Genomic DNA, 288358 nt, shown 5'->3' with positions numbered 1-288358 from the left:
ACATACAGAGTATGTGGATAGAGAAATAAAAATAGAGAAAATAACTATATGTATCTTCAGATGTGATGAGGAAGATCATGAATTATATGTACTGAAAACATTCCTGCACATGGGGTCTAACTCTATATGAGGATAGGGGGCAGTGTGTGACTTTCAGTGCTAGGCTGTGGTGAGGAAAATTGAACTGTGCAGTCTTAGGAAAGACAATGTGCCAACAGCAAGTTTTGGACCTTCAGCGATTTCTTTTGCAACATTTTACAAATGTAAACTTATAGTTATTTTTTCACCTTATGTCCTAGATTAAATGCTCTTTGAATTCAAACAACTCAATAACCGCTGTTTGCCCAGTTCTACAGATGAGGAAACTCAGAAACAGGTGTTCAGAAACCTATTGAAGATCTCCAAGCTAGGGAGTGACAGAGTTGGGACTAAAATTCTTTCTCTTAATGAGTGCACTGCACTGCCCATGGGCAGTTGTACACCATGTAGACTATGAATACAAATTTGTGAGTTCAAGTCCCTACTCCACTGCTTGCTAATTGCATTGCCTTGAGGGAAGCTTTCTAATCTTCCTGAGACTGAGTCAGAATTTTTTCATTTAAAACAAAGACTAGAATAGTAGCTCCTATAAAGGGGGTCTTGACATGTAAATAAGCCAGCATTTATCATTGATGTGTGTAGCTGAGGTTCAGAATGGGAAGGTAGTTTATGTGAGGACTCAGAGTTGGACCAATATCCAATTCTGGGGCTTGACTTGCCTGTGATTTTACAAGCCTTGATGACTTTTAATTGAGAAATATGCATCCGTGACAGGTAATCAATACGCTCATTTGGCAGCCAGGTTCCAGATGAAATAAAGCTAAACGATGATGCAATTAGAATATACAAACAAATCCCCTGCAGAAGCCAAATAGACTTGACTGCCTTTTCCAGTCTAATCATGTCGCTGTGTTTGGAAAGCATCTGGAAGGCATCTTTTTTCTCGAGAAACCTGAACCCAGATAAATAACAAGAGCTTCTTGCCTTCACCTCACTGTTTACTTTATCTGCCTTCTCCTTGGAGGTCAGATTCCCTCCTTCCAGGGATGGCCAGCACGTAGACCTGAACCCTGGAGTGTGAAGGACATACCACACACCTCGCTGACAAACATTGTCCCCTGAAATTCACGTTGTCATTTCTTTTCTCATTGTCAGACAGAATGACACTAGCTGGTGATTTTAATGAAGAAACATTTCAGGAGACAAGTTCCCAATAGTTTCTGGCAAATCTTTCTTTACAGAAAAAAAAAGGGGACAGAAAAAAACAACTTACCTTCTCATTAATTGATTGGGTCTCAGTTATTCAACAAGTCTTTGTGCACATATTCACACTAACTTCTCCAACTTTTTCTTCCACTATTTGAAACCCCAGTTTTACCCCAGTGTTACAATGTAGTATAGATCTCACAAATTTGTGAACTTAATAAATCATAACCTCAGTCAGTTACCTGTTGTTTTTTATTTTTATTGAATTATCATGCACAGCAGGTAGGGCATTTGCCTTGAATGCAGCTGGCCCGGGTCTGATTCCTCCATTCCTTTCAGAAAGCCTGGCAAGCTACTGAGAGTAAACCACCCACATGGCAGAACGTGGCAAGCTTCCTGTGGTATATTCGATATACCAAAAACAATAACAAGCCTCACTTCATGTTCCTGGAGTGAGCGGATGCCACTGGGCTACACTAGCATGCAACAGGGATAAATGGAGACTTTACTGGTACCTGCTCAAGCAAATTGATGAACAACAGGATGACAGTACTACAGTGCTATAAAGTTACAGAGTGATCCACATTGTTCTTGACTGAAATCCCAAATCTTCTATTTGTTAATTCTGTGTCTTGGACAAGTAAGACACAGTTTTGTTCTTACCTATTAAATGGTGATGTTGGGATAATTCAGTGGATAAGGTCTTAAATACAGACAACCTGGGTTCAGTGATGGCACTGTAGTTGTTTACCTAAGCTCACCAGGAGGGATCCCTGAGCACATAGCCTAGAGTAAGCTCTCAGTACCACTTTGTGTGGCTCAAAAAGCAAGAAAAGAAAATGGTGATGATTGTGATCCCTGAATTTTGGTTTCATGGGAAGACTACTGAGAGAATATAAACATTAAGCATCTCTAGCTGATGCATAACCTTAGCAGCAAAGTAACTAATTATTATATTCTAAATTTTGAGTCAAACATCAGACATGGGACTAATGTGTGTGTTTTATTCTGTATATTACCTTTTTATCATCTTGGTTATTCCAAGAACTTCAAGAGAAAGTCAGATTCCAGTTTTTCTTAGTACTACTGTGTAACTTGGCTGGAGCGATAGCACAGTAGGTAGGGCGTTCGCCTTACAAGCGGCCAACATGGCCGACCCGAGTTCGATTCCTCTGCCCCTCTCGGAGAGCCCGGCAAGCTACCGAGAGTATTCGATATGCCAAACACAGTAACAACAAAGTCTCCAATGGAGACGTTACTGGGCCTGCTCGAGCAAATCGACGATCAACGGGAGGGCCTTTACCTTTACCTTTACTGTGTAACTTTGGGTAAGTTAGTCATCCTCTAAGACTGTTAGTTTCCTTATTGGTAAACTCTGTAGAATATATGTAAATGCAAACAACCATGCTCTGAACTTGAATTTTTTTTGCCTAAATTAAAACAAGAAAACATAGGGTTATATTATAATTCACAGTTTCTCTGTGTCCATGAAGATCTTCATGATGCTACCTCTTTCAAAGTAGCTATTATATGTGGGATCAGTAAGCTGGAAAGACTCGTTGGCGTCATCCTAACTAATGCATCCACTAAATAGAGAAAAATCCAATCATGCTTTAAAAAAGTTAAGTGACATATGAGATTATAGAGTTGGTAAAAGGTTGAACATAAGAGGGCCCTTATAGAGATCAATATATGTAGAAATCAAATCAAAGAAAGAAAATGACAAAATATATTAAAATTATAAAACAAAGACTGAAGAAATAAATGGAAGTAGGTCATGCAGGACTGTGGGCAAGGGGCAAGGTGGAGAAAAATTCAATTGCCTAAGTCACTTGAAGTATGGAATAAAGTTTAAAGAAGTCAGAGAGGCAAAGCTATGTTGGGTAAGGATGCTTGAATGCAAATCCTTCTACTATCTCAGAGCTGTGGAGTGAGGGGAAAACTGGGGATAAAAAGAGCTTTCCTCCCCTTCTCTCTGTATCAACTTTTTTTTTTTGGCATCACACCTGGCGATGCACAGGGGTTACTCCTGGCTCTGCACTCAGGAGTTACTCCTGGCGGTGCTCAGGGGACCATATGGGATGCTGGGAATCAAACCCGGGTCGGCCGCGTGCAAGGCGAATGCCCTACCCGCTGTGCTATCTCTCCAGCCCCTGTATCAACTTTCTAAGACACCTTCTGGTGATGATCTCAAGAGTTAATGAGCTGATTGCTAGGAAATCAGTGATCTGTTTCAAAGGAAACCAGTTCATGTTGTTGTTTGGATTAAATATGACATTGTTGATATATACATCCCACTACCATTTTTGGCAGCTATTCTGAAGTCACTGATAGAGTTCATGTTCTTTTCCTCCAGTTTAAAATCTTGAAGCCAACATAATGATAGGTGTTGTGAGTAGTTACAAGAGAAGCCCAGGTCTGTGAGGGGTGGGTTTGTGGAGAAAACAAACTAATTGCTTCTCAGGGCTACTGGATGTGGGATGCTGTGGGCTAAGCTTTTATTGTCCTCTACTTAATTCTTTCATGGGCCAATGAGGCGGTATCAATACCTTCATTTTAGAGATAAAGAAAACGAAACTCCAAGTGATTAAAAATTTGTCCAAGCTTCTCTCTTCTGTCAGGATTTACTCCTTCCTCCCTAGGATTATGCTGCCTTTGAGTCTGTTTCTAAAAGTACCAGTCTGTAGTCCTAAAAACATTTAGATAAAAAAAATCCAAGAAAACCATCACTACTAATTACTCCATTATTAGGCAAACTATCTCTGGTAAAATTGTCTTGCATCAATTCCATGAAGAACTCTTGTTCATTTCCTGTTCCCTATTCCCTTATATCAACTAAGAATCATCAAATTTAGAAGTGGGTTGTTGCTGAGTTTATGTGACCCTCTTTGTTTTCTCATTTCCAGGATAAATACTATTGCTGCTCCCAAGAAAGGTTGAATCACAATTCTCTTCTTAGACGTTGATGGAAATGTCTAATTAAGGTAAACAAAGCGTTGTTAAATTTAATTTTATATATGACTAAATTGCCTGATACTTATTCCGTGCCCAGGTGTTTGTGGTTTGCAGAAATGTGCTAGAGGGCCAGGGGAGAGGAAAAGAGTAACAACCAGCGTTATTTTTCTTTTCTCTTTTGTCTTGAGAAAATCCTGTGGATTATTAAGTGGCATTCTCAAAAGACTTCCTTTGGCAGGATTTGTCACTGTTGGTAGAGGTGACTGGCATTAAATGTGCAGATCTCTTTGGCTTGAGTGAATTGGTTTTCTTTCTTGTGAAGCATTTTTTGTAATCTTTAGGTTCCAAAGGAGAGGACTGTGTTTAATTTGCAATGCAAGAATATGGTCTAGCACTTAGAAAAGACTTCAGATCAAATCACTCTGTTTAACCTGGTTGAAATTAATTATTGAACATGGAAGGCACAATATTTAACTACATTCAAGTAGCATGTCCATCATTTTGGAGAAAAGCCTTTTCCTGCATCCTTAGATATATAGTACCTGGTGTCCACAAGTTGAAGTGATGAGAGAAAAAAAATATTAGTAGGAAAAATTTGCTTATGGTTCTATTCATATATACTTTGGGATTGTTTACAGGGGAGTAGCTCAAAGAAATGATTCCACTCGGGAGCTTCTGTTCATAACTCAGTGAGTAAAAGAAAAAAAGGGAGGAAGGAATGCTCCTTTAGAAAGAACATATGGCTATCTTTAGGAAAGACAAATAGTATTTATAGAATAAATGGGAAATTAGGAATTTTGTGATAATATCTGTAAATATATGAAAGGAGTTTCCATCATCTTTAGGGTCAGCAAACTCACCAGGAGATGGAGTTAAGGGTAAGTTTAGTTTTACTTGAATTCTTGCTCTCTCTTGGGAACAGAGCTACCCCAAAGAAAAAAAATTACAGAAGTCTTAATTCTTTAGAAATTTCTACTTTTTTCAGTTGCATCACCTAATCTATCAAATAAGGACAGTTCTGAGACATATTCCTGCTTCTATTGAATTAAGTTAATTTAATGTAATTTAATAGTGTTCTTAAGTTAATTTAATAGTAATTTGAGCTTTCAAAATGAGTCCCCATATAATTTTGTTGGTGTTCAGATGATATTCCTGCATTTGTCTTCTTTTGTATGTTAATAACTTGTAATATACTATCTTTTTGTATGATCTGTATTTAGTCGGGTATATGTGAAAATTGAAGAACTTTAACTCAAGCTAATAACTTATAACAATTATTAGGAATTTTGTATTATTTTATTTCCATATTCTAGTTTTTGGTTAGACCACATCTTATATCTAAGAGATGATTCCAAAGGAAACTGGTTGGTAAGGGCTGTACTATTGGCAGAATTTTGAGTTACAAAGACAAGAATGTTTAAGTCACATAAACTGCTATGGAAATTACTTTTAAAGCAACTAAAGAAGCAAGGAAGCAAAAATCATGAGCATTAATATATTGATACCCGTGAATAATAGGAACAATATTCAGCACATTTTTGTTGATCAACAGGTATAGATCAGACCACTTCATCTTGCTATGCTGCACAGAATTACCTCTGACTGTAGTCACTATGTAATATTTGCAACTCAGAGAATAGAGAATCTTTGCCTCCATTTCTACTGCTAAAGACGCTTCTTCTATGTGTCTTACAGTTTCTGTCCAATGCTCAGGTTGACCACACATCTATATTCTCAGTATGGAAATATCAGATTGAGTTGGTTTGTCACTATCCATCAAAGAACATATTGATAAGGAGAGACATGTTCTAGGACCCCAGACGCTCTCATACTTTGCTTTTTATATTTATCATATGGTTATTGTAATAATATGTAGTCCAGTGAATTGTAGTCATGGTAGCAACTCTACAGTTATTAAACATGAAAAGTGAAACAGTTGTTGTTTCCTTTTACTGACTAATTGGGATTGCCAAAATGGATGTCACTTATTGAACTTCCATTCTTTTGGATACTGGGTTTCTTTTCTGATCAGAATATAGATTATTGCTTCTCCATACAATTGAAACATCAAAAATAGCAGAACTTTCTTGGGTCATATGTGGGGACCTGTATAGAACTTATTTGAGCCAATACTAACTTCAACCATAAAGAATAAATTGCAAGTTGTGACTTTATACTATAAGGACATATGGCTAAAGACAGCCTAAGGGAAGGGACAAGGCTCTTGTGAAGGACCCAACAGGCAATGCTTGAGAGAAGAAGGGCCCAGGGAATGATATGTAGATTCTGTAGAGCCAGCTTCCAGAAGATACTGTAAGATTCTTTAAAGTAATATGGAAAGAACAAAGACATTGTTCAATGAAATTGAACAATGGAATTCTAAGATGTAGAGGTCTGGATTCTGAAGATGCTAATGAAAAGTAACTTCAATAAGATTCTTGTTTAATCAGCCCCAAAGGCTCAGGGAGTGATCAGAGATTGAAGAAACTTGCAAGTTAAACATAAAAAGAGAAATGAGTCAGAGACTTGACGAGTTCCCAGAAGGAAAGAGGCTCAAATGTCTATCTACTCCCATTATCCAATCTTCTAATAACCTCAGGTGATTGAAGGCAGCAAACACGGCTATAGTCTACATGTTCAAAAAAGTTCTCCAAAATCAAATGACTTACACAGTTATTTTTTACAATACTTGTTTTTTTTTTCTTTATGGGTCACATCCAGTGTTGCACAGGGGTTACTCCTGGCTCTGCGCTCAGGAATTACCCCTGGCGTTGCTCAGGGGACCATATGAGACACTGGGAATCGAACCCGGGTTGGCCGCTTGCAAGGCAAATGCCCTACTCACTGTGCTATCTCTCCAGCCCCCTCACAGAAAAAATCTAATGAGTTATTTTCCCCCTTATTTTAAATTTTACTGCCCCAGTTTTTGTAACCCCAATTTGGTCAACTCATTCTCATTTGGCCTCCCATATGCACCTGCCAATGACTAAATAAATGAAAATATCATAAAGGATGTAAACAGATGGCTTCAGAAATAGGCGACAAAACTTAAATCATGACCTGCTTTGCTTTTTAAAAAGTTTTGAATTACCTTGTTTGGTCTCCTTTTTGTTGCATTTATACACACCAATTCAGTTACATTTTCCACTCATGAAAGTCATATATTTTTTAGATACTGAAGTTTTCTGTATTTTTTGTCTTGGTACTTTGTAGTAATCATGGATTTTGCTTACTTTCAGGTGGTCTACCACCTGGATTATATACAAAACTCTTTCAAAATTTGATTTTATAGATAACTACAACATGTGTGCATAATATTGCTATTATCGGTAGTATTTCCCAGAGTCTGCTCTGCAGCACTTCCGTAAGAGTTCTCAAGAAGGCTAATAAACAAGCTGATATTCTTCTTTCATAATGAGGATAAAGGGTTTTAGGGACAGTAGACGGGTTTAGATGCTTGCCTTGCATATGGCCAACCCTGGCTCCATTTCTGGTACCCAATACGGTCCCCTGAGCACTTCCAGGAGTGATCCTTGAGTATAGGAGTAAGCTCTGAGAACCACTCTATAATATCTAGTAAGCTAAGAAAAAAAGGTTAAAACCACCTCAACCCCAGTTAACTAAACTTGGAAAAGGAAACAGAGAGTTGCCAAATCTCTGTTTGTGAGCCTGTGTTTTGTGTTTGGGGGAATAGAATTTAATCCAAGGGTCTCCAGTTTATTTTTTTACTCAGACATACCAGTTTGAGGGATAATGAAATACGATGACAATCATTTCAAGCATCCCCCAAATTGATGGACTTGGGTAAGAGTTCTCCACCATGGAAATCTGGATGTTGAAATCCATGGCTGAGTGCAGGAAACTCAGATGCCTAGAAAATTATCCAAGTTGGATAACCAAATTACAGTGCTCTAAGCCACAGTCTTATTAGTCAGGGGCTAATCAATATGAACCTATTATTTTTCTAGGCCTGGAGACTAAGACTTTCATTAAGATAAAAGAGTAGGAAAAATCCAGGGTTTGCAATAAAATATCTTACATTTAAGAAGAACTTACATGGGTCAGCTATTATCCAGCAGTTTACACTTATTAACTAATTTTCATAAGGATCATGTTACTTTTGTCTATATTCAAATATAGGTAACTCAAGTAATACTAACAAGATCCAAAAATTAGGAAATTCAGGAGATTTGAAGAGAACAAATAATGCTCCAGAACTCATATTCCCAGTAGCCATACTTTAATGACTTCAAAGGAACTGAGTTGAATCTGTTGAAAACAATAAGGAACATCCAAAATATATCCTTCACTCAAACAAGCCGAGGCTTCCCTCAGCTTCAGCAGCTCTTCCTTGAGTGCTCCGTGTGCTGCAGTGACACTTTGAGTTAGAGCCAGAGAACAGGAAACTTTAAAAGAACTCCCCAGTGCTTTAGAACTCCCAAGCAGTGTCTTGTTGCAATTCTGGCATTTATCGTCATTCTTAGCCTGACTGGTCTCTATAACGCTTGTGTCCTTTCCTTTTCTGCTGCAGACTTTTCTGTAAGACAGCATGTCTGTCAGTCAGTCCTTCAGAAACACTCTAGGGCGCAGGGAAGATTGGGACAGGAGCTGAGTTGCCTTTTGCCTGCCACTGGCCTCAAGGGATTCATCTGAACAAGCTAAGCTTAAACCAACTGCCCCATGCCCACCTCTAAGCCACTGTTAAATCATCACAAGGCGGTGTTAGTGTCCCCAGACTTCAGTTGCATTTATTGGCCTTGTCTGAGCAAGGGGTTGGCTGAGGTGACCCTACTTCACCCTCAGGAAACAAAAGGCCTTGCCTTGCAGATCTTTCTCTCTTGCTTTGTTCCTAGGAGACCATCCAGCTTCTTAAATACTGCCTGCGAGTTTTTTCCCCTCTACCATAAAAGCCAAACTCTTCGAGAAGACGAGGGAGTAAGACCACTATTGGGCAGTCCCTCTCCAGAAGCATCGATTTAATAAAAAGGAGACCAAATAACCATTTTCTCAGACTCCCATACCAGATATCCCTACCATCGTCAGTGCTTTGGCAGGCAATATCTTTACCCTAGAATTATCAGAAAAGCACAGGGTGACAGGTTGTGTTATTGCTTCTGATCTCATTGGTCACGTTGTGTAACATCTTAACTCCTAACCTAATTCGATGGATGCGGCTTGACAGGGCATAGCAGGGGAGCTGGTACAGCGTTGCCTCTCTGCAAGTCATTGGAGACCCAAACAATGTTCAAAGTACTTCCTATTTCTTGGTCAAAATAAATGCAAAGGCAGCAGACTAACTGTCCCTAACTGCAGACATGGGTTACAGGAAACATCTTTAATCATCATTTCATTTATTTATTTTTTTAAAAATTGAATCACAGTGAAGTACATTTACAATGTTGTTCATGACTGGATTTAAGTCATATAATGTTTTAACACCCATCTCTTCACCAGTGTACTTTTCCCACCACTAAACATTTTAGTTTCTCTCCTACCTTCCACCCCCCTGCCTGAATCTATAGCAGACACTTTCCTTCTCTCTTTCTCTCCCTCTCTTTCTCTCTCTGTCTCTCTCACTCTTCCCCTCTCTTTAACTCTCTTTTGTTTTTGGCCTTATGGTTTTCAAAACACTTTCAACACTCAGTTGCTATCCAAAATTATGATTTTTAACAACTATTGTCATATTGGTCTCTTCTCCATCCTAACTGACCTTTCTCACACACACACACACACACACACACACACACACACATACACACACTTGGCAAGTTTAATCACCATCTTATGCTTTAAGAATATTAAAGATCTTGAAATAGTGTAATGAAAAAATAGTATTTAAGGAACTGAGGTTATAGTTCTCTCAGCATTTTAAATGCATTTAATAGTCAATAAAATAAATAAATCAATGAGAAAAGCACAATCAATAAACAGAATGTCAAGGATACTTTTGCACATCTCCAATTTAAATGAGGAAGACAGAACGTGTCCGTTTCATCCACAATTTCTCCCCCATGAGGGACATGACGACATAAGATCAGGGAAGTTGAAGAATAATTTTGGTTTTCTGTCAGGGTGGAAAATTGTGTGTGTGGGGGGGGAGGGGGCAGGTGCAGTTGTATCTTTATCCAATATCATTCATGGTCGTACAATGCAGGGACCACTAGCAGCCAATGAAAAAAGTTTGTATCTGTCCTGCTAAGTAACTGTGCCCCTATCTGCTGTATCTGTTCTGTCAGGTAAAGAACAGGTGATTTTAGAGACCAGACATTACTCATTCCTGGCTAGATTCTGGGCCTTTCTGAGTTTACAAACCTATGTTGATACATTGGTTTCTGAGTTTCAACTAACTATTCAAGATGCCTATGCTGGTAGTGTCTTTACATTGAGGTATAGCACAGTGGTAGGGTATTTGCTTTGCACGCGGCCAGGCAGCCGAGCCTGGTTCAATTCCTCTGCGATTCCTCTGCCCCTCTCAGAGAGCCCAGCAAGCTACCGAGAGTATCTCGCATGCATGGCAGAGCCTGGCAAGCTACCCGTGAAGTATTCGATATGCCAAACACAGTAACAACGAGTTTCACAATGGAGACTTCACTGGGCCCACTCAAGCAAATCGGTGAGTAATGGGAGGACAGTGCTACAGTGCTACCTTTCCTGTTATTTCAAAATATAGGGGAAGTAAAGGGGAAATGTAACTTCTCTCTGTAATGACTTTTCTCTTTAACACTTATGTGAAAAAGTTACCATTCTGGTTCTGCCCCCAAATTAACTTTTTTTTTTATTGATTCACCATAACCATAACAAGTAACAAAGTTTTCATGTTTGAGCTTCGATCATACAGTCATCAAACACTCGTCCCTGCCTGTGTGGCAGACAATTTGCACAATACTCTCTTTCTCTATTTTGCTCGAGCGGGCCCAGTAACGTCTCCATTGGAGACTTTGTTGTTACTGTGTCTGGCATATCGAATACTCTCGGTAGCTTGCCGGGCTCTCCGAGAGGGGCGGAGGAATCGAACTCGGGTCGGCCTTCAATATTTCCAGACCAGTCCCACCCCCACTCATACTTGCTGAAATGCAATGCTAGACAATGTGTTTTGTATTGTTTGTTATGGATACAATATAATGTCTTGTGGCTGCGCACTCTAGGTATTATAAAATTTTAATAATTAGGGTCTGAATAGATAGCTGAAGCATGTTGCTCGGGTCTGAGATTCATTTGTGTGTCTCTCTCTGGATCAGGGGAGCTTAAGTAGATGGTGGCCAGTGTTAGGACGCGGATCATGATCTCCCTTTAACGACAAAGAGACTCCAGAGACTGCAAACAGCAAGCAGGGTTTATTGTAAGACTGGCTAGCCAGGGTCGAGCCACCTACACAGACACGCAGGTCAGATAGGTTAGGCAAGACCTCGAATTTCTTCAAAGGGGATCTTATATAGGCCTTCACTGGCCGTTACAGCAGAGCCTGCACATTTCATGGGCGGCTAGGAGGTATCTCCTAACTTAGACATTTGGTTATCATCTAAGTTTACCTGGCTCCCTTTGATTCTCAACTCATGGCTCCTGCATTCTGGTGGTGGAGGCGGATAAGGGAAAAGTTCCTAACAGAGGTAACATATAAGGAAGGGCCAACAAATGGTTTCAGAATTTACAACCCAGTAAGGAAGGGCCAATGGTTTCACAGCTAAGGCTCTACTAGGGAGGGGGCAGGAAAGGGAGAGTTACTAATTAGCAGAGTTTAGTTCTGGAATGTTTTCTCAGAGTCCCTAGGGACCTTGTAGCCGGATGTGGCATCATCACAGAGTACCATCGGGGTGGGGAGGGGAAGGAGAAGGGCCCACTCCTCCCCTGTCCCATGTGGCCTGGTGTTTGCCGCCACCACCACTCGCACCTGGAACTTGTTGCTGACTTCTAGAAAATGTCAACTGCCAGGGCTTCTAGAGGGCAGGGCAGGCAGAGGGATGGCACCTGCCCCATCTGGAGCAGCCCAGCAGAAAGGGCCTATTGCAAAGTCCAGGGTCATCGCTGCAGCAAGTTGCTCAGGTCCGAGATTCGTTTGTGAATCCCCCAAATTAACTCTTTTAAGTTAAGATACAGTCTAAATCCTCAATCATTTTCCTACAACTCCCGAGTGCCAGGGATCTAATGTAAAGCCCCTTCTCTAAAGTTGATCAATTTTAAATTTGTTCCCAAGTTATTTAAAATAACACAAAACTGCACTTTCAAAGTTTGTGATAGGAGAAAACACTCTTTCAATTTCATTGGTGGTTGTAAGGATTGTGTAGCATAATGCTGACACAGCGTTACATCAGTTTTAAACCCCCATGATTTCTCATATCTTTTCACTACTAGGAGCCCTTGAAGATGGTCGTTGGACTTTGAAAGGGGAATTCAAGTTCCTAAATATATCACCTACTGTCTTTAAAATTTGGAGCAAATTTACTTCTCAACATATGGTTTTCCTTATCCGGGGGTTGGTAATTCTCTACACATTATTTTCCTTATCCAGGGGTTGGCAGTAGTATTTCAGTGAATCCTGTCATAAAATAAGCAGAACGTGAAAAGTCAATCTCACAAAAGGCAGAATTTCATCCATGAGATAACGGGTTTGGGCCAGAATTTGGAAGGGTCCCTGTGGGCACTGAAAGATTTACAATAATCCAAATTCATCCATCTGCTGTCTGCTTTGGAGCCCTCTGGTGGTGATGTAGTTTAATAATTAATGAGATCTTTTCACAGTAGCTAGGGCACTTGCCTTGCAAGCGGTTGACCAGGGTCTGATCCCTGGAGAACCACATGGTCACATGAGCACCCCCAGAGCACAGAACCAGCATTGACCTCTGTTCAGAAAAACAAAACACAGAAAATGCTGGCAAACTACAGAAAGTGAAGTGCTGTAGCACTGTCCTCCCATTGTTCATCAATTGGCTCGAGGGGGCCCAGTAACGTCTTTATTGTGAGACTTGTTGTTACTTGTTTGGCATGTTGAATACCTCATAGGGAGCTTGCCAGGCTTTGCCATGAGGGCGAGATACTCTCAGTAGCTTGCCGGGAGTTCCAAGAGGGGCAGAGGAATTGAACCTGGTTCAGCCACACCAGTGGAGCGCAAGGCAAATGCCCTACCGCTGTGCTATTGCCTTAGCTACTGTACGAGCTCTCCCTGCCTTTCATTGACACTTTCGAAATTAACTGTGACCAGTCTTGTCTCACCTCTTTGGATCAGGAAAATGTTGGGGACTCAGCTCCCCTGATTCACAGAAAAGGTCAGCATTTAACAACCCAGCCTCACCTCCCACTACAGAAAATAACAGCAAGTCTCCACATCTCTCTGAAAATAGGAGTTCTACTGAGGAGAAAATTGTGATACCATGGAGTAATTTGTTATTGGACTTTATTCTATCTTCCAAACTTCGTGAAGTTAAGTGAGATTATACATGAAATGTACTCTTTGTCCTTCAAGCTACTGTTGCAAAGTACCACTGACCAACCAATAAATGATTGAAGTTTATTTCTCACTGTTTTGAAAACTAGCGAAGTCCAAGATCAAGAGTTCCAGCATTATCTGGTTGGTGCAGGACTAGAGCTTTTTCACTGCACCCTAACGTGTTAGAGGTAGGGATAGGGACAATATTTCTGGACCTTCTTTTCAGTCGATCATTTAATATGCTAATTCCGAGGGTTCAAATGATCAGACTTAAGTTCCTCCCCAAAGCACTTTTGAGACTAGGTGTGTTATGTGGAGCAAACTGTCAGATCACAGAACACATTGAGCACAGTTATTGGTACATTCATATTCTCTGCAGATGAGTCGTTACTGATAAGGATGTAACATAAGGATGTAATATGTCAAAACACAAGTTCTTGAGGCGCTCAGGAAAGAAGAAGGAAAGAAACGACATAAACCAAAACTGTAATAGAAGTCTTGGTTTGGAAGACCCTGCTGCAATTTTGAAATATTAGAATTTGTGACATTTACAACCTCAGAGAAATATGCCTGCAGTTGATGAAGCAGAGTTGAATCGAATTCACAGGCTCAGTTCATAGGTTTTTTGCTTCACCAGACTGACAGCAAGGTATCTTTGTGACACACCACCTCTGCCAGAGCTCGGAGGCACCTTATTATGTACTTAATGCTTGATATCCCTTTTAATAAAATTTCACTTGAAAATAACTGAGCTCCTTCCTGTCTCTATCTCCCAAGTAAGTTCTACCTTCAGAGAAGGGGTAACCAGGACAATGGGTAAAAATAGCTTTGTCTTCATTCCAAGACGGGGCTGGTAGAATACAAGGTTTCTTAGGATACATTCTTAGTATTTAGAGCACAGATATTTTACTTATTTGGTTAATTGATTTTGGCTGGGGTAGTACAGCCAGTTGTGCTCAGGGCTTACTCTGACTCTGTGCTCAGGTAGCACTCCAGATGGGGCATGGTGGACCATGAATGATGCAGGGGGTTAAACACAGATCTGCCATATGTAAGACAGAGGATTTATTCACTGTGCTCTATCTCTGGCCCCTAGTTTGATTTTTTTATATAGATTATGTTCATTCAGTGGAAACTTGTGTCTATGTATGTGAAAGTTCCCCTATACTGTCTCTCCAGCCCCCGAATACACATTTTTGCATGCCCTTTAAATTATTGTTTGAAGAATAGTTTCATTTTTAGTCCATAGCATTGTGCTGTGCTAGGTTTCAGGTAGAACAGAAAAAAAACAAAAAGTGACTTGACCCTAACGCTAAGGGCTTCACAGGTTAGATTAAAAAACAAATGTGCAGTGACAGAAACACAAACACAGAACTCAAGACAGGTGGGAGCTTAAAAAACAGAAGGCTAATGAGACCAGCAGAACACCTGTACCACGCTCCAAATATGGGAAGTAACCAGGGTCCTGGACAAGGGCAGCAGTGACAGAAATGGAGAAAAAAAGGAGGGGAGAACAGAGCTAGGAGAGCAGGGGAATGCAGGTCAGGAAATAGCCAAGAATCTCCCAAAACCAAGATTCTTGGAAAAGGAGTTTTTAACTTTGAAAAACAAAGTTGCATCTTTCCTGCACCAAACCCAGTTCCAAGGAGTCTGGTTAGCACCCAAAGAATTCCTGATGATTTACATTAGCACCTTTTTAGGAATCTGAGGTCATCCATTATTAGATACATCAAGAGGCAAGCTTAGGGCCTTGAAAATGGTTCAAACGGCTGAGCACAGACTTTGCATGCAGGAGTATTAGCTTCCATTTCCAGATCCAGTTGACTGAATAGGCTCCAAATCACCCCAAAACAGTTCAAATATCTAAGGATATGGGAGTAGCTTCCAATACCATTGGATGTGTCTTAAAATAAAAAAGAAGAAATAAAGAGAAAGAAACATGTTTCTGATGGGATACATGCATATATATGTAAATGATGGATAGATAGATAGATAGATAGATAGATAGATAGATGATAGATAGATGTAGAGTGTAGTTTTATTTCATTCCTTTTCTTTTCTTACCCTAAAGCTTCAAAATTTAGAAAAAAGTTGTGAGTCATCATCAGCTGCATTCCCAGGGCAGCTGGAGGTGGTGACGCCATTATTAGCTGATAAGAAATCCTATTATGAGACCTATTTGTTTTCCAGTGTCCCTGTGAAGTGACATGAGGAGGTGATGACTGCAGTTACGAGAGATACTTGTTCCAGTGATGTTCATAAATACACTGTGTTAGACAGTTACCTTGAATCTACTGACTTTTCCTTACCTCTCCAAAGGAAGGTTTCTTTTCCATGCTTTCATTTCTCTCTCTGAGATAAGACTGATGGTTTACAATCCCCAAGTCCAAAGTGAGACAGAATGTTCAGTCTGCCTGAAGACTTTGGAGGAGGGAAGTAGAAACTGGAAGGTAGAGGGAATTCTTGGAGAATTCCAATGCCTTGATGCAGCACGTACAATTGCAGAACCAGTGGCTGAGATGAGGGGCCACTCTAGAGAGTAATCAGGAAAAACGAATTATGGAAGAACTAGGAACTATTTTGGGGGAGTGGGGCTGGTGTTTGTTTTGCTAGAGATGTCCAGCTCATTTTGCTTGAGGTTCATAGAGCCGTCTGGAGAAGAGGATATCCAATTAAGCCAATGATGCTGGGTTTATGACTGTCCTCTCTGGGCTTCACTTGCTTTATTTGGGAAAAGGAAGTCACTCACCTGCAAAGCTGATGTAAGATGAAATGGAACAAGATGCTTGTTGCCTGACTTTGGCATATGTTAACCAGGATCTGCCCTCAGAGAACATCCACTTTCATCCACACTCCCTTCTTCTCATGGGAATGGCTTGGGACAGGGGGAGGGAGAGAGGGAGGGAGGGAGGGAGGGAGGGCAGGCTTGTCAGAAGCCTAGTCATGGAACAATGAGGTGTCAGTGGTCTCATAGGCTAATCACTTACCCAATAGCATATCACTCCCCAACCTAGGCTGATGCTGTTTAATTTGACAGAGACATTAGACTACAATAGGTCCATGATACTCAGAGGCTGGGGTATTTTACAGAGCTAACCAGCAGACTCGCTGGAGCGATAGCACAGCGGGTAGGGCGTTCGCCTTACAAGCGGCCAACATGGCCGACCCGAGTTCGATTCCTCCGCCCCTCTCGGAGAGCCCAGCAAGCTACCGAGAGTATTCAATATGCCAGACACAGTAACAACAAAGTCTCCAATGGAGACGTTACTGGGCCCGCTCGAGCAAATCGACGATCAACAGGAGGGCCTTTACCTTTACCTTTACCTAACCAGCAGACTCCCTTAGAAGAAAAGTCCTGACAATTTCCTATTCTGTTTTCGCTCATGCTGTCCCTATATTTAAAAGACCCTAAACACTCTTATTCTGTACTTGCCCAATGCATTTGTGCAGCTGGCATATTTGTCATCTACTCTGTTCTTTTCTGCTACATTATTCTTTAGTAGGTGCATATTTTTGCAAATATTTTGTGTTGTAATACCTAAATTATCTTACCTGGAGGCAGAACCCTTCTTTGGAGTTTTTTGTTTGGGGAACAAATTCCCACAAAAGGGCTCCAAAAATAAATTTGCTGACGTGAGTTAATATATATCTTTATGTGTATGTAATTCCTGGGGATCTTGTTAAAAATTCAGATTTTTTCTTAAGATCTGAGATTCTGCCTTCTTCACTAGCTCCCAAGGGATCTAGGAGGTGTTGACTCATGGACCACATTTTAGTAGTAGGAACCTAATAGAACTGGGTGATACTATTAGCAGGCAAAAATAAAGGAAGAGAGAGTTCTGGAGAGTCTGGCCTGCTATGGAAAAGTGACAATAAAGCATTAGTATCCAAAGCTTCCATCCAGTAATTCATGTTCTAATAGCAATGGAAATTTTATCCTATTTGTGGACAATTCTATCTGAGACCAGTTTTGAGACATTCTTGAAACAGAAGGATCTGAGTTAGTGTCCCTTAATTGTACCCAAAACCACATTTCTTGGTATATACCATATCTTTAATAAGACTATACTTTGGATGTTCACTCTTGGTATATTTCTTTCTTTTTTCTCTTCATGTCTCGCCTTTGTTCATGATGTTTGTCTGCCTGGAATGTTCTTTGCTCTCTACTGTCTTGCCTTTCTGATGAACTTTTATTTATCTCTCAAATTCCTTTTTTAAGAAATGAAAATATTAAAAAATTGAAAATACTAATAGCTGTGTATATCTTCATCTTTGGTCATTTTCCAGGTGATTGAAATGATCAATTTCTCACATAACTATTTCTTTTTAAAAATGTTTTATTTGTCATTTTGGCTCACAAAGCTATTAATAATGATTTCTTATGAACATGATTCCAACACCACACTGATCACCAGTATAACCTCCTCCCTCTCCCAAGAAACTCACCCCTGCCCTTTAATCCACCTTCGAATTCAATGGTATGATTCAGTTCCTGCTTTATGTTGCCTTTGGATCTTAATTGCTATCTCATTGTGTATCTTTCAATTCCACATATGAGATCATTGCTGCATGTAGTACAATAGCCAAAATATGGAGACAATCCAAATTCCAAACTATAGATGAATAGATCACACATACCTTTCTTTCTGTAATCTGGGGGCTCAGGAGAGTGTAGTCTTGATGTTTTTTCACTGACCTTCTAATAGTCTAGTACTGGACTGAGACATGGTAATCACCCAGTTTATTCTACTAAAATGGAACTGAAAGGTAGGTGAGAGGGGATCAGGATGGGGACTATTGAAGATTTCTGATAAAGGTGCTAAGAGCACCAGGAGCTGCAACCAAGAAATACTCGTGAGGATGGAAGAGAAGTACCTTCATCTAAGAGGAAGGGATATGTTTTCAGTACCTAAAATTTGCAGGCAGACTGTAGAAGGGAGGTGTATGTGTGTGTGTTTGTTTGTGTGTGTTTGTGTGTGTGTGTTCTCTGTAAAAAGGAGGGGAGACTTGTGGACTGGGGTATCCTTGGCAGACAGGAGAACAATGCTCTTATTTTTCTAAAGTGCTGTCATGGTTAATCTGCAAAACCCACTTTCATCTTGCATATTCTCTGTAGAAATGATGCATGCTTTTTCTCCCCCAGGCCCCACCCCCATATAGAAAAATATTTTTAAGTAGGTAAGGCCAGTATTAAGTTCCTGAAATCCTTCTTTGCATTTGGGGCAAGAAGAAGTGAACCTGATTTCCATTCTAATATGGAGGAATTCAGTTAAGTAAAAGAGAAGAGATTCAGTATGAACACTATCCACTCCCAAGGCTAACTTACCACATCTGCTGTCTTTGGCTCATTATATCTCCAAATGTACAAACCAATCTTTTAGAAAATCTCTTAGAAAAAGTATCAAGAACTTTTTTTTGGTAAGACTGCACACACACACACACACACACACACACAAACATGTGTGTGTGTGTGTGTGTGGTGTGAACAGCACCATTTCATCTTTAATAATTTGTATTAACCATTGATGGCAAACACCTCTATGTCAATCATTGAAAATTTACTCTAAACAAGAATCTGGATTTAATAATATAGAAAACACAAAAATTTGGTTACTTTGGTTTCTGTACCACATATTCCTTATACATGAAACAAATAGCAAAACTATAAAGACAATATAATTTTTAAAGATTTATCCCATCTCTTTGTAGCCTTGCTCACACCACAATATCACCTTAAACATTATTAGAAAGTCATTGGATCTCTAGTTTCTCACTGAGGTTCATTATGGCTAACTCAACCACATAGGAAATATAACATTATGCTATAAAAATGCTTTTATATTAGGGAATAAAAGGTTGGAAATCTAAGTGAGTCCATTCTAAGCAGGCTAAAAGCTATAAAGTGTGGAAAGACTAACAACACACAGGCATAGCACACATGGCATTTACAGTGAACAAGTCAATTTACAAGAAAGGAGATCGAAACCTCAATGGAGAAAATGACCATGTGGCTATTTTATAACTAATTCCAGGGGGAAAACTGTGGCCAGTATGTATAACAAAAGACTTTCATTCCCACTATGATTGTTGTTGTCATAATCGTTGTTATTATTGCAATATTATTGTGATTTTTGCAACTGAGGAAAACAGGAATTAAAATCAGCAAATAGTATGAAAAAAAATCATTCAAAAATTATAGCCCAGGGGCTGGAGCACAGTGGACAGGGCGTTTGCCTTGCAAGCGGCCGATCCGGGTTTGAATTCCAGCATCCCATATGGTCCCCTGAGCACCGCCAGGAGTAATTCCTGAGTGCAAAGCCAGGAGTAACCCCTGTGCATCGCCGGGTGTGACCCAAAAAGAAAAAAAAATAAATTATAGGCCAGCAAGACTTGATCTTACTTTTAGTTGCTTGCCTTTTAAGAATGTTATTCTTTTATTTATTTATTTTTTGTTTTTGAGCCAGACCCAGAGGTGGTCAGGGCTTACTCATTGCTCTATGCTCAGAGATCATTTCTGGTGACTCTCAGAAGACTATATGGGATGCCAGAACCAAACCTGGATCAGCCGCATGAAAGGCAATCACCCTACCTACGGTAGTATCTCTCCAGTACGTTCTTTGTCTTTTCTGTTTGTATTGCTCTTCTCAATAGATTTGTGATCAACTCTGAGTTTTGAAATGGAAAGAAAGCAAAATTGATCCTGCAGTTGGAAAATTGATTAGAATTGTCTGTCACTGTCACTGTCATTGTCCTCTCATTGTTCATCGATTTTACTCGAGCTGGCCCAGTAACTTCTCCATTTTGAGACTTGTTGTTATTGTGTTTGGCATATTGAATACATCATGGGTAGCTCTCCAGGCTTTGCCGTGAGGGTGAGATACTCTCAGTAGCTTGCCGGGCTCTCCGAGAGGGGTGCAGGAATCGAACTCGTCTTGGTTGGGTTGGCTGTGCACAAGGAAAATGCCCTACCACTGTGCTATCACTCAACCTAGTTATTCCAATAAAAATGTAAACCTTCCTAATGACCATAATCTTCCTTCTACATGTCTTATTTAAAATAACATTTGGGTTATTTTTACTGTATTAAAATATATTTGTGATCAAGTGATAGAGGAATGAATGAAGATGTGCCCCATGGTCTCAACTGCCAATGTGGAGGGTAGGCAGATGAATGAATAATTTGGGGGGTTAAAGAGAGCCATCCAAGTGGTGCTCAAGAGGTCTAGGGACTCCACCAGTGAGTCTCAACTAACAGGTGATCAATTCACTGCTGTTCATGCCCGGGGATGCCAGGATATCTGGGTCACTCTGATGGGGCTGAAACAGCTAGGATGTCATCAGATATTCCTGGGGCACCCAGTGTTACAGGGACTTGGACCTTGGTCAGGCACCAGTCAACCAGGTGCCCTAACACCTAGACTTTCTCCCAGCCCCTAAAGAAATTTTATGTTAGGTTTTTTGACTACAAACACTTACTGGAAACATTATTTTTTAATTCTAAAATATGTCATCTGATAAATAAAACATCTTCGGTTTATTATCATGCCTCCTAAAACATCTTCGGTTTATTATCATGCCTCCTGTAGTAATAGAGATCTATAACATATTTAAAATCCTTGGACCATCTGTATCCTATAATTCTGAATTTTAAGTGATAATGGATTATGTATTAGTTATATTATGTAACACCCCACTAACATCTAAGGAAGAGGTCCATAATCAAACATATCAATAGCAACTTCTCAGTATGTGGTTAGACAAAAGTTCAAATCAGGTTTAGCATCAAATAAGTTACACAAAATGATCACTTTCCAGAAAAATTTACAATTCAAAATCATAAAGAAGAGTTATGTTCTATGATACACTTTTTAAAAATATGTATTAGTTTTACTTTTTTTGTTGGATTCTTATAGGCAAACAACAAACAACTATTTAAATAATGCTAAAATATAGTAAACAGAGAGGGTCAGAATTTCTATCCTTAATTTGGAGACGTGGGTCTTAAATGCTCCATCATTGAGACTTATTTAGTTACAGGTTTTAAACAGGAATATTGGGCTGGAAAGACAGGGCTTAATGCACTTGCCTTGCAGAAAACTAACCCAGGTTTGTTTCCCAGCACTGCATATTGTCCTTGGAGTACTGTCAGGAGCCAGAAGTAAATCTTGCTGAGTTTGTGGCCCTAACTCCACCCCAAAACACATACAAATAAAATAGGAACATTGAATTTTTAATTTGTGTTATGACTTTAGGGAAATTATGCTATTTCTTTATGTAAATATTATGAAATTTCAACAAACATTATATTTAGAGGATGTTGAAATAATTATTTTACTTTTCATTACCATCCTATTTCAATATTATTCAATTTTCTTATATTGGAACTCAATGTATTAGGTTATCGAATAAGGAATGTTAGATGGTTAAAACTTTGTTTTGAAGTAGTTAATTTAAGATTTTGAATATAGGATATATTCACAACTTAAATTGTTTTGTTTTCCTTTTGTTGCACAATATTTATCACCTTTGAGGACAGAAATCAAATCTTCCTTGCAGAATGAAGAATGAAACTTTTCTATCTTCAACTGTTCAGAATATATTATGCTGAGTATACTTAGGTGTTTTGTAAATATTTGAGTTAGACCAGAACTAAATCACTCAGGATATGATGCTACTTGGACAATTTAAGTATTTTTTTAATTCTAAAATTATATTTTGTTTATTTTTGTTTGGGGGTTACACCTGACTTTTCTCAAAACTTACACTTCTTTTTTGTTTCTGGGATCACTCCCAGCAGTTCTCAGGAAACCATATATGGTGCCTGAGTTCAAACCAGGGTCTGTGGCATGCATAACAAGTGTCTCGTGTCCCCTAAAATCTCTGATCTTGGGCAATTTTTAAAGAGCTTTCTGATGCTTCCTCAGTTGTTAGTATGTTAGGAATTTCCAATTTCCTCTAAAATTTCCAAACTAAATCATTTTGTATTAGAGAAAGATTAGAAATTAAAGGAAAAGGTATTTTCATATACTCAGCACTCTGCTATGAATGTCTATGTCTCTGTATTTAGAATTTATACAAAGATTTTTTATTTATATTTTAAATTGTTTAAATTTGGGGATTTATTATAAGAGAGATTCAGGCCTATGTTTAAGAATTTATCTTTTGGTCTGTAATCTTTGAAGTTATGCTCTGATACATTTTAAAAATATATATATTAGTTTTACTTTTTTTTTGTTGGAACAGCTAATATTCCAGAAAATCACTACTTAAAAAAGCCTCTAAGATCACCATGTCTTGCGAAAAGCAGTCTATAGACCAAACATGATTGCCACTCAATGCCTCTCTGGCAAAACACAGTACCCAAAAGAAGAGAGAGAGAACAAGGGGGAATGCCCTGCCACAGCGGCAGGGTGGGACGGGGGGGGGGGATGGGGGGTGGGAGGGATGCTAGGACCCGTGGTGGGGGAGGATGGGCACTGGTGGAGGGATGGGTACTTGATCATTGTATATGAAACCCAAGCACAAAAATTTATAAGTCTATAAGTGTACTTCATGGTGTTTCACTAATAAAAAAAATGATTAAAAAAAATTTAAAAAAAGATCACTATGTCTTCAATTTTGGATTTTAGAAATGAAAAAACTGAGGCTTCAGTGAGTAAAGTTGTTACTACTAGTATAGTGTCAAGAAAAGATGCTCAATCTAGTGAATAGAACCCATGTTAAAGTAAGGACAGTGAATCAGACCATACAGAGTCAGCTGAGAGCTGACTTCAGAATCCCAGTCCTGACTTTGCAGATCTTCTTTCTTCTCCATGTGGAATGACACACACAAGCATCTTTGTGTCCAGATAACAAAAGATGTGACCATAAGCCTTTTCATTTCAGGTATCAGGGATTTGTCATTAGATCAATCAAGTCCTTTGATGTACTCAAGTTATGGAAAGAAAGACCAGAGCAAGTCCTAAGCACTGTGGTGTTTCTTAAGTGTTCCTTTGTTTACAATTTTTCAAATTGATAAACTAAGAAGCATTGCTTAAAACCCAGTTTTATGTGATACTTGTACAATGGATTATTATTCATATAAAATTGCCAAACATTGGGGCTGGAGCAGTAGCACAGCGGGTAGGGCATTTACCTTGCACACAGCCAACTCGAATTCAATTCCCAGCATCCCATATGGTCCCCCAAGCACGGCCAGGAGTAATTCCTGAGTGCAAAGCCAGGAGTAACCCATATGCATTGCCGGGTGTGACCCAAAAAGAAAAAAAGAAAAAAATTACAAAACATCTAAAAAGCTATGACTTGAGGGAATGAGAAGTGTTTTACCTACACTTAGGTAAAACTGGATGCCACTGAGTTTTTCTTGTGGAGAAAGTTTTGGATCACATCTAGCTGTTTTCAAGGCTTAATACTGATTCTGTGTTCAATGATCAGTTTTAGTAGGGCTAAGGGCAGCATATGTGGTACCAGGAATGGAACAAAAGTCATCCTGGTACAAGAAAAATGCTTTATGTATGTACAGTTTCTCAGGACCACAGTGTTATTGGTTTTGAAATGACTTTTTAGCCTAGGTTATTAGTATCTGCCATATTTTAGAAAGAACTAAGTTATGTCTTAGTCAAAACAGATGCAATTCTGATATTCATGTTCTCCTATAATAATAATCATGACCAGAATGAAACACCACCATAAAAAGTTCATACTAAAACAACATTTAGTTATTAATCTAATTCCCCAAGTGCTAGACTTAATAAAAATTTTTATTATTTAAATATCATCTGCTTGACATAAACTTTTTAGAATTAAAAAAAGCTCTGTTCAGTATCCCCTTATGAAATACAGTGCCTGTTCTTTTCTTGCATTATTTACATTATTGCATTATATATATATTACGAATTTAAATTCATAATGCTGAGTAGGAGTGTCAGGAATAGAAATACCGTTATCTGGTCCAAGAGATCTCGACCTTGGGGTCAGAGAGATAGTACAGCAGGTAAGGCACTTACCTTTCATGTAGCTGATCTAGGTTCAAACTCTGGCATCTAATATGGTCCCCTGAATATCACCAGAAGTGATCCCTGAGAGCAGAAACAGCACCAGTATGACCCCAAAACAAAACAATAAAAGGAAGAACAAATCTTGGGAAAAAAACTGTAGTTACCTTTTGGATATGGAAAAGAAACAGAGTTCACGGTAGACAGACAGGTGTAAAGTTCTCTTCTGGGAAACGGAAACTATACCTGACATTTGGTTTAAGAGTTTAGTCCAAGGCAGGAATTGGAATATTAAGCCAAGATCAGGATCTATAGAAACAGGTCAGAAATAAAAAGCAAGCAAGCAAACAAAAACAACAACAACCACCCCATCAGAATTCAGCATACCATGACAGAGAATATATTTTAAATGGCATGAGTTGTAAGCACACAGCATAAGGAATGACTTCAAGTAAATGTATCAGTACATGGGGACTATTATTAGAAATATATTTTAATGTCTCTTTATAAACTTTAACAATCCTTTCACCCTGTCCCTTGTCATCATCAAATTCTATCAGCAAATGCTTTCAAAATATTGTGCTGACTGATCATTTCTCACCGCTTTTACAAAACTTGGTGCTGGAGCGATAGCACAGCAGGTAGGGCGTTTGCTTTGCACACCGCCAACATGGCCATCCCAAGTTCGATTCCTCTGCCCCTCTCAGAGAGCCTGGCAAGCTACCGAGAGTATCTCGCTCGCACTGCAAAGCCTGGCAAGCTACTCGTGATGTGTTCAATATGCCAAACACAGTAACAAGTCTCACAATGTTAGTGGGCCCGCTCAAGCAAATGGATGAACAATGGGAGGATAGTGACAGTGACAGTGGTTTGAACTATCATAATATTTCAATTGCAGTGGTGTCAAAATTGTCCCCACTGCTGTTCCATCCAGTGTGTCAATCACCCAGAAATATGTCCAGTCACTTCTTGAGCTTAGAGTCTCCTGGTGGCTTTTCCAATGCATGGAGAAACTCAAATATAGACTTGCCCATGGCCTGTAAAGATCCCATGTGTTGTGGCCCCAGTCCTCCTTTAGTGTTCTCCTAATCTTCTCATAGATCTTCAAGAAAAAATAATAGACACAGGAGCCTTAGACAGTTTGTACTATATTATTTGTTATGGCATATCCTGAACCAGTTATCCATGCTCTGCCTTTTTCCAATTTTTTTTCTATTCAAATGGAAGCTTCTTAGGCAAGCCACTTCCATACCTGAGCCTAGATCAGCAGCCAACAGATTAACCAGGGAGGGAACAGAGTCACCAAATGATTGGTGATCACTCGCAGTTTATTCCAATCTCTGCCCAGCCTTTGATTCCATTCTTCCCCTGTGCCAAATCCAATCTCACTAAGCACCCCATTCCAGTCTCACACTGCCCTTCATTTCTGTCTCCTACTTTCCCCCCCCCTTTTACTCCCCCTGGGCTGGACCGATAGCACAGCGGGTACGGCGTTTGCCTTGCATGCGGCAGACCAGGGTTCAATTCCTCCTCCCTCTTGGAGAGCCCGGCAAGCTACTGAGAGTATCCAGCCTGCATGGCAGATCCTGACAAGCTCCCCGTGGCATATTTAATATGCCAAAAACAGTAAGAAGTCTCACAATGGAGAGGTTAAGGGAGGACAGACATACAATGCTACCCTCCCTGCGCCCAGAGTCACAGTCGTAGTCAAGAGTCCAATCTCCCAGGTTGGGGATAGCAACTAAAGCTAGGTCAGATAGCACAATCAACAAATGTAAAGCGCTTTCTTCCAGGGAAGCTCTTCTAAGAAAAAAGATGTACTCTTGCTAGGAGATGGGCTCAAGAGCACAATTTCATCTAAGGGCATACTTCTTCTTTCCTTAGTCCATATAGATTTCAATGATCATCTTAAATTTACTTCTTAATAATCGTTCTAGTCATTTTGTATGGACACAGTAAGAGATATATTAAACTTAAAGGGTGGCTCTTCTGGGGACATTTCCCTATAGATCCAGACTACAGTCCTCAGGATAGATTAGTCTTTCCTAATCCTAGCAGGATCCTTGTCCAGTTACTTCTCTTTGGGTCATGACAGAATTTGTCCATGACCATGCTCTTATTATAAGTTTTATGGCACTTGACCAGTCCTATTTTGATGTTAGGGTAGCTTACATCTTCCCCTGGATCCATCCAGTCCTTTCCTCAGAACCTTGTTTTTGGGGTACTAGAATCTAAGGGCAACTGAGGCTTAAATCGAGCAAATATGACAGATGACCAGGATTAAATATTATTCAGAGTTAATTAATTCCCAAGTTAAAAAAGCGTAGAATTAATTGTCTTCCTGTGTCTATACAAAATGGACATTGCTCTCAAATAAATTATGCAAAGGACATAATGGAAAGAGAAAACAATATTTAACTTACAAATATAAAGCCCAGAGTTCTTAGAAGGATCTGATCTTACAAGTTACATGGTCTTATTTGGGGATATAGGTAATAAACAGATAGGGGAAGCAGAACACAGAGGAGAAGCTGAGGATAAACTCAGAGGAATCAAGTGCCTTGGGATCACTGTGATGGGTATAACACAATAAACCAAGCTCCCTGCATCCAGGGAAAAGGAACAAACCAATGTTATCCTACACTGATGACTCTAGTACCAAAACTGTACTTTCTCCTCATTCTTTACTACTGTGATATTTTCTTTTATACTTGAAATTGCTATATTTTTCTTCCTTTTTTTCTTTATAGTGGTAAAGGAGTAAGTCCTTACAATATTTAGGGGCCCCAGTGATATACACAAAGATGCTGGTGTGAGGAGTCATATGGTGTCAGGTATCACATTTGTTACCTTGCCTGCAGTGTGTATGTGATCTACCAATTGAACCACATTGACTATGACAATGCATTTATTCATTTTCTAGGTTTTATTCTATCTCTTACAGAATGTGAATTCACAAGGCCAAGACATTGTCTAGCTTATTTATCATCTGTCCTTTGAGGTCTGGCATCTACTCTATTGTAGATACTTAGCAAACAATATTTGGAAGGAAGGGAAGGACAGAATGATGTGTTCAAGAATTTGTCTTTGCATTTGGAACAGCAATTCAAATATACCACAATAAAATGCTAAGTAATAAGTGGGTAAATTTTAGAAAGAAAAAAAAAGATACTATGCTTAAATTAGTGGAAAAGTTTTTCATGAAGTTTATTTCATAAGCATTTTTCTACATGTTCAAAATGGATCATATACTTGACTTTGTCAATATTTATTGAGTATCTGCTTGTGCCAGAAAATTCTAAACACATCAGTTCACTTTATGTACACTATATATATAATAAAATGATGTTTTACATATATTATTAATGTATATCATGTGAAATGACAATTTATGTGTATGTTTAATATTTAAACAGAGAAATAATTAATGCTGGAGCTCAATCTTTTCCATATCCACAAAAACATTTTAAAATGTTTCCTTCTTTGCACTATTGTTCTCTAGCTGTGTGATGTAATTCAAACAAGTTGACCCCTCTGATTTATTTCCTCATTTCTAAGGTTTGAAAAGAAAGACCTATAGTCAGTTTATCTGGGGAAAAAATGTTATTGCCCATATGGAGACAGTGATAAATGTGAAATAAAGCAGAGGAAAAATTTCTGCAGTTGATCTCATCGAGTCAATATAAAAAGAGAAGCAGAGGATGATGAGGTTTTGATGCTACCTGAGCCCTAAATCCAATTGGTCCCCAAGTGAGTCCATTCCTTCCTTACCATTCAGAACTAGTAAATCTCCTAATTGGACTTAAGCTAGCAGGGTAGCTGTCAATCACAATATACAGCTGCAGGGTAAACACAAGCCTACACATTGACCAGCTAGCATCCCTGCTGAGGCAAAGCCTGACTAAGGGAACCCTTTCTGTTTATTTAATCCATAGGCATTTAGGGAATCTACTTGACACTGTTGGCTGGAAGGATAACAGTGAGGGAGTGGGGGAAAACTTTAATATCTTTAATTCCCTCTCCCCAGAGCCCAATTCTAATCAGAAAGCAGATTCAAAAGAAACACTTGCATATTTTACGTGTGCAAAGTGTTAAGGCAAATTTGCATTGGAAGAAATTACATTTTAAATGAGTCCTCTGGATAAATTGGAGTCTATATTACCATTGATTTGTTCATGCAACCCTCTTCTTATTTGTGGGGCAAGAGTGGGTGGGTTCCCCAGTAGTACTCATGGTTCTGGGTCATCCCAGTTCCAGAAAGCATGAGTAAGCCTGCCAGTTTTGGTACTGGGGATGGAGAGAAACTGAGGGAATTAACTGGGGACCTCATTCGTGTCTCTTCTAATCGCAGGCATCCTGACCCTTTGAATCCATATCCTAGGCCATGTAGGTCCCTTTAAATCAGACTTTATTACCCGCTGTAAATCCAGTCAATTTTAGACAGTAGCTCATGTATTGGTTCTTTATTTTTTATAGGCATCTTAAAAATTAGCATTACCTCTTTCATACACACAAATGTTGTGCATGAATATTCCAGTGCTTTGAGTTCTGTGATGCCTAATTCAGATGTCCTTCCATGTAGAGTGAACCAATGGGCCTTTCAGCAGACTTCTTTCTGGGGTCAAGATTCCCCTGAATTCTACTGAAGTGGCAAGTCTTAAGGGTACCTACCACTAAGATCACGACAAAAATAGAGGGTAGCTTCATAAATTGCTTTAAAAATATGTTTAACAGTCTAATATAATAAAATTAAAGTTGACTAGTTGAAACTACGGGAAAAACAAGCCACTCAGTCTGACTTATGCTTCCAAGAGCTATTCTCTAAGAAGCCAGTGTGTAGCTCAGGAATCTCTCAAGCAAATGTGAGTTCTGCAGCCTCTATCTGTAGGGCATTATGCATTTCCTTCCCACTGCGGCACAAGATGCTTCCTAGCAATAGATATTGAATGAATCAATCAACTTTTAGTTTTATTGCAGCATTCTGGAAAATTTTCTTGTACCCCTTTCCAGTAAAACCAAAAAGAAAAATAATCCATACCACCCAATTAATAATAAAACATATGTCTTTTTGATGATGCCTGAGCAGTAGTAGTTCCAATGGTCATTGACTCTTAAGTTACTCAATATTAAAGGCAAAATAGTCTGCTAGGGTAATAGCTATAAGCATATGTTTTATTACAACTACTACACAATTTTTTGAAGTATGAGGTCTCAGTTGCCCTTGTGTCTCCAGTCTAAAGCAATAATAATAACATAAATTTATTGAGTACTTTGCCTTCAATGAGTTCAAAGAGCTTGTCCATGTAATATTTAATTCACCCATCCCACAGCACTGTGATTTATAACTTCTTCAGGGTCCAGAAATTGATAAAGAAAGATGGCTCAAGATTTCATCAATGGTATTGGCTGCCTAAGATCTTCAGGGTATTGCATACATTTCCCAGCATTTGAATAGAACAGCCTAAAAGTCTAGGTCGATGGGTTGGAGGGATTATGGCAGTTGCCTCGAGTGTGGTCAACTCCAGTTCCATTACAGCTTTACTATGGAACCTGGAACACCACTAGGACTAACCCCTGAGCACAAATCCAGGAGTAATCCCTGAGCACCATTGGGTGGGTAGCCCTAAATCCCTCACCAAAGAAATTACATGTATAAGTAAAATAACCAACATAAAGATAAACAAAATTTAGGTTGGAGAAGGAGGTAAATGTTGGGTGCTGACAGAAGCAAGGTCCTTTAAGATGAGGAGAATCCATGACAGATGTGAAGTCTCGCCCTCAGCAGAGGATAACATCAGAGAGACATAACATCAGTGTTTCAGCTCACTACGCCCCATTTTATTAGAAACAGAGTTCACATAACTTCAGGGACTGGCCACATCACCCAGTTTATGAGACCTATTGAAACTAAACTGGAATACCTTTCAATAACTAGCGACAGTGTTGTTTATCAGACATGTGCTTGGTTGTCAGGTATAGAAAAAATGTCTTGGGAATTAGAGAAGTGGTCAGTTTGATGCAAGGAAACTCAGGTTCCTTCAATAGTGGTAATATAAATAGCTTTTTTAAAAAATCCATAGTTCCTTCTTTACACATTTCTCCATTTTTTTCTCTCCTAACTTTAGATCTTTTGACATTTGATTTATCCTATCTTTAATAGTGTCTCATCACATTCATCCCTACCCACACAGGAACACAGTTTACCAAGCCCTATTGTTCTTTAAATGTCAATTCCCTTATTTATTGTTTTCTGAGCCTCCCTATCATGCTAAATCTAGAATGTGTTCTTGCATCCACATAGCTTTTTCTCTTTGTGTGCTTTTTTAAAGACTAATGACACCGCAGTTATCAAGGTACATTATATCTCTCTTATTTTCATTGGAACTACAAGTTATCTGTTGATTCAGTTATATAGCTTCTTATCTACCAAATTCTTCACAGCACCTAATAAGATATCTAGCAAATCTACCACATACTGAGCAACAAAAAAGCATAGAAAACAGGTTTAAGCACTCAAATGTGCCATGCACTATGCTAAATAATTTGCACATCCACAATATTTTGTGTGTATCATGATCAATAGTTTCTAAAAAGGTAATTAAATTTTAAAGTTTAAAGTCACTGTGTTAGTTTGAGTCTCCAGAACCAAACTTGAAAACAGGATTCAGGTTCAGTAATTTATTTGTGATTTCATTCCAACTCTGGTGAAGTGAGTAAGTCAGAAAGAAAAGGATGATCAGTCAATATAGGGTATATTGTCTAACCAGAGTTTACATTCATGGTAAACTAGAACTTGTCTTACTGGGGACACTATGGTACTTTAGAGAGTTAGTCTACAGAGGAGCAAAGGATTTGGGAGTTTAAGTCCACTTTCCTTAAGTCACTGGTTGAGATCCACTGAGTTTGGGTCTTGGAGTGTTATTACCAAGTTATCAGACTTGGTGTATACATGCCTGTTAGCAACCTTGTAGAGAGCTCCAAGGCAGAGGAACGAGTTTGTAGAGCACTGTCAAGGGAAGGCCTAGGATCACTTGTATAAGATGATCATAGCTCCTTTCTTTAGGTTCTTTATTAAGCTATAAACATCAGTGAGAGAGAAACCTGAATCTTTCTATTGAAATTGCATATGAAGCTTGTGCTTTCAATGACTTCAAATAATATTTCTATAAAAGAAAACTTTTTAAAAAATAATTTCATAATATAAAGAAACAAAATATGAGATTAATACCCAAGAATAGCTGAGATCAACACCATGAGGATTACTCCATAGCTTAGAGGCCAGCAGGGCATTCTAGGGGAAAGGGCAGCTCAGATAGAGAAGGGAGCACCAAATAAAGGGTGTTTGGAGGAGCCTCCCAGGAGGGGAGATGCATGTTGAAAGTAGACTATGGACTGAACATGTTTGCCACTCAATGCCTCTTTTGCAGACCACAACACCCAAAAGGAGAGAGAGAACACAGGGGAATGCCCTGCCACAGAGGCAGGGTGAGATGGGAGGGATGGGGGTGGGAGGGATATTATCCATGGTGGTGGAAAATGGGCACTGGTGGAGGGATGGGTATTTGATCATTGTATAATCGAAACCCAAGCACAAAAAAATTGTAAATCTACAACTGTACCTCATGGTGTTTCACTAAAAATAATTTTTAAAAATTTCATAATAGTTTCAAATGTGCATCATTTAAAAAATCAACATTTGGGGCCAGAAAGATAGAAAAATGGGTAAGGTGCTTGCCTTGCTTAGCCAAACTGGATTCAATCCCAGCACCTCGAATGGTCCCCTGACCCCACTGAGGGTCATCTCTGAGGGCAGAGCTAGGAATAAGCCCTGAGCACAGCTGAGTGTGACCCCCAAATTAAAAACAAATTAATAGAAAAAACACAATTAAAAGCAACTTATGTGGAGTATATTAATTCAGACACTCCTGGCCCCAAAGTATTTTTCAACATCAAATTCACATTTTTACTCTAACCTTTGTCTACCCTCCCTCCCCCTTCCCTTTAGTTATCCAAACAGTTTTAAACCTTTGTTAAATAACTAAATTAAAAGACAGAGCAAGATTTAAGCAAAATGGAGACTGTCATATAATGTCTTTTTGTCAGAATCAAGATAGGGTCTAGTGGCACTTCTCTGTCTGGCAACAGGATTGTTCATGCCTTTCAGATTTTGTAGTTCTCCTCTTGGGGATTGCTGTACTGCTCTGTCAATTTTCTTTCTCTTCACACTTGCTCTGGCAAAGGGATACCTACACTTTGGTTCTCTATCTTCTTTCTTAAGATGTGATAATATACTTATTTGGATAATGTCAAGTCTTGACCTATGCCATGAGTCATGTTGTTACTATGGTGATCACCCAGGAATCAGCGCTCAGCTTTGAGGCATTGATTTTCTTGGTCAAAAGAAGCTCTGAATGCTACCCATCGGTTTCTTTATTTTCTTGTTTATTTTGTATGCATCCTATTTTTCTAGGCAAGTTCCAAAATTAGTTTGCAACCACAGATTTACGCAATCCATTTTATTGGTGACATGATGGTCCATCTCTCATAGAACAATAGCTGATATTTTTGAAAGATATCTTTGTTAACGTGGTTCAATCAAATTCAATCAGTTCCTGTTTTTTAAGCAAATAAGCATCTGCTATAGCTTATAGTCACAGCCACACACTTAGCAAGTGTTTGTAGTTTTCTGCACATTTTTTGTTGTTGTTGCTTTGGAGCCATAGAGTGGAGCTTAGAAGTTAATTATACTTGGTGCTCAGGAGTTGCTGCTGCCTTATTTTAAGGCACTTGTGGTGCCAGGAATTAAACCTAGGCTTCTCACATTCAAGTCAGGCAGTCAGCTCTTAGAGCTATCTCCCTGGCCTTAAACATTTGTCTTAATTTGTGAAATAAATTCCTACTTAGAGTTCAACAAATACTGGTGGAACACCTAATGTTTGCCAGCCTCTATCTTAGTGATCAAAATATGAATAAAATATGCTGTCTTTAAATTGTCATAAGAGAAACATCCATAAAATACAACGTCTGTGCAAGACTTTCACAGAGTCAAGCACAAAATGATGTAAGATGCATGTAAAGGATAGAATAGACAGCCGAAAGGAAGGGCAGGGGAGTCAAAGAGAGTATGTAGAGGACATGATATTTGTGGATTAGGAGAATACTGCAAAGCATGAGATGATTCTAAATAAGTCAAAGCATGCGTGCTTCACCCTGGTAACTGTAAAAGGTTCCAGATTGATCACAGAGAAGGTGGATGAATTGATTATTCTCAGTTCGTTTTTTCTACCCCCTACCCCCTAAATGTATCAGCTCAGCTTGGCACCATGGAGAGTCCACCTCCGGGATGACCTTTGTAATTTGGGCTAATTTCTCTCTGTGCACCTAGTGCATTAAATGAAAACTCTTCGCAGATGTATTCTAGAGGCCAGTGATTTTTTTCATGCACTACTTGAAGGGCAGGAGGATAAAAAGCCCAGAGTGGACATGTGTGTGGAATAAATGCCCTTTGTTTTTTACCACTTCTGCCTCCATTAAAGTAACTGTGATATTGTGAGAGGGGAGAAAGGAAGGAAAAAAGAAAACAGGAAGTAAAAATATTAGCTGGGAACTGAATATTTGAAGGTTTCATGTAAGGGCTCAGAATCAACATTTGTGATTTAGAAAGAGCCTTTCGTCAAAAGAGTCGAAAGTGAAATGGAGAGTGTGAAATTAAGAGAGAAGAGGTAACTGAAATACACCAGGGATGAAGTGAGGAGATCTAGTCTTGACTGCTTTTGTGGTTGTGGGGAGGAAGGTTTAGAACCAGATGTAGTTAAAGCATGTAGTGAGTAGACTGGACCAAATAATAAAATGTGTTGTCATGATTGGAAAATAATAGCATGCCCATAGGATTGTATAAAAGGTCAAACACTGTAAAATGTGTTTTAAACTTCACAGAGTAGAGCAAATATTAATTATGAGTGTTATTTTTACTAGATCATAGCTCTCTTTATTTCTAGACAGTGTTCTTTACATAAGCCCCTCCCATCATTCATTGTAAATTGAGGTTTTTCACTAATTGGATTTGCTGAACTCAATAGAAATGCCATTTGGCTACTTCCTCTCTAGGGAATGTTGATATTCAAATCTCTAGGTCATTATTTTGAATCCCCAGTTCCAACATGGGGAATTTTAAATTAGATCTCATGCTAATCTCTAAAGCAAGCTCTCCTTTGCTTCTGGGATAAGCAAATATTTGAACTAGAGAAAGATGGTCTTCTGTGCAACCTACAAGTCTTGGACTGAATTAACCAGCAGCATTATAGTCTGTTATTTTGGCGAGACACGTGGGAATTGTGACTGATCCCATGTGTTAGAAGCGATGAGGATAAAGATTATAATGAAGATCATAATCACTATGTTTTCATATATTATCACCTGCCTAAAAAATTTAGGCATTTTCTATACTTTAATGGTCTCATTTAAGTCTTTACATAATGGTCAGTATCATCACCCTTTCAGGGCTCAGCAAGTTAAAAACATTGAAGTTTGCATTCCTTTACATTACTTATTAGCTTACTTAGAGGTAAGCTAATGAGTAATGTACAGTACAGAACGGTTTGAACCCAGGCCATTCAGCCAGGCACAGGAAAAGAAAGACTCAGAGTCCCTGTTTGTGGGCAGAAAGATCAAGCACCCATTGTTGTCTTACTCCTCATCTTTCACACTCTCCAAATGAGGTCATATCCTTAGTTCCAGACTGACCGTTTTTAATTTTCTTACCTGTTCACACTGGAGAGAATTTTTAGTGATTGAGGTTTGCAATAAATGGAGCAACTCCCAAAGCAGAGGAAGTATTGGGGCCTCACCCAAGAAAGTCAAACATGAATGTGAGCTTAACCTATTAGGTGAGGCTAAGAAGTCTCACGATCTTGATCACAATCATCCTGTTGTTCGTTGATTGCCTCGAGCAGGCCCCAGTAACGTCTCCTTCGTCCTAGCCCTTAGATTTTAAAAAAGTGCCATATTCAAGGCTCTTTCAGAGTTAGGAGAATGAGACCCATCATTGTTACTGGTATTTGGCATATTGGGTACACCACAGGGAGTTTGCCAGACTCTGCCATGTGGGCAGGTAACATTCGGTAATCTGCCAGGTTGTCCAAAGTAAGAATGAGATAATAAGATGTCTTCCAGTAGCTTGGTTTTATAGTCTCCGGGTCTTGGCCGTTGATGGGATTACGCGGTGCTGGGGTCAGATGGTAGGTGTGACCCCTGCCTACTGGAAGGTGGAGGATCTGGGTGGAGGATGCTCAGCCCCGATCCGAGCAGGCTTGGAGATCTTAGCCCCAGGACCCGCATGCCGTTGTTCCTCTACCGGTACCGGTATGCTTGTGGAGAGTGGTCTCAGCATGGTGGTGGCTGGTTCTGAGGGTCTTCGGCTGCCAGACCTCTGTTCGGGATGGGGAGAGAAACTCAACTGCCCTCCTCCAAGGGGCCCCAGCGGGGACAGCCAGGCGTGGGGGCAGGAGACTCTGCGCTGTTCTCTTCTGGGAGCTGGGTTTTATAGTCTCTGGGTCTTGATCACACCTACCATCTGACCACCAGCTAAGAAGTCTAATGGGGCATTTTTTAGTCTCCTGATTGTAGGAACTTACAGGGAGAGAAATCAGAAAAGGAAATTCAACCAGGTATTCAAACTGTTTAATCGGGAGCTCATGTGTGTTATATCGCAAGTGTTTGGGGATAGATGGGGAGATGGAATCAAGTTTTCTCATGATGTTTTCAATTCTCTACTTTCAAATACATATATGAGTATATCCTGGGTCCTATTCCATCCTTTCCTGTGAAAGTACTAAAGAGCAAATTTTCTGAAATCAGACTGACAGTATATCACTTGCCTACTATTTAACCCTCAGTGATTTTCTTTTTCACTTATGCAAACCTATTTTCTATACCTTACAATCAAAGTAATGATAGCACCTTTATGTCATGGGATCGCTAAGCATTTAAATTTTACTATATCCAAAATGATATTTCCACACACTATAAATACTAACATTACAAATATATGCACATAAACACACGTGTCTTTTAACCAAATATATTTCAAATGATAGCGAGGCATCGTGGTACAAGAGAATGGATTTCAATCTGCAGGTTTTTCTTGACCTATCTCATATTAGGTTTCCTAGATCTCCATTTTTTCATTTTTTCCTCAATTTTCATAAATTGGGGAAGAACTCTACACTCTCATACCTTCATTATGTTGTGTTATCAGTAAATAGCATACTAGACAAAAGAGGTTAGTAGAAACATGATATTTCAGACATATAAGTTATTCTGGAAAAGGATACATGAGATAATGATTCATGGAGATGATTTTAATTTTTATTCTCTTCTAACAGAGAATCTTGTAGATGTAATGCTCAACTGATCTACAGCTTCCTCATTTGTAGGATGAGGCAATAATAACTTAATAATGGATATACAATTTCTAATGTACATAAAGATGATGTATTTAGACATAAGTATATATGTAGAGGTATAGGTGCAGACTGAGACATACAAGTAGTTAAATAATTATAACAGTATCTGGTATGTACTGATTATCTTATTAATGGAATGATAGTTTTTATCCCTCTCCTTCTTCCATATATTTTTCCATATCACTCATGTTTACATGTCCAAATTCTAGATCCTAGATTACCTTTTAGTTGGTTTTATGATGATCTAGGTTAATCATCATTTCTATTCTTTTGGGGCTGGAGCGATAGCACAGCGGTAGGACATTTGTCTTGCACGCAGCCAGCCTGGCCGAGCCGGGTTCAATTCCTTCACCCCTCTTGGTGATCCCGGCAAGCTACCGAGAGTATTCAATATGCCAAACACAGTAACAGCAAGTCTCAAAATGGAGACGTTACTGGGCCCACTCGAACAAATTGATGAACAACGGGAGGACAGTGTTTGTTTGTTTTCTATTCTTTTTATAATAATTGACCTCTAAAAGCCTTTGAAATAGGACTAACACTGATTCATTTTTGTATCCTTCAGTGTCTGCCAAGTACCTGGAAGACAGAAGTTTCTAAAGATATGTGTTGAATGCATATTGTTTGTCAATAAGTGAAGAGAAAATTCAAGTCATACTTAGTACCTGAAGAAAGAAAGTGACATGGCATTGTAGAGGGCTATGAAGATAATATATTGAATTGAGTGTGAGATTGAGTGTGAGGAAGAGTGTATTACTAGAATTTGTAGCAGTGTTAACATATGGGGTAGTATAAGAAGATGAATAACCTATTAGCTTTTATTTAGATACTTTTGCTATCCATATTTACATGTAACTTAGCCAGATAATCAACTTTATGATTTTAGTCAGGCACAATAGTTTCTTTTACTTTTAATGCAAACAATATTTCTGCATTAGTCTAAACATTTTGTATAACTCCCTTCAAGTGATCATATGTGTGTGTTATGTGCAACTTAATAGACAAAAACAGTGATTGCACAATGAGAAGGAAGTTCACAATACCGCCTGAATGATAACACATCTCTGGTGATTTTCTTTTGCCTAATGCAGATGGATTAAGAAAAGGATCATTAAAATTAGAGCATATGGAACTTTGATAAGACAGTCCAATTTGGACGTAGGACTAAGTAATGAAACGATTTACTAACTTCTCTGATTCAAGAGGGTTATACTTACAGATCTTGGCAGAGCATGGCAAGCTACCTGTGGCGTATTCGATATGCCAAAAACAGTAACAATACCAGGTCTCATTCCCCTGACCCTGAAAGAGCCTCTAATACGGCAGCATTGGGAAAGATGGGTAAGAAGAGGCTGCTAAAATCTCAGGGCTGGGATGAATGGAGACGTTACTGGCACCCGCTAGAGTAAATAGATGAGCAATGGGATGACAGTGATACAGTGATATTTAGGGATCTATGAGTTTAAGTGACTTTAGGAAATTATCTGGAGACAAGCAAGAGATATCTGAATGTTGACTTGCCTTTCTCTGTGTTTTTGCACCTTCCTCTCCAACATCTCACTTCCACCTAGAAGATAAGGTGGAATTATCTTTTATTTATAAGGTGGAATTTCTTTTATTTCAAAATAGTCTGATTTCATTATGAAAACATAAGCTATTCTTCATTCTAGCATTATGTCCCTCTAAATTTTTATAGTTCGACAATACTTAATTATTATAATAATAAACTTCAAAGCTTATTATGATGCTTTACTGTGCACTTGATAGGACAGACAATTTATACATCCAATCCTTACTTCTTTCATTCTTTCAACAATTGAGGTCCTGTTATTAGCCCAATCTGATAAAAGAGGAAGTTGTGGCTTAGTAAAATGAAGAAAGTAGCCCTATGATAGCACTTAGAAAACTGTAGGCCTTGGATTTGAATGTATGTGCTTAAACTTTGGGAACCATGTTGCTATTATTATTGTTTCTTTATACCTTTTCTTCCTACACCAGCCAATTCCCCCAAAGACCCTGCTCTCCTTGAGAACCAGGTCAATGTGCTGAACAAATGAATGCAGATTAAGCATATTAAAATAAACATTCCATTTCCTCAGTCTACCTGAAGTCTTAGAAAAACTTGAAGGTGTTTTTTTTTCCTCTTGCCATTGTTATTTCATTTCTTAAAAATAATTTTTAAATTTTATTTTCATAAGGTTGTCCTCTCTCCACCCACTCCCTGGTCCTGTGTACCTGTGCTTTATTTAATTAATTCATTTATTCTTGTTAAATTTATGTATTGAATCACCCTGAGAAAAGTTACAAAGCTTTCAGGCTTAAGTCTTGGTCATACAATGATCAAACACCCTTCCCTTCACCAGTAATTATTTTTCACCACCAAGAACCCCAATACACCCCACCTCCCACCCCTCCTGATGCCTGTGAGGCAGATGATTTCTACTTAACTCTCTCTCTACTTTGATTACATTCATTATTTCGATAAAAGATATACCACTATTGTTTGGAATTTTCCCCCCAACAATCAGAACTGCTGAAAAGGCATTGTGAAATCATTTGTCTTCTATTGCGGGTTAAGAGAACTATACGGTGTTGCACTGCCACGATTGCAGCCGGGCGATTTTGGATTTCTGATATTTTACTAATTAAGTCTGGAGGAATTTCTGCCAAGAGCCGGATAACTATGAGAATAGTTTCTGTGCATCTCATGCCATGGTTGTACCCGAGGACAAGCCGGTTTCGTCCCCCATCCCACGAGGCTGCAGTTGCCACAACACCACCGGCTCATACCTGGCTTTCCAATAAGCTCTGAGGCGGTGGCCACTGTGCTGCCAGGGGTGGGGCAGGGAAGGTGGAAGAGACAGACACCCTTTCCCTCCCGGGGGGGAGGGTATGGCGCCATAGTTTAATACACAGTCCATTTACATTTCTGCCACAAGCTGCCGGGCTCTGGGTTACGTCCGTGTGTCTCTGGTGCCATGGTCATGCTGGAGATCCGCTCATGGGGGGAAACTTGTGACCTCGGTCAGGCTTGAAGCTGTACCTGTGCTTTAATTTTGGAAGTTTGTGGCCACCGGGACTGAAGACTCCAGGCTACAATGGCGGTAGCAGGGACAGGCCTCCCCTTCCTGTCTCCCTGCCCCTTCATGATATTCACAAAAAACAATAGAAAATAAAATATCTAGCATCTGTCTGTGGCATATAGCTTTGAGTGGTGGTGGGAAAATTAGAAGTCATGGTGGTAGGGAGGTGTAGTGGTGTTGGGATTGGTGTTGAAGTATTTCATGTAATCAATTAATGTGAACAGGAGTAGGCCCTGAGCACTTCTGGCTGAGGTCCAAACCCCTCCTCCCTCCCTCAAAAATAAAAAACCCAGAAATAAATGAAGCCTGTTATCTAATGTAAAAACTGTCCTGGAGGTAAATTTTATAGTGAGAACTTAAGGATTGTAGAGTCCTAGAGCTGGTTATTAAAGATCATCCAGTCCAACACCTGAACTTTCCAAGTAGAGAAATTAAAAGCCAGACAAATATAGATAATGAGACTAAATTGAAACGAGAACTCATTTTCCCATAGCCTTCCCACAGTGCATTCCCTGTTCCTGAAAATGCTCCCAGCAGTGCAACAGAATCATCCAACCCTGGACTTTGTCTTCTCTCCTTTTTTCTTTTTCACCCCTTATTATCTTTTCTCTCAGGTGGTCATTTCTAACGGTTCCCCGGGCTTACTCTTAGCTCAGGAGGGCTCAGGGGGCCATAATTGCTGCTAGGCATTGAAGTAGTGTCAGCTTCAGGCAAAGGAAGCACAGCATCTACTATCCTATCTCTCTGGCCCCAGTTCTGGACTTGTCTATAAAGCCAAATAAAATGGCTTATGCCCTGGTTTTTACAAGTGTCTGCAAAATTTTCTCAATGAAGAGACCAATTGATCTGAGGCGAGAAGGCATCTGGGACCGGTTTCTAGAATCTGATGCCTATCTGCTGAATTTTATGCCATTCCCTTTAACTTATCCTTTTAATTACAATGTTAAAAGATGACATCTCTGTCAGCTCATGCCAAATCTCCCGCACCTTCTGCTTGGCACACTGGGACATGAACTTGAGGTATCTTTGAGCAAAAGTTCAAAATGCTAAAATAGGAAGCATTAATGAGTGGAACCACTATGCTTGCACTTACCAGGATCAATTTTCCACTTAGATAGCTTTTGCTCAGTTGCTAACTACTAACCAATCTATACTTCCTAATGGATTAAAGCGGAAAGGTCAGGAATCATAAAATCATCCATTTCCCACTCATTAATATTCGAATGTAAGCTTCCTTGTCTGCCTCAGGCTTCACATTGAAGACTTATTTATAACCAGGTTACAAGAAGACCAGCAGCAATTATTATATAGAAACATGAGTTGGTGCCCACTTTTTCTGAATGAAAGAACAATAGAATGAATGAAAAATTGATGGACAAAAGAGCACAGGAAGACATGAGAGTTGACAATTGACATGTGAATAAGAAAGAAAGCAAACTAGAGTGAGGGGCGTGAGAAACCCTGCCTAGCAATCAAGTTTAAGAGGTATAGAAAAAATATTCTGAAATCAAGATAATATTTGAATACAATTGAAAAACATATTAATATAAAATTATGTTGAATCATTAAACCTTAAAAACAGAATAAGTTCTGTCATTTATATAAAGAGAGATAGCTACTTATTAAGACTTGGAACAAAACTGGGAAACCAAGGCTGAATCTGCACCTCGGGACTCATTAAGCTGTAAAGCCTTGGGGACTTTCATTAACTACCATTGGTCTAAGCTTTCTCTTTGTTAAAATGGAAATTGCAGTGCCTATCTCACAGAATTGCTTTACAGATTAAGTGCACATGTAACACAGCTTCCGAGTTTATTTATTTTATGCATTCACTTGAATTTTGAAAGGCTCTCTTGTGCAGATCACAAAAATTGGGGGGGAAATGGAGCAACTAACATGGGTTGAGTGATAGGTGCTGTGCTAGGCACTTGACTAATCTCATTTATTTTGGATGAACTGAACAAGAGACATTTTTCCAATGGGATGACTGTCTCTAAGGACCCAGAAAGAATGAAGTATTCTATCCAGGGCAGGAAACAGCATCTACTGAAAATTGTGACTTGGTAGGGAGTTGTACTCAGCCTGAAAATCCTTGTTGATGTGCACTTGAATGTGTGTGTTGTGAAGTGTTTGTTGGTAATGAAGGTGAAGGCATCATATTGCCATGTTACAAGTAAACTAAAACACAGAATCAATTTTCTGAAACTACACAGCTAATCAGGAGGTGAGCTGGCATCTGGATTACAAGGTCCTGTTGTTTCTGTCACATTCTGTTAAGATATGGGAAGTAAAAATTGCAAAAGATTAGATTATACACTGACACAAAAAGTAGAGTTTTGGGGTTTGGGGTGATAGTACAGTGAGTAGGGCACTTTATTTGCATGTGGATAAATCAGGTTTTGTCACTAGCAGCACTTATGATCCCCTGAGCCCTGCCAGGATTTATCCCTGAGCATGGAGTCAGGAGTCAGCCCAAACACTGCCAAACAAGTTGTGTCATGCCACTGTGAAAGTAGAGTTTTACAGAAACTCTAAATAGTAAAATATGTGAAAATCGAATAAAGAAGAGATTTAATCTTATCAACCTCTTTTTATAAACCCAAGAACAACTTGCACTCATTAACTGCCCATTAAATTAAAGAAGGTATTGTTACACCAATAACAACAGTGTTGATAATAGGAGAAATTAATATAGAAACAAGAAAATGATTAAAAGCTTACAAAGACACACACTTGATAACATTTAAAATACAATTAGGTGAATAATTGAGTCATCCTCAAAACACAGAGAACCACAAGTAACTCAGATTATTTAAAGGATGAAGTAAAATTGTGTGCCAAAGGTCTGAACTATGGTAAAATAATTTATACTGTTAACAGGTTGATTTTTTTTGGAATTAAATAGAACTGTATTTGCAGGTGGCATATCAGGACAATGAGCTTTATGAGGCTTAGGTTTAATTAAACTGTAACATGGGAAGCCTAAGACCAAGATGTTATTTTTTTTTAAAGATTAAACATCATAAGTTATCTTTTGCTACTAGCTCTAACTATTCAAGATTTGATGTTAGTTGTTGATGTTATTATTACTGTAATAGGAAAAGAAAACTTTTGTTTCAAATAAAACTGACAGTAGCTGAATTTTCTTTCTGAAAGAACTGGCAGCCTGAGTCATTTTAGTGGGAAAATAAATGTCAAAGCTATTCCAGCCCTCTTCCTGGAAATGGTTGGGGAAGAGGAAAGAGGCCAAATTTCATACCTGAGCGGTTGAAGGGTGACTGGGGTGTAGCTGGGTTTCCTGTTAGCAGGTACATAATGAGTTTGGGATACACACAGGGATGCTGGCAGTAGAAAATGTCTATTTGCTTCAATCAAACCTCAGTGCTTACAAAATCACAACCTTCCCCCCGAGCCATGTCTATATACAATATACACAATACACATCTGAATACTCCCAAACACCTGGATGGCTCACCACTTTTTCTTTTGTATCTTTACCCAAACATTTGGGATCAATATCAGAAAATAGGGGGCAGAATAATGACTTCAGGGAAGCTGTCAGATTGAATGTCTATAATTGAAGTTTGGAAAAGTAACACCCCGGGTCTGCTATGTGACAGAAGAGCTGAGAGAAGTAAATTGCCTGTGAGCCAATAAGGAAGGCAGGTGTGATTGTGATTATGAGTGATTTTAGTCCCCCTAATTGTTGTCAGGAAACCTGTGAGACATCAGAGCCAGGAGGAAGGAATGACTGACATCTAAATGATGAGTTCATGGAACCATGTGTCAGAGACCCCATCAGAGAAAATTTATTTCTGGATCTCATGATACCTTATGTCTGGGACGCAAGTGAATGAACAACAGTTTGGCTATTTGACATAATGTCCAAGATTGGGTATATATAGATTTATCAAGAATTCAAAATCAGTTACTACAGAGATATTCATCCTTCATAAGTAAAGCAGCAAAGGTACTCAGAATTAAATGCAAACTTTCTAGACATCTCATAAAAATGAAGGGTTTAACAAGACAGGTAGCAGCCTGCTGTGAATCTGAAGTGGCACTTTAAACACCTTGGCTTATACAACCATGGCCTGCTAGGGTAGGAAAGGACGCAACTTACCACTGCCCAGAATCACAAAGAAGCAGCTTCCATGAAGGGTTAATTCTCCAGAGAACACACATCCTGTAGATATCCTTTGGTGTACTTAATGTTGAAAATATTTATATATAAGCCCCTCAGGGAACTTCTCTAATTAGCCATAGTCCCTTCTGCTCCTTCCTGTATCATCCTAGGCCCTTTTATACATATATATTTCAATACTACCAAATAGATGACTGAAAACATTTGTGTTTGCAAGCCTGGAAATACTCCCTATTATTTTGAAGATGAGAAATATGAGTTTCAGAAAACTTGATGTGACCCCCTAGATCTGCATCATGGAGTTAGTGACACAACAAGGCAATCAATCATTCACCATCTGATTGAGCACCTACTGGATGTCAGATCTATTGTCATATCCAGATTTATAAGACTTGATAGTGCATTTGTGGAATTTACAGTCTAGCAGAAGAGAATTGTACATGATACATGGCATATGCTCATTGACAATTAGATTCCTGAACCACTAAAACTTCAGAAAATGAAAAGCTACTAGGTATATTTTGTTCTCATTTCTTACATCATGTAGAAATAGTTTTGACTGGAATGCGGTTCAGGGGCTCAGGGGCAATGCACAAGTTCATCTCTTTCCTTGGACTTGTCAGGGACCATCCGTGTCTCTTCCACAGAAGCCTGGGGAATGTGATTTTATCTTATTTATTTATTATTATTATTATTATTATTTGGCATTTTGTGTCACACCCGGTGATGCTCAGGGGGTATTCCTGGCTTTGCATTCAGGAATTACTCCTAGCGGTGCTCGGGGGACCATATGGGATGCTGGGAATCGAACCCAGGTCAGCCGCATGCAAGGCAAATGCCCTATGCACTGTACTATCGCTCCAGCCCCGGGGAGTTGGGGGGAATGCCATTTTAGAAGAAATCTATTTTATTTTTTTAACTCCAAGATTGAATGTGAACAGACCTTAATTCGGGAAACACACACCCCCTTTACTCTCTGCTTGTGAAGTTTAAGAGTATCTAATTCTAGTCAGTCTAAGATGAATTTATTTGTGACAACCTCATGGTTGAAGACTTGACAAATGAAGAAAATGAGACACCAGGATTCCAGCAAGTGAGTGGTAGAGCCAGCATTCATATCCATATTTATCAATTTCTATCACCTTGCCATGATGCCTCTTCAAGTTCTTTAGTTCTGCTGGGTAGAACAGTTCTTCACTGCAGACAGATATGACAATGTAACACCTTTGTCAGAAAGAAAGAAAGGAAGGAAGGAAGGAAGGAAGGAAGGAAGGAAGGAAGGAAGGAAGGGAAAGGAAGGAAGGGAGGGAGGGAGGGAGGAAGGAAGGAAGGAAGGAAGGAAGGAAGGAAGGAAGGAAGGAAGGAAGGAAGGAGGGAAGGAGGGAAGGAGGGAAGGAGGGAAGGAGAGAAGGAGGGAAGGGGGGAAGGGGGGAAGGAGGAAAGGAGTGAGGAATGGAGAGAGAAAGAAAGAAAGAAAGAAAGAAAGAAAGAAAGAAAGAAAGAAAGAAAGAAAGAAAGAAAGAAAGAAAGGAAGGAGGGAAGGAGGGAAGGAGGGAAGGAGGGAAGGAGGGAAGGAGGGAAGGAGGGAAGGAGGGAAGGAGGGTAGGAATGAGGAATGGAGAGAGGAAGGAAGGAAGGAAGGAAGGAAGGAAGGAAGGAAGGAAGGAAGGAAGGAAGGAAGGGAGGGAGGGAGGGAGGGAGGGAGGGAGGGAGGGAGGAAGAAAGGGAGGGAAGGAATGAGAGGGAGGGAGGAAAAATGCTTGACGAACTTTTATTAAATTTTAATTTGCTGCATGCCCAACAGCTGTGTGCTAAGAGGGAGCTGGTGTAGGTAACATTATAGCACTGTAGCACTGTTCTCCCGTTGTTCATCAATTTGCTCCAGAGGCACCAGTAACTTCTGAATTGTGAGACTTATTGCTTTTTTTGGCATATGGAGTATTCCATGGGAAGCTTGCCAGGCTTTTCCATGCAAGCGGGATACTCTCAGTAGCTTGCCAGGCTCTCCGAGAGAGACAGAGGAATCAAACCCAGGTCGGCCGTGTGAAAGGCAAATGCCCTACTCACTGTGCTATCGCTCCAGCTCCTGGTGTAGGGAAAAAATGGTTAATAGAGATTTCAACGGACTTAGGCATGGAGGAGTTCGGTTTCATGGATCTCAAACAACAAAAGTTACCAGTTTGTTCATGTGGACTTCCATTGCTCTGTGGACTGTCATTGACCTTCTAAATGACAGAAAGTTCTCTAAGATTTTAACAAACGTTGACTAATTTAGAGTTTAGGAGGTTTTGACTTTTCCAATTAATTCTGGTGAGTTTATAATGGTGCTAAATATTGTTGGTTTTCTCATCATCAATATGCATGATAGACTTGAATTTTCTGAACTTTATGACAGTCTGTGAGGACAATTGGGAGCAGTGTGTTGCCATCTGAATTCTGGAGTTTCAAGCAGCATTCAAGAAGGTGGCTCTTCTCCACCGGTACTTCTCTCTCCACTGACAATTACTCATAATGTACTTGTAGAATGGATATTCTTTTCTTTTCTTAATTTCTTTTCCTTCCTTCCTTCCTTCCTTCCTTCCTTCCTTCCTTCCTTCCTTTTTTTCTTTCTCTTTATCCTTCCTTCCTTCCTTCCTTCCTTCCTTCCTTCCTTCCTTCCTCCCTTTCTTTCTTCCTTCCCTTCTTTTTGTTTTTTGGAGCGTTTTTTTGGAGTGCTTATAATGTATTAAAGCTAATATTCTAATTTTATTTTTTATTTTATTTTATTTTTTAATAAAAACACCATGAGGTACAGTTGTAGACTTACAAATTTTTGTGCTTAGGTTTCAGTTATATAATGATAGAATACGCATTCCCTCCACCAGTGCCCATTCTCCACCACCAATAATCACAGTATCCCTCCCAACCCCCCATCACCCCCATCCCACCCTGCCTTTTGTTCTCTCTCTCCTTTGGGTGCTGTGGTTTGCAAAAGAGGCATTGAGTGGCAATCATGTTGGGTCTATAGTCTACTTTCAGCATGCATCTCCCATCCTGGAAGGATCCTCCCAACACCCTTCACTTGGTGCTCCCTTCTCTATCTGAGTTGCCTTTTCCCCTAGCATGTGTGGCTGGCCTCCAAGCCATGGAGTGAACCTCCTGGTACTTACCTCAACTATTCTTGGGTGTTAGTCTCCTATTTTGTTACTTTATATTCCCCAGATGAATGCCATCTTTCTATGTCTGTCCCTCTCTTTCTGACTCTTTTCACTTAGCATAAATATTCTAATTTTAAAATAAATAAAATTTCTGTGCTTTGAGATGGCATTGTGATTACATACAATCATTGCATGTTGCTGACTCTTAATAGAAAATTTTCATCTCCCCAGTGATTGTGAAAACTCAGTTCAAATATACTAGGATAAAGAATAAGTGCACTTTATGTTGATATTCTAAAATTTTTAAGGTAGAAAATCTAAATTATAATTACATTTTTGATGATACCACATTTTACTTAAAAGTTTTTAATGGTTTTCCTTAACATACAAAACAAAGGGAATCGCCCCATTTATCTGTTGTGAGCATGAAATACATTCACCTTCTAGTGTTTCCATGTGGCATGCTATTTATCATTCTAACAGGAATATTTTTTTCTTCCCATTGTAATTTAACTCCTTCAATTTTTCTCTTGAATATATTCACCTTCAAGAAACTTTCCTTCTCCATTTAGAGTAGAACACAAATCCCAGAACATCCTATCATTTCCTCTATATCTATTTTTTGTATCTTGTAAAGTAAAGTAAAGTAAAGGCCCTCCCGTTGATCGTCGATTTGCTCGAGCGGGCCCAGTAACGTCTCCATTGGAGACTTTGTTGTTACTGTGTCTGGCATATCGAATACTCTCGGTAGCTTGCCGGGCTCTCCGAGAGGGGCGGAGGAATCGAACTCAGGTCGACCATGTTGGCTGCGTGCAAGGCAGACGCCCTACCCGCTGTGCTATCGCTCCAGCCCTTTGTATCTTGTAGGAATTATTTATTTAGAAGTTTGTCATTCATACATTCCCCATGCTCTTTGAACAAAAGCATCATTTTGTTCATTCTATAGATAAACCACCCACCACAGTGTCTGGCATGAGATGTGGGACCCAGTGAACATTGCCTGTAATAACAAACATAATTCAGCGTAGTAAATTGGTTTGTTAATTTTAAACAATGTGACTTAAATCGTCATATCATTTGATGGCCAATGAATACAAGAGTCCATTTAAGAAGTTAAAAAACAAGTATATTTTCCCATTTAAATGAGGTATATCTGAATTAAGGAATTAAAGAATGTACAATCCTATTTCTGAGAAAGGATTCAGTGATGTAAAAAGAAAAATAAGAATGTGAGTTTTAGGAAGTATAAAACTTATAAAAATTAATAATAATTTTGTATAATATCATGAAGTACATACCATAGTATGTACATATACAGATAAATTTTTAGTTTTAGTGTATACCTGTATTGTGCAAGTTTTGAGGATAGAAATTAACTGAAGATAAACCCTGATATTCAAGGAATTCAGAGTACAATTGGAAATAAAAATAAATCATGAGGAATTTTAGTAAAAAGATGTTAGGGTAAGAACTTGAATTAAAACATAAAACAGTGCTAATTAGGATAAAAAAGAGGTAAAGAGAAAGCAAAACTGAAATTAAGCGTTAGTTAAATGTCAGTTATTTTATATATAAAGTTTCACTAAATTATAAAAATTATTCAGTGTCAGTTTGCTAAGGTCAATAATTGGAGATTCAAAGAGGTTTTAAGTTTTTATTTAAACAAAAGTCTACCCAAGGATATAACAAAAAATCTGGAAATAATAACTGTTGCTGTAGTTGTGGCAAAATGGAATCTTATTTTCTGTTGGTTGAGATGTCATATTGCTTAGTCTCAAAATAAATCAATATGAATATTTATCAACAAGTGAAAATTGAAACCCCATTTGAACTAATGATCCTACTTCTAGGCATCTACCATCCAAGCACAAAAGTATTAATTTGAAAAAATGTATGTACATTAAAGCTTTGTAAAGACAATATACTAGCCAGGATATGTAGATAACCCAGACGGCCAGCAGCAGAAGAAATGATAAATAAATTGTGGTATACATACAAATTGGAATATTATTCACCCACAAGACAAAATGAAGTCATAATATTTCTGACAATATAGCACAGTGAGTAGGGCGTTTGCCTTGCCTGCAGCCCACCCGGCTGACCCGTGTTCGATTCCTCTGCCCCTCTGGAAGAGCCAGGCAAGCTACTGAGAGTTTTTCACTAGCATGGCAAAGCCTGACAAGCTACCCCATGAGGTATTTGATATGCCAAAAACAGTAACAAGTCATCTCACAATGGAGACGTCACTAGGTCCACTCAAGCAAATCAAGGAAAAACGGGAGGACAGTGCTACAGTGCTGTACTCAGGAATCACTCCTGGCAGTGCTCAGGGGGTGAAATTGTACTTTATCATGCTGAGTGACATAAAACAGAGGCAGAAGACAAATACCAGATAATCTCACACCTATGGAATTCAAAGACACAAATCAAGGGTATAAATAATGTAAAAGTTGGAACGATAGCACAGCCAGTAGGGCATTTCCCTTGCATTCAGCCATCCTGGCCAACCCAGGTTCGATTCCTCCACCCGCCTTAGAGAGCCCGGCAAACTACCGAGAGTATCTCGCCCCCATGGCAAAGCCTGGCAAGCTACTCGTGACATATTTGATATGCCAAACACAGTAACAAGTGTCACAATGGAGACGTTACTGGGCCCGCTCAAGCAAATCAATGAACAATGGGAGGACAGTGACCGTGAATAATGCTAACTGATAATAAACTTTAGGCACTGGATTATAGATCTGAGAATAGCAGGTTTGGGTGGGCGAGAGGAGTAGGGGAGAACAAAGAGGTGGATTGGAACTAAAACAAGAACATAGGTGGACGGTCTGGGGTGGTGGTAAAATGAGGTAACAGTATTCAACAAAAGCAAAAGTATCAATCAACAAATAATGGGAAGGAGGGTGGTGACTCCGGGGAAAGATCTGAGCAGAGATGACATAAAGATAGGAGTAGAGGGTCATGGGGCTGGAGCGATAGCACAGCAGTAGGGCGTTCGCCTTACAAGCTGCCAACATGGCCAACCCGAGTTTGATTCCTCCACCCCTCTCAGAGATCCCGGCAAGCTACCGAGAGTATTCGATATGCCAAACACAGTAACAACAAAGTCTCCAATGGAGACCTTACTGGGCCCGCTCGAGCAAATCGACGATCAACGGGAGGGCCTTTACCTTTTACCTTTTAGAGGGTCATGAGAATTTAGGTTGCAGTGGTGTTCAGCAACTTGTGCTTCATTACATTACACTCAAACACTGTTGTGACCATAAACTATACTATATACTAAACTAAACTATAAAATTAGAGGAAAAAAGCACCCAGGTTGATCTGCTTATCACTAATAAAGTTGGAATTAATACTATTCAGCTAGGCATGCTACCTCTTGTGCTCAACACACCAAAGTTTCTTAAAATGTACCAAGCAAGCGAAATACATTGGAATTTCCTTTATGTGCTCATAAATATTTCAAATAAATAAGAATTTCCAGAGCATTAATATGGATAGCTATAGCAACAATAATTCCTCCACATATCTTAGGCATGGTTCTGAGGAAACTTGCATTATATCATGTTTCTTCCTGACTGACAAGAACAGAGGAGACGAGGTTAGTAGAATTGGTACCTTAGTTGGGAGAGAAAGAGATTGACAACTGACTCATGAAAACCACAAACAAATTGTAATAATTATCCCTATAAATTAATGAAAATAATCTAAGCTACAATAACAATAAAAATCAACAACACTATTTTTTATTCCTTGAGAGTCGGGAACTGTAATTTATTTAACACCAAATTTATCTTTTCAATTTCCCATAGTAAATGTTGGTACTCAACAAAATTTGGTCAAGTGAATTTATGAATTTACCATGTAAATCTACTTCATCTGAACATGGAAGCTAAAAGGATAGTTGAATTTTTTTCTTTGCAAAATATTGTTCTCCAAAGGAAAATGAAACCATGACAAATACTGTCACTTCAATGAGAATCACTACTAGAATTGGTGTGAGTTTCTGTTTGATAATGAATTCACTTTACCTCTTGCCTGCTTGCAGCAATCCCTAACTTGGTAGTGATCTTTAATTAGGAGATGTCATACATTGAGTTCTCAGCAGTGCTCCAGATGCTCTATGGGTCTCTGCTGCAGATAAGAAAAGTCATAGATTCCAACTGTGAAGCTGCAAAGTCCTTTAGCCTCTGATTTGTACATGGCAGAAGACACAAGCTGTGATCTTGATAAAAAATAGAACATTAAAAATGTTAACCTTTTACTGTTTTATGATTCACAGTATCCCAGTAATCTTCAGCAAGATCAAGGATTGCTAGCTGGTCATTCTCTCTTGGACGTCTCACAGTCTCTCCAAAGCATTATGTTCAAAACTAAACTCACAACATTTGCTTCTCCTGCTGTTTCTAATGTCTTTAATTTCTCTATTATCTACCAAGTACTCAGAAGTCAAAGCCATATACTATACTCTTTCCGCTTCTCCTTCAATGGATTAGACACTTAACCCTCTCAATGTATATCTCCTTGATAACAGTCCTATCTGTATTAGGTTTTATTGTCCTTACCTTCATTCAATGCACTGTTTATTTTTCCTTCCTGCAAATCTCTAGTTTGAGTTTTGTCACCTTATAATATATTTTTAAACGGTGTTATCTGATATTCTTTGTCCTACAGCTAAAATCTGATCATGTGTATGTCACTCCTCATTTTCAGATCTGCAGCTGAATTTCACTCGATAGATGACTCATATATCTTTTACAAAAAAGAGAAAAAGGGATGATGGGGGAGAGATATAAAGAGAGGGACAGATGAAGGGGAGGAAAGTAAAAGAGGGAGGGAGGAAAGGAGAAAAAGGGATATAAAGGAAAGATAAAGATACTATTAGAAGATTTTGAGATTTCGGGTCTAACTTTTTTTCGTTTGTTTGTTTTACTTTTTGAGTCACACCTGGTGTTGCGCAGGGATTATGCCTGGCTCTGCATTCAGGAATCATTCCTGGTGGTGCTCAGGGGACCATATGGGATGCTGGGAATTGAATCCAGGACAGCCGCGTGCAAGGCAAATGCCCTACCTGCTGTGCTATCACTCCAGTCCCTATGTCTGACATTTTTATACGTTTTTGATATTACTTATTCAGACTCTAAAACCCAATACAAGCATATAAACCTCACAAAGCATTTCTTTTTTTTTTTATGTATGAGTACTGCCATTTATTCTGCCACTGATTAGCTGATTGAATTGGGCATAAACTCCACCTTACTTTTTTCCCCACAGTTTTATTTATTTATTTTTTGTCTTATATGTATTTATTGAATCACTGTGGGAAAAGTTACTAAGCTTTCAGGTTTAAGTCTTGGTCATACAATGATCAAACACCTTTCCCTTCACCAGTACTCACATTTCACCACCAAGAACCCCAATATACCCCCCTCCCACCCCACCCAATGCCTGTGAGGCAGATGATTTCTACTTAACTCTTCTCTACATTGATTACATTCATCATTTCGACAAAAGATGCACCATTATTGTTTAGAATTCCCCCCCAACGATCAGAATTGCTGAAAAGGCATTGTGAAATACTTTGTTTTCTATAGGAGGTTATGAGAATCATACAATGTTGTGCGGCCGCTATTGCAGCCACACAATTTTAGATTTCTGCAAAGAGCCAGATAATTTAGAGATTGGTTTCTGTGCGTCTGGTGTTATGGTTGTGCCAGAGAGGCGCTCATAGGGGGTAACTCAGGACCTTGGTAGGGTGTGAAGGACGAGCCGGTACCGCCCCCCCCCCTTCCCATGAGACTGCAGTTGCCCCGTCACCACCGGCTCATACCAGTTTTTCTATAAGCTCTGAGGCAGCAGCCACCTTGCTGCCGGGAGGGAGAAAAGGCGGAAGGGAGCAACACCCTTTCCCTCCTGGGAAGGCATGGCAGCATAGTTTTAACACATGGTCCATTTACTTTTCTGCCGCAAGCTGCCGGGCTCTGGATTAAGTCCTTTTTGCCTCTGGAACCATGGCCGTGCCAGAGAGATGCTCGTGGGGGGCAACTTGTGACTTGGTAGGACGTGAAGGACGAGCCGGTACCGCCTTCTTCCCATGAGAATGCAGTTGCCCCGTAACCACCAACTCATACCTGACTTTCCAATAAGCTCTAAGGAGGTGGCCACCTTATTGCCAGGGGGAGAAAAGCTGAAGGGAGCAACATCCTTTCCCTCACTGGGAGGCACGGTGCCATAGTTTAAGGCATGGTCCATTCTCTTTTCTGCTGCAAGCTTTCGGGCTCTGGATTAAGTCCTTTTGCCTCTGGAGCCATGGCCGTGTATGCAGCCTAGATACATTTCTGCCAAAAGCCACTGGGTTTCGATATTTGTTTCTGAGTCTCTGGTATCATGGTCATCAATCAGCTTGATCAGGATCCAGAGAGGCCATTTGTAGGCAGCGACTCGGGGTCTCGCTGGGATGGGGAGAAAAGAGCCGGTTCCACCCCCATCTGGTGATGCCCCGTGTGTCTCCTCACTGCAGGCTCAAACCTGACTGTCCAGTGGCCTCTGGAGGATGGCGGTCACCGGGCCGCCAGGGGGAACAGGCCAAGGCACAAAATTTATTCCCACCTGGAGTGGCCCAGCGCCAGTAACCTACTACAGGAACAGGACGCATTTCTGCCAAAAGCCTTTGGGTTCCAAGATTCGTTTCTGAGTCTCTGGGATCACGGCCATTAAGCAGTTTGATTAGGAACTAGAGAGGTCATGCCTCCACTTATAAAGCTGAGCCAGAGTTGGTTTGTGGGTGTGTCTCCCACATACCTAACTTTTGGCCGTTTACCTTCTTGGTAAACTTTGCCCCAAGTTTTTGGGGTCCGGTCAAAGGCACAGCAGCAATTTTGGTGTATCTGAAGGCCTGACGGTGCCATCAGGCTGCTGATGCACTCACCTCACAGGTACAGATTGACCTGCTGGCGGCACCATACCCCCTCATGAAGCATTTCTTAACCACTCCATTCCCTCTTCCATAAATTATTCAGCCCTTCTCTCTCTTGTCTTTTTATTTTATACATGTTTCTAAATACCAGTTATTCTGTTACTTTGTGACAGTGTTCTTTCTCATACTCTTTACTCCCAAATAATATATATGTATATATATATATATATATATATATATATATATATTGCTTCTTTTCTGTTTCCAGTGGCAGTGGGACCTAAGGGGGCAGGATCTGATATAGAGCAGTAATATAAAAATTTCACAGATTGGGGCTGGAGCAATAGCACAGTGGGGAGGGCGTTTGCCTTGCACACAGCCGACCCGGGTTCGATTCCCAGCATTCCATACGGTCCCCTGAGCTACCGCCAGGAGTAACTCCTGAGTGCAGAGCCAGGAGTAACCCCTGAGCATCGCCGGGTGTGACCCAAAAAGCAAAAAAAAAAAAAAAATTTCACAGATTATGTTGAATTACATTAGCAATTCAGGATATCACTTGGAGAAAAGAAAAGTTTCTTCTGATTAGAAGGTGGCCATTTGGAAGAGATGGCTCTGTCTCAGAGATCTGTGCTGAGTTGTACCTCGTCCTTTTCCTGTTAAAGACTCAGAACTAAAGCAAACTGCAGAATAAAGTCCTAATGCATAAAGCTGAAATTCAAGGCTATCACAGTTTAGTCTCAGATTGAATCTTCAGCACCCAAGATTCATGATTGGCACACAGCTAGCTAAGGATATGATGTATGAACTCTCAGAATGTCCCTGAAGGAACAGTGCAGCTCTCTGCTGAAGTTACCAATTTGGCTTTCTGTGCTAGTAACCTTGAAGCAGTGTGCCCGCCATATAGTTTAAGATAAAACCCTCATTCTTCTAAGATCAGTGGTTAATCTGGGGTGATATTTAATTCTCAATGAATAATATTTGACCCTACAGATATCTGTCACATAAAACCTGTTTTAGCAGGTATAAGGCAAAAGAATGTTTCAGATTTCAGTGATTGGTTGGCATCAGAGAAATTATGTATGTCCTCAACATGTGAAAACATGGCACTATATATGAAATATAAATGAAGTGTCAAGTAAACTAAAAAAAGTAGGGAAGTGGTAAAGACTAGGAATTCATTAGCAAAATGACTACAAGGTAATATTCCTTTTTTAAACGTTTTAAAACATGTTTCTCAAAAGCAACATTTAATCTATAATATATTTATATGCATTTAAGAGTTCTATCAAATGAGTGTCAAAAAATATAAAGAAAATTTTGTTAGAGCACCAGCTGTAATCAACTTTAGTGACCAAAAATGGTGTGGTTGATAAATAAATTGGGTTCTTTCTATGTAATAAAATAACATAGCATCATTAGAAATGAATAGGTGGAATAATACATTCCATCCTGGGATTCTGCTCATGAGTAATTTTAGTGGAACATCTGATATGAATTCATTTTCAATCTTAGAGATGCATGAATGGTAAGCACATAAATTAAATACTAGAAAAACATATAAAATTATGAACAAGAAGTCAAATGCCAGATAATTCTTATTTTCTTTTTTTCAGATCTATTTCTTTTCTATTCCTTATAATGAGCATCCATTACAAGATTTTTGAATCTAGGATTTCAGCTCTCCTAGAATTTTTGAAACAGCTGCTTTTCAATTTCTTACCTCCATCTTTATTTTCCTCACTTTCTCTTACCTCCTATGGCCAGACTTCTAACTAAGTCAGATTCTTTGAAAAAGAATGAAATTTAGCCAAGAAATCAGTCATTTGGAAAAAAAAAATGGCACTTTCAGAATGTCTGACCATTTGGCAGAATCCGTCTGTGCTTGGACTATTTCAATATTTGTTCTTCAAATAGGTTTTGTGAATCCCTCCAGAGACTCCCCCTCTTCCCCTCCCCATTATTTTTTTTAAATAAAGGAATTATAACTCCTGTTGTGGATGGATTCAAGGCTTTTCACAATCTGCCCCACTATAACTCAACTTCTGGAATCCCACCACTCCAACACTCAGATCATGCATGCCCTGTGAATTCTCAGCATACCACAGAGGCTCAACCTTTTTACGTTTGTGCAGTTCATTTTCCTGTCAGTTTCCTGAGTTTCTCTCTTGTTCATCCTCAGACATAGCTCATAGTTCCTTTGCTCAGAATCCTTATCTAGTCTCCCTCCAGTAAGAATTTAGACTTCAGATGGTTTCCTTATCCACAGGGTGGGTATACATTGAAATAAGTCTACAAAGCATTTGGTAGTTCATTGCACACTGTTAAAGATTTTTAGAGCTAATGGTAGGGCATTTGCCTTGCACGCGGCTGACCCGGCCCACCCGGCTGATTCAGGTTCGATTCCTCCACCCCTCTAGCAGAGCCCGGCAAAGCTACCGAGAGTATCTGGCCCGCACCACAAAGCCTGGCAAGCAACCCATGACATATTTGATGTGCCAAACACAGTAACAAAAAGACTCACAATGGAGACATTACTGGGCCCGCCCGAGCGAATCAATGAACCACGGGAGGACAGTGCTACAGTGCTAATTTTCAAATGGTTCAAGATCTTTAATTGAGATCTAACAAATCACCTGTGGTGGTTGAATTTGCACCATGGAAATGGGCAAGTTTGGGTTTTATTTCCCGTGAGAGTGAGATTTCTTTCTTTGCACGAGTCTTTATTACAGCATATGCCCACTTCCAGCTGTGTGGCAATTAAAGAATGAAGTTATCTTATGAAATTGGGTACTCACTAAGGACAGGGTGAAGGTTTTCACTTCTCTACCTCTCGAATATAGGGAAACGGGCATATGGCAGATGATCAATAAATAATTGTTGGAATAGATTGAGTTGCTTTGATATGCATTCACTAAATTACATCTTAAATTAAATTGTGATCTTTTTATTTCTATCCTTGATATTCTTATATCTCATTTCCACAGCTAACATGATTTAACTAAATAACATTCATTTTTATTAGCATTCTTAAATATTACAAAATAATTGACTTTTTCAGTGTGGCAATGGCACTGATTAGAACAGAAAACTCATAAGTATATTTTTCTTTATTATATATAGATACAATTACCCTCATATCTTTACTTCCAGTAGCTTTGCTTAATAAAAAATCTAAGGAGAGCCTCAGGAAGACATAATATGATTTTAATATACTTAGCTTCAGAGAACCTCTGATGGTTAATTAAGAAACTTTCATCTTTGAAGTAAAATTAGAAAAAATATGTATCAACTAAAGGATGCAGGGTCAGTAATAAGACAGCTTTCTCTTTGAATATTCTATCTAATCAATCCAGAGAGACGTAAAACAATTACATTTTATCAAAAACAGTGAAATAATCACCAACAGGGGGAGCCAAGTGACTTTGGGCTGTTCTTACACAATCGTCCTAGGAAACTATCAATCCTTTCCTAATCAGGGTCATTTATGAAGTCGGGGCGGGGAGGGGGGGGGGCTTGGGGGGGGATATTTGCAAAGTGACAGGAGCAAAGCAAACATTACACTTTGAGGTTTAGGAACCTCAGTCTCTAAACTTGAAAAGACAGTTAAGAACAGACAGATAGGGGCTTGATACAGAAAGTATAGATATATAATACAGCAAGCCTTTGCCTTGCAAAAGACTGACCTGAGTTTGATTCCTGGCAACCCATATGGTTCCCTGAGCACTACCAGTAGTATTCCTAAGAAAAGAGCCAGGAGTAACCCCTGAGCACAAACAAAACAACAGACAGTAAATCAACAAATAAAATCATTTGATTGTCTTGAACTCAGGCCGTGAACTCAGAGTCACAGGTATTGTGACACCAGCCTCGCAATTATTACTGTGTGAAAACTTTACACAAATTTACTTCTGTAAATGTTGGTTTCCTCGTATATAGAAAGGATAATGCTGACCTTATAAAGTTTCTGTGAGTATGAAATCCTACGATGCATTTCAAGGAAGTAGCAAGTGCCCAAGAAACATTATGTCAAGAACCCCTACTTTCTTCCACTCACTATCAAGCTGTATATAAAGACACTGTGTGCTTCCTACTTGGTCATCTCTTTAAAATATTTTAGTCTGCTTTATAAAATTGGCCCCCAAAATTAAAATTAATAGAAGATAGCATGTTGTCATGAAAGAAGCAGTGAATGGAGAAAAAAGTTAATTATGGTATATCTCTAGGTCTCTTTGTGATTTATCATGTAGATTTGAATCGTGCATTAAACTCTAATAGTACTTCATGCAGAATGTATGCTCAACAAAAACCCTGCCTTATTATTTTATCCTATCACCTCTTTTTTATTTTTTTATACTTCTCTGTATGCTACTTCCATTGACCTTTTTTTATGCCTGTACTTCCAACAAATCTATTGTTTTTGTGTTTTAGAAGGATTGCCTATGTCTGATCCCCCTCACTTTTTAGGGAAGGATCAGGAATCCTTAGCTTAGGATCAGCTCAGTTGCATAAGGTAAACATGTTTGTCAGATAGAAGGGTAAGTGAATAGATAAATGCATGGCGTGGAAACAGCCAGCTTCAGGTTTAGGTTTAGAAATAAATATAGAGATTTTTAACTCCACGAGAGTCATAATATACTTAAGGAACTCAAAATATATTCCAGGACAGACTGTCAACTCATATGAATTTCCTCTCTATTACTGGAAGCAAACAAAAATCTCTGGCCTTCTGGCTTATATATAGACCTGAAGAGAGACCCTATTGCTAATGTGGTATATGTCTTCAATGTTCTATGAGAATAAGAAAGGATAGTACATCATGTTGCTGATGGGATTCAAGGTTTTAGAGTTAAATCACCCTATCTTCTAGAGCTAATTTCAGGTTGGCCATTTGCTAAAAAGATGACCATGAACAACTTCTCTTTGCCTGAAATTTCTCAGTAGAACAAGCATAATATAATGCATATATCAGGCTTCTCTAAGGATTAAGTTACATTATATGGTATATTACTTAGGATCTAGCTGACCCATGTTTAATACTCAATGAATATTAATGTGATTCTTGCTTCTCTCTCTCTTTCATTTTTTAGAGAGGACTGTGACATCTTGGTTCATCTTAGCATAAGAGATTAGAAGGTATCTCCTTGTTACTAGTAGGTAGATGTACATTTTTTTCCCCTCTGAGGTCAAGTTCAATATGGGTGACACGTTCCATCCTGACAAGATTTTGTGGCAGGATATTTTTGGTATGCACTTTCAAGCCATTCTTTATAAAAAAAAATCATTTCAGATTAATAAGGAAAAGAGGGGGAAACCCATCCTGTTAGAAAAAAAAAGAAACTTTCATTCCTTTTTCTGCCAGAGAGCTGATTCAGCAACTCACCACCTAACTCTATCCTAACTCTACTTTCTTTTTCTGTATTATAGCCTCTGTTCTCATTATCTACAACATATCTCAGTCAGCAACTTTTGCAGCCCCCTTGAAAACAAGGAAACAATCCTTTTAATCCCTCTTATTCCCAATGACTGGCTTCCAGTGTGAGTAGTTGCCCTGAATGGATGCGATGTCAGCCAGGCTCATTGTAGGGCCTCTTAAACTCAACCGGTGACAGGATTTATTCCTACCCAACCCAGACTCTTGCATGAAGCTTAGCAACATTGAACAGGAAGCAGAGAAGCCTATCTTATTCTTGCTCCTACATTAATGATATGCCCTGAGAACCCTGTGTCCATGATGGATCACAGTGATTCTAGGTTGGGCACTGCTGCCTTGAACTCAGCCAGCTTAGCTGAGATCTGGTATCCCCGCGTAGGTCCAGGCTTAGAGATTGAATTGCATCACTGGTGTATCACAGTGTTCTAGGTTCTGGGTACTGCTGCCCTGAACCGAGTATGCTTAATTGAGATCTTAATCCCACTTCAGTCCAGACACAGGGCCTAGAGCCTGCTTAGCTAGCCTGTATGAATCCAAAGTCCTGCCTTCACCACTTTCTAAGAATAAAATCTGGGCCTTAGTTCCTCCTATGCAAATTAAGGCTGGAATTACTCTTCACTACGTATGATGATAATAAGAAAACTTAAATGGGCTAAAGAAGAGAATGTATTAGTCTGTTCCTGTGCAATCCCTTCAATTGCAGTTTCTGACCAAACTTGGCTGCCAAGTGAAAGCCAATGACCTCCTTTTCCCCCTAACTTTGCTCCATAAGAAGTTAAGACTTTTTCCTCTGCCTTATTAGCTGTACTGTTTAAATGGAGACTCCAAGAGAGCTTCCTCAAAAACACACACTTCTGTATGTTATATAAGCAAAGCTGATTTGATTTGGGTAGATCTGTTCTGTTCTCCTGCCCTTGGGACAAAGATAGCCATCTTGTTTTTTTCAGTCTGTTCTACAGACAGATTCTTATTGAGTCTCTTATTGGACAGTCAGCATAAATGTTAGTCCAGTCAGTCCTAGTCAGTGAGAAGACCTAGTTATATATGACCTTGGTGCTGTGCCGTGTCTGATACTGACTGTCAAAGCTGTTTTGAGTTCTAATGCAATCTTTTTCCTGGTCTGTCTTCCACACTGGACTCCAAACCCTTTGAAGAAGGAAGGACACTGCTTTTTGTGCAGTATTCAGCTTGACTGGCATACGATTATAAAGAATGCAATGAATAATGAATGACATAAATAAAAATAATTATTGTTTGAAAAATTGTTTGGAAAAATGCCTCAGGTTTTTTGATGGGATCTCAGGGAAGGAAAAACTTTGTTAAGGTTGCTAATTGAACAACTTAATAGTTCAGAAATACTGAACGTTTTACTTTGTTACTTAATTCACTAATTCTCTCAACTTTGATGTAATATGTCTATGCTTTATTTTATAGATAAAGCCTTGAGAATTCGATTTAACAACTTAAAGCCGATGAGTCAGTAATCATATCAAAATTCAAAGCAAGGTCTCTCTGATTTTCAACATAACACTGCCTATAATTCATAATTCTTGTTTGCAAAGGAAACACTGGTCCCTCTGCTCTTAAAAACAAGTCTGAAAAGGAATGAATCTTTTCCTATGCTAAGTGACAACCTTTTAAAGAAATATTTTACCTAATGTTAAATGAAAACATTTTCTTTATGAGAAATATGTGATCCATATGTGTGTTTATATTTCAAAGCCCCCAATTTCATAGGATTTCTCTAGGCTGTTTTTGTCAGGACTTGAAAAATAGCTCCCTGTGATTTTTTTGATGTGAGTTAATATAGTGATAAGCACTATAAAGTCTCTGGGAATAACACATCATTAATTTACCTCAGAAAATAAGACTTCAGCGACAAATAAACCTCATAAGGGCTTTGTGGTTAAAGTAGCTTGGCAAGCAATGGCTATTTGAATTGAATGAAATTAAAGGTAAAATGAGTGGACCTAATGTGACAAATAATTATTTTATGCAGCTGAACACAGAGCCTGTTTTATGAAGGGTCCTTGACTATGTTGAAAGAAAAAAATAAATTATTGGAAACACTCATAAAGTGAAAGGCACATAATGTTCTGGGAAGAGCACTGGATTCTTAGGAGACCTAATTTAATTCCTTGTCTGGACACTAATTAATTGCTTGACCTTGAGAAACTTTTACTCCCAAATTTTTGATATTCTCATCTGTAAAATGAGAGAGTTTGATTCAATTTGAAAAACTCTCCAGCCCCCCAAAATATGGCTTCCTAAAATATCAGTTTGTGACATAATGTTCAAAAAGAAACACATATATTATGTCCAAAGAGTGTGTTTATTAGGCTAAACTTTGGTAAGTGGATACAACAAAGTGCTTAAAAATCTTCGTATAGATTTTTCTATTTGTTTGTTTATGAATTTAATTTGTCCCTGTTCCCTTCCCTTCATTACTGTTGTTGGGGTGACACAGAATTCACACATAAACGCTTTTGTGATCACTCATTTAATTGTGGCCCTTGTTTGGGAGTCACACCTGTGGTCCAATGCTCTCACTCAGCTTGGAGGCCGACTCTCATTTAGTTGTGGTCTTTGCACATGTGCTTACTGGTCGATTAAACTATCTGCGCTGTTCATGTACATTGAGTTATAGTGCTTATAATTGAATAAAGGGGGACCATACCCCTTTATTTTTGCTACTCACACATACTTGGTGGTGGTGTGACCAGAAATTACTTCATCAGTGTAACTCTCATACAACAGAACAATCAAGCTCAAATATCAGAGCAGTCAGATAATACTTAGTGCACGTGGTGGCAACAGTGAATGAACTCGTGACCATATGCTTGCAAAGCAGGTTCTAAATCACAGAACTATCCCCAAGCACTGATATGCCAGACACAGTAACAACAAAGTCTCCAATGGAGACGTTACTGGGTCCGCTCGAGCAAATCGACGATATATGAACACTGAAGTAAAATTTATCTTGTCTCCAGTACCTTTTTCTGCACTGACATGTCATGTGATTTTATAAGATAAATGTGTTCATTATTTTCTAGAAAACTTTGTTTAATACTTCCCTTCAACTTGTTTTTTTAACAAAAATTAAATTAGATAAAATCTACAACATACTATGCATAGCACCTAACAAAAATTGGATATGCAATGCTATATTAACAGACTATCTGTATGTTTTATCTGGTGGGGATTATAGAGTCATTTTAGAGATATGGGTAGCATGTAAAACTGAACCAACTCTTGGTGGTTATTTGGGGTGGGAGAGGGTCCAGCATTTTCCTATCCAGAGTCAAATGCTTGTGTAAGTATTAATATAAGAGTGACTCATATGTGTATAGAGTGAGTCAAAGACAGATGATCATGCTGGAATCGGAGTTAGGAATCTTACCAGTGCTGGAATGATAAATTCAAAGAGCAACAACATCTGGCTGGTGTTTAAAGCTGTAAAACAAATGGGATCATCCAGCCAGGGGTTCTCAACCTTGACACCAAGTAGAAACCACCTGGAAAGCTATTAAAAATACTGATGTAACTCTCAGAGATGCTTATGTAATTGGTCTCAGGTGCAGTCTAAACATCCATATTACTAAAATATCTTTGAATATGTCTAATATTCATCCAAGAATATGAACCACTGATGTGGGAATAAAGTAATAACCTCTTCAGAAGAGATTCAAGGTTTGAAGCCTGGACCTCTCCCAAAATTGAGAATCCATATTAGAAGTCCATTTCAAACTAGTAAATTTCTACATCATCTAAACCAGCAAAAAAAAATACAGAGAAGAAGTACTAACTGAGGAAGGAGGGGAAAAACAGAATTCAAGGGAAAAAGAAGCACAGGTTTCTATCTGTAAAGAATATTTGATGCTTCTGGTAGGTCAAATGAAGTCAGGACAGAGAAGGGCTTAATGGATGTGGTATCCTGGATATCACAACAGGTTCCTTTATATTTTGGTAGATGGACATCATGCTTTTAACTGTTTTCTGCTATCTTTGATATCCAGCACAAAACTGGGCCAGCATTGGTAGAATCTTGGATTTAGGTATAATTTCTCTCAATTTTTACCTATGTGTCATTAACTCATTGAATGGTTCATGATTTACTTGAAAGCAAATTGCAGTGTTCTCATATGGTCCAGTTTTTGTGCTAGATTTAGAAGTGCTACTTGAAGACATAAAGAATCTTGTCAGAACAAGCAGGGGTTCCTATACCGTGACCTAACATAAGGACCTAATATGAGGCTAATGATAAGGACATCTTTACTCACACTGAGGTTGTCAGCCCCTCCTTCATCTTTCCTTGCCTTCCATCACAGTACTCGGACACATTTCCAGAAAATTCTCATTTTGAAACCAGACAAAATTCCATTTTAAAAATGTATAGTCTCTTGGTCACATTGTTCTTCAACTCAGTCAGATCTAACTGTTTAAGACTACCAAAACTATGACACCCATCGAGCCTTTTAATAACTTGTGGTCAGGTATAGAGTTCAGTCACATTTTTGTTGCTATTTTCCAAATGATGTATAGCTCTTTGATACTAATAGTGTGGCCATAGTTCAGAACTACAAAAACATGGAGACTTCCTATCAGTTTTACATATACTCCATCTAGCATCTTTCTCCGCAATAGACAGCCCCCAGTCCTGTCCTGTCCTGTCCTGTCCTGTCCTCCTGTTGTTCATCAATTTGCTCTAAATGGCACCAGTAACGACTCTATTGTGAGACTTGTTACTGTTTTGGGCATATTAAATATGCCAAGGGAAGCTTGCCAGGCTCTGCCGTGCGGCCAGGAAACTCTCGGTAGCTTACCAGGCTCTCCGTGAGGGACGGAGGAATCAAACCCGGGTCGGCCACATGCAGGGCAAACACCCTACCCGCTGTGCTATCGCTCCAGCCCGGACAGCCCCTAAAACCACATAATTTGATGACAAATCTGGTGTGAAGCATTTTCTCTTTTAAAATATTCCTCTCTGGCTGTGAGTGCCAGAGCAACTTTCTTCATCATGGAACAAACTGATTCTATTTAAGAACAGGGCTGCACAGCTGGTAGGGCGTTCCCCTTGCATGCAGCTGACCCGGGTTCAATTCCTCAATCCCTCTCGGAGAGCCTGGCAAGATACAGAAAATATCCCGCCCACACTGCAGAGCCTGGCAAACTCCCTGTGCTGTATCCCATATGCCAAAAACAGTAACAAGTCTCACAATTGAGACATAACTGCTCCAGCAAATCAATGAACAATGGGAGGACAGTTGTTACAGTGTTACATTTAAGAACATAAAAACACCCTGAGATAGTTACTTAATAAAATAAGAAATAAAAACTGCTCCCTCAAAAGCCTCAGATAACCATAAAAATAGAACATGCGAACATGAACATACCAAAAAAAACCTTCCTTCCTTCCTTCCTTCCTTCCTTCCTTCCTTCCTTCCTTCCTTCCTTCCTTCCTTCCTTCCTTCCTTCCTCCCTCCCTCCCTTCCTTTCTTCCTCTTTCTTTTTCTCTCTCCTTTCTTTTTCTCTCTCTTCTTTCTTTCTTTCTTTCTTTCTTTCTTTCTTTCTTTCTTTCTTTCTTTCCCCTTCCTCCCTTCCTCCCTTCCTCCCTTCCTCCCTTCCTCCCTTCCTCCCTTCCTTCCTTCCTTCCTTCCTTCCTTCCTTCCTTCCTTCCTTCCTTCCTTCCTTCTTCCTTCCTCCCTCCCTCCTTCTCTCTCTCTCTCTTTCTTTCTTTCTTTCTTTCTTTCTTTCTTTCTTTCTTTCTTTCTTTCTTTCTTTCCCCTTCCTCCCTTCCTCCCTTCCTCCCTTCCTCCCTTCCTCCCTTCCTCCCTTCCTTCCTTCCTTCCTTCCTTCCTTCCTTCCTTCCTTCCTTCCTTCCTTCCTTCTTCCTTCCTCCCTCCCTCCTCTCTCTCTCTCTCTCTTTCTTTCTTTCTTTCTTTCTTTCTTTCTTTCTTTCTTTCTTTCTTTCTTTCTTTCTTTCTTTCTAAATTCCACATGCCACTTCTCAAAGAGTACCCCTGATTTTATGCCCAGGGATCACTTCTGGTGAAGTTCTTGGACCAGAATGCTGCTTGGGACTGAATCCTGGTTGGTTGCATACAGGCAAGTGTCTTACTCAGTAAACTATTTCCCTGGTCCCAGAATATTTTTCTAACGGTAGAAGCAACATAAAATAGTTGTCCTATGGGACAATATATAAACATAAAACTCTTCAGACTTTACTGATGAGTGAGGCCTGCAAATTTTATATGTTAGAGCTCTATCCATGGATCTTATGAAGGCATTCAGAGTATTTTATTATTAAATAGCATTGAAACATCAAATGTACAGAAGGCCAATGTTCTTCACAGATGCTAAATAATTCCTCAAGCTATATTTTTGTAAAGACAGAGAAATCAGGGAGCCTTAGGAGTATAGCATGAAAATACACTGCTGTTCTATCCAGGTGACCGTGAACTCTTTCTTATTATCAGTCAGATAGATGTAGCATAAAGATCTGTAAGATCATAGCTGTATACCTTGCATAACAGAAGTTCCTCTACCAAAGATAAATAATTTAATAGCAGTTAAAATATTTCTAAGTATCATGTAGAGACCGTGGTAGTCGATATAATTCTTAAGATGTCATATTTGAATGCAGATGTTAATGTAAATGGGGGATAAAATGGAGCAGAAGTGAAGCCACCATATTTGAATTTGCAGTGGTCCTGAGTTACTGCCATTTATTCAAAGCAATATCTTGATTTTTGAAAATTGAGCTGTAGCTTACATATAATAAAATTTACTAAAATTATTTATAGAACTTCAAAAATTTTGAAAAGTATATATCCGTTCATATATATGCATATGTGCTTGTATGGCTATATATGTATATATTCATAGTTTTTTAACCACAACTTTTGTATTTTCTTATTGCCTTTATAGTTAATCTACTTTCTCAAATGATAAGATTTTAAGATTTAGGGGCTTCTCTAAGTACTTACATATTAATTTATTTCATTAGTACCAGAAGATATCTGTAACACTGTAGCAATGTCCTCCCATTGTTCATCGATTTGCTCAAGCGGGCCCAGTAACATCTCCATTGTGAGACTTGTTATTACTGTGTTTGGCATATGGAATACTCCACGGGGAGCTTGCCAGGCTTTGCCGTGCTGCTGAGATACTCTTGGTAGCTTGTCAGGCTTTTCGAGAGGGGCAGAGGAATAGAATCTGGCTCTGCCAGGCCAGCTGAGCACAAAGCAAACACCCTACCACTGTGCTATCGTTCCAGCCCACCAGAAGATATATTGTATAATATTTCATCTTCCAAACTCAAATATTATAACCTAGAACGTGCTCTGTGTTGATTAACAGTTAATATGTACTTGAATACATGTTCTGCAATTGGTGGAATATTACATAAATATCAGTTTGGTTAAGGGGCTTGATCATATATGCTGTATTTAACTATTCTATCAGTCACTGAGAAGGACTGTTAAAAACCTCAAACATGGATTCGTTAACTTTCATATTCAATAATGCAAGTTTTATTTTCATAGTTTTGAAGTTTGTGTCACATATACTTACATTTATTATTTTACATTTTCCTGCTCTATTTGACATTTTTTCTTTATGTGTTTCTGATAGCCTCTAGTAAAACTTTCAGATACCGAGAGTATCCCGTTCTCATGGCAAAGCCTGGCAAGCTCCCCACGATGTATTCGATATTCCAAGCACAGTAACAAGTCTCACAATGTTACTGGGCCTGCTCGAGCAAATCGATGAACAATGGGAGGACAGTGACAGTGACCTACTTGATCTTCCATTTTAGCATAGTTCACCTTGAATTACTTAATGTGTCCTTTTTATTGGGCAGGAGCAATAGCACGGCAGGTAGGGAGTTTGCCTTGCACACAGCCTATGCAGGTTTTATTCCACCGTCCCTCTCCGAGAGCCCAGTAAGCTATAGAGAGTATCCCACCTGCATGGCAGAGCCTGGCAAGCTCCCCATGGCATATTCAATATGCCAAAAACAGTAACAACAAGTCTCACAATGGAGACGATACTGGGACTCGTTTGAACAAATCGATGAACAGTGCTATCCTTCTTATTAGTTTAATAAATGCCTATTAATGAAATGTTTTTTTCTGTTAAAGTCAGCATCTTTCCTGGAGGCAGATGGGGAGGGTGTGCAATGATCAAACTCATTGTTTCATACATGTAATTTACTGTGGAGTTAGAATTCCAGTTTTCTTACATTATTGCCTTATGGTAGAAAAAATTCAATTCATTTTCTCTTAAATACCATTTCAACACTATATGTAGGTCATAGTCTCCTGTTTATTTAGTAATTATTTTTTGAAAATAAGATCTTGTGGAAAATGAACTGTTGATTCATAATTTTTTATGTTCTACTGAGGATTATTAAAGTTAAATTAGGGGACTAAGAGTTGTGTATTCAAATTGCAACGTTAGTTCTTTTCTCTAGAGTGTACAGCTTCTGATACCAGTCTCTATAACTGTCTATAGATTATCTTCTGTGTTTCACTTTGTTTATCCTCTTTTCAATAAATTTTGAAGATTTGGCAAGGAATTTGGATGAAATAGAATTCAGTCTCTTTGGTTGTGTTGCTTTCAGAGATCTTGGGATTCAGCATTAGATACTTCAAGAATGTTCAACTTCATGTTTCTGCCAGCACAAATGTCCATGGTTGGAGAATAAATTGATTAAAGAAAAACATCAAATGTATATTTCTAGTTCCGTAAAATTCTGTTTTTCATGACTCAATCTTTATCCTCCTATTTCCTTTACTGCAAAGATCCCCCACTTTTTTTAATTCCCCATGAGTATAGTTTAGCTGCCAGCTAGCAATTTAGTCAGTTTATGCTTTGGAATTGTCTCACCCTTTATGAGCTTTTTTTACCTGCCAGAATATTTCCTTTAAATTTCCAGCTGTTTTTTCCATTTCAGATCTACAACTTTAACCACTGTTGTTTTCTACAACTAGAGCTATATTTGTTAGTGCTGTTGAACAAGAAAGGCACAAATTCATGTTTATTTCTTCTATTTGCATGTTTCTTTTAAATTAAACTTCTCAGTTTGTCTGGAGTACACATTTTCCAGTGTTTTGTTTTAATAATAAAGCATGCAGGGTTTAATGATTATTTGTAGGGTTTTATGCAGGCATTCTATTCCATTATTACCAAAGCCTTACTAGGCAGAACATCCACATGATAAGTGCCCTTAAGCTGTAGGCAATAATTCTTTTTATCTGCAGACACAAGTCTTCCTGATATTACATCAGCCACTCAACAACTCCTGCAGGTAATATGATCCAACAGGAGAAATTACCATTAGGGCTTTTAAGAGGTAGAAGAGTGTTTAATGTGTATGCCTTTCATGTGGCCAATGTCGATTGATCCTTGGTTTCACATGGTCCACGCTATTCCTTGAGGCTACCAAGTGACCCGCGTGATCCCTGGTCCTGAAAGGTCTAAGCAGCACTGCATCATACTGCACTGCTGACTTGTCTGGCCAAAAAATACTGAGAGGGGCTCCTGGACTTCTTGAGTTCTTGCAAGACTCAACAACAACAAATCAACAATACTATATCTTTGCTAGCTATGTTGGTCAAGGTAAAGTAGATATAATAATTTCAGAGGCTTTCACTTGATCTTTTCTACTACTATAGGCCTTATTGTATAAGTCTAGAATCAATACAAGTATTCTTCAACCTCCTACATAATCATAAACTGAAGAAACCAGAGAACTAATAAAAGAATATTTGAATCCATCGTAAAATAAGCCAGTAGCAGGATTCCATTTATTAGTTGATTCTATTATGCTTCTGATATAATAGGGCTGTGATAGAACTTTGAATCCGCAAATATCATCACTGAGTCAGACTCTACTTTCAGTATTTTTCAAACTATCTGTGTATTCATCTTTCTCGGTAAAAGTCATTCAATAAATTGTCACACTTAAATCTGGAGGATCACTGTGAAATTTCTATCGCATATATTTGTAGTGGGATTTTGTCATACTTACACCTCTGATTCTACCTTTCAGTCAGTTGATTGATAGTGACCCAGGAACTAGAGAACACCTAGAAACTTGGCAAATATCAAGACTTCCCATTGGTCCAGATGCCTTCAATCACTTCTCCATTTATAATCTCTTGGTTTTATTTATTGAACAACAATGTAATTGTTTGACTGTCTAATCTACCACTGAAAGTATCATGATCTATTAGTTATATACACAAGTCTCTGCATATACACAAGTCATATACAGAATGCCCTAGGGAGCTATTTTGACCTTGATTCCCTTTTGCAAATATATACTAACCAGTTTCTACAAATTAAATGTTAATGCTTGGTATTTGCTCTTCTGTAATTTTATAATACCAAATTTTATTGAAAAGCATAATACTGTAACTGCCTCTGTTGCTATCAGCCCAAATCTTTAGAGAATAGCTATTAGTGAATTTCTCAACACGATGGGTGTCCCCAAACTTAAGCATTCATTTTCAATTTGGTAAGGTTTATTCTGGGCTACGTGAATTATAATTAAATGATAGGTTTTCTGATCTTAACTGTAAACACATTCTCACAGTCATACTTCTCTTTTAAACCCTTCAACCAGTTTTGCATCGCAACTCTAGCAGCTATAGTTAACATAAACTAATAATCAGCTCTAAAAAGGAAGTCACTCTCTTAACTGGTAGAGTCCATCTTGCCTTGACAGAAAGTTCAACTTCCCTCATCAGACTAAAAGAATGTTCATTGGTATTTTACTTGGTTATAGGTTTATTTTAATTTCAGGTCTTACTTATTTAATTGGTTGATTGGGTTTTTAAATTTAGCATACTAGTCTGACATTCTTGTTTATCTATATAATTGCTTTGTAAATATTTAAGAGGGTTGGAGCCTTTTGAATAAGGCTCTTGTCTTGCATGTGACTAATTTTAGGTTCAAACTCCAGCACCACATATGGCTCCCTGAGCCACAGCCAGTAGTATCCTTTAGTAAGAACATCCTTGAGTTTTATTAGAGGCTATCAAAGATACAATGGAAAAATGACAAATAAAGAGAAAAATGTAAAATAATAACCCAGGGATAAGTTCTGAGTGCCATCAGTGTAGCAAAAATTAAACAAAGAAACAAAAAGCAGAAGCAATAATATTTTTTTTGAAAAAAACTCTTTAAAGAGTGTACAGAAAGATAATCCAGGAGTCAGGCATGCTTAACTTGTTGGTTAAATCTCCTGAGTTAAATCTCCAGCACCACATCATCCCTAGATCACTGGAATCTATAGCACTGAACATTCCCAAACACGACCAGGTATGGCTCTGGTGGCACCCAACATTGCTGTACTGACAGCACTGCTCTACTAGACCCCAGCACCGCATTAACCAACTACTTTAGACAAGTATCTCTAGGAGTGACCCTTAGGCTTCTTGCGTACCCCTTCAGATCCACCACCACTTCCCCACAAGAGAAATACCTTTAGAATTAAAAGAGAAAATGCAAATAGGTTGAAGAGGGCGATGGATGTGTAATTCTGTGAGTAAGGAATAATAGCAACAACCCCATGCCACTCATATGCACAATGTTTGAAACACGCAATAAAGTCCAATTACTAATTCATACAAATTCTCATTTTATCAAGGAACAAAAAGGCCCCGAAAGCAAAACATAATAATCTGACTGGCTTTGTCTGGTTAAATTTGCATTCCTCTAGTGACCCATGACTCCACTGGATTTGTGAAGAATGAGAGATTCCAGAACCATTAACCTCTGATTGTGTTTTTTATATAAAAATAATTCTAAGTTTGATCTCTTAGCTACATCCTTTGTGATTTCAACTCAAAACTGGGCAAAATTATCCCTAACTACTATGATTATTGCAGTACTTCTCATCTTCAGCACTATAACATTTGGGTCAAACTATTTGTTGTTATAGGGTATTCTGTATCTACTATAGAGTGCATAGTGGCCTCACTTTTTTTATAATCAGGATATATCTAGTATGGTAAATGACCCCCCCCCCAAATATAAAATAATTGTTCCTCATCCAGCCAAGATTACTGCTGAAAACCATTTGGGTTATTTAATATTGTTTATGTATTTCTCATTTAATATTTGGGGGCTGGAGCGATAGCACAGCGGGTAGGGTGTTCGCCTTACAAGCGGCCAACATGGCCGACCCGAGTTCGATTCCTCTGCCCCTCTCGGAGAGCCCGGCAAGCTACCGAGAGTATTCGATATGCCAGACACAGTAACAACAAAGTCTCCAATGGAGACGTTACTGGGCCCGCTCGAGCAAATCGACGATCAACGGGAGGGCCTTTACCTTTACCTTACCTTAATATTTTAAAGAGTATAAATGTTTATATTTTAGGGACACAGTGTTGACACAACCACACCCACTATGAAAGTACCAATATTCCTCCACTACTCACCACAGAACCAATACCATCCCCCACTTATCCACTTCATTAGGTAACATCAGATTTGTCATCAAAACTTGTTTCTTTCTTCCCTCCCTTCCTCCCTCCTTGTCTGCCTCCCTCCCTCCCTGCCTTCCTTCTTCCCTCCTTCCTTCTTCCTTCCTTCTTCCCTTCCTTCTTTCCTTCCTTCCTTCTTTCCTTCCTTCCTTCCTTCCTTCCTTCCTTCCTTCCTTCCTTCCTTCCTTCCGTCTTCTGTCTTCCCCCTTCTCTCTCTCTCTTTCCCTCTTTCCCCTCTCTCTCTTTCTTCTTCATGTGCCAGAAATGTGTTCTAGCCCTTTAAGAACAATCACATGGCCCTAAGCATTTTTCTTCACTTTTCACTTGTCATTGTGCCTACCATCATGCTTTGTTTCATTCAAATACAATAGAAAAAGGTTGGTATTTTATTTTCTGATTGTGTGTAGTGTGTCACAGTTTTCTGGGGTTGTTTTTATACTGACCTCTCATCCCATGCTCATCCCACCCATAAGACAACATATAATTAGACCAGGACTCTAGTCATATTGGTTTTATAGACATAGATACTGAAAAACAACAAGGATGATGTTAACAATGACTGAAGGGAACGAAGGTCATTTAATCCCAAAGTTAGTACTTAAACTCATGCTACATCAAGTAGGGTTCTCTGAGCAGCAGCATCATTCCCTGAGAATTTTCAGTGAACAAAGGATCTCAAAACTTATGTAAACCAGACTGATTGAATTAGAATTTCCAATTGAATAACCCAAGTTCACAGCAAAGTTCCAGAAATGTTGGTGTAAAGAACTTGCATTAGTTTCTGAAAGTAGTAGGCACACAAATTAATAAGAATTTCCCCCAAAGAAATAATAATGTGTAAATTTCTACATAAATGTAAATCTTGGTAATGACAATACATGGGCAGAATTTTCTCTCTCTCTCGATATAAATATCTAGAGAGATAGATAAGCATATATCTATATATACATGTACAAAAAACATAAATATGTATAGCTATATCTGTATATATGTATATATATACAGAGAGAATGGGGGAACAATAAAAGGTAAAGGTAAAGGCCCTCCCGTTGATCGTCGATTTGCTCGAGCGGGCCCAGTAACGTCTCCATTGGAGACTTTGTTGTTACTATGTCTGGCATATCGAATACTCTCGGTAGCTTGCCGGGCTTATTTTATTTTTAATTGTTATTAGGGAAACACCATGAGGTACAGTTGTAGACCTACAGATTTTTGTGCTTGGGTCTCAGTTATACAGTGATCAAGTACCCATCCCTCCACCAGTGCCCATTTTCCACCACCACGGGTCCCAGTATCCCTCCCATCCCCCATCCCTCCGTTCCACCCTGCCTCTGTGGCAGGGCATTCTCTTTTGTCCTCTCTCCCCTTTTGGGTGCTGTGGTTTTCAAAAGAGGCATTGACTGACAGTCATGTTCGGTCTATAGTCTACATTCAGCATGAATCTCCCATCCTGGAGGATCCTGCCAAGACCCTTTACTTGGTGCTCCCTTCTCTATCTGAGCTGCCTTTTCCCTTAGCATGTGTGGCTGACCTCGAAGTCATGGAGTGAACGTCCTGGTACTTATATCGGCTATTCTTGGGTGTTAGTCTCCTATTTTGTTACTTTATATTCCCCAGATGAATGCAATCTTTCTATGTCTGTCCCTCTCATCCTGACTCATTTCACGTAGCATGATACTTTCCACGTAGTACCACTTGTATGTAAATTTCATGACTTCATCTTTTCTAACAGCTGCATAGTATGCCATTGTGTAGTGTAGATGTACCAAAGTTTCTTTAACCAGTCATCTATTCTAGGGCATACAGGTTTTTTCCAGATTCTGGCTATTGTAGAGTGCTGCATGAACAAACAAGTGCAGAGGTCACTTCTATTATACTTTTTTGCCTCTCTGAGATATATTCCTAGGAGTGGTATTGCTGGATCAAACGGGAACTCAATTTCTAATTTTCGAAGAATAGCCTATACTGTTTTCCAAAAGGGCAGAACCAGTCAGCATTACCACCATCACTGAAGGAGATTCTCTTTCTCACTACATATGCACCAACACTGGTTGCTTTTGTTCTTTTGGATGTGGGCCAGTCTCTGTGGTGTAAGATGATATCTCGTTGTTTTGATCTGCATCTCCCTGATGATTAATGATGTAGAGCATTTTCTCATGTGCCTTTTTGCCATTCGAATTTCTTCTTTGAGAAAGTTTCTGTTCATTTCGTTGCCCCATTTTGATGGGGTTCGATGTTTTCTTCTTCTGGAGTTCAACCAGTACTTTATATAACCTTGATATCAACCCTTTGTCCAATGTGTATTGGGCGAATATCCTTTCCCATTCTGTAGACTGTCTTTGTATTTTGGTCACTGTTTCTTTTGAGGTGCAGAAGCTTCTTAGTTTAAGATAGTCCCATTTATCTATCTCTGTTTTCACTTGCTCAGACAGTGGCGTGGCATCTTTGAAGATACCATTAGATTCAATGTCATGGAGGGTTTTGCCAACCTTGTCTTCAATGTACCTTATGGATTCCAGTCTGATGTTGAGGTCTTTAATCTATTTTGATCTTACTTTTGTACATGGTGTTAGGCGGAGATCTGAGCCCATTTTTTGCATGTAGCTGTCCAATTTTGCCAGCACAATTTGTTAAAGAGGCTGTCCTTGCTCCACTTCACATTTCTTGCTCCTTTATCAAAGATTAGATGATCATATGTTTGGGGGGAGATGTCAGTATATTCAACCCTGTTCCATTGGTCTGCAGCTCTGCCTTTGTTCCAGTACCATGATGTTTTAATTATTACTGTTTTGTAATAGAGCTTGAAGTTAGAGAGGTTGATTCCTACCATTTTTATTTTCCCAAGAATTGCTTTAACTATTTGTGGGGGCTTATTGTTCCATATGAATTTCAGGAGTGTTTGCTCCATTTCTTTGAAGAATGTCATGGGTATCATTATAGGGATCGCATTGAATCTGTACAATGCTTTGGGAAGTATTGCCATTTTGACAATGTTAACTCTACTGATCCATGAGCAGGGAATATCTTTCCATTTTCTCATGACCTTTTTTATTTCCTCAAGTTACGTTTTGTAGTTTTCTTTGTACAGGTCCTTTACTTCCTTAGTTAAGCTGATTCCTAGGTAATTGATTTCTTGGGGCACAATTGTGAACGGGATTTTTTTCATGACACTTTCTTCTTTCTCACTATTTTGTATAGGAAAGCCATTGACTTTTGGGTATAGATTTTATAGCCTGCAACTTTACTATACAAGTCTATTGTTTCTAGGAGTTTCTTGGTAGTTTCTTTAGGGTTCTCTAAATATAGTTTCATATCATCTCCTGCCCCCGTGCCTGGCTGTCCTCTCCGGGGCCCCTTGGAGGGGAGCGGGTTGAGCTTTCCTCCCCGCCCCGACCAGGTCTCCCGGCAGCCGAAGACCTCCAGGACCAGTCAACACCATGCTGAGACCACTCTCTGCACACATGAAGGTATTGGCAAAGGGACAAAGCCATGTGGGTTCCGGGGCCGAGATCTTCAAGCCTACTCGGATTGGGGCCGAGCATCCTCCACCCAGATCCTCCAAATTCCAGTAGGCAGAGGTCACACCCACCAACTGCCCCCTGGCACCGCATAATCCCATCAACGGCCAAGACTCAGAGACTAAAAACCAGCTCCCAGAACTGCGCGGCTGCATTCGCGGCCATGCGACATCTTATTATGACATCTTATTATTTCATTCCTACTTTGGACAAACTGGCACACTATCGAATGTAGTCTGCCCACACGGCAGAGTCTGGCAAACTCCCCGTGACGTACCCAATATGCCAAATACCAGTAACAATGATGAGTCTCATTCTCCTAAAGAGCCTTGAATATAATCTCAGGGCTAGGATGAAAGAGACGTTACTGGGGCCTGCTCGAGGCAATCAACGAATAACAGGATTATTTGTGATTTGTGATCATCTGCAAACATTGAGAGCTTCATTTTTTCCGTTCCTACCTGAATGCCCTTAATATATTTTTTTGCCTAACCACTATTGCAAGTACTTCCAGTACTATATTGAACAGCAGTGGAGAGAGTGGGCATCCTTATCTTGTCCCTGATCTTAGAGGGAAGGCTCTACCCTACCTGGGTTCTATTTCCGGCTTTTTTTGTTTTCCCAGTACTGCCAGGAGTGATTCGTGAGTGTACAGCTATGAGTAGCCTTTGAGCATTGCTGGGTATGACTACCCCCACACTCTCAAAGAAATGTTAAGAGAATTGTCACACAAACCTTTTAAGTAGTCTGGATACCCAGACAATTGTTTAATGTTGTACATAAAGACTAACTCCTTTAGGATGGTGTGTGGGGAGTCCTCTTCGTTCTATTAGGATTTTTTATTGACCAAAGTCCACATTTAATATAGAAAATTAACTTTTTTATTTAAGTCCAGTGACTTAGATATAAATAAAATCCAAGCAAATCTTCAAAGAAGTTTCCAGAATAATGTTTGGTCAACAATTTGGGCTCCCTAAACTAGTCAAATTTACCACTATGCTCAACATATACTCCTATTGTCAAATTGATTAAGAAAGAATAAAGACATTTTTTATTTTAATTTCACTCATTTATAGCAAATTCTTGTTACAACATTGAATAATTTTCAAAATAATGGAGCTATAGCACAGCGGTAGGGTGTTTGCCTTGCACGCAGCCAACATGGCTGAGCCGAGTTCGATTCCTCCACCCCTCTCGGAGAGCCCCGCAAGCTACTGAGAGCATCTCGCCCACACGGCATAGCCTGGCAAGCTACCTGTGACATATTCAATATGCCAAACACAGTAACAACAAAAGTCTCCAATGGAGACGTTACTGGGCCCGCTCGAGCAAATTGATGATCAACGGGAGGGCCTTTACTTTACTTTTTTTACTGTTATTTCTTTCTAGATTTCAATAGAACAAATTCTCAACACAAATAGATGAAGTACTGAAACCTATGAGAGGAGAGCATCCCTTTTTTTTAATAGTAGAAGGGGAATAACTACCTTCTAGAACGGTTTTTATAATACTACTGCATTGAACTCAATGTTCTGTACAGAAACTTAAGACCTCTGGTGAAAACTAACCCATATTTCCTTCATTCCTTCCCTTCTTTCCTCCCTCCCTCCTTCTGTACTTCCTTTTTGCCTTCCTTTTTTCCTTCCTTCCTTCCTTCCTTCCTTCCTTCCTTCATCCATCTTTGAAAAGTCAATAAATAGATATGTGTGTATATATATATATATATATATATACATATATAAAGAGAGAGAGAGACTATTTTAAGTTTGATGGTACAAAGTAGAAACTTCATCTAAATTTCTGTGGGTCAGAGACATGAGCTTCCCAGGGTGGGGAAACAGAAAGGCAAACAAATTTGTTTGCTACTGCATATAGCTCTTATCTACACAAACGTGTATTTACAATGCAATGATCTTAATAGGGGAAAACATCTGAGTGTAAGATTAATGGGAGGCATTACAATAGCACAGTATCTGACTTGAGACTTAGAAAATGCATAAGAGCTTTCCTAGAAGATGAGAGGAGGCAAAGGTCTCCGGGGTGACTCATCATTAGTGGAATTCATGGAAGGGTACAGATCCTTTGCAGTGAAGTACAGGGTTGAAAGTCAAAAGGGCCAAAAGTAGAGCTGAGGGATAAACAAATAGAAGCTTCATAAACCATGGAACATTATACAAAAGTTCATTGTTTGCCTTGCACATATATATATATATATACACACATATATACACATATCACTGTTACTGTCACTGTCCTCACGTTGTTCATTGATTTGCTTGAGAAGACCCAGTAATGTCTCCATAGTGACACTTGTTACTGTGTTTGGCATATTGAATCTGTCACGGGTAGCTTGCCAGACTTTGCCGTGTGGGCGAGATAGTCTCGGTAGCTTGCTGGGCTCTCCGAGAGGGGTGGAAGAATTGAAGTTAGGTTGGCCATGTCGGCCGCTTGCAAGGCAAATGCCACATATATGTATGTATGTATTTATATATATATATGTTGAGACACACACAACAAACATGCATGTATGCACACATGCATAGGGCTTATTTGGAAAGATTATTCTAAACTTTCTCCTATGCAGACATTTAAAACTTGTCATTCTAGAAGTAACTCTAACTACTTCTAAGACTTCCTGAGGCAGTTCTAAACTTTGTAGAGAGAGAAAAAAAAAGTCAATAGGAAAAAAGGATTTAAGGAGGCTATTGTTCCCCATATTCCATACTTGAATTCTCCAAGCATGTAGTATTTTTTATTCTGTCAGAATACAAAAACTGCTTTGCATATAAAAGTCACATACCAGGACCAGAGCCATAGTACAGTGGGGTAGGGCACTTGCCTTACATGTGGCTCACCTGCATTAAATTCCATATACCCTGTGTGGTCCTCTGTGTCCACCCGGAGTGACCTCTAAGCTCAGAGCTATGGGTAAGCCCTGAGCACCACTGTGAGTGTCTCCCAAACAAGCAAAAATAGTCACATACCTTCACATTAAAGCTAACCTAACAGTCTTACAGCAAGGTTCATATTATGCAGAGATAATGAAGTGGGAACTAATTAGTGAAAGAATATTCTAAACTGGAAATTACTCAAGTCCGCACTCTGAAAAGTCACTTGGGGCTTGGGATGTGGAAGAATCTTCTCTCTGAATAAACTGAATGATGGAGACTGAATAGATAGTAAATAGATATGTTGGTTAGTTACCACTAGCTCTGCAAGACCAATGTTGTGGTTCTTTTTCCTCCACAACTTCACCCAAAGCAATATGTTTACTCCTGGAGGATCCTGGCGATAATACAGTGCAGAAAGATCTGCCTTTCTAGAATACTAGACAAAGTGTGGACTTCGAGGGGTGGGGGGCGGGGTAGGCAGACAGGATTCCACTTCTGTCAACTCTGATTCCCTGCACTGTTCTGTTTTGACCAAGTAGTCACTTCTTCAAATCTGTTTCCCACCCTGATGTCACAGGTGGCAAAAAGTCTCTTTTGCGTGCTGATTGGAGATGAAAATGAGACGACAAATAGAAAGATTTTGTCAATATTTGATAATATTGTTTGAACCAGTGAATGAAAGAATGGAGTAGACACCCCCTAGCTCATGTTAATTTTATCTCATTATTCCCCAATAACTATTTGAAATTTTAGCAAGTTTTTCTGTTTCTATCCCAGATGAACCACACCTCTTATTTTATTTTATTTTTTATCCTTTTTATTTTATTTTTTAATTAAAACACTATTACTTACAAAGTTATTTTAGTAGTGTTTCATGAATAGAATGTTCCAACAGCAACCCCACCACTAATGGCCTTGCTTCCTTCCAGCTATGTCCTTAGGTTGACTCCCAACCTCCTATAACAGATATACTTCATTTAACAAATATACTTGCTTTGATAAAACTTAAACTTCAAATGGAATTATTAGAAAATAAATCAATAAAAGTCAATTTGTGATGATTTCTGTATGACCTTAAGCTATGAAAATAAAGAAATTAAATTAAAATAATTTAATAAAATATAGTATACTACCTATTTCATTTACATAGCTAAGTTTTCACTTCTGGTATCTAAAATGTATTGCATTAAATTTTTTTTACTTTTTTCATATTGTGGCAATTATGTCTTTACTATCATAAATAAAGCTTTTTAAAAAAAATCATGCTAGTATATTTTAACATTTATATGAAATAGACAAAACTTACAAATGTAAAATTTACAAAAAGTGAATAAAACTAAAGAGGCTATATGAATAGGCCTTAACAGTACATTTTATTCTAAGATAGGTGAATATTGGTTTTATATAAGAAATATTAAAATGAGTGTCAACATTAATAAGTAAAAGATCAAAATAAAATATCTCTAGATACAAAAAGAAAACTGGTGAGATATTGAGCAAACAATATAAATAAGATGATAATTCCTTATTGAAAATGTATAAGACGCCTTAGCACGCAAGGAGTAAGCCATACCATTCTTAATCTAGTAAAGGGCAATTATAGGTACCATTAGTGAGTGCCATGTCAATGTCATATGTTGGGAAGTCTGTCCTGTCCTTTAAACAAACTCTCTCTTTTTATGAATTATTTAAAAAAATTATCACCGTAATTACAGAGTCACAAAGTTGTTCATTATTTTTAGGCATATAATTCAGGCAGAGTCTCCTGCCCTGGTGCCAGATTGTCTTCACCAGGGCCCATTGAAGGGGGGCGAGTTGAGTTTCCCTCCCTGCCCTGAGCAGAGCCCCGGTAGTCGCAGACCTTCAGAACTCAACCACAGCCATGCACAAGGCCACTCTCCACACGCTCAGATGAGCCTCACACATGAAGGAATCGGCAGAGGAACCCAGGTGTGCAGGACTCAGGGCTGAGATCTCCAAGCCTGCTCAGATCAGGACTGGGCCTCCTCCACCCAGATTTCCCATTTTCCAGTAGCTAGACAGTTACACCCACCAACTGCCCTGAGCACCATGAAATCCCATCAATGGCCAAGACCCAGAGACTATAAAATAAAGCTCCCATATGTGGCCACGTGATCTCTTATAGTCTACTTCTCCTTCTTGGAGAACCTGGCAAGCTACCGAGAGTATCCTGCCCACATGGTAGAGCCTGACAACCTCCGTTGGCATATTCGATATGCCAAAACAGGAACAATGACGTGTTTCATTCCCCTGACCCTGTAAGAGCCTCCAATGCATTGGGAAGGACAAGTAAGGAGAAGCTGCTAAAACCTCAGGGTTAGGATGAATGCAGACGTTACTGGTGCCCGCTCTAGCAAACCGATGAATAACGGGATGACAGTGATGACAGTGATAATATTCCAACATCAGTCTCTTCAGGTGTCCACTTCTCTCCACCAATGTTCCCACTCTCCCTCCTGTCCTCCAGCCAGCCTGGCTCTAGTGCAGTCACATTCCTTCTTCATCATGGTTCTAGTATTCCTTCCATAATGTATCCACTCCACCTCTGTTTAAGCGACTTGTTTTGTACTGAAGAAAAAGTTCTCCTGCTCTTTGTTTTTGTCACACTTTTTTATGTAGGAATACTGCTATTTATTCAGCCACTGATGAGCTGATTGAATTGTGCATGAACTCCACCTTACATTTTTTTTCATTTTTTATAATTTTATTTATTGAATTACTGTGAGAGCACTTATGAAGCTTTTGGGCCTAAGTCTTAGTCATACAATGAAACACCCATACCTTCACCAGTGCCCATTCTCCACCTCCAACAACTCCAGTATATCTCCATCCCACACCCTCCCCCTACCTGTGGGGCAGATGATTTCCACATTACTCTCTCTCTCTCTCTCCTTTGATCGCATTCAATATTTTGACACCAAACCCACATTATTATTTGAGATTTTACACCAATACTCAGATCTGCTGAAAAGGCAACTGTAGACAGTAAATTTTCTATTGCTGGTTATGAATAACATATGATGTCGCGTGGCTGCAGCAGTGGCTGCGCGATTTTGAAATTCTGAAATTTTAACACCTAAATCTGGAGGAATTTCTGCCAAAACCTGCTGGGTTCCGAGATTTGCTCCTGAGTCTCTGGGATCATGGCCGTTAAGCAGCTTAATCAGGAGCCAGCGACTAGGGGTCTCATTGGGACAGGGAGGAAAGGGCCAGTTCCACCCCCATCTCACAAGGCCTGCATATCTCATCACTGAGGGCCCACACCTGACTGTCCAGTGGCATCTGGAGGTTGGTGGCCACCAAGCCGCCTAGGGGGAGCAGGCAGAGGGACAACACCCTTTCCCCCCTGGGGTGGCCTGGAGACAGTAACCTACTGCAGGATCTGGACGCATTTCTGCCAAACGTCGCTGGGTTTTGAGATTTGTTTCTGAGTCTCTGGGATCATGGCTGTTAAGCAGCTTGATCAGGAGCCAGAGAGGCCATTCCTGGGTGGTGACTTGGGGTCTTGTTGGGGTGGGGAGGACAGGACCAGCTCCACCCCCATCCCGTGAGGCCCAACAAGTCTCGTCACTGCGGGCCCAAGTCTGACTGTCCAATGGCCTCTGGAGGATGATGGCCACCAAACCGCCAAGGGGGAGCAGGTGGAGTGACAACACCTTTCCCCAACCCTGGGGTGGCCCGGTGACAGTAACCTACTGCAGGGTCCAAACGCATTTCTGCCAAAAGCCGTTGGGTTTTGAGATTTGTTTCTGAGTCTCTGGGATCATGGCCATTAAGCAGCTCGTCTATCATATTTTTTGCTTTGCCTTTTTTAGGTTAAATTTCTTTATATCCCACATATAAGAGAGATCATTCTGTGCCTGGCCATTTCCCTCAGATTAAGCTCACTCAACATAATGGTCTCTATATCTGTCCACATAGCAGCAAATTGTATGCCTTTATCTTTTCTTACTGCTAATTAGCATTCCATTGTGTATATGTACCACTTAATCACTTAATCACTTAACTTCCTGTTAGTCATCGATTTGCTCGAGCGTGCGCCAGTAACGTCTCCATTTGTCCCTGTAGCGTGCTAGTGTAGCCCAATGGCATCTGTTTGCTCCAGGAACATGAAGAGCCTCAAACCGATCGTTCATGATCTTGACGAAGAAGTCTGACCATCTGGTAGATGGGCGGCCACATGGTCTTTTGACACCCCGTGGAATCCAGTCAGTAACAGCTCTAGTCCAGCAGTCGTCTTTAAATCTCATTACGTGACCAGCCCATCTGATTTTTGACACCTTGGCAAATGAGACAGAGTCCCTGATTCTTGATCTTCGATGGATGTCGGAACTCCGGATTTGTTCTCTCATTTGAGTGAAACGTGATATTCCAAGCATAGCTCTTTCTATTCTTCTTTGGGAGACCTGAATAGCGTTCTCATCCTCTTTGCGTAGGGCCCAGGTCTCTGAGGCATATGTTAATGCAGGAAGAACAGTGGAATCAAAGAGATGTGCCCGGAGCCGGAGGTTCTTCGTCCTCTTAGCCACTCTGTTTAACGTTCATTGATTTAAAGAAGGCCTTTGATTCTGTTGAGACGGAAGCGGTCATTGAAGCCCTAGCCAATCAGGGCATTCAAGCCCAATACATCAGGATCCTCCGTGAGCTGTATTGCAGATTCACTACCAGGATCTCACCATTCTACAAAGAAGTGATCGTTGATGTCAAGAGAGGGGTTCGGCAGGGTGTTACCATTTCACCGAAACTCTTCAGTGCCACCCTCGAGAACATCATGCAACGACTGGAATGGGAAGGAATGGGAGTGAAGATAGATGGTTGGCAACTACACCACCTCCTCTTTGCTGATGACATTGTTTTAATAACACCAAACATCAGCCAAGCGGCACAAATGCTGGCCGACTTTGACCGTGAGTGTGGAAAGGTAGGACTACAGCTGAATCTTACAAAGACAATGTTCATGAGAAACAGCCTCGTTCCTGATGCCCCATTCGCTCTCAACGGAACGACCATCTCCGAATGCAACAGCTATGTGTACCTAGGTTGAGAGGTCAACATGACAAATGACCTGGCACCCGAGCTGCACAGGAGGAAGAGAGCGGCTTGGAACGCTTTCAAGAACGTCGAAGAAATAGCTAAGAGTATATGTACCATTGTATTTTTTTTATTCCAGTAATCTATCTGTTCTTAGACACTTGGGTTGTTTCTAGATTTTGGATGTTGTGAATAGTGCTGCAATGAACATAAGGGTGTAATTGTCTATTCTGGATTGTGCTTTTTGTACCCTGGGAGCATATTCCAAGGAGTGGAATTGATGGGGTGTATAGAAGTTCATTTTCTAGTTTTTGACTAATAACGATATTGACTTCCAAGGAGGCTGGGTTAGTCCACTTTCCCAGCAACAGTGCATAAGGTTCCCTTCAGCCCCCACATCCTCACCAGCACAGTAAACGAAAGAATAAGTAGACACTCTCGAATGTTATTCTCGGTCACTGCTCTTTTTTGAGGAGTCCAGTCTCTCTGCTGTGAGGTGATGTCTCATTGTTGTTGTTATTTGCACTGGTGGTGCAAATAAAGCCCCTGATGGTGAGTGATACAGAGAATTTTTTCATATGCCTTTGGTCATTTGTATTTCTTCTTTGAGGAAACTTTTTTCATCTTTTCTCCCCATTTTTGTGGGATGATTCTTTATCTTGAGTTATACCAGGGCTTTATATATTTTGGATTTGCTCGAACTCGAGCGGGCCCAGTAACGTCTCCATTGGAGACTTTGTTGTTACTGTGTTTGGCATATCGAATACTCTCGGTAGCTTGCCGGGCTCTCCGTACTCTCGGTAGCTTGCCAGGCTCTCCGATATTTTGGATAATAGCACTTAATTGGATGAGTGATACACAAAAGTTTCTTCCCAGTCTGGGAACTATCTTTGAATTCTGGTCATCATTTCTTTTGAGATACAGAACATTCTTAATTTAATGAAGTACCATTTGTTTTTCATTACTCCAACTTTCTTGGTCACTGGCTCTTCATTCTTAAAGATGCCTCTAGCTTCATTGTCGTAGAGAATTTTGCATATCGTTTGCTCTATATGACATATGGATTCAGGTCTGATATCTTTGTCTTTAATCCATTTTTATTTGACTTTTGTGCATGACATTAGAAAGAGATCTTATTTCTTATATTTTTTTCTACATATGGCCAACTGGTTTTTCCAGTACCACTTGTTGAAGAGGCTTTCCTTGCTCCACTTCATAATTTTTGCTTATTTATCCAAAATTAAATGGTCATAGGCCTGAGGATCTGTCTTAGAATATTCACCTCTATTTCGTTGATCTGAGAGTCTGTCTTTATTCCAGTCCCATCTGTTTTAATTACTACCACTTTGTTGTATAATTTGTAATTGGGGAAGACATGCTCCCCATCTTCTTTTTCCTGTGAATTGCCTTGGCTAATCTGGGGAGAGATTGGTTACTGTTCCATCTGAAATTCAAGAGTGTTTTATTTATTTCTTTGAAAATTATCATGTGTATATTTATACGGACTGGAATAAATCTGTGTAACTCTTTGGGGGCTAGTAAAAGAAGCTCTTTTAATGCTTCTTACAAAACTTCTTTGTGAATTCTTTAGGCTGTTTCCTGTCCATGAAACTCTGCATAGTTCCTTCAAATATGAATGATAATCTAGCTGAATAGAGCATTCTTGGAGAGGTGTTCATTTCCATGAGTTTTTGTACTATATCCCTCCATACTCTTCTTGCTTATAGAGTTTCATTTGATAATCTGCTGCATATCTTATGAGTTTCTTATGTATGTAAATTCCTTTTTGATTCTGCTGTACTCAGTACTCTGCCTCTATGTTTTTCATTTTGTCATCATGAGTACAATATATTGCCCACATGGCAGAGCCTGGCAAGCTACCCATGATGTATTCAATGTGCCAAAAACAGTAACAATAATGGGTCTCATTCCCCTGATCCTCAAAGAGCCCCCAATGCGGCAGCGTTGGGAAGGGTTAGTAAGAAGAGGCTGCTGAAATCTCAGGACTGGGATGAATGGAGATGTTACTGGCACCCTCTCAAGCAAATCAATGAAAAACGGGACGACAAGTGATACAAGTGATACCGGTGCGTACAACATATCTTGGATTTTTCCTAGTTGAGTTTACTTTTGCTGGGATCTTTAAAGCCTCTTGGATTTCAGTGCTTGTATTCCTCAACTTTGAATAGATCCTACCAATAATTTCTTTAACTGTAATTTCTTTATAATTGTCTTTCTGTTCTTTAGTGATTCTTATATTGTTCCTCTTTAACTCACTCCACAGTTCTCTAGTTTTCTGTTCATTTTTTTTTAGACTGTGTCCCAACATATGCTATTTCCTAGTACTTTTCTCCTTCTCATCTTGGATCTATTTGATCTTTTGCTCAGCTGTTGTTAATCTGTGGTTCAGAAATTTTATTACCATTTTTAGATCACCTACCATGTTCTTATTTTCTGCCATTCCTGATTGTAGTAGTTTTTGTGTTATTGTTCTTTGAGGACATTAAAAATCCTCATCATGGTGTCACTAAAGACATTGCCTAAGGATTCACCGAACTGGTTGGTATTTATGTCTTCAGTCATAATGTTTTCATGCATTGAACTTGGTGAGCTTTTACGTTTTTTTGTCCATTGATCTTCTAGTGTTCTTGCTGTGCTGGAAGGTGAGTCTTTTTGAAGTTAGACCGCAAAATACTGAGCAATTAAACTGCTTTCTTCATATTTTGCCTGTCTTCACTGAATAACAGGAAATATAACTCTGAAACGTGTGTAATTTGCTGAGTATACCTGTTGCATAGTCACATAAGCAGCCATGTGATTTGGAAATTGTGGGGTAGACCCCTAGTATGGTGCAGCTTGAATGTGGAGTCCCCAGAAAGGAGGGACTGTCTCTCCTCCTCTAGAGTAGTCCCAGTGGTATAGGCTAGAGCAAGCCTCTCTAGGAGAGGGCCATGCCTCTATTTGAGCTTCTTTCTCTAAATATGTGACCTCCCCTCATTTTCTGAGGAGATATACAGTACCCACTTTCTGTTTCCTTGACTTTCTTCATCTTCATCTCTAAGACTGAATCTCACCTGTGCTTCATATTATTCGCTACTTCTGCTCAAGAGGAAGCAACTGGTAAAGAGCAGGATTATTACTATCACTTCAAATTCAATAGGATACCCTTATTAGAAATTGCTTCTTCTTAAAAAGAAAAGATTTTTGTTTAAATTGGCTGTTCAAAAATTTTATCACCAGGACAGCAAATGATAAAACATTCTCATGTCAATCAGCATATCCTTGACAGCATTTATCTGAGAACTAAAAATTGTTATTCTAAGTGGGAGGAAACAATATTTACATTTTTATTGAATATGAGAGCTCTGCCTTATTCCACCTGCCATCAAGGCCTTTTTGGAAATAGTAGGTAATTATTTTATTCACACTTACTTAGCAAGCATTTTGCAGTAGCACTCAGAATTCAGAAAGAAGTGATACTTGCAGGGTGATAGGCTTTAGCAAATGTTTAGGCTTTGTTTAAGGGACCATTGCTAGATACTTTCCTGAGAAAAGCAGCTCTTTAGATAAAATTGGAAGTGGGGAAAAATGGTTGAAGAGGGGGATGGGTATGAAAACAGAAATTCAACAGAAGAGTATTTCCCTTTTCTTAAAATTTAAATGCTTTAGTGAATGGGAGGAATATTTGTACATGGAGAGGATGCTAGAAAGAAATTGAGAGGAGAAGGCTTTCTCCTGTGTACATAGTGAGATATGGTAAAAGTAAGTGAGGCATGTAAAAGAAATTCACTTAAGATCTCCCCAATCTGCTACGATTCTACAAGGATGATGAGGTGTATTGACTACTTGCAGAAGATTTCAGTGAGGAGTAATCCCTCTTGAGAGGCAAATTACACGTTTCAATAGCGTGAAAGGTGAATAAAAACAGACTTTGGCTCATATCTTTGACTTAACATGCAAACTAAAGTCTTTTTTTTTTTAGCTTCACACCATTGCCCCCTTACCATTCCCATTTCTTTGCTTCAGTCTAACTTTCATATCAGGATCTTCCCCGTTCCCAGTTCATTGCAGGTAAAAGTCTGAAAGGATAGAAATATAGAAATATTTGTGAATCAAAGGGCTGGGTACTTGAGGATTGTAATATCTTGGATTCTAACTTAGAAACAGTTATCATTTGTGAAGGCTATGCAAGGCATGATTTTATCAAACAGGTAATGTTGCCTCTGCCAGCTGGGCTAAGGCTCCTAAGGGAGGGGCCTTATTGAGAGTTAACTGAATTCTCAGAATGGAATTAGGTCATCATAGTGCAGCAGTTTCCTGTATTTGAGAACATTTCTGTAACTCTTGCTTTGATTTATAAAATAGTTTTGTACTACAATTTACACAAAGTCTCAACCACACAAAGGCAGATAAGAAAAGCACGAAATATTCCAGGAGCATCAATAAATTGGTTATGCATTTTACTTCGTACAAATGCATTTTGTCGTCACAATCATCACCATGCCAATTTTTCCTGAAAGGGACACTGAGACATGGGAGTAGAGTAACTTCACACAGAACATCTGCAGTGAAAGCAGCCATTGTAAAGATTTGATTGCATATTACTCTGGATTGGATCACCTCCCAGATGACCCAGCCATAGGCCTGTATTTCATACAATTCAGTTCAGGTTGGGTATCCAAAACTTCATGGAACTCAGGTGAAGTCTATCCATCATATTGGATTTCATACAGCTCACCCTATAACCAGAGCCAATACTGCTCCCTCTGTCATTAGACCCCAAAATCCATTTGCATAGAAAAGAAAGTCCAGTTGTTAAGATTCTAAGTATTGGTGGAAATTTTTAACTATTTGAGAAAAGAAATAAATTATAGCCATTTTAATAACCCAGAAACTAAATAGTTCTCAAACTGAACTCAAAATACACTAGATATTTCAATATTGGTCTCATTTTTAATTTAAATGCCAATGACCAGCATAAAACTATAATGAAAAGTTTCACCTCTGATGCCAGATAGGGCATCTGTAAAGCCTCATAGGAAATGCTTCTGAAATTGTATCCCTAGTTAATTATTATTAGATATTATGAGATATTTTTATAAGTGGGAAACCAAGAACCAGTAAAGATTAGTAACCTGTAAATTGTACCCCAGCCTCTCTTCTTGTTGGCAATCTATTGTTATTATCCTTTTATGTCATATAATTATTCTTTTATTTTTCTTTCCATTTATATAAAAAGGTGGAAAGATCCACATCTATGCTTTATGGCTGAGGTAAAATAGCTTAATAATAACATACTTATTATGGGTTATAATCCCTGGTTGTGGTGCTCACACGTCACCTTAGTTATGAGGCTACCTAGGAATTATATTGCATTGTGTGACTCCTCCTCATGTCTGGTAATGACATGGCCAGCAACTGCCATGCTTAAGCAACATATTTGTCAGAACTCACCTGGCACACGTGGGACATTGGGATTTAAACTCATGATCATATACTTGTAAGGAATGTGTTCTGAGTCAGTGCTTTTCAACTAGAAATTATATGGTCCTCTGTGGGTCTCAAATGTACTCAAGAGGGGTTCTGATGAAGTCAAATAATGGGGAGATATGACACAAGATTAGGAGGTGAACAAACAAGGAAGAGGGTCTAGAAGAAGAAAATAAAATCAGAAGGGGTCAACATTTGGAAAAAAAGATTAAGAAGCACCGCAACAAGCCACTGCATTACCCATTTGAATTTCCAACCTTAGTAAATTAACACCTCCTTGTCACTGTTCCAAGACCAGACTTGGATATCTTATATAATCATGTGTTTAATCGCATGCACAGTGTCTATTTTCCTAACTCTGTTGTTAGCTCTATAACGATCCTACCTAGAGTTCTGAAGCCAAGCAAGAAAAGTGGAAGTTGAATAAATATCAACACTAAGAATAAATACATGAGATCATGAGCTAGCATAGTGTGAAGAGTCAAAACAACTCACTTCCGTCATGACTGAACACAGAGGCTACTGTTCCTCCTCTCTTCTCCTAAGTGTGCTTTCCACATTGAGGGCCTACCATGGCTTCAGGCCAGTAAGCCCACATACTCAATCTAGTCCTTCTTTTTCCTCAGAAATTTTCTGGGTAATTTCACAGATCCAAACAGTTTCATTGTGTCTTCATGCTACACTGAGGTTTTAACTAACCACATAACTGTTTCTTAGGACTCCCATCATTTATGATTCAGGTCTAAAACCTCTAACTCACAGATGCTTCTTGATTCCATGGTCTGAAAACTACATGAATGACACAGTGTTTGGAAGAATTGAGGCCCACCCTTGAGAAAGTTAGACACCTGAGGAGAAAGTCTTTGCAACCTTAAATAAAAGCAAGGATCTGAACATGTTGGTCAGTGCTGGTTTTCAAAAGTATAAATCCTCTCACAGTTTCATGTCAAAAACTGTTCTAAGGGAGTGGGAGAAGAAAATCTTGGTAACTGGTGAGAGGTCATTGATCAGAAGTTGGCCTTGTCTGGGAAGAGCTGGAAGTCCAAAGTGAGTCAGAGAAAAGTGATTTGTGGACAGCACCACTGAAGGGAGTAATGCCAGGATATCAAGACATATGTTGGTCTTAAGATGGCTGGAGAAGCTGGATCCAGGTGCCCACCATGCTCTAGCACACACACACAAAAAAAAAACAATCAGGTTCTTGTAAGACTAGAGATAGGCAGTCAGGTTCTCAGTTGTGTTATATGAATGGAGTATTGGGAGGGAGGAAGGGTAGAGAATTCTAAGCTTACCTATGGTGTGATTTTTAGAATATTTGAGTCCTTCCACAGTGAGTCTGCACTTCATATCCTTACAGGTTGTCAGAAACTGACAATGAAAATGAATGTATAAAAGAAGCACATTTTCCAGAGTCAGGCAGTTAGAAACAAGGGTTCAGTTCTATGGCCTATTTCTGGTCACAAAACCATTGTTGGACTTTAATATAAAGAATTCAATCACTGAAAGTATTAAGCAATCATTCATTTGACAAACTATTGCCTTTTTTTGGAGCTGCTTGTTACTAGAACCAGTCTCTGCATCTAAGGTACTACGCAACCTAGGATAGGACATACTTCTATAGCCAAGTCTTCTCTCTCTAACTCTCTCTGAAAAAGACATATACACCACCACCACCACCACCATCACCACCACCACCACTCTAAATCAGATTGGGAAGACCTGGACACCAATTGCCAAGGAACCAAGACAAAGCATCTTTTGGAATACAGGGCAAATAGAGTTGCTATGGAAATATCTACACTGATATGGAAGGATATGCAAATTCATGTCTTTTCTTCCCCTCGATGTTGTAGCAAAACTATGTAGACTCAAAGGATATTACTTGAGAACAAGCTGTGTTAGAGTTATCCTCATTTTCCTTTAAGGAAAACATCAGCCTTAGATCTGTGGGCTTCAGCAACTAGACACTGAACACTAGGAGGACAGGGAGAAACTAGGTCAGCTTTGACCACTGGAGCCTCTATCTTTCCCAGAATATGGTAATTGCAAAGAGTGGGGTAGGAAAAATTCCTGCTTTGGTAAGAAGTTAAACTACTGGACAGATGGAAATAATAGGAAAAAACATTCCAAAATCCTACCAGCAAGATCCAGCTTTTCCCTTACTTTCCTTACCAGACTGCTTCCTTAGCCAAAAACCAACTCATAAATCAGAGAGAATGGAGCAGGAGCAAAGAAGTTTAGTCACCAAACCTGTCGAAAATAGAGTTGTTACTTCATTTGTCTCCAGTTCTAGTAGGCCGTGAACTTGGTTTTTGCAGCTTCCAAAAGATCTAATGATTTCACCATGTTTCTCAGCTTTAAAGACAAGAAATGTTATTTAGATTGGGAAGGAGGAATTAGATTGGGCTTTAGCCAACGCAATAAAAGATTGAAAGACCAACATTAATTTCAAAGAACTTATACATTGCAAGTGGGCTTGTGTCACTTTCAAACTGCATAAAATTATTTTTAGAGAAAATGATATTTATTCCATGACAGCTTTTTTATGAGCTTAAATAAGAGCCCTAAGGTATCAGGTGACCAGATGTTACAAATATTTCATAGTTATAAATTTGTGCTTTTCCTTGGTTTTTCAATATGACTTAATTTTAAAAGCATTTATTGAATAGCACCATATGATTTGGATGAAAAGCACTAAGACATGAACATTCACTAAAAGTATCTACAGTCAGGTAGATACTTCCTCTCTGAGCAGGAACCCAAAAGAGAATCACTAACCATCCAGCATGGTGGTCACAAAAAGAGGAGACCTGGTCTATGTATGACTTTGGACTCGCAGGTTCTAGGGACACACACTTAAATGTCTTTGGTATTTGATCTACTGATATATAGACTCCAGTTTCTAAAAAAATTGAATATAGTTTTTTTGAAGTCTTTATTAACTTGAGTTATTTAGTCCATAAGTATAGTTTATCCATTTATTTGAGTTTTAATTAATTTCTTTCAATAGCATTTTTTAGTTTTCATTGTAGAGGTTTTATATGGCCTTTATTAGATTGCAAGGTATCTGGCACATTTTATTATTGTGAATGACATAATTTTTTAAATGCTTTTCTAATTCTTGAGAAATTCTCTTTTCCTAGAATAAACATACCTTAGTTTACATACTGACTCTACAATCAGTGGTCTTGCTTAAGTTATATATTAATGCCAATAGTCTGTAAGATCTTTTTTGTTTTCATACACATAATTATTATTATTATCATTATTATTATTATGTTAATAATACTGTTTAAATCTATTTACCCCTTTAAAGGTTTGGGGGCTTTTTGTACTTTAACAATATGTTATTTTTTCTTAAATTTTTATTAGTGAAACACCATGAGGTACAGTTGTAGACTTACAAATTTTTGTGCTTGGGTTTCAGTTATACAATGATCGAATACCTATCCCTCCACCAGTGCCCACCACCACCAGTCCCAGTATTCCTCCCAGCCCCCTTCCCCCAGTCCTCCATCCCACCCTACCACTGTGGCAGGGCATTCCCTTTTGTTATCTCTCTGCTTTTGAGTGTTGTGGTTTGCGAAAGAGATATTGAGTGGAAATCTTGTTCGGACTATAGTCTACTCTCATCACACATTTCCCATCCTGAGAGGAACCTCCCAACACCCTTTATTTGGTGCTCCCTTCTATGTCTGTGCTGCCTTTTCCCCTAGCGTGTGCGTTTGTCCTCAAAGCCATGGAGTAATCTGCCTGGTACTTATCTCAGCTATTTTTGGGTGTTAGTCTCCTATTTTGTTACTTTATGTTATCCAAATGAATGCAATCTTTCTTTTTTTTTTCATTTTTTTTCTTTTGCTTTTTGGGTCACACTCCGCGATGCACAGTGGTTACTCCTGGCTCTGCACTAAGGAATTACTCCTGGTGGTGCTCAGGGGACCATATGGGATGCTGAGAATTGAACCGGTCGACCACAGACAAGGCAGACACCCTACCCACTGTACTATTGCTTCAGCCCCTGCCCCCCACCCCCGCAACACTTTAAGGTTGGGATAAGACTAGTGAGTTGTTCTAGATTTTTTTACTATATTTATCTTAAAATTTTTTTAAAATTTTTATTAGTGACAAACCATGAGGTACAGTTGTAGATTTACAATTTTTTGTGCTTGGGTTTCGATTATACAATGATCAAATACCCATCCTTCCACCAGTGCCCATTTTCCACCACCATGGATATTATCCCTCCCACCCCCATCTCCCCATCCCACCCTGCCTCTGTGGCAGGGAATACAATCTTTCTATGTCTATCCCGCTCTTTCTGACTCATTTCACTTAGCATGATACTTTCCATGTAGTACCACTTGTATGTAAATTTCATAACTTCATCTTTTCTGACAGCTACATAGTATTCCATTGTGTAGATGTACCAAAGTTTCTTTAACCAGTCATCTGTTCTTGGGCACTCAGGTTTTTTCCAGATTTTAGCTAACAATATGTTTTTTTTTCGTTTTTCTTTTTTTTAAAAATTGAATCACAGTGAGATACACAGTTACAAAGTTGTTTATGATTGGGTTTCAGCCATCATAACATCCATCCCTTCCAACATCCATCCCTTCACCAGTGTACATTTCCCACCAGGAATACTCCAGAAATACTACTAAAAGTAATTCTGAAGGTCTTTTCCACTGTGCTATTTTTGTTTTGGGGTCACACCTGGTACTGCTTAGGGCTTACTTCTGAGTTTGTATTAGTGGATTACTACTATGCAATAGCACAGCAGTAGGGCGTTCGCCTTACACGTGGCCAACATGGCCAACCCGAGTTCGATTCCTCCGCCCCTCTCGGAGAGCCCGGCAAGCTACCGAGAGTATTCGATATGCCAGACACAGTAACAACAAAGTCTCCAATGGAGACGTTACTGAGCCCGCTCGAGCAAATCGACGATCAACGGGAGGGCCTTTACTTACTTACTATTGAGTTTGGAGAGCCATATGGGGTTCCAGGGATTAAATCTGGGCCAGATACATGAAAGGCAATCATTCTACCCACTATGCTATCACGCTGTTGCTCCACCGTGCTTTTTAACTATTTTAATATAGTTTCCCACTGGTGCTCCCTAATTGAGAGTTACATTGACTTACCAAACAGTATCAGGGTATCTAGAGAACTGATGAATCTTGTCTTTATTGTGTTTCCTTCTAAACAAAAGCCTGAGGCATGGCAGCTTCTATTGCATTCCCAAATCTCTTGAAAAATATTTAGTGAAAGAGCTTTCTGTTAGTTTGCTTGTTATAACTTAAAATAATAGGTTTATAAGGTTTGGTGTCAAGCTTCATGGGATCAAAACCTGACTCTATCTCTTACTAGTTGTATGAGTTATAAAATTATTTATTTAATAAATACAATGGATATGATAGCATCAAATTCATAGAGTTGTCATAACAATTAAAGGATTGAATATATATATATATAAAATATTCAAAGCGGTGATTGGCACATAATAAACACGATATTGACTATTTTTATCATTGTCCATAAGTAACAATATCTAGTTAAATTGGAGTGTTTACCATGTACAAGCTAGTTTACAGGGCATTTTTTGTATAATTTTCTCAGTAAGGGAAGAATTATCATTATCCCACTTAATAGCTTAGGAAATTAGGCTAAGCGGGGGGTCAACAACTGGAAACTGTTCAAATGCACACAGTTAGCACATTAATTTCTGTCTGAAAGGGTGGAAAGTTCCATAAAAATATTGAACACATAATATTCAATCAACGGTTTGGCCTGACCAATGTCACTGTTGTCCCAAAATTCCAAACAATATCGGACCACTGTCTCCTTCAAGCAAAATTCTACTTCTCATAGTGGGGAGAAAGGACTGCAAAGTTCAAGAAGAGAACCCCCAGAACGACCACCAACTGGGACCTCTTTGGTACTATTGCGGCAAAGTGGGAAGATGACATCGTTGAAAATATTGACGAAGAATACAATTGACTGTTTCAGCAACACCATGACTGTGCAAGGAATGCCGAGAGTAGGAAAGACACAAACAGAAGCCTGTCTTTGAAAACTCTCGAGCTCATTCACCAACGTGGTTTGGCACGAGCCTCAGGCAATCACAAGCTAACTTCCGAGCTCACAAAGCTGTACAGAGTAGGGATAAAGGAAAACCTCAAAGAGAGAAGAGCAGCAGTGCTGGCAGATGCGGCAGAAGCCAGAAAAGCATTCGCAACGCCCTCTTGTCCTTCGCCAACTACAAGACCAAGATGACTGCCCTCCGATGTTCTGATGGATCTATCACATCTTCCAGAAGGGCAATGGAGAAGATTATCCATGACTTCTACTCAGATCTCTTCGATAGCCATATCCATCTGCCAACATACCAAATTTCACAGGATGGATATGTCATTCTCAAGATTCTCCCTTCCAAAATCCGACACGCCATTTCATCGGTAAAGAAGAAAATAGTACCCAGCCCAGACAAGGTCATACCCAAACACCTGAAGAACCTGCCATTAGTACTCATCAATACACTGGCTCATCTCTTCACATGCTACCTGTCTGAATGCAAGGTTCCATCCCAATGGAAAACTAGTAGGACCATTCTGCTGTACAAAAAGGGAGACATCACAACATTGGCAACTATCGCCCAATCTGCCTGTTTTCCATCATCTACAAGCTGTTCACTCCAGTCATCCTGAATAGAAGAGGCAGAACACTAGACAAAGGACAACCACGCAAGCAAGTCAAGTTCCAAAAAGGATTCAGCAAGATCAACCATATCCACACGGTGACCAAGCTCATTGAGGTTTTGTGATAGTTCAATATGTCCTTTGTCTAATGTTCATCAATTTAAAGAAGGCTGTTGATTTTTTTGAGACTGACGCGGTCATCAAAGCCCTAGCCAGACACCGTGTTCAAACTCAATACGTCAGGATCCTCTTTGAGCTATATTACAGATTCACCACCAGGATCTCACCATTCTACAAGGAAGTGATCATCGACGTAGATAGGGGTTCAGCAGGATGATAGCATTTCACAGAAACTCTTCAGTGCCATCCTCGAGAAAGGCATGCGAAGACTGGAATGGGAAGAAATGGGAGTGAAGATAGATGGTAGGCAACTACAACACCTCAGCTTCACTGATGACATCATTCTAATGACACCAAACATTAGCCAAGTGGCACAAATGCTGGCTGACTTTGACCATGAGCATGGAAAGGTTGGACTACAGCTGAATCTCACCAAGACTATGTTCATGAAAAACAAACTAATTTTTGATGTTCTATTTGCTCTCAATGGAACGAACATCTTCAAATGCAGCAACTTTGTGTACCCAAGGTCAAGAACTCAACAAGAGGAACTACTTGGCTCCAGAACTGTTCAGGAGGAAGAGAGCAGCATGGAACACCTGCAAGACCATTGAATAAGTTGTTAAGATAAAGAAGAACTTCCAGCTTTGGGCACATCTTTTCGACTCACTGTTCTTCCTGCACTAACATACCCCTCAGAAACCTGGACCCTACAAAAACAGGACTATGATGCTATTTGGGTCTCCCAAAGAGGAACTGAAAGAGCTACGCTTGGAATATCACATTTCACTCAAGTGAGAGAAGGAATTCGCATTTCTGACCTCCCTGATGATCAAAAATCAGGCACACTGTCTCATTTGCCAAAGTTTCAAAAAATCAGATGGGCCGGACACATAATGCGGTTTAGAAGAGGGCTAACAGACCTGTACAGGGCTTTACACCACAAAAAGAAAGAATACACATTCTTTTCCAGTGGACATGGAACATTTTCTAAAATAGGCCACGTGCTGGATCACAAAACATACCTCAATAGAATCAGGAAGATAGAAATTGTATCACCTATCTTTTCAGACCATGATGCGCTAAAGATGTAAGCGAATCACATACAGATGTGGAGAACCAAATCAAACACCTGAAAAATAAACAACTCAATATTAAACAATGAGTGGGTCAGGAAGCAAGTCAAGGAAGAAATCAAAAGATACCTGGAAACAAAAGAGAATGAAGACATGAGCTACCAGAACCAATGGAATGCAGCGAAAGACGTGTTAAGAGGAAAATTTACAGCTATGCAAACATTCATCAGGAAGGAAGAAAGGGACTACATAGATAACATGACATCACAGCCCAAGATCTTAGAAAAAGAACAAAAGAAGTAATCCAAACCCGGACAAAGGAAAGAAATAATAAAACTTAGAGCAGAAATTAATGACATGGAAACCCAAAAAGCAATCTGAATGGTCAATGAAACCAAGAGTTGGTTCTTTGAGAAAATAAACAAGATTGGTAAACCATTTGCAAGACTCACAAAGAGAGAAAACCCTAATAAACCTAATCAGAAATGAAAAAGGGGACATCACAACAGAACCAATGAAATTAAAAAGATCATCAGAGACTACTTTGAGAGTCTGCATGCTAGGAAACAAGAGAACCTAGAAGAAATGGATAAATTCCTGGATTCCTACAATCTCCCAAGACTGATCCAAGAAGACTTGGAATACCTGAGTAGACACATTCATATCAAGGAAATCAAAACCGTAATCAAAAGTCTTCCCAAAAGACAAAAGCCCAGGCCGAGATGTATTCACTAGAGAATTCTTCCAAACAATTAAAGAAGACCTCTTGCCAGTTCTACTCAAGCTTTTCCAGAAAAATGAAAAAACAGAAAATCTCCCAAATAGTTTCTATGAGGCACATATCTCCCTAATACCAAAAGCAAGCAAAGACACCACTAACAAAGAAAATTGCAAGCCAATATCTCGGATGAACATGGATGCAAAGATCCTCAACAAAATATTAGCAAATAGAATTCAACAACTCATCAAAAAGATCATACACCACGACCACGTGGGATTCATCCTGGGGATGCAAGGATGGTTTAACATTCGGAAATCAGTCAACATAATTCATCATATCAACAAAAGTAAAGTTAAAACCCATATGATCATATCAATAGATGCAGAGAAAGCATTTGACAAGATCCAACAGTCGTTTAGGGTGAAAATTCTCACCAATATGGGCTTAGAAGGAACTTTCCTCAAGATAGTCAAAGTCATCTATGAGAAACCTATGACAAGCATTATCTTGAATGGGGAAAAACTAAGGACCCTCCCTCTAATATCAGAGACAAGACAAGGATGCCCACTCTCACCAGTTCTGTTCAATATAGTACTGGAAGTACTTGCAATAGCAGTTAGGCAAGAAAAAGGTATTAAGGACATCCAGAAAGGAAGAAATCAAGCTCTCACTATTCACAGATGATATAATACTATATCCAGAGAATCCTAAAGGCTCAACCAAGAAACTACTAGAAACAATAGACGTGTACAGTAAAGTCGCAGGCTATAAAATTGATACCCAAAAATCCATAGCCTTCCTATACTCAAAGAATGAGACTGAGGAATGTGACATAAAAAGAGCAGTCCCGTTCACAATCTTGCCCCAGAAAATCAAGTACCTCAGAATCAACCTAACTAAGGAGGTAAAGGACCTCTACAAAGTAAACTACGAAACACTACTTGATGAAATAAAAGAGGACATGAGGAAATGGAAACATATTCCCTGCTCATGGATAGGAAGAATTAATATTGTCAAAATGGCAATACTTCCCAAGGCACTAAACAAAGGAGGTACTGAGTGGTCATCGTGTTCAGAGGAACAGGTCCACCAGGCTGATTGGGAGGTGATCAGTTGCTATTTATTCCAGTCTCTATACAGTTTATTCAAGTCTCCCTGTGCCAATTATTCCAATATCACTTCCTCCCTTATTCCAGTCTACCAGCATTAGTTAGAGAAATCATGAAGGGTTGGGGTAGCAATTACACATAGCCGTGGTTACACAATGAACAGATCTAAAGTCCTTCCTCCAGGGGAACTTTCTTTGGAACAAAATTTCATCCTGCTAGGAAAACCACCCAAGTGCAGAATTTCATCTAATGGAGTGTTTCTCTTTAGTCCATATCCATTTAAACAGTCATATTAAATTTACTTCATAATAATATATTTATAGTCATTTTTATGGACAAAGTAAGATATATTAAGCGTAAAGGGTGCCTCTTCCTGGGGACATCTCACTATATATCCCAGACTACAGTCCTCAGTCCAGGTTAGTCTTTCCTAACCCCAGCGGCGTCCTTATCCAGTTACTTCTTTTTGGGTTATGACAGAATTTGTCTATGACAGTGCTCTTAACTTATTATTAGTTTTATGGCGCTTGACCCATCTCTTTTCAATACTAGAGTTCCTTTGTGGTGCCTGGGTAGCTTGTTGGTTGCTCTGGTCTATCCAAGTCCCTTGTCAGGACCCTCTTTTTGGGGTGTTAGGAGCTAAGAGTAAGTGAGGTTGAAGTTGAGAAAATATGACAGATGCTCAGGAGAATATTATTTGGAGTCAATTAACTCCCAAGTTACAGAAACTAGCATTAACTATCTTCCTGTGTCTATACAAAAAGTAAACTATACAAAGGACATAAAGGAAAGAAAAGAACAATATTTCACTTGCATATACAAAATTCAGAGTCCTCCGAAAAATCAGATCTGACAAGTCACAGGGCATGATTTGGGGATATAGTGATTAACAGATAGGGGAATCAGAGCACAAAGGATAACTTAAAGATAAACACAGAGGAATGGGAGTGCTTCAGGAGCACTGTGATGGGTGTTACTCAATAAATCTAAATTTCCTTGCCATGGGGGAAAAAGGCCAAATCTATGTTATCCCACACACATATCAAAACTATATTGAGAATGGGGATGCATGCTTATCCATAGAATGCAAGATTAACTGACAAAGAAATCACTAGTATGGATAGAGCAAGATGAGATTTAGAGACTCAATTGGTCACAAGTAATATCAGATGAGTTCATACAAAGGGTCGCCTTTAAACATTTTGCAGCAGAAGTATTGGAGGTATTTGGGGGCTACTTTAATGTATAAGCTAGAACTTACACCAGAAACGGGATATTGTATTAAATATTGTTTAAATACCTTCAAATATTGTTTAGTTTAATCCTCAGAATATCCCTTTGAAGAATACATTGTTTCCATTTCACAAATCAGAGAACTTGAGTCTTGACAGAAAATAAAACAAGAATTTCTCCCTATTTATATTTAACTACAATCTCATAATCTTATTTTTTGTTTGTTTTGGGGCCACAGTCAGTGGTGTTTAAGACTTACTCTTGGCTCTGCACTCAAGGATCACTCCGGGACAGTTTGGAGGACCATACAGGGTGCTGGGGATTCAGCACCGGTCAGTCACATGCTAGGAAATTGTTCTGTCCACCATACTATTGCTCTGACCCCAAACTTCATACTTTTTCAATTTTATTTTGTATTTTTTAATTTAATTGAATAATCATATTTCAACATCAATTCTATCACGAGTGTCAAAAACTCATAATCTTAAAACCAATAAAAAGCAAAACAAATAAACCAATATTGCTTGTACAATTAGAGACATTATCTATATGGTCTTTGTCTCCATATCCATCTCTTTCATTTAGGAACACTCTTTTCTAGTACTTCAAAGATAGCTTTTTTTTTACAGTCACAAATATTTCATGATTATGTTTCAGTCATACAATGATCGAACACCCAGTGTGCATTTTCCACCACCAATGTCTCCAGTATCCCTCCTGTCACCCCACCCCCACCCCACTCCCTGCCTCTATGACAGACAATTTCCTTCTTACTCTCTCTCTTTTGGGCATTATGGTTTGCAATACAGATACTGAGAGGCCATCATGTTTGGTCCTTTGTCTACATTCAGAACTGGGTAAGGAAAAGATTAAATTTAAGTGAATAAAGCTAGTTAAATGCAAGTCTATTAAACCTGAGCTTTTAAAAATGAGATATTATTGTTATGTTAATATGTTCTTTATCATAATGACTTGATGATACCACTAATTCAGGTTGGCATTGCATTGTATACTAACTTATCAATCAACTGAAGGTCTGCCATTTCTTAAATTTTCAATTAGTTCAGCAGAATGTAATATGTAGAGTCAAGTGCATTTGGGAAGAGAAATATCTTGAGTGTTCAGAAAATTAAGGAATTGGAAATACTTGGTCTAGAACTTCAATTCTTTCTAGGAAAACTCAAATGTAAATTAAAAATTTAAGGGAATAAAACAGATTTGAAAGAATATAAATTGACATCCCCTATTTGTGAAAAATACCCCTTTTTTTTTTTTCGTTTACTGGGTCAATCCTGGTGGTGCTCAAGGCTTCCTCTTACAAATACTCAGAGATCACTACTGGCGGTGCTCTGGAGGCCATAATGGGATTCTGGGGATCAAATCCTGGTCAGCCACATACAAGTCAAAGGCTTTGCCCATTGTACTGTGTCTATGGATTCATGAAAGGTACACTTTTATAGAAACATGGAAATCCTTGTTTTGCCAAATTATTCCATTTAAATTAAGTTTTGAAAATGAGGTTCTGTCCACTCCTATTCCAGACTATCATATCGCTGTTACCTTTAGCAAACTTTAATTGATCTTCCAAAATGCAGAGCTGTGTTATTTTTGCCAGGTTATTGCTAGGATGAGGGTAAACTAGGTTCAGAAGATAGAAAAATGTCATTAATCTTGTTACATCAAAATTTGTATTATTTTAGGTTTTCAGTGTCCTGTGTCCTTTTATTTCATCTGCTGACATTTTCACTGGTGAAACCAATTAGAAAGTAGAAAGGAAGGGATACAGGTTATCCATGTAATGGACGGAGGGCAGAAAGCAGAGTAGATAGGAATAGAGGGCATATATGCAAGGACAAGTAAGAAGGTCTCAACACAGGTCCTTTAAAAAAATTACCTTGTGTACTTGAGACAGAAAGAAATACAAATTTCCTTCCCAGAAGAAACTGCAATTAGTAGAGTTTGAAGAAAAGTAAAGCTGCCATATAGTTCTTAATCCTGAGGATGTTGTCAGGAATTTATTTCTATGTATCTGATCTTTCATGAAATCTCTTTGATAAGCATATGTTGGCCTTAAAGATTTGAGTAGCAGGAGTACATTAGAGCAGTTCTCTTATTCCCTATGAACTCTTGATATGGTGGCAAAGAATAAGATACAAATATTAAACTTCAATGCACAAAGCTTCAAGCCCATCCTTTAACCAAGTGCCCAAATTTCCCGCTCTTGAAACACAATTAAGTCTGTCCACCTCTGTATATATTTGGATGGTAACTGCTTTGGACAGCAGCCTGTGTTCATTAGGCTTAGAAATGATCCATGTCCATTAATTTGATTAATATCAGAGGAAATTACATTAGACTTGTCAAATTTTTATATGACATTTAATATTTATTAATGTTATGTCACATCCACCAACCAGAGCCCTTATTTTTAGTTTCTTCAAATCATCATCTGAGAATATCGACATGCAGACCAGGGTGATGGATAGTACATCCCTCTTACTCCCTCCAAACAGTTTTCATGCTAATTTGCCCCTTATTCCCATTTTGCCTAGGGAAACAAACTTGAATGACAGATATACAAGACAGTAGGTTAATTGTTCAAATAACCATAATCGGAGAAAGACAGAGAAGAGAAGCTTTCTAAGTGGGAGAAAATTAGGTTAGTGGGCTTGTTCTAGGGTTATTCATACCCTTAGCAGTTGCTGCCAAACAATATGCCATTTTTAGGTTAAAATGAGATTGTTAACTCCACAAAGAGTATTGTTGCATTCTTTAATAAAATGAAAAAGTGTAAAACTATTTACTATTGGAATTGTTTTAATATTAGAAGCTTTATGACTCTATATGAAATTACGTACAAGATATCTAACACGTGGAAATATAGGTACTTAACCATTGCATCAATGCAGAAGAAAAGCTTAAGGATATCTATCTTCTCGGACTATGTGGCTATTTATCCGATAAAAAGTTCTGCTTCTTGAGCTTGCTTTACAACGTACATGATTTAAATTGTGGGGAGCAAAAGAATTTAAATAATTGATCCTGTCCTCGCCGGGGCCCCTTGGAGGGGAGCAGGTTGAGCTTTCCTCCCCCCCTCACCCCGACCAGGGCTCCGGCAGCCGAAGACCTCCAGGACCAGCCACCACCATGCTGAGACCACTCTCCGCACACATGAAGGTACTGGCAGAGGGACAAAGCCACGCGGGTTCCGGGGCCGAGATCTCCAAGCCTACTCGGATTGGGGCCGAGCATCCTCCACCCAGATCCTCCAAATTCCAGTAGGCGGGGGTCACACCCACCACCTGGCCCCCTGGCGCCGTGTAATCCCATCAACAGCCAAGACTCAGAGACTATAAAAACCAGCTCCCGTAACCGTGCGGCCGCGAATGCGAATGCGGCCGCGCAACATCTTATTATGACATCTTATTATCTCATTCCTACTTTGGACAAACTGGCAGGCTACCGAATGCAGCCTGCCCACACGGCAGAGTCTGGCAAACTCCCCGTGGCGTACCCAATATGCCAAATACCAGTAACAATGATGGGTCTCATTCTCCTAAAGAGCCTTGAATATAATCTCAGGGCTAGGATGAAGGAGACATTACTGGGGCCTGCTCGAGGCAATCGATGAATAACAGGACCCTGAAAAGGGGTATAGTTTGCTTTACTGAGTAGATCTCTGCTTAAGAACATACACAGGGCTCCTGATGTGATATATAGATGAGGGTGACATCTGCAAGACATGGATGAGATTCTATTAAACTCATGACAGTGGCATAACTGCTTCCCCTCTTTTTCTTATTAATTCCTTGCCTCCACCCAAGCCACTTCTGTTCACTTTCCTTTTTTTTTTTTTATAACTGTACGTTTATAGATTCTTTTATTTTCCTTCTCTCCTCTCTTCTCTCTGCCACTAGGTCTCTTTCTTCTTTCTTTTTCTGGTCCTCTCTTTTCTCTCTCTCTCCCCAAATTTCTGAAGCCAAGTGTTATGTTCCACCCCTCCTCCACCCCCAAGAGTTGTTTCAATATATCTTCTGATCCCAATCTGTGTCTTCACCTATGACAGCACTAACTGATCTCATATCTGATTTATTACTCATGGATAATCTTGTAACTTTTCATTTTTAACATCAAAATGTCAAAAGGGTGATAAAAATGTGTAATTTATTTTAAATTTTGGATATTTTGAATACACACACTTACGATAAAAATAATGTGGAACTGAGAGATTTACAGTGTTTAGGACACATGCATGGCGTGTATCTGACAAGGTTCAATGGCCAAAACCACATAGTCCCCCTGAGCACCTCTGGGTATCTCCTGCATCCAGGTATTCCCTGCACTTCAGGATACAAGCATCATTGCATCTCTAGGTCCTGATATTGAATAGATGGCCCAGTTGGTTGAGAATTACTGGTAATGGTCCTCTCATTTTCAGAGCACTGCTCACAAGCTCATCCACTCCACCCTTCAAGAAGATGAATATTGAAACCTGCATCCAAGAATATTTTAAGAAGTTTAAAACTCTGGGGCTGGAGTGATAGCACAGCGGGTAGGGTGTTTGTCTTGCACGCAGCCAACCATGGTCCAGCATTCCATGGTCCCCTGAGCACCGCCAGTGATAATTCCTGAGTGCAGATCCAGAAGTAACCCCTGTGCATCGCCAGGTATGACCCAAAAAGAAAAATAAAGTTTAAAGCTCATAGTATTCCATATGTGGCGTGTTTTTGTAGTGAAACACATGTTGAATGTCATTTTTTTAAAAAATGTAGCCAGTCTATTCTCTTTCTGAATGTTGAACCTCATTTGGAGAAACTTACAGGCTTTGTTTAGAAATCATTCTAAGAAAATAAAAAGACAATCATGGCATTTTTTTCTTCTACCCCTAAGGCTAATAAGTGTTGGAGAACAAAATGCAAATCCAGAGACTTTGTGTTAGAACGCCCTAATTTGTGTTGAACTTCATGTTGAACACCCTAGTTTTATGAGCTGAGAAGAATGGTGAGCTTTCACTTCCATAGAGCAATCTCTTATCTTGAAAAAGTAGAATGTTTTTCTCTCCCAGAATGTCTGACATTTTCTAAAAAGAGGCTCTGGATGGAAGACTGACAGAAATGCTGTACTGGAACAAGAAATTCAGTCCCAGAAGAGCACTTGGAGAAATATAGAGTTAGAAGACCAAACTCGGTGATTGATAAATTTGTCTGACTTCCAGCAGTTACTTTACTGCCACAAAATGCTTTTTCCTTGTATGTTAAGTGACCAATATAAATTAAATTTCCATAAAACTGTTATGCGAAGTAAATGGATGCAATGAGATAATTCATGAGCATATTAACCCCGTACATACATAAATTGAATACTATATGTTTATGTTCAATTATAGTGAATGCCATTCGTGTTTATCCTTGGTTGAATATCTGACATTTATAGAAGGAACAAAAGATGACAAAAGGGCAATGTTCGGGGAATAGGTTTAGCAGGGACAACTTATTTGAGAACTAGAAGAAAAGACTCCACATCAGCACATAAGTTACAATTTAAGGTTGCGGGAAGGCCAATATTTACTTCACCTTTGTTTAGTTAATTAATACAGTCCAAAAATCTCACATATTGCTTAGCACATAATAGATTCTCTAGAAACAATTGCAGAATTCTGCATTCTAACTAACTTGCTGTTTTTGCATTCACTAGGTCTTCTAGTTAAATTGTTAGAAGCACTATTAGAATTCTGTATACCAGAATGATTTCAGTTATCTTCTGTAATAAACATAACTAATGTTTGGAAGACTTTATTGCTTATTGTGTACTCTGCTGAGCTCTTTAATATATAATCTATTTAGTTTTCACATTCATCCTGAGACTTTTTAAAATTCCCATTGTTATATAAAGGATACGAGACGGCAATAAAGTTAACTCACTCATGTGATCACATAGTAAAAATTAGTGAATCCAGAATTTAGTCCCACTCACTGTTACCCATATGAATTTTAGGAGGATTCTTGAAACTCTTGCCACTAGTTTTAAATTTAATGATATCCCTGGGGTTAAGAGTGGAATGTAATGGCTTTGGAATAAAAATAATGCACAGTTTACTCATCTGTAATTAGAGATCATAATACTTGCCCACCCATCAAGAAAAATTATTTTGAACATCAATTAGGCTAATGTGAGGTACTATAAAGTACAATTCAATTTTACATTCTCTTTCATATAATGTAACTGAAAGAATATTGATTTTGGAGTTCATAGACCTACATTCAAATCCTGGCCCCTTTTTATTAGTTTTATAGCCTTGGGCAAGTCATTCTGCCTTGCCTTTCTCATCTGTAAAATAAGAAATATTATTCTGACTTTTGAGGTTATGATAATCTTAAATGATATAAAATGAGTAATAAGCCAAAGAAAATACTCCCACTGGATATAAGTAGACAAGAAGATAGTCAGTTCTCTCTCTTTTATGTCAAATGGTTTCAATTATGATCAGTGATTATTTTGTTTCTTTAACTGTAACAGCATTATGATTAGTATTTCATGTGTGCATACTACCTGCATGCCTAATATAGATAAAAACTCAAAAACCATTGCTTTTTCTTCCTGTATTCCCCCACCAGTTGAGTCATTTCATACCCATCTCCATTTAGATCATTCTCCAATTCCCCATTAATAGCATGTGTATGGCCCTCTGACCTCACCCATGCAGCTAATTTGACTGTATGACTGTGTGCTTCATTGACTGTAGAAGTAGCTTGTGTTTCTAGACTTGTGTTTTAATGAATATTTACAGTATAATTTGAAATGGTGTGAAGCATTCAATAACTCCTTTCTGTATTGTTAAAAGGTCTGGAATTTCATGCATAGGGGGATACTATTAGCATCTAGTTTCCCTGGTTGCCATTAAGAAAATGAGTGCCTATAAAGTTAAAAGAGCAGGGTACTGGAGTTTGCTTTGCACAGTACCAAAGCCCCTTTGTGAAGGTTTTTGTTTTAATATTTCATTTTCACATGCTGTTCCCCAAAAGTGCTGAACCCGTTTGATTTCAATATTAACTTTAGAGCATTTTAGCAATTCATTAAGTCTTTTAGTCTGACTTCTCTTGCAGGTGGAAATCATTATAACCATCCTGTAATAAACACACACACACACACACACACACACACATACACACACACAGACACACTGTCTAAGAAGCATGAAACAGAATTTGTATTCTATGTGTTGACCTGTCATTCTCAGGAAAAAACAAAAGACATTTAACAATGTTTGGAGACAGGTTAGACTGCTAAAATTGAGACGGTACAATTGGCATTCAGTGGGAGAGAGGTCAGTATCGCTGCTAAAAGTTCTACAATGCACAGGAAAAGGCCTCCGTGACAAAGAATTCTCCAGCCTCATATATCAACAATGCCAAATGTGAGGAAGTCATGTGCAGACTAAAGAGAACGTATATTACCAAAGAAGACCTCTAGGCATATATATATATATATATATATATATATATATATATATACATGTATATATATATGTGTGTGTGTGTGTTTGTATGCATATATATATATATATAGCCACTCATGAAGAAAATTAATGTCAAGACTTCCACCAATTTCTTTATTATTTATTTATTTGTTTGTTTGTTTGTTAGTTTTGGAGCCACACCCAGCCGTGTGCACTCAGGGCTTATTGTTGGCAGGCTCAGGGGACCATCTGGGATTTGGGGTATGAAACCCAGGTTGGCAGTATTAAGGCAAGCACCCTATTTACTGTGCTATTGCTCTACCCACAATTTATTTTCACCAAGGAACTCAAACATTCAAAAGGAACATTTTGAATAAACTTAAGTCTCAGTAGTATTATATGTTAGTTATATAACCTTGGATAAAATAATTCACTTTCCTGGCCCACAAGTTTCTTATCGTAAAGTAAGTTTTAAAAAGTACCAGTCCAGGGATTAAGATGCATATGAAATACCTGTTTAATGACCAAACTCAGTGTATATGGTCCCCTGAGCACTTGCCAATGGTGATACCCGAATCCTTCTGGATATGCCCACTCCCCCCAAAAAAATATCTTGGTGTTCTGTTTTACACATTAAATGTAGTTATTTCTGCCCCTAAAATTGACTAGACATTGTAGATTCCAGACATACTATATACTTTTTCCCATAGTTTTCATCTAATTGGATAGATCACCAGAGATGACACTTAATATTGGGCCATTCAAGGCAGAAAGAAAGCAAAATAGGTAAGGGCCTTGCTTTGCACGCAACTGGGTTTTATCCCGAGCACTGCAAATGGTGTGGTGTACCACCAGGAGTGATCCCTGCACACACAGCCAGGAGCAAATCCTAAGCAACAACAGCTCCCTCCACCCCAATCCCAGCAAGAAGAAAGAAAGAAAATTGGACCACTCATTCTATGTGTTAAATACCATGAAGATTCAAGGCTTCACTCCCTTTTTATGTTAACTTTCCATTTACAATAGAGGTATTTGCGAAGTGTTGTGTGAGAACCTAGATGCTCAAGTGATCTAACCAGGGAGGGAAGAGATTCTTATGAAAAAAGTGATTGACTAACCACTCTATTCTTCTTATTCTGAGTTACCTAACATAGACTCCACAAAATCTGTGAATTGATCTAAATTTCTCACTAACCTCAATCATTTATCCCTGCAATAAACTGTTAATATTCATATCATTAGAAACTGCATTGATTGTTTAATTAAAATGTGAGTGCCTCATCCAATTTCAACCACCTGCTGTCTTTTATATCCACTCATATTCCAGAGGCACGAAATGTTCCCATATTTTTAAAATTGGCCATATCTAACATGATTGGAACAAAAAAAGGCTACGCTGATGGAGTTTGGAAAATGTCCATTGCTCTAGGTTCATGGCATGTACATTATTTCCACATACCCAAAAACTATAAGCCTGAGGAGGTGTCCTTAATTATACCAATTAAGAAACCTCTAGTTGGAAGTATTTACTATTAGTGGTTTAAGGTCAATCATCTCATTAGTTATGCATCTATCTATGTTTCTGTTAGCAACCAAGTAACTATTTAGATCAATGGATTCTTTGCCTGCAGTTTTTCTATTCCTGATAAAGACATTGAGCTAACATTAGAATGGTTTAAATTATGTTTTAATAAGAAATGGTATGCCATTTATGTGGTCACAAAGTAATGGCATTTTTGATTTGTAACTATTATAGAAAATTAAATATAAGAGATGTAATTTCCATCTGCCGCTAAGTAGCAAAGGATTTGGTGAAAGAAGGTTGGGAAGTAACTCCTGGGTTTCTCCTTGAGGTTGGAGTTATTACTCTTTCGAATTGTGTTCGGCTGAGAGATTTTGAGAAGATGAACATCCATTGTATGCATTTGTTCCATGTTCTTCTGTGAATACTTCAGGGTCATGAAAAGAATTAGAATTATTTTAGTACTGCCAATGTTCAGCACGATGCTTTCTGTGCAACAACCATTTAATATTTGCTGAATAAATGGTCCTTTGGACTTTACTTAAAATACTATTTTTATTTTCTTTCTTTTCACTGATTAAGATTCTTTGGTTAATAATACTTTTGATCATGGTTTATCATGAATGTATTTACAATATCACATTTATCAACCATCTCCATCTTCCAAGGATCCCATTCTCCCTAGCATTCAAACCCTTGCACCAATTTAGTTATGTGGATTAATTCTCCTATTTGTTGCCTTTATATCTTTGTTTCTACCTTGCTGCATACATTTAAGTCCCACATAAAAAAGAATTCTTCATCTATCCCTTTCTTTCTGACTTTAGTCACCTGGGTATCATCTAGTTTCATTTATGTTGCTACAAATTGCATGGTTTTGTTCTTTCTTAGAACTGCATAGTATTACACTGTGTATAAAACATAGCTCTTTGATCCATTCATCCATAGTCAGATATTTGAATTTTTTCCATATATTCACTCTTGTACTAAGTGAAATGATGAACATAGATACGCATATGGCCTTTTGAATGAATATTTTGGTGTTTTGAGGATAGATGCCAAGAAATGGTATTGTTGGGTCATATGAGAGCTCTATTCCTATATTTTGGATAGATATCCTTATTGCATTGCATAAAGGCTGAGCCAGATGACATTACTACCTATGGTGAATTATAATTCCTTTCTCATCACACACCACCAACACTTGCTGTTTCCAGATTTTTTGATATGGGTATCAAATGCATTTTCACACAAGAGGGCATTTGCCTTACAAGCGGCCAACATGGCTGACCTGAGTTCGATTCCTCGGCACCTCTCGGAGAGCCCGGCAAGCTATCAAGAGTATCTCGCCCCCATGGCAGAGCTTGGCAAGCTACCTGTGACGTATTCGATATGCCAGACACAGTAACAACAAAGTCTCCAATGGAGACGTTACTGGGCCCACTCAAGAAAATTGATGAACAACCGGAGGACCGTGACCGTGACTGTGAGAATAGAGTAAATTCATTGGCAACTACTGTTTAGGACTATACTCTAAGCATGTGGCAGTCAATATGGAAGATAGTATATTAGAACTGTGGACTATGAAGAAACGATCAGAATAAAAAGTGAAGGAAAAAAATCAACAATGAAACATAATTGTACATTAACAAATGTAGAAAAAGAATTATTTAAGAATCAAAAAGTTTATAAAATTCTGTGCCCCACATGTAATTAGAAATTATGTCCAACAACTATTAGGTGCTATATTTCAGAATGTGAGTTCAAATTCTGGAAGCAGTACCTAATCGCAGGGCATCCATGCTGTGATGGAGTTTTAGAGGTTGGCAGTCTCTGAGAGATTGTGCATGTTATCACTCAGACTGAAATTAGCTAATAGACATCATCGATGTATGTCTATGCAAGTCTGGCCCTATAAGACTTTCTAAACAACAGATAACAAGTACTCATGATGAGTAAAATGTTCCCTTTGGTTTGTGTAATAATCTTCTCTTTTAATTGTCCTTCTGTGGAATACTTTGTGCTCACTTTCCACCTCTGCCAAGTTTCTGTGTTTTCCTGAGTCAGTGAGTGAAGGACTCTCTTCTCAGGCTTCTCTCTGAGGTCCTAGATAAAAACAGTCCCATCCTCCATCATGTAGCACCTGGTGCTTCCTGTTATTGTCATATACTGCTTCTTATGCATGGCTTTCTTCAGAATAATTCTATTTAACCACTGTGGTCTGTACAAAGCACAGCAAATAACTGTGTACTAAATAAACACTTGTTGGGACTTTAATAGATTATGCTATTAACATATTCATATTCCAATTTCACTTTACAGATTAACCCAAAGTGAGCCAAAATCTGAGGTTTAAGAAATATGTACAAAGTGCATTCTATAAACCTTTAAAATATTCATCTTCTCAACAATGGATGATTTATTGAAGAAATAGATATTTTTCTATTGTTTTTATGCTGTGTCATTTGTCTAATACAAAATATGCCATTATAATGTATGATATATTAATATTAGCACCACTTGTTCTTGCAACATATACATGCTTTGAATATATTGTCCAGACATGTCCATGTTGGTTTCATTATTTTTAAAGAAAATGAACACTTTATAAAAGTCTTTATATATCTTTAGATGTTATAATTATTTGATAGTGAAAGAAAGTTAAGTTGTGAATACATGTTATAAAATGTAGAATATCGCAGACAATTTGATTCCTAAAGGACCATTTTTTTCTTTTCTTTTTTATTTCATTTTTTGTTGAATCACCATGAGATACTGTTACAAAGCTTTCATGTTTAGTCATACAATACTCAAACATCAGCCCTCCACCAATGTACATTTTCTAACACCAATGTCCCCAGTACTCTCCACCCCCCACCCATACCTCTCCTTGCCTCTATGGCAGACAATTTTCTTCTTACTTTCTCTACTTTGGGGCATTATTGTTTGCAATACAGATACTGAGAGGTTCATCATGTTTGGTCCTTTATCTACCTTCAGAACACATCATCTCCTATCCAGGGCGATCCCTCCAACCATCATTGACTTAGTGATCTCTTTTCTCTCTCAGTTGCTTTTGTCCCCAGCTTATGAGGCAGGTTTCCAATTATGGAGCAATCTTCCTGGCCCTGTCTCTACTGTCCTTTGGTGTTACTCTCATGGTATTTTATATTCCACAACTGAGTGCTGTCATTCTATGTCTGTTCCTCTCTTTCTGACTCATTTCACTTAGCATGATACTCTCCATGTCCATCCACTTATAAGAAAATTTCATGACTTCATCTTTTCTAAAAGCTACATGGTGTTTCATTGTGTAGATGTACCAAGTTTCTATAACTAGTCATCTATTCTCAGGCACTGGGGTGTTTCCAGATTCTGGCTATCATTAGCATTGCTGCAATGAACATGATTTCTTCTTTAAAGTCCACCCCTAAAGCACATATACACTAGTGCTTTGTGTAAACTCAAAAATATAGCAGCAGTCTATCTCTCCCATCACCTGCGTTCAGTAGTCTCAGGCCGCTTCCCCCACCCTGGGGAGGTTGATGGTGATGGTCAGGCAAGGAAGGAAATGAAGTCCAGGCTGGTTGGTTTTAGTTGCAGTTTATTCCATTCCCATCTCCATTCTCCTCTGATTTCCTCCTGCTTCTTCTTCCCTTATGTTTCTTCATTCTCCTCCTCGATTCCCCTTCATTCTCCTTCTGGCTCTGGAATCTGGATCTCCCTTCTCCTTCTCCTTCTGGAGTCTGGATCCCCCAGCCCACTCCTAAAGTCAAGTTAAATCCCAAAGCATGAGGGGTTGCGGCTTACATATAGGTGTGGTCACAATCAATAAGGGTAAAGTTCTTTCCCCAGGGAGTACTTCTTCTAGGACAGATACCTTCTCAGCAGGACAACACACCCAAGAGCACAATCCCATGGTTGTGTTTCTCCTCTTCTTGTCCAACAAACATACAAGCATTCATAATATTCATCATTTTGTATGGACACAGTAAGAAATACATTAAGTTTACAGAATTTCTCTCCTAGGGCCATCTCAATCTCAGACTATAGTTCTCAGGCCAGATAGTCTTTCCTATTCACAACAGGGTCCTAGTCTCGTAGTTACTTTTGGATCAGGACAGAATTTGTCCATGATCAAGCTCTTAACTTATAGTTAAGAATCGTGGCACTTTGGCCTGGCCCATTTCGATGCCAGGGTAGCTCACAGCTTTCCCTGGGTCCATTCAGTCCCTCATCGGGATCCTGCTTTTAGGATGCAAGGAACTAAGGGCAACTGAGGCTTAAATAAAGAAAGCAGATGACCAGGAATAAATAATATACAAAGCCAATTAAATCCTAAGTTACAAAGGCATAATATTAACTGTCTCCCTGTATCTATAGAAAAGGGACATTCAAAAGAGATAAGAAGAAGAGAAAGACAATATTAAATTACAATACAAGTTCAGAATCCTAGAAGGATCTGACCTTACAAATTAACAGATTATAATTAGGGGGGAAAACTGATTAACTGGTTGGGGAAAAGAGCATAGAGAAGTGGTTACAGATATGGACTTGGCTTTCTCAGTGCATGCGCCCCAGGCATCTTCTAGGACCCTAGGAAGCTTACCATCCCTGATCTTCTTCCTGTTCATCCTCAAGGCTGTGCCCGAGCTTCTTCCTCTCCCAGATCAGTCAGTACTCCAAACCGGAACTTGGCTTTCTCCATGCACGTGCCCCAGGCATCCTCTAGGACATTGGGATGCTTACCATCCCTGAGTCTCTTCCTGTTCATCCTCAACGCTGTGCCCGATCTTCTTCCTCCCCCAGGTTGTACCCCCCACACAAACCAGGTACCCGTAGGGGGTATGGCCTCTTCAGAAGTGGGTATGGCCTCTTTATAAGTCAGCATGGCCTAATTTTGGGCCAGCACACACTCACACGGCTGCAGGTAATTTACTCATACACAGCAATCCCATGTAACATCTCAGTCTCCATACCTCCACACCAACATGAAGAAACAATGCAAATCCCCACCACGATGGGAAGGTGACGAAAAGAGTCCAGAAGTCTCATTAGGTACTATTCACCTAAGGGATCTCTCTGAAAGAATTCAGTCATGCAGTAATGAAGATGTTCAATGAATTCAATGAAACAGTGAGACAGATATCCAGTAAATTAAAGGAGGACACGAGAGAAACAATTGATAAAATATAGGAATAAATGAGAGCATAAATTGGAAAACTACACACATAAAAATCACAATTCAGTAGATGAAATGAAAAACTCAGACTGTGCACTCAACAGTAGAATGGCCACAGCTGAAGACAGAATCAGTGAGCTGGAAGATCAGCTGCACGAAGCCTACAGGCATGAAAAAACAATAGCAAGAGACCTCAAAATAGCTCTAGAGCAAATCAGAGTCCTAGGAGATGATTCCAAGAGGAACTACATTAGAATCATTGGAGTACCAGAAAGTCAGGGAAACAATCCCAATATAAAAGGCACGGTTAAACAAATCGTTGCTGAAAGGTCCCAGAGCTGGACAATGCAGCCATTCAGATTCAAGGAGCCCAAAGGATACCATCTAAAAGAAACTCTAACAAAAACATTCCAAGACATGTCATAGTTAGAATGATGGATGCCACAGATAGAGACACAATATTGCAAGCAGCAAGGTCAAAGAAGGAAATCACATACAAAGGAGCCTTCCTTAGATTCACAGCAGACCTATCCAGAAGAAACCCTCCAAGCCTGAAGGCAATGGTGGGATATAGTGAAAAACTCACTGAAATGAATGCTTCACCCAGAATACTCTATCTGGCAAAACTCTCACTCAAACTCAAAGGAACAGTACACAATTTGGGGGATAAAGAGTAGCTCAGGAACTTCAAAGACTCAAACCAAACCTAAAAGAAGGGCTAACGAGGCTACTTTAAGATGAGACAAACCCTACAAGCACAACAGACCCTTACAGAAAGATGACAGAAAACCCCATAACAATTATCACTCTCAACATCAATGGTCTAAATTCACCAATTAGGAGACACAGAGTGGCAATTGGATTCAGAGACAGAACCCAATATTCTGCTGCCTACAAGAAACTCATCTCAACAGTCAGAGCAAACATAGACTCAAAGTTAAAGTATGGAAAACAATCCTGTAAGCAAACAGCTCCCTCAAAAAAGCTGGGGTGGCCATACTAGTATCCAACAACATAGATCTCAGGTTGAAAAAGATTAGAAGGGACAGCAAAGGTTATTTTCTATTCATCAAGGAATACATACAACAGGAAGAAATCACACTCTTAAACGTGTACTCACCTAATGAGAGAACAGCTATATATTTAAAACAGCTGCTAATAGATTTTAAGGAGGACATTGCTAGCAACACAATAGTAACCGGAGCCTTAAACATGCCTTATCACCTCTGGATAGATCAACAAGAACAAAACTCTGCAAGGAAAAGTTGGTGTTGAAGGAAGGAATAGAAGGGAGAGGGCTTATAGACCTATACAGGGCTTTACACCCCAAAAAGAAAGAATACACATTCTTCTCCAGTGCACACAGAACATTTTCCAAATAGAACAAGTGCTAGGCCACAATACACACCTCAAGAATCAGGAAGATAGAAATAGTATTAACAATCTTTTCTGACCACGTTGCATTGAAGATAGAAGTGAATCACACACGGACAAGGAGAACCAAACCAGACACCTGGAAATTGAACAATTCAATGTTGAACAATGAGTGGGTCTGAAAGGAAGTCAAGGACAAAATCAAAAGATACTTGGAAACAAATGAGAATGAAGACAGTAGATACCTGAACCTATGGGATGCAGCTAGAGCCGTGTTAAAGGAAAAATTTATAACTCTGCAAGCATTTCTCAGGAGGAAAGAAAGGGCCTACATAAACAACTTGACTTCACAGCTCAAGTTCTTAGAAAAGGACCAACAAAAGGAGACCAAACCAGGCATAAGGAGAGAGATCATAAAACTTAGTGCAGAAATCAACACCATAGAAACCGCAAAAACAATTAGAAAGATCAATGAAACCAAGAGCTGGTTCTTCAAGAAAATAAACAAGGTAGATAAACCACTAGCAAGACTCACAAAGAAAGAGAAACTTAATAAATCGAATCAGAAATGAGAAGGTGGATATCACAACAGAAACCAAAGAAATTCAAAACATCATCAGAGATTGTTTTGAAAGTCTGTATGCCACAAAACAAGAGAACCTAGAAGAAATGAATAAATTCCTGGATTCCTACAATCTCGCAAGTCTGAATCAAGAAGATCTAGAAGACCTGAATAGTCCTATTAATATCACAGAAATTGAAACTGTAATCAAGTCTTTCTTTCCTAAAACAAAAGCCCAGGTCCAGATAGATTTACTAGAAAAATTTTCCAAACATTTAAAGAGGACCTACTGGCAGTTCTTCTCAAGCTTTTCCAGGAAATTGAAGAAACAGAAACTTTTCCAGTTTCTATGAAGCCCATATCTTTCTAATACCAAAAAGAAATGAAGACACCACAAGAAAAGAAAACTACAGACCAAAATCCCTGATGAACATGGGTGCGAAGATTCTCAACAAAATATTAGCAAATAGAATTCAACAACTCATAAAAAAAAAAGATCACACACCATGACCAAGTGGGATTCATCCAGGGGATGCAAGGATGGTTGAAATTCGGAAATCAATCAACATAATCCATCATATCAACAAAAGAAAATATAAAAGCACATGATCCTTTCAGTAGATGCAGAGAAAGCATTTGAGAAGGTCCAGCAACTGTTTATGATAAAAACCTTCGCCAAAGTATAGAAAAGATTTTCCTCAATATAGTTAAAGCCATCTACCACAAGCCTATGGCAAGCATCATCCTCACAGTCACTGTCACTGTCCTCCCATTGTTCATCAATTTGCTCGAGCAGGCCCAGTAACATCCTCAATGGGGAAAAACTAAGAGCTTTTCCTCTAAGATTAGGGACGATATAAGGATGCCCACTGTCTCACTGCTGTACAATATAGTACTGGAAGTACTTGCAATAGCGGTTAGGCAAGAAAAAGATATTAAGGGCATTCACGTAGGAAAGGAAGAAATCAAGGTCTCACTATTCGCAGATGATATACTTTACTTAGAAAACCCTAAAACCTATACCAAGAAAGTCCTAGAAACAGTAGACTTGTATTGTAAAGGTGCAGGCTATAAAATCAATACCCAAAAGTCCCTGGCTTTCCTATAACAAACAGTAAGAAAGAAGAAAGTGACATGAAATAAACAATCCTGTTCACAATTGTGCCCCAGAAAATCAAGTACCAAGGAATCAGCTTAACTGAGGAAGAAAAGGACCTGTACAGAGAAAACTACAAAACGCTACTTCAGGAAATAAAAGAGGACACGAGAAAATGGAAAGATATCCCCTGCTCCTGGATCGGGAGAATTAATATTGTAAAAATGGCAATACTTCCTGAAGCATTGTAAAAATTCAATGCGATCCCTATAATGATTGCCATAACATTCTTCAAAGAAATGAAGCAAACAATCCTGAAATTCATATGGAACAATAAGCCCCCAGTAATAGCTAAAGCAATTCTTGGGAAAAAGAAAAGGAGAGGAATCAACCTCCCTAACTTCAAACTCTACTACAAAGCAGTATAATTAAAACAGCATGGTACTGGAACCACCACCATGCTGAGACCACTCTCCGCACACATGAAGGTACTGGCAGAGGGACAAAGCCACGCGGGTTCCGGGGCCGAGACCTCCAAAGCCTACTCGAATTGGAGTCGAGCATCTTCCACCCAGATCCTCCAAATTCCAGTAGGCGGGGGTCACACCCACCACCTGGCCCCCTGGCGCCGTGTAATCCCATCAGCGGCCAAGACTCAGAGACTATAAAATCCAGATTCGCGGCTGCACGACATCTTAACAGAACCTTTTTTTATGACATCTTATTGTCTTATTTCTACTTTGGACAAACTTGCAGGCTATCGAATGTAGCCTGCCCACAGGGCAGAGTCTGGCAAACTCCCCGTGGCGTACCAAATATGCCAGATACCAGTAACAATGATGGGCCTCACTCTCCTAAATAGCCTTGAATATAATCTCAGGGCTAGGATGAAAGAGACATTACTGGGGCCTGCTCGAGGCAATCGGTACTGGAACAAAGGCAGAGCTGCAGAACAATGGAACAGGGTTGAATATACTGACATCTCCCCCCAAACATACGATCATCTAATCTTTGATACAGGAGCAAGAAACGTGAAGTGGAGCAAGGAAAGCCTCTTTAACAAATTGTGCTGGCAAAACTGGAAAGCTACATGCAAAAAATAGGCTCAGATTTCCACCTAACACCATGTACAAAAGTAAAATCAAAATGGATTAAAGACCTCCACATCAAACCAGAATCCATAAGGTACATTGAAGACAAGGTTGGCACAACCTTCCATGACATTGAAACTAATGGTATCTTCAAAGATGACACGCCACTGGCCAAGAAAATGAAAACAGAGATAGACAAATAGGACTATCAAAAATTAAAAAGATTCTGCACTTCAGAAGAACAGTGACCAAAATACAAAGATAGTCTACAGAATGGGAAAGGATATTTGCCCAATACACATCCGATAAAGGGTTGATATCAAGGGTATACAAAGTACTGGTTGAATCCACAAGAAGAAAACATCGAACCTCATCAAAAAAATGGGGCAACGAAATGAACAGAAACTTTCTCAAAGAAGAAATCCGAATGTCAAGAAGGCACATGAGAAAATGCTGTACATTATTAATCATCAGGGAGATGCAGTCAAAACAACAATTAGATATCATTTCACACCACAGAGACTGGCCTACATCCAAAAAAACAAAAGCAACCAGTGCTGGGCACAAATGTGCCCAGAAAGGGACCCTCCTTCACTGCTGGTGGGAATGCCGACTGGTTCAGCCCTTTTGAAAAACAGTATGGACGATTCTCCAAAAATTAGAAACTGAGCTCCCATTTGAATCAGCAATACCACTACTAGGAATATATCCCACGAGGCAAAAAAGTACAGTCAAAATGACATCTGCACTTCTATGTTCATTGCTGCACTGCTCACAATAGCCCAAATCTGGAAAAAACCTGAGTGCTCAAGAACAGATAGAAACTTTGATATATCTACACACTGGAGTACTATGCAGCTGTTAGAAAAGATGAAGTCATGAAATTCATATACAAATGGTACTACATGGAAAGTATCTTGCTAAGTAAAATGAGTCAGAAAGAGAGGGACAAACATAGAAAGACTGCATTTATCTGGGGAATATAAAGTAACAAAATAGGAGACTAACACCCAAGAATAGCCGAGATAAGTACCAGGACGTTCACTCCATGCCTTGGAGGCCAGCCACACATGCTAGGGGAAAAGGGAGCTCAGATAGAGAAGGTAGCTCCAAGTAAAGGGTGTTGGGAGGATCCTCCCAGGATGGGAGATGCATGCTGAAAGTAGACTATAGACTGAACATGATTGCCACTCAATGCCTCTTTTGCAAACCACAGTACCCAAAAGGAGAGAGAGAACAAAATTGAATCCTCTGCCTCAGAGTTGGGGTGGTATGGGGAAATGGGGGTGGTGATGGGAGGGATACTTGGATCATTGGTGGTGGAGTATGGGCACTGGTGGAGGGATGGGTACTCAATCATTGTATAACTGAAACCAAGCACAAAAGTTTGTAAGTCTACAACTGTACTCATGGTGTTTCACTAATAAAAAAAAAAGAATTGGTTAAATTGGTTACAGATAAACAAATGAATGTGAGTGACTCGGGAGCACTGTTATGGGTGTAACCTGATAAACCTAAGCTCCTTGTGGTAAGGGAGAAAGGAAAAAATCAATTGTTACCTTACAGTGCTTGAATGATAGCATTTATTTAAAACATCAAAAAATATCTTTTATTTGGAAGGGGTTCTCACCTTTGGAGATTCTCACAGGTCACTTCTGGCTCTAACTCAAGAATCAATTCTGGTGGTTTTCAGGGGTCCACATGGGATGTTGGAGATTGAATCTGGTTTCACCTCATGCAAGGCAAATGCTTTACCTGCTGTACTATGTCTCCAACTTACACAACAAGATTCTTAATAAATAAATGTAGTATTTTATTCTGCTCCAGTTCCCACTAGTAGAAAAAACAAATGGATATTTCAGAATAGAGTGATCGGTGTTTTTAAATATGCTTATGTGTGGTGGGAAAGTGGCACCAAATAAAAGAAAATTCTATCAGCCATCTAAATATCATATCAGGGGGCTGGCATGATAGCACAGTGGGCAGGGTGTTTGTCTTGCACGCATCAACCTGGGTTCAATTCCCAGCACCCCATATAGTCCCCCTAGCACTGCCAGGAGTAATTCCTGAGTGCAGAGCCAGGACTAACCCCTGTGCATTGCCGGGTATGACTCCCCCCATAAATCAAATATAAAATATAATATCAGACATATATATAGAACAAAAATGGCAGAAAGTTAAGAAGTTGCAAGAAAGAAACCAAATGAATAAGGTACTCACCTTTGACTAGTTTATTCTGAGTTGTTTTATTTTCATGAGCATGTGTTGGTCTCTGGGAGATGGTCATTGACTTTATGGTCCAGAAAGAAAGAAATAATCATATTTAACAATGGTACTGTGAGCATTAAGAACATAGTTTGAAGTAGACATAGAAGTACTTGTATTAGGCTAGTAAAAGAGGCCATCTAGAGTTTAATCAATGGGTTAGACTCTCAGGGTATATGGAGAAATTGTCCTTTACAATAAAAAGAAATATGTTATACAGTTGCTTGAATGTTTTTATTAGACTAGCCCTGATAGGCGGTCCCTCCAAAAACTTGATAGTTTTCACTGAATAGCATTCATTAAGTAAACTCTATGGAGCTGGTACTATTCTTCATATATGAGCAAGACAATGTCTCCCACTTTAATGGATTTTTCATTCTACAGAGTTAATTATTTAAAATGTAGGACTTCTAGATACTAGGCCTACACGTATGTAAACAAAACAAAACTTATATCACTGTCACTGTCCTCCCGTTGTTCATTGATTCGCTCGGGCCGGCCCAATAACGTCTCCATTGGAGACTTTGTTGTTACTGTGTTTGGCATATTGAATACATCACGGGTAGCTTGCCAGGCTCTGCCCTGCGGGCGAGACACAGATACTCTCGGTAGTATCTCGATACTTGCCGGACTCTCCGAGAGGGGAAGAGGAATCAAACTCGGGTCGGCCATGTTGGCTGCGTGTAAGACAAATGCCCTACCACTGCGCTATCGCTCCAGCCCAAAAGCTTATAATAATCTATTATAATATTTAAAATCTGAAAATATTTTCTTTCAATATCAACAGTGGTGCGTACTGATCTATGTCTGCAATTCTTGTGATACGTGAGTGTGAAAAATTATTCAAATCCTGGGAGACCTGATAAAAGAGATTTTATATATTTTAGGTGAAAATTCAGAGTTTCACACATAGCAGACGTGCAATCATTGTCAATTTACTTCTTTTTTCCTTCTATTGCATGATTTCTTTATAAAGTTCTAGCTGCCATCTTACTTAAAACTGATATAAAAACCCTGCAATAGGATTTTGAAACTACATTTAAAATATGTATTTTATTCAAGTGAGGAACCAAGTTCAACTCTACTGTAGGCAAAGGCAGAAGAGGAAGATATCCACTTCAGACATGATTAACTGTCAGTCATTTTGCTGTAAGTGGCTGAAGGGCAAAGAGAAGTGTAATAGTTCTGAGTCTGCTGATTAAATCAAGAGCACAGAGGTTTGAAGGACAAGGATGGATATTAAGCTAAATCATAGAAATTCAAGCAGGGGAAATAACAATTAAGTTGATCAGCCCAAGTCCTATAAGGGAAATGGACATTGTAAGATACTATTTTGTCACCAATGCGGTATTAACGACCCAGTCTCTAAGTCCCATTTGATTCACTCATTCAACACATATTTATTGAGTGTCTACAGAAACTAGGCACTGGGAACAAAATAATGAATATTCAAAGTAAGAAGTTTATAATATGGTCCCAAAATTAAGGAATAAATAAACACATAAAGTATGTGTAGTGCTAAGTAGGAATAAAAATAAAAGTTAAGTTCAAATGTCTCCGAACATTATTATGATACTTTCTATTGATCAAATAAGCTTCTGAAGACAGAAAAGATTCAATGGGAGAAGAAAGGAGGAGTAATTCCCTTAGAATCTCAATGTGCTTATCAGAGAAGGTGTATAAAAGGAGATAGATTCATATCAATGTAAATAATTTCCAGGCAAATGTCACTCAACTGCTGCTCAACTATCTTCTTAGATAAGACTGTCTGCAAGAACCCCAAGATGAGCAAAGCAAAAATACAGATTTATCAACTCTATGTTTCCAAGCTACTCAATATGAGTGTCAATAAAGACGTTAAATTGTAATATAAGCTTTTTTTTTCCTCCCTCAAAAGGACCAGTGGTTGGCAAGAACTCTTTTGAACAGATGTGAAAAATCATGCAGGAGACCTTTCATGAACCAGATCATATCACAAAGATTTATGTGGGAGGGAAGAGAGGATCCAATAAAGTAGCCATGATCTAATCTTTATTCAAATATTGCATATTGCAGATCTTCAAAGCTAACTTCCTTTCTGATTGCAAAGAACTTACTGAACACAACCAAAAAAGAAATGAGGGGGAGGAAAGCAAATTTCTTTCTAGCAATGCCTGCTCTTTTATAAACGTTGGCAGGGACCATGACAGAATTACGCCAACTACTCTGCTTTTTTTTAATATAATTTATTTATTTTTTTAATTTTTTTATTAGTGAAACACCATGAGGTACAATTATAGGCTTACAAATTTTGTGCTTGGGTTTCAGTTATACAATGATCAAGTGCCCATCGCTCCACCAGTGCCCGTCATCCATCACCACGGGTCCCAGCATCCCCCCCTCCAACCCCCATGCCCCCCGTCCCATCCTGCCTCTGCTTTTTTATTTTTGTTTATTTATTAAACATCATTCAGTTCTCCCTTTGGTGAAATGGAGGAGATGTCATGAATCATTTTTGTTTTAGGTAGATTTGGTCATGTTTGAAGAAATTTGTTTGTGTCAAAAAAATCAAAGCAACCTTGGAAGTGATTCTTTCATCTTAAAATACAGGTGCCCTGGCCTGAAAGCTTCCAGGAATCCCAAAGCAAAAATAGTATCTGCCCATAGGAAGAAAAGGCTCACATTTCACTTCCTTGGTGAAACCTTCCTTGTAATTGCAGTAATTTTACTATAAGCATTTCATTATTCTATCCTGAGGTGCACTATTATATTATAACACCAAACCCCAAGTGTACCTGGATGCCTATTTACTTTTCAGCATTATGCTGACCGTCCTCAGATTGAGGTTCTTTACTTCATGAACGTTCTCATTTGATCATCTGCTCTGTATATAATACAGTTTATTCATTCACCTTAATAAAAAGGCTAAAAGAGGTACGTATCTTTAGGGAATTGAGGGATGGAGATTGGTAATTTTTTTAACTGTGACTAAAAATAATACCAAGGGAAGAGATCATAATAACAGAAAGTGAGTTTTTATCATGTATGAGACAAATTAATAGGTATTTTACATTCTTATTGCATTTCATTTATTAATTTTTCATTCTCAGAGAGCCAAGCAAGCTACCAAGAGTATCTCACCCACACCACAAAGCCTGGCAAGCTACCCGTGACATTCAATATGCCAAACACAGTAACAACAAGTCTCAAAATGGAGATATTACTGGGCCCGCTCGAGCAAATCGATGAACAACGGGAGGACAGTGCAGTGCAGTGCTATTTTTTCACTTTAGGGGTCACACCCAGTGATGCTCAGGGTTTACTTTTGGCTCTGCACTCAGGAATTACTCCTGGGCATGCTCAGAGGCAGTCTTCTGCCCCCACGCCTGGCTGTTCCTCGCTGGAGCCCCCTTGGAGGGGAGCGGGTTGAGCTTTCCTCCCCGCCCCGACCAGGGCTCCGGCAGCCGAAGACCTCCAGGACCAGCCACCACCATGCTGAGACCACTCTCCGCACACATGAAGGTACTGGCAGAGGGACAAAGCCACGTGGGTTCCAGGGCCGAGATCTCCAAGCCTACTCGGATTGGAGTCAAGCATCCTCCACCCAGATCCTCCAAATTCCAGTAGGCGGGGGTCATACCCACCACCTGGCCCCCTGGCACCGTGTAATCCCATCAACGGCCAAGACTCAGAGACTAAAAAATCCAGCTCCCGGAACCGCGCAGCCGCATTCACAGCTGCGCGACATCTTATCAGGACATCTTTTTATGACATCATATTATCTCATTCCTACTTTGGACAAACTGACAGGTTACCGAATGTAGCCTGCCCACAGGGCAGAGTCTGGCAAACTCCCCGTGGCGTACCAAATATGCCAAATACCAGTAACAATGATGGGTCTCATTCTCCTAAAGAGCCTTGAATATAATCTCAGGGCTAGGATGAAAGAGACGTTACTGGGGCCTGCTCGAGGCAATCGACGAATAACAGGATGATGAAATGAAATGAAATGAAATGCTCAGAGGGGACCTCATGAAATGCTCAGGATTGAAACTGGGTCTGCCACATGCAAGGAAAATACCCTACCTACTAAACTATTGCTCCGGCCCCTCATTCTAATCATTCCTGTGTTGGCTCACTTTCTTGAATTATTTCTGTAATGAGACAGGGTATTGATCATAACCTTCCAGAATATGTCCTATCATTTCTACTCTCCATTCATTTTGCTGATGAGGAAATTTGAACTCACTAAAATTGAAGCAATAACACAAGGGGTTTTGTTGTTGTTGTTGTTTGTTTTTTCTGCCTCAGCATGCTAAGGATTCGAGACAAGTTGAACAATACTGGGATCAGAGAGATGTGCTTCCAGTTACAGTGGGCCTGAATTACATGTCCAGCTCCGAGGAGCACCAAAAGCTCTCATCCGATGTCAGAACTATATTGAGTGGTACAAGCAATTGTGTTCTTTGAGGGCATTCTAGAGCAGATGCATGAAGAGAAGCATTAGGTGACGATCACATTGATCCTGTGATTCTATTGTATTTATAACAGTTTCTGTGTTTGCATGTTTTTCTATAACTTTGGAGAAAAGTGACTCATATGGATGGATGAACGTAGGGAAGAATGCAAAGGCATCATCTAATTCCATTGTAACCCCACCCCAATTCTCCAATAAATAAAAGAATCAATCATTCCATAAAGATTACGTCACTAACATGGTAGCTGGGTGCTCAGGTTGGAGACTGCTATGCACCTCCTGTTTTACACTTGGCATTCCTGCTAACTCTGGATTAGCTTTTCCATCTCCAAGACCCACTACCAACCCTACTGTATATAACTTACATAGTATGAATATGTACCTGCAAAGAATACACAGAAGAATGTGCATGTGCATATATGTAATATAAACATAAAATTGTATATTAGTGTGTATGAATAAAAGTAAAGTAAAGTAAAGGCCCTCCCGTTGTTCATCGATTTGCTCGAGCGGGCCCAGTAATGTCTCCATTGGAAACTTTGTTGTTACTGTGTTTGGCATATCGAATATGTCACGGGTAGCTTGCCAGTCTTTGTTGTGTGGGCGAGATACTCTTGGTAGCTTGCCGCGCTCTCCAAGAGGGGTGGAGGAATTGAACTCGGGTCAGCCATGTTGGCTGCGTGCAAGGCAAACGCCCTACCGCTGTGCTATCGCTCCAGCCCTGTGTATGAATATATACATATGTAGATACATGTATTATATATATATATTACAGATATATACGTATGATATAGATATATGTATAAATGTAAAATATATTTCATAAGCATTACCTAGAGACATACTTATAATGATTTCCTTTTAGCTCAGTCCCTCATTAACCCTAATTCTTGACTAGATCATGGGTCTTGAAATGACTAGAAACTGTATATCAAAGGATTCAATATCCAATAATTTAATTTGTTTTCTAGCCTTCTCTCCCTCCAGCTCTGACTCTAACACTCTCACTGTATATTTACTTTGCTAATAGGAATTCACTCCCTATTCAGTTTTAAAGATAATGCCTAGATTAGTGCTGAAGAACTCTCAGAAATGTCTCAAAAGCTGTTTTACAGCCATGTTATAAACTTTGTACGTTTTCCTTTTGGGCATTGCATTGAGATAAATGATGGGTGTTTATCTTATATAAAGCAATCGCACCCACTTTTTTATACAAATTTCCACAGACCTATAATTTTAAAGAATAAAATTATTTTTATTTTAATTATTTAATTATTACAGTAAGAAAAATTGGGTGTTCATGAGCCTCTTCCCCACCTGGCCTGCCACATGACAGACACCAACAGACACATGAAGGAACGAGGCCACCAAGTTTGTTGGGGATCAGTCACCATTTATTCCAATCCCCATCCCACCATTTATTACAATCTCCCCACACACCAAATCCAATCTCACTGAGCACCCAATTCCAGTCTCACACCACACGCATTCCCATCTCGTACTTTCCCCCATGCTAGTCTTCCTGCACTCAGTCACTGCCTTTGTCATAGAAAACAATCAGCAAGGGTTGGGAGTAGGAATTCCACCTGGGTCAGATAGCACAGTCAACAATATATGAAAGTTTTTCCTTCTGGGAAAGTTCTTCTAAGACAAAGATTTTCTCCTACTAGGAGATCTGCTCAAGGGCACAACTTCTCCATGAACAGTCATCTTAGATTTACTTCTTAATAATCTTTCTAGTCATTTTGTAGGGCTGGAGCGATAGCACAGTGGGTAGGGCATTTGCCTTGCATGAGGCTGACCTGGGTTCGATCCCTCTGTCCCTCTTGGAGAGCCTGGCAAGCTACTGAGAGTATCCCGCCCGCATGGCAAAGCCTGGAAAGCTACCCGTGGTGTATTTGATATGCCAAAAACAGTAATAACAAGTCTCACTTTGTGTTCCTGGATTGAGCAGACGCCATTGGGCTACACTAGCATGTGACAGGAACAAATGGAGACATTACTGGTGCCTGCTCGAGCAAACTGATGAACAATGGGATGACATTGCTACAGTGCAGTGCTACAGTCATTTTGTATAGGCAAAGTAAGAGATATATTAAGCTTAAAGGGTAGCTCTCCTAAGGACATCTTGCTATAGATCCCAGACTTCAGTTCTTGGGCCAGATTAGTCCTTCCTAACCCGAGCAGGGATCTTGTGCAGTCACTTCTCTTTGGGTCATGACAGAATTTGTCCACAACAGAGCTCTTAACTTATTATAAAGTTTTTTGGCACTTGGCCTGTCCTGTTTCGATGTCCAGGTAGTTTACAGCTTGTCCTGGGTCCATCCAGTCCCTTTGTCAGGGCACTGCTTTTCTTTTTAGGGTGGGAGGAACTAAGGGTAACTGAGACTTTATTTTTTTATTTATTTATATTTTTTATTGAATCACTGTGGGAAAAGTTACAAAGCTTTCAGGTTTAGGTCTCCATCATACAAATATCAAACACATTTCCCTTTTCCACCATGAAGAACCCCAATAACCGCCCACTCCCCCACCCCACCCCCAATGCCTGTGAGGTAGATGAATTCTAGTTAACACTCTATCTACTTTGACTAGATTCATTGTTTCGATAATAGATGCACTGTTATTATTTAGAGTTTGCACCCCCAAATCAGACATGCTGAAAAAGCATTATGAAATGATTTGCTTTCTACAGCTGGGTTCAAGAATTAAATGATGTCACGCGGCCACAATTGCGGCCGTGTGGTTTTGGATTTCTGCTATTTTACTTATTAACCCTGGAAGTATTTCTGCTGAGAGTCAGATAATTAAGAAATTGGTTTCTGTGCTATGGAGCCATGGCCGTGCCGGAGAGCCGCTCGTGGGGACTGGTGACCTCTGTAGGGTGTGAAGGACGAGCTGGGAACGCCCCCCCTTCCTATGAGGTTTTAGTCGCCCCGTCCCCACCAGCTCATACCTGGCTTTCCACAAAGCTCCCAAGTGGCTGCGATCTTTCTTTCCAGAGGGAAGAAGGCGGAAGGGACCAACACCCTTTCCCCTCTGGGCAGGCATGGTGGCATGGATTAACGCATAGTCCATTCACTTTTCTGCTGCAAGCTGCTGAGATCTGCACATCTCCTTGTGCTTCTGGAGCCATGGCCGTGCCGAAGACCGGCTCGTGGGGGGCAACTGGTGACCTTGGTAGGGCGTGAAAGATGAGCCGGGAATGCCCCCCTTCCCATGAGGTTTTCAAGTGAGGCTTTAATAGAGTAAATAGGACAAATGCCCAGGAGTAACAGTTATTCGGAGTCAGTTTACTCCCAATTTATAAAGGTCTAGTTTTAACTGTCTTCTTGTGTCTATACAAAAAGGACGTTGCTTTAAAGTAAAGTGCCAAGGACATAAATTAAAAAGAAAAGCAATATTTCCCTTACAAATACAAATCCAGAAATCTCTGAAGAATTTTATTTTTATAAGTCACAAGTTCTGGTTATGGGAAATGAGTGATTAACAGATAAAAGAAGTAGATCACAAAGGAGAATTTAAAGATTAATACCAAGAAAATGGGACGCCTCAAGAGCACTGTGGTGGGTGTAACTCAATAAACCTAAGCTCCCAGCAGAAAGGGAGAAAGGACAAACCAATGACATCATACAAATAATAACACCAGTGATCATCAGTAAAACTATGAAAGCTACTGAACTACTTTGTGAAGAAACTGTTTTAGATACTTACAATTTAAATTTTTGAGCCACATCAGGTTTTACTAAGGATTTACTCCTATATTTTTGCTCAGGAATTATTCCTGGTGGTACTTGAGTGACCATATGTGGTTTTGGGAATCCTTTGGGACTAAATACCTGTTAGGCAGGCATCTAAACCCCTGTACTATTTCTGTGGCTCCAAAATTTGAATCCAAACATATTTTATTTAGTTAGTTATTATTTTTATTGTTTTGGGGTCACATGCAGCAGTGGTCAGGGCTTACTCCTGGCTCAAAGCTCAGGGAGCGCTCAGTGATCATATGTCTTTATTTTGTTTTTTGGATCAAACCACGTCCAGCCACATGGAGAGCTCTATCTCCTGTAATACCACTTAGAAGGTACCATAGAATAAGCTCCTAGAGGAACTTATCTCCTATACTAGCACTTTCACCCAGTACTTTTAGTATTTTATGACTCTGATTTCTCCAAAAGGTTTTGAAAGGGAAATTGCTGTTTCATTATGAAAATATTTAAGTTTCTTGCTACTTCTTATTTGGCCTTACTGGTAAAGCAACAAGATTTAAATTCATGTGATATAATACTTGGTGTTAATTTCCTTCAGCATTTCCACAGTAGTCTCTTAGGTTCTACACATTGCATTGGCACTTATTTCTTAGAGAATTAAAAGAAAGTTCTTACTCTCAGTGGTCTTAGAAGTCAGGTCATTAGAACACAGTGATTTATTTTACGAAGTTCGCAACCATACCTAGGAGCTGAACTCACACATGGTGACGTTATGATGATTAACTAAATTCAGTGCTTTGCTACTTCACTGGCAAATCAATTCACCAATAAATGCGATGCATTTCACTGCAGAAAGCAATACTTAGTAGTTTAAGTACAGGAGGGCTTGATTAAAGGGGAGGATCAAAAAATATATAAGTTTAGAAAATTAAATACTCAAACGTGAGGAATAACAGATCAAATGAGAACCGGTGGCTCTAGGAGCCAAGGAAAGGCACTGTGGCTGTTAATCGCATTTGGTACAGTGTCTCAAGATGAGAAAGACAATGGGTAGGGTCAGTTCATGAAAGGATTCAGGATTGTAGGCTTAAAGAAGAGAACACTGAGAAACCATGAAATAATTTAGACAAGGGAGAGATATGATCTGAATCATATTTTTAAAAGAACATTCTGTGGAAGAAGATGACATGGATTTTGGCAAAGAGGACCCAGGAAACAGGCTAGGAAGGTATAATCATAGTTCAGGCAAGAACATAGATACCTCTGAAAATAGGATATTAAGAAGACAAATAATTCGTAAATCTGTCTTATTTACCTCTTTATTCCAAGTTCTCAGTATTAGCGGTATGTTTAGTAAATGTTTGCTAATTATTGAATAAATTAATGATGTGTTAAGGTTTCAGTGAACCTGTCAGCTCTAATTTTATCACTTATCTCTCTAATTAGAATGAATATCCATATTACATCAATTATTTTCGTTATTAGTATCATTCCTACCATTATAACCAAATTGTTATAAGTTTATTTTGTATAAAGTCCTGATAATGTGTATTAAACATGGTCAATATAGTATTTGGTGAAATCATCCAATAAAACAATGCTTTAAAATGCTTAATTCCCATTTTACAGATGAAGAAATTATGGTGAGAAAAGGTCAAGAATAAGAATGCTTTTTCCATGTCCATTTATTTATAAATGAATTTCATGACTTAATTTTTCTAACAGCTGTATAGCATTCCATTGTGTAGATGTACCTTTTTTTTTTAACCAGTTATCTGTTCTCGGGCACTCGGGTTGTTTCCAGATTCTGGTTAATGTGAACTTTGCTGAAATGAACATACAAGTGCAGATGTCATTTCTGTTATGTTTATTTTTGCACTCCGGGCATATATTCCCAAAAGTCATATTGTGGGAAGCTCAATTTCTAGTTTTTTGAGAAATGCTCATATTGTTTTCCAAAAACATTGGATCAGTCTACATTCCCACCAATGAATGAGATTCCCTTTCTCCCTATACCTGTACCATAACTGGTTGTTTTTGATGCCAGTCTCTTTGGTATAGTATATCATTGGTGTTTTTATTCATATCTCCCTGATGATGAATGATGTAGAGCATTTTTCCATGTGCTTTATAAATTGATGGACAAGGAGCATATCATGCTGAGTGAAATAAGTCAGCAGAGAGGAATAGACATAGAATTAAATTAAGGCCCTCCCGTTGATCGTCGATTTGCTCGAGCGGGCCCAGTAACGTCTCCATTGGAGACTTTGTTGTTACTGTGTCTGGCATATCGAATACGTCACGGGGAACTTGCCAGGCCCTGCCGTGCGGGCGAGATACTCTCGGTAGCTTGCCGGGTTCTCCGAGAGGGGCGGAGGAATCGAACTCGGGTTGGCCATCTTGGCCGCTTTGTAAGGCGAACGCCCTACCGCTGTGCTATCGCTCTCGCACGACCACCCACGCAGACATAGAATGACTGCACAAATTTGTGATATGTGAAAGAAATATAGTATGAAACTAGCACCCAAGGACAGTAGAAACAAGGGCTAGGAAGATTGGTCCACAGTTGGAAGCCTCCCTAAAGGGCTGAGGGAGAAGGCAGTTGGAATAGAGGAAGGACCATTATGACAATAATGGTTGGAAAGGATCACTCTGGATGAAAGATGTGTGGGTAAAGGACCAAATATGATGGCCTCTCAGTATCTGTCTTGCAAACCACAATATCCCAAAGGAGGGAGTGGGGGAGGGCGATGGAGGGGAAGAGAAAGAGAGGGAGAAGGAGGGAAAGGGGACGGGAGGGATAGACAGAGGGAAGAGGAGGAGAGAAAGAGAAAAGAGAGGGATAGAAAGGGAAAGAGAAGGAGAGAGGGAGAGAGGGGAGGGATGGAGGGAGGGAGGGAGGGAGAAAACTGCCTGCCTTAGAGGCAGGCTGTGGGATATATTGATGGTTAGAAATGTACACTGGTGGAGACACAGGAGTTGGAGCATTATATGTCTGAAACTCTATTATGAAAGCTTTGCAACTGTATTTCATGGTGATTCAATTTTAAAAAATAAATTGAAAAACAAAAATGTGTTTGGTCAATACTATCAATCATTCAATGAATGCCTACTGAAATTAATTAATTCTAGGAGATAGTGCATTTAGGAAACTAAGTAAGTTAGACAAATTTTAAGAGGACCATAAAAGACAGTATAAAATTTTGAGGGCGGCAGAAGGAAAAATGATATTACCTTATTTCTGAGAGGTTGAGGGGAGAGGGCCATCATTAAGGGTCTAGAATAAGAAAAAGGCAGATGGACCAGCTTATCTTGGAAAGTTTAGTGAGCTTTGATTAGGGGATTCAGTCATCCCTAGAGAACCTTTCCAGGTGAATGAAAAGGGAAAAAAACACACTTTGGTCCTGCTCTCCTCTTTCTTAGTGGAAATCAGAAAGCACAAGGGCCCTATTAATCCAATCCCCACAAGGCAGCCTCCTTGGGCAGTGAGCAGGGTAGAAAGGATGATGGGTAGCTATTAAGTAGGAAGGAGAAAGTATCTGACGTGTCCTGAGACTTGACTGTGATGCTTCTTTTTTATGTCACCTTGGATATATTATGATGCCCAGATATTTGGTCAAACACCAATCAAGATGTTGCTGTGAAGGTGAATTTTTAAGAGGTGATGGATATTTTAATAATAGACTTTAAATAAAGTATAGTACTGATAGGTATCATCTAATCAATTGAAAGTAAAAAAAAAAAAGACTGTGGTCCCAAGAGACAGAAGGAATTCTGCCTTCAAACTTCCTACAGATCTAAACGCTATCAGCGTGCCCTGAAGATTTTAGACTTGCCCACTCCCTTTGTCCATGAGCCACGTTAAAAAATTAAATATCCGTTTGGGGGAGTAGTCAGGTAGTTGGGCTACACCCTGTATGATCGGGGCTTACACCTGGTTCTGTGTTCAGGAGCCACTCCTAGTTGGATTTGGCAAACCATAAGCAGTGCTGGGGATCAAACCCAGGTTGACCACAGCAAGGCACATGCCCTACCCACCGTCCTATCTCTCTAGTCCTCTCTATGTTTATAAAAAGTTTCTCTATTTGTATTTTATAATATATACTTAAATGTATGTGGTTTTTAACTTATTGTGATTTCTGTCCTTGTACCTTGCCCCACCTTCTTCCTGGGTAACTGAGCTGGCAGGTGATGTCAGTGAGCCACATCCAGTCTTAGTTCTAGCAATGAGAGGAATAACTTTTAGGTGGAGGCACTAGCTTCTCCTGTTGTAAGGGGATATTTCATTCATTTATCTTTAGAGAACACAAGACTTATCTATCACCCACTAGTACAAACACAACATTCTTTGAAGCCAGGCAGTTAGAAGGAAATGCCAACTGTGTAGTATAGGGAATTTAGGTTCAATCCTAGTAGTGCCACTGCTCAAACTTTTAATTATACGTAAGTCAACTTGTCTTTTTTGTATACAGAATATTATTTCTAAAAAAAGGAGAAAGGACCTTGCAAATTTTAAGGTTCCATCCATGTAGATAAACAGGTATTGGAGTATTTTCACCTTTGAAAATTTTCATTGAAATTCCTAGACAGGCTCTCAATTTGTCTCAAATTCCTCAATTTGGCATAAGACAAAAGAATCCAAGAGCATTTCTCCTTTGATTAAGTTCTAGAATGTATCTCTTTTTTTAATTAGCCACAAGAAATTACAAAATTATTCATGATTGGGTTCCAGGCATACATTAATTCAACACCAGTCTCACCATCAGTGCTCACTTTCCTTCATCAGTTGGTTCTCCCCCTTGCCTCTCACCCTCAAATTTTCAACTACAATGGGACACTTCTTAAAAAATATAGGAGTTTTGCACTTTAGTTTACTATATTGTTGCCAATAGGGTTTCGTAGTAAAGTAAAAGGCCCTCCCGTTGATCATCGATTTGCTCGAGCGGGCCCAGTAACGTCTCCATTGGAGACTTTGTTGAATGATAGCACAGCGGGTAGGGCGTCTGCCTTGCACGCAGCCAACACGGCCGACCCAAGTTCGATTCCTCTGCCCCTCTTGGAGAGCCCGGCAAGCTACCGAGAGTATTCGATATGCCAGGGTTTCATACATAATATTTTTACCACCACTCAGCATCGCCCCTTTTTTAAGGTTGATTTTCTCACCACCATATTCATTGCACCCCCTATCCTATCTCGTAGCCCCCTCAGGAGGTATGTTTCCTACTACCAGCTCACATTTTCTTTGTTTCCATTGTCTTTGGGCATTCATTATTTCCCTACTAAGTTTCCTTAAACTTTACATAGGAGAGAGATCATTCTGTGCCAGTCTACTTCCACCTGATTAACTCAGCATGATACATTCCAGGTCCCTCTATATAATAGCAATCTGCATGATTTCATGGATTTTTTTTTTCTTATTGACTGAGTAACAATCCATTGTGCATATGTGCCGTAGTTTCTTTATCTGGTCATCTATTCTTGGACACTTGGGTTATTTCCAGATTTGGGGTAGTGTGGACAATGCTGCAAGAAACATGGGGTGCAAATGTCTTTTCTCCATTTTGCTTTTTGGCCCTTGGGGAATATTCCAAGAAGTGGGGTTACTGGAGTCAAATGGAAGCTGAATTCCTAGATTTTTTTTAGGAATGTCTATATTATGTTCCACTTTTTGGAGCAGTTGACATTCCACCAACAGTGAATGAGATTCCCTTTCTCCCCTGTATTCATGCTAGCACTTTATGGTTGTTGTTGCTGTTGTTGTTGTTGTTGTTTTATGAGCCAATCTCTTTACTGTGAGATGACATATCTTTGCTGTTTTGATTTGAATCTCCCTGTTGATTAGAGCTGCAGAGCATTTCTTCACATGCCTTTGGCCATTTATATTTCTTCTTTGAGGAAATTTTTTACTTTTTCTCCAGGATTTACTGTAAAGTGAAAACAATTTTCTGAAATTATTTTCAGTCAGCTCTCCTGGAAAATTTTCTTCAGTTCACCTGGAACACCACTGGACTAGTTTTCAGCTAAGAAAGTAAAAGAAGATAATATGTAAACCTGGAAGAGAGAGAACTCAGATGCTTAAGTCCCTGCCTTGCATGACAGAAGCACAGATTCTATTCCCAACACTGAGCACATCTGTAAGAAAGCTCTGAGCACAGATCCAGGAAGGAACAGCCCTTGATCACTGCTAGTACCACCCCAAAGTAAAAATAAACAAACAGCAAAAGCAACTTTGGTTTGTTTGGAGAAAAGAAAGAAATGTCAAGACAGCAGACAACTCCAAGTTTAGGAGTTTCTGATGCTCAGAATAGCACCACCTCTGGTTAGAAAAGACATGAGCTTTAGGATTTTAGTATAGTGTCATGTCATCTCTAAATAGTGATACCTTGACTTCATGGTGACTATCATGCAGAGTGAAATGAGGTAGAAGGAGAGGGACAGACATAGAGTGATTGCACTCATTTTGTGGAATATAAAAAATACCCACATAGTACAAGAATAATAGTCAAGGACAATAGAAACAAGGCAGTTGGAAGCCTGCCTCAAGTGTTGGGGGAGAAGGCAGTTGGCATAGAGACAGGATTACTATCACAATGATAGTTGGAAATGATCAGTCTGGATAGGAACTGTGTGCTGAGAGTAGCGAGAGTAGGTTCGTTATCATGTTTGAGTTATCATATTTGTTCCAAACATGATAAATTATTAGTATCTGTATTATAAACCATAATCCCAAAAAGAGAGAGAGAGATAAAGAGAGAGAGAAAAGAAAAGTGCCTGACATAGAGGCAGGCTGGTTGTGGTAGTGGAGAGTGAGACTGTGAGGTAGGGGGAACTGGGGACATTAGTATTGGGAAATGTACACTGGTGGAGGGAATATTGTATGACAAACCCAACCCTGAACAGCTTTGTAAATTGTGTATCTCATGATGATTCAATTAATGGAAGGAAGGAAAGAAGGAAGGAAGGAAGGGAGGAAGGGAGGAAGGAAGGAAGGAAGGAAGGAAGGAAGGAAGGAAGGAAGGAAGGAAGGAAGGAAGGAAGAAGGAAGAAGGAAGGAAGAAAGAGAGACAGAGAGACAAGAGAGTTCTGGAGAGCACTGTTGAACCCAGCAAAACCTATGCATTCTTACAATAATTCTTTCCCTACTTTTTTCCCTACTCCTATACTGTCTTCCTTATCAAGTTTGATCTGGCCACTCTCTGGTCTAATTAACATGCAGATACTGGCTCTAAAACTGTTTTGCATCATATTTGTTATCATCTGGTTTAACCACATCTCACTCTGCTGCTATTGTCGGTGTCCTTGTCAACATGAACTTGGCCATGAGCAGTGATTCATTTGAATGCCTAACAACCAGAATCAGACAATTACACTTGAATAGATGTGTCTCACTGACAGCAGTTTTTATCTTCATTGCCTATGCACCAACATCCAATTATGATGAAGGAGAAAATGAGAAGTTCTACATGGAGCTGGAGAAGTTCTATAAAGAAGACCACACCTTCTACAAGATAATTGTGGGTGATTTTAATGCCAAGATAGGACCGAGAAGATCAGCCGAAGAACTCCACATTGGAACCCATGGCCTAGAATGGAACGAACAGGGTGACAGACTGTCTAAATTCATTATGTCGACCAAGACCATCCATGGTAACTCACAGTTCCAGAAGGCTGAATCTAAACGTTGGACGTGGGAGTCTCCTGGTGGACGATTCCACAATGAAATTGACCACATCATATTCAATGGACGGTTTTGCCTAACTGATGTCGCTGTTAACCCAAAATTCCAAATGGGATTGGACCACCTAAAAGGAAAAGGATTCAGCACCATCGACCATATCCACATGATAACCAAGCTCATTGAGGTTTCTCAGGAGTTCAAGATACCACTCTGTCTAACGTTCATTGATTTAAAGAAGGCCTTTGATTCTGTTGAGACGAAAGCGGTCATCAAAGCCCTAGCCAATCCGGGCATTTAAACTCAATACATCAGGATCCTCCATGAGCTGTATTGCAGATTCACTACCATCATCTCACCATTCTACAAAGAAGTGATCATCCGTGTCAAGAGAGGGGTTCGGTAGGGCGATACCATTTCACCGAAACTCTTCAGTGCCACCCTCAAAAACATGATGCAATGACTGGAATGGGAAGGAATGGGAGTGAAGATAGATGATTGGCAACTACACCACCTCTGCTTTGCTGATGACATCGTTCTAATAACACCAAACATCAGCCAAGCAGCACAAATGCTGGCTGACTTCAACTATGAGTGTGGAAAGGTCGGACTACAGCTGAATCTCACAAAGACAATGTTTATGAGAAACAGACTCGTTACTGACGTTCTATTCACTCTCAATGGAATGACCATCTCCGAGTGCAACAGTTATTTGTACCTAGGTCAAGAAGTCAACATGATAAGTGACCTGGCACCTGAGTTGTGCAGAAGGAAGAGAGCAGCTTGGAATGCCTTCAAGAGTGTCACAGAAATAGCTAAGAGGATGAAGAATCTTGGACTCCGGGCACATCTCTTTGATTCCACTGTTCTTCCTGCATTAAACATATGCCTCAGAGACCTGAACCCTACAAAAACAGGATGAGAACGCTATTTGGGTCTCCAAAAGAGGAATCAAAAGAGCTATGCTTGGAGTATCATGCTTCACTCAAAAGAGAGAAAGAATGCAGAGTTCCAACCTCCATCGATAGTCAAGAATCAGGGAAGCTGTTTCATTTGCCAAGGCGTTGAAAATCAGATGGGCTGGACATATAATGAGATTTGGAGACAACCGCTGGACTAGAGCCATTACTGACTGGATTCCACGAGACATCAAAAGACCGCGTGGCTGCCCACCTACAAGATGGTCAGACTTCTTCGTTGAGAACCTGAACGTTTGGTTTGACACTCTTCGTGTTCCTAGAATGAGCAGACACCATTGGGCTATACTAGCATGTGACAGGAACAAATGGAGACATTACTGGTGCCTGCTCCAACAAATTGATGAGTAAGGGGATGTTAAGTAATCAAGTGATCAAGCCTCATTTCTTATTCTCCTGGTTGTGGTCCAGGGGATTGCATTCAGCCCTTATTGCCTTGTTAGTGATGAAAGCAGGGCACTGCTTCTATAACAGGCAAAACATGTCTGAACTCGGTTTCCTAACCCTCCCTCCACTTCTCAGCTTGGGAACTTGTATGTACAATCATCCTGTTGTGACCACACTAAAAATTTCTGTTCCAAGTGCACAGGGAACAGAAAACTGGCCTTGATCTCAGCTCACAAAATTGTTATCTGCCCTGTGCCCAGTACCTGTTATCAGAGAGGGAAGCTCTGATTCTGACTCAACAAAGAAGTAGCCTATTTGTAACTGTCTCAAACTAATGCATATTAGTATATCTCATTTGAATGGGACTCTTGTTTGTTTGGAAAACACAGAGGCAAAATGCAGGTACTAAAAAATCCCCAATTCCTGCTGCTTTACATTTTTTACTGTATCCTCTGCCTGCAAAGTCAAAAGTGCATTAAAAAGTAATATTGTGCTGAGCTCAGACATATGCAAACGTCTCTAGATATCTTGTCTCAATAAACTTTATAGAATGCACTCCCAAAGGTCTGACAACAAAACAGAATAAATCGCAAGGCCCATAAAATATAATGTGTGCTCTTTTTTTGCCTACAATAATAGAAGCAGATTCTATGAGGAAGGGGTGTCTGGACTTCAGAGACCACCCCTTTCACCCCATCTCAGAGCAACCTCTTAGGCATAGAATGAATTCTTTCTAAAAGAATGATAAACATTCTTTTAGAAAGAGGTTTGGGCTTTAAGGGGAGGGCTTAAAAACATTTCAATGGTTCTGACCTTCTAGATATTCTTTGCTTCATTAATGAAAACACCCAGCCAGTTGCACATCCAATGCTTCAACCAAATTTTATTTACCACCTACCCTATTTACCCAATTTTATAGTAGGCACTCGGAATGCTGTAAGTGAAACTATCCTGCTGTTACAGAATTCAGTCTTAGAATAAATGAACTAGTTGTGATTAAATGCTGTAATAAGAATAGAATTTTTTTCCCAAATTCAATCCATTGATTGGCTGTTCCTATTTGGGTTAATACAAAAAATGTCCAATTTATCCAGCCAAAATATACAGAGCAAAAAAGTCTAACATGTTTGAGACATAATCGCTAATATTTATTGAGCACTTTCAATGTACTGTGCTCCATTCAAAACACTTTATAGTATTAAGTCTGAGAGTGAGGAAGCCTCATTCATTCACTTCACTTACATTCTTCTCTTAGCTGCTTGATGCGCAGACAGAATTCACACAGAGGCAGAAATGTCATACAGCTTTATTATGTTATCAATTTCACATCATGTTTTATCAGGATCTCCCTGCATTAATATTGCTTTACTTTGAAAGATCACATTACTGCTTGTTTCGATCAACCAAAGCTCTGAGTTTCCTGTAAACACAGCTCCCAAACTGGTTGCAACCTTGCACAAAACTCGCAGCATTTCTGATGGAAGATTGCAAATAGAGAAGCCCGAAATCTATTTCCCACAGGTTAGAACCACTTGTAGAATCAGACATATAAATTGGAATAACAATAAGAAATAGAGCAAAGGGAGATTTGTCAATATTTCTATCTAATAAAAGAGGATTATTGTATATTGGACAAGCACACAGTGCCAGGTATAAGGCATAAGCTCTTCTTAAATTTCCTTACTTAAGGCTGAGGATTACCTCAAGAGGATGTGATGCATAACCATTTGATAAGTAAATATATAAACTAATATCAGGAAAAAGTGAGACTTTACCAATGCCATACAGTTACTTAGTGACAAACTGTATGATCTACTTGCCATCCATAAAACTATACAACTTAAATCCATTTCAACCTGAGCCTGATATAAGTCTAAATATAAGCTCTGGAGTATAGACTAGAAATAAGTGTGAGCTCATTGCCATTTATTTAAGCATCAGACTTAAAGAGCCACGATGAGTGATGGCAGAAATTATAGAAACTGATGGTCCAATACTTTTCAACATAAGAAGCAGTGATGTGTTAGAGGGAAGAGAGACTTTGCTCTTCCCTTTCAAGTATGCCCCACTGGACAGAAATACTGACAAATTGAGTACAAAACCTGGTCTACTCACCATGTCTTTCTATCCTCATCTCCCATTCTTCTTATGACTTCTGCGTGAGATCTGAAGAACTGAGGGAAGATGCGTCCTGAGAAAGTCAAATTTGATGCTTCAGATTCTCAACATTTAGACTGCTGGCACTGTGCACCAGGAAAATTCCCGGATGTTCCCAGGAACTGTGTGTCTTCCTCTTGTGTGGAGGGATTATAATTGTGGACATTTATTGTTAATCTTATGTGAAAAGGGGATGTAAGGTAAAAATAATCAAGTAAATAACTTTAATTTCCATGAGCAAATTTATAATGTTTCCAGGTTTATATAGGATAAATGGAGAGAAAGGAAAGAAATAGCGTGTGTTGTGCTACTTTGGATTATCATCTCAGGTTAGAAGGCATGTGTTTCTACAAAGTAAGAAGGTTTAGCTGGAACTCACAGACATCCAACTGTCATGCTCATCAGTAAGGGAATCATTATAATAGAAGGCAGTGTGAAATTTCAGAGGAGTTTTAATTTGCATATTCGATGTAATTCCCAGACTCCTGCCGGTATTTAAGGTTGAATTATAGGGTAGTTGTGAAGGTCTCAACAGGCTGGTAAGAGCTGTCTTGACACCTGTGTGCTTGATAAGACACCTTGACATAATTTACTTTCAGGATACCTATTATCTATTTTAGAAGGGCATATGCATGCCCACAGGTATTGATTGTATCTAGACCCCTGGTGTGTATTCCTGAATGCAGAGGCGTTGCCCAATACAGGGTTATTGAAAAGAAGTTCCTCTGAAAGGAAGAAGAAGAAAGAAGAACTTGTATTTGGTACTCACCAAATAGGTCAAACACTAGTCAGTGAGATGGATTTGGGAATCAGCTAGCTCCAGGCTCAAATACCAGCTTCTATTGTCCCGGTATTGTGCCATATATTTATAGTTTATATTTACTATCTTAAAAAGAATATTTATGTCCTTAGGTAATTTTCTCTCTGTTTAGGAAAGAATACATGTATATATTTATACATATATATGTGTATATATATATATATATATATATATATATTTAATGAGCCATAAAAAGAGTTCCAGGTTAGGCGATGTGGCTTAGTGGTAGAGAATATGAGATCCTGAGTTTCATTCTCTGCAACCACCGTCCCCAAAAGCAAGACAAAAATGAGTCAAATATTATATGTATATATGCATATATGTATTCCATTATTTTCTTTATATGTAGAATTAGTATATTCTACTAAAATAATCAGGTATATATCCTTTTAACTCCGTTTATTAAAGAATCAAAGACTTTTCAGAATATTAGACTATTATTATTAAAAAGCTGGAATAAAGCATACTCTGTATTATTTGTACAGGCCATATTGTATATGAGCAGGAAGATTAACAAATATCTTCTGAGTAACTCTTGTTTATGTATACATATGAATAAATCCAAATCTACATGCCCACACAATTCACAATTACAAGAACCCAAATTCTCAAAGTAGTCTATTTTATTCATAAGCAATGCGTTATTAGAAGCCAGTGTTTTTATAATTTTACCAGCCTCCTTATGAGCTATCTATCCAATACTACAGATGAAAACTGAGGTTATGATACAAATGGTACAGCAACACTAGGGCCATAATCTTGGTCTTCCTACTATGAGTGACTGCAGACTACAACACTCTCAGACTGGAACACTTGTAGAATTATTGAACAACCATAAAAGATTTCTTCTTCGTAGCTCTTAATTGCATTCGATATTCAATTTATTGGGCTTGAGCGATAGCACAGTGGGTAGGGCTTTTGCCTTGCACACAGCCAACTTGGCCAACCTGAGTTCTATTCCTCCACCCCTCTTAGAGAGCCCAGCAAGCTACAGAGAGTATCTTACCCGCAGGGCAAAGCCTGGCAAGCTACCGTGATGTATTTGATATGCCAAACACACTAACGACAAGTCTCATGATGAAGACATTACTGGGTAGGCTCAAGCAAATCGATGAACAATGGGAGGACAGTGCTACATTTGATTTGTTAAGGAATCAGCAAACTTTTAATTTCATTAGACACATTACGATAGAGGATGAAGGCAAAAGTCACATAAATATACTTGTAAATTGGAGTCTTCATCTGGAGCAGAACTCATCTGTATGATCTGAGTACCAATTTCTTGAGTTTGAATATACCTTCAGCTATTCTATCGGATTATGGACATAAATCCTGTACTATTTTGAATCGTTTTTCATTAATATAGTAATTTACATGAATATTTAAGACAATTTTAAAAGCTAAAAATAATTAAGGTTCTATTATGTTATCTATGCTAAATTAAGGAGAACAGTTCACAATGGCAGAGGCAATGTTTAAGCTCTTTCCTGTCTTCTTCATCAGGTCATTGTAAAGATGAAGCAAGAGAATAACAATCAAAAGTGTTTCAAAAGTGTTAAGCATGTATAACGATGCAAATTATTCTGCCACAAACGTTTATATTATCACCTGAACAGAATTGTATAGTTTTTTTCTTCTTACAACCTACTGCTTGCCCAATATTTGATGTAGGCAGGTAGATAGGGAAAGGCTCTCTGCAATGAAACAAAGTCTCATAGAAGAATTCTAGGACCAAACCACCCTGTGGAGACAGAGAATAAGGACTTGATAAGACATCCCCAGACCCTGAAGATATGGGCCTCCTCCCCATGAAATTCCTCCATTCTGAGAACCCCCCTTTCAATCCGGTTGACTCCAGCGACCCAGCCCCAAGGTGATTCCAGGACATTCCAAGTCAGATGATTCTCGAACCCCCTTTCAATCCGGTTGACTCCAGTGACTCAGCCCCAAGGAGATTCCAGAACATTCTGAGTCAGAAGGACCTATAAGAACCAGCTCGAGAGCCCACTTGGCGCTCTCTCCACCCTCGGAGAAGCCCGCGTTCCCTCTGGACGCGTTACTCTCTCTCTCTCTCTTACTCTCCATTCCCCCGCTTATCTGCTTATCCCTTCCTCTCCCTCTCCAAAAGCCTCCAAATAAAACCTGTTACTTCACTGCTCGTCTACTCCTGAAATTCTTTTCTGCGAGCGAGACAAGAACCCCAGAAACCTCGGGTAAGGCTTGGGACTGGTCTCTCCTTTCCTGCAAAGAGCAAATTCTCGCCCCAGCTTGAGTCCGTGGCTCCCCGAGCAATCGGGTGGCGGGGATTAACTCCCGTGCCGAGAAGATCAAGCGGACTTCAGGTGTGGCTTGACGGCCACCTCGTGGGGCTGGCGGGGCTCAGGCCCGTGCCGAGCAGGTGCTCACTGCAGACTTTACCGGTCCTAGCCTACCCAGGGTTCCGGGTGGCAGAGGCGGGTGAGGAGAAAGTGGCTGTCTTTCTCCTCCCCACTTCACATAAGTCACCCGTGGGGCCCACCGACATCATTATGGTGAATCTATATACCTTTCCAGAACAGCAATGCAGGGCAAAAATTTTTAACACTGCCTTTAGCAATATTGTTGCATGAACATATTCGTTCAGTCGGAGGCACTGAGACAAGGAATGAGAGAGAAATTATTTTCATGATGGATCACTGAACTCTCTGATCCTGTGACAAAAGGCAGAGTGTCCTGAGGTCTCCTTTTATTGATCATCATACCTCTAAAGGGTGCAATACAGTGAAGTCATCAAAAGAAGTTACAGAAAGAACATTGAAGCAGTCTTGTCATGTATTGTTTCCCTGAGTTTGGAGGCCAGTGGATTTAGGCCTATGGAAAAAGATACAAAACCCAAACCTTTCTTAGGCTAAAAGCACTCTGGTTTGCATTCCAAAGAGAAGGCTGGGCTAGAGCCTGGCATCTACATCCCAAAGACAAGCATCTGAAATTTGCATCCCAAAGATTAGCCCAGAATCTACTTGTCAAAGATCAGGCTGGGCTAGCAACTGAGATCTGTATGTCAAAGACCAGCAAGGGTTCTGTGAGAAAAGGAAAACTGCCTCTTTCAATATAGCACTTTAGCATTGTTCTCCCATTGTTCATTGTTTTGCTCCAGCGGGCACCAGTATAGTCTCCATTGTAAGACTTGTTGTTACTGTTTTTGGCATATTAAATATACCACGGGGAGCTTGCCAGGCTCTGTCATGGGGGCGGGATACTCTCAGTAGACAGAAGAATCAACTTCAGAGTTGGCCATGTGCAAGGCAAACGGCCTCCTGCTGTGCTACGTGATGGTGCGTTCTTTCAATATACTGAAATTTATGAAATTATTTACTGATGGCAGTTTAAAGGGAAAAAAAAGTTTAGCTTCAACCAAACCAGTCAGGACACACGAGAAATTTCTCCCATTTTCATGGGTCCCTATGTTCCTGCCCATTGTGCAATGCAGTCTACATGGGCTCATTCTTATGACTCAGTCCAGCTCCAAGACAGTATATGCTATATACAATGTTAATCCTGTCATTTCTTCCACTAACATCATGGGAAAAAAATTAGTTTATGTCAAATAAGTTTGGATTGTCTATGCATAATACCACACTAAAATGTAAAATGAATATGTTTTTAGTGAAACATTATGTTAGATGTTCATAAAAATATAAGTAACAAAAGGAAAAGTCTCCCCCAGAAAAAAAGGAGTAAACCTGTAGGAGCAGAAAGATATATCCGTTGCTTTTATTTTGTTGATGGCATCATGGGTGTTTGCAAATGTTCAAACACATTAAATTGTACACAGTATGATCAATTCTTTGCACATCAATTATACTTCAATAAAGCTGTTTTATTAAAAAAGAAACACATGGATTTATTTTAGATTTAAATTTTATTGAACCGTGAGTTTATATGTTTATAGAATAGTCATTATATGTCAAGGAAACAATATTTGCTAAATTAAATTGGCTTGAACTTTCACCTTACCAACAGCACATCATTTTTTATTTGTTTGTTTATTTGTCTGCTTTGGTGCACACCAGAAGATCCTCAGGGGTTATTCCTGGCTCTGCACTCAAAAGAATTACTCCTGGTGGTACTGGGGAACCATATGAGATACTGGGGTTCAAACCCTGGTCTGCTGAGTGGAAAGCACATGCCCTACCCTCATTCCAGCCCCACTACATTGGTTTTGAGTAGACTCTCAATAAAATGCAAAATATTGCCAACTCAAACTTTTGTTTTAAAGTAAGATCATAATGACAAGCGGCCAACATGGCCGACCCGAGTTCAATTCCTCCGCCCCTCTCGGAGAGCCCGGCAAGCTACCGAGAGTATTCGATATGCCAGACACAGTAACAACAAAGTCTTCAATGGAGACGTTACTGGGCCCGCTCGAGCAAATCGACGATCAACGGGAGGGCCTTTACCTTACCTTTACCATAATGACATTTACAATTTTTTAAAAATTGAATCACCCTGAGATACACAGTTACAAAGCTTTGAGGATCGGGTTTCAGTCTTACAATATTCTAACACCCACCCCTCCACCAATATACATTTTCCACCACCAATGTCCCCACTCACCCTGCTCCCACCCACCCCCAACCTTCCTGTATGGCAGACATTTTTCTTCTCCCTCTCTCTCAATCTACTTTGGGGCATTATAGTTGGCAATACATACTCAGAGAGGCCATAATATTGGCTCTTTATTCACTTACAACACACATTTTCCATCCAGAGCAATCACTTCCAACCATCATTGTCATAGTGGTAATGTCTCTACCCCAGTGGCCGTCTCCCCCAACATGTGAGGCAGACTACCAAATGTGCACCAATCATCCTGACCCTTGTTTCTACTTTCCTAGGGTATTAGTCTTATACTTTTTTTTAATATCACACAATGAATGCATTCATTACATGTCTGTACCTCTCCTAATTCATTTCACTCAACATGATACTCTTAATTGTATATCCATTTATAAGCAAATTTCATGATTGCATTGTTCCTTGTGGCTGGATAGTATTCCAAGTGTATTTCATAATATTCCATAGTATTTCAGACATACCATAGATTTTTTTATCTAGTTGGTAGTTCGTGGGCATTTGGGTTGTTTCCAGATTCTAGCTATTGTGAACAATGCTACAATGAACATATAAGTGCAGATGTCATTTTTGCTGTGTGTTTTTGTACCTCAGGGGTATATTCCCAGAAGTGGTATTGCTGGGTCATATGGATGCTTGATTTCTAGTTTTTGGAGAAATGGCCATATTGTATTCCAAAGAGGCTGGACCAACTGGCATTCCCACCAACAATGATTGGGAATCCCTTTCTCCCTGCATCTGTGCCAGCACAGTTGTTCTCATTCTTCTTGGTGTGTGCCAGTCTCTGTGGTGGAAGATGATATCTCATTATTTTTTATTTGCATCTCTGTGAGGCTGGAGCGATAGCACAGTGGATAGGGCCTTTGCCTTGCATGTGGCCAAGCCGGGTTCAATTCCTCTGCCCCTCTCGAGAGACTCAAAAGCTACCGAGAGTATCCTGCCCACATGGCAGAGCCTGGCAAGCTCCCTGTGGCATATTAGATATGCCAAAAACAGTAACAACAAGTCTCACAATGGAGATGTTACTGGTGCCTGCTCGAGAAAATCGATGAATGACAAGAGGGCAGTACTACAGTGCTACAGTGCATCTCTGTAATAATTAGCAAGTAGAGTGTTTTAAATATTTTTTGTGCCATTTGACCATTTGCATTTTTTGAGGAAGCTCTGTTCAATTCTTCTTTCCATTTTTTTGATGGGATTGGAAATTTTTTTCTTGTAATTTTCTAGCAACAACTTATACACCTTGTATATTAACCCCTTATCTGATATGCTTTGGGTAAATAGTTTTTCCTATTCTATGGGCTCTCCCTATATCTTGGTCATTATTTCTTTTGTAGTGCAGAAGCTTCTTTTTTAAATAAATTTATTTGTTTAATCACCATGAGAACAGTTACAAAGTTTTCGGGTTTAAGTCTTAGTCATACAATGATCAAACACCAATCCCTTCACCAGTGCACATTTTCAGCCACCAAACACCCCACTATACCCCCCATTACCCTTAGTTGTGTGGCAGATAATTTCCACATTACTCTCTCTCTCTCTACTTTGATTACATTCAATATTTTGACACCAGTCCCACGATTATTATTTGGAATTTTCTTGCAAAACTCAAACCTGCTGAAAAGGCAACATTAGAAAATTTGTTTTCTAATGCTGATTATGAATAGCATATGATGTCGTGCAACCAGGATGGCAGCCAACCAATCTTGGAATTCTGATATTTTAATAATTAAGTCTGGAGAGATTTCTGCCAAAAGCCACTGGGTTCCGAGATTTATTTGTGTATCTCTGGGATCATGACCGTTAAGGAGCTTAATAAGTAGCTGGAGGGGCCATTCATGGGCAGCATCTCAGGGTCTCGCCAGTGTGGGGGAGGAGAAGGACTGGCTCCACCCCTACTCTGTGAGGCCCCATGTATCTCATCACTGCTGACACGTACCTGTCCAATATCCAATGAACTCTGGAAGAGGGTGGCCGCCGAACTGCCAGGGAGAATAGGAACAACACCTTTTCCCACTTGGGGTGGTCTGGCACTGGTGGCCTAATGCAAAGAACTGACGCATTTTTGCCAAAAGCCACTGGGTTCCTAGATTCGTGTGTGTGTCTCTGGGGTCATGGAGTTCATTTTGTTTACCTTTGCTTTTATTTGCTTGGTTAATACTGTTTCATCTTTGAAGATGCTTTAGCTTCATGTCATGGAGGGTTCTGCCTATGTTTTCCTCCATGTACCTTGTGGATTCACGAGCTGGAGCGATAGCACAGCGGTAGGGCGTTTGCCTTGCACACAGCCAATATGGTCGACCCGAGTTCGATTCCTCCACCCCTCTCGGAGAGCCCGGCAAGCTACCGAGAGTATTCGATATGCCAGACACAGTAACAACAAAGTCTCCAATGGAGATGTTACTGGGCCCGCTCGAGCAAATCGATGAACAACGGGAGGGCCTTTACCTTTACCTTACCTTATGGATTCAGGTTTCATAATAAAGTCTTTAACCTATTTTGATCTGCTTTTGTGCCTGGCATTAGACAGGTTTGAGTCCAGATTTTTTCATGTAAAGTTTTCCCAGAACCTCTTGTTGAAGAGGCTTTTCTTGCTCCACTTTACATTTCTTTCTCCTTTCTAAAAGATTGAGTGAGCATATATTTGAAATCTGTGTCAGGATATTCAACTATAGGCCATTGGTCTGCAGATCTGTCTGTATTCCAATGCCGACGTCTCTATCCCAATGCTGCTTTAATTACTGCTACTTTGTAGTACAGTTTGAAGTTGAGGAAGGTGATGCCTCCCATCTTCTTGCTCCCAAGAAGTGTTTTAGCTATTATTGCTTTAGCTATTTTTGTTCCACATGAATTTCAGAAGTGTTTTCTATATTTCTTTGAAAATGTCATCGGTATCCATATAGGGACTGCCTTGAATTTGTATAATGGTTTGGATATTATCATTTTAATAATGTTAAACTTCCCATCTATGGGCAGGGGATGAATCTCCATTTTTATGACCTTTTATTTCTTGAAATAACATTTTGTAGTTTTCTTTGTCCGGGTCTTTCACCTTTGTAGTTAAACTGATTCTGAGGTACTTGATTTTCTGTGGCACAATTGAGAATAGGATTTTTTTTTTAAAAAAAAAATATATATATATATATTTCCTCTTATACTATTTGTATATAGTAAAACCATGATATTTTGTTGTTACTGTGTTTGGCATATCGAATACATCATGGGTGGCTTGCCAGGCTCTGCTGTGCGGGCAAGATACTCTCGGTAGCTTGCCAGGCTCTCCGAGAGGGGAGGAGGAATCGAACTCAAGTCGGTCATGTTGGCTGCGTGCAAGGCAAATGCCCTACCGCTGTGCTATCGCTCCAGCCCCCCAAACACAGTAACAACAAAGTCCCCAGTGGAGACGTTACTGGGCCCGCTTGATCAAATTGATGATTAATGGGAGGGCCTTTACTTTACTTACTTTACTAAAACCATGAGCTTTTGGAAATCAATTTTTTAAACTGCCACTTTACAATACAAACTTTATTGTTTCTAGGAGCTTATTTGTAGAATCTTTAGAATTTTCTATGTATAGTATCATGTCATCTGTAAAGTGACTTCTTCCTTTCCAATCTGGATGCATTTGACTTTTTTTTCTTACCGAACTGCTATGCCAAGTACTTCCAGAACTATACTGAATAGAAGTGTCAAGGGTGAGCAACCTTGTCTTGTCCCTGATCTTAGAGGAAAAGCTTTTAGTTTTTCCCCATTAAGACTAATTCTTGCTGTGTATTTGTGATAGATGACTTTGATTACATTGAGGAAAGTTTCTTCAACTCCCATTTTGTTGAGAGGTTTTATCATAGATCGGTGCTGAATGTTACCATATGATTTCTCTGCATCTATTGATATACCATGTTTTTTATCTTTTCTTTTATTGGTATGGTGTATGGGAGACTTTTGATTACAATTTCAATTTCCTTAATAATCATAAGTCTGTTTAGGTACTTAAAATCTTATTGTTTTAGCCTTGGGAGGTTATAAGAATCCAGAAATTTATTCATTTCTTTGAAGTTCTCTTATTCTGTGGCATAAATATTCTCAAAGTAATTCCTGATAATCTCTTAAATTTCTGTGGTTTTTGTTGTGATGATCCCCCTTTCATTTCTGATTCTGTTTATTAGGGATCTCTCTCATTCTTTCTTTGTGAGTCTTCCTAGTGGTTTATAGATCTTGTTTATTTTTTCAAAGAACAATCTTCTTTTGGTTTTGTTGATCTTTAGAATTGTTTTTTGGACTTCCAGGTCATTAATTTCTCCTCTAAGTTTTATTTCCTTCCTTCTGTCTGGTTTGGGCTACTTTTGTTGGTCAGTTTCTACGATCTTGAACTGTGAAATTAAATTATTCATGTGTGTTCTTTTTCCCCCACTGATAAATGATTGCAAGGTTATAAACTTTCCTCTTAACTCTACTTTTGCTGTGTCCCACTAGTTTTGGTAGCTCATGTCTTCATACTCATTTTGTTTCCAGGAATCTTTTGATTTCCTCTTTTATTTCCTCTCTTAAGCCACTGGTTGTTCAGTAACGAGCTGTTTAATTTCTAAGTGTTTGATTTTATCCTCTGTTTCTGAGTATGATTCACTTCTGTTTTAAGTGCATCATGGTCTGGAAAGATAGTTGATACAATACCTATCCTTGTAATTTTATGGAGGTATTTTTTGTGACAAAGTATGTGGTCTATCTTGGAGAATGTCCCATGTACACTGAAGAAGAATGTATTCACCTTTTGGGGGATGAAAAGTCATATATATATATATATATATATATATATATATATATATATATAAATCCCTCTCTTCCATTTTTCCCCTCAAGTATGGTATGTCCTTGCTGAGCTCTAGTTCAGTTGATCTATTGAGAGTTCACAAAACAGTGTTGAAATAGACAACTATTATTGTGTTGCTATATGTGTTTTTTAGGTCTATGAGAAATTGTTTTAAGTATTGTGCTGGTGTCTCATTAGGTGCAAATACATTTGGGAGTATGAGTTCTTCCTGATGTACAGATAGCTTGCTTATTAAGAAATGACATTCATTGTCTCTTATAACCTTCTACAGTCTGAATTTTCTGTGGTCTGATACTACTATGGCCATCCCCAGCTTTGTAGAGGGGTTTTCTTTGCTTGTAGAATTGTTTTCCAGCCTTTGACTTTGAGTCTGTGTTTGCTCTGACTGTTCAGCTGTGTTTCCTGAAGGCAGCAAAGTACTGTATTCAATTCCTGATTCATCTTGTGTCTCCTAATTGGTTATTTAGACCACTGACATTGAGAAATATTATTGTTGTAAGAATTTGTTCCATGTTTCTGTAGGAGTTTGGTGTATTTACGGAGCTTCTCTTGTCTTAAAGTAGCCCATTTAGCTTTTCTTTTAACCATGGTTTTGAGTTTAAGAAGTTCCTGAGTTGTTTGTGAAGCTATTAAGTATTCTTTCAAGTATGTATGAGACTCTTGCTGGGTAAATTATTTTTTGGAGCAGTATTCATTTCATTGAATTTTCCCACTAAATCCCCCCCTCCACTATCTTTGGGCCTGGAGAGTTTCTTCAGATAAGTCTGCTATAAATCTTAAGGATGATTCTTTATAAGCAATTTACTTCTTTGATCTTGCTGCTTTCAGTGTTCTATCTCTATTTATGGTTTTCATCACATATGATTAGGATGTATCTTGGAGTATTATTATTTGGATTTCATTAAGCTGGTACCCTTCGAACCTTCTGAATCCGGGTGCATGCACTCTGCAACTCTGGGAACTTCTCAGCAATGATGAATTTGACAGTGGCTTCTTCATCACGGTTTTCTTCATGTCCCTCCAGTAGTCCAGTGATTCGTATGTTGTTCTCCTTGAATTCATTCAAATGTTCTCTTCTCATCTCTTGATTTATTTTGTAGCTCTTTCCTTATGCTGCTGTCTGGAGAATCTCTGCACCTCATCTTGGAGCTCATTATTGCTGTCCATAGCAGCTATTACTCTGCTGCTGAGGCCTTCCAGTGAGTTTTTCATTTCATCTAACAGGTTTTTTAGGTATGTCACTTCTGTTTGTATTTCAGTTTGTTTTTTCCTCATTTCTGCTCTTGTGTCCTCTTGTATTTTATTAGTGGTGCATTCCATTGTTTCTTTGAGCTCCTTATTCATCCTTAACAGCTTCATCCTAATTTCCTTGTCAGAGATTTTATATAGCTCATTATTACTGTTTGGGTCATTTGGGCTAGCATCTTTGCTTACAAAGTCTGATGAGTTTCTGTATTGCTTTACCATTGTGATCTTTGCAGTGTGGATTCTTGCACTCACTACTGCTTTTGTGTTTTTGGTGTAGTGTTCATTGATTTGGGTGCTAATGGACTGTTGGCTAATGTGGTTGGGGTGGTCAGGCTGCCCCAGTGAGAGTTACATATAAAAGGCTAATTTGTGGTTCTTATGGAATATGATAGGAAAATTAACTTGCAGCCTCTAGAGCTGCTCTGTCCATAATGATATCTTTAACTATAAAAGAAAGCAGTGATTTTCATGACTATTCTTTTTGATAAGCTGACGGTATCATAGAGGAATTCAGTCTTGTAAAATGTAAAGAGGACATCAGAAAGTTACTTGAGTGTGACATCTGTCACCCACTTGTCACCGCAATGTCTAAGATATGACTGTTCAGGCCAGTGTCTTTTGTTTGTAGAGCAGTGATGAAGAAATATAAGGACAGACAAGGGGAAAAAAACTAATCTGCTTAACTTTGGGGACTTCTAATAAACTTGAACAGACATGTTTTTTATTACGTGATTTAAATAGTCTTACATAATATAAAGGGCTGGAGCGATAGAACAGCGGGTAGGGTGTTTGCCTTGCAAGCGGCCAACATGACTGACCTGAGTTTGATTCCTCCGCCCCTCTCGGAGAGCCCGGCAAGCTACCGAGAGTATCGAGTCTGCACGGCAGAGCCTGGCAAGCTACCCGTGACGTATTCGATATGCCAAACACAGTAACAACAAGTCTCAAAATGGAGACGTTACTGGGCCCACTTGAGCAAATCGATGAACAACGGGAGGACAGTGACAGTGATAGAATATAAAGTATCAGTGACTTTTATATATTTAGTAAGCATGAAAATACTTATGGGAACCCTATTCTGATATAGGTTTCTTTCTGTTCTCCCACTTTGTTAGAATATTAAATAATAGAAAAAATATACAGGAGGAGAGATAGGGAACATAAATAAGGTCAAAATTTTAGTCAGGATGAAATAAGTCCATTGACTAACTGAGAATGAGGACAACAATAAATTGTAATTTTTAAGTGTCTAAGTGTGCTTGCTCCATGCTAGTTATTCAATTATGCTCTTTTAGTTTATGTATTCTCAACTCCTCAAGAAAATTGAATACATTGGACCAATACTCTACCATTTTAGAGTATAGAGCTGAGAATTAAGTCTGTTATTATTCGTCGATTGCCTCGAGCAGGCCCCTGTAGCGTCTCTTTCATCCTAGCCCTGAGATTATATTCAAGGCTCTTTAGGAGAATGAGACCCATCATTGTTACTGGTATTTGGCATATTTGGTACACCACGGGGAGTTTGCCAGACTCTGCCCTGTGGGCAGGCTACATTCGATAGCCTGCAGGTTTGTCCAAAGTAGGAATAAGACAATAAGATGTCATAAAAAAAAAAGTTGTGTTAAGATGTTCGCGGCCGCGCGGTTCCGGGATCTGGATTTTATAGTCTCTGAGTCTTGGCCGCTGATGGGATTACACGGCGCCAGGGGGCCAGGTGGTGGGTGTGACCCCTGCCTACTGGAATTTGGAGGATCTGGGTGGAAGATGCTCGACTCCAATCCGAGTAGGCTTGGAGGTCTCGGCCCCGGGACCCGCGTGGATTTGTCCCTCTGCCAGTACCTTCATGTGTGCGGAGAGTGGTCTCAGCATGGTGGTGGCTGGTCCTGGAGGTCTTCGGCTGCCGGAGCCCTGGTCGGGGCGGGGAGGAAAGCTCAACCCACTCCCCTCCAAGGGGCCCCGGGAAGGAACACCCAGGCGCAGGGACAGAAGACTGCACTGTTCTCGTCCGGGATCTGGATTTTATAGTCTCTGAGTCTTGGCCGCTGATGGGATTACACAGCGCCAGGGGGCCAGGTGGTGGGTGTGACCACCTAGAATTAAGTCTAATTTATATATATTAAGTCTAATTTATATATATGTGACAACTTAGAATTAAGTCTAATTTATATAAAATATCTCGTTTTGTTGTTCTGTAAGAGAAACTCTATAGTTTTCGACTCCCTTTCTCCAAGCTCCATGCGTTGCTATTGTTTTTATCATTTTTATAATTGATAACAAGCATCTTATTTTCATGTCAAATAAATCAGAAATTTGAGTGCTACTTTTCTGTGTAGCTCTTCAGTAATCATTCCAGGCCACACATTATTATCCTTCCTCTACTTTTTAATCATTCTTTTCTTCTTTCCTATTATCTCCCTCTCTCTCCTGTTTTCCCTCTTCCTCTTCCTCCTCCTCTTCTCCTCTTTCTCCTCTTTTTTCCTCTTCCTCTTCTTCTTCCTCTTTCTCTCCTCTTCCTCCTCCCCATGTTTCTTCTCCTTTGTTTATTTTGGAATGCTGGAGTGGGATAATGGTGATTATTTCTGATGTTTATGATCTGTGGCAAACTCATTTTATTTCCATCCTTGTCTGTGCTTCAGGATAGAGCTATTAATTAGCAGCAGTGAACCTATGTTTCATATATCTCTGATTCAGACAATGCTACTGTTATCCTCAACCTCTGCCAACTCTTTCACATATGGTGTCTGGAAGAACTATTAATAAATGACTTCGATTTGATAAAGATTAAGTGGTTTAGGCTGCTTCCAGTCCCAATCCTGGATCTGAAGAAACTATAAAATTGATACAAAGAGGGAAAATAAAGTTCAATGTGGTCCCTAGAGTCACACTAAAGGCATACTCTGTCACTCTTTGCTAGAGAACAAGCCTTGATTTCCATTTCTGGCTGTACTCTAGAAGTTGAGTGTTTAATGAGTATTTGGGATCACTGGAAGAGAAAGTACTTAGGTATCCAAAAGATTACTTGGAATTCAACCTTATATGTAAAGCAGAATACAAACAATTATAAAGAATCATTTTAGCAAAAGTACAACATATTTCCGTGTGTTTTTTCAAATGTAGGTGTTTTTGTTAATTTTCATTTTGACACATCCATAGTGAAATATTTTAGCCCATATCACAAGATATCAAGTGTGGGGAATATATCTAACATTTGGATTCATACTTGCTATCTTAGTTCTGAGCAAGTCTTAGACAACTTACAGGCATTTAGGACATCAGTTCTGGATTTCTGAAAAATACAGTCTATTTCTAAATATGTTTTTGTCTTCTCTGACATACTACACTACAGATTTCTCATAGTTACAAGTAGTTTTAAGTAAGAGATACATATCAGCACTGTCTGTCACCATTAAAAAGTAATAGAAGGGGGAAAATCTTGCCACTGTTATATTATTCAAAGTTTTGCCATTCTCCAGAAAAAGATTAAGCAAGACAGAATGATTACAGAGCCAGAATATAGTACATGACTAAAAGCTTTTGACTTGCAGTCCGTGGTTCAAAACCTGGCATCACATATAGTCCCTTGATCACTCTTTGGATATATTCTTAAACACAGAGCCAGGAATAAGCCCTGTGCAGTGTGAGAAGTGATTCAAAAACAAACTAGTGTGACATGATAACTTGTTTTTTGTGTTTATGGATAGAAGAATATCTTTAAAAACCATAGTTGAGCTTAGAATATAGTCTAATTTTATTATAAACAAAATTACACTTATTTTTACCTCTGTGGTTACCCAGTTTGGTTGCATATGACTTTCTACCATTGCACTTAATTACCATATTCCATATTTTCTATATTTAAAAATTTGAAGCGATAATTTTTCAACCCTTATCTTCAGTGAAGTAAAGTCTAAAGGTTTATTGGTGAGTAAAGGCAGAATGTGAAAAAAGCAGGAGTCTATTGCTAAAACCAAAAAGTTTCTGTACTGATGAGAGACTCAAAGAATGAATCAATTAAGTCAGTAACTAAAAGTGTCTGTAGATAAGACAGAATTCACAAAAGAGTTCAGACGTCATTTGGTTGGGAGAGAATTTTTGCATACCAGTTCCCTCTAGGATAGAGACATTGTTCTCCACTTCCTATGTAAGACATGAAAGTTAGATGACAGAGTGACTCAACTTACGGTGTGGTCAGGTGAGAGAATTCAGTAGCTTAGTTGTTATAGCTACTTCTTGGTTCTCAGGTGGTATAAACTTGATTTTTGAATCAAAGCATTCCACCAGATAGAAATGAGCAATGTATATCATTATAAGTCCTGCTTGTTCCTTAAATTTCACAAAAAAATGTACATGTGTTTCAGTGGTGATGGATATAAAGTAAACTACTTCACAATATTTTGCAATGCATACAAATATCAAATCACTATGTTGAACAAACAAAACTAATATAAATGTTATATGTGGATTATGCCTCAATGAAAACATTCTTCTCAGTTTTCTATGAATTTGATTTAGAATATCAGGCCTATTAATGTGCATAATAGGTAGATTATTTAGAGTTTGAATGAAGGTCTCAAGAGTGATAAAGAACATGTCACTTGTGTTCTCGGTGATGAGAACCTCTATATTTCTCTGTCAAGCCTTGTCACTTAAAATGGGAACATTTATGAGAATTCAGTGAAGAAGGCATGTAAAATGCTCATCAATATCCCCAAAGCCTGGTGAGGACTCAAGAAGATGTTTCATTTACTCAAAAGAGATTTTTAGAAAATTCTTACTCTGTGTCATGTAATTGACATGCCAATAGTTTCTCTTCTGGGTATGGAGTGAAATCCTACAGAAGGCTAATAATATTATTAATGCCAATTTTAATACTGATGCTAATGTCAACACCTACACCAAGGCCAATGCTACCTAAGCTGTATTAAATCTTCATTATGTTCAAGCATTGTTCTTAGAATTATATACAATTAGATAAACGGTATATTCACATAACATTTTTGAATGGTGATATATTTTAATCTGAGAACATAGAGGCTCAAAGAACTTAAATAACTTGCCTCATGATACACTATAACTTGTAATTGATGGAATCAGGGTTCAATTGATGGAACTCAGGCAGCCAAATTCCCACATTTATGATTTTAATTATTATACTTCAACACCTCCCTAAAATAAGATTGTGTATCTCAGAATATGCTTATTTAAAATGATAGAATGTGCCTAATGTATTTTCATTATGATCAGTTTGAAATGCTACCTAAGTTTTGACCTGAATTTCTTGATTTTTCTACACAATTGACTTACTTGTAAACTATTTGTTGACTTCCAAGTATTTAACTTTTCCTAAATATATTATAGTACCTTATAACTAATTGTATTCTATTTTGATCAGAAACATAATGAATAAATTCAATTACTGTAAATACATTGAAACTTGATTTAAGATACAGCATACGTTCTATTTTAATGAATATACCATACATACTTTAAATGTGAATTCTATAATTGTTGAATGTAGGGTTTTATAAATGTTAAGGAATTTAGTATTGTTTGATGTGTTATTCATATCTTATTTTTGCTAATTGTTTCTACCCACCTCTCAGTTGTGCATAGGCAGTGTTAATACATAGGATAAATTTGAAATTCTGTTTTTATATATGTATATATCCACACTTTGTGATAATTATGCCTTTCTCATGAATTGACTTTTATTGCAGAAGATCCTCAACAAGAATCTATTATAATATTGATGAGGAACAACAAGTAACTCTGGGTGCAGGATGTGTGTATATATGAAAGATTCTCCAGTTTCTCTCAGATAACTTTCTATTCTTAGGTAGGTCTCAATTAATTCAGTGTGTGTGTGTGTGTGTGTGTGTGTGTGTGTGTGTGTAGCAATTCCAAGGGATCTGTCTAGGGTTTGTTACACTTTCTGCCCAGAGCTTCCTGGATAAGCTTTCAGAACTCACAGTACTGAAGTAATGACATGGACTAAGTAGGCTGAAAATGAAATGAATATAAAACAAATTTTACAATATTTTTATATTATTTAGATTTTTGCTGACTTTTGTTGTTGTTGTTTTGGGGTCATACCCAGTAACGCTCAAAACTTACTCCTGAGTCTACACTCAGAGATCACTTCTGATGGGGCTCAGGGAATTGAAGCTGAGTCATAGGCATATAAAACAAACTTCCTATAACAAACTCCAGCCCCATCCTGACCTTTTGTGTGCATAAATTTGCAGTAGGAATTTAACTCTAATTTATATAAGTTGGCCACTGGCAAGCTAAATCACAGTTCCAATCTTATGTTTGTGATATTAAAAGGCCATTGGAGACTTTGTTGTTACTGTGTCTGGCATATCGAATACTCTCGGTAGCTTGCCGGGCTCTCCGAGAGGGGCGGAGGAATCGAACTCGGGTCGGCCATGTTGGCCACGTGTAAGGCGAACGCCCTACCTGCTTAAGAAAGAATTATTTGCATCATAGAATTTTTAATTTGATAATACTTATTGTCTTGGAGACTACTTTATCTGCTATCAATATTGTCTATACAAGTCCTATGTTCATTGTTATCTATTTCTTTGTGATTTTCTTCTATAAGTTGCTATTTTTGAATAATTTCACAAGACAGGAAGTTTCAAAATGTGTATTAGATATCCCATATAATCTCTTACAATTGCAAAATACTACTTAAGCTATATTAATTTAAACATTTTCTGAAAAAGAATATATTCCTCATAACTTATAGTTGTTCGTCGATTGCCTCGAGCAGGCACCAGTAATGTCTCCTTCTTCCTAGCCCTGAGATTTTAAAAGAGCCATATTCAATGCTCTTTCAGGCATGGGAGAATGACACCCATCATTGTTACTGGTATTTGGCATATTGTGTATGACACGGGAAGTTTGCCAGACTCTGCCGTGCGGGCAGGATACTTTCGGTAGCCTGCCAGGTTCTCCAAAGTAAGAACAAAATAGTAAGATGTTGCACGGCTGCAAATGCAGCTGCGTGCTTCCGGGGGCTGGGTTTTATAGTCTCTGGGTCTTGGCCATTGATGGGACCAACCTGGCGCTGGTGGCAGCTGGTGGGTGTGACGCCTACCTACTGGAAGATGGGGGATCTGGGTGGAGAAGGCTCAGTCCCAATCCGAGCAGGCTTGGAGATCTCAGCCCCGGGACCCGCATGCCTGGGTTCCTCTACCAGTTCCTTCGTGGATGAGGCTTGTCCAGACATGTGGAGAGTAGTCTCAGCATGACTGTGGCTGGTTCTGGAGGTCTTCGGCTGCAGGAGCTCTGCTCAGGGTGGGGGAGGGAAACTCAACCCACCCCCCTCCAAGGTGCCCTGTGAGGACAGCCAGGCACGGGGCCAGGAGACTCTTATCATTGTTTTCTAATAATATTGATCTCATGTCTTTCCCCTTATTTATCAACAGTTATAACTTCCATCATTGTCAAGGTTTTAATGACTATGGTTATTTCTAGTTACATATCCTCATTAAGTTATAAATTATAACATTCATTCAAGAATATGCATTGAAGAATAAAATTTTTTTAAAAAATGGATAACATAAAAGTTTGTGTGGAGGAAGTAAGGGAATGTTTTAACCCCGACAAGGGTCAATGAGTCTATGTATGTCCATGGCTACTTGTCACTACAGTGAGAGAGGTAGAATGCTGAATGAGAATCCTTAGGCATGGTTATGGCCAGGACACATCAAGGCCCTCGAGAGCGGGCCCAGTAACGTCTCCATTGGAAACTTTGTTGTTACTGTGTCTGGCATATCGAATACTCTCGGTAGCTTGCCGGGCTCTCCGAGAGGGGTGGAGGAATCGAACTCGGGTCGGCCATGTTGGCTGCGTGCAAGGCAGACGCCCTACCTGCTGTGCTAGGACACATCCAAATTAGCAAAGTTTTGTGGTATATGTGTCTAAAGGAAAATAAATGATGATAGACTTCTGTGGATATGTATAGATAGCAAAACATGGAAGGAGTTTGTCTTGCAAACAACCCAGGTTTGGTCCCTGTCACCACATGTGTTCCCCAAACACTCCTGGGAGTGATTCCTGAACACAGAGACAGGATGAAGTTCTGAGCACTTCCAGGTGTGACCTTCCTCCGAAATGAAAAAAAGATGGAGAGAGATTGTATGATGAATTTCATTATATAGATGATGTTTCAGATCATATAGATAAAACTCATTCAAAATAACTGAACTTGAGTTACAAACTCATTGATAAAGTTGAGGAGTTTGCATAATTTTATCAGTGTCCTTAATAAGTTTGCTTTGACAGCTATGCATATTAAGACAGCATAAGAAAATGCCAGTGGCTGAAGAACATATAGAAAATTTCTCCTATCTCTCATAGCTTGGTGAGGACTAATTAATTCTAATTAGCATAAATTTGTAATGTGAAATGAGAGCTCAGAGGATAAAGGTTTAATTCTAACTGTGGGAATCAGAAAATAATACACATTAAAGATTATGTTTAAGCTTTAATAATTGTGTCTCCCCAAACTCATAGTTTGAATCTATCAATGAGGCTTTATTTGGAGATCAGGCCTTTATAGAGGAAAAGAAATGTTAATGAGATCAACTAATAAGAACTAGGGTGCTTACACCAGACACTAAGATTTCCAAGTGTACAAAAATAACTCTGTGAAGACATAGTGGAAAGAAGATGGTCTTCTTCAGGCCAGAGAGGGTCCTCAGAGAATCAACCCAGCCAGCACCTTAAACTTGAACCTCTAGTCTTCAGAATCGTGAGAATTTGAGTTTCTGCCATTTAAGATTCCCAGTTTGTGTGTGGTACTTTTGTTATGACATCCTTAACCAACTAACACTGGTGGATAATTCTTATTTTTCAGCCATCCATAAATTCTTCCATGAATTCGACAGCTCTTAAGAACTGATTGTTTTGCAGCCACTCGACTATACACTGGGGCATGTAAAAGAAGTCATAATAGTAGCCTCTACATAGCCGTGTTTCCCTCTCCTCTCCTTCATCCCCCACCTACTTCTCCTTTCACATTTCCTGATCCCTCTTTTCCCTTCTTCTCTGCTCAGCCATTTGTACTGACCCTGCAGTGATTGTAATCATTACCAGTGGTCAGAAATACTATCCAAGGAGGAGGGAACTCAATTTAATTACCCCCAACCTGCAGCTCCCAGTAGATGTCTCAGTCTGTGGACGTTTGGAAGATGATCAAAGGTAGTTGTTGAAATACCTCACAGGATGATCACACAATTGCAATGTGCACCATTGCAAAAAATACATTGCACCATTGTATTTTTCTTTTCAGGAAAAGGTATGTACTGAAGATGTTTGTGAACATTTGTAGTCACTATAACTTCTATCAGAATAACTGCAGGCAGCCTTAACCCCAGTGCTCCTAGGAGAGATAACATGCCAACAATAGCTTATCTTTATCCCAACATTTAACTGTTTAACCCAGCTAGGGTATTTTTAAAGAGCATATATTTTTATCAGTTGTATTTAAATACATTGTAAATTTGGGGCATCTACTATGTTTTCTTTTCAGTAATTTTTTTCCCCTCAGAGGATTTGCTAGAACATATCTCACACAACAAGAGATTGTAACCTGTTTTAGTAAAGCAGTCTATTATCAAGTTCAAAGCTTAGTTACGTTCATTTGAGTTCAAATAACCACTAGTCTTGAATTCACAATCACTGTCATTGTCACTGTCCTCCCGTTGTTCATTGATTTGCTCGAGCAGGCCCAGTAACATTGTGAGACCTGTTACTGTGTTTGGCATATCAAATACATCACAGGTAGCTTGCCAGGCTTTGCCATGCGGGCGAGATACTCTCACTTGCTTGCCAGGCTCTCCAAGAGGGGCGGAGGGCATTCATAATAGTAAGTCCAATTTTTCTTTAAAAAAACTGAATCACCATGAGATACAGTTACAAAGCTTTCATGATAGCATTTCACTCATACAATGACACCCATCCCTCCACCAGTTCACATTGTCCATCACCAACGTCACCAACTTCCCTCCCCTTCACCCCACTCCCTGCCTCTATGGCAGACAATTTCCTTCTTACTCTCTCTCTACTTTGGGACATTATGGTTTGCAGTACAGATATTGAGAGGCCATAATGTTTGGTTCTTTATCTTAAATTCAATTTGTCATCTAAAGAGTGAGAACTAATGGTCATACTCTATCTAAAACTACAATCCTAGCATGAGTTAGAAATCTCAAACTCATTCATGTTATATCAATATTGTATTTCTAAAACTCAACTATGAATAAATTTGCAAATCATGGCGCGTTAATAAAATAAAATTTACAAATAGTCTTAACATATCAAATTCCCGACTAAATTATAATAAAGAAATTGAGATTTCTTTTTTAAAAAATGTTATTAGTCTTACTTACCTTGGCTTACCTTAAGCAATGCCATTAGGTTCCTGGAATGTCTTTGTCCTATGGTTGAGTCTTCTGGAATTAAGAAAAAAATTCATTAAGGGAATTTTCTCACCTGCCTGATCAGCAGAAGACGCAGGGGGCTTTGGTTGGCTCCATTCAGCAGACACATGTTGGGGTCATTATAAAGGCACCAGCCCCTCGAAGGCACCTCAAGCTTCATTCTCTCCCAGAGAATTTGATATTCATGCTGCTACATCAAAAGGTTGGGGCAGCTATTATGTATTAAAATGTGTCATTTTAAATTGCTTTTTTTTTTGCTAGCACTAGCAATATAGATATTGAAATTTCTTCAGAAAGTGCTTATCTCATCAAGACTAAAATTATAGTATATGAAATACTAATTACAGTATTATGAAGAAGGTTGAACTTTTCTGTGACATTCTGTCTATTAGGAGAATACTAATTTTCTCTCCTTCTTAAGACAGATAAAGCCACCTATTATAAGAAATGTGATTCCCCCAATCACTTCCTTTGCTCCCCGGTGTCATTTTCACATATTGCGTGCTAAGAGCTCTAGCTCTTAGTCATGGTCTAAGTCATTTGTTTCTTTCCATTTGCTTCCCAAGGGGTACCTGAAATCAAAACCAAATGTTCCCCAAATTGAGTTATACTATAGTAGTAAATTAAGTAGACAAGGAACTCTAATAATTGTCTTTATCAGCAGACTATTTACAACCTAAATATAATTTTAAGGTAGATACATTTAAATTAGTACTTGACAAAGCATGCTTTTTCTTGGTGACATAGAAAATAGTCACCAAATACTAGCCAAAATTTGTAGTTTGTCATTATTACTATTAACCTATGCAGTCCTCATAATCACTCAAGCACTTTATCCCCATTTTCCAATATTAATGTTTGAGATCAGATAGCTAGTTAGCTGGGAAAGCAATGATTTAGCTATGATCACACAAATACAATTTTTATGTTCATTCATTTCTCTAACAAAGTTGAGTGCCTGCTATGTGCATAAATGAGTATTTACATATAAAGAGACATTAGGGACCGGAGATACAAAACAGTAGGCAGGGCACTTGACTTTCATGTGAACCCACACAGGTTCATTTCTTTTATTAAATTTTTATTAGTGAAACACCATGAGTTACAGTTATAGACTTACAAATTTTTGTGCTTGGGTTTCAGTTATACAGTGATTGAGTACTCATCCCTCCACCAGTGCCCATTCTCCACCACCAATGATCCATCCCAGTATCCCTCCCAAGCCCCTCCCCCCATCCCACCCCGTCTCTGTGGCAGGGCATTCCCTTTTGTTCTCTCTCCATTTGGGTGCTGTGGTTTGCAGAAGAGGCATTGAGTGGTAATCATATTAAGTCTATAGTCTACTTTCAGCATGCATCTCCCATCTTGGGAGGATCCTCCCAACACTCTTTACTTGGTGGTCCCTTCTCTATCTGAGCTGCCTTTTCCCCTCTGTGCTGTTAGAAAAGATGAAGTCATAAAATTTACATAAAAATAGTACTACATGGAACCCTAACAGTTTTGATCCCCAGCACCACATATATCACTGAGAACAGAAGCTAGGAGTAAGCGCTGAAAACTGCAGGGTGTGGTTCCAAAATATGAACCAAAAAAAAGTTATTAGTTTGGCATTTGTAGCACAGCGGGTAGGACGTTTGCCTTGCATGCAGCCAACATGGCCGACCCGAGTTCGATACCTCTGCCCCTCTTGGAGAGCCTGGCAAGCTACCGAGAGTATCTCACCCACGTGGCAAAGCCTGGCAAGCTACCTGTGATGTATTCAATATGCCAAACACAGTAACAACAAGTCTCACAATGGAGACGTTACTGGGCCCACTCGAGCAAATAGATGAACAACGGGAGGACCGTGACTTGTGACCACTTATTGAACACTCAATATGTGTCAACTCCTCTTCTAGATACTGGGAATATCACAAAAATAAATTAAACAAGAGGACCTACCACTGTATTCATTTAACAAAAATGAAAAAGAAATTATATCATACATCTCTCCTAGATCCCTATTGAAGGCAAAAGATAGGCCAGTAGTCAGTTACTATGATATCATCTGCTCAAAGTAATAATTTAAAGCCAGAGTATAATGTAGCATCTTTATTTAACTACTTCCCAGGATAGGGGAGGACCAATGACAGTAAAAGTCATTTATCTCTTCATTTAGGTTATTTTGCTTGCCTAGATCCGTTCTCTTTCTGAAAAAGTGAGGTGTGCTAAAGTTTTTTTGTGTTTGCTCCTTCCTAAATCAAAATGCTATATTTTTCTAGTTACCTAGCTGGCTGGAGCGATAGCACAGAGGTAGGGCGTTTGCCTTGCATGCAGCCAACATGGCTGACCCGAGTTCAATTCCTCCGCCCCTCTCGGCGAGCCCGGCAAGCTACCGGGAGTATCTCGCCCGCACGGCAGAGCCTGGCAAGCTGCCCGTGACGTATTCGATATGCCAAACACAGTAACAACAAAGTCTCCAATGGAGACATTACTGGGCCCGCTCAAGCAAATCGATGATCAACGGGAGGGCCTTTACTTTTACCTACCTGGTACAATGTTGTTCAGAGTTGTGGAAAGTTTGAGTAACGACATCTTGAAATCCAAAGGGAAAGACAGCCATTTACTGAAGCCTTAAACATTTCTCCTGACCTTTTCTACATCATCATGCATGTAGATAATGATGACAGTTAGATGAAAACCGCATGGGTAAAGGGACATGCTTTCATTTACCTGGAGAAATGGGGCTATCTTAGCACATTACTAAGACTTGGTATGTGGCACCTGGATGCCGATTAGAGGGTTTAAAATTAGAAGATCATGAGATATGGTAATATATAATCCTGAGCAGATGCCGAAAGCTACTGAGCCTCCTCTGAGAGCATCAGGAATACCCTCATCACTTACCATCAAGTGAATTGAAGTTATTAACTCCTCCCTGCTTAGATTCCTCACCTCCAAAAAGGAGCAGATGATTTGTCTCATAAAGTTATTTGTCTCATAAACTAGGAACAAAGGAGTTTCTAAGGAGGCCCGTTGCATAGTAAGTGCTCAGTAATTCTTATCTAAGTCGACTTCCCCAGATGTAAGCATAACCGAACATTTTGTGGATATTTTCTGAGCTGTTACTTTTATTTGACTTATGGCTTTATTATTATTGTTTTGACAATTACCTTTCTTCCAAACTTCTGAAAATCAAGTAAATACTCCAAAAGGGAAAAAAAAAAACTATCCTGGTATGAACCCAGATGAACTGCAACAATTAGACATTTCAGGGGTTTTTTTTTCCAGTAACCTTTACCAACTTACTTCTCATTGCACAGAGATTCCAATTGTGGGAGATTTATTTAAACTCCCAAGTGCTCAATGGTCTATGAAGGCATTGCTTCTGTGCACATAATTCACAACTCATGTAGTGTGAACAGGCTGAAGGAAACACTAGTTTAATGTCTCAGCTTTTATAGCAATATAATTTTTGCTTTTAAAATATGGATGCTTTTATTTTAATCTTTGTGAATTTATTTCCATTATCATAAAATTGCTACATGGACATGTAAGTAGTACTTAGTAATATAAATAACATGAAAAGTTAAAATGAAAAAAAATACAACTTGTCAACTTTTAAACTTACATATATTTGAACCATTCACCTGTGTTTGCTTTTGTAGCTATTGATCTCTACGTATTTTAATGAATTACTTGTAATTACAAGAAATGAATGGCTATTTCTTAATTTTTCCACTCTAGCCATTCTTGCTTCTTTTATAATCATTCTTTTATCTTTCATCCCCAGATTTTTTCCTTTTATTGCCTCCCAGCTTTTAATTTTGGAGCCGTACATCTTGTTCTTTCCCTTTAGGAGCAGGGAAGGATGAAAATCCTGGGTTCCAAATTTCAAAATGCATATTGTTCCTCCGCCATCCTGTACAATGGGTGTTATATCTCCAATTCACCCTCTCCAGGACCGGATGTGCACAAAGAAGATTTTCTGACGTCAGTTTCTCTGCCCAGTAGTTTGTGAGTCCAAACTACTTCCATTTTTGTGAAAGTTTGTAGAAATGCCTCTGCGTTCTTAGCTCCTCATCTTTTTCTTAGTAATATTGTTTTGGCTTTTTTGTTGTTTTGCAGTTGTTGTTGATTTGGGGATCACACTTTGCAGTGCTCCGCTCCGGGGCTATTGTCAGCTCTAGATTCAGGGGTTACTCTCAGAGGTGCATCAGCTATGGGCTTCTGCCTCTGCACTCGAAGCATATGCTCTAACCCAGGAAGCTATCTTCTTGACTCCTAATCTTGTTTCTTTAACTATCAGAAGAATCTATTTATATCATTTTTAATAGAGTTTTTGGAAAGAAAGAAAATAAAAGTGTATATAACCATTCCATTCTGTTATAACTGAATTCAAACATGACATTTATTATCTACATACTTCTCTTTTTTTAAATTTTAAGGCATAATAATAGCCATTGAGTGACTACTATGATAATAAAATTTTAAGAACAACATTAATAATTTTTATTCTTAAAGCAATATGGTATTTTAGAATCTTAACTTCCTGTTAGCATTTAATTCTTCATGCAGAATAGATGCTTTTATTCCTATATTTTACAAGATAATTGAAGCTAATGGAGTTTATATAATATGACTATGGTTACATAGGTGATCATTAAAAGACCCAAAATTCAACCTAAGATTCTTAACCCTCACTTTGGGACACTTGTATAGAGTAGAAATTGTAAAAACATTTTTCTAGACACATGTGTGAATTGTACGATGAGTCAGAAGTATGTTTCCTCCAATCTAGGCAAACAAAACCAGATGATAACAAAACCAACTTCAAAGAAGATCCTAATTAAAAGGCATAGACCAACAAATTTCTAGGATGGGACTTTCCTTGCCTTATCTTTGGAGCAATAGCACAGCGGGTAGGGCATTTGCATTGCATGCAGCCAAAGCATGTTTGATTCCTTCGTCCCTTTCAGAGAGCCCAGCAAGCTACCAAGAGCATCCCACCCGCAGAGCCTAGCAAGCTCCCCGTGGCATATTCGATATGCCAAAAACAGTAACAACAAGTCTCACAAGGGAGACATTACTGGTGCTGGCTCGAGCAACAGGAGGACAGTGCTATCCTTAAGACAACCATTCTGAATCACAGCCTTCCCTAAGATATGCCCCACAGGGTATCAGCCCTGAAAAGAATTTATTGATCACTCTGGGTTTTGGTATGCAGTAACCTACAACTTCCTAAGAAAGTGTGTTTCTATTTCTCCTATTAGAACCTCTTCTTGTGACCATGTAGGCAAGTTGGTTCCTGTGTGTGTGTGAGCTGCCGTCTTCCCACCTGCTGGGTTGTTTGCAAAGAGACAGCTCTGTCTCTTTCATCACAGTTTCGTTCCTTGAGTAGAAGAGAGCCTAGATCTTTGAAGAAATTTAAAATTAAAAACAATGCAATAAGTGTTTTAGAGGATGAAGCAATGTTACAGTGGACGGGGAGTTTACCTGGTATTTGGTCTACCAGGTTCAATCCCCTGAACCACAACAGCAACAAAGCAAATATTTCAATGTTCACAGGGCTACACTTTCAAGATATATAAAGTGATTTAAAAAAAAATGGGGAGGAGGTGGGGAAAGAAATCTAATTATAGTTAGAAAAATTCAAGTGGGTATTTGAGCTCTGTTCTTGAAGGTACTTTTTATACACTTAGAAAGCACCTTTCTGAACACCAAAAAGTTGAAATGTGTGTGTTTTTGTGTGTGCGCATAGATGTGTGTGTGTGTGGTAATGGTAGTGTGGTTTAGGGTGGGAAGGGAAAATCTCGGCATGTGACTGCAAAAGGTGAGCTTGTCTTTTGCAGAAGAAGAAGATGGGTAGAGGTTAGAGGTGGATTGAAAGATAATTAGGAATATATTATAAAAACCTTGAGTGTCTTGCTAAAGCATCCAGAACTAGTTGTCAAAATATCAAAGGAAACACAAACAGTTACACTAGAATGATTGTTTATATTTGGTTTTCAACTCGTTAAACTTGATTTTTGAAACTTCCTGGAAGATTTGTCGCTAAAGTTATTTTCTTGTGCCTCAAGCAATGAGATATATGAATAGATTTCAAGTTGAGGGTGAATAAGCCTTTAATAACTTGAATCAGATCCCTTGCATGCACAGATTTCAAAGTTAAAAAAAGAGACACCCAAAACCCAGAATGCTTTCGTTATTATAATACTTGTAATTCTTACTTTTATAATAACAACAACAACATTTTAAGTGTAATACAACCATTAGGTTAGGTTTCTGAAAAATCCCATGGAAGAATGATTCATACTCAAAGAACTTAAGCTATTATGAAAAATTAAGATTTAGTGGGAAGATTAGGAGTAAAAGCCTGAAAAGATTATTTTTATGTTTGCTAAAATAAAGCAGTAATGACAGAACAATCAATATAGCTACCACTAATGATATTTTATGCATCCTAAATTAGAAATAATGATCTCTGTGTAATTAATTTTCATTTACTACTTGTTGGACATGTTCAGGGTGTTTTTTCCCCTGTGGTTCGTAGGATAGTCTTGAGCATTTATTTTGTGGACTTTATACAGTGCAAGAGTCATTTGCTTCTGTGTTTTTCCTTCACATAAATGTCTTGCTGGCTATATTTGAATGTCTCCTAACACAATTATTTCAAAATATCTAGAACTCTAGATACTTACAGTGGAAAAATTATAGAGTGATTGCTAAATAGGCTCACAATTCAGAAAATCCGAGTTGTACTTTGTTCTCCACTTCTGCAAAGTGAAGTTAAAGATTATGATCTAAGACATTCTTACGCAGGACTTAACCTGTTTTGTTTATTTCTCATTGAATCACTGTGAATCTCAAAATTACAGAGTTATTTATGGTTTGGTTTCAGTCATACAATGTTCCAACATCAATCTCTTCACCAGTGTCCGTTTCCTTACAGTGTAACCAGTTTCTCTCCCTCCCCACAACTTGTCTCTATAGAAGACTTTTTATAGCTATTTTCAGCTTTCCTTCTCTTGCAGAGAGATCACTTCCTTCAACAACGTCAGATCTTACCTTTTCCTTACCAATTCTCCCCCTCCCCAGTGGCAAGCTTCCTACTGTAAACCAGTTTTTTTGCTCATTCTATTGCCTTTGGGCATTTGTTATTTCCTCATTATGTTCCCTAATATCCGCATTTGAGAGTGATCATTCCATGTCTGTCTCTCTTACTCTTACTCTTACTCTTACTAACTTCACTCAAAATGATACTCTCCAGATCCATTCCTGTAGGAACAAATTGCATGAGTTCATCTTTTCTTGTGACTACATAGTATTATGCATATGTACCATAGTTTCTTTAACCAATAGTCTGTTCTTGGGCACTTGGGTTCTTTCAAGATGTTGCTGTTGTAAATAATGCTTCAATGATAATAGGAGTGTTGATTTTTTTTCTACATTGTGCTTTTGCTCTCCTCGGGTATATTTCAAGGATTAGGATTGCTAGTTCATATGGAAACTGAATTCCTCGGTTTCTTTGAGAGAAGTTGATATTGTTCTCCAGAAAGGCTGGAATAGTCGACTTTCTCAATAGCAGTGAATGAGGGTCCCTTTCCCCAGGCCCCCACCCTCACTCCTATCCACACCAATACTGGTTGCTGCTGTTTTTTTTTAAATGAATAAAGGTGAGATACTCTCGAAGAGCTCGGCAAGCTACTGAGAGTATCTAGTCCACACAGCAGAGCCTGGCAAGCTACCCGTGACATATTCAATATGCCAAACACAGTAACAAGAAGTCTCACGATGGAGACATTACTGGCCTGCTCGAGCAAATCGATGAACAAAGGGAGGACCGTGACCATGACCGTGACACAGTTACAAACTTGTTCAAGATTGGGTTTTAGTCCTAAAATGGACAAAAACTGAGTGTTCAAAGAAGATAAATTGATATACATGACAACCTTTCAATAAGTGTATTGCAAAAGACAGTGCCTAAAAAGAAAAAGGGAAAGAAAGAGAGAGTAAGAAAGAGAAACTGAGATGGTGGCAGAGAGAGAGAGAGGGAGAGAGAGAGAGAGAGAGAGAGAGAGAGAGAGAGAGAGAGAGAGAGAGAGAGAGAGAGAACAGTCTTCCATGGAGGCAGATGTGGGGTGCTGGGAGTAGAGACCAAGGGCATTGGTGTTGGACATAGTGCGGCTGTTCTTTCTGACATATATCAGTCTCAGTGGTGTTAGGTGATAGCTCATTATTTTGATTTGCATTTTCCTGATAATTAGTGATGCAGAACTTTTTCATGGCCTTTTGGCCTTTTGTATTTCTTCTTAGAGGCAGTTTTAATTAGTCTCTTCTCCATTTTTGGATAGGCTTGGATTATTTTTATAAAGCTCTTCCAGTGCTTTATACATATCAGAATATGAAGACATCACACAAACTGGGAGAAACTACCCACTGTTTATCAATAAAAGTCTAATTGATAAATAATAGCAAATAATAATGCCTTTTATTGATAAATGGTGGGTAGTTTGTTCTGATTTGTGTGGTGTCTTCGTATTCTGAACAGTCTTTCTTTTATAGTACATAAACTTCTTAATTTTATGTAGTCCCATTTGTAAATCCTTTTCATTTTACTTCATCACTTCTCCTGATTCCTTTATCTCTCCTAAGATTTTTATTATAAAACAAATATGGACCAGAGGATGAGAGATCCCTCACTGGGCTGAGTGCATGCTTTGTATTCAGGAGAACTGAGTTCAATTCCCAGCACCAAATGTTTTATCTACCACCTTAGAAAGAGACATTAAAACACAGAGTCAAAAGTAGGCACCAGCATCACTGGGTGTGGCCCCCAAATAAAATCAAACCACACCAACAACACAGTGTGCTCACACTCTTATGACTCTCACAGCCTTACTCTTTGATGCTTCTGTTTGGTATTTTTCACCCTTATTTCACTTTCTTCCAGTTAGTCTCTAATAATAATTTTGCTTCATCCCCACATCCTGAGCTGAAATACCTTTGGTTTCTTTGAAGATTAACAAAGGCAAATCTATAGAATCTCTTCATGGTGATAAAGTTGCCATTGGAAAGGATATTCTAATCCCAGTTCCCCATACTCTAGGGATGCAAACATTTCTGGGGCATGGGGACACTGTTAACACACACACATACATGTAATAATAACCACAGGATATGGTTACAGGACAGGATAATGGATCTAACTACCATGCCTAGTCTGTGGTCATTTAATATGATATTGAGCCAAAATAAAATGAGAACAAGGTCATCATAAATACAGAGTAATCACTTTTCTGGTTTCCCTTTAAAATCATTTTAATTAATGAATTATTGTGGCATAATTTACATAGGATTTAAATATTTGTTCCAATAGTATCTGATAAATGCATAGGGTGATGTAAGCTCTAGTCCTGTAAAGATACTGTATGTAAAAAAATTTCTTTGTGACCTCTTTCACTCAAAACTTTCATCTGTATGGCTATGTAATATGAAAAGATTTGAGCTAACAATTTGTTTCAGGGTGAGGGGTGTCTCGATACCATCCTCTGTCCATTGGGTCACAAGTTACAGGTTGAGTGCAAGGGAGAGGATGCAGTGCTGTTCAAGATCCCATGGTATTGAGGGAAGCCTCCAGGGTTGCCCCCAGAGATACTTAGCTAATGATATGACGCTGAGGATGGAACTAGGGATGGTCCCACGTACCTTATTCCCTGTTCTATTGTCTCTGGCCCCTCCATTGTTGTTAATAATAAAGAAGTATAGGAAATTCCTCATCATTCAAAAACAACTGGATGCATAACAAATGGTTTATTAAGAAAGTCTCCCACTATATATTGTTATTGAATTATAAATATCCTGACTATGTCAAAAGAAATTTTTAAAAATTGGGGAGGGATATATTTGTTGATACTTAGAGTTTACTTCTGTTTTTGTATTCAGAAATCACTCTTTGCATTTCTCCAGATGCCAAATGTGGTTGCCAGGAATCACACTGGGGGTTGTTCTATGCAAGGCAAGCACTTTAACCCCTCTACTATCTCTCCAGCCCCATAAGGGACTATTTTTATCTGCTCTTTTATCTCTCATTAGGTAAATAGATGATGCATTGCATTTGTCATTTCTATCCCACTGTGACTTTGTTACAAATATTTTTAATGTTATCAATTTGGGTTGGGAGCATACATTTTTTTTGCCCTTGTCTTATATTCTCAATGACATTTTAAGAAAGTTTACAGCACAAACTCTAAATGAAAATGCTCTATAGTCACAAATGCAACCATATCCTTGAGGTAGAATTTACTGACAGAAAAGAACTTTTGATTTCTGAATGCATCCTTATTAATAGGAGATGGTACAATAATCAAGAGACCTGAGACCACCCTTAGTGAATCTCAGCTGAGAAGTGCCAGCCTGACAGTTCAGCTCTCTGGTTGGTGATGTAGTGCTGCTCAGACTGACTACAATCGATGATATCTGTAGGTCCATGGGTGCTGCTGACTGTTAGGAAATGACTTCCTGAATGAAAGGTATGCATTCCAGGCTTCCAACTAGCTCCTTGCCCCCAGTGAACACAACCTAAAAATATTCTATTTTTGAGATTTTATGGTTTACAATAATATTAGAAGTGGTTTCTCAGACACATGATTCCAACACCACATCCATTATCTGTGTACCTATCTCCCTCTCCCAAGGACACCAACTCTCTCTTTCTCTCACCCAATTCAATGTTTTTGATCAGCTCCCCATTATGATGCCCATAACCATTGTTGATTCTTTGTTTTGTGTCATTTATTCCCACATATAAGAAAGATTATTCTGTATTAGTTCCTTTCATTCTGATTGACTTCACTCAGCATACTGTTTTCTAGTTCTATTCATGTTGCTAAAAATTGCATGATTTTGCTCTCTCTTAGAGCTGCATAGTATTTTTATTGTGTATATAGACACAAATTCTTGGTTTATTCATTCATAATTAATCATTTGGGTTTTTCCACATCTTGACTATGGTACTAAATGCAGTGATGAAAAATAGGTGTGTATATGTCATTTTAGATTAATATCTTTGTGTTTTAGGGATAGAGTCCAAGAAGTAGTATCACTGATAATATGGGAATTCAATTCATATAATTTGGATAAATCTCCAGATTGCTTTCCACAGAAGCTGAGCAAGAAAACATTCCCCCCCTCCAGTGGATGAGGGTTTCTTTCTCACCACAACCCCACCAACACTGGCTATTTCCAGACTTATTGATATGTTCCAATATCAGCTCCAAGATGATATCTCAGTGTTGTTTTGATTTACATTTTACTTGCACTGTTGCTTTGATATGTATTAGTGAAGATAAGGACTTTTAAATGTAACTATATAACATCTGTGTGTCTTCTTTGCAAATATGTCTGTTTATCTTCTAACCCAATTTAAAGATTGAGTCATTAGATTATTTTTTGTTGGTCCAGTTAGTGAATAATTTATAGATCTAGGATACCAACCCTTCACCAGAAGTTCTATGTATAAATATTTTTTCAATTTATTAGAGTGTCTTTTTATTAGAGCTTGAGTTTTACCATGCAGAAGCTTTTTAATTTGTTGTAATCCCATTGGTTTATTTTTGTTTTTTGTTGTCTTTGCAATGTTTTTGTTGATAACATGGTGGTCATGTCATTGAAGATTAATCCATTGTCAATTTTATAACAGTTATCACTATATTTTTATCAATGTATTTTGGACTAATATCAAGATCTTTGGGCTGGAGCAATAGCACAGTGAAAGGGTGTTTGCCTTTCATGCAGCCAACATGGTCGACCTGAGTTCGATTCCTCCGCCCCTCTCGGAGAGCCCAACAAGCTACCGAGAGTATCTCACCCGCACGGCAAAGCCTGGCAAGCTACCTGTGATGTATTTGATATGCCAAACACAGTAACAACAAAGTCTCCAATGGAGACGTAACTGGGTCCACTCGAGAAAATTAATGAACAACAGGAGGACAGTGACAGTGATCAAGATCTTTAATCCATTTTGGGTTTACTTTTGTTAAGGCTTTGGGGTATGGTTCCAATTTAATTTTTTACACAATAATATTCAAATTAACCACATCAAATTGAAGAGATATTTTTCCCTCCATTTCACACATTTATTCATAGATTAGCTGGCCATAACCTAAGGTTTGCCTGCACTTTATCCCAGTGAACACATACTTATTAAAATGCTTTCTTTTAGAATTGAAACCTTCTAACCAGTGCCCAGGAGAACCTGAGTATTGTTTCAGCTATACTCAAACAGTTGCATGGACCTGAAGTTTTGAAAGTTGGTCTACATTGTAGGAGCCAACACCTGCCAGTGTTTGGTGGACCATGGAGAATCAGACATTAAAGTCAGGAAATCCACATGCAAATAAAATGCTCCAGACCTTTGACTCATTTTCAGTAGCCATTGAAATTGTTTTCCTAAGATTGACTATTAGGTAGCAATTATTCAGATATATAACTGGATTTGGGCAGAGGATCCCATTTAGAGTCTGTTTATTTTTCTACTTTTTTATTCTCTATAGATGTACTATAATGTATGATAATTAGGACACAAGCTTGTATGGTCCAATGAAATACCTAACCTAAACTAGAACTGAGGGACAGGATTACATTAAATGAAGGTATGGGGTCATCATCTCTAAAGTGAACTGTTATCATGCTGGGTGAAGGCAGATGGAAGAAGAGGGATAGATACAAAATAATCTAACTCATATGTGGGATATAAGGTAACATAAATGGGCCGAGATTAGTACCAGGAATTTTGCTCCATGACTTTGAGGCCAGCCACATGTGCTAGGGGAAAAGGAAGCTCACATAGTGAAGAGAGCAACAAATAAAGGGTGTTGGGAGGATCCTCCCAGGGTGGGAGAAGCATGCTGATAGTAGAGTATAGACCAAACATGATTACCACTCAGTGCCTCTGTTGCAAACCACAGGACACAAAAGGAGAGAGAGAGAGAACAAAAGGGAATGCCCTGCCACAGAGGCAGAGTGGGATGGGGGGGATGAGGGGGTGGGAGGGATGCTGGGACCCATGGTGGTGGAGGATGGGCGCTGGTGGAGGGATGGGTACTTGAGCATTGTATAACTGAAACCCAAGCACAAAAATTAGTAAGTCTATAACTATACCTCATGGTGTTTCACTAATAAAAAAGTAAATTAATTAATTAAAAAAATAAATAAAGTAACATAAATAGGGCTGGAAAGACAGTATATTGGGTAGGGTGCTTTCCTTGTATGCGGCCAACCCAGATTTGATCTCTGGCATCCCACATGTTACCCCAAGCACCCCCAGGAGTAATTCCTGTGTTCAGAGCCAGGAGTAATCCCCGAACATCACTGAATATGTCTCAAAAACAAAGAATAAAAAAACAAACAAAACTCCCAAGGAATAGAGAGCAAGAAAATTACAAAATAGCTAGAGGCAACAGGGTGTGAGATCAAGTATACAAAACCAAATTTACCTTAATAGGGGGTTGCAGGGATAAGAGAAAGATTCTTCAGGGCCTGAAACAATGGCAAAGGACAACAGATATTGTGGTGGAGGTTGTGATGTTTGAATGTTGTATGCATGAAACCCTTTCACTAACAGCATTGTAAATTATGGTGCCTCAAAAAAGGTAAAAGGTAAAGGTAAAGGCCCTCCCGTTGATCGTCGATTTGCTCGAGCGGGCCCAGTAACGTCTCCATTGGAGACTTTGTTGTTACTGTGTCTGGCATATCGAATACTCTCGGTAGCTTGCCGGGCTCTCCGAGAGGGGTGGAGGAATCGAACTCGGGTCGGCCATGTTGGCCGCTTGTAAGGCGAACGCCCTACCCGCTGTGCTATTGCTCCAGCCCGGTGCCTCAAATAAAAATTTAAAAAATTAAAGTAAAGGTATTAAGTGAATCATTAGGTATTCCATTAGCTATAACTATCTTACCCACTATTGTTCTCCGAGAGCAGAGTTCAGTGTCTAGCACAAAGAAGATGGTGAGCAAATGCTGCATCAATAAAGAGCATGCATAAGAACACTTTCCTCTATGGTTTTTAGCCCGATTATCCAGCATACTCGACATCTGAAACCTATTCAGGAGCTCATCTTTGAATGGAATGTCCTTACTGAAATAGAAAGGGCTTTGGAGGAATGGCATATGTATCTCAAGTGAGATATCAAAGACTTTTTAAAAGAGATTTTAATATTATGTAGTCCAAGTAACCGACAATATGATTGTTTACACTCATGAAGGAGGCAAAATATAATATGACATTTGTAGAATTTGGAAGCTTAAACTATGTGACCAAGATTAAATGCCTCATCCTCTTAGACTCAATGTTATCCAAGAAAACTGGTTAAAGAACTTTATAAAACTATAAAGTTTAAGTTTGATCTTTAATGGGAAAATTCCTGCCAAATACTTGATACAGAGAAGTTGAAACACTGTTTTCTTCTTTCCTTTTTGTAAGAGGGTAGATTTTCCTCAAAATGTATATTACTGATGAGGTTATAAAACACAAAAACAGTGAAACTAATGTTAACTTTCTAAACCTTGATTAGTCTTTTCAGTCTTGTGGTCTCTAGTTATAATCTCTTTGAGACAAACATGAGTTATTACTACTATTAGGAGTTGTGTTATTGTTGCCAGGATTAGCAACTGAATGCTGTCTGAATGTGCCATTAAAAGTTCTATTGGGAGGGGGGTATGGTGTCGGCCGCAGGTTAATCTGTGGTTCCTGATCAAACTGGTTAACGGCCATGATCCCAGAGACTCAGAAATGAATCTTGGAACCCAAAGGCTTTTGGCAGAAATGCGTCCTGTTCTGCAGTAGGTTACTGGCGCTGGGCCACTCCAGGTGGGAATAGGTTTCGTGCCTTGGCCTGTTCCCCCTGGCGAACTGGTGACCGCCATCCTCCAGAGGCCACTGGACAGTCAGGTTTGGGTGCAGTGACGAGACATGTGGGGCCTCACCAGATGGGGGTGGAACCGGCCCTTCCTCCCCATTCCAACGAGACTCCATGTCGTCGCCTACCCACAGCCTCTCTGGCTCCTAATCAAGCCGATTAACGGCCATGAACACAGAGACTCAGAAACAAATCTAGAAACCCAGCGGCTTTTTGCAGAAATGCTTCTGGACTGCATACAAGGTGGCCGCCGTGTCAGAGCTTATAGGAAAGCCAGGTATGAGCCCATCCTGGCAGTGATGGGGCAACTGCAGTCTCATGGGAAGGGGGATGGTACAGGCTCATTCTTCACGCCCTATCGAGGTCACAATTTGCCCTCCCACGAGCGGCTCTCTGGCACGACCATGGCTCCAGAGGCAAAAGGATTTAATCCAGAGCCCAGCAGCTTGCGGCAGAAAAGTGAATGGACCATGCGTTAAACTACAGCGCCATGCCTCCATGGGAGGGAAAGTGTGTTGCTCCCTTCAGCCTCCGCCCCCCGCCCCCTCCCCGCAGCAGCAAGGTGGTCACTGCCTCAGACCTTATTGGAAATCCAGATATGAGGTGGCAGTGATGGGGCAACTACAGTCTCATGGGGAGGGGGATGGTACCGGCTCATCCTTCACACCCTACCGAGGTCACGAGTTGCCCCCCACGTGCGGGTCCCCATGTAATATTTGGCATATTGGGTATGCCACAGGGAGTTTGCCAGACTCTGCTGTGTGGACAGGTTACATTCGGTAGCCTGCCAGGTAGTCCAAAGTAAGAAAGAGATAATGATATATCGCGTGGCCACAAATGCGACCGCATGCTTCCGGGAGCTGGGTTTTATAGTCTCTGGGTCTTGGCCGTTGATGGGATTACACGGCGCCAGGGAGCCAGTTGGTGGGTGTGACCCCTGCCTACTGGAAGATGGAGGATCTGGGTGGAGGATGCTCATCCCTGATCCGAGCAGGCTTGGAGATCTCAGCCCCGGGACCCACATGCCTTTGTTCCTCTGCCGGTACCTTCATGCTTGTGGAGAGTGGTCTCAGCATGGTGGTGGCTGGTTCTGGAGATCTTTGGCTACCAAAGCTCTGCTCAGGGTGGGAAGGGAAACTCAACCCGCCCCCCTCCAAGGGGCCCCGGCGAGGACAGCCAGGCGCGGGGGCAGGAGACTCTGCGCTGTTCTCTTCTTAATGATTTTCCTTTATATTTAATTTTTTTTTCATTTTAAGGTTTCATTCCTACAGTTTTCTGACTCCACAGCCTCTACCAGACTGTTCATTTCCCTTCACATTATCTGTCATCAACCCACACTCCATCTCTCATCCTTACACATGGTAAAACAGTACTGTAAACTAGTTATTTGATTCTGGCCAGTATATCTCCTCATATATACTGTCATATAGTCCATACTCGGTAACAGTGTATGTGATGACCTTGATTCTTAACAGAATCAAATATACCCTCTGTTTAGACTTAGGTCTTTATCACTTTCATACCTTTCCAAGAGGAAGTCCACAATCTGTCGTAGTTTCACCATCTTCACTTCCTGGAGAAATTTTATGCTTTTTCCAAGGTTCTCGGTTCTTGCACTAAAATCCCACAAGAGTATCAGTGTATACTTTCATAAATTCTTTTGGTATATTAGCATGTCTGAATGTATATACTGGAGAAAGGGATGAGTTCTAATAGATGTTAAGTATTTGTGAAATAAATTAGAGGGATTTTATTCATCCATATATCAATCCAGACCCTAAATTAGTGTAACTCAGTAAGGTGTGATAAAAAAATAAGTAGTAGTTATAGGACATGTTGCAAAATGATAGTACCACAAGTAATTCTAAGATTTTATATATGGCCAGTGGTCTCTCTTCAGGAGATTTTTCAGCCTGTAAATGAGGAGCAACAATGTCATTCTGTCACTGTCACTGTCCTCTTGCTGTTCATCGATTTTCTCCAGGGGGGCCCAGTAATGTCTTCATCGTGAGACTTTGTTGTTATTGTGTTTGGCATATTGAATATGTCACGGGTAGCTTGCCAGGCCTTGCCTTGCGGGTGAGATACTCTCGGTAGCTTGCCAGGCCCTCCGAGAGAGGTGGAGGAATTGAACTCGGGTCAGCCATGTTGGTTGCATGCAAGGCAAACACGCCCTACCGGCTCCAGCTCATTGTCATTCTAAACATTGTTAATAACATTTTGCAAAGAAGAGATCATCTTGTCAGTTGTTTTCATTCACTCAAATCCTCCCATTAATATCCAAAGTAACAAATATATTTATATGCCTAGTGTTGGCGTATTTTTTAAGTACATCATATCAATGATCTTTGGAGGTAAATCACATTGAGGATAAGTGCAGTCTTTGCTTTTGAATTTAGTTACTTGTAATATTGGATACGACTATATTCAGTTTGGATTTAATTGCTTGAAACATTGGGGAAGACTATCTTTATCTTTAACAACAAAATGTAAAAAAGATATACCTTATTGGTGTGTTGTATTTACTAGTAGATGCCCAATATGCTGTACATATTATTTAATTTAATTTTTATTCATAAGAAGCACTAAGAATATTAGCAATATGTATGATAATCTTCTTAAAAAAGAAATAGCACAAGTTTGTAAATACAGACAGAATAGCACAATTGTTATAACTCACTTTGAAGTTTTAGAAACTGTAATTAAAATCCTGACGTTTTTTAATTCTGAAATAATTATTCAAAGGATCCAATTACTATATAAGGTAGATATTCATTTTCAGAATTTAATATTCTAAGTTTGACCTCTTTTCTCTGCAATGTATTTTCTAAAACCTTAAATAATTCCTCAATGTTTGCTGCTCTTTTTAGCAATAGACTTGGCTCAGATTTATGAAAGACAAGTGTGGGGGGAGGGAGGGATTTGTGCTCAAATGAAACACCGTTATGAAAAAAATGAATCTAACCGTTCATGCCCACTGAGAAAGCTTGAAGGGAAGCGATTTTGCTATTCTCTGCAAACCTTTCTTAGTTACTATGAACAGTTGGTGAAAAAATGTTGGTTTCACTACTTTATTAAGCATCTTTTGAAAGGATATCAAAAGGTTTTTACTTACAAAATGTTGTAAAGGAATAAAAACATCGCCAACTACAAAGATAGATGGTTGAAGTAAAACAGGAACTGATCTTTTTTGACAAGCATTCCTACTCTGATAACCCTGCCTTTTTTCCCATTAAATGTACCTTCTGAGAATTTGGCATTAATCAAATCACATTTTAAATAGACTGTTACATTAAGGAACATGCATTTGTCCTCTGAGATAATGCTGAATCTTTATTACTCTTTATCAAAGCACATTTTAATTGACTGGAAAATTAAGAAATACATTTCCTGAATATAATATGAAGAATTACGTTCATGAAAATAAATAAAAATTCACTCCAAAAGGATACAGCTTGATAACTATTTAAATGCAGCTAAACAGTACTGCTTGAGACTTTATTTATGTTAGTGTAGCTGGGATCAATTTTAAATACTATATGGCACTGAAGAAAAAGCATTACATTTTACATATACCGACATGTACATATATTAAATGTTTTTATATAATACAAAGCATTATATCAATAATTTTATTCATTGACATCAGATTGTGTCCAATACTGAAATGTGAGATGTAACATGGACTGATAAGTGCAGAAGAAAAAATTACCTTTCGATCCAAGTCTTTTACTGAAATGATTCCATAGAAAGCATTGTATTTTATAAAGAGAAGAAATGGCAGAAATAAAAATATGTGCCTCAAGCTCTTAAAAGTAAATTATAGGGGCTGGAGCAATAGCAGAGCAGGTAAGGCATTTGCCTTGAATGCAGCCGACCCGGGTTCAATTCCCAGCATCCCATATGGTCCCCGGAGCACTGCCAGGAGTAATTCCAGAGTGCATCAGCCAGGAGTAACCCCTGTGCATCGCTGAGTGTGTCCCAAAAAGCAAAAAAAAGTAAATTATAGCGAGATCAAATACTAAATTATAAATTTTTAGTTGAAGTAATTATTTATATTTTATAGTACTTAATTTTCAAAGCATATTTAAGAACCATTGTTCTAAATGACCCTCACTTTAGTACTGTTAGGTAGAACTTGACTCAGTATTACCATTTTATTATGAGGTGACAAATGACATGGTACCATTGGTCTCATTTTGGATGTAACATTTAAAATGCATATATATATACATATATACATATGTATATATGTATATATATGCATATATATACATATATATGTATATATGGGCTGAAAAGATATTACAGGTGTTAAAGTAATTGCTTTGCATGCAGCAAGTCTGAAGTCAACCCCAGCATTATAGATGGTGCAAGTCTGAAGTCACCCCCAAAACCCTGCCAAGAGCTCTGAGCACAGAGTCAGGAATAAGCCTTGAGCTCTTCCAGGGTACCCTTCAAATATTTACATATAAATTATGTTTATATATTTTATATAAACCTTTGTTTATATAAATTTTATTTTTTATTTAAGGATAAGATTATAGAAAACATATTGAGAATATGCTATTTCTTCTGTATATTTATTCTATATAAATTTCTGTAGATACTAATTTATGTAAATGTTAAAGTGATTTAGGAGGAAGGGAGAGACCAGAAAGTCATACTAATAATTTTTAAAGTTTAGATTTGAATCCAGTAGACAATGGGATTTAAGACCCCCTGCTTTCTTAAAATCCTAGAATCCATAAAAATTTATCTTATGAGTCAAAATGGCAATTCAGATCCTGACACTTTTCAAAATTAGATACTTTTATATGCAACCATAGTATATATTCAGTTTTTCTGCTAATTTCTCACCAGAAAGAAATAGTATTTTGTACTCTCTCTCTACATTGTCCTCTCTCGTTCTTTGAGATGAGTTCGTAAGGGCAAGGATCAACACTATGATTTTACATGATACTTTGTGATTTTCTTTCTAGTATGAAAATGGCGTTTATGATGAAACAGAGTTTCTCTATCTTTAATGAGTAGTTTGTATTCTACAACTACATTTATAACCTTCTACCCATTAGATCTTTCCCTGAGCTATACAGTAGCACACATTTAAAATTCCCAAGCTTATTTATTTGGTATTTGCCTATATCTTCCTGGAGTGATCTAATTGTATTGATCCCAACTTTATTCCTATCTTATATCTAGTCACTGAGGTATCCCCTGCTACATGGTCCACTGATATGTGTACAATGTATCTACTGCATCTCACTTTTCATTTCTAAATTGTGCTTACTTCTTTGATCAGTTTCTCACCTCTATTCATAAAGTAAAATTAAAAAAATTCTAAAAATTAAATAATTTACAAGTTGTAATTGTAAGATTTACTTTCTAGAGCAATTTCTGGTTTGTATAAAATTAAATAACAAGTACAGAGGGCTCTTATGTACCTTTAGTTTTCACATATGCAAAATCTCACCTCCTGTATATTAGTTATAATATATGAATTAACATTGAAATGTTATTACCACACAAATCCTTGAGATTACATTAGAATTCACTTTTTCTGTTATTGGTTTGTAATATTTTACAACATATATCCATAATTACAGTGCCATTCATAAACATTTCACTGTGGCAAAAACTTCTGTGAACTGCTTATTAATCATCATTTCGCTTCCTAAAGCCAATCCTTACTTATATCTTCATAGGCAATCTTGCATGATTTTTATGATTAGTGGGTGTGGTTGGACAACTCATTGTGGTGTTCAGGGTTTTACTCACTGCTCTATGGTCGAGAATCACTCTTGTGACTCTCATACTAAATGACATTTAAGATCGGGGATAAATAAGCACCATATGGTTAATATTTCTTCATGTGCTATATAAGTGGCTAGATGATTTTCATAAGTTATGTAAATTCCAAAACTCTAGAATAGGTATCTCTCTGTGACCTGAAATTAAAGGTGGAATTCTCTCCCCTCATTACGCTGGAATTTTCTCACTTCAGCAAGATGATACGGGTGGTTCTACTGCAACAATAATAAATGCATCCATGATTTTAATACTAAGAATTTTCATGTTGTCAGAATTTTTCTTCTTTGATTTAATACTAATTATTATTCAGTGTGAAGGGTGTGAAGCAGAGGAATATCTCAAGTTCCTTTTCTTGGTATCTACACATACCATAGTGACCAGTACATTTTAAAGACATGCAGTATTTATTAACATCTGATGTTAAATTTTCCAGGTCACACAAGAAAAGCTTTCATGTGTCTCTTCATATTTCAGAAGTTAATAGATATTCCTTAATGCTTTTAAAAAATACTTGTTGGTATTTTGTGATATTGTTGACATCATTGATATGTAAATATTTACTTAACTTAAGTTCTCTTTTCCCAAAGAAATGCTTTTTTTTTCTAATCATAATAACTAGAGAAGAAGCAGTATGGCATATTGGGAGTAAATTTATTTTAGTCTCCCAGAAAACAATAAAGAGAAGCCAAAGTTAACTGTCTTATCAGAAAGTGTAAGACGTATTAACTAGAAGAGGAGTAGAAATGCTTAGAATCTGATTCTGGGACTGTGAATCCAAGGGAAAAGGTCTTAATGTCTCTAGAATTATATATTTATTTGGAAGGTGTTAGCCTTGATGGGATGCCTGGTAAAGCCACTTTTATAGAATGAGAACAAGAAAATACTATGGGTCATTGGTACCTCTGCATATTTCTTGTTCTCCTTGAGAATTTAAAGTTCCTGTGAACCAGCAAGGTTTAACTTCTCTTCTGAAAAAATTCATTTCTTGTTTGAACAGTTCTATTGCAGAGAAATTTCATTGTTGTTATTTTTAGTTATGTCCTATTATGCATAGATTCTGCTTTAGACCTAGACAATCTGTGATCTAAGTTATCATACTTAAGCTCTGGTTGTTTTTTTCCAGCTTAATTGTGGTGTCCTGTATGTGGGAGTAAGACCAATGGTCCATTGTACAGGCACTGGTTTTTAACACTAAAGAATAGCCTAAATCTCCCGCAGCCACTCTTACATCTTGAACAAACCTCTATATTGCCAATAAACCATCTATCTATTGGTTTATAATAAAAGAAATATTTATTAATTCAAGCACTCAAGATTTCAGCACATTCATGTATCTTCAATGTCTCTGAACATCCATGTTCTCAGAAACCAAGTTGATGAAAACCTTCAGACTTTAAAAACTGCCTAGCATCTTCCTTGTCTTATATTAGATCCTGATATGTTGTTTCAAAAAGTCCGATATTCACCCCAGTGCCAGGATGAATAATCATTATGACCATCAAGGTATTAAAGATACAGAAAATATACCTAGTGGGAATTAAATAAATCTTGGTGACATCACCTAGAAATTTCACCTTAGGGGGATATAAATTGTACATTCTGGCTCATAAATGTCTACTAGAATCCAGTTACTTATTCTGAAGGGAATTCTAAGACAAATGCATTCTATGCTTAGGATAAGATAATTCTCTAGACAGTAAAATAAATAAGTCATACAATAAATAGCAGAGGAGAATGTGATCAGTGTTATAAAATTGGTAGGGAATATATAAAGTGACAGAAGTTGGGGGTGTGAACTTATTGAGGAAAATGACAATGAAACATGTGGAAAAGAGACTTGAGAGTTGTATCTTTAACAACAAAGATGGTTAATAGCAAAAGGAGGTAGGACTGTAGGGGTATATAATGCCTGCATGGAAAAGAAAGACATAAAAGAACAAATACATAGAAAGTAAGATGAGAGGGACAAAGTTATGACACAATTTGTGTTTTAAAAGGAGAATTATAATCAATATAGCCAAAAAGTAGCACTATGGGGAGAACACAGCTTATAATGCTCATTTGCCCTTAGAAAGGACGAGACTACTGTAGCAGGAATATTTATGGGGTATGGATGACTTAAAGAAACCATGACTGATTAAAATATCTCCTAAAATTTCTTAAATATCTTAAAATCTCTCAAATATTTTACCATATGAAATATGAATTATATGTGCTTCATATCCTCCAGAAATTTCACGCCTAAAAGTATTTTATGGTAATGATTTGGATATGTACACAAAAATAATTGATGCAATAATGCATATGGTATATTTAATGAAACACATGACCATATCTTGTTTAATAGGCAGCTCAAATTATATCACAATTGAAGAGTTCAATTTCATCAGCATATGCATGTATATTTTACATTAATTAAAATATTAAAAGATAAATTATAAAAATTGGTATAATCAATATTTTTATGCTCGAGTTCATTGATTTGTTCGAGCGGGCCCAGTAACGTCTCCACTGGAGATTTTGTTGTTACTGTGTTTGGCATATCGAAAACATCACGGGTGGCTTGCCAGGCTCTGCCCTGCGGGCGAGATACTCTCGGTAGCTTGCCGGGCTCTCCGAGAGGGGTGGAGGAATCGAACTCAGGTTGGCCATGTTGACTGCGTGAAAGGCAAATGCCCTACCTCTGTGCTATCGCTCCAGCCATTTTGTATATTTGCTTTTAGTTTTTACAATGAAGGAAAACAATAAAGATATTTTCTTTTTTTTTTATTTTTAAATGAGTCCTTTTATATGAGATAGACAATACAGTTAAAGCTTTATATACATATTGTTTCAAAGAATTCCCAAACTTAAAAAGAAATGTCAATTCATGCATGGCCTAAAGAAATAACCTTGTATTATGGGTATTTAAAAATATTTTGCATCTGGAGCCAGAGAGATATACAGTGGGTGGGGCGCTTGCCTTGCATGTGGCTGACTCGGGTTTGATCCCTGGCACTATATATGGTCCCCCAAGCCCTGCCAGGAGTGACTCCTGAGTGCAGAACCAGGAATATACCCTGAACACCATTGGGTATGGCCCCAAAACAAACAAAATATAAAAAAAAAATTATAATCCAGTTTCATCAATGTGGGTGCAATTGTTAAAGGAAACTTATTTTGGGGAATTTGATGATTAAAAAAACTCTGAGGGGAGGCTTCAAGTGGTGCTCAGGAGGCAACTCCCACAGTATCTCACTGGACCTGTGAAAAACTTTATATTTAGAACAACCCGGTTATGTAAGATTCTCGTTCAGCTGTATATTTTATGAAATAGAAATAAATACCAAACATAGTGAAAATTTAGCATTAGAATTGAAAGGGCTGGAGCGATAGCACAGCAGTAGGGTGTTTGCCTTGCATGCAGCCTACATGGCCGACCCGAGTTCGATTCCTCCGCCCCTCTCGGAGAGCCCGGCAAGCTACCGAGAGTATCTCGCCCGCACGGCAGAGCCTGGAAAGCTCCCCGTGACGTATTCGATATGCCAGACACAGTAACAACAAAGTCTCCAATGGAGATGTTACTGGGCACGCTCGAGCAAATCGATGATCAACGGGAGGGCCTTTAGAAAGGTACTATGAATATAAAATATATACTAGATTAAAAAAACTTACTGTGAAGAAATGTGAGACTAATCTCCCATAGTAAATGAAAACATTTTCTTAGGTGTTGGCATTTTAGATAAGGTGGGATAAATAAAATAATAGTAATAAATTTCACCTCCTTCTTAAATAAAGCTCCTAGGAAATTTTAGATGACACATGTTGATCAGTTATGTTTCTTCTGAACACTGCTGCTCCAGATGTTCCAGTGCCTCAGCTTTGAAATATTTTTTTTAAATAATGTAGGAGTACTGATATTTGTTCAGTCATTGATTAAGCTGGTTGAATTGGGCATGAACGCTACATTACATTTTTTTTAATTGTATCGCTGTGAGATAGAATTACAAAGCTTTCATGTTTGAGATTCAACCATACAATGATGGAACACCCATCTCCCAACCAGTGGGTGCACACTTTCCACCACCCACATCCCAGTCCTCACCCTGCCTCTATGGCAGACAATTTCCCCAATACTCTTTCTCTAATTTGGGGCATTATGTTTTGCTTGAAATTTCCCACCACCATTTAAGCCTACCTTCCAGAGGCAAACGCTAGATAATTTATTTTCCATTGCTTATTTTGAGTATCATGATAGCTTGCACGGCCACGGTTGTAAATGTAAATTTCTAGATTGTAAGTGATTGGGTTCCAGAGACATCTCTGTATGGCACTAATACAGTTTGGGATTCAGTTGGGAGTCTCTGGCCCAAGGCTGTTGGTGTGCTAAGATGGAGCCCAGAGGCAAATTGTGGGCATGACAGCCAGTCTGCTGGGTGAACAGGGACCCAAGGAGGGACAGCCTGGGTCTTCTGCTACCATGCAGCCTGGAGATTCAGTATTGGGACCTGCATATATGGACCTTGCTTGTGGAAACTCTTGGTCACCGGGATTCCATCTGGAGTAGGCAGGGAGAGCACACCTGCTCCATCTGGTGTGCCCTGGTAAAATTAGCTTGGTATGGGGCCAGGAGAGATCTCTGGCACTGTGGTGTCTTCCGGGACTTGCTGCTATGTCTCTGAGTCAGGGCTGTTGGAGTGCTAAGATCCACATGACAAAATATTTAGCAGATGATATCTTGGTGAAGGCCATCCTGAGAGTGGAGTCAGGCCAGGGATATGGTAATGATTTTGGATTGTGGAAGCAAGTGGCTGCTGGGGCTCCACTTGGGCAGGCCAACAGGCCAACCCGCCCCCTCCAATTTACCCCAGCCTGTCCAGCCATGTGCGGGTCCGAGATTAACTGTGCCTTTGGATATCTTTTGAGATTTATCTGTGGGTCTCTGAAGTAAGGGCAATAAAAGAGCTTGTGTAACTGAGCCAGAGGTGATTTGTGGGTGTGACTCCCACATACATAACTTTTGGCCATCTAATTTCTTGGTAAACTTGATCCCAAGTTCTTCGGGTCTGGCCATAGGTACAGCAGCAATTTGGGGGTATCAGGAAGCCTGAAGTCACCATCAGGCTGCTGATGCACTCACCCTGCAAGTACAGGTTGACCTGCTGGCGGCACCATACCCCCTATTTTCCATTTTTAAAAGGAATTTTTATTTGAATACTCACTACAGCATATTGTAGAGAATGAAACAGAAGAGTTTACTTACTGGGACAAAAAGTTGTTGTGTACTATAAAATGATTCCTAAGTTTTGGTATGTTAGAAAGACTTAAGTATATATTCCTCTTATGCACTACACCAAGTAAGTAGGCATCAACATCATTCCTTGGAACTGACAGGAGAAGTTTACTAGTCTCCAAATTGCTGTGTTATATTTTGCAGCCTTTATCATTTTCAGAAGGTGATAAGTAAAAGGAAAGAGCAAATTTAGGACAATAGCATGTAGCACTGTCCTCCTGTTGTTCATAGTTTTGCTCGAGTGGACACCAGTAATGTCTCCATTGTGAGACTTGTTGTTACTGTTTTTGGCATATCGAATACACCATGGGGAGCTTGCCAGGCTCTGCCGTGTGGGCGGGATATTCTCGGTAGCTTCCCGGGTTCTCTGAGAAGGATGGAGAAATCAAACCCGGGTCAGATGCATGCAAGGCAAACGCCCTACCCACTGTGCTATAACTCCAGCTTCACTAAGCTCAATGAGAAAATACACTAAAACGAGCACCAACCAGCTCAGTTGACTTTATTAATGCCATTTTGAGATATAACAATTAAGTTTTGACTTTTATTGGTCCATTTTCTAAGTCGGCCATTTTGCAGAATCCAGAAATATGAAGTAAATTTCCTTGTGCCTACTAACGGAGCAGGCTTGGGAGGTGGGTGGACAACCATACATTGGTAGAGGAAAGTTCGCACTGGTGGTGGGACTGATGTTGGAACACTAAACGCCTAAAAGCACTGTACTCTGAACAACCCTGAGAATCATTGTTTATAAACAAAATCCCATGAAGGTCAGAGAGATGGTATAGTGGGCAAGGTGCTGCCTTATGGCTGACCCAGGTTGGATCCCTGGTGCTCCACATGGTCCACCAGAAACCCAAACCCACCAGAGGAGATCTCTGACTACAGAGCCAGGAATAAGCCCTGAACAGCACTGGATGGAGGCCCCCAAAAAACAAAAAGACAAACAAAAAATAGTTATGATATGTCTTTTTTCCCAGTTATTACAAAAATAGAATTAAGAAAACATTACACACCATTGTATAAAAAGTTCTAAATTTCAGTTCTGAACTTCCATTTAAATCATAAGGATTCTAACTTGCATAATTTCAAACTTTAACACAACATAGTAAACATGAAATTATTAAATCTAAAATACTAGCATTTTTATGCATCCTTCTAATAAAGACAGAATTAAAAGAATCAAAATAGGGTAGCTTTAGTTAGTCAGAATGGAATCTTATGAATTGCTTTAAATAAGAGCAACTTAGTACTAACTATACTACTATAAGCTATTTTTGTCAACAGTAAAAAAGTAGAATCTTTAATGTACTCGTATACTTGAACATTAATCTTAACTTCAGATCATTCTCTTCACTCGGTATTTCAGAATCATGCACATTAACTTGATTTTCAAAAAAAAAAACACACATCGCTTGGAACATGGCAGACAATTTCAGTTACATAAAAATGAGATCACGCTATGCTTTTACCACAAACCCCACTACACAGTGACTCACTGGTCAGAAGTCTATTGGTCTTTGTACTGTTTTCTAATTTGTGCTGACTCACTGCTATCATCATCAACCCACTAGGATAGAATAATGTGTGAATTCTTATCGTGAAAATAAACATCTAGGCCACATGAAAATAAACTATGAGTAAATAAGAATTGGGATCAAACTGGAGTTTTAACTAGAAAATGCACTGGGTTTTAATAAGGTTCCTTCAAATAGTTTCTGCACTTTTTTTTTTTTTTGCTTTTTGGGTCACACCAGGCGATGCACAGGGGATTACTCCTGGCTCTGCACTCAGGAGTTACTCCTGGCAGTGCTCAGGGGACCATACGGGATGCCGGGAATCGAACCCAGGTTGGTGGCGTGCAAGGCAAACGCCCTACTCTCTGTGCTATTTCTCCAGCCCCAGTTTCTGCGCATTTTCACTTAGCTTTCCCTCTCTTCAAGTTATATGACTTAACCTAAACTGTCACCCCCCAAACACTGACTTTGTCCTGAATTTCTATTGCACTCAGTCTTCTAGCTAAGAAACTTAAGGCCATCACTGACCTTGCTAATTCAACAATTATATCTTTTATGCTTTTGCTATTGGAATTTTTTTTCTTTTTGGGTCACACCCAACAATGTTCAGAAGTTACTCCTGGCTCTGCACTCAGGAATTACTCCCGGCAGTGCTAGGGATGAATGGGGATTGAACACAGACCAGCCGTATGCAAAGCAATTGCTATACTATCACTCCAGTCCCACTATTTTGCTGTTTTTCCTTGATCCCAAAAATCCCTCACATGTGCAAAGTATGTATTCTATCGCTTCAATTGCATCCTTGGGACACTATCTTGATAAATGAAAGTATTGTTCTGAGCATATCATATCCTCCTCTGATTATTATTAAAGACATAATAAAACATAATAATACTAATTGAAGTTGGTGGAAGATTTATCAATCAGGTTTCAGTCACAAGGAGTAAGAACACTAGATAGAGAAATTGTTCTTCAGGCAGAAATAAGTATCAAGTTAAGAGATGAATTTGATTTTATTTTATTGTTTTTGGATGAATTCTTATGCCCTTGATTTTTTTATCCTTCACTTGAATCCTTGATTTACGTTGTGTGCTCTTACCACCAGATCATATAAGATTATATGTGTTTATTCATTATAAGACATAAAGGTAAAGGTAAAGGTAAAGGCTCTCCCGTTGATCGTCGATTTGCTCGAGCGGGCCCAGTAACGTCTCCATTGGAGACTTTGTTGTTACTGTGTCTGGCATATCGAATACTCTCGGTAGCTTGCCGGGCTCTCCGAGAGGGGCGGAGGAATCGAACTCGGGTCGGCCATGTTGGCCGCTTGTAAGGCGAATGCCCTACCGCTGTGCTATCGCTCCAGCCCTATTACCACCTTATTAAAAAAACTAAATCATATGAGAGAAGAATAGTTCAAGGGTGGAACATGTGCTATATATGCAGAATATGCTAAATATGACACCTGAGCACCTCCAGAAGCATCCCTGATCCTTGAACTGGTAGTAACACCTAAGCGCTGATAGATGTGGCCTCCAAACCAAAAATAAATAAATAAACCAAAAATTAAATATTAAATATAAATTAGGTTTTGCCACATGATAAAGTAACCCAAAACTTAGTGTATTAAAATAACAATGACTTTGGGCTGGGCTGGAGCGATAGCACAGCGGTAGGGTGTTTGCCTTGCACCCAGCCAACCTGGCCGACACGAGTTCGATTCCTCTGCCCCTCTCAGAGAGCCTGGCAAGCTACCGAGAGTATCTCGCCCGCACGGCAGAGCCTGGCAAGCTCCCCGTGATGTATTCGATATGCCAAACACAGTAACAACAAAGTCCCCAGTGGAGACATTACTGGGCCCGCTCGAGCAAATTGATGAACAACGGGAGGACAGTGACAGTGACTTTGGGCTGGAGGGATATAAAGCACTTGTATATAGCTGGCCAGCAGCAGACTGGCCCTCCCGTTGATCGATTCCTCTGCCCCTCTCGGAGAGCCCGGCAAGCTACCGAGAGTATTCGATATGCCAGACACAGTAACAACAAAGTCTCCAATGGAGACGTTACTGGGCCCGCTCGAGCAAATCGACGATAGTATATAGCTAGTGCCTTATTTATAGCAGATCCCCAGCATATGATACAATTAAAGCACTACTGTGATCTCTGAGCACAGAGAGAGGAGTTAGCCCAAACACCCACCAGCGTGGCTCAAAAACAAAACATGAGAAACATACAGTAAGATATAATAACAATGATTTATTAGTTTATTGATTCTGTGGGTCAGTAATTCATCTGTGCCAATTGGGTGGCTTTCATGGTTTAGGCAGATATGGCTGAATAGTCTTAAAATATTCTCAACTCACTGTCATCTGAGTATCTGTGCTGAGAGTTCTTGGACAGCTGTATTGGCAAGACTTGCTGGGTCACATTTCTTTGTCAGACTGACTCCAATATATGCACTGAGCAATGGTTTCAGTGTTGTAACACTGAGAGAAGGCAAGCTCAATGTCCAAGCCAAATTCTAAGACATTTGATTTTACCCCCATTGACATTTACTGCATTGATAGTTGGTGTCCAGGAGTGTAGACAAAGAGAGGTCATTCTTACATTAATGAACCATGCCATAGAAAACCTGTATCACCTTATGTGAGAGTTTCCCATCCCACCTCCACCCTCCCCCATCCAAATGCCACTGTTCTATTTGTGTTCATCATTTCAATTTTTATAGCACAGCGGGTAGGGCGTTCGCCTTACAAGCGGCCAACATGGCCGACCCGAGTTCGATTCCTCCGCCCCTCTCGGAGAGCCCGGCGAGCTACCGAGAGTATTCGATATGCCAGACACAGTAACAACAAAGTCTCCAATGGAGACGTTACTGGGCCTGCTCGAGCAAATCGATGATCAACGGGAGGGCCTTTACCTTTACCTTTACCTTTATTTTAAAATAGAAGCACATGCCTTTTGATATTGCTTTTATGTGATTTTATATAATTGGGGTGCTAAAATACTATATTGATATTGATAACTTAGATCATATGCTTTGACAGAGTATTTTCTATTCTGTGAACATATGATTTTTATTTATCATTTTACCAGAATCTATCATTTGACTCATGACTCAGAGTTTTCTTCGACAATTTTCTGTCATTAATATTCCTGAAATTGTCTTCTCTCGTACATGTGCAAGTATTTCTCTGGATTATCAGTCAGTAAAATTATGAATATTGAAAGTTGTGAAATAATGCTATTTTCCAAAGTGGTTGTGTTAACTTCTCATGAGCAAATTATAAGAGATTCTATAGAATCAAACCCTTTCAATCCTGAGTATAATAATAAAAAATTAATTTTTAAAATTTAAAGATGTGGAGAAATGCATTGCATTGTAACCATGACAATGGTCAATGGACAATCTTTAATTGTTTCTCTTGACAATAGGAAATCAGGGTCTGGAAAGTCCTATCAGATGACCTGGTCCAAGCCTTACTCAACCCCCTACTTCTATTTCTCTCAATAACCTAAGTTTGACACACCAGTATAGTTACACATAGAGCTCCTTTCAAAGCTAAGACTCTCCTTTACCACTTTCTTTCTCTCACATTTCTCTCTGGAAACCCATTGTAAGGAAAAGAAACTGGGTGTTGAAATTAGATAAACCTGGTATAAACTGTGCTTGCAACTAAATGTGCAACCATGGACAGCTATTTCATATGACTATGCCAGCTTTCTCACATACCACTGTCACTGTCACTGTCACTGTCACTGTCCTCCCATTGTTCATCGATTTTGCTCGAGTGGGCCCAGTAACATCTCCATTGTGACACTTGTTACTGTGTTTGGCATATCAAATATGTCACAGGTAGCTTGCCAGGCTTTCCCGTGTGGGTGAGATACTCTTGGTAGTTTGCCAGGCTCTCCGAGAGGGGTGGAGAAATCGAACGGGTCAGCCGGGTACAAGGCAAACATCCTACCCGCTGTGCTATTGCTTCTCACATGTAAAAAACACAATTCTCACTTTTTGTGAGCATGATCTATATTGAGCAATGTAAGATAACCTGAATATTTGGGATATAATAGATACATTGGAACCTTGCTCTAACTCAGCAAAATTTCTCTCTGTCGTCTGTCTGTCTGTTTCTCTCTCTCTCTCTCTCTCTCTCTCTCTCTCTCTCTCTCTCTCTCTATGGTTTCAAGTGGTAAGATCCAGTCTATCATGATCTCAAGATACCTATGTTATATCTTCCTTGCACAACTCTTCGCATTGGACAACATAGAGGAAAAAGCCAAGTATCCATAACATTATGAGTGAATAATAAAGATGTGTTATACATACCCAATGAAATTCTATCGTGGCATATATACTCAATAAAATACCTTAATAAAAAAATAAATTTGTCTTCTTTAAATCAAGTACAAAACTGGGGTCGTGCATTTTACATGAAATGAGTCAAAAAGATTTCTGTATAACACACACATATGTGTTATACAGAAAACTTTTTCTCTATGATCCAAGTTATATATTATATGTGTGCATATGTGTGTACATATATATATATATATATAAAATCTTACATTTTCACATAAAGAACAAAAGCACAGGGATAGACATTGTATAATTTTAGAGAAAACACCCTTATACTATGACTAAAACTTGAGTCTTCAAGGAAATAATAGAGCGGATGTGGCCAAAAGGGTTAGTGGTAGTGTGGTAGAAGGATATTGACACCCTGTTGATATCTTATTATGACATCTTATTATCTCATTCCTACTTTGGACAAACTGGCAGGCTACCAAATGTAACCTGCCCACACGGCAGAGTCTGGCAAACTCCCTGTGGTGTACCCAATATGCCAAATACCAGTAACAATGATGGGTCTCATTCTCCTAAAGAGCCTTGAATATAGCACTTTCTTAAAAATCTCAGGGCTAGGATGAAGGAGACGTTATTGGGGCCTGCTCAAGGCAATCGACGAATAAATAATAGGATGGTCGTGATTCATGATTTGTTGATGTTTGAGGTCCAGTCACATTGTACCTCCAGAAAATATAAATATTTATACCCTTTAAAACTTATTTTACTCTAAATATTTAAGTACTACTTAAAATATTACAAATATATATATTAATGTTAAAGATCAGGATAAGCTATATAAAGAAATAGGGTACTAAAGCTGATAGAAGAATGAAAAATCGTGAACATTTCCTGTAAAAAATATTAGATGCAATAGCCTTGCCTGAGATCAGCTGTTTCAGTATGCATTCATGTCAAATAAAATTAAGTCACAAATTTTATGGTTTCACTGTGACTCATGAAACTATAGTCATATCTGACAAATTCAATCAGCGAATTTTAAGGCAACGTCTCAATGATTCTAACATAGATCATTAGTTTCTATTCTACCCTTACATAAAATATGAGAGATCTCAATGATACATATTTCTACAATGAAATTAGTAAGCAAGTATATACAGTGACCCAGGTCCCATGGTGTAAGGTTGACCCACGGTAGTGGAGCAGACAGATGTATGACTGTAGATGGGTAGGAGTTGGGGGCATGTGTACCAGATAGCACATTCCTTCAATAGCCAGAATGTCTGTCTTACAAACCCTAAGTTTATAAATTCTGCCATAAACATAATAAAATAAATAAATAAAGGCCCTCCCGTTTTGTTCCTCGATTTGCTCGAGCAGGCCCAGTAACGTCTCCATTGGAGACTTTGTTGTTACTGTGTTTGGCATATCAAATACGTCACGGAGAGCTTGCCAGGCTCTGCCGTGCGGGCAAGATACTCTCGGTAGCTTGCCGGGCTCTCCGAGAGGGGCCATAAACATAAAGGTGTTTATAAAAATATCTTTGGTCTGAGGGGTAGATGCAATATCAAAATGGTTAGAGGTTAGAGTGCTTGCCTTGCATGTGGTTTGACCTAGCTTTGATCCCTGGCATTCCATATGGTCATTGGTTCCTTCGTGGAGAACTAGGAGTAACTCTTGAGCATTGCCAGGTATGGATACACACATACACCCCACCAAAAATTTTAAAAAAGTACCACAGGTCTAAATGTTTTTCAAAGTTCATATCTGATAAATATTGATGTTCACAAAACTGCTGAATCAACAGCTCTGCTCCACACTCTTTCTCTAACTGTCTTAGTAACAAGTCCTTCATTACGGTCATTATGGCTCACAGCTTCCCACTGAAGCCTTCTTTAAAGGACTCAAGGCCAGAAAGGTCTATGACAATGATAGCTGGAAATGATCACTCTGGATAAGGAACAAACGTGATAATTTCTCAGTGTCTGTATTGCAAACCCTGATGACAAAAGGTAGAGAGAGAAAGAAGAAAAGTAGAGACACGCTGGGGGTGGAGGGACATGGCGGGAGGGAAACTGGGGGCATTGGTGGTGGGAAATGTACACTGGTGAAGGAATGGGTGTTGTGCATTGTATGACTGAAACTTGATTATGAACAACTTCATAATTGTATATCCCAGTGATTCGATAAATAAATAAATAAATACATAAATTGATTTTTGCTCGAGCGGGCACAGTAATGTCTCCATTGTGAGACTTGCTGTTACTGTGTTTGGCATATCGAATACATCACAGGTAGCTTGCCAGGTTTTGCCATGTGGGCGAGATACTCTTGGTAGTTTGCCGGGCTCGCTGAGAGGGTTGGAGGAACCGAACCCAGCTCGGCTGGGTTGGCTGAGTGAAAGGCAAATGCCCTACCACTGTGCTATCGCTCCAGCACACATACATAAATAATACACAAAAATTGAAAGATAAAGGACCGAGATCCCCGACATGGGCCAATGAGACCAAAAAGGAAGGCAGAGATGAAGGCATTTTCCCTCTACGTTCCTTGTATTACAAGAAATTTTCAGAGTATGGGACCATCTGAATCCTGAGAATGACTGATTGATATCGAATGACATACACCCACTTTGGTATATTCTACAACCGCCTCTTGGTGTTACATAGATTTTCCATCTGATAAAGAGACATTCCCTGGGATGGTGTCACTATCTGAAGCCAAATCAGGCATCTCTGCTACAGCAGACTAGCTTTGTGTTTTGAACACTTGTGTTAGAAGAGTTGTTTGGAGGTCAACACTTAACTTTCTAAATTAAAGACAGATTAGAATGAGGATCTTAACCACAGTTTCTTACCTAAAAGCAATATGATTTTCAGTGAATCACCTCTATTTTCTTGACCCTAATGTCTCTACTTAGAACCAGAATCCTTAATTGGTTTTTCATTATTAGTAGTATTTATTACTAGAAGGCATGTAGCATTATTTTTTCTGCTTCATTGGCAGGACCATTGGGAGACTCAAAGGAGATATTGTATAGTATTGCCATGATGGTGCACATCGTAGTAACTGCCGCCTGGAATCATCCTCCTGTTTCAGAAGGGATCCTTGATTCCTCCCACCAATGAGGAATCATTAACCACATTAATCACTATGAGTCTTTAGCTAATGGAGCCCTGTTATGACTGTTACATGGAAACTCTGTGTTTACATAACATTATTCAGAAAAGTTACATGCAATTGTCCTTTTCTTCTACACCATCTCTGGTCAGAGGTTCAGAGGGTCAGAGGGTGAAGTTCTTAGAGTGTTTAGAACCCAGACATATTTTGCAGGAGTATAAATTAAAATTCCCTTCTGGATTGATTTAAATTCACTCCCCCTGTTCAATTCCCTGGCACCCAACTTTACAGCAGTAGAGAGAGTGAGACCAATGTCAGATTATCCAGTTACAGAATCTAAGAAGACCATTGTGGCTACACATGATGCAATTATAGATTTATTAGGGTTCTGATACCGATTTCTGACAGAGCACATTGCATTCATGATGGATAGTCTTCTCTCTGCCACTTGGCACTTAACTCTACTATTTCTGTGGCAGAGACAGACTGTATTCTAAGATATCAGGAACACATGTGTTCTTTTCAGCCTGATGCCATAGTGATTGAGAGAATATATTTTGCAATCCATATGAACTGAGATAAAAATTTATCTTTGTAGCCTACTAGTCATAAGACGTTCCACAAGCAACCAGTGCCAGTTTTATATATGTAAAATGGAGTAATTTGCTCTCATGATTTTACAATATTAAGTGACCTAATTTTTGTAAAGTACTTGGCACATAGTATGAAATCAATATCATGTGGCACAATTATTACTCTATTATCATGCAATCTGTATGATTTTAGTCCCTATCTGAGTTTTGAATTAAATTTAGTCACAATTTACTTTGTCAATGACTTGAGAAAGTATTATATGTTTTCCTGACAGAAAATCTGATCTTTGAAATCTTCCTTGATCACCCTCTATTTTGCCTTGAATGTCCAAGAACTTTGGGACATATTTAATGAGATTCTGAGTTTTCCTCGTGACCATTGTTTATTGCTGAGAAGAGTGTTGCTGTAGAGGTTCGAGTATGCACCATCTGAACTTGTTCAATGCCCCTGGCAATCCCTATTTTGCCAATTTTGACCTGATGGCCTCATTGTAACCCTTTCCTTGCTAGGCTGTAAATTGGAGGGTGGATGAGGCTTACAGCAGAAGGGAGTTTCCAGGAATCTGTGTCAACTGGTTTCTCTATGGTTTCAGCCAATGGCAACAGCTAAGGAAATGTAGATTCTGTTAGTTTAAAAAGTGTGGGTGCACAACAGATATACTAGGTGGCCAGCTGACCACTGCTGATAGATGCATAAAGGTGGGAACAAGGGCCACCAGGCTGCTAGATAATCTCTGCCATTTTTTCCAGCTTCCATCCCTGCCCCCAGTCCAGTCTCCCCATACACCCTATTCCAGTTTGACCCAATTCCCCTCATTCCAATCTCACAGCCTTAGTTATAGAGAAATTTTCAGGACTTGGGGTATCAATCATATTTAGATGTCATTGTAGGATAAGCAGATGTAAAGTCCTTACCTCAGGGGAAACTTCTTCCAGTACAAAACTTCCATCCTGCTAGATCCCCCAAGGGCAGAATTCCATCTGAGTGTGTGTTTCTCCTTTTCTTAGTCAATATCCCTTTAAATGGTCATCTTAAATTTACTTCTTAATAATGTTTTTAGTCATTTTGTATGGACACAGTTAAGAGATATACTAAAAGGGTAGCTCTTCCTGGGAACCTCTCACTATTTATCCTATCCACTATTTATCCTAGACTATAGTCCTATAGGCTGGAGCGATAGCACAGCGGGTAGGGCGTTCGCCTTACACGCGGCCAACATGGCCGACCCGAGTTCAATTCCTCCGCCCCTCTCAGAGAGCCCGGCAAGCTACCGAGAGTATTCGATATGCCAGACACAGTAACAACAAAGTCTCCAATGGAGACGTTACTGGGCCCGCTCAAGCAAATCGACGATCAACGGGAGGGCCTTTACCTTTTTACCTTTGCCTTTATAGTCCTCAAACCAGGCTATTTTTCCCTAAGCCCAGAAGGGTCCTTATCCAGTTACTTTTTTTTTTTTTACATAATTTCTCCATGACCATGCTCTTAATTTAATACAAATTTATGGCACTTGGCCTTTCCTGTTTCAATGCCGGGGTATCTTACAGCTTGCCATGGGTCTATTCAAGTCCCTCATCAGTACCATCCTTTTGGGGTTGGTAGAAACTAAGAGCAAGTGAGGATTAAATCAAGTAAATATGACAGATGACCAGGAGTAAATATTATTCAGAGTCAATTTAACTCCCAATTTACAAAAGCATAGCATTAGCTTTTTTCCTGTGTGAATACCAAAAGGACATGGTTCTAAAGCAAACCATACAAAGGACATAAAGGAAAGACAATAATAAAGGCATATACAAAATCCAGAGTCCTTAGAAGAATCTGATTTTACAAGTCAAAGGTTCAAATTTGGGGATACAGTGATTAACAGATAGAGAAAGCAGAGCATAAAGAAGTTAAAGGTAAACAGAGGAATGGGAGTGCCTCAGGAGCATTGTAGTGGGTATTACTCAATAAATCTATGTTCCTTACTGCAGAGGAGAAAGCAAGGACCAATGTTATCTAACAGATTCAAGTGAAAAGGAGAAACTAGACTTTCTCCTCTTTTCCAGTTCTCTCTTTTGTAGACTCCTCAGAAAGGGAGCACCCCCATCCTCTTTTCATTTTCTCTGTCATCTTTAGGTTCCCATAGTGATCTTTATTTGATAAAGTCCATAGCTTTTCAACCCAGTCTTTCCCCAGGGTGATAGGTACAGAATTCTCTGTCTACTTATTGCATAAGTAAAGAAGATCACCATCAAAGGGCACTTCCTATGAACTCACTCTAGTACTGGTTGTTGAGGATGAAAGTAGAGAGGTAGGCATATAGATAGAGAAAGGCCCTTGGCAATGAAACTTGGATTAACAAAGTTTTGTGGAAGAAGAATTCTAGGACTGATCCACCTTGTGGATACAGAAAACAAAGACCTGATAAGACCATGGCAGACCCTGAGGTTATAGGCCCCCTCCCCATGAAATTCCTCTTTTTGAAAATCCTCGGACCTCTCTTTTAATCCGATTAACTTCAGTGACCCATCCCCAAGGAGATTCCAGAACATTCCAAATCAGAAACGATCCTTGAAGGATATATAAAAGCTTCACCCTTGGAGAAGCCCACGTTCTCTCTGAGTGCGATACTCTGTCTCTCTTACTCTCCATTCCTCCACTTATCCGCTTATCCCTTTCTCTTTCTCTCCAAAAAAAACCTCCAAATAAAGTCTGTTACTTCACTGCTTGTCTACTCCTGAAATTCTTTTCTGCAAGCTAGACAAGAACCCTAGAATCCCTGGGTAAGGCCTGGGATTGGCCTCTCCTTTCCTTCAAAGAGCAAATCCTTGCCCCAACCTGAGTTCGTAGCTCCCGGAGCAATAGGGTGGCAGGGATCAACTCCCACGCCGAGAAGACCAAGCAGACTTCAGGTGTGGCCTGACGGCCACCTTGTGGTGCTGGTGAGGCTCAGGCCCATGCCGAGCAGGGGCTCATTGCAGACTTTATTGATCCAAGTCTTCCCAGTGATCCTAGGTGGCAGAGGTGGAGTGAGAGAGGGTGACTGTCTTTCTCTCCTCCTGACTCTCGTGAGCCACCCGTGGGATCCACCAACATCAGTAGGAAATAAATATACCCTCTTCCTTAAACCTGACTTTCTATTTTAAGGCAATGTTTAATAGCTCATAACCCTCTGTGGTACCATAATTTTTTGCACGAGCGTTTTTCATCATTTTATTTACAATTATCTACAGGTCTATTATGTGTGGCTCATTGTCCAATAGGGACTGAATTCTATGAAGAGAGAAGTTTGGTCTGAATCTTATGTTTTTATTTCAGCACCTGTTCTTCATTCATTATGTGTTGATAAGTAAATAAAGTAAATAAAATAGAGCTTGGAGAGATAGTGGGTAGAGTAGTTGCCTTGCATATAGTTGACCAAAGTTTGATCCCTGGCACCACATATGGTTCTCTAAATATCATCAGGAGCAATCCCTGAGCCATTAGTAAGCCCTGTATCCCAACCCTCCAATAACTAAATAAAACAAATGAATAATTAATGTTCTCATTCACTAATGAATATGAACAACGTAATGAATTAAATTTAATGCAGCAAATGAAAGAACACAGACATGTTCAGGGATTCTAGAAATTTATTAGTGTAATGGTTCTGGATCTGAGACATTGACATACTTGTATTAGAGTCTTGGGCTATTAGGTTCTAGGTTCATGCATTAGGGTCTGCAATCACAGGATTATTGGACATAACAAACGAAATACTGAAATACTTTAGAACTGTTTTCCAGAATTGCAGCCTGCCTGTCAAGTACACCTTCACAGATTTTAATCTCTCACCCACAGCACCTTACTCAGAGAGATCAGCTATTAAAATTTATTTTGTCCTCCAAAGAGTCAGCATCAGTAGTGTTCTTCACATTTTTATAGACAAGATTTTTAAATCTGACCAAGATTTCCAGTCATTGTGTGGTTGAGTGTGAATTTGCACTCAGATCTCTGTATAGGACAGAGTGTTTCATATTCTCCTTCCTGAGCGTGAAATGTACTTCTAACCACAACCTGAAAGACTGGGCTCATCTGTGCAGCTAAGGGAAGTCATGAGGCTATTGGGCTACACAAGGGACACTGCTTTGTAGCATGGAGCTATACATGCATTGGAAAATGTGGAAAAAGCATGCACCAGAGATTTCTACTAGCTATCTATTGGAAACCCCACAGCAGCAGAATTGTATATACATACACTGTCTCTTAAGATTTTAATCCACTCTTAGGTGTTTGGGTTTTTTTTTTTTTTTGGTCAATTGATTTTTTTCCCTGAGAAACTGCTTGAGTACCATCTGTCACTCACTAATTCTATGGCAGCTTCACAGCAGCTGTTTAGGGAATGTGTCCCATGCCTGTCACTTTGCATGTCTACTGCAGTCACAGGGTACTGATCAGAGCAGAGATCCATGGCCAATCTCACTGCTAGTCCCATATTCATCTCTTCATTCTTATCTGCACGTCCTCACTCTCCCATCCACTGCATCAGACATCACAGGTGGAGAAACCACTCATTCAGAGGATTCTTTATCTATTCATTCATTTGTTTCATCAACCCTTCCTCATTTCTGGGGTATGAACTGTCAGTGGAAGAGAAAAACTTGTGCACAGATAATTACAATAAGTCGCTCTTAGAATCTTCTCAAGATAACAGCAACAGCGTGTGGGAGCACTTGGAAGGGAGCAACTAGTCTGGCTGCTTGGAATAGAGGAGAAAAACACTATGAAGTTAAAGACTTTTCAGTTTGTCTCAAGAAATAATTAGGGATACTTATCCTCCCTCCCAGTGCAGATGGAGAGAAGGCTTGATGCATCAGAAGATGTTCTGTTGCAGTCATTGAAGACAAGGCAGGCTGAGCTACTGAAGATCCATCCTTCACCCATGCTTGATGGAAACAGTCTGAAAGGATATCTGGGGGGAAAGCTAGAGTTTAAGGCTCCTATGCTAAGTTCAAGCTCTCAACAGGGGTTCTCTGAAGAAACTTTTCTATTTTATTTTCTTCTCTATTCATTTCTTCTCCATCTGAAATCCCTTTCCTTGTAATGACACATCTTGACACCACACACTGAACTGCAGACAGCCGTACAAGAAAGACACTGATACTCATTACTGCATTAAAAGCAGATGCCCAAGTTAGCACCTCCTTCAGATATGACAAAACTCAAGCAAGAGTAAGTCAGCCACATTTGAGTTTCACCATAGCTGAGATGGAAACCAATTTTCTCACCTCACTCTGAATTTCTCAATTTCATGTTTTAGAATGTATTTTTGTTTATTTTAATTTTTGTATTGATCGAGATTATGTTTTCCAGTATTACTATTAGTGACATCTCATGCACATAATTCCAATACCACAACTATCATCAGTGTATCCACTTTCCTCTTTCAAGATTACCAGCACTAACCCTCTCAGTTCCCCAAATACAATTGTATACATCAGTTCTCCCGTTATGTTGTCTCTCTCTCTCTCTCTCTCTCTTTTTCTTTTTGGGTCACACCCAGCAATGTACAGGGGTTACTCCTGGGTCATGCACTCAATAATTACTCCTGGCAGTGCTTGGGGGACCATATGGGATGCTGGGAATCGAACCTGGGTCGGCTGCGTGTTTGCCTTGCACGCTGTACTGTTGCTCCAGTCCCGTTATGCTGTCTCTTAACCTATGTTGAAGAGAGATTCAGAATGATTGCTTTCACACGTGGAACTTACAGACCCATTTTCATTGTTTTAATCAAATAAGGGTCTCACCCTTGGATTCCTTTCTTGCTTTCCATCTTCAGATTCACCAAAATTTTCCCAACTAGTCTAAAGGATGTGATTGTAGTCTTCTCTCAGTTTTCAGAACACTTTACAAAGTAATAGTAATTTATACCTACAGATAGAGTCATAGATAACAGAAAAGCATAGCATTGCCTATGATGCAAGGTCTAGTCTCAACATCTTTGTATTTCCTAAACTGGGGAGCATCATATTTTAGTGACTGTCCAAAGCTGGTTTGTTGCAATGAACTACACACAGATTTGGGGGTTGGTTTCAGTGCTGAAATACGCACTTCTGAAGTGATATCTAACACCAAGTCATAAACGGTTCTGATCTGGTTGCTTTGTTAGATTCAAGATTAACAAGATGAAGTTCCCAGCCCAGACACTAGAACACAGAATAGTCTCTATAAATGAACTCTACTAATACATATCTTACTTTCCTTCTCTCCTGTTGGCTTCTTGCAAAATGGGAACTTAGATTTTCCTGTTACACTCAATAGCTGTAGGATGAAAATCTAAAAAAATAAAAATAAAATATCTAAAGAAGCTAGATTACGAAACTCTTCACAGACCTCCTCTGTCCCCATAAAAATGATCACAGGGAACAAAAATACATAATCAAAGGGAGAGATAAATGTCATGCAAAATTGCCATTTCAATTTAAGAGGCAAGCCACACCACATCCCTTCCCATAATCACTTCGTAGAAACATGTGCAGTACCACGTCGAGCCTGGAGTACATTATGAACCCCTGCAGACACAGAAATTTTGTGAGCTGTAGGTTGCAGAAACCCACAGAGCTGTGAAAGCAGAGGTTTAATGGCATTTTAAATGTTTTGACTATACAGAAGGCAAAATCTGCAGTCTAATCGTTTTCAGAAACTTGATATACCATGAGCAACCAAGAGTCCTGTGTACTCCCCAATTGTCTGCACACAGAGAAGGACAAGTTCAAAGGGAAGGTTACTGTCCCTGTTACTGTCCCTCCCGTTGTTCATCGATTTGCTCGAGCGGGCCCAGTAACGTCTCCATTGGAGATTTTGTTGTTACTGTGTTTGGCATATCGAATACATCACGGGAGCTTGCCAGGCTCTGCCGTGTGGGCGAGATACTCTCGGTAGCTTTCCGGGCTCTCCGAGAGGGGCGGAGGAATCGAACTCGGGTTGGCCATGTTGGCTGCGTGAAGGCAAACACCCTACCGCTGTGCTATCGCTCCAGCCCAAAAGGGAAGGTTAAAGGACTGAAAGTATGTAGAACATCTTCTATGTGTCTGGTGTTTTCCCTCAATTGTTTCCTTTGTTTCCTACAATTCCACCTGCAGCCGAGATGGTGAGCACTGAGCTCTAACTCTGGGCCTGGAAAGTAATTAATGATGCCTTAAATTTTGATGCTTGTCATCACTGCTTAAATGTCATGCCCTGGGGTTGCTCTAAGCACATGGATGCTGACATGACATTGACTGAAAATTGACTTAGGGTTTTTTTTTTTTTAAAAAAGAAAAACTAATTGTTAAAATTAAACTCTTCAGTGTATCCACATTCAAAACGTTGGGGCCAAAGAAATAGTAAAGTGGATAGGGCACTTGTTCTGCATGCAGCTGGCCCAGGTTCGATTCCTGGCAAACCATATGGTCCATCCAGTGATTCTACCCAATATGGGGGTAGGGCATGCCTGAAACTGCTTGGGGGTTTCATTTGGTGCTAGGGATAAGACTGAGGTCAGCAGCATGCAAGGTAAGCACTTTAACTGCTATACTATCTCCCTGACCCCTTACTCTATTGCTCATATGTTTCATGGATTTGATTACCCCAATCCCCTCAACCCTTTTACCTCCATTCATCCCAATCACTCATGTGGAGGGGTGTCAGAACTTAGAGAGGAAAGAAAGACTGAATTGTCAAGGCCTCATATATGGCAGGAGAGTCAGGAAAATAACACATACTCATCTGATGTGAATCTTATGTGCTTGTTCATGTACTGAAATTTCTGTATAATCCACAGCATCAGATTGAATCAATGGTTGGTTTTAGACTTCTTAAAATAAAAATGTAAATAATGAAAAATACCAGTCCCCTTCACAGGGTTGAGTGATCAGAAGTTACTTCTTGCCTGTTGCAGAAGAAGACACAGGACACACAGCATGAACCCTCAGTAGCTCCTGGAGCACTGACCCTCTCTGGCTTTCAGAGATTTTGTCTGCAAAATGAACATTTGTAACTAAAGCTTCCCAAGCACATTCAAGTATATGATATTTATATCCTCTTTTCCAGGCCTGTTTCTGGTTTAAACCAAAGATACATTTCTGGCCAGCACAGCACCCGTGGCCCCTCCCCTATCATCTCGCCCTGTGCCTTCTTGGCTACAGATGGGTGCACACCACCAACAGGGTCATTTCTGTAGCAAACTATGGGATTTGTCAGGCTGCCACCTAAAATTTCTTCTTCTCCTTACATCTGCTAGCAAAATAAATTGATCTCTGCTGCATGAATGCCCTTGCCTTCTCCCCAGACACAGAACCTGATAATCACATCAAGACAACTTTTCTGTCTTTCACTCCCTACCACAGTCAAGTGGGGCTCAGCACAATGCACCAACTGTCATTCAAGCACAGGACAACAGCTTGCAGACCCTTTCTCCTAAGGACCACATTCCTTCTCTCTTCCTTCTTTCACCTCACCTCCCTCACTTCTCTTCTTCCTTCCTCCACTTATTCGCTTTCAACTACTGGCCAGAGAGAGTTCCAGGCACTTCAGTCTCTGCCATCATAGCTCAGTGTCTAATGTGAAAGAATAAGGAAGAAAGGAGAGGCCAGGGGCACTCCTGGGAGTGTGTTGGAGCCCCAATACAGAAGAGGAAAGGGCCGGTTTATGTACGGCTGAAAAGGTTTCCAGGACAACTGCAATGCTGAAATGCTGAGAAAATAGAGGGAGGCTTTTATTGGTGGGTGGCAAGACTTACAGTAGGGCAGGGAGGATTTGCAAGAAATGGATGGAGTCTGGGGAAAGGCAGCGAGGTTGGAGCTGCAGGAGAGAAGCATTCACCAGACCAAGGAGGCCAGGCAACAACAGAGCTCATTCGAACAGCTATGGTACAGAAGACTTGTAAATCTCCATTCTGTTCCCCACTTTGAGAAGTCTTGCCTCAGAGCTCTTGGTGTGTGTGTTCATGTCTACCATTTTATTTATATTAATTGTGTATACATTAAACAATACTAACTTATATGTGCATATTTAGTTATGTATTTAAATGTACATGCACAAAATACTTAGGCATAGTATATACATAAAATGTACATTCATTCATGTACAAAGATATGCACACATTCACAGATATGAATTTTCTCTTATTTCCCAGTCCCATCCTATCCCCCCACCCCTACTGTAATTTGACAGACACATTACAAAGTTCCAGTGGTTGCAGCTTAGATCTCATGTTTTCAGTATCATTGAGTATGTTTTAAGCTATATGGATATATGTATATATATGGATATATGGATATATGCATATATGTATGTATATTCCTTCTTGTGAATTCCCATGTGTGTGCATTTGTCAGACTCTAGGACATGACTGTACTATACATGTGTCCTTCTACTGTACTATAGTTGTGTCCTTCTGTGGGCATTTTCCTTATAGGAAAGTTCATCTTCAGATAAATATCAAAGTTGGTCAGGATCCACCAAACCAAACTTGCCTGTGGACTCTTGCATAATCAATTCTTTCCCGTAGGTCCAAAGTACTTTGTAAATCTCCTGCTGAATAGGATTCTGCTCATCTGTCAGAAATCATTCAAGGAGAGATCCTCAGAGAAATCTCAAAAGTGTGTCTCAGGAGGTCACCTAGTATTTCCTTTTCTCTTTCATCTTATTATGTATTTTGGGATCAATCCGCATTTGAGTAAGACTATCTCCCACCAATCATATGGTTCATCATGTACAGCATATAACATTTGGATGTTTTACCATTTGTAATAGCCTCTGCTCTAGTCATTTACCTATTGAGCATAGACAGTCAATAGGTAACTGATGAATTATATTTGTGTGTTAGATTTCTCCTGTCCAGAGATGATAGCAGAAGGCTGTGGTAATCTGAAGGAGGAAGTAAACCAATCAGGTGTTATATGCTTGAGAAGTAGAAAGGAAAGGGACCAGGTTTAGTGATAATGGTGCTTTATGTGTGTGCCCTGATTAGGTAATTTATGCTCTTAGTAATAATGAGGATAATAATAACGATAGCAATTATACTAGAGAAAAGGTATTTGACATTTATTTCTATAAATAAATATTTACTAAAGAGCAGTTTCTCTGCTGAAAGTTTAATTTTATTTCTTTATTACTCTACCACAATCCTGTGTAATATGGATTGGTATTCCTGTGTAGCAGTTGGGGAAACTGATACACAGAGAAGTTAAGGAAGTTTCACAATGTCACATAGCTAAGAAAGAAATAGGAAAAGACTTATATTGAGAGCAATTTACGAAACTTTGTTTTGTTTTGACTTGTTTTACGTAGAGTCACATCCAGTCATATTCAGGTCTTACTCCTGGCTCTGTGCTCAGAGGTCAGTCCTGGTGGGGGACCACCTGGGATGCTGAAGATGAAACCCAGGTGGGCTGCATGCAAGGCAAGTGCTCTATATTCTGTACTGTCTTTTTAGCCCTATGTTGTTAATGGAGCTGGACCAAAAGTGCTGAATATATTGATAAATTACATAATTTCTCTCAGCTTTAGTTTCCCCTTTTATGATAGAAATGTCAAATCTAATTGCCTTGCGGAAATCTGTGAGAACTAAAAATGCTGCTAGATAGAAAATTGTTTCACCATCGTAAAGCATTTTATGGAGGCAAGGTGTTAGATTTATTAATTTCAGTGGTTAAATTAATGTCTTTAAGAAGCCAGAATTTTGCATTTAAAAGATGGCAGCTGGTAGGTTTTCATGGCTCTGCCAGGTCATGATGAATAAAGGGAAAAGGTTGAAAAGGTTATCAGTACATGTTTCTTATGTTACTGTGTGTCAATCACCTTGAAAAGCAGTTTACATGCCTTTTTCCTTTTGTATTACATTTTAAAAAATCTGCATTATCTTAAAAGAAAAAAACTGAGACCAACTCAGGCTTGTCCTTTTTTCTGCTGCTAAGAAAAGTCAGCAACAGAAAAAGTAAGGCCCTTACTCCAGCACAAGCAAGTGATGGAAGAAGCTTCAAATCTGAGCAGTCCCAGACCAGACCCTTAATTACTACCCAGTGCTGCCTCTCTAATCAGCAGAACAACAATTAAGTTGTTAAGATTTTGAACAGAGTGTGCTGGAAAAGAGTGTTGTTTATCCTTTTTAATGCAATTCACCTGACACACTTGGAAAACACATTGGCTGAACCAATTTATCTTGACAAAGGAGAAGAGTAATTAGTTAATGACAATTGATTTGGGCCGTCTCCATCATCCACAGGAGGCTGATAAATAGGCTGGCTCCCCACCCCTCCCCTGCTTTGCCCCTTTATTCATAAGGATAAATGCCTGAGCATCATTCGCTGGGAGTATGTCCTCTATCTTTCACAAGTGAATGTACCATCACCAGCAGCCTCATTGAAAGAAAAAAAGAAAGTGAAAATGAAAAGCAAAAAATAAAATAATCATAATGAAAAAGAGCTGGACCCACCACGCTGTTGAATGGGGGGAGAAAAACAGAAGTCTATAAAAAGGCTCTTTGATTTCATTGTCTTCAAACCCACCTTTGTGTTCTGTCAGTCCTGTTATTAGCCAGCTGTTTAGTTAACTGAAGTATCGATCGGTCTGTCACACGTTCTTTGTCTGTTGGGAACAAGGGGAGGTGCTGACCCTTCCCAGGAAGAGCTGGTGACAGGTCTGTAATTTGATAATCACTTGTTCAGGAAAGATTTCACTTTGTTCCCAGTTGTACACGCCGGCAACTGGGGTGCTTTTGAGGTCTCTGATAATGCCAACTTTTACCTCCTAAAAGCATTGGTACAGGATAATACAAGAACCCATTTCCATTTCTGTTAGGCCTTTCTGATGCTTTTTTTTTTTACTCAAGATTAGGAGTTATTGTGGTTCCGATAAAAAAAAAAACTAATAACATTTGTTATGATTTGTGGTTTTTGCAGAAAAGTAAAAGCAAACAAATAAACTTTTAGTACAGAGGGGAAGCCAGTGGTTTTGAAGTCAAGGGATAAGATTTCAGCCGAAGCACAGTACATCTGTGTGGTAGCTATCAAATACCCTGGCTTTGGTTCCCAAAGCCGCATGCTGTGTCCGGTTTTAAGCTCAAAGCTTGAGCTGAGAAAAAGCAAAACGTTATTCTTTCTATCACTTTGTGTTCTTAGCACAAAAGAATAGAGATGAGTGAACCTGGATTTGTTGAACAGTAAGAATTATATTCCAACAGTGTGGGGTTTAGTAAAATCCACAAATATGTTTTTTATCTTATGTTTTCATTCTAACTGGTAAGCCTCTTGACATTTTAATAAAGCTTATCATAGCCTGCTGATTGAATTGTATTTATCAAAGTATTGGCAAGGCAGTGTAGAACAGAAAAAAATATTCAATTTAGTCTAAGACTGTGTGTGCAAAACCATGTCTTGGTTTTTGTTGCATTATTCCACATTGAGCCTCAGTTTCTTATTTTGATGAGAATGAGTAGCAATAGGATTAATTTTTAGACATTCGAACAGGCATAGATATAACATATTGTTGAGTTTTCAGTTCCTGAAACACCAGTCTGGGCCACAGACACTCCTAGAGCAGCTTGACCTGGTCCTGAGCACTTATTTGTGAGTGATGCTTTGATACTTTCCAGGAGAAGAAAAAGATTCAGATACTGCTCTCTAACGTTCAATGTTCTCAGCGACTTCCTTTATTTCCAGGCTGTCAGGATGGTGGCAGAGATGATACTGAAGATATAAGCTGGCTTGGAGATCAGGACCTGATCTCACACTCTAGAGTAGATAGTTAGGTTGCTTCTGATTGAGATCTATCCCCCTTACGAGAATGATTTGAAATAATGTCCTGGGGACCACTCTCCATAGGTTTTGGCAGGTTCACATATATTCTGAGCTACTCACCTAAAATCCCCTCTTCTCTCCCCAACAACGCTTTCTTTGGCTGCCATCAAGGAAACTTTGATCCTGCTTATTGAGATCTACCCAGCTTTGCACCCACTCCCACATCTAGATTCCTCCAGAATATAGTTGTCATTGGTGGCCCTCAGTTCCTTCATTCAAAGAAAGAGTACATATCTGCACTTGATGAGCACAGAGGAACACCTGCCCCTGTGGCCTGGCCTAGAATCACTCTGACAACTCAGCAGATAAAGTTCCCTATGCTAGGTCCTTCTGTTTGATATGTTTTGATCTGCATCTCCCTGATGATTAATGATGAAGAGCATTTACTCATGTGCCTTTTTGCCATCTGGATTTCTTCATTGAGAAAGTTTCTGTTCATTTCGTTGCCCCATTTTTTGATGGGGTTTGATGTTTTCTTCTTGTGGAGTTCAACCAGTACTTTGTATATCCTTGATATCAACCTCTTGTCCAATGTGTATTGGGTGAATATCCTTTCCCATTCTGTAGACTGTCTTTGTATTTTGGTCACTGGTTCTTTTGAGGTGCACAAGCGTCTTAGTTTAAGATAGTTCCATTTGTCTATCTCTGTTTTCATTTGCTTGGCCAGTGGTGTGTCATCTTTGAAGATACCATTAGCTTCAATGTCATGGAGGATTTTGCCAACTTTGTCTTCAATTTACCTTATGGATTCTGGTCTGATGTTGAGGTCTTTAATCCATTCTGATCTTACTTTTAAACATGGAGTTAGGCAGAGATCTGAGCCCATTTTTTTTTGCATGTGGCCATCCGATTTCGCCAGCACAATTTGTTAAAGAGATTTCTTTGCTCCCCTTCACGTTTCTTGCTTCCTTGTCAAAGATTAGATGATCATATGTTTGGGGGAAGATGTCAGTATGTTCAACCCTGTTCCATTGGTCTGTAGCTCTGCCTTTGTTCTAGAACTATGCTGTTTTAATTATTACTGCTTTGTAATAGTGTTTGAAGTTAGGGTGGTTGATTCCTCCCATTTTCTTTTTCCCAAGAATTGCTTTAGTATTCGTGGGGGCTTGTTGTTCCATATGAATTTCAGGAGTGTTTGCTCCATTTCTTTGAAGAATGTCATGGGTATTGTTATAGGGATCACATTGAATTTGTACAATGCTTTGGGAAGTATTGCCATTTTGACAATGTTAATTATCTCTATCCATGAGCCAGGGACATCTTACCATTTTCTCGTGTCCTCTTTTATTTCCTGAAGTAGCGTTTTGTAAGTTTTTTTGTACAGATCCTTTACTTCCTTAGTTAAGCTGATTCCTAGGTACTTGATTTTCTGGGGCACAATTGTGAACGGGATTGTTTTTATCATGTCACTTTCTTCTCTCTCATTATTTGCATATAGAAAAGCCAGGGACTTTTGGGTATTGATTTTATAGCCTACAACTTTACTATACAAGTCTATTGTTTCTAGGAGTTTCTTGGTAAAGGTGTTAGGGTTCTCTAAGTATAGTATATATCATGTGCAAATATTGAGAACTTGATTTCTTCCTTTCCTACCTGAATGCCCTGAATATCTTTTTCTTGCCTAACTGCTATTGTAAGTATTTCCAGTAATATATTGAACAGCAGTTGAGACAGTGGATATCCTTATCTTGTCCCTGATCTTAGAGGGAAGGTTCTCAGTTTTTCCCCTTTGAGTATGATGTTTGCTGTAGGCTTGTGGTTGATGACTTTAATTATATTGAGGAAAGTCTACTCTTTACCGATTTTGGCAAGGGTTTTCATCATAAACAGTTGCTGGATCTTGTCAAATGCTTTTTCTGCATCTATAGTTATGATCATATGGTTTTTATCTTTTCTTTTATTGATATGATGTATTATGTTGATTGATTTCTGAATGTGAAACCATCCTTGCATCCCTGGGATGAATCCTACTTGGTCATGGTGTATGATCTTTTTTATGAATTGTTAGATTCTATTTGCTAATAGTTTGTTGAGGATCTTTGCGTCTGTGTTCATCAGGGATATCGGCTTGTAATTCTCTTTCTTTGTGGTATCTCTGTCTGCTTTTGGTATCAGGGTGATATTTACTTCATAGAAACTGTTCGGAAGTGTTCTTGATATTTCAATTTCTTGGGAAAGCTTAAAGAGGATTGGCATTAAGTCCTCTTTAGAGATTTGGAAGAATTCACTAGTGAATCCATCTGGGCCAGTACTTTTGTGCTTGGGGAGACTTTTTATTACTGTTTCAATATCGTTGATGGTGATACGTCTGTTCAGGTATTCCAGGACTTCTTGGTTTAGCCATGGGAGGCTACAGGAGTCTAGGAATTTATCCATTTGCTTGAAGTTTTTGGGTTCCGTGGCATAAAGCTTCTCAAAGTACTCCCTGAGGATCCTTTGAATTTCTGTAGTTTCTGTTGTAATGACCCCTCTTTTCATTTCTGATTTGGTTTATTAGGGTTTTCTCTCTTCATTCCTTTGTGAGTTTTGCTAGAGGTTTATCAATCTCGTTTATTTTCTTGAAGAACCAGCTCTTGGTTTCATTGATCTTTTGGATTGTTTTTTGGGTTTCCATCTCGTTAATCTCTGCTCTGAGTTTTATTATTTCCTTCTTCCTCTTTGGATTGGGGTCCTTTTGTTGGTCCTTCTCCAAGCTCTTAAGCTGTGAGGTTAGGTTACTTATGTGGGCTCGCTCCTCCTTCCTGAGGAATGCTTGTAGAGCTATAAACTTTCCTCTTAACACAGCTTTTGCTGTGTCCCATAAGTTTTGGTAACTCGTGTCCTCATTTTCGTTCATTTCCAGTAATCTTTTGATTTCCTTTCTAAGACACTCATTGTCCAAATGTGAGCTGTTTAATTTCCAGGTGTTTGATTTAGTTTTCTGTTTGTGTGTGATTTACTTCTAATTCCAGCACATTATGGTCTGAGAAGATTGTTGATGCAATCTATATCCTCTTAATTTTATGGAGACATGTTTTGTGGCTCAACATGTGGTCTATCTTTGAGAATGTTCCATGCATACTTGAGAAGAATGTGTATTCAGCTTTCTGAGGGTGAAGTGTCCTGTATATATCTACTAAGTCCCTTTCTTTCATTTTTCCCTCAGATGAAGTATGTCCTTGCTAAGCTTGAGTCTGGTTGATCTATCAAGAGGTGATAAAGCTGTGTTGTAGTCTTCCACTAGTATTGTGTTGCTATCGATGTCTTTCTCCAAGTCCATGAATAGCTGTTTTAAGTACTTTGATGGTCCCTCATTAGGTGCATATATGTTTAGTATAGTAAGTTCTTCCTTTGTACCGATCCCTTGATCAATAAGAAGTGGCCTTCACTGTCTCTTGTGACATTTTTCAGTCTGAAATCAATGTGGTCTGATACTAGGATGGCTACCCCAGCTTTTTGATGGGAGTTGTTTGCCTGTAGGATTGTTTTCCAGCCTTTGACTCTGAGCCTGTGTTTGCTTTGACTATTGAGATGTGTTTCTTGCAGGCAGCAGAATGTTGGGTTCAATGTTCTAATCCATCCTCCCACTCTGTGTCTTTTAATTGGTGTATTTAGCCCATTGACAATGAGGGAGATTATTGTTATGGGATTTTGTCCCATTTTTATGTTGAAATTTGGGGTATTTGGGGGGCCTGTCTTGTCTTAAAGCAGCCCATTTAATTATTCTTGTAACCATGCTTTTGAGACTATGAAGTTCCTGAGCTTTTGTTTGTCTGTGAAACTGTGTGTTGTTCCTTCTGTTATGAATGAGAGTCTCTCTGGGTAAAGTATTTTTGGTGAGGCGTTTATTTCATTGAGTTTTTTCACTATGTCCCACCACTGTTTTAGGGCCATGAGGGTTTCATCAGACAAATCAGCTGTGAATCTTAAGGATGCTCCTTTATAGGAAGTTTCTTTCTTTGATCTTGCTGCTTTCAGAATTTTGTCTCTATCTAAGGTTTTGGTCATTTTGATCAGGATGTCTTTGGGTATTTTTATTCAGATTTCTTCTAGCTGGTACCCTTCAGGCATCCTGAATGTGGTCTTCTTCACTCTGGAAACTTCGTAGCAATGATATCTTTGACAGTTTCTTCTTCATCATGGTTTTCTTCCTGTCCCTCTGGGACTCCAATAATTTTTATGTTACTCCTCTTGTCTTCATCACGATCTTCTCTTGCCATCTGTTCCTGAATTGTGAGTCTCTTTTCCATTTTCTGCTCTTTTCTGGAGAGTCTCTGAACTTCATCTTCGAGCTCACTGGTTCTGTTCTCAGCAGCTATTACTCTGCTGCTGAGGCCTTCCACTGAGTTTTTCAATTCGCCTACCAGGTTTTTCAGGTCTGATATTTCCATTTGCATTTTCCTCATTTCTGCCTCAAATCCTCTTGTCTTTTATTGGCATTGCTTTCCATTGTTTCTTTTAGCTCCCTAAGCATCCTCAGTAGCTCCCTTCTAAATTCCTTGTCAGAGAGGTTGTCTAGCACTTCAATACTGTTGGTGTCTTCTGGGCTAGCCTCTTCAATAAGTAAGCTTGGTGGGCTTCTGCGTTACTTTACCATTGGGACCAGTGTGGTTTAGATCTTCACGTTCACTTTTACTATAGTGCTTGAGATGCAGAATGAATTGAGATGGGCTTAATGAATTACTGGCTAATGAGTTTCTGGTGGTTAAACTAATTCCATATAAGATGGTAATTTATGGTTTCTATGAAATATGGCTGGAGCGATAGCACAGCGGGTAGGGCGTTCGCCTTACAAGCGGCCAACATGGCCGACCCGAGTTCGATTCTTCTGCCCCTCTCGGAGAGCCCGGCAAGCTACCGAGAGTATTCGATATGCCAGACACAGTAACAACAAAGTCTCCAATGGAGACGTTACTGGGCCCGCTCGAGCAAATCGATGATCAACAGGAGGGCCCTTTCATCATCAATAAGATATTAATCTCCTTACCATTTTTTCCTCTTTGTTTCATACATTAGTGATTTTATTAGTTGCAGAATCACAAAGAATTTTGGCTGTGTTCATAGTCACTACCATACTTGAAATAATCGCTTCCTTTTTCCCATCACACCCGTGTCAGCACTGGTTGTTTCCAGCCTTTATGATAAAGGCCATTCTGACCTGTGTGAGGTGATAGCCCACTGTCATTTTTATTGGCATTTCCCTGATGATGTGATAATGAACACTTTTTCATAAACCTATTGGGCAGCTGTCTTCTACAAGCAGTGTTGGCTCAGCAACCCTGCCCATTTCTTTTGTGATCATTTGCTTTTTGTCATTTTAGGAGTGCTTTGTAAATCTTGGATATTGATATTGTTTTTCAGTTATGTAGTGAACAGTTGTTTTCTTCCTCTTATTAAGGTATCTTGTTATTATCTTAGTCATCATTTATAATAGTAGAGAAGCTTTTTAATTTGATGTGGGCCCATTTGTGTATTTTTGCTTCTGTAACATTAGGCAATAGCATAGGAGTCAATATCATGAAATTTTCTTCCCATGTTTTCCTAAAAATACGTTATGTATTTAAGTATAATATAGATATTTTAAATCCATTTTGAATTAGGTTCATATATGGTGTAATTTATTGTGAGTTAGGGGTCCACATTCCTTTTTTTTTCATATTAGGGGCTAAAACTGGCAGTGCTCAGGGATTGCTCCTGCCTTTCCACTCATGGACCATTACTGGAGGTGCTAAGGAGTGCATGTATGCATATGCATATATGGTACCAGAGATGTAATCAGGTCACCTGAATGCAGGGCTAGCAATCCATTCTCTAGCATTCTCCAGCCCCAGACTGATTGATTGATTGAGTTTGCACATGGTAAACCAATTTTCCCAGCACCATTTGTGAGAGGGTTTCCTTGCCCCACTTCATGCATTAGCTCATTTGTTGAAGATTAATGATCCATATATGTGAGCATTGATTTCTCAAATAATAATTATGTTCTGTTGGACTAAATATTTCTTTTAATTTTATACCATACACTTTTGATTACTATAACTTTGTAGTATGAATTTTAGTCTGGGAAAGAAACACTTACTATCATTTTCCTTATGACTATGTTTTTTATATTAATTGCTTGACTGTCTTTTATTTGAAAAGTTTTTATTGCTCTACATAAATGTTAGCAGTTTTTATTATGTGTCTCTAAAGAATGCTGTGGGAAGTTTGATGAGGACTAGAATATATACAGTGCTTTGGATACAATATTTAATAATATTAATTTTTCTAATATACAAAACAGTATGTCTCTTCTGTTATTTATCTTAATTGTTATTTTTAGTTTTCTTCACAGTCTTTCTACAAAAAACTTCGTTGAAAATTTAAGCTGATTTCCAGATCATCTTAAGAGTTGAATTATGGATAGGATTATTTCTTAATTTCTATCTCTTTTATCTGGTTACTTACATATTGGAATGTAGTTTATTTGTGTACTATTTATATTGAAGTCTGCCACATAATATCCTATTGTTTATGATTTTTGGTAGAGTTCTTAGGGTTTACTATCTATAATGTCCACAATTGTATATTCCATGTATAAACACAATCTGAATTTCCAGTATGAATGAGTTTTTTCTTACTGGCTCAATTGCAGCTCAAGGACTTCCAACACTATGCTGAATAATAGTAGTGATGGTGAAAATTCTTGTCTAATGTTTAATCTTGGAGGAAAAGCTTTCAGTTTTTTTCTTTTAAATCACTGATTTAAAAACATGAGTGTATAGTACTTTCCATGTAGTACCACTTGTATGTAAATTTCATGATTCGTCTTTTCTAACAGCCGCATAGTACTCCATTTTGTAGATGTACCAAAGTTTCTTTAACCAGTCATCTGTTCTCGGGTACTCGGGTTTTTTTTCCAGATTTTCACTATTGTGAATAATGCAGCAATGAACGTAGAAGTGCAGATGTCATTTCTACTGTACTTTTTTGCCTCGCCGGGATCTATTCCCAGGAGTTGTATTGCTTGGTCAAATAGGAGCTCAATTTATAATTTTTTGAAAATCGTCCATACTGTTTTCCAAAAAGGCTGAACCAGTTGGCATTCCCACCAGCAGTGAAGGAGAGTCCCTGTCTCGCCACATCCATGCCAACACCAGTTGCTTTTGTTCTTTTGGATGTGGGCCAGCCTCTGTGGTGAGAGATGACATCTCACTGATGATTTGATCTGCATCTCCCTGATGATTAGGGAGGGACTCCGGGAGTATTGGAGGTAGGGAATGGGCACCGGTGGAGGGAAGGGCACTCAATCATTGTATAACTGAAACCCAAGCACAAAAATCTGTAAATCTACAACTGTACCTCATGGTGTTTCACTAACTAAAAAAAAAAAAATGAACTCTATAATATAGTACAGCAGGTAGGACATTTGCCTTGCAAGTGGCTGACCTGGGTTTGATTTCCAGCATCCCATATGGTCCCCTGAGCACTGCCAGGAGTGATTCCTGAGTTTAGAACCAGGAGTAACCTCTGTGCATTGCTGGGTGTGATCCCAAAATCCAAAAAATAAAAATAAACAAAGAACTCTACAATATAGGTAAAGGTAAAGGCCCTCCCGTTGATCATCGATTTGCTCAAGCGGGCCCAGTAACGTCTCCATTGGAGATTTTGTTGTTACTGTGTTTGGCATATCGAATACGTCACGGGGAGCTTGCCAGGCTCTGCCGTGCGGGCGAGATACTCTCGGTAGCTTGCCGGGCTCTCCAAGAGGGGCGGAGGAATCGAACTCGTGTCTGCCATATTGACTGCGTTCAAGGCAAACGCCCTACCGCTGTGCTATCGATCCAGCCCTAATTTGACTGCGGCTTAATTTGACTCAACACGGGAAACCTCACCTGTCCCGGACTCGGACAGGATTGACAGATTGATAGCTCTTTCTCGATTCCGTGGGTGGTGGTACATGGCCGTTCTCAGTTGGTGGAGCGATTTGTCTACAGTATAGAGGGATGTGTAAACACAAAAAGACAGTGGTGCTTTATCTCTCCTGCCACCCGCGTTCGCTAGTCTCACACTGCTTCCCCCACCCCGGGAGGTCGATGGCAATGGGCAGGCGAAGGAAGGAACAAGGGCCAAGCTGGTTGGTGTCAGTTGCAGTTTATTCCAATATCCCCCATATCCTCTCCATTCTCCTCTGATTCTCCTCCTGCTTCTTCCTTCCCCATGCTACTTCATTCTCCTTCTGATCCACCTCATTCTCCTTCATGCTCTGGATTCGCTTTCTCCTTCTGCCTCTGGTTCCCCCAGCCCCCTCTTCCTGCCTAGTTAAATCCCAAAGCATGAGGGGTTGGGGCTTACACATAAGTGTGGTCTCAATCAATAGGGGTAAAATTCTTTCCCTCAGGGAATGCCTCTTCTAGGACAGATTCATTCAGCAGGATGATGCACCCAAGAGCGGAATCCTGTGGGTGTGTTTCTCCTCTCCTTGTACAACAAACATATGAACATTCATAATATTGATCATTTTGTGTGGACACAATAAGAGATACATTAAGGTTATAGAATTGCTCTCCTGGGGTCATCTCAGTCACAGACTACAAATTACTCAGGCCAAATTAATCCCTCCTATCCCTAGAAGGGTCCTAATCTCATCATTACTTTTGGATCATGACAGCATTTGTCCATGACCATGCTCCCAACTTATAGTTGAGTATCGTGGCACTTTGGCTTGGCCCATTTCAATGCCAGGGTAGCTCACAGCTTGCCCTGGGTCCATTCAGTCCCTTGTTGGGAACCCGCTTTTGGGATGCTAGGCAACTGAGGCTTAAATCGAGGAAGCAGATGCCCTGGAGTGCAGATTGGAGACAATTTACTCCCAAGTCCAAAAGCATAATATTAACTATCTTCCTTTGTCCATACAAAAAGGACATTGCTTTAAAGTAAACTATTCAAAAGATATAAGGAAAGGAGATAGGCAATATTAACTTGCAACACAAGTTCAGTGTCCTAGAAGGATCTGACCTTACAAGTTACAGAATCTGGTTAGGGAGAAAAGCTGATTAACTGGTTGGGGAAGAGAGCATAGAGAAGTCACGGATAAGCACGGAGGAATGGGAGTGACTCCAGAGCACTGTGATGGGTGTAACCTGGTAAACCTAAGCTCCCTGTGGCAAGGGAGAAAGGACAAAGCAATGTTATCCTATAGAGGAAGGTTTGTTCTTTTTACAATTCTTATTGAATCACCATAAATCACCATAAAAATTTATTCATGATTGAGTTTCTGGCATACAATGATTGATCACCAGTCTTTTCATCAATATCCCCTCTGCCTAGCCCAGCCTCCTCTATGGCAGGCCCTTTTCCCTTTTTCTTATTCCTCTTTGCCCTATTTTGTAAAGAGTTTCTAACATAAATGGGATTTGAATACTTTCTATTCATCGATTATAGATAGTAGCACTGTCCTCCCGTTGTTCATCAATTTGTTCAAGTGGACACCAGTAACATCTCCATTGTGAGACTTGTCGTGACTGTTTTTGGCATATCAAAAACACCATGGGGAGCTTGACAGGCTCTGCTGTGCAGGTGGGGTACTCTCGGTAGCTTGCCAGGCTCTCCGAAAGAGGTGGAGGATTATAGATAGTATATTTTTTATTTTCTTTGTACTAATGTGGTTAATTAATAAAATTAATTATGTGGATAATTAGTATTTAAATTGTAATAATTTCAATAATTAACACAGTTTTCTTGTATTAATGGTGAAATTAATTGGCTTGTATATATTGAACTATGTTTGCATAGTTGAACAGATCTCTCTTGATCACAGATATTATTTTTTAATGTACTATTGAGTTTGGTTTCCTAATACTTTACATATAATCTTTGTATTTATCTTTATCAGGGATATTGGTTTGTCATTTTCATTTTTATTGATGGTTTCTGTCTGCCTTTGGCATCAGGGTAATATTGACCTTGTAGAAAATATTTGGGAAAATCTCTGATTCCTTGTCTTATCTAAGGACAACAAGTAGGTTCCCTTTGAAGATTTGAAGAACTCACTAGTGACCGCCTGTGTGCCTGTGATTTTGTTTTTAGAGTGACTTTTGAGTATAGCTTCAATTTCTGTAAAAAAATTTTTTACTACTGAAAAATAATATAAAAATTTCTAAAAATTAATTAAGAATAAAACTCCATGTGATCTAGTAGTTCCACATCTTTCTATCTATACAGAGAACACAAAAACATTATTATTATTATTACTATTACTATTACAGAAATAAAATATGCAAAAATATATCTGCATTCCTATGTTCATTGCAATGCCATGCATATTAGAAAATATCTGGAAAATCTAAGTGCCCAACAGTAAATGAATAGATAGAATCATTATGTATATGATTAGTTTATAATTAAGCTATAAGAAAACACTGCTACACCTGAGATGGAACTGGAGGTATGATAAGAGAAGTGGGTCAAAGGAAGAAGAAAAAAATGTTATTACTTATATGTAGAGTATAAAGAAACAGGGTGAGAGCCCTCCCTACCCCAAGGGATCCAGCCCCAGCAGCTGACCTCTACTGCCCAACCCCCGCCATGCTCCAGTGCGACACATTATAAGACACTCCACACCCATTTATTCCTCTCAGAGAGCCCGGCAAGCTACCGAGAGTATCCCACCCTGATATTCTGATAGTCAAATATTCTGAATTTAGCCAAATGTATCCCTGGAGGTCTGTGGACATCAACAGGTGGTAGCCCTGTTGGCCAAGAAGCACCAGGAGTGACCAGGTCTTTCAGAAATACCAATGCATTCACTCTTCACAGTAACAATTTGAAGTGGTACCTGAGGAATTGGGACAGAGAAAAGAGACTCCTCATTACCACTCATGAGTAAGTACCTAGCTTTTTACAGTCTCATATCATTGTCTTTAAATTATACAGAATATTATCTTGTATGTCCTCACTGGGGCCCCTTGGAGGAGGGCGGGTTGAGTTTCCCTCTCCGCCCTGAGCAGTGCCCCAGCAGCTGAAGACCTCTGGGACCCAGCCACAGCCATGCTGAGGTCACTCCCCATACACTTGGATGAGCCTCACACATGAAGGAATGGGCAGAGGAACCCAGGTGTGCAGGACCCGGGGCTGAGATCTCCAAGCCAGCTGGGTTCGGGACTGGGCCTCCTCCACCCAGATCCCCCATCAGTACCTAGGCAGTTACACCCACCAACTGCCGTGTAACCCCATCAACGGCCAGGATCCAGAGACTATAAAACCAAGCTCTCAGAAGCGCATGGCCACGAACCTCTTGTTCTCTAGTTCTCGCTCTCAGAGAACCCAGCAGGCTACTGAGAGTATCATGCTCACATATATGCCTGACTGGGATCACCTGTAAAGGTGATTGGAGGCTGCTCCAAAAGTCTCCATCACTCTCAGAGAGCCCGGCAAGCTATCAAGAGTTTCCCGCCCACACAGCAAGCCTGGCAAACTACCCGTGGCATACTCAATATGCCAAAAACAGTAACAATGATAGTCCTCATTCCCCTGACCCTGAAAGAGTCCCCAATATGTCATCGGGCTACACTAGCACGTGACAGGGACGAATGGAGATGTTACTGGCACCTGCTTGAGCAAATCAATGAACAATGTGGTGATAGTGATAGTGATTATCTTGTAGAATCACAATTATTCTTTTATTTTTCCCTTTTCCTGTTTACCCCCCTAAACATATCCATTAGACTGCGAGTCTTGAAGGCAAAAATGTTATTGAATAAAACTCTATTACCCCAAGAAAATCTCCTAATACACTTCATAACAATCAATTAAGTAGCCTTCAATCAATGTCCTAGTCATCCTCCTAACTCATATAATTGCATTCAACATAACAACTTCATAGTTATTCTCAACACTGGAGTCACAGTGAGGTGATCTATTGAACTTTAAGGGATTAATAGTTTTCTAAACTGATTTTAACTTTAGGATATTTGATAATTATCATTTGACTCAAATTAAGAATATCAGTTCTAACAAAATTATATTTATACTTATTTATATTGGACTTATATTTTATTTTATAATTAGCAGGTTTATCTGGTAGTTATTAGGGTTTCTATCAAATATTTTGGTCATGGAGCTGGAACGATGGTAAAGTAGATAGGGCAGTTATCTTGCATATATGACTGACCCAGGTTTGATCCTTGATATCCTACCATAAGCCCACCAGGTGTGGTCCCTGAGTGAATAGATAGGAGTAAGTTCTGAGTACCCCTGAGTATGGCCCAGAAAAATAAATAATATATATTTTTATGCCAAAGTTTTGGCAAATACTTACCACTAAGTAACTTTCAAAACTAGTTGTTTGAATTTCAGTTTTACTTAGATTCTCTTTCTTCCATCTCTCCATATGTTATTTGAGTTTTGGTCTTCATTTCAAGTACCTTTCAGGCATAATACTTTTAAGTTACACAGATTTGTCACTGTCACTGTCACCATCCTCCCGTTGTTCATCGATTTGTTCGAGCGGGCCAGTAATATTGTGAGACTTGTTACTGTGTTTGGCATATCGAGTATGTCACAGGTAGCTTGCCAGGCTTTGCCATGTGGGTGAGACTCTCTCGGTAGCTTGCTGGGCTCTCTGAGAGGGGCGGAGGAATAGAACTCGGGTCAGCCATGTTGGCTGCATGTAAGGCAAACGCCCTACCCACTGTGCTATCGCTTCAGCCCATACAGAGATTTGTACCAAAGATAAAAACACGTGCACAGATGTTTTAAAAATAACACATGTAAATAAATTCTTGGGTTTTCCAGGTATGACATCTATAACCTAAGATGCTTTCTCTAAGCTCTAGGAAAGATAGCAGAGCTTATCTTACAGAATTAGATAATACAAGTCAAGAGGTCAACATGAAACAGCTTCGCAAAGACCTTAAGTCTGGGAAGTCCCCAAAACTGTCACTAGAATTTTAGCATTCTAAATACTGTTCATTCTATTAGAAGCAACTTGTAAAAGCAGACATTTATATTCAGCTTTTAAATGTCTTTCTAGTTATGTCTGGGCCAGAAGTTAATAACCTAATCATAATTGAAAGTTGACCATCCTTAATAGTAACTCACAGCAAGTTTCATGTATTTAGACATACCAGTAATCCATGAATAATATTTGGCCCACATTGATTTACCACATAAGATCAGGCCTCTGTAGAAAAAAATATTACTTTGGCATTACAAAGTCATATATTCTAAAACTTGCTATGGTAATGATAGTCAAATCTTAAGTCAAATATTCTTATTCCCCAGTGTTAGAGGCAGTGTTGTTCTCCCTTCTGGTCCAGCAAAGACAGGGCCATTCAGTCACAGCCTCTGCTCCTGTCAGAGACCCTTCCATTTCACTCTACATACCTGAGACGTAGCATAATCCTTTTTTTAAAAAAAATGAATCAAGACAGTTTTTTATTGAATGAAATCTATTTAGAAAGATGTGAGGGGAGCGAAAGAAAGTGATACGTGTTCAAGAGAGAACACTAACTTGGAAGGGCAAGTTAGGGCAGAATCTTTTTTAACACAGTGATACAATGAATAGCTACTCTATGGTCATACAACGAATAGCTACTCTTCAATAAAAGATAATACCCAAAGAGTTACATAGAGGTATAAATTATTAATTATGTCATATTCTAAACAAGCCAAAAAGACTAAATTAAAAATGTCCTGGTGACATGAAATAGAATTGTCCTCAAAGAATCAAAATAACTGGAGCAGAAATATCAACAGTTGTCAGAGACCATGGGAGGTGTAGACTGTAAAAGGATGTGAGGGGAGTATGTGGAGCAATATAACCTGACTGCAGGCAGTTATAAGACATTGTAGTTGTCAGAAACTAAAAACAGTTAAAGGATATACGTCACTTTGTTTTATATATAAGCCTCAAGTTTTATATAAGTTACAATCTCTCTGTGTTGACTTTAAGTGGCAGTCCTCTGAGTTCCTCTATTGTTTCCATCAAGGTTTACTGACATGAGCCGTCACTGATCTGCCCTCAGAAGGAAGTTACTTTCTTGTATGGCAGGGTCTCCATAGAGATCCCCAGAGTCGAGTTGATTTGAGGCTGACATGTCTGAAATCACTGTTTCAACTCTAGAACTGTGGTTTTTTTTTATTATTATTAGTGAAGCACCATGAGGTACAGTTGTAGATTTACAAATCTTTGTGCTTGAGTTTCGGTCATACAATGATCAAATACCCATCCCTCCACCAGTGCCCATTTCCCCTCACCCCCCTCCCACCCTGTCTCTGTGGCAGGGCATTCCCCTTTGTTCTCTCTCTCCTTTTGGGTGTTGTGGTCTGTAAAAGAGGCATTGAGTGGCAATCATGTTCAGTCCATAGTCTACTTTCAACATGCATTTCCCCTCCTGGGAGGATCCTCCAAACACCCTTTATTTGGTGTTCCCTTCTCTATCTGAACTGCCCTTTCCCCTAGAATATCCGGCTGGCCTCTAAGCTATGGAGTAATCCTCCTGGTACTGATCTCAGCTATTCTTAGGTATTGATCTCATATTTTTCAACTCTAGAACTGTGATTCCTTTTGTTGTTGCTGATGTTACTTTATTTTTTTAATTGAATCACTATGAGATACAGTCACAAAGTTGTTAATGTTTGGGTTCAGTCATACAATGTTCCATCGCCTGTCATTTCACCAGTGTAATTTCCCACCACCAATGTCTCCAGTTACTCTCCCCTTCAAACTTCCCTCTATGGCAGTCTCTCTCTCTTTCTCTCTCTCTTATCTCTCTGCCTCTCTATCTCTCTCTCCTTTTGTGCAGTATGGCTTGTAGTACAGATACTGAAAGGTTCTAAGGTTATCATGTTATATCCCTTTACCTGTTTTAACCACTCAGTTCTTGTCCAGAGTGAGAATTTCCATCTATATTTGGCAGAATGGTCTCTTCTCTATCCTAACTGACCTCTGTCCCCGACATACTTGTAGCAAACAAATTTTGGCCAATCTTCCTTGTTCTGACCCCTCTTTTATTGTTCTTGCATATTAAAGTGAGGTAAAGTAAAGGCCCTCCCGTTGATCGTCGATTTGCTCGAGCAGGCCCAGTAACGTCTCCATTGGAGACTTTGTTGTTACTGGGCCTACATATCGAATACTCTCGGTAGCTTGCCGGGCTCTCCGAGAGGGGAGGAGGAATCGAACTCGGGTCGGCCATGTTGGCTGCGTGCAAGGCAGACGCCCTACCCGCTGTGCTATCGCTGTTTTTTAATATCCCAAAATGAGTGCTGCCATTGAATGTGTGTCTCTCTCCTTCTGATTAATTTCACTCAACATGATACTCTCCATGTAAATCCATTTACAAGCAAATTTCATGACTTCATTTTTTTCTTGTGGCTGCATAATATTCCATTGTGTAGATATTCCTAGATTCTTTGTCAAGTTGTCTATTCTCAGGCACTTGGGTTGTTTCCAGATTCTGGCTATTGTGAACAGTATTGCAACGAACATACAAGTGCAGCTGTCATTTCTGCTGTGTTTTTGCACTCCTGGGGTACATTCTCAGAAGTGGTATTGCTGGGTCATATGAAAGCTCAATTTCTAGTTTTTTGAGAGATATCCATATTGTTTTTAAAATAGGGTTGACAAGATGGCATTTCCACCAACAATGAATGAGAGCTCTTTTCTCCATGCATCTACTCCAGTATTGGTTGTTCTTGTTCTATTCGATATGGGCCAGTCTCTGTGGTATGTTGTTTTGATATGTATCTTCCTATGTATTAGTGATCTAGAGTATTTTTTTCTTGTGCCTTTTGGTTTTTAGAATTTCTTCTTTGAGCAAATTTCTGTTCATTTCCTCTTCCCATTTTTTGATGGGGTTGGATGATGTTTTTCCTTGTAAAGTTCTACCAGTACCTCATATATCTTTGATATTCACCCCTTATAATATGGGCATTGGGTAAATAATCTTTCCCCTTTCATGGGCAGCCTAAGTAGATTGGTCACCATTTCATTTGACCAATATACTGAGGTGTCTGTACCTCATTTCATTTGAGGTACAGACACTTCTTTAATGTAATCCCATATATTTGCTTCTGTTTGCTTGATCAGTGGTATTTCATCTTTGAAGATGCCTTTAACTTCAATACCATGGAGAATTTTGTCTATTTTTTTCTCCATGTGCTTTATGGTTTTAAGTCTGATATTGCGGTCTTTAATCCATTTTTTCAATTTTATGTTATTTTTAAAAACTGTTCACAATAATTTGTCACATTTAATATTTCAAAACCAGTCCCACCACCATCTTTTGAATTATTGCACCCTGTCCCCCAAACCCTGTCCCCAAAGCAGGACTCAAATAATTTATGTTGTATTGCTTATTATGAACACTTTGCTAAAAATTATCCAAAAAATTACTTTAGAGGAAAATATGTGAAGATTGTTGTATTTCATCCTGAACCCAGTAAGCCCTTGTATAAGAGATTACCAATATATAAAACATTGCATGGCCGCACTCCAGAAATTCTAATATTTTAAATACGGTTATACAGCTGAGGTTAATTTAATTTTTTTAATTGGATAGTGACTTTGGACCCAGAGACGTCTCTGAGGCTATGGTTCTGTGTTGCTTTCTTTCAAGAACTTTATTTGTGAGTCTCTGAATCATGGCCATTACTGATCTTAGATGGTGCCAGAGACAGTTTGTGGGCATGGCTGCCAGGCTACCAGAAGCACAGGGAGATGGGGGGAGGTTGCCCATTCCTGACTCCATATGAGTCTGGAGTCTAATTCATTTTGATCTGACTTTCTGTCTGGTATTAGAAAGAGGGCTAAAAAAAAAAAGAAAGAAAGAAAGAAAGAAAGAGGGCTGAGTTTTTTTTTTATGTAGCTGCATAGTTTTTCTAGCATCACTTGTTGATGGGCACTCCTTGTACCACTTCATATTTCTTGCTCCTTTATCAAAGATTACATGATCATATATTTGAGGTCTGTGCCATGATATTCAATGCTATTTCATTGGTCTGCGGGTCTCCCTTTACTCCAATATTATGTTGTCTTAATCACTCCCACTTTTCATACAGTGTGAAGATGGGGAAGCTGATGCCCCTCATCTATTTTTTTTCCAAGAATTGCTTTAGCTAGCCCCAGGATTTGTTGGTCCATATTAATTTCAGGCATGTTTGATCTATTTCTTTGAAGACCATCATGCGTATCCTTATAGGGACCACATTACATCTGTATAATGCTTTGGGGAGTAATATCATTTTGACAATTTTAATCCTCCCAATCCATGAACAGGGGATGTGCCTCCATTTCTTCATGTCCTCTTTTATTTCTTGAAATAGCATTTTGTAGTATTCATTTTATAGGTCCTTGACCTACTTAGTTAAGCTGATTTCAAGATATTTGATTTTCTGACACAAAGTTATGAACAAGATTGCTTTTCATTATATCACTATCACTATCACTATCCTCCCGTTCTTCATTGATTTGCTCTAGCGGGCCCAATAATGTCTCCATTTTGAGACTTCTTGTTACTGTGTTTGGCATATCGAATACGTCACGGGGAGCTTGCCAGGCTTTGCTGTGTGGGCGAGATACTCTCGGTAGCTTGCCGGGCTCTCTGAGAGGGGAGAAGGAATCAAACCTGGCTCTGCTGGGCCGGCTGCAAGCAAGGCAAACATCCTACTGCTGTGCTATCGCTCCAGTCCTTTCATTATATATATATATATATATATATATATATATATATACATATATATATATATATATATAATTTTGGCTTTTTAGACTACACCAGGTGATGCTCAGGAGTTAGTCCTGGCTCTGTACCCAAAACTTACCTCTGGCAGTGCTAAGGGACCATATGGGATGCTGGGGATTGAAACTTCATGCAAAGCAAATGCTCTACGTGCTATACTATGACTCTGGTCCATGGGATTGCTTTATAAATTCTATTTCATAATTTGCATATAGGAAAGACATGGACTTTTCAATAACAATTTTGTAACCTGCTACATTACTATACAAATTTATTGTTTTTTTGAGCTTTATTGTCGAGTCATTAGGATTGTCTAGGTATAGTATCATGTCATCTGCAAATAGAATGTGACTTCTTTATTTCATATTTGGATGCCCTTGATATACTTTTATTCCTAACCACTGTGGCAAACACTTCCAGTATGATATTGAATAGAAGTTGTGAGAGTGGGAAACCTGATCTTGTGCCTGATCTCAGGGGAATTAGTTTTCCCCATTGAGGATGATGTTTGCTCTGAGCTTGTAGTAGGTTTCTTTAACAATATTGAGGAATATTGAGCAAAGTTCCTTCAACTACCAATTTTGAGAGTCTTAATCATGAACAGGTGCTGGGTATTGTCAAGAGCTTTCTCTGCATTTATTGATATGATCACATGGTTTTTATTTTTCCTTTTATTGACGTGGTGTATTATGTTGACTAACTTGACAGATGTTAAAATGCCCTTGTATGCCTGGGATGAATCCTGCTTGGTCATGACGTATGATCTTTTTGATGAGTCATTGCACACTATTTACTAGTATTTTGTTGAGTACATTTGCATATGTATTCATCACATATATCACCTGTAATTCTCTGTGTGTATGTATGTGTGTGTGTGTGTGTGTGTCTGCTTTTGGTATCAGGATGATGTTCACCTCATCAAAACTGGCAGTGTTTCTGTTTTTTCAATTTCCTGGAAATCCCAGAGCAGTGATTAACCTAGAGAACCTGCTAACATGTTTAGTTTACAGATATTATTATGAGTGTCTGAAATAAGGGCCATATATAAGCACTTTTAAAATAAATTGATGTGGGATAATTTTTTCAATTTAAATAAAAGTGGAAATAAACTCAATGGGCAAACAAAACTAAGGTAGGTGGCTTGAAGAGTATGGCTTCTACTCTTGAATCACCAGGATCACCCCCAACATTGTAGATCAGAAGTACTCAAGTCCAAGAGTTCTGGCAATGATAGGATCATTCATGCGGGTCCCCTAATTCCTGATCTCACGTGTTCACATCAAAAGATCTCACGTGTTCACATCAAATAGTTATTATTTTTAAGAATAACTGATTTTTAGAAATCCTGCATTTTTTTTCTGGGAAAGTGATTTCAGCATGACATAATAATCCAAACTTATCAGAATAATACAAGTCTTTTCTGAATACAAGGACATATATCGTCATAAGTCACTGTTTTTCAGGGAATAACAAAAGGAAAGTAGAGGAAAAATTCTGGGTAGAAATAAGTCTATAAAACCTCTGTGAATTGCATGAGTTTAGTCTTTAGAATGAGAGCCATATGGACTTGTTTCTTGTTATATTTCTACCTATCCATATGATTTTGGGGACACGACTTAAAAGTTGAATCTTGATGTTTTAATAATGAAGGCCTTTAAATGCACCTTATAAGAATTCTGGATAAGTTTTGGGAATAACACATGGTTATTCTTTCGTTAGGGCTGGAGCGATAGCACAGCGGGTAGGGCATTTGCCTTGCACGCAGCCAACATGGCTGACCCGAGTTCGATTCCTCCGCCCCTCTCGGAGAGCCCGGCAAGCTACCGAGAATATTCGATATGCCAGACACAGTAACAACAAAGTCTCCAATGGAGACGTTACTGGGCCCGCTCGAGCAAATCGATGATCAACGGGAGGGTCTTTACTTACTTTACTTTATTCTTTTGTTGCTTTCTTATTGAGGCATGACTCAAATATAGCAAAGCACATAGATTTTGCAGAAACAGCTGGATGACTTTTCATGCAGGATAATAGCCATGGAATCTCAACCAGACAAGATAGAAAACTTTTCTGGAAACTCAGAGGCTTCCTTTTGTCCCTTTCCAGTGAGTGACCCCTAAAGGAGAACTATCCTTTGACTTCTACAGCAAAGATTACATTACCAACACATGAGTTTGGGTATATATCAATGTTATTCTTATGATGCAGAAGAAGACAAATGACTAAATCATGAGCAGATGCTTCTTGAAAAATGACCCTACTGGAAAGCTCAGAGAAAAGATATCTGAAATAGTGATACAGTAGAACATGCTAAAGTTTTCTTGAAACAGCTTATCAATGAGAGATGGATAGGAAAGCTTTCTCCATGAAGGGGAAAAAATACCCAGTTGTGAATCCATTGAACTGTAAGCCCAGACTTGATTAATTATTGTGTCTGACACCTGAGCTTCTAATATTAGATTAGATGACAAAATGATTATTTAAGAAGGCAGACAGACTTAAATTTTATAGCAAAGCATGAACTATTTTTTATATCTAAAGTTGGTATTGAGCTATTTTCTCTCTTCAATTCTCCAAACACAGCTATTCTTTTGACCTAGTATGCATGTTCCTAATTGTTCCCAATGAATCTCAAAGAACACAGAGAACTAATGACTATATTTTCTCATTAAATTCAAATCTGAATATTATGTGTAATTCCCTTCTAAACTCCCCCTACCCAAACTCCTTCATCTAGTCTTAAACATCCTAATACACTATATACTAGCCAACCACTGTTCTTTCCTGAATTCTCAGACTACCATGATTTTTATCTGGTTTGCTCTGGAGTCCCCTAATATATCACCCATCTATCAAAGCTTTGACTCAATTCTCTGGCCAAAAATAAGTCAGGCATTCCTAGTCATATAGATCAAGACCTCATTGAAATGTCACATATTTTTTTCATGCTCTTTTGTATTCTAACTCTACTCTATTCATTTGGCCATATACTTGACTATTATTTTATAATATGCTTCAGTTCTAAGGCATATGCCATGCTCAGGAAAGGGCAGAAATCTGGGAATAATTTACACTAGGTTCTAGGGACTTAAATGTCCATTCAAGAAACATCCCAACATCCTAGTGGGAGATATATGGCAAATATCAGATTCTAGATGTAAGGTAGCAAGAATCATTATTTTGGTCTTAATGAGGTGTGGGTGTAACTCTCTCAAAGGTTTTAACTGGAGGCTGAGACAAGGTTAGGTTATTAATGTGGGAATGTATACTTGACCGAATTCTAAAATATCCTTATAATTTCCATATCCCTAGTGTACATGCCCAGTGTAATTCCTTTAACAATTAATAAAAATGGCTCTTACTCTTGGGATCAGAGTATGTTGTGAGAAACAATTGACTTAAAATATGGAAGAGTTCCTTTGAAAGCAAAGTGATTTCTCTACCTGGAAACAGAAGAGAGCTAGGAACCATGGGAGGAATTTGATGGGAGGAACTTTCTCCCTGCTGAGTGGAAGAAGTCCACATGGCCCAAACTAGCGGCTAAGAGTGAACTTCAACTGATACTTAGCAAGATAGTCATCCTCACTCCTAAAAATTCAAGAAGATAATTTTCCCCAACATCTTTAAGAAATTGGAAAATTTGGTGTTTTCTAATAGAACTTTCAGATAAGGAAACTGCTAGCTAACTTCTTGAGTTTAACCTAGGAAATCCTGAGTAGAGAATTTACCTAAAATCCATGGACACTTTACTCATTATGACCTGGAGTTTACTACACTGTGTTTAAGCCTCTAAGTTCATGATAAATTCTAATGTGGAAATATTAAAAATAAATTCAAGTCCACTATGGTGTCAATATCCATGAGGAAATTGGACTGGTGTAATTTCAAAATAGAAAACTTTGAGGAAGAAGAGAATTGGCTAGTACCAGTCACTTGGTGGCCTCTAGCTTCATTTTGAGACTTGAAATTTATTCAAGAGGTAAACATGAACTGGAAGTGAAAGAAAGAAATATAAGAAGGATGGTTTGTCCTGGTCAGCTATGAGGGAACTTAAAAATATTCTAGTCAAAGAAAATATTAAGGCAGTCATACTTATGATAGGGATAGGAGCACTCTCTTCCTTCCAGCCAGCAGAGAACTTCTCATGGCTTGGTCAATTGTATAAATACCCTAGAACTAAAGAGTGGGAACCGCTGAGAAAAGCAATTCAACAATGACTGTCCCCTTAACCAGAGTAAAATGTAAGTGTTATTGATTTTTTTAAATAGTTTTATGATGCGAGTGGTATAGCCTATTTGGAAAACAATATGGACATTTCTCAAAAAAACTAGAAATAGAGCTCCCATTTGACCCAGCAATACCACTTCTGGGAATATATCCTAGGGGTCCAAAAATACACCATTTGCTCTTCTATGTTTGTTGTACACTATTCACAATAGCCAGAATCTGGAAAAATCCTGAGTGCCCTAAAACAAATGACTAGATAAAGAAACTATGGCACATATACATAATGAAATACTACAAGCTGTTAGGAGAAATGAAGTCATGAAGTTTGCCTATATATGGATAGACTTGTAGAGTATCATATGGAGTGAAATGAGTCAGAAAAAAGGGATGGATATAGAATGACCTCATTCATTTGTGAGATATAAAAAAAGTATGAAACTAATATCCAAGACTACGAAAAAATGGGTCAGGAGGACTGGTCAATGGTTAGTCAATGGTGTGGGAGATGGAGGGTAGTTAAGATAGAGGAGGGTCCTTTATCACAACACTAGTTGGAGATAGTCACTATGGACAAGAGCTGAGTGTTGAAAGCAGGTAAAGTGATATAGATGATAACCTGTCAGCACTGTATCACAAACCATAATGCCTAAAATTAGAAATAAAAGGGGAGAGAGAGATATGAGAGAGAGGTGCTTGCAACAGAGGCAGCCTGGGGTGGGGAGTAGCTTGAAGGGTTGGGAGAGGAACTGGGGACACTGGTGCTGGGAAATTGTACTGGTGGAGGGGTAGCTGTTGGAAAATTGTATGACTGAAATACAACCATGAACAATTTTGTGATGCTCTAAAAATAATGATAAAAAGTTTTATGTTCTTTCATTTAGTAAATTATCATTTTTTAAATTAAATTACCATGAATTTCAGTTTTTATAATTGGGTTCATGGTTGGGTTTTAGTAATACAATGTTTCATTTCCTAAAACTGAATTAGGATGAAGGAAAAAGTCTAAGCAGGTCAGTAACATGTAAGGGAATTGAAACAGTAATTAAGAATCTCCCCAAGAACAAAGATTTTGGTCTAGATGGGTTTGCAGGTGGGTTTTACCAAACCTTCAAAGAAGACATCCTGCTGTTGATCCTTAAGCTTTTCAAAAATATTGAAAAAACAGGAATCCTCCTAATTCCTTCTCTGAAGGTAAAATTACACTAAAACCCAAGGCTTACGGAGATATTACAAAAAATAAAATTTTAGATCAATTTTCTTGATTAATATAAATGAAAGTACAGCGGTAGGGCATTTGCCTTGCGCGCAGCCAGCCCGGCCGAGCCAGGTTCGATTCCTCTGCCCCTCTCGGACAGCCTGGTAAGCTACCGAGAGTATTCAATATGCCAAACACAGTAACAAGAAGTCTCATAATGGAGACGTTACTGGGCCTGCTTGAGCAAATCGATGAATATAAATGAAAAATCTTCAACAAAAGCCTTAGAAAAACGAATCCAACAGCATATATAATCAGTGAGATTCATCCCAAAGATATAAAGATGGTTCCATGTATGTAAATCAATTAACATAATTGATACATAATAATACACCACATTAGTAAAAGAAAAGATAAAACCATATTATAATAACAACTGATGCAAAGAAAGCTCCGACACAAGATTCAACACCCATTCATGATAAAATAATTAAATAAATAAATAAATAAAAAGTCTCCATAAAATAGTGGTGGAAGGAATCTTCTTCAAGTTAGTAACAGCTGTCTATAAAAATCCCATGGTCAATGTTATGTTTAATGGTAAACTAAAGGCATTCTGCTAACATCAGGCTCAAGACAAGAACGTCCACTATCCCCACTATTAAATCAACATAGAAGTCCTGGCAACAATAATCAGGCAAAAGATTAAAAAAAAAGGGACACTAATTGTAATTGAGGAAGTCAAATTATCTTTGTTTGATAAAGACTCTAAAGATTGAAGACCCGAGAGTTCACGGAAAAGCTTCTAGACACAATAAATCAGTAAAGAAAAGTGGCTAACTACAAAGTCCACACACAGAAATTTGTTGCATTCCTATACACAAATAATGAATCAGAAGTGGAAGAGGTCAAAGAGTCTATCCCATTTAAAATATTGTCCAAAATCATCAAGTACCTAGAAATTAACTTAACAAAAGAGGTGAGAAACCTATATAATGAAAACTTCAAAACACTCAAGAAAGGAATTGAAGAACTTAGGATATAAAAAATATTCCATGCTTATAGATTGGAAGCCCCAGCCCAGGAGCGATAGCACAGCTGTAGGGCATTCGCCTTACAAGCGGCCAACATGGCCGACCCGAGTTCGATTCCTCCGCCCCTCTCGGAGAGCCCGGCAAGCTACCGAGAGTATTTGATATGCCAAACACAGTAACAACAAAGTCTCCAATGGAGACGTTACTGGGCCTGCTCGAGCAAATCGACGATCAACGGGAGGGCCTTTATTTTATAGATTGGAAGAATCAATATCATCAAAATGACCATCTGACCTGAATTACCAAATATTTTCAATGCAATGCAATCCCTATCTAAATCAATAAACATTCTTCAAGGATTTAGAACAGCCTATTATAAAGTTTGTATGGAATCATAAAAGACAAGGCATAGCCAAAACCATTCTGAAATTATGAAACTGGGAGGCATCTCTCTAACTAATTTGAATCTATACTATAATGACATTAATCAGAACAGGGTACTGAAATAGTCTCTGATCATCCAAGGATAAGCCCCCATAAGGTGCTGAGAGCATAAAATAGACTAAAAAGACTTTTCAACAAATGATGCTGGAGAATTGAATAACCACATGTAAGAAATTAAAGTTGGATCCATATCTCACTCCTTACACAAAAGTCAACTGAAAATGGATCAGAGACCTTGAGATAATACCTGAATCTTTAAAGCACACTGAGGAAAATATAGACAGAACACTCTAAGACCTAGACCTCAAAGGATTCTTCAGTGATCTAATGCTATTGACTAAAAGAACAAAATCAAGATTAAAGAAATGGAAATACATCAAAGTTAAAAGTTTCTGTATGACAAAAAAAAATGGATAAAACTAAACAACAGCTAACCGAGAGAAACTACTCGCTCTCAATACATCAAATAAAGGATCTATAAAGTAATCACAAAGATCAACAACAAAAAATGTCTAAACACCCCACTAAAAACAGGAAGAGGCAATGAATAAATACTTCTCTGAGAGAAACCAATTGATGGTCAACTGGCACATGAAAAATGATCACCATCACTTATTATTAGGGAAATTCAGATCAAGATGAGAATTCAAAAATTCAAAAAGTAATTTTTCTCAGTCTGTAGAGTGCCTTTGCATTTTTGTCACTACTTCTGCTGAGAAACAGAAGCTTCTTAAATTAATTCAGTCTCATTTATTTATCTTGTTTCTGTTTGCTTGGCTGATGGAGTTGCCTCCTTGAAGCTCCTTCAAGCTTCAATGTCATAGAGAGTTTGACCCACATTTTCCTCAATTTATGGATTCAGGCCTGATATGAAAGTCTTTAAATTAATTTTTATTTCTCTTCTGTGCATGGTGTTAAAAGGAGATCTGAGTTCATTTTTCTGCAGGTAACTGGTCAGTTTTCCCAACACCATTTGTTGAAGAGGCTTTCCTTGCATCAACTCATATCTTTTGCTCTTTTGTTTGGTGGACACACATAGCAGTATTCAGGAGTAACTCCTGGTTCAGAACTCTGGAGATAATATGCAATGCCAGTGATCAAACCTGCTTCGTATGTAGGAGGCCTGTTGATCTATCACTCTGACCCAGAACCTCAAGAACTCTTATCTGGTGGATTATATATACTTCTTCTTTCTCTCTTAATATCTATTTCAACAACTGTGATGGGCAGTTCACAATTTTTCTAGCAGGAATAAGGAGATCCCATTTTAGTTGAAAAAATCACTAAATTTAGCCCTTTTCATAATTGATTGTATTTTAATGGGAACAATCTGATATTTGTAGCCAGACCACATAAATACAAGGCCTGTTTATTATTATTAACCAACTCAAACCTTGGTCTCCTGTGGTCTTTGACATACTGGGTATTTGAGACAGACAATACAATATATATGTGTATCTATATATAATCATACATATGTACATATAAATATATATAATTATACATATATACATATTTAATTATATATATTTATATGGAGCAATAGCACAGGAGGTAGGACATTTGCCTTGCAGGTGGCAGACCTGGGTTCGATTCCTACATCCCTCTCAGAGAGCCCAGCAAGCTACCGAGAGTATCCCGCCCTCAGAGCAGAGCCTGGCAAGCTCCCCTGTGATGTATTTGATAAGCCAAAAGCAGTAACAACATGTCTCACAAAGGAGATGTTACTGGTGCCTGCTCAAGCAAATCAGTGAACAACGTGAGGATAGTGCCACAGTGCTACATGTGTATATATTGCATACACACATATATATGTACGCATATAAAACTCATATGTGGTTTTTCCAGTCAAGCCCACCATGAGCTTTCTAATTAAGAAACAGCTAATCGGGGGTATGGTGCCACCAGCAAGTCAATCTGTACCTGTGAGGCGAGTGCATCAGCAGCCTGATGGCACCTTCAGGCCTTCAGATACCTCAAAATTGCTGCTGTACCTTTGGCCAGACCCCAAAAACTTGGGGCAAAGTTTACCAAGAAAGTAAATGGCCAAAAGTTAGTTATACACCCACAAACCACCTCCGGCTCAGCTATATAATTGGAGACATGGCCTCTCTGGTTCCTGATCGAACTGCTTAATGGCCATGATCCCAGAGACTCAGAAACGAATCTCAGAGCCCAAAGGCTTTTGGCAGAAATGCGTCCTGTTCCTGCAGTAGGTTACTGGCACTGGGCCACTCAAGGTGGGAATAGGTTTTGTGCCTTGGCCTGTTCTTCCTGGCGTCCGGTGACCGGCATCCTCCAGAGGCCACTGGACAGTCATGTGTGGGCCTGCAGTGACGAGACACATGGGGCCTCACCAGATGGGGGTGAAACCGGCCCTTTCCTCCCCATCCCAATGAGACCCCGAGTTGCCACGTTCAAACGGCCTCTCTGGCTCCTGATCAAGCTGATTAACGGCCATGATCCCAAAGACTCAGAAACAAATCTCGAAACCCAGCGGCTTTTAGCAGAAATGCATCTGGACCACATACAAGGTGGCCGCCACCTCAGAACTTTTTGGAAATCCAGGTATGAGCCGATGGTGATGGGGCAACTGCAGTGTCATGGAAAGGGGGATGGTACCCGCTCATCCTTCACCCCCTACCGAGGTCACAAGTTGCCCCCCATAAGTGGCTCTCCGGCATGGCCATGGCACCAGATGCAAAAGGTCTTAATCCAGAGTCCGGCAGCTTGCGGCAGAAAAGTGAATGGACCATGCGTTAAACTACGGCACCATGCCTCCCCCAGAGGGAAAGGGTGTTGCTCCCTTCCACTTCCCCCACCCCACCCCCTGGCAGCCAGGTGGCCACCGCCTCAGAGCTTATTGGAAAGCCAGGTAGGAGCCGGCGGTGACGGGGCAACTGCAGTCTCATGGGAAGGGGAACGGTACCGGCTCGTCCTTCACGCCCTACCAAGGTCACGAGTTGCTCTCCACGAGCGGCTCTCCGGCACAGCCATAACACCAGACGTACAGAAACCAATCTCCTAATTATCTGGCTCTTTGCAGAAAACCAAAATTGTGGCCGTGTGACATTATATGATTCTCATAACCAGCTATAGAAAACAAGTATTTCACAATGCCTTTTCAGTGATTCTGATTGTTGGGGGAAAATTCTAAACAATAATGGTGCATCTTTTGTCAAAATAATGAGTGTAATCAATGTAGAGAAGAGTTAAGTAGAAATCCTCTGCCTCACAGGCATTGGGAGGGATGGGAGGGGGTTATATTGGGGTTCTTGGTGGTGAAAAATGAGTACTGGTGAAGGGTCACGTGTTTGATCATTGTATGACCGAGACTTAAACCTGAAAGCTTTGTAACTTTTCCCACAGTGATTCAATAAATAAATATAAGAAGAAAAATAAATAAATAAGATTATGAAAAAAAAGTAAGGTGGAGTTCATGCCCAATTCAATCAGCTAACAGTGGCTGAATAAATAGCAGTACTCCTACATAAAAAAAAAAAAAAAGCTAAGTAGGGGATGGAGGAATGGAGCAGGTAGGGTGTTTACCTTGCACACGAATGACCTGGGTTTAATTCCCAGCATTCTATATGGTCCCTGGAGTACCACCAGGAGTAATTCCTGAGTGCCTGAGGCAGGAGTTACCCTGTACATAGCCAGGTTTGACACAAAAAGCAAAAAATAAAATTAAAAATAAACAGCTAAGTAAATCTACAAAAGGTTGTAATTAAAATAAAATAAATATAGAAGAGCTTTATTATTCCTTTCTTTCTTACATTTATGTATGTGGCCTGTTCCCTACAGTTCCACTTGCCCCAGCATGCCCACTACCCTCAGCTCCTCAAAGGTCCCAAACATTGCTTCCCTTTTCTGTTCTTTACCCCTTGGTCACTGGCACTATACATAGATTACCCGGGGTACATTCAGAATAAGACAATGAGACTGATTGCAAAACGCAGTTGGACTAAAAATGAGATGCTCACAGAAGAGATATTAATGTCCTCGAATTTCACTCTCACCTGTCACAATTGAAAACAAGGTAATGAAAAGCAGTAGGCAATATTGGGATTTTAATGTTTTAGGCCAAATTATGTCCGTCTCAGAGAGCCCAGCAAGCTACCGAGAGTATCCTGCCTGTAAGGCAGAGCCTGGCGAGCTTCCTGTGGAATATTCCATATGCAAAAAAAACAGTAACAACAAGTCAGTCTCACAATGAGATGTTACTGGTGCCCGCTTGAGCAAATCGATGAACAACGAGGACAGTGCTACAGTGCTACATTTATGTAGTACTTATTGTCTCCTTTTTCAAAGATGAAGATTATGATATATGAGGTTTTAGGTCAACAGCTTTGGGTGTGGCATAGACCTTTGCACTGACCCAGACCTTTCCTAGATTTATGAAAGCAGGTAAACAAGTCTCTGACAATCTAGTCTCCTCATCCATACGATGGGGCATTTTGCAAAGTAAGTGGATCATATTTCAAATCATCATATGCTAAGTGAGATCTAGATACATATTTAGTATTTCATTGTTTTTGCAGCAATCCATGAAAGTAAATATGCTATGCCAATCTTGTCAGTGAAGAAATTTAAGGTATGGAAGTAAATAGGACATTTATATTAAAAGGATGATAACCAATTCATGATTCTTTGCATTTTTTAAAGGACTTGATTAGTAACATCTTATCATCATCTATTGTATATAAGGCACAAAACTTTTAATCATACTTGCCTTATCTAATTGTAATGTTTAAAATGGCACAAACACGTTCATTATTGGGATTATTTTTAGGCATTCTTTATTTAATAGAGATTCAGATTTGGAGGAGCAATTCTGAAAGTCAATGTCAGTTTCCTCCAGAAGTCCTAATTTAAGCATCTGGAGGGAACATGACAGTGACCTAAACATGAATCCAGCTGTCCCAGAAGAATCAGATACCAGGGCATAATTCAAAATCCTATGCTTTTTATTTTATTTTATATTTTTTAATTTTTTAATTTTTATTTTTTATTTTATTTTATAATTTATTTACTTATTTTGAATACCCATCCCTCCACCAGTGACCATTTCCCACCACCGCATATCCCAGTCTCCCTCCAACCCCCCACACCCCCAAATCACCCTGTCTCTGTGGCAGGGCATTCCCTTTTGTTCTCTCTCCCCTATAGGATGTTGTGTTTGTATAAGAGTTAAGCCTGATTTTCAAGGAGAAATGTTGGATGATTTACTTTCCATTGATCACTTTGTAAATACGTGTAAGCGGCCACGCAATTTGGAGGAAAAATCCTAGTTCCCGCATACTCGAGCTATGCTTGTAGAGTCTTCTGGTCACTGGGGTTCCATCTGGAGGAGGCGGGATGCGGCACCTACCCCATCTGGGATTTCCCGGTGATCTTGGCTCTTTTTGGAACCTGGTGCCTTCTCCGGGAACTGTGGAGCCCCCCCCCCCCCCCCCCCCGCCACGTGGCCTTTCTTCTCTGTGGCTGTGTGCTGTAAAGATGGTGCTGGGGGGTGGGTTGTGGGAAAATCCTATGCTTTTTAAATGCCACCATCATGTATTTTACAACCTGTGGTTTTCAGTTATGCTTTTGAACCATAGAAGATATCAACCCTCTCACAAATATTATGTAGGAAAAAGTACTTTAGTTTATTTAAAGCCTAGTTAGTTTGTTACATCTGTAAGCAAGTCATATGTTTATTTGTTTCAGATAACTATCTCAGGCACATTAATGGATAATGATGGGACTGTGAAAAATAACAGTCATCCCTTTCAACTCGCTGGATATTTTTCGTTGTGTATGTTCCCGCCCATCATCTGAGCCTAGTAGTAATCCTGACATGCAAAGAATAGTAGTCCAAATATATAAAGAAACAAAAAAATTCTCAAAGAGATACTACGATTTTCTCAAAGCTACACAGCAATTAAAAGGTAAAATTTAGGGTAGAATTTATGTCCTCAAGTTTCAATAGGGCTGGAGCGATAGCACAGCGGTAGGGCGTTTGCCTTGCACGCAGCCAACATGGCCGACCCGAGTTCGATTCCTCTGCCCCTCTCGGAGAGCCCGGCAAGCTACCGAGAGTATTCGATATGCCAGACACAGTAACAACAAAGTCTCCAATGGAGACGTTACTGGGTCCGCTCAAGCAAATCGATGAACTATGGGAGGACAGTGACAGTGACAGAAGTTTCAATAAGCTCAGAACACATGACAAAAGTTCACTCAATTGTTCATTTATCTGTTTCTTCTATTCAAATATAATTTGACCTACCATATAAATAGCAACAACAATAGAAAATCTCTAGGCTCTTTCCAGGTTCCCTGTGAAACGAATGTCTTGCATAAACTCATTTACTTTCTTCAGCAGTATTAGTTGCTTGTATTTGTATCTCTATGTTATCAATAAAGAAACTGAAGTTCAGATAATTGAAATGTTTCGCCGAAGACCAGAGAGCCTGTAACAGAAGCTCTAGGGATAGAAAACAATATTGTTTTGCTTTCTTATTTGTATTTTCTTTTCATTCAAGTATATGCTACATTCATTCATCCATGTAGCTAGTCTTTTATTCAAATATAATTTCTGATTTTGAGACTTTTATAAATTATCCTCAGTTAGACTCCATCCATGATGTTCCCTTGTCATTTTGGAGTCTCTGAATTGAGCTCTTGCCACTCTGTTCTTTACATATGTAACACAATCGAGTTATTGAATGGCATGTTGACTCAGTTTACATACTTGTGAAATGAGATAATTAGAAATAACATTTTCTACAGACGGACTTCTTAAATTGTGGGTGGTGATCACATATGAGGCTCTATAACTAAATGTGGCTCTCTAGCACTTTCCACCCATTGTTCATCGATTTGCTCAAGTGGGCACCGGTAACATCTCCATTGTGTGAGACTTGTTGTTACTGTTTTTGGCATATCAAATATGCCACGGAGAGCTTGTCAGGTTCTGCCGTGCGGGTGGTATAGTCTCGATAGCTTGCTGGGCTCTCCAAGAGGGACGGAGGAATCAAATCAGGGTTGGCCGCGTGCATGGCAAATGCCCTACCCGCTGTGCTATTGCTCCAACCCATAACTAAATGTGCAGGTCAAAGTTTTTATTTTATAATAAATTCATGATTTATATTCAATGAATATTTGATGTATATGCCTATTTAATAGACCTGGGGTAGCCTAAACATTTTTAGGTGAATAGAGATGCAATATGAAAAAGTTTAATAATTTTTGAGTATTATGATGCTTCTATGGTACATTTTAATCCCTGTCAACCCCCTGGACAACTACCTACCTCAAAGAAAGTGTCTAGACTCCCTTTGAGGACAAAAGTTATCATTGCTGCACCTTGGCCATTCTCATCAAGCCGGCATTGGTTACCACCTATTCAGTGCATGATTCACAATATAAAATCTGCTCTTCTAATTAATTGGTTAGGTACTTCTACTTCAGTCTATTTCTTTGCACATAGGGTACTTATAACATCTGTGGATTTGAATTAAATAAGAGACTAGATAAGGGTGGTGAAGTAAAATCTGTCTTCTTCTAATTTTAATGAAAAATCCAGTCCCAGGACTTTTGAACTTTCCAATTATTGACTGATATTGGTTTACAAAGACTGTGCTTGTTAAAGGCAGAAGCTATAAAAGAGCCTTTATAGACATCTCCGAAATAGCATGCCTTTAAACAAAGACTCTGATTGAAAGCCCGAACGCTCTCAGTTATTGAACATTTGGAGAATCAATGCAAATCTTTATTCCATAGTCATTTTAGTTACCACATTACTACTTGATCCTTGACCCCATGGATTCCAAGAATAATAGAAATTAGGTGTTCTTAATGAAGACTCTTCATTTCATTATAAACAAAATGCAGCTTAAGAGGGTATGTTATATTGGAAGGTAAAACCTCTCTAAAAATACCACTCAGCAAAAACATATTTCATGCAAGGTATTGATCTGTTTTATTACTGATGTTAATTTAAAGGAAATAATAATTCTGAAACAGTGGAGAAAATGAGTGAATTTTTTTGTTCCTGATCTTTCTTCTTCTGATGTTTACAATAGACTCCCTCTCTGATTCCACTCACAAATTCAATTAGAAGACTAAGCTATGCTACTGAAAGCTATGTTAAAGAGACAGGAGCTGATATTTGAAAATGTACTACGTAAAAGACCTTAAATTAAAATCATATCGTGTTTGAAAGTTAGTTTTAGTTTTTACAAAATTCTATGGTGTTGGTATTATAATTGCACACACATATGTATATAATATATATAGGCATCTCCTGAATGTGCTCAGAGTTTATTTTGCACTCTGTTCTCAGGCATTAGTCCTGGTGTTTCTTAAAGTATTAAAGGACTATATTGAAGTACCAAGGATAGAATTGGGATTGGCCTTGTACAAGTGCCTTAATTACTATATAATTTCTCTGGTACTTAGTAATATATTTTATATATTGGCAATTTATTAGAAATAGCACATTTGGAGAATACAGTGTAACAGAAACTATGATATTACAAACATGTGACACAAATCAATAGGGGCACTCTCTTGGTCTTGGATATTGTAATTAAATAAATCAGTTCTCATTGTATTATTATTCTTTTCTTTTGTAATTGAATCTCTGTGAGTTCCAAAGTTACAAATTTAGTTGTGATTGAGTTACAGGAATATTTAGTTCCAATACCAGTTCCTCCACCAGAGCTTACTAAAGGGTAAAGGTAAAGGTAAAGGCCCTCCAGTTGTTCATCGATTTGCTCGAGCGGGCCCAGTAACGTCTCCATTGGAGACTTTGTTGTTACTGTGTCTGGCATATCGAATACGTCACGGGGAGCTTGCCAGGCTCTGCCGTGTGGGCGAGATACTCTCAGTAGCTTGCCGAGCTCTCCGAGAGGGGCGGAGGAATCGAACTCGGGTCGGCCATGTTGGCTGCGTGCAAGGCAAACGCCCTACAGCTGTGCTATCGCTCCAGCCCAGAGCTTACTACCCTCCACTAATGTCCCCAGGTCCCCTCTCACCCTACAAGCTGCATCTGTGGCAGGCACTTTTCCCCTCATAGTTCTTGGTCTCTTCCACAACTTAGCCCCCTCATTCTTGCCCCAGTGCCAAGCTTCCTACTGAAAACTAATTTTCCTGCTCTTCATTTCTATTGTCATTGGTATTTGATATTCCCCTACAAGGTTTATTCATAAATCCCACGTGAGAAATATCATTCTAAGTCTGTTTCTCTCCCTCTGGCTGATATCACTCAATATGATACTTTTCTGATCCAATCAGTTTGCAACAAATTGCATGACTTTTTTCTTTTCTAAAGGTTGCATAGCATTCCATTGTGTATATGGGCCTTAGTTCCTTTATTCAGTCATCTGCTCATGGATATTTGGGTTGTTCCCATAGGTTGGCTATTGTATATAGTGCTGTGATGAACACAAGGATGCAGATGTCTTTTCTGATTTGTGCTTTTGGTCCTTTCAGTTATATACCCAGGAGTAGAATTGCTGGGTCAAATGGAAGCTCAATTCCTATTTTTTTTGAGGAATTTCTATATTGTCTTCCAAAAAGGCTGGACCAGTTGACATTCCCACCAACATTAAACGAGGGTCCCTTTTCCCCCACATCCTGGCAACATTGGTTATCATTGTTCATTTGGTGAGTGCCAGTCTCTGTGGTGTGAAGTGATATCTCATTTTGATTTGAATATCCCTGGTGGTTACTGAGAAAGGGCATTTTATCATATGCCTTTTAGCCACTTGTATTTCTTCTTTGAAGAATTTCCTATTCACCTCTCCATTTTTGATAGGTTTGAATTTTTTTCTTTCAAAGTTCCGCCAGTACCTTATATAACTTGTATATTAACCCTTTATCTGATGAATGGTGGGATTTTTAGAGTTTTCTTTCTCATTTTCTTGCTTCTTTCAAACTTCTAGAAATTTTTCTATTATCTCAAAATAATGCTAACAAAAAGTTATATTGATCTTAAAATGACTGAAAATTAGGAAGTTTTAGATTTATAACAATGAAGTTGATTTTTCCTTTAGAACAGAATAATAACATTGTTTTATCGATGTAAACACTTATTACTCACAAGTATTAATAATCATGCTTTTAAATGAGAGAAGTGATTCAAAGTGATATGCTAAAGAAGTGAATCAAAATCCTTTTTTTCCCCTTCTGAAATGACAAAACACATTTTACTTATTTGGAGATTTTGAGGAAGTGCATGGAGGGAGAGAGGGAGAAAGAGAGAGAGAGAGAGAGACAGAGAGACAGAGACAGAGACAGAGAGACAGAGGAGGGAGAGTAACAAGCTCATGAGAAAAAGTGGGCTTCTCCAAAGGAGAGAGGCCCAGTACACATCTCAGTATTTAGATATGAAAATATGAAATACACATCTCAAGAGGGGAGCTGCATGGCACTCGGGCAACACATGTGCTCAGTCACAACACATGGGCACAAGCAGCTTATGGGCTCAGGCAGCATGTGTGCATCCCCAAACTCTTTAAGATCTAATCAAGAAGGTATACAGAAGCTCTAGGAAAAGTTTCAGAAATAAAGAAGATTTTTTTTAAAGAAAGGTAATCTTAGATATGTAACACTATAGAAATAGATTTGAGTCAGTCTTGTGGAGCCTCAGCCGAGTTTCTAATTCACTTTCTGCGAGCGAAACAGGAACAGAAAGAGATGTGGCAGTCCACTAAAAGTACTGTAGAAGATGTTAATCTTATGGGTAAAAAGAAAAATAAAAACAAACAAGACTGAAAAAATAAAGCAGATACCAGAAAATGGGCTGGAGTGATAGCATAGTGGGTAGGGCATTTGCCTTGCAAGCAGCCAACATGGCCAACTCGAGCTGACCCGAGTTCGATTCCTCCGCCCCTCTCGGAGAGCCCAGCAAGCAACCAAAAGTATCTCGCCCACATGCGAAAGCCTGGCAAGCTACCCGTGACGTATTCGATATGCCAAACGTGGTAACAACAAGTCTCACGACTGAGATGTTACTGGGCCCGCTCGAGAAAATCGATAAACAACGGGAGGACAGTGACTGTGACAGTGACAAAAAAATAGTCAAAGAGTTATTTGTAGTATCCAAAGGAACAGAGGGACTAAAGGATATGTTCACCCCACACTGGATGCGTCCAGGAGATGGTGTTGGGTTGGGGGGGGGGGGGACTTCACAACTGGAGGATGTTCTCAGACTGCCCGAGCATCATCTGGGAATTTAGTCTGATTCAAAGAGAATCTTCCTTTTATTATTCCCTCAGAAGTCTGAGCTTTAAGAAGCAGCAAGTTGATTTGGCTATAAATGATCCCAAGATCAATTAGAGAACTATACAAATTTTGAATACAAGTGGCAAAAACCTTACAAGGAAAAAAAAAAGCTTGTGGTACTCTGAAAGAGAAAAGGAGGCAGTAGAGGAAATGCAGATAACTGGAAGAAGGATAATGGAAAAGAATTATAAAGTAGAATTTTATAGAACCTAGCTAAAAATAAAGAATATCAGTGAAATTCAGGAGAATAAATAGAAATGGATTGAAAATCATTTTTAGAAGTTGAGTAAACTGGTTTCAGTTGACTTGAACATCCAGCTTTATTCTGATCTTGAACTGTCTATTCGGTAACTAAATAATACACACTGTCACACTGTCCTCCCGTTGCTCATCGATTTGCTCGAGCGGGCCCAGTAACGTCTCCATTGTGAGACTTCTTGTTACTGTGTCTGGCATATCCAATACATCACGGGGAGCTTGCCAGGCTCTGCCGTGCGGGCGAGATACTCTCGGTAGCTTGCCGGGCTCTCCGAGAGGGGCGGAGGAATCGAACTCGGGTCAGCCATGTTGGCTGCGTGCAAGGCAAATGCCCTACTGCTGTGCTATCACTCGAGCCCAACTAAATAATCATAATCATAATCATAAGATTAATATGGAATCCGTTTGTAACATTTTTAATGACAAATTTCAAACACACAACATTGTTGATTTTGTTGTTGTTTGATTTTGGTTTTGAGCCACACATAGCAGTACTTAGGGATCACTCCTGACTCTGTACTCAGGGTTCATCTCTGACAATGCTTAAGGAACCATATTCAGTGCAGAGGATTGAACCCAGCTCAGCCGTATGCAAGATGAGTGCCTTATCCACTCTACTATTCTGTCTACATTACATTTTTTTTCAACAATGATGCATGAAGAACCAAAGAGAGAGTATAGTGCTTAGGCATTTGCCTTGCATATGGCCAATCAATATTCCACCTCCAGCACCAAACATGGTCCCTTGACCACTACCAGGAGTGATACAGGAGCACAGAGTCGGGTATATGCCCTGAAAACAGCCAGGTGTGTCCAAATATCAAGAAAAAAAGAAAATTAAAAAAATTAATGGTTAATGCCCACATATTCACCATCTTGATTCTACCACTAATATTTTATTTTTTTGCCCTATAATAGCCAGGCATGTATCACTCCATCCACAGTTCTTACTTTCAATGCATTTCACAGTTAAAGACTTGAACACTTTATTCGTAAATATTTCAGGATGCATATCACTAACTAGAGTTAAATATTTGTTTACAGTTTTAATGTAACATTTGCAAGCAATTAAACACACCATTATTAAGTGTGCATTCCCTGAGTATTGATAAGTGCATACACCTGGGTAATCCAAACACCAATAAAAAAATGGAATGCTACCATCAGCCTGCTTGCTCCAAGGGAAACAATATCTGATTTTATCCGCATGTATTAGTCTCTCCCGGTTTGTAATCTCGTATAAATTGAATCATATAATATGTTTTCCATTCTATAAGACTTCACTTATTCAGATCTGTCTTTAAAAATCCATTTGTATTTATTAATATGATAATGATTTTGCATTACTAGAATTCAATTAAATAACTATATCAGAAGTTTCTTTTTTAAAAACTCTATTCTCCTATTAAAGGCTCCCAAGGTTGTTGGCAACATTTAAATGACAAGGTATAACACCACTATAAATATTATTGTATAAGCCTTTTATGACTATATATTTTATTTGTCCTAGGTAAGTACTTAAAAATAAAAAAATTATCTATCTTTGTCACTGTTTTTTGAATTTATATTTTGCAAAAAAATTATTATGGCTCATTATAGATGTTAAGCTTTTTTTCTGAAATAAAAAGTCAAATTATTGTTTCCCTATATGTACTTAAACAATTTATCCCAGCTGCTCTTCAGATTTTCTCTTCTATTTACAGAAATGGTGATAAAATGTGCTTTGGTGTGATTGCGTTGTACTTATTTATCCTGTTTGCTTTGTGCTAAGCTACTTAAATTTAAATATTTCTTTCACCAAATTTGGAGATTTCTCAGTTACCGTATGTTCAGTTTTTCTGACCATGCTCTTAATCTTTTGTTTTGTATCCCAATTACATTTGATCCTTTTCTAGTTAATCATTTGAAAGAAATAAATTGTCTCTTTTAGTGGACTTTTTTCACTCACAAAAAAAAAGTTTTTGAGGTTTATTCATGTTGAAGGATATGTCTGTAGTTTGTTTCTTTGTGTTTATTTTTGTTGTCATTTGCTTGATTGTTTCTGATTTTGGGCCCACATCCAGCAATGCTCAGGCGTCACCTCCTGGCTCTGCAATCAGGAATCTCTTCTGGCAATGCTTGGGATGACCATATGGGATGCTGGAGATTGAACCCGGGTCAACTGTGTGAAAGACAAGCACCACTGTGCTGTTTCTCAGACCCATATTACACTGAATAGAAGATATTGCTTGTATATACCACTGCTTGATTTTTTCCATCCACCAGTTGATATTTTTACTGATTCTATATTTTGTCTTCTGTAAGTAATACTATTGCAAGCAATCATATCTGATAAAAATTTGTTCAGCTATAGTAGACAGAAATCTCCAGGCAAATTAAATTTTATTCCAAATCAGACCAAACCTCTATCCCTAGAGGAGTACATTCGAGAACTTTAGTTCTTTCTAACTTAAGAACCTATTTATCTGGAGATTTATTCTGAAGATTTAACACTTCAAAAATGTACAATGTTCGGCATCCATTTGAATACTGGAGTTTCCAGAGGATTCAAGATTCTTATACTTCGGACTAACATGTAAAGAATGCCTGCAACAATATTTTGAAAGAAATAAACATAGAATTCCACATAATTTCTTAGGTATATCCTGGTAGGTAAATCTAACAAATTAGTTTGGATTTTGGGAACTAAATTATTAGGTAACTGAGGTGACTGTATCTCCCTGAAATTTAGCTTACAGGTATAAGAAGAAAAAGAACATATTTTTACAGTAAAATCAATGCAGTTTCATTTAATAGAGAGTTATGAATCAGTTAAGGATACCTAATAATACATTTGAATATATACTCAGCCCACAGAACTTGTTCTAAGAAAATATAAAATTTATACAATTAATAAAATTTGCTTTTATTTTAATTAAATTGAGCTCTTAACCTGATTAAATTTTCTTTCAAAATCCTGAAAATATTGCTTCTAAAGGTAAGTGGAGCACATAATATTCATTTTGAACTCACTAAAGTCACCCAAGAAGAATCCTTTAAAATCATAGCCTACTAATTCTCACAGAAGCATTGGTGTAACTAACATGAATTGAATGGAGTTTAGAATATAAACAGAAAAAGAGGGAAAAACACTACTGAATTGTGTGAGTAGTAATAGTATCAATAGCCATGTATCAATATGCATATTATAGGAAAATTAGCATCTATAATAATATATACTACTATGTATATGTTTTATATAAACAGATGTATTATTATATAAAGACATATATGCTGGCACATAAAATATAACACTTTTAATAATTTCCAATTGCTATTACTTTTATTTGAATTATTATTACACATTTTTCATAGAGGCATTGTGGCATGGATCTTGCTTATCATGTCCTAATCACTCAGCATTTGCATAACATGTACAAGTCACATGATAAATTGATAATGGAGCAATACTGAAATGGACCCAACTGTATCATTCAAGTTCTAATCCTTATTTATATTAGAGATCTAAACTGGATAGTTTGAGTGTTATTGTACAGTTATAATTATTTGGAGGAGCGACTTCTAGAGGTTTTAAGTTTAGTCCTGGTTCTAAGCTGTAGCATAACTCCTGCTGGGTCTCCTGGGACCATCTGCAGTGCCAATCCTTGGACCCCTTTTGGTCATGTGCAATTCAAGCTCCCTACCCTCTGTACTACATATCCAGTTCAAATTATTTATTTTTAAATCATGTAGCATTGTAGCACTGTCCTCCCATTGTTCATGGATTTGCTCAAGTGGGCAACAGTAGCGTCTCCATTGAGATACTTTTTGTTACTGTTTTTGGCATATCAAATACATCACGGGTTGTTTGCCAGACTTTTCCGTGTGGGCAAGATACTCTTGGTAGCTTGCTGGACTCTCCGAGAGGAATGGAAGAATTGAACCTGGATCAGCCGTGTGCAAGACAAACACCCTACCCACTGTACTATCGCTCCAGCCATGTAAAGATTTTAATGGATGAGAAGAATAAGCATTGTATAATAATTTTTATTATGTAGCACAGCAGGTAGGGCGTTTGCCTTGCACGTGGCCAATCTGGGATTGATTGCTCTGTCCCTCTCGGAGAGCCCCGCAAGTTACCGAGAGTATCCTGCCCGAAGGGCAGAGCCTGGCAAGCTCCCCATGGTGTATTAGATATGCCAAAAACAGTAACAACAAGTCTCAAAATGGAGATGTTACTGGTGTCCACTCGAGCAAATCAATGAACAATGGGAGGACAGTGCTACAATGTTACCTAAATATCAGTGCTAAAAAATAGAATGCTAGTTTCTGGATACAGTAAGAGAAGACTAACATGAAAATGTATATCTTTTCTGTACAAACTAAGTCAAAAAAAATTCGTGTTTATTCAATCCACTCAACATTGTATACAGACCATCAATGTTTATAATTGAAAGTATATATTTTCCCATTGTTATAAATAATTAAATAATTGCATTTAAAAGTGAAATTGGACTGAAGAGATAGTAAATAGGTAGGGTGTTGGCCCATATATAGCTGACCCAGGTTTGATCCATATAGTCTCAGAGCCCAGACACAACTAACCTCTCAATGCAGAGCAAAGAGTAAGCCCTGAGCACTACTGGCTATAGCCCAAAATCCAAAATAAAATAAAATACAATAAAATGAACTTACAACATGTAGCTCAATACCTGCCACAAAAAGTATACACAGTAATCTTAAACTCTCAGAAGAGAAAATAGAGGTTGTTTTTTTGTTTTCCTACAAAGAATTTGAGGGGAAAAGTAACAAGATAGAAGAATAAGTAAAAAGAATGGCGACCCATTACGAAGTTCCCTGTTAATCCTCTTACCAAAGGACAATAATAACCAGATCTTTTAAGACAAATGTTAAATTTAAGGAAAATCATCCTATAGTTTTAACATCTTGTTAAACCAGTAATGGCTCAAGTCCTATTATGTTTATGATTCTAAAATTAAAGTCCTCATACTGATATTTTGACATAAGTAATATTATGCAACATTTTGAACCATTTTAGAAATACAAAATAATATTATGATATTCATTACTAACCAAGACAGTCATACCTCTCTCAATGGAAGTGCTATTCTCATTTTTAGCACTCTTTTATGAACTTGGAACATGTGCTAAACCAACTGTCTGTAAAATGTGTGACCACAGTAATGGCATAACACTATGGAGATTATTGTCTTTATAAGTTATTTACTAAAAGTTGATCTGTTAAAATAGAATGAACAGTGTCTCTCATTTATTGTTCTAGAATAGATAATTTACCATTTTTATCCCTTTGATTTGGTTTTCTTGCCTGATGGCTGTAGCCAGAATTTCTAACACTATATTAAATAAAAGTGGAGACATCCTTGCCTTATACCTAAATTCAGAGGAAATGCTTTCATTAAAAATGGTGCCATCTTCCTGGAAAACAACATGGACAGTCCTTCAAAAACTAGAAATTGAGTTTCCATATGACCCGCAATACCACTTCTGAGAATATATCCTGAGGGTGCAAAAAACACAGTAGAAATGCTACCTGTACTTATATGTTCATTGCAGCACTGTTCACAATAGCCAAAATATTTAAACAACCCAAGTGCCCAAGAACAGACGACTGGTTAAAGAAACTTTGGTATATCTACACAATGGAATACTATGCAGCTTTGAGGAGAGATGAAGTCATGAAATTTGCTTATAAGTGGATAGACATGGAGAGTATAATGCTAAGTGAAATGAGTCAGAAAGAGGGAGACAGATATAGAAGAACTGCACTCATTTGTGGAGTATAAAATAATATAACATGAGACTGACACCCAAGGACAGTACATACAAGGGTCAGAAAGATTGCTCCATAGTTGGAAGCCTGCCTCATGAGCAGAGGGAGAAGGCAGCTGGAATACAGAAGGGATCACTGAGAAAATGATGGTTGGAGGGATCAGTCAGGACAGGAGATATGTGCCAAAAGTAGATTAAGTACCAAACATGATAACCTCTCATTAACTGTATTACAAACCATAATGCCCCAAAGTAGAGAGAGAGAGTATGGGGAATATTGTCTGCCAGGGAGGCAGTGGGAGGGTAGGAAAGGAGGGGCATACTAGGGACATTGGTGGTGGGGAATGTGCACTGGTGGAGGGATGGGTGTTTATCATTGTGTGATTGTAACTCAAACATGAAAGCTTATATCTCATGTTGATTCAATATATATTGGTATATTTTAAATAATGGTATATTTTAAAAATATACCATTTATTTTTATTTATTTTTTTATTTTTGCTTTTTGGGTCATACCTGGCGATTCACAAGGGTTACTCCTGACTCATGCACTCAGGAATTACCCTGGTGGTGCTCAGGGAACTATATAAAATGCTCAGAATCGATTCCAGTTCAGCTCTGTGCAAGACAAACGCTCCAGCCCCTGGTCATTGCTGTCTTAAGGAAGGTTCCTTCCACCCTATTTTATTGAGTACTTTTTATCATGAATGGATAGTGGATCATGTCAAAAACTTTCTCTGCATCAATTGATAATATCATGTGGTTTTTAATCATTTCTTTTACTAATGTGTTCTAGCCTGGTAATATGGGAGAATACTATAGGTATATAGATATATGCCCAAACCACATAAGATCTAAGTCATAAACCACCAAACTTTGTAGTGTGCCTATCAAGGTGGCATACAGGGGTGAGGTGGAGGACCTGGCGTATGTGAATACTGATGGAGGGAAGTTGACCCTGGTGTTGGAATTGGTGATATAGTATTATATGACTAAACGTCAACTCTCAATCGATTTGTAAATCACAGTTCTAAATTGAAAATTTTTTTGAATGTATATAAGTTAGATATTGGCAGGACTTCTTAAAACAAATAAACCTACCTGGACAAGAGAAGAGCATCCCATCTGTTAAAAAGTAAATGGAAATTTGAGACAGTAAGCAAAGTAATGATTTCAGAAGCTATAGTCAAGAGATTTAACCATAAAAATATTTAAAGGTATCCAAGTATAATGATAAATAAAATTTAAAAACATCTACACATAATAAATTTATGCCAAATTTTAACCAAATATTTGTTTGGTTCAAATAACATTTGGGGAACTAAGTCATTATAAGCATCACAGGAAAAAAATATAGAAATGATAGTTACTTTTAAATATAAAACTTTAGAATAGCCTTCAGGAAAAACAAAATTATCGTTTTCACTAGAAAAATTCAATTATACAACTAATTTCACAGAGTTTGAGCTCTTAAATAATAAATTTTCTCAAACAAGCAAAATACATTTCCTTAAGTAGTTGTATGATGTGCCTGTAAGATGACGCTCTTGTAATGACTTTGAAAGGACATGAGACATCTTTTTGCTTTATTTCCAAGGTTCTGTAGAAATAACAGAATGGTCGTGATGTAGAAATTAACAGTATTTTAAATATTTTTATTACTATTCAGTTTACCATAAGTTTAATGTATTATTTATTTAAAATAACTTAGGATGAAAACTGAGATCATTGGTTCCGGGTTATTGGGGCTTTTGTTTGTTTGGGGGGCACACCATAAGGGGCTCAGTGTTTATGCTTGGCTCTGTGCTCAGGGATCACTCCTGGCATTGCTCAAGGAACTTTATAGGGTTCCAGGGATCAAACTCAAGTCTACTTGCTAGCAAGAAAAGTGCCTTTCCCACTGTACTGTCTCTACAGTTGGTGGGGAGGTATTTTTTTTTATAAGAGAAGAATTAGTGTCATGAATTATGTGTTAGTGTTAGTGATATGAATTAATTTTATGAATCTCACATATTTAAAATTATTCCATGGATTTTTTAACACATAGTAATTCTATTTACATTCAGGTTAAAATAGTTTTTAATTTCTCATTTGAATCTTTTAATTGAATGTGTGTCTAATTTAAAAGTTTATCACGATCACGACCATCCTGTGGTTCGTCAATTGCCTCGAGCAGGCCCCAGTAATGTCTCCTTCATCCTAGCCCTGAGATTTTTTTAAAAAGTGCCATATTCAAGGCTCTTTCAGGGCTAGGAGAATGAGACCCATCATTGTTACTGGTATTTGGCATATTGGGTACGCCACGGGGAGTTTGCCAGACTCTGCCATGTGGGCAGGTTACATTCAGTAGCCTGCCAGTTTGTCCAAAGTAAGAATGAGATAAAAAAGTTTATGGTTTCCAAATATTAGTTTTATTTTCTGTTGGTTCCGTTTGTTTCTGTATTATTTAAATAACATACTTTGTATGTTTTGAAGTAATTTCAAATTTGTTAGGACTAATTTTATGGTTCAAAATTTAGTTTATCTTATTAAAATGATCAATATATACTTTAAAAGAATACAATTTGATGCAGTACAATGCTATATAAATATAAGGTCTATTTGGTCAAAATAATAATTTTCATAAGCGTCAATTAGATCAATAATCAACTACAGGAGCTTGTAACTTGATTGATTTTTGTCTACTTTTTAAAAAATGTAGAATTGTCTATCATTGAATTTATCTTTAATCAATATTTTAGAGATGTTATATAGACAAACACTAAACTTTTAATGTATCAAGAGCTTAGCAATATGAAATGACTGGTGTACTGATGATACTATTTTAGTATTTATTTATAATATTGTAACACTGTGAGTTTCCAACATCTGGCGACCCAGGGATTACACACAGAAGACCCTACCAGTACCAAATAAACACCTCAGCAGCAGACCTCCACTACCTCCACTACCCAGCCACCGCCATGCTCCTGGATGCTTTCTGGACTGCGCGGCCCCGAAGCAGCTGCACGACACATCCTAAGACACTTAATACCCATCTTCCAAGATTACCACACATATTTAATAGGGTTCAAATATGGTTTGAACCATGGGAACAGCTGCAAGGGTGATTAAAGAACGCACTAAAAGCCTCTATCGATCTTGGAGAGCCTGGCAAGCTACTGAGAATATCCCGCCCTCATGGCAGAGCCTGGCAAGCTATCCATGGCATGTTCGATATGCCAAAACCAGTAAATACAATGGGTCTCATTCCCGTGACCCTGAAAGAGCCACCAATATGGCAGCATAAAGAAGGATGAGGAAGGAGAAGCTGATAAAATCTCATGGCCGAACTAGACTGCCAAAACAAAGAAGGACAAAAATGACTGTACTTTCAATGTACGTACACTGGCATTGGATGCATCCATCAAGGACCTTAAGGTACAAGTGCAAAAGACCAAGGACAACATCTTTGGTCTGACGGGGACCTGGAGGCATCAATCACATCACACCATTTTTGACACTGGAGAGTAACTCTTCCTCAGAACATGTGACAAAAGAGGAGTCGGTGGTGTCGGTATCCTAGTCAATGCAAACTTGGTCATCAGCATCGATTCATTCAAATGCCTAACAACCTGAATGGGACGATTACACTTGAATAGATGGGCTGGAGCGATAGCACAGCAGTAAGGCGTCTGCCTTGCGCGCAGCCAACCTGGCTGAGCCAGGTTCGATTCCTCTGCCCCTCTCAGAGAGCCTGGCAAGCTACCGAGAGTATTCAATATGCCAAATACAGTAACAGTAACAAGATGCGGCTCACTGCCAGCAGTTTCTATCTTCATTGTCTACGCACCAACATCCAATTATGATGAGGAGAAATTGAGAAATTCTACATGAAGCTGGAGAAGCTCTATAAAGAAGACCACACCTTCTACAAGATCATTGTCGATGATTTCTATGCCAAGATAGGACCGAGAACATCAGCCAAAGAACTCCACATCTGGATCCATACCCTAGAATGGAACGAACAAGGTGAGAGACTGCTAAGTTCATCATGTCGACCAAGACCATCCATGGTAATTCACAGTTCCAGAAGGCTGAATCTACACATTGAACATGGGAGTCTCCCGGTGGTCGGTTCCACAACAAAATAAACCACATCATATTCAATCAACAGTTTTAACTGACCGATGTCGCCGTTGTCCTAAAATTCCAAATGGGATCGGACCACCATCTCCTTCGTGCAAAATTCTACTTCACTGAGCAGAGAGAAAGGGCTGCAAAGTTTAAGAAGACCACTCACAGAACGACCACCAACTGGGAACTCTTTGGCACTATTGCAGCAACCTGGGAAGATACTGTCATTGACAACATTGACGAGGAATACGATCAACTGGTTAAGCACCTCCATGATTGTGGGTGGAACGCCGAGAGAGACATAGCCATAAAAAGACACCTGTCTCTGAAAACTTTTGAGCTCATTTGCCAACATGGCTTGGTGCAAGCCTCAGGCAATCACAAGCGAATGTCCGAGTTTGCAAAGCAGTGCAGAGAAGCAATAAAGGAAAACCTCAAAGAGAGAAGAGCAGCAGTGCTGGCAGATGTGGCAAAAGCCAGGAAAAGCATTCAAAACACCCACCTGTTCTTCGCCAACTACAAGACGAAGATGATTGCCATCCAACATCCTGATGGATCTATCACATTTTGCAGAAGGGCAAAAGAGAAGATTATCCAAGACTTCTACTCAAATCTCTTTGATAGCCCATCCACCTGCCCACATACCAAATTCCGCAGGATGGATATATCATTCCGAAAGTTCTCTTTTTTGAAATCCAACACACCATTTCATCAATAAAGAAGCGAACAGCACCTAACCCAGACAAGGTCAGACCTGAACACCTGAAGAACCTGCCATCAGTACTCATCAATACACTGGCTCGGCTCTTCCCATGCTACCTGTCTAAATGCAAGGTTCTGTCTCAGTGGAAAACCAGCAGGAAAACCAAAAGAAGGGAGACATCCACGACATTGGCAACTATCGCCCAATCTCCCTGTTGTCTGTTGTCTACAAGCTGTTCACTCAAGTCATCCTGAATAGGATTGGCAGAACAGTAGATGAAGGACAACCATGTGAGCAAGCTGGGTTCTGAAAAGGATTCAGCATGATCGACCATATCCACATGATAACCAAGCTCATTGAGGTTTCTTGGGAGTTCAAGATGCCGCTCTGTCTACCATTCATTGATTTAAAGAAGGCCTTTGATTCTGTTGAGATGGAAGCGGTCATCGAAGCCCTAGCCAATCAGGGTATTCAAAGTCAATACGTCAGGATCCTCTATAAGCTGTATTATGGATTCACTACCAGGATCTCACCATTCTACAAAGAAGTGATCATCTATGACAAGAGAGGGATTTGGCAGCATGATACCATTTAACTGAAACTCTTCAGTGCCACCCTTGAGAACATCATGCAACAACTGGAACGAGAAAGAATGGAAGTGAAGATAGATGGTCAGAAACTACAGCACCTCTACTTCGCTGATGACATCATTCTAGTAATACCAAACATTAGCCAAGCAGCACAAATGTTGGCTGACTTTGACCATGAACATGGAAAGGTCAGACTACAGCTAAATCTCACGAAGACAATGTTTATGAGATACGATCTCGTTCCTGACATTCTATTTTCTCTCAATGGGATAAACATCTCCGAATGCAACAGTTATGTGTACCTAGGTTGAGAAGTCAACATGACGAATGACCTGGCACCTGAGTTGCTCAGGAAGAAGAAAGAGACTTAGCACGCCTTCAAGAGTGTCAAAGAAATAGCTAAGAGGACAAAGAACCTCCAGCTCCAGGTACATCTCTTCAATTCTACTATTCTTTCTGCATTAACATATGCCTCAGAGACCCGGATCTTATGAAAACAGGATGAGAACACTATTCAGTCTCCCAAAGAGGAGTCAAAAGAACTATGCTTGGAGTATCATGCTTCGCTCAAATGAGAGAAAGAATCTGGAGTTCCGACCTCCATCAACAATCAAGAATCAGGGATGCTGTCTCGTTTTCCAAGAAGTCGAAAATCAGATGGGCTGGACTCATAATGAGATTTGGAGACAACCACTGGACAAGAGCCATTACCGACTGGATTCCATGGGATGTCAAAAGATTGCATGGCCTCCCACCTACGAGGTGGTCAGACTTCTTCGTCAAGACCCTGAATGATCAGTTTGAGGCTCTTTGTGTCCCTAGAATGAGCAGATGCCATTAGGCTACACTCGCACGCAACAGGGACGAATGGAGACGTTACTGGTGCCCACTCAAGAAAATTGATGAGTAACGAGATGCCAAGTGATCAAGTGATCACGTGAGTTTCCAAGAAAAAAGGTGTGGTGGCACACGTGCAGGACTCAGTGTTCGGTGGCCAAGAGCCACTCCCCTAGCCAAACAATAGCCGTGGGCAGACAATGGACTGGGAAAATAGTAAAATAGGGACAGGGCCCCAATAGTGTTCAATAGTCAGTTTATTTCTCTCTCCTTCCCAGTTTAGTATGATCTCTCCCTTTACAGAGCAGTTGCAGTCATCATTTTGTTCATAGTTCCAGTCATCATAGTCAGCACAGCGTGTAGGGCGTCTGCCTTGCACGCAGCCAACATGGCCGACCCGAGTTCGATTCCTCCGCCCCTCTCGGAGAGCCCGGCAAGCTACCGAGAGTATTCGATATGCCAGACACAGTAACAACAAAGTCTCCAATGGAGACGTTACTGGGCCCGCTCGAGCAAATCGATGATCAACGGGAGGGCCTTCCATCATCCTATTCTCCTCAAATTCCTCAATGTCCTCCCCTTTGATATCTCCTTCCTAGTCTCATAGTAGTTTCATAGACCTCTACTTCCAGTCCTCGTCATCATCGAGTCCTCCTTATAGTCCTCACAGACATTTTAGTCCTCAAAGACCTCAAAGCGCCAAGGTCCTCAAAGTCTCAGTCCTCATCCTCTCCTCTTTCCCCTCGCAGCATACTTATATAAGAATCAAGAATTATGGGGGTACACATACATGGGTTGAACATTGTCATAACAAGTAGAGGTAAAGCCACTCCTTCAGGGGAAGTTCTAGGGGATTAACTCAAGGACAAAAATTTCATCTGAGGGGAGGGTTCAGCACTCTAGATTACTAGGAGATCCACTCAAGGGCAGGATTCCATCTAGGGGTATATTGTTTTCTCCTTTCCTCAGCTAGTAATCCATTTAAACAATCATAGTGAATTTACTTATAATATTTCTAGTCATTTTATATAAACACCCATTTTATATGAACACCCATTTTATATGAGCCCACCCAAGTGATAGCACCTCGGTAGGGCGTTAGCCTTACAAGCGGCCAACATGGCCGACCCGAGGTCGATTCCTCCACCCCACTCGGAGAGCCTGGCAAGCTACCGAGAGTATTCGATATGCCAAACACAGTAACAACAAAGTCTCCAATGGAGAGGTTACTGGGCCCGCTCGAGTAAATCGATGATCAACGGGAGGGCCTTTACCTTTATCTTTACCTTTATATGAACACAGTAACAGATATATTAAGCTTAAAGTTTGGCTCTTCCTGGGACATCTCGCTATATGTTCCAGATCACAGTCCTAAAGCCAGGTTAGTCTTTCCTAACCCCAGAAGGGTCGTTATTCATTTACTTACTTTTGGGTCATGACAGAGTTTGTTCTTTACTTACTATACTTATGGCGCTTATCTTGTCTCCTTTCGATGCCAAGGTAGCTTACAGCTTGCCCTGGGTTCATCCAGTCCCTTTGTTGGGACCCTGCTTTTAGAGGTGCCAGGAAGTAAAGGTAACTGAGGTTTAAGTCAGGTAAATACGATGGATACTCAAGAGTAAATATTATTTTAGAGTCAATAAACTCCCATGTTACAAAGGCATAGCATCAACTGTCTTCCTGTGTCTATCCAAAAAGTTATTGCTAAATAAACCATGCAAATGGCATAAAGGAAAAAGAAAAGCAATGTAGGATTATTAGTGCTTGATGGAATTGGGTGTGCCTCAGGGGCACTGCTGTGGGAGTAACTCAATAAACCTAAACTTCCTATGGGGGGAGCAAGGACAACCTTATATTTTCCAACATAACATCAGTATACTTCTGACTAAGGTTAGCATGGAATAATATATTTTTATCATTTAAATTCTTTAATTTTTAAAATGGGTAGGAGCGATAGCCCAGCGGGTAGGGTGTTTACTTTGCACACAACAACCCGGCCAAACCCGGGTTCGATACCTCCGCCCCTCTCAGAGAGCCTGGCAAGCTACCGAGAGTATCTCGCCTGCACGGCAAAGCCTGGCAAGCTACCTGTGATGTATTCAATATGCCAAAGACAGTAACAACAAGTCTCACAAAGGAGACATTACTGGGCTTGCTCAAGCAAATCAACGAACAAACGGGGGACAGTTACAAGGACAATTTTTAAAATATTTTCGTATTTTGTGGGAGATGGCAAATCCACTGGGGCTCATGGTTGAGTCCTGGGTCTATGGTCAAGAGTCACTCCTGGAAGGTTCAGGTACCACATGTGATGCCAGGAATTGATCAGTTGTTCGCAAGACAAGTGCCTAGATCCCTGTGTTATCTCTTGGCTATGTTGTTTTTTTATGAATAAAATCCTGTAGTGTCCTATTCATTTCCATTGCTCCCACCTCTGTCTATGTACAATCAGATTTTCCATTTTTTACTCATTTTCTGCACATGTGGAATTCTGTGTTGTCAAAACTTATCTATAGCCTATGTTATATATTAATAGTTGTTGTTTTACTATTCATGTAAAAACTTCATAATGAGATCATTGAAATCTAATTTCAAAGTAAGGTAAAGGTAAAGGCCCTCCCGTTGATCGTCGATTTGCTTGAGCGGGCCCAGTAACGTCTCCATTGGAGACTTTGTTGTTACTGTGTTTGGCATATCGAATACGTCACGGGGAGCTTGCCAGGCTCTGCCATGCGGGCGAGATACTCTCGGTAGCTTGCCAGGCTCTCCGAGAGGGGCGGAGGAATCCAACTCGGGTCGGCCGTGTTGGCCGCGTGTAAGGCGAACACCCTACCACTGTGCTATCGCTCCAGCCCAGTCCAGATTTCAAAGTATATAATTCCAAAATCAAAAACAGCCAGAATTGAGAGTTAAATCCAGGTTTGTCTAAATTTACAATATTTCATTATATGAATTATCTCTAATGGAAGGTAAACATTCTTTAAAAAAATATACTATGTGCCAGAGAGATTATACAGGAAAAAAGACACTTGTCATGCACTCAGCCAATCCTGCTTCAATCCCTGGAACATGTATGACTGAACAAGATCCCCAACAGGAGTGAGCCTTGAATACAGAACCAAAACTAAAGTCTTGAGCTCTGTTGGTGTGTCCAGAAAGCAAAACAAGGCACTGTAGCACTGTCTGTAGCACTGCCCTCCCATTGTTCATTGATTTGCTTGGGATGGCACCAATAACATAACTGTTTCCTTTGTGAGACTTTTTGTTACTGTTTTAGGCATATCGAATACACCACAGGGAGCTTGCCAGGCTCTGCCATGCGGGCGGGATACTCTCAGTAGCTTGCTGGGCTCGCCAAGAGGGATGAAGGAATCGAACCCGGGTCAGCTGCGAGCAAAGCAAATGCCCTACCCACTGTGCAAATAATCTCAATAAGGCTTAGTTCTTGGGTCTGTAAGAATGGAGGGAAAACAATGTAGAAGGCATCATTCAAGTCATGCCTAACCCAAATTAAGTTAGCATTTCATCTATTAGTTGATCTTCACAGAGTAAACATATTTAGAGTTTAATGAACACTGAAAATTATATTCAAATTGTACACATTACATTTAAAACCAGGATCCACAAATGAACACTTGACATTTATTATACAATTTAGAATATTTTCACAGGAAATTTATAAAAACATTCAAAATTGTGTCCTTATAAAATGTTTTCCTTCTAAATCATTTCACTTTAATTCACAATTATTTAAAGTAAAATTATTCTGCTTCTTAGGACTAAATACAAAATTTAGGCTAATGGTCCCTAGCAGGAATAGAGTGCGTGTTTTTTCATTTATAGTGCTTTTTATTTATTTTTTCAATACTGTTTTCATGCCAAAATAATTTTATATTTAAAAGTTTGCATTTTCATCCAATCCATTTCATATGTGTGTCATTTGAATGGCAGAAATTACATGTCCTCCTCTCATATAGCATTATAATGTTGTTCAAAAACTCACTATTAGCCTGTCACATTCTTATTTGATTGCAGACTCCATGGGAATAAGCATAAAATTAATGATAGGTTCATATATAAGATATCAATTTTGTTCAAATTAAGATATCTTCAAGGTCTTCTTAATTTTTTTCTCAGAAATTAAGTTCAAAACGTTTCTAAGACTACATCAAAAAATTTCACTATAAGAAGTGTAACTTTGGTGGAATGCAAGACTCTAACAATTTTTGGTAGAAACTAATGAGACTTGGTAGAAAGCACAGGAATTCAAAGTCAAATTAGTTGACGCTAATTGACTTAGACAAGTTATTTTCGTTTACGTATTTGTTTGTGCTAGATTGTTTAATTTACACTATTTATGAATCTGTGCTGGGTGTCTCAATGATCAAGTTACACCTATAAACAGTGGGGTACTGTTTGCTTATTTGTTTTTGTTTAATTTTGCTTTTGATTGTTTTTCTGTGTTTAGTATTTTGGTGTGTGGGTCACACCTGGCATGCACAGGGCTTACTCCTCTGGCTTTGCACTCAGAGATCACTCCTGGTAGTTCTCGGGGGTCCATATGGGGTGTTGTAGATTAAACTATATCTGCTGCATATAAGGCTAGAGCCTAACCCACTATATTATCTCCCTGATTTTTATTTGTTTTGTTTCCCAGCTGAATTTTTCACGAAAACACATGTGGTTTTTAGGTAATATGTAAAATCTTTTAAGTGTAACGTATGCTCAAGTAGTAGAAGCTAAAGAATCACCTACCCAATCTGGTAGTGGACAAGAAGTCCTTATAGAAGTAGATAAGACTGAAGACCAAGAGCTGTACATGGAGTAACAACCAAGTACAGCAGGTAGAATGGTCAACAGTGCAAACTAGGGTAGAGAAAAGATCTCACAGACTGACGAAATGTTATTTTCCCACCTTCAACAGATCCTGCTAAAAAAGTGACACCAAATTTAACTCTCTAGCAAATAAGCACACCTATATTCAGGGAGCATACTTCCAATAAAGAATGTCCTACCACTTAGCAGGTGTTGCCTACCCCATATTTAATTTGGATGGTGAATTAATTTTATCATTGAGAAAAGGAAAACAAAACACAAAGCCACATATGGAACTTTAGTAGAAAATTAGCATGCAAATGCGTAGCAATTATTTAATTTTCTCTTAATTAAATTGAGGAAATTATGGCACAAAGAAGCAAAATAACTTATGTCCTATAGCAAGTTAAGTAAGTGGCTATGCCAGATTCACGACTAACCCTGACTCTGTGCTTGTGGATCACCCCCATCAGGGCTCAGCAGACCGTAACATGAACCTGTGCCTCTTGAATGCAGAGCATACTCTCAGCCAGTTAAGCTAGATCTCCATCCAAATGGTCTATGTCCTTAACCTCAATTTCTCACATTGCAGATTGTGGGATACTGGTCTCTTCTTGTGGACAAATGTAGACACATGGCGCAATTAGAAAACACATCTGTATGTAGCATCATGAGAAAAGAGACTCTGGGTTTACATAAACAGAACCTTCACACAAAGTTGCTGAGAGTTGCAGACAACATAATCATGCTCTTTTGTTTAATCTTAGGTGGGCTGGAGTGATAGCACAGCGGTAGGGCGTTCGCCTTACAAGCGGCCAACATGGCCGACCCGAGTTCGATTCCTCCGCCCCTCTCGGAGAGCCCGGCAAGCTACCGAGAGTATTTGATATGCCAGACACAGTAACAACAAAGTCTCCAATGGAGACGTTACTGAGCCCGCTTGAGCAAATCAACGGGAGGGCCTTTACCTTTACCTTTACTATTGTTTTCCTATTTACCCCCTCTATGAGGGACATTAATTTGATGGAAAGAATGACTTACATAATGATCTTGAAGCAGGAGAAAGAGTTTTGCTCTACCATAATAGAGAGACTCGATGTTTTGCCATGATAACCTGCATTTTTAAGACAAAAAAATTATTTGCCCTATAGTACAGATATGAAAATTAAATGTAATGTAGTTTTAATGAATTCTCGAAGGTCAAACAGGAAATGTGTGTCGTCTTTGTATATTAAACTAATCCTAGCAGAAAATATCCTCTTTTTCTGGGTATTTCTAAACTCCTGCCCCCGTGCCTGGCTGTCCTTGCCGGGGCCCCTTGGAGGCGAGTGAGTTGAGTTTCCCTCCCTGCCCTGACCAGGGCTCCGGCAGCCGAAGACCTCCAGAACCAGCCACCACCATGCTGAGACCACTCTCCACATGCATGAAGGTACCGGCAGAGGAACAAAGGCATGCGGGTCCCGGGGCTGAGATCTCCAAGCCTGCTCAGATCGGGGCTGAGCATCCTCCACCCAGATCCTCCAAATTCTAGTAGGCAGGGGTCACACCCACCAACTGGCCCCCTGGCGCCGTGTAATCCCATCAACAGCCAAGACCCAGAGACTATAAAACCCAGCTCCCGGACTATAAAACCCAGCAGCCGCGCGACACCTTATTATCTCATTCTTACTTTGGACAAAATGGCAGGCTACCGAATGTAATCTGCCCACACGGCAGAGTCTGGCAAACTCCCCGTGGCGTACCCAGTATGCCAAATACCAGTAACATGGATCTCATTCTAACCCTGGAAGAGCTTTTAATATGGCACGTTTTTAAAAATCTCAGGGCTAGGACAGAGGAGACGTTACTGGGGCCTGCTCAAGGCAATCGACGAACAAGAGGATGGTCGTGATCATGATCGTGATCTAAAGTCCTAGGAAATGATTCAAATATACAACTTATTTTTGTTTATTTACATGATATCTATGAACAGAGTTTGAGAAACAAAGTGATGTCATTTTATATACCCTTTTCTTGTTAAGTCACTAATCAAATAGAGCAGCACAGCACAGCACAGCACAGTTCTCCGGTTTTTCATCGGTTTGCTCGAGCGGGCACCAGTAATGTCTCCATTGTGAGACTTGTTGTTACTGTTTTTGACATATCGAATATGCCACAGGGAGCTTGCCAGATTCTTCCATGCAGGCAGGATACTCCAGCTCAGTAGCTTGCCGGGCTCTCCAAGAGGGACGGAGGAATCAAACTCTGGTGGGCTGTGTACAAGGTAAATGCTCTACCCGCTGTACCATCACTCCAGTCCTGATGGAGCCAGCTTTTAAATAACAGTCAATAAAAATTTGCTATCTGCTACTGAGGTCACCAGTTGCCCCCCCACGAGTGGCTCTCCAGCAAGGCCACGGCCCCAGAAGCACAGAGACCAATCTCTTAACTATCTGACTCTTAGTAGAAATACTTGCAGGGTTAATAAATAAAATAGCAGAAATCCAAAACCGCGCGGCCGCTATTGCCATCATTAAATGACATCATTTAATTCTTGAACCCAGCTATAGAAAGCAGATCATTTCACAATGCTTTTTCAGCATGGCTGATTTGGGGGGGGTAAAGTCTAAATAATAATGGTGCAACTTTTATCAAAACAATGAATTTAGCCAAAGTAGACAGAGTGTTAACTAGAATTCATCTACCCCACAGACATTGGGGGGGGGGGGGTTGGGGGGTTATTGGGGTTCTTCGGGGTGAAAAATAAGTATTGATAAAGGGAAATGTGATTGATATTTGCATGACCGAGACCTAAACCTGAAAGCTTTGTAACTTTTGCCACAGCGATTCAATAAATAAAAAAAAATTGTTATCTGGATTAAAAGGAAAGGGTGGGAGATGGTCCTGAGTTCCCAGTAGTACTAACATGTTATAAAAAGAGGTAGCTGAAGCAACAGTATAGTGGGTGGGTGCTTGCATTGCACTCTGCCAACCTGGATTTGATTCCCAGCATCCCATATGGTACCCTGAGTACGGCCAGGAGTAATTCCTGAGTGCAGAGCCAGGAGAAAACCCTTGAGCATCACTGAGCGGGTGACCCAAAAATTTTTTAAAAATTAAGGTATAAAAGGGCTGGAGCGATAGTACAGCGGTAGGGCGTTCGCCTTACACGTGGACAACATGGCCAACCCGAGTTCAATTCCTCCGCCCCTCTCGGAGAGCCCAGCAAGCTACCGAGAGTATTCGATATGCCAGACACAGTAACAACAAAGTCTCCAATGGGGACGTTACTGGGCCCGCTCGAGCAAATCGATGATCAATGGGAGGGCCTTTACCTTTTTTACCAAGGTATAAAAGGTAGTACAGGAGATAAGGCGCTTACTTTGCCTGCAGTTGATCTGGTTTGGATCCCTGGAACTGCCTGTGGTCACTCCTGAACACACAGTCAAAGAGTCCCTCTTAAGCACAGCTAGGTATGGTCCCCAAACAAACAAGCAAACAAAAATAAAACAAAGAAGGAAGAAAAAATAAGTGAAAAAAATATTCTGCCGGGGAAAATAATGTCCTTAGCTTCAGATGTTTAATTTTTTTTTAAATTTTTTACTCTATTTTTACTCTATTTTATTTTCAAATAGAGTAATTTATGATAAATTCTTTTTAAAAAAACCTTTTAAATTTCAGTAAGGAGTTTGCAATTTTGACTATAGAAGTCTATATTCCATTCTCTCTGGGTAAGAGTTGAGTATCGTCTGCTTTATGAAGTTTTCTGAAGAGCAATTATATTGAAAGAGACAAAATAAATTTATTTATATACACATTCTCTCCTAACTATCAGAGTCAGTAGGGAATTTAAAATCTGCTGTCTTGACCTCAGTTTCTCATATTTCAAAGAGAAATATTTACTGACTAGTGTTTTGAGATGTTCAGAGCATTCATAGAATTAAAGTACATTTGGTTGCTCAATAAATTCTACTTCTGCCTTTATTGTCTACCACTTCTTCTCATCTTTTTCCACAATCCTCTTTTATTGTTCTTATGTCCACCTTTCTTCTCTACCTTCTAATTATGTAACTAAAAGGCTAGGAAAGAGATGCTATCTACAATCAGTCTTCTTTGAAAGTAGTGAATATCCTCTCTCTTAACAGCACCCCGGAAATACCTACTAGGAGAGAAGGCAGCTCTAACTTCTTTATTCATAGAGAATCTTACAGTGACATTTTAAGGAAAAGAGCCAACATAAGCCCTTCAGCTCTTGGCACATTCCACTACAAACAGCACAGTAATAAACTAATACCCTGTTGAGATAAATTACAGAACATCATCTTAACCCTCTAAATTTGTAAACCTGTTTTGTTTTTTTGGGTCACACCTGAAGACACTCAAGGTTTAGAGATAGCTCTGTGCCCAGAAATCACTTTTGGTGGCACTCAAGGAACCATATGGAGTGTTAGAAGCTGAACACGGGTCAGCTACACGCCATGAAAAGGCTACAACCCATTGCGTCTCTCTCGCCCATGAATTTGTACTTTTTATATAAAACTTATAGTCTAAGTTTATGCTAAACTTATAATCTAAAGTATCAACTAAGCTCTCATGGAATAGCTTTATATCCTTAAAATCAGGTAAAGTACTGAGGTTTGAAACCATATCCTAGCTCATAACTAGGATTGAGGAATCAAAACTTCTGAATAAGGGGACAAACTAATGAATAAAACATAAAAGAAAAGTCTTTGAAAATTCTTGACCATTTTAATGACTCATATTAGTCTTTGAGAAAAAAGTACTTTTGTAGAATACTAGTTACAAAGTAAGTGTACATCCATCTGTGGGAAAAATATAAATAGAAAAGTGGAATATAGAGGAAAGACTACGGGAGTGTATAATACCTACCTTAACTAATTTATGGACAGTAACCAAGTTGTGTCTATGTGTGCATCTCTGAGTTAGAGAGAAGGATTTGGCAGTTCCAATAACAGAGGCAATATTTAGTTTCTGAGATAAGAATAATATGACAAAAGCTGAGGGAAAGGCACACTCAACCTTGATGTCAAGCATGCTTTCATAATTGAATCTAATTAAATTATTTTGGTCAGTCATTACCCAATCTAAAAATCAGTTTGATCATCTGTCAAACTATGATCATCAAACTCACCTCAAAGAATATCATGAGATTCCTGTAAAGGGCTGGCACCATGCAATTACTCAAAAACTACTGCATTGAATTTACTCTGGCACATGGAGACTTAATCACATAATACTGTTACCTGGTGGTATCTGTTTAAATGTCTCCTTAATGAGATATTCTAGGGATTCAGGATGTGGCTCACTGCAACGTTATCTTATATAGTGTTATAAGGATAGTGAGGTTATAACTAACCAAGGGCCAATTTAAACCAGATATATATTTTTTAATTTTATTGAATCACTGTGAGATAGTTACAAGATTTCATGTTTGGGTTACAATCACCCATCCCTCCACCAGTGCACATTCCCCACCACCAATATCCCTGGTATACCGTCCCTTTCCCACCTTCCCCCTGCCTCCATGGCAGACAATATTCCCCATACTCTCTCTCTACTTTTGGGCATTATGGTTTGCAATGCAGATACTGAGAGGTTATCATATTTGGTCCATTATCTACTCTCATTGCATTAAATCAGATATTTCTAAAGTAGAAAATTAAATAAATTTAGTTTATTTTTCACTCATCATTCTTATAAATGGTTTACCATATACACACTTGCTAGAAAACAAAATAATTTTTGGAGTCAGGTTTTAGAATAGAAAATTAACTTTACTGTTGTTTTTAGTTATTAATAAGAGCATCTAAATTGTACTTGAATATATATCCATTAAAAATAGGTAATTTAAATATGCATGTACATTAATCTGTTCAATATTTATTGAGAGCAAGAGCAATAGATCAGTTGACAGGGCACTTGAAGTGTACACAGCTGACCCGGGTTCAGTACCCAGCAACCCATATGGTCTCTGATTATTGCTAGCAGTAGTTCCTCAATGCAGATCTAAGAATAAACCCTGAGCATTTCCAAGTGTGGCCCCTAACAAGCAAACAAACCATTAATGGGCTCACATCTGGGCTTGATCTGGGTTGGCAATTGAGATAATGATTAGAACTCTGCAACAATTTTGGAATGAGGACTACAATAAACTGTTGTATTTGGGAATACGTTAGGTAAGATATTTACAGAAGCTGGAAATGGCACTGGAAGTGATTAAAAAAGGACCAACCATATTAATATTGGAAGAATTTTTCCAATCAGGTGGAACATCAAACAAGAAATCCCAGGCAGGAAGGAGCAAGCTTATGTTTCCAAGGAACTGAAAAAAAAAAGAAAACAATAACTAGGATGAAACGAGAGAATGAGAATGACATATCGCCAGTTCCAAACCATTGGAATATTTGTAAGGAAGGAATTTTGTTATTGAACATAGACCATGCAAGATGTTTGTCTTGTTTGACTTATTCTAAATAAATCCTGAGTGTAGATTGGAAGTGGAAGCATAGAAAGGGCCAAAGGCAAAGGCCTTAGTCAGTCATCATTCAGAAATAGAATAGAAGAACAAGCAAGAGAAGTAAAGGGAAGTAGACAGTTAGAGTATTATGGTGTTAGCAAAGCCAAAAGCAGAAATACTTTATAGAGATAGAAACCATCCATGTCAATCACTGCTGAAAGGAAAAGAAACAAGAGAACTTGGAAGTCACCTCTGAGGATAGTGATAACTTTGACCTGAAGCCAAATAGACAGTGGGAAGTGGAACCTTGATTGGAATAGACAGTATGACTAATAAATATGTTAGACATTAACTAGATGAATCTCTTTACAGAAATCTTCTTTGAAAGAAGTAGGAAGCCTCACCATAAATGAAGGAGAATCTGGTGAAAAGATGACCATTTTTATAAACCGAAGAAATTTAGTTGATAGAATTATCTGGAAGGGAGTGAGAAACTATTGATACAGGAGAGGGGGAATAATTTAGGGGCAAGGCCCTGAGGTAATGAGAAGTAATGACATTTAGAGCACTGTGCAGGGATTGACCTTTCATAGTTCCTATGACAAATTCAGCACTTTACAAAAGACTCTAAGCGTAAAATGTGAAAAAGAGTACTACAATTTTATAAGCAAAAAAAAAAAATCAAGGAACTTGGCAGTAAGATCCCACAATTTCACTAGATTCTGCCTTTTATGAATTTCACCCATCCACTTCAGATGGGAATTAAATTGTTGTTCTGTGTGCAAATGCTTAATATCCCATGATGTTTCACAGCCCTTACCTCCACTTAGCAAAACACATAATCCTAAAGTAGCAATGGTCCAAGTAAATAAACTGTTTAGTTATTCATAGAATGCTTTACATTTTTATGAAACCCAATGTTTTTTGACACCCTCTTCCTTCTGTAGCAACCACATAATCTACATCTTTGTATCTTCTCCATCTGATTAGTTTTAATGCATCAAATACCCCATCTTCTAACAAGGCATTATTAACTTTTTTCTTTACTCCTTTAGTCCTTTAACTTGCACCTTAGAAATAAATTTATCACATTGTATCATAATTGTAGGTCTATATCCCTATCTACCTGGGATATCTTGAAACAAGAGATTTGTGTCCAGGAGTTGGAAAGAAGATAGTACAGAGGTTAAGGCATTCACCTTGCATGAGGCTGAACTTAGTTTGATCTCTGGCATTGCAATATTGTCTTTCAAACATCACCAGGAATAATACCTGAGCAGAGCCTAAGTTAGCCCTGAAAACAATGGGATTGGAACATGTCAACCCTCTCCCCACAGAAAATAGAAAAAACTTGTGTTCAATATAGACGTTTTTCTCTTAGTAAGATAACGTAGTTTTGTTTCACTTAATCACTTAACTTCCCGTTAGTCGTCGATTTGCTCGAGCGGGTGCCAGTAACGTCTCCATTTGTCCCTGTCGCGTGCTAGTGTAGCCCAATGGCATCTGTTCGCTCCGGGAACATGAAGGGCCTCAAACCGATCATTCATGATCTTGACGAAGAAGTCTGACCATCTGGTAGGTGGGCGGCCACGCGGTCTTTTGACATCCCGTGGAATCCAATCAGTAACAGCTCTAGTCCAACGGTAGTTTTGTTTAAAGAAATTTATTTAAATTTAAGGGGAGAGAACAAGAGAGAGGAACATGTTTTCAAGAGAGAATATGGACTTATCCAGAGTGGGAAAATCTAATAGTAAAGTTTTTTGTTAGTTTCATTCAAGGACTATACCATAGGGTGCTTAGAGACCACTAGGAACTCAGAGACCACCAAAGCTACTGCTAAGGGTTTGGGGAGAATCACAGTGGTGGTGGGCAGGGGGATGGAAGGTGGGTGTCTAAGTCTAGGGCTTTATGCATGCAAATTATGTGTGCTATCAACAGACCCACCTCCTGGTTCTTCCATCATAGGACTTTACATAAAGTTGAGCATTTGGTAAGTATTTGGGCTGGAGCGATAGCACAGCGGGTAGGGCATCTGCCTTGCACGCAGCCAACATGGCCAACCCGAGTTCGATTCCTCTGCCCCTCTCGGAGAGCCCGGCAAGCTACCGAGAGTATTCGATATGCCAGACACAGTAACAACAAAGTCTCCAATGGAGACGTTACTGGGCCTGCTCGAGCAAATCGATGATCAACGGGAGGGCCTTTACTTACTTACTTACTTGCAAGAGGAGGGATTGACAATGGGTGTAGTTTTAACGTCTTGAATGATATCAACTTACAAAGTCTTACAAGAATTTAGGAAGCCAACTTATCAGACACTTTTATCACATTATTATTATTATAAAGAAGTGGTTAATTCCACATTTTTATTTGGTGTCATTCTCATCTTTACAGTTCGCCTCCAACAGGGAAACAAAGAAGAAGAGAACTAGGTGTGCCCTTTGGTAAAGATACAAATCCTACCTCTCAACCCAGTTATGATTGTATTAATATTTGCCAATTTGGAATAACATGGGTCACTCTAACTCTCTTATGATCACGATCACGACCATCCTGTTATTTGTCGATTGTCTCAAGCAGGCCCCAGTAACGTCTCCTTCATCCTAGCCCTGAGATTTTTTAAAAAGTGCCATATTCAAGGCTCTTTCAGAGAGAATAAGACCTATCATTGTTACTGGTATTTGGCATATTGGGTACGCCAGGGGGAGTTTGCCAGACTCTGCCATGTGGGCAGGTTACAATCGGTAGCCTGCCAGTTTGTCCAAAGTAAAAATGAGATAATAAGATGTCTCATCTTCCAGGAGCTGGGTTTTATAGTCTCTGAGTCTTGGCCATTGATGGGACTACACGGCGTCAGGGGACCAGTTGGTGGGTGTGACCCCAACTCTCTTATGACCTAAGAAAAATGTAAAAAACAGACATATTTAAGTACTAGTTAAGTGTAGATCATCGAGTATCATCTTTCCCCCCCTTTTTACTCGAGGATAAAACATAACCTTAGCTTCAAATGAAACTCAAACATTTTGTAATATAAAAGAAAATTAACAAAAGTTGTCAGACTCTGTTATTAATGATTATCTCTTTTACTTACCTGTATTTCCTCCTTTCTTAAAAAAAAAAAACTATATATAGGGCTAGAGAAGGAGGCCAGCAGGTAAGGCACTTGCTTTGTATGCATCTGACTCTGGTTCCATCACCAGCATCCCATATTGATCCCAAGTGTTAACAGGAATAATTTCTGAATGCAAAGTCAAAAGAAACCCTGGACATCACTGGGTGTGACCCCTTTCCCCATATAAAATCCCAAACGTATATATTGGGCCAAAAAGATACACAGTTGGTAAGGTGTTTGCCTTGCAATTGTTTGATCTACAGCATGCTATGTGGTTCCCTGAGCACTCCTAGGCGTTATCTCTAAACACAGCAGGTTTGTAGCCCAGCCCACCTCCTGCCCCCCCCCACACACACTCACATACACACACAATACCCTACATGTGTATTTCTGAAGAAATCATGGGAAGGAATGAAAACAAATCTGAATTGCAATTTTCATGTTGCCACTATAGTGGTTCTTAGAGCCAAATGAGACAATTTCTACCTTTTTTCATTTTACATATCATCATTTTTGGAACCTGGGTCATGTACAGCATGACAATTTAGGTTACAGCATTTTTCTAAAGAAGTGCTCAAACAAGAGCTTAAAAACGCAACTGACTTAACTTCTTTAGGTTTTGTGAAAAATTTGTCGCATTATTTGTCTATTGTGTGAAGTAAAAATATTCAATTCCTGAGCATTTGGCATTATATGATACATTACAGGCTTTACAAAAGCCAACATTGACAAAAAAAGGTCATCAATCAGAAGAAGAAGGGTCTGTTGGAAGGAACACAAGAGTTCAATCTCCAATAAGAACAATTTGAGATGATTTGTACAACTTCTAAGTGCATAATTCTATACTGCCTTCATAAATGCATCCTAGACTCAGAGACAATGGGAATAACCTCTGAGCATCACTGTGTGTGGCCCAAAAACCAAATAAGTAAATAAGAATCACTGTCACTGTCCTGTTGTTCATCGATTTGCTCGAGCAGGCAGCAGTAACGTCTCACAACAAATTGTGAGACTTGTTGTTACTGTGTTTAGCATATCGAATACATCACGGGTAGCTTGCCAGGCTTTGCCATGTAGGTAAGATACTCTCGGTAGCTTGCCAGGCTTTCCAAGAGGGTCAGAGGAATCGAACTTGGGTTGGCCATGTTGGCTGTGTGTAAGGCAAACTCCCTACCCACTGTGCTATCGCTCCAGCCCAAGTAAATAAGAATAAAATAAACAAAGCAATCAGGATCTCAGAAGACAGCCCAAAGGGCTGAAAACAGACCCATCAGTTGTGGCCCTACTGGACCCAACATCACCAGGTTCGAGCAGCATCACATCAACAGCTTGAGCACTGAACCCTCACATCTTCACCTCTGGACCAAGCATCACAGGGAATGGCTCCCTAGTCAAGCACAGTTGGAGAAGCTCCATCACCACCACATAAAAATGAAGGCAATTACCATATTTCAACTATGTAAATTAAATTGAATGTTTACCCATATTTGCCATATTTCAAAATCATATTGTTTAGCATCCAAAAATCAATACTTAACCTATTCCATTGATATTCCTCATAAAGGAGTACCTAGTTTCCCCGGGTGGCTCTTAGTGTGCAGTTCTGTAAGTCTCCACTTCTCTAATCAAGGGTAAATCAACATCTGCAACTGAAAAGATTCTTGGAAATAGTTCTTTGTGAAAATAATATTCACTTACTAAACTTTGCTAACAAATGTATTTTGCTTAATTTATAAGCATCTCATTTGACTCTTAAATAGAGATTCAATCTCAGCACTAATTCTCCAAATTCAAATTATGACTCCAAAACAATATGTTTGGCTGTCTCACTGCTACTTTTAGTGGTAATATAAAACATAAATTTCATAACATGGTAAATGAAAACTATATTTTATCTGTTTTAAAGGCATCACAGAGAAATTGCCTTTTTAGAGTGTTCTCTTGCTTAGAATGCAAAAAATACAATCTTAAGACTGGGGAAGCTGATGGAATTCAAGAGAAGTGAAAACATTTTCAAGAACTGTAGTCTCTCTCTCTTCATCTCAGAAAACCCCAATACTATCAGGGGATTCTCTGCTTGATCATTATCTATGTACCCTGGAATACTTAGTTCAACAGGTCTGCTCTGTGGAATTGTTATACTCTTTAGGTCACCTGATACTCTCTTCATCAGCCTCTTCTTATATAATATTGTTGGCAAGCTTTCTGACAATTGCTTTAAAAGGCGTTTTAGAGCCGTGTTCAAAGCGCTAGTGTTATATGCAATGACCCCCATGGAAATCAGCCAATTACTAGCCCTTAGAGATATTTGATGTTTCTGTACTTCACTTATTTTTTTTTGTTGTTCGTTTGTTTTCTGGGAATGCACCTAGCAATGCCCAGGGCTTACTGCAGGTTCTGCACTCAGGTGTTACTCCGGATGGGCTCGGGGAACCATATGGTGTGCCAGCTCTTGCAAGTGCCCTACTCACTGTACTCTCTCTCAACTTCTCTCTTCACGTTATTTTCTTTGCTTGGCTGCCTGAAACAATAGTATGTATTTTTCATTCTACTGTTAGTATTAAAATATATAATCAATATACTAAAATCAATCTCTAATACAAAGTAAGCACTTAGATGTTAATTATTTTTATGGAAAGATCCATGAGCATTAGAATCCAATAGAACTTAATTTATATCTTTATCAGCCATGTGGCCTCTAAACTAAACCCTAATTAAATCATTTAGAAATTGGAGCTTACTCCTTATATATTGAGATGAGAGTCTTAGAGGATTTTTACATCTGTCACTGTCACTGTCCTCCCATTGTTCATTGATTTTCTCAGGCAGGCCCAGTAACGTCTCCATCGTGAGACTTTGTTGTTACTGTGTTTGGCATATCGAATACGTCACGGGTAGCTTGCCAGACTTAATTATCAATGTCCTAAAATGAATAGATATGCAGTTTTAGTGATGGTGGCTGGATTTTCTGTGGGATAGGGATGGGGTGGGCCATGATAGCACCTGGGTAATTTTAAGAACAGCAATGACAGTGGAGCATGGGAGTGATGCTAGTCCCTGTCATGTTGGTAATGGTACTGATCTAATTGGCATCATGAGTGATGATGGTAGCAGTCATGGAGATGATGTGCTTATACATCTGCTTGCCGTGTCAGTCTGGAAACTCATCAATGTGATGATTCCTTGTCATCTTGATGTATTTGTGTTTGTGATAAAGAAGCACAGATGTAAGCCACGGGCAGAACCTCATGACAGCTCAGGGAATCTGTTCAGCCATCAGAAGGAATCTGTTCTATGGGCAGGGCAGAATAAGGAGATGATCTAACTGGTTATATCTAATAGATCTAACCAGCTGCTCTAAAACAAGTAGCATTTTGTACTGTACAGGTTGCAAAAGAGGGATTTTGAAGCTAGATATAGGTTTTCTTTTTCATTAAAAAGTCAGGATAGATTTTTTAGATAAAGTTTATTGGTAAACAAAAAGAAAATACCATAAAATCATATCAAGACAAGTTTCAAAGTTTTATTAAGTAGTGAACAGAACACCCATGATATATATATATATACATATGTATGTACATATGTACATATATATATGTGTATGTGCATGTGTGTGTACATGTGTGTATGTGTGTATAACTTAGGCATTTTAAAGGGAGAAATAAGTATCTTATCCCCAAGGCACTACAGCCTGCAAATATAAAAGATATTATATTTAAATGTCTCTAAGCATATATATATAGGAAGTGCTCAAACTATCACCTGATGATGTTAATAATAGTTTTTATTATTAATCATCAATATAAATATAAGGATCGGCCCACTGGGATATATTTAGAAATATATTCTGGCTTCAGTTTTACTAGAACCAGGGAATAAAGTGTAATGCAGTGATAAAGAGCTCAAAAGTACAAGCAGGAGCATCAATGAACACAGGATGGTTGAAAGAGAAACCATGTAATATAGAGCAGACAATTAAGACAAGAAGTGATAGACAGTCGAAGAATAAAGAGTGCATAAGTACCTAAGCCTCACCTCCCATTCTACATTTGTAGAATTACATGGATACGTAAGAACTTTCTCTCCTCCTCTGCTAGTGTGTCCCCTTCTAATTTTCAGGCTTGGATGAACCTTGAGGTCTAAAATTGTGCTGCACTGGGGAAGATTGGGCCATGTCACAACTTTACTAGAGATTAAAGACACCTTGGCCTAATTCTTGCAAGTCCAGAGATATGGCCAACAGCTAAGCTAAATGGAAAAACCCCAAATTATACTTTTAAATCAAAGCATTTTCCTTTTCAGCAAGGGAAGCAAAACCACTGACTGCTTCTGCAATATTACTTTTTGTCAAGGGTAACAGTCTGAAAAATGATGGTAACAGATTATGAGCAAGCACGCCCCAGTATTTACTCCAATTACATGAGCAGAAATATGATGTGGACCATGAATCTTTTGTGTAAAACGCTCTCAAAATATCAGCTATAAAAGTGGGTGTGTGTTTACATATCTATGCAAAATATTTGAACAGAAGGTAGTAACAGTGTTTGTAATCTTAATATTAACCACGGGGACCTTTCTTAAAATAAAAATTAGACTTAAACATATGAATCCTTTTAGAAATTTGCTTTTAGGAGAATTATCATTTTGGATTTAAGTGTTATCTTCAATCAATTAATTTTTCCTCCATATATAATCAGGTTTTAAACAACCATAATTCCAATTGATGGTTTGAAAATAATAGGTTGATCCTTGTTAGCAAAGTATCTTTTGTGTCTGTTTCTGGGCCACACCTGACTGTGCTCAGGGCTTACTCCTAGCCCTGAGATCAGAGATCACTCTTATGGGGCTTGGGAGACAATATGAGGAACAGGGATGGAGCCCATGTTGGTCACCTGCAAAGCAAGCACACTACCCATTATACTATACTATGTATAGTATAGTATCTACTATAAATAAAGTTTTATTGAAATTAAGCCAAGCTCTTTTACTTACATCTATGGCTGCTTTTGTGTTACAGTGACAAAGTTTGGTTGGATCAGAGAATGACTTACTGCAAAAACTAAAGTGTGCCATCTCTACTCTTTATGAAAAAAAAATGTTTATTAACCAGTGTCTTAAAATTTAATGTATATTAAAATTTAAAGCCTGTGGAGAGATTTTCAGAATCCCAGTCTTACCTTTAATTTAATAAAAATCTCAAAAATGGGACCCTAATACTTGTAAGTCTCTTGGGTCAGCAATTTTCAACATTTGTATACAAGTAGATCAAGGAAAATAGAAGATGTATTTTAAGGATTGACTTAAGTGAAGCAACCTGCTTGCCCCAGAACAGTATAGCACCCAAATCATATGTTCATTATGTGATTGTGGAGGAATTTTTGTCAGACCACCAGAAAATTTCCACTGACTTGGAAGCTCTCCACAGACCACAAGTTAAAGAAGAGGGCCTTAGGTCATTTTAATATACAATCAAGATTAAACACCATGGATTTAAAGATACCCATACACCCAAAAGTGAAATGTTTTTAGGTTGCATGGCAGCTCTATTTTTACTTCCCTGAGAAATCACTGTAAAATTTTCCATGGGGACTGAGCCAGACAATCTTCCAACCAGCAGTAAATGAAATTTCATTTTTCATCACATCCCTGCCAGCACAGATAGTCCCCAATGTTTTGATATGTGCTTTTCTCACTGCTGTGAGATGATATCTCATTGTCATCTTGATTTTCAATTCATCTGATAATAAGTGATGATAAGAACTTTTGTTTTTGGGGTGTTGAGTGGGCTGAGGAGATGAAGGTTTGCACCACACCTGGTGATGCTCAGAGGCTCTGTGGGCTCTGCTGTGAGGAATCACTCTTGGGCTCAATAGACAATATGGGATGTTGGGATTGATCCCAAGTCAACCACATGGAAGGGGAATGCCATAACCACTGTACGATCTCTCTGGTACTCAGAACTTTTTCATATACTATTAGACATCTATCTATCTTCTTCAGAGAACTATCTGTTCATTTTCTCCTCCAATTTTTGGTAGGGTTTGAGATTTAGTTGTTGATATTTGTAAGTGCTTTTTACATCTTGAATTGTCACCCTTTATTTGATATATTGAATGCAAATATTTTCTTCCATTCAGTAGGGTGTCTTAACTTTAACCCCTGTTTTTAACCCATGCAGAAACTAAAATTTTGAAATAGTTCTATTTATTTCATCTTTCTTGCCAATGGACCATAGCTTCTTTTAGATACAAGTTTTGGAGTGTTCTGTTAGTCTTTTCCTGAATGCATTTTATGAACTCTAGTTTAATGTCAATGTTTTTGACACACTTTGAAATGATTTTTGCATAAGATGTGATATACAGATCCAGATTTATTTTATTTTTCATGCTGTTATCCTGTTTCCCCAATACAATTTGTTGAAGAGGCTACCTTATTCTACTTCATGTATTCAAGACTTTTGTCAAAAATTACTTGACCACAATCTGGTAATATTTTTTGAGTTCTTAATTCTAATCCATTGCACAAAGACTATTTTTATTCTAGAAGCATTATGTTTTTATTACTATAGTTAATACAGTTTCAAGTATATATATATAATGGAATACCTCAAAATTTCTATTTCAGTATGTTTTTGACTGTTTGATTTTTCTCTGACTCCATAAAAACTTTATTAGTAATCAGTCTAAATACTTGAAGAATATGCTCAAGAAATTCCACTTCTCATTACGAACCCCAAGAAATAGATATAATAATTTAAAAGACATATGCGCACCATTGTTCATTACAAGGGCTGGAGCGATAGCACAGTTGTAGGGCGTTTGCCTTGCATGCAGCCAACATGGCTGACTCAAGTTCGATTCCTCTGCCCCTCTCGGAGAGCCCGGCAAGCTACCAAGAGTATCTTGCCCACACGGCAGAGCCTGGCAGGCTACCCGTGATGTACTCGATATGCCAAACACAGTAACAACAAGTCTCATGATAGAGACATTCGAGCAAATCGATGAACAACAGGAGGACCATGACCGTGACCGTTCATTACAAAATTTAGTACAGTGGCTAGAATATTGAATCAACAGTGTCCAATAACAGATTAGTATATACTAAAGGCCTTCAGTATACTTGTGTGTATATCACTTAATATATGTGTATATCACGAAATATACACATATCACAAAATATCATGCAATTTCAAGGAATGATAAAACCATGAAATTTACTGCAACTTGAATGGAACTGGAGGGTGTTATGTTAAATGGCATAAGTCAGAAGAAAAAGGGCAAATACTGGTTAATCTAATTGTGGCATATAGAATAACAGAACAAGGGAGTGCAAGGTGCTAGAGGTTGGAAAACCCTTGACCCGAGATTATAGAAATGCATACATGAAAGATGGGAAATGGAGGGGGATGTAAGAAGAGGGTCCATAACAGAAGTAGAAGTCAGGGGTTTGACACATGGGTTGTGTAGAAATATGGCACATATGTTTATCTAACCAACAGAACCAACAACACTATAAGCAAGGAACCCAAACAACAATAAGCAAACTTAAAAATATGCCTATTAGAGAGGAAGTATGAAGGTTAGATGGAACTTGGAGGCATTGATGAAGAGAAAATAACAGTAGAGGTGAAAACGGTGTTGGAATGTTTTGTACCTGAAACTGTGTCATGGGTAACATTGTAAATCACAGAGCATAAGGGAAAATATTCTAAAATCCCCCTTATAGTTCCAAATCTTGCTCTACTGGAAATTTTCTCTAATTTGTACCATGCCTTCTGAATTCTTCAGCTTCAGAATATTTACTTCTTATGATAGGTTCTTAAATCCTCTCTCATCTGCTGTCTCAAAAACTAAGAAAAAATCCCAGCAAATAATTCTGTCCCTGCATTCTCTCTCCCTTACATTTATAGACATTCTTATTTAAATGAAGAATAAATTCTCCATTAAACAGTGATATGCTGTAACACTCTTCTTTAACAACTGCTATAACACTTTTTCTCTTTAATGAAGATATTTTTTAGGGTTCTACTCAGAAGCCCCTGTAAGCAACTTCCCTAAAAACACTGACTGTGGAAGAAGGGGGTGCAGATGGGGATTTGAGGAATGCCCTCAGGTAGCAGAAGGCAATGAATATTCAAAAAGACCATTGTACATGTAAATCAGAAGATTCTTATAATAAAAATAAATGTGATTCGACCTTAGAAAGATTCCCTTATCAACCGTATTTCTATTCTGATATAATGAACCAACTAAACCAGTCAGTCTTCAGAATAAGATATGAGATATGAACACCGTTTAGAATCATAACTATAAAAGAAATGCATAGCAGAGAAAACAATACTGCACCACATGTGTATAAGAATCAGAACTGAATTGTAGTCCAATTTATGTTATTTCCCATATATGATTACCCTAAGCTTAGTAATTCGGGTCTAAACATTAGGTAATGTTGTGATTTTTTGGTTGCTGTTTTTTTATTAATAGGACCCTCTCCCATGGTACTTTGGGGTCCCATGATCAATCTGGGAAATACTAGAGCCAGAGGTACAGACTCAAAAGTCTGGAATTCAGTCTGATGATACTGGGGACCATTCCAGCAGTGTTTGGGAACAGTAGGGCCAACTCAATGGTTCTTAGGGGACTATGTCGTGCCACGAATAACCACTCGGCATTACCCATTCAATGCATATGCTCCAGTCCTTTGAGTTACCTTATATATAAAAACCTGATCTGGTAAGTCTGTGACCATAATTCATTTCTAGGCTCCAATTATGGGGAGAACTTCTAGGAAACATTTCTGGAAAATCATATCCCAACTTCACCACCACTTCCTGCACAGTAATATTAATACTAGGGTTTTTGACTTATGCACAGGTGAATAAGGAATTTAATCAGTTCTTCATTTTTCAGATATTAATTTGACAAGTATTCAATTTTTTTGAGTTGAGAAATATGGTAGGCATTGGAAAACCTGGATTATAAAAGAAAAGACAAGATTTCTTTCTTCATGGAGCTTACAACCTTGTATTTGCTATAATATACAAATCATTAATTATAACCCACATTTGGGAAATTATAGCTTTTTCTAGTCATTCAATAATACTCATACCATTACCATACTATTTTTATAGGTGAAGAAATGAAATCTTAAAGAAGTTTTAGAGATTCTTCAAGACTTAGAGGTAGAACTTTAACAGCTGTTCTTTGAGTCTACATCATTTCCATGATTCACTAGGTACATTGACTCACCCTTGTCAATAAATACCCCTGCCATTTAGCTTAACACATCCTTTTCAGAATATAAAAAAAGAAAATTGTTCAGTGTTCCCCTAGAAATTTACTTTTTTTAGGTAAACAGAGAGCCTTTCTCTGCAATTGTATCCAAAGTTGTCATCCTTCCCCACCTTGATGGTTCCAGAGACCCTTCATGGTAATGTGTTATTGGCCACTTTTGGAAGTAGTGTTCTACTAGCACTTCTATGACACATTTCCTAATTATAAATGCCAATTTTTCCAGGCTTCCTCTAATATTTTGGCAGAAGACCCATAGCTGGGGAAGGGATTAGGAGTGGTTATAAATTAAGAGAAATATGAATTTGAGAAAAACAAAATTTTGACCAACAGAAGCAGAATTCCATGTTCAGGTCTGTTCTATCTACAACTTTTGAGATTCAATCATGATGTTTTTTCTCATATGGAAGATGATATTTTTCAAATATCTTCTCTATCAGAACCTTGTTCATATCTCATGAAAGGGTCTCTGGTCCTTCTCTTGATATATTTGTGGGCCTTTGGGACTTTTCCAGGAAATAGATTAGGGCCAAAGTAATACAACGTGACTTCTGAGGCTGAATTACTCCTGAAACACTTACCCTGCAACAAAACCATTATCTGTGCAGAAACTCAGGCTCTCTATGCTCTGGTTTTTTTCACCCTCTTGTCTGGCTAACTCCCTTCATTGTTATCACTTCATCTGGAAGTCTTAACAAGTTTTCCAAGCTTGAAATCTCCTCTGAGACTTTCTTGTCGCAGTGGTTGTGGAATGCATTATACTGTGTTTAATAGTGTGTTGCCTTTGGGAGACTAAGAACGCCTTGAAATTTGGAACTGTATCTTAAGTACTGTATTTTCTGCAACTAGTATAGTACCTGGCACCAGGAAAGCAATCAATAAATACCTATAGGTAATGATTCATGCACGTACAGGAGTAAGCACAGTAAGTACAGCAGCAGGTAAGTTTAGTATTAAGTCAGAAGTAGAATGATGTCACCAAAGACTAAGGAAATTTTACCCAGCATTAATAGAAATTTTATATAAATATTAAGGGAAGTGAAAATACCATTCTTTGAGTCTCTGCTTTAAATATGGCTAAAATATTATCAGTGATTCATTCTTAGAAGAGAAATCCATCTTTTATTTAGATGAAAATTGGTTAGAAAAGTATAATGTTTTATAAGTGTTTTTCAGAATTTCCATTCATTTTTCATTTGCATCATATTTTGTTGTTGGCATAGTGCATTTATTTAAACTTACTTTTTGCTGTCAGTAGCACTGTTTTACAAGATGCCAACATACATGTTCTAAGAGTATGTTGTAATACATCACACACATCACCAACCATGTCCCTTCACAAGTTTAATATCTTTTAGTCCACCCTTCATGCCCTTAGTAATCACAGATCTATAATCACAATATGAAGGTTTGTTCTGTATGCTTGCTTAAAAGTGAGATCATCTATTTTTCTTTCACTTTTTGATATATTTTGCTTTGTGGGATCCTCTTCAGTTCCATCTATGTTGTATTAAAAGGCAAAATTCTAAGTCTTCTTTTAGTTAAGAATTATTTTATCGCATATATATATGCATATATGTAGCACTGTAGCACTGTCCTCCTGTTGTTCATGGATTTGCTCAAGCAGGCACCAGTAATCTCTCCATTGTGAGACTTGTTGTTACTATTTTTGGCATACTGAATATGCCACAGGGAGCTGCCAAGCTCTGCTGTGCAGGTGGGATACTCTAGGTAGCTTGCCGGGCTCTCCGAGAGGGATGGAGTACTTGAACCCGGGTCAGCCGCATGCAAGACAAACGCCCTACCCGCTGTGCTATCGCTCCAGCCCACGCATATATGTCCTGTCCTCCCGTTGTTCGGATCAGCTCAATCGGGCACCAGTAATGTCTCACAACAAATTGTGAGACTTGTCACTGGTTTTGGCATATCGAATACTCCACGGGTAGCTTGTCAGGCTTTGCCATGTGGGCAAGATATTCTCGGTAGCTTGCTGAGCTCTCCGAGAGGAGCGAAGGAATCGAACCCAGGTCTGCCACATGCAACCCTACCCACTGTGCTATCCTCCAGCCTATGCATATATGTATCACATCATAATTTGGGTGAGAGTGAGAGGGGATATTAAAGCCACGCCCAGAAGTGCTTTTCACTTACTATCGGCTCTAGGCTCAAGAATTCGTCCTGAAATTTCTCAAAAACATATTCGATTTTGGGAATTGAATTGAGATCTGTAGCATGCAAGGCATACATTTTAACCTCTACAATCTATAATATCTCTCCTATCTCCATTACCACATCAATTTTTCCCATTTAAATGTTAAGCATTTGGATTGTTTCCAGATCTTGACTACTCTAAATAAACACAGGTGTGTAAGCATCTTTTCAAATGAATGTTTTTTCGTTTTTTACCTAGATAGCTAGGAATGGAATTTTTGGATGATGTGGTGGCTCTATTTAATTTTTTGAGAAAACTTTCATAGAAGATTTACTAATTTACATTGTCTATAGCTACACCTATAATTGTTTCTGGTCTTTTTCATACAAGCATCAGTACTGAAGTAGTTAGTTCATTCTATATTTATTTTTTTGTTGTTGTTCCAGTTCTTTGATTTGGGGGGATCATGCCTACTTGTGTCCAGGGATTACTCCCAGCTCTGAGCTATGCTCAAGGACTACTTACAGTGGGACTTTGAGCACTATATGTTATGCTGGGGATTAAATCAAAATCAGCCACACACTAGGGAAGTGCCCTGCCCACCATACTGTCTATCCAACACCTTTATTTAATATGCATTTCTTGATAATAAGTTATGGTAAGCATATTTTTATTTTTCCGTTAGGCATCTGTATGCCTTATTTTGTTCTCACTTTTCAACTCTTCTCAACATATTTTGAGGGGTTGTTTACTTTTTTGTATTGTAAAATGTTGCTTATTCTTCATATATCTTGGATGTTAGCACTTTTTCAGAAATATGGTTTGCAAATACTTTCTGCCACCAAGTAGGATGTCTTTTTTTGTTTGTTTTAATAATAGTTTCTCTCATTATGCAGAGTATTCTAGTCTGGTGTAATCCAATGGGGTTTTTTTTTCTACTCCATTTCTTTTATCGAAGTCCAATCCCTGACTATACACCACAATACAATATCATAAAGCATTATGCCTTATTTTCTTTTATAAATTTTACAAAATTGGGTCTAACATCTAAATATTAGATTCATTTTGAGTTAACTTTTGTTCATACCACGAGATAGCAATTCAATTTTATTCTTTTCACATGACCAGTCAGTTTTTTAACACTTGGGTGAAGAGATTTTTATGAATCCTTTTTGTGGTCTTGATTTCTTTATTGTATTCACTACCCATATATGTGAGGAAATATATCTGGGATCTTAATTTTATATCATCAGTGTATATCTATTTATATTCCAATACCATTCTTTTTTGATTATACCAGCTTTGTAACATAGTTTAAAATAAGGGCATATGACACCAACTACATATTTGTCTTAGGATTGCTTTCTTTATATATTGAGTTTATATTCTGACACTTTACTATGCAAGTGAAACCATTTAACATATTTTAGGAGAGAGTTAAACTTCATATACTTTCTTTATAGAAAACACAAATATAAATATAAAAGTCTATAAAATTATAAAATATATAAAATACAAATCAATGAAAATCTATTGTTTATATATTCAAACAATAAAATAAAAAAGCAAAAACTCAAGAAAACTGTATCATTTAAAATTGCTTCACAATATAGAAAGTACCAAAGGAAAAAAATTATGGAAGAGTTAAAAGACCTAAACAACTGAAAATAAAGGATTCTGTTAAAATCAATTAAAGCAAACAAAAATGATTAGAAAGACATTCAGTGGCTATGTATATGAAGAATTGACACTGTTAAAATGACCATCCTGTGCAAAGTTTTTTAAATATCCTATAAATATGTGTGTTTTTTTAAGTATATTTTGGCTGCAGAGGAAAATAAAACTCAAGGGAACTGGCTATTTTCAAATTCCTGGAGACTTAAGTTGAAAAACCAGGGCACATATGGTGTTAGATTAATACAGAATGCCCAGGCCAGGCTATGTCCCCATAAAATATATTCCACAAGTTTTCCAGCACAAAATAAGCCATGTTTTGGAATATGTTATGTAAAAAATGAACAATTTTACATTTTTAGATGAACGTAGGAAAACCTTCAAATTAAAAAAAAATGTTATTGTATGTATTTAGAATGGCAGAGCATTATTTTTATCTAAATTAGGCCTCATTTGTAGGAAATCTGGCATTTCAGAGGCAGGAAGTGGGCCCCAAGATCAAGGTGTATATATGATTTTTGCACTGGAGACTAGAGAAAATGTGTCAGGGTCCTCAGGAATTTTCAAAAACAGAATTTTACCAGTTTCTGAGCATTAACTGATGCTACTGACTGAATGCTCAGTGTCGTATAAAATCATCAATACCCACTTATTACTTTACAAGTAGCACTGCACTGTAGCAGTCCTCCCGTTGTTCATCGATTTGATCCAGCAGGTCCACTAACGTCTCCATTGTGAAACTTGTTACTGTATTTGGCATATCGAATACGCCACAGGTAGCTTGCCAGGATTTGCTGTGCGGGAGAGATGCTCTCGGTAGCTTGCCGGGCTCTCTGAGAGGGGCTGAGGAATCGAACCCGGCTCAGCCGACGCGGGCAAGGCAAATGCCCTACCCCTGTGCTATCTCTCTCCAAGTATTCGAAGTAATTAGGTTCAATATGTCAAGAGTTTACCGCTAAACCCATATTTTCTACTCTGTTGCCACTAATACTATACTTGTTATTAGAAATTCTTTGTGGTCTTTCAAGTTAAAAGGATAAAAGAGGTGAGAAAGCTGCTGTTTATTTGGTACCCACTCTTGGTCAGGTACTGCAATTGGCACTTTTAATCCTCACAGCACAACATCTGGAGATTTTAACTCTTAGCTGTTCAGTTGAGGAAATGAGGCTAACAAAAGTCAAGTCAAACACTTAGAACAACACAGCTGGTTGGAGTTAGAGTCTGATTTCAGCGTGGGTCTCCGTGACTCCCACAGTCTGAGCTCTTCCCCCTCTACCATGCTCTTTTCTTCCTTTAGCTGATGTTTAATGAGCCCAGAACTGCAGTGGATGTTAGGGAGTACAGCTGACTTGATGATAAATAAGTGATATATAAGAGCAGTCAGTGGCAGAACAATGAGGTCTAAGATAGGAATTACAGATTATCAGCGAATGACAAGGAACTAGGGAATAATTCAAGGCAAGGAACATTTGTTTCCTTTCAGGGATTGTGTCCTAAAGGAAAATCTCAGAACATTAAGTATCTTTTGAGTAGAAATGTGGCTACTGAAAACTGCAACCCCAAAACTGTATCATCTGGACCCCTCACTTTTTCTTTCTTTTCCTGAATGTTTATTTTCACCCTTTGATCTCCTCTAGGACTTCTGAGGCCAGGACTGAATGAAAACCCAAACTGAGAATTAAATTAAAGGCTATTAATGGCTTCCTTAATTTCCTTCTAATTGTTTCACTATCCTTCCCCTCAAAAGAAAGTCTTACTGTGCATTAGGTGTTGTTGGCATCTACTTTTATTTGAATATGATTAATATGTGGTTATTTTCTTTATTTGTTGCTGAAATTCGTGAGAAATGGTGTTATATAATTCTTAGTGGTTGTTCTATAGAAATAAAGTCAGCTTTTACACATGAAACATATCTATTGGGGCTGGAGCTATTGTACAGCGGTTAGGGCTTGCATGTGGACGACCCAGGTTTGATCCCCCCAGCACTGTCAGGAGTCATTTCTGAGTACAAAGCCAGGAATAACCCCTGAGTATTGCTAGGTGTGACCCAAAAAAGCAAAAAAAAAATTTTTTAAATTAAAAATAAACTTAGATCCATAAACCTTACCAATTTATTCTAATTTACATAAGGATGTTCTTTCATTTTCCTATGACAATCCTGTGAATATTTATACATATAGTCTCCGCCATAATAGTATATTACAGCATGCTTTCACTCCATATTTGATGGTTTATATCGATGAGCTCAAATGCAGTCCATCTTTGTGTCAACCTGTTACTATGTAATATTTACTAAATTAGTCCGATTGATATTTTTA

Source organism: Sorex fumeus, unplaced genomic scaffold (genome assembly GCF_029834395.1).
Source record: "Sorex fumeus unplaced genomic scaffold, SorFum_2.1 ptg000030l, whole genome shotgun sequence".
NCBI classification, from domain to species: domain Eukaryota; kingdom Metazoa; phylum Chordata; class Mammalia; order Eulipotyphla; family Soricidae; genus Sorex; species Sorex fumeus.
The sequence above is the reverse complement of the archived record's forward strand: the minus strand, read 5'-3'. Positions refer to the sequence as shown.